This window comes from Betta splendens, chromosome 9 (genome assembly GCF_900634795.4).
Source record: "Betta splendens chromosome 9, fBetSpl5.4, whole genome shotgun sequence".
Taxonomy (NCBI): Eukaryota; Metazoa; Chordata; class Actinopteri; order Anabantiformes; family Osphronemidae; genus Betta; species Betta splendens.
The window spans coordinates 21050002-21322569 of record NC_040889.2 but is presented as its reverse complement, the minus strand read 5'-3'; the positions used below and the strand labels follow the sequence as shown (position 1 = coordinate 21322569).

Sequence of the window (272568 nt, the reverse complement as noted above, 5' to 3'; positions counted from 1 at the left end):
CGCCGTCTAAAGACAACCACTGTCGCTCTTAAGAATTCCAGGCAGATGCTCATCAAAGTTTAACGACAGCCTTAAGGTGCTATATTACCTATTCTGGATCCTCATCACCATTCGCACACATAGAGAGGTCCTATAATTTATCACTGATAGATAAATAGAACAAACGAGACATTTGTTAAGACACCTTGTAAAAAAAGTAAGAGTCTAAAAACATAGCAGTTCTCATATTCCACTTATTCCCACAGTGCACCTGTCCTGTGTGGTAAAGTGTTGCCATGTGGTTCTGTTGTGTTTCCTCCATGTCGCCTGGTGAGAAGAATGAAAGTGAAGGGTTGTATGGTCTCGAATAATTTAGCACCTCATTGATCAGAGTGAGGAATCTGACCCTGCCCCCGATCCGGGCTCAGGTGTCGGCCTCCGCAGGACGACGCTCGGCTTTGTCATCTTTGATGTTGGACCTTTGGCAACTTGAGCCACTTATAAAAAACGGTTTGTGCTTCAGACGCACAACAGAGCGATAAACAAGAAGATGAGGTGAGGTCAGAATGGTTAATGTGAAAAAGAGAATCTGTTGCAAACAGCTTAATCACTGTTTACACGACTACTGAGCAGTTACACTGTCACAATATGGAACCCAATGGTTGCTGCGTATTTATTTAAACTCCACTGGAACAAATCAGTGTCTCCAGACAATACACAGGCTCTTGTTTTGGAGCAAAGGTCTCTGTATGGATCTGGTTTACTGCTGCTGAAATATTTAAAGCTTCTTGTACAGTAGCCGGTGGAGGACAAAGGGTCCTCCCGTCACCTCCAGGCTCCAGTGCCTGCAGCCGTCCTTGGGTCTGGGTGTGACGATGCCAAGGCCGCTTCATGCAGCTAGAAGACAGATTACGTTTCCACAGAGAAGATGTCACGACTCTAACATTTGCTTACGTACCTTTAAAATAAGCACCTACAATTCTTGAGCCGATGCAGCTTGAAATGACAGATTCAGCTTAATCATAACATTCGTTTGGTTTTTAAAAACCCTGTCTCTAATTCTAGTTTCACATCAGGGCTTTTTGTGGCTTCATGGCACAGATTCTATTCTTTGCCCTGCTAAATATCCATTAATGACAGAAACATCACTACAGTATTAAGAGTTTTATTAAAGATTATCAAAACAAAATAGTAATTTAGTGAATGGCATTAGTGAATGGCACAAGAATGTATGTCTGGAAACATCTGAGCACTGCAAACTGAGATTCAGTTTAAACATGACAATATTCTCATAACTCCAACAAAATCTGTATCACTAAATATCAGTACTGGGAGGATTTCTGACACATCCCCAGTCAAATCTGAATTTAGGTAAAATAATATCAGACAAATACATGGTTTTTAAGTACATTTTTGAAGTAACTCATCACATTAAGAAAACATAATTCATCTTGTACATAATAGTTACTTATTTAAAACAAAATCGAACTATTCTATTTACCACAAAAAGCTAAATTCAGCTACTCAGTAATAAAATCTCCATAATTATTGCTTGGGTCTCAAGTTTTGGGTTTTTAATGTAAAATACACAACATATGATAAAAAACATTTTGCTATCAGAATAAAGTAAATATGAATGTAAATATAAAGAGGATGCGTCCTCAGGTTTATTGGCTCCTTGCTGCTTTATTGAGGTGATGCAGCGGCTAGCGGTTCCTGAGGAGACGCCAACGAGAAAACACGTCCAAATGCAAAACAGAAGTATTTGCTGCAATTAATTTTTTAAGAGGTTTCTCTTGTTTTTTAATCTCACAGTGGTGTAATATCTGTTGCTGCAGCCACTGGTGAAAAATGAGTTGCTACCAGAAACCTCTTGTATTTTCCAACATCCACTGACATCATTTATTCACAAACATAAAGACTTATAGACGTTTAGTCGTGGTTTACTCTGTTTTCTAATAAAAGAACATATTGGTTTAATGTTTACTTCTTCTCTTTCTTTCTTTGGCTGACTGGTATAAATACATAAAGAGACTTTGTAATTGAAGCATGTGAACATTTGTTCCGTGTGGAAGGACTGGGTGTCTGTCCCACCTCAGTGGTGGCCCTTCTTCAGGTGGCAGGTGCACACCGGCTGACTGGCGCTGATGCTGGAACTATGGGCCTCCTCTCTGTGCTTGGACTGCTCCTGCTCTTTGGGCTTGGGCACCTCCCTCTGCCTTTCCACCGCCTCCTCCGCCTCCCTGACCTTTCTGACCTCCTGCCGAGGCGACGACCTGACGTCCCTCCCCCTCTCTCCCACCAGGGCCTTGGAGGGCATGCGCAGGTTCTTGGGGGAGGCAGTGCCCTGAGTCTGGACCCCTTTGATGTGGTCGAAAGCGTACGGCCTCTCCTGGAGCTCGCTTGCATTCTTGGCTTCACCTGCTTTATCAGCCACATACTTCCTGGGTGGGTTGGGGGGCGGCTTGTAGGCCTCCAGCTTGCGCTTATGACTCATGGCAGAGGCACAGCAGATGATAAAGACCATGACGATAAGCAGAGAGGTCACCACGATGATGATGAGCAGGTTCTCCTGCAGGAAATCCACCACTCTGCTAAAGACGAAGTCCTTGAGGCGAACCATGGTGGTGGTGATGGTGTTGGTGAGACTGGGAGGTCCAGTAGCAGCGGTAATCTGAACAGGGGCGCGGGTGGAGAACGAGGTCGGGAAGAGGAGCTCGAGCTCCGCTTCGTCCCCACTGCCGTCCATGGAGGCGTTGTAGAACAGAGGCGTGGAGTGGCACACGCTGCACAGCACGGAGAGCAGGCTCACGCAGGTGACGTGGAAAACCAGGCGGGACCTCATCCTTCTTCTGAATCCTGCAACAACAAGCATCCACTGGTTTGTGCTGGGTTACTTCAACTCTCCAATAATCCAAAACTGGTGATGCTGATTAGTTTAGATCGTGGTAATGTAAGTTTAGCTAATAGTTTTATCCTCTACAGGCCGCTGAGCTAAACTGCAACCTGCCATGTATACAATATATATGATTCTGGCTCCTTGTTATTCAACCATGACGCGAATGAAGGACTCGCTGCAGTTTCCATATAAAGTGTAAGTGCAGTATCTTTAAGTCGTCCCTGTCCTGCCCCAGATCTATTTCAGCTGCCAGCTGGGTAGCCATTACTTATTTGGGGTGGAGACAGCGCGCTTGGTGCTGAAGGCCTTATAATTTGTAGAGCAGAGGGAGGCCACCCATCCACCACACCAAAGTCAGGAAGGAGCCGTATTCCAGAGGGAGCACAGAGGCGTGGGAGATCTGTGGCCACGGCCTCTATATTTACATTGGGCAGCAGCTGCTGTGCAACATCCCACAGCAGCCCAGGCCCATGGAGATATTTCTGCCCAGAGGAACCCTGCATTTACCTACAGCACAACTGACTGGATAAACGTCCCCACCCCGGCCCGCTTTCCTGCCATTATTCTGTTTCCATCTCAATGAGAACCGCTGCCATTAAACCAGTTTAACAAAATCTAATTACACAGAGCAGAACTGTAAAAGTAAACTTCATTTGAATTGTGCTATAGTGAAGCTGAAGCTGCTCTGATTTTCAGTGTCTAGACCCCCCCCCTCCCCTTGTGGTGGGACATACACCTACTGCTGGACCAGCCTGGAGGGGAGGCTGGGTCTCCACCATTGATGTACAGCTAAAGTGCCCCTTGGATCCCCATAATTACAGCTATAAATGTGTTTCCTGAATTATACTAACGGGTTGAAACTACCTTCAGCTGAAGGTCATCTGACACAGAGATGTCATTAATACAATTAAAATCTACACTCGCTTCAGAAAGTTTTCTTTCTCATGAATATTTTACCTCTCACTAATGCTAAATGTCACAATGGGAAAAATGTCTGAAGTTTGGATGTCAGGTTTTTGAGTAACTTCCCTCTGATAGAGATTAAATTGCCTCAACACACTGTCTTACATAAAATAATTTTACTTTCTACATGATAAAATCTGGATTAAATCACTGATTATTTAAGATAATCACTATATAGAATTTTAGCAGAGATGAGGTATTTAGATTAAAAAACTAATTAAGGCTTAGTGAAAATAAAAGCATCAATACAAAAACACTAAGATGTTGTATTACTAGTAAATCTTATTTCATTAATGGAGAGGTACTATGGCAAACATAGTATAGGGTGAAATAAAAAAAACTGAGTATGCAATGCAGTACGTGTAGTGTTTATAGAACAGTATAGTGAAGCAAAAAATACATAATGACCATGTTCTAAAACATTTAAACTAAAGGAAAAAAATAATGATAATCTACAATACTTAGATATTGAGATTAAATAACTATACTTACAGAACCTGCTCTCGTTTATCTGCCAAGCAGCTCAACGCAGCGCGGGAGTCAGAGGGAGAAAGACGAGGGAGCCGAAGTAACGGGGAAAGTAAGAGTGAAATATAGTTTCAGCACGTTGGCTCTCGCTGCTGCAGTAAGTTATGCAGGGAGATTGGATTTTACCATGCTGAGTATCGTCCCTGCAGAGCCAGGTCCAGCCCTCTATTTCCAGCCTCTCCTCCTTTTTTCAAGCTGCCACCCTCAGTCTTCCTCCCGCTGCATCTACTGTACTTGCTGCAGCACATTTTGGGGATTGTTGCTTATACTTTTTCAAAAACACCTATGGTGTTAGAGGGTGAAACTGTGCATGGTGACATATACAGCATAATATTATGCAGATAAATCAATAATAAATTGATTTTCATTAGTTTAATCTTCAAAAAAAAAAAACATTTTCATCCAGACAAGGTTTGCCTCACAGCACTGATAAGTGGAGTTTACCTGAAATATCGCCTTCACAATAACTTTCTACTGCTGTTGCAGTTATTACACCAGGCCCATGTTTCAGAGATGTGTGTATTTCTGTACTGGGTTGGGCGAGTCCCAAGACTTCTCTGCCTCCCACCAAGTCCTCTCTAATTTAGTCTCCATGGATTACAGCCTGTCTTTGCAGGGCACAAGACCAGTGCAGAGAAAACACAGCCCTTTCATTCTGAAACACACGTACAGAGCGAACAGACATTAACAGGTCGTGCAGGTCCTCTATTTGAGGCATGCCTCCTTTCTGATTTTAATCTTCATTATAGTGACAGATGATGTGAGACGGTGATATTACAGATGTTCAGCCTGACAGTTGAAGTGTCGTGAACGTAGCAATTTGCAAGTCTGAAGGATGTTCACGTTTGTTGGAGCTGAACTATAATACGCCGCTCATTGGGTTTGATGAGCCACAAATAGAGAGCCACAATGAAACCATTTTAAAAATTCTTTATTAAGTTGTCTTAAATCAATGTTTGATACTTGAAGCAAGAAAAATGAACAAAAAATGCTGAGCACACCTCCACATGAGGATTTCTCCTGGTTCGCTTTTCTACGCATCTCTTCCTTGATATTCATACGACCTCCACTATAAAAAGAGATTCAGCTTTTTTTCATGACGCATTATGGCAAGGTGCACGGAACAGACAAGAGGGGAACATAAAACCCACCACCCATACAGACACCCTCAGCACAACCACCCAAAGAAAAAAAAAAAAAAAAAAAAAAAAAAAAAGAACTGAAAACACAGTTGTGTTATTTACACAGCTTTCACTCGTCTAGACCATAACTTCAAACATACATCTGTCTTTCACGTCTCCAACCTACAGCGTCCCTTTGGATTTCTATCCACTACTGCTCCTCAGACGGCTCTCGTGCCTACAGTGCTACTGAGAATCCAAACAGTGGCCGCACGTCTGATCTACAACATGGCAGCACAGCATAATCCTCATCGGACCCGCGCCACTGTCACTAATATTCTACGACTCACTGCTCAAATTGCATCTTTCAACCGCGATGACTCAAACGGGCGTGTTTAGCCAACGTCGTCTCGTCCATCATCATCATTACAGATTACCCGCACCCAGATGGAGATTATCTAAGCGCCAGGGCCACGGTACGAGTCCGGCTGGGAGGCGTTGACATCTTGAGGTCATCCAGGTGACATACAGTACGTTAGGAACAGGGTCATTGAACATAGTGTTTGCATGAACTACAGCACCTCAGTGATTTTACACCTGGGCATCTATCAATTTACCATTTACTAAACAAATCTACTCGCACAACAGTCTTCTACAAACACTTCCATGGTCACCTCTATGGCACTTTCAGGTCTTTACAGTGGTAACAATTATTGAAGGCAAACAACAGACTAAGCCATTACCCGTCTCAGCGTCACCCTAGGAAACCAAACCTAATTCAAGAAAATAGAGCCTTTTATAATAGCAATACAGCTCACAATGGACAAGTGAACAGTTCTGATTTGGGTCATGTAACAAATACAAGAAAAATAAGGAGGGATGTGAGCACAGCTGGAACAAGAAACAGGCTAGAATTACCGGCAAAGTAATAACCCAATAATGGTCATCTGATACAGCCAAGTGTTGGGTGTCTGTCTCAAAACCCCCTCCAACAGGAAAAACACAAATGTCTGAGAGGCACATATTCATACACACTCGAGGCCTTTAAGGCTGATCGTAAAGCAGTTTCTGCAGCAGTCCCCTGTTTTATCACCAGACGGTCAAGACAGTGTGCGAACACTTGCATGTTGTAATAATTCCTGGTTTGTAATAATGTAGGACAGAAATAGTCCTACAAAACTTGACTACGGTTGTGTGTTGAGCAGAAAACAATGAGGTTGTTGACTGGACCTTCCAAAAAAAAACAAAACACTTAACACAAATCCACAGCCGGTCTTCGCATGGGCAGCACATGAGACGTCACAACAACCAGTGTTACTGAGTCACTACAGTAATGTGTTCAGAGAAACTAGTCACACACACCCCCACCCAAAAGTGTCAATGAGATTTGTGGAATGTCATTTTGTTCAATAGGTACATGCATGTTCGAGAAGCAAGACAGAAAGGAATGTTTACATGGACAAACGCGTCCAAAGAAAAAATGACGGGAAGCGTTGGGATTTAAGGGAAACAGCAAAAAGCAGGTTTTGTGCAAAGTCAACACAGACAGCAAGAATTTGTCATCCGAGAGTTTGTGTAGGCTGTGGCAGCAAAATGTGGGTTTCCTTCTACTTCTAGGGCATGGCATATGGATCTTCCTTTCATGAAGCTATTTTATTTTTCTGATGAAATTCTCTTTGCTGGATAACCAGTCTACAACATCCCTGCTTGCATTTTAACTGTTCCCACCAAAGGGAAAGAAACAAATACTGTTAATGAAGTGTAAACAAAATTTGGCAACATAATAGTTTGGGGGTAACATGAAACAAACCTAATAAAAAAAACATTTGGGCTTCCAACAGTAAATGGCTACTGTTGACAGTTTTCCTCCTTTATTCTTAAACTAAAATAATTATGTAAGACCTTATTACACAAGCAGACAAAATAAAAATGCCTGCCACAGATTAAAAGAAAGTCCCTTGCATTTGTGTCATTTCTGCTAAATTTACCAAATGTCCTTATTCCACCTGTGTTAAACTGAGGATTGAGAGCTAGCTAAGAAAAAAAAAAAAAAGTTAATCTGGAATGTAGCTAGGGATCATTGCTTGGCAGGACCCAGACGAACACCGTCATGGAGACAGACAGTGACCGGTCCCGCCAGCCCCAGCCAATGAGAGTCCTGAATTGTCGTGGGTTGGGTACAGGGTTCTTAAATGGCAACTTTGGACATCTGCTCTTCAAGTTTGACGATTCGCTTCTCCTGACTGCTGACCAGGTCCTTGAGAGACTTGATTTCTTTCAAGATCTCCTCCAGCTTTGCTTCGGATTTCTGTGGGACACACAAGACACAAGTGGCTTTACTGACAGGTCCGAACCCATTTCCATTACAGAACAAGGCCACAACTGAAGCCACATTAAGACCTGTGTTTGAGTTAATACTGCACAACACGTTTCCCGTGTTAAGGAAGTTTTTTTGAGTCCTGGACTGTATATACCATGTGGCAGGGCCTGGTACCACCAGGGTTAGCATTTGGCTTCTGATTACAGAGCAAAACAGGGGGATGAATGGGCTGGGTACCAGCAGGCTGGCTGTGTTGTGGGTGAGGTGAAGCAGGACGCCCAGAGAAGCAGACCCTCAGTTTATGGGTGAGAGAGTGGGTTGAACTACATCTACAAACACATGTATTTGATACATACAAGCCGCAGACATGCGTCTAGTCATTCTTGAATAAAGAGGGAGGCAAGAAGACTCCAAGTAATGCCTGAAGATAACTATTAAATAACAAATTAAAGCACAATATGCTCATTATATAAAATTATATTAGGAGTTGTGAAAACCTAGATTTACCTCTACAGTGAATTTCCTCATCATTGTATTAAACAATCACTGATCACTGACTGAAATGTAAAGAGACATGTTCCATTCAGAAGACGAGGCATATACTTACGACTGGTGGAGTTGGGGAGGCAGACCTGTTGGCAGAGCATGAGTTCTCAGTCTTCTTTGGGGTCTTGTCTAAAATATTCTTTTTGACCACCTGGATGTCACTTTTCTTTGTAGGGACGTAGCCGTTCTTGAGGGAAATCAGGATGGGGTCTCCATTCTTTCCCTCAAACCACTCATCAGACTCCAGGGTATGGTCTGGGCCAGCGGTATCTGGGTACAAGTCATCCTGGAACAGGTCCGACTAAAGGAGGCAGACAGAGTGACAAGGTGAGACATGAGTAAAGTGTTAGGAAAACCAGGTCTTCAGAAAGATGCAGGTACTTGAACATAAACTCACCTTTCTTGGCACGGTCATCACAACAGGCTCACACTTCCTTTCGTGCAGTTTGTAGAACCTGGTAACATACAAATACGAACCAATCACTGGACTGTCACGAGGCTAGTGATGGTATCATTACTATGTTCTGCATCCTTGTGGGAAATCTAGCAATAACACTTTAGAAGTAGCCGATAACAACAAGCCACAGTTTGTCTTAGCTTACCTCGCAATTTCGCATTTATTGACATCAAGTCCCCTCTTGGGCATGAAGCCCATGCCTCTCTGGGGTTCCTTGCTGGCAAAGGTGTTGAGGAAGTGAACATACGGCGCTTCGTCTGTGATTTCGAAGTAACGGATGCTACTGTCCCCCTGTGAAGAAATAAAGAAACGAGTACTTTTAGATTACAATTTGTGGTAATCAGCTTTAAGCTTTGTGCTGTTGATACTTTATTTGACCACTGAACACTAACCTTCCCACAGAGGTAAACCACACTGGTGTCTGGGTCATAAAATGGCAGGAGCACTCCATTGCTAGTATCCAATTCATTCACAGCCATGGGCTCCTCCATGTTTTCCTGGTGAAATAAAATATCTGTAATTGCTTTGCATAATTGGAATATTGTGTTAAAAGGCAAAAATCTATGATGTAGTTTAATCAGACATCATGAAGCAACTTACAACGTTCCAGAGAGCTACTTGTCTCTCACTCATGCGACTAAAGCCTGTGGTGAGGATGTTGCCATTAGACAGGAAAATGGCCCTAATGGGCCGAGCACCATCATGAGCCTTCTCCTTTTCCTGTAAAGAGCAGTTTAGAGGTCAACACCTGTGTCCACTGTTAACACCAAGGCGCTAAGCAAAATATCTGCACATTTATTTTCTTTTTCTTTATTCTGTGATCATGGAGAAGTCTGCTTTAGTTCCAGATCAAAAGGTGTTGTGTTAAAAGAACTTTGGTAGACTTATTAACTCCTCAAATTGAGGAATTAATATAGAAATATCATGTAAGAACAAAAAACGTTTGTTTATCATCTACTCACAGCAACAAGCTGGCCTTTGCGAGGATCAATGACACGGATGGACTTGTCTTTGCAGGCGGTGCAGATGAGACTACCGTCACGATTCCAACACACGTTGTAAATCATGTCAGAATGCATGTCCTCGAGGGTAATCATGGCCTCACCGGTGCCCACGTTCCAGATAATGATCTGATTATCACATCCTGAAGACACAGTAAGGCAGAGGTAAGCAGCAAGATCACACCTGCCATAATGAGTTTAGTTTTCAAAAACTGATTTATTTCCAGAGAGGTTTTGTTTCAGACAGCAGAATTTTAGTATATTCGTTTTTGGAGCTTTTAGGTTACAGAGAGATCTGACCTGCGCTAAGTAGGATGTTACGCGCAGTTGGATGCCATGTGATGATGCCGACACGTTTGGAGTGGCCTTCCAGTACCACTACTGGCTCAGACATGGACGTGACAAGACCATTCTCAGGAATCTGCCACACCTGCAGAGGACAATGTTATGACAGGAGTTAAGAACAAAGATCACAAAAGAATGCAGTTCAACAATATAATTTAATTCAGTTTTATTTACACTTACAGTGAACTGACAGATTTATCTAATAAACTAAGCTTAACTTAAAATATTGATTCTTTGAATTGAAAGGGGAATTAGGGACACCTGAGCTGCCAAGTTGATCTTGACTGGCAAACCCTGTAGGAGAAGCACGTGTATCATAAAAGGCTGCAGCCAGCTAAAACACTGAAGTCGAGTGCTCGTCCAATACAGGCACAATCCAATCCACTATAACCTTGTTAATTTCAGTGCATCCAAATAAAGTAATGGCCAACTCTAAAACATTGGGACCAGGAACAATGTAGTGACAGTATTAGGCCTCAGAGGGGCAGTAGAGACCAAGATTTCTGCAGACAAGCAGGCTCTGGAGTAGCCAGTAGTAGTTTTGCTGGTACTGTGTGGAACCTCTGCCAAAAGGCTTCTTTGAAAATCAGTTTAAAATTTTTGGTTTTGGTGATGACAGCGTGGTTTGCATAGTCATCGTCCGTGAAAATGTCACTTATATACCTGCTGCACTGTTTTGAATGCAAGCCATTCCAATTTATGCCAAAGTACAAATGGCAGGAAAAAATGGATTTGATCAAATGCTACCAAGAGGGAAACCACTGATGGTTACACGTCTGCAAATATGTGCATGAGGTTTATTCAGAGTGGGGTTAAAAGGAAAACCGGACTTTCAGGTGAGACACAGGCAGCGTGCTAACCTCTGTCCAAATAAGGGCATGTGGTGGAAAGGGCAAGAACATGAAAAAAAAAAAAAATACTTGGTGACCTCATCTTAATAAACAACTAAATCATTCCCCAGCCCTGATTCCTACAACACATATTTGCGTTTAATCTGATCCAGAGGGTGAGGTCTGAACCCATCCCTGACTTATAACATAGGCTTTCACTATAAATACATAAAGTACATGGTGTTAGTGAGAGGCCGTCTTCATGCAGTTAAGTGTAGAGGCAAACCTTACCATCACTGTGCAGTCCTCTGAGCCGCTGGCGATGACCTGATCATTGTGGGGGCACCAGTCAATGTCTAACACTGGACCTGTATGACCGCAGACTGTGGGGTAGGATTTGTCAATGCGTCCCGTCTGCAAGACAAAGATAAACAACACACAATAATGAGATTAGCCTTAGTCTAGTCCTGCATTAGGAACATTGTCCATGCTAAGGGAGAGAGAGAATGTTTGGAAACAGGACAATTACAGTTTAATCCTAAATCCCACCTGCGAAATTAAGCTCACATACACAAGCGACATCCAAGAAAAGGCGCTTAGACGGATTCAGCCTACAAGGAAAATTAAATCAGATGTGAATGACGCAGTCTCGGGAACAACTAGTCTGAATATAACAAGACATCTCAAGAGTGGCAGAATATATTCAACGTATATTTAATTTTTGGAGTCTAAACACTTGCACCACTTCCACTTCAGTTCAAATTCAATTTTTTTTGACTGTGTCCAACAGTAAGTAGTCCTTAAAAAAAGGGAAATCCCCAAATCAATAAAAAGTCAAAACACAAACAGAACAAGCTTGAAGGACCATCAGCATTGATTTGTCACACCATGGCTTAAAGGGGCTTGGATTTTAGTTGTGCTACACAGAAGCAAACTGAGATTAGATTTCTTTAGCTCCTGGTTTAGCTTCTTGACCACCCACAGTAATTAAGGAAAGTTATCAGTCGTGACCCCTCCAACAGATGCACACCAACTATGTCCTTGACATAACTTGCTACACTGTTCTGATACACACACAACCTTTATCATAGTACCTCCTCCTACATTTTTGAAGAGTAAGCCTACAAATTAGCATTTAACCTTAAGACCCCATAAACTGGGAGAACCAGGAGCTCTCTCCATGGTGAGGTGACTTGGAAAGCCATGCTATAGTGGCCTGCGCGTGTGAGCCACACCCATTGTCTGTGTACCACCTCAGGGCCAGAGAAATGACGTCACTTAGTGTGCAAAGCGAATGACTGCAACAGCAGCAGCCCGATTTAAAGAATGATGCCTTCCCCAACAAGGAAAAAAGTAAGAATCACCCGGACAGTAACAACAGTGTCTTAAGAATAGCTGCTAAAACTAAAAGATGAAAAAGCAACGTGTACATGTATATTGATTTATCTTTGAGTACAGCATACTGGGACTATTTCTGCATATGACTTGCTAAAGGAAGAAGGAACAGGATGTAAAGCAGGAAAGTCCTCAGACTAGTGAGAAGGTGTTGCAACATAAACATGTCTGGTAAAAGGACACAAAGTAAAGGTTAAATAAACAAATTAAAAAGGTTAAAACATCCTTTATGTATTATATTATGAATATGTTGCTTTTAACACAGATGACACAGAACAATGCAAATGTAAGTTGACATAAAGCACATATTGAGAAACACCCCTAATAACTATAAAAGCTAGCAGGACAGTTAATAGGAAGGGTGCATGTGTTACGGCCCTCAATTGGATGAAAATAGAAAAGCAATTCACCTCAACACTCAAGAGACCCGGGCACATCCCACATGTTAACACAAATCCAGACACGTTACAAAAAAATCCAATGTCTACATCCATTTTTCACCAATACCTTTGATTTGAAGGATAAACACATTGTGGACACATTCGAGTGGATTTGAGGCACTTAGCCATGAACCTTCGGAGTTCAAGCTCCTGATCAACCCCAGTAAGTCAGTTGGGCCAGAGAGTCAGGCGTTCCTTGAATACCACTCCTCAGGCTCAGACAGCTCTGGCATTGGTTTGACTAATGAGAGCAAGAGGGATGCAAGGGTGTCACATACAGCCACGTTGGAAGGTGTTACTGATGTTTGTGGATATGGTTAGGAATTCCAGGGTTTGAAGAGCAAACAAGCGGTTTTTGCTTCAAGCCTGCACATCCATGTGATAACAGGAAACACAAGTCAGGAATTCAGTTTGAAAGAAGATCACAGCCACGTAACAAATGGGATCTGCCTCGTCCTTCCTACCCCTCCTACTCCTACTCCCTTTAGGGGTTAAAAAATAGTTTAACATGAAAAGGATGTCTCAAGAGTAACTTTAAAACAACAATGTTTCGATAGTTAACTCCTGCATTCTCCATTACATGAATCAACTGGACTGTTTGTAAGAAACTATACAGTTTTATTTATGGGAGGAACCAAGCTAGAATGGTCTTAAAGGTGCAGCACCTAATCCTTACCAACTTGTAGTGAGCTTACACATTGGCAGACTGATAAACAGGAGTCTGAGTAACGTCACACACACGATAAGAAAAAAAGGAACAAACTAACCAAACCAGCCAAGCAAGCAGGCTTTATCCAAGGCAACCATTCTACAGGTATGTTATGTACCCAGCAAGACATGTGAGCATGATTATTTCCAAAACATGAAATATGAAAACTCTAAAATACCCAGCATGTCCAAAACTAAACTACAGAAGTGTGTGTCCTGTAAGAGGAATGTCTGATGCCTAGAAAACAACCAGTTGCATAGCAACTAAGGCTACAGAAAATGAGTGAGTCACACAGTGACAGATGTACAGCACAACAATGGAACACAAAAAATGGGTAACAACATTCCCTGAAGGCAAGACAGGACATTCTTCTCATTCACACAAGAGGCCTGCACACTTCCTCTCCTAGCAGCTCAACATGTGATTCACACGTGCACACCACTGAAGGGCCTTCCGTGCACGCTGTCCAGTGCCGCCTAGAGAATGGAAATTTCCACTTTTACAAGCCTCTGCCTGTACGGTTGAGACGCCAGGAGATCCTAAGATCTAAAGATTTACAACTTGTAAAAGATAGAGCGGAACAATAGGATGCAGCAGGCTGCAGGCCGAGCTCAGGAAACCTGAGCTACAAATAACTTGAGATTAGGGAGATATACCTATTTTGGTACAGTACAATTCTGGTAAGTGAAACTATGTTGATGAAGAGGTGTATTCTGGGTAGCATCAGACATGTTTTAACCGCATTTCAGGCCGGTTTGATGCCAGTTAGGGCGACTTCAGTGTTGGGTCATATTTGTTATCAAGTACTCCTGGTACAAAATGCCCGCTGCCCAAAGGCATGACTGGTGGTTTATGATGACTGATTAGTGTAAAAACAGCCATTCCAGTGTGTGTAGACTCAGGCCAATTAGCTACAAGCAAGAGCTTCAATACACTAATCGGAAAGGGTCATTATGTTGGGCTCTTACTTTGATGAGACTGGTCTAAATATAGTATGCTGCTTGTGACAGATGACCACTGTGTTCAACGTCTCCAGTGCGTGCTGTGATACAGTCCTGCAAAAATGAAATCGTCTGTAGACAGCATGTGAAACAGCAGATGTTCTGACACACATCAATGGCGCTGTTGTCTGGCAGCCTGCCGCATTTAAAAAGGAGCCATAGTCAGTCTGTAAATTGTTGCTTTATTACAGCAAACCTTAATTCAGTTCAATATGGTTGAAACAAAAAAGCCCTATATCAATAGACAATTGTTTCATTATTGGGAAATGCTTAATTTAAACAGAGTACTGTTTAGAGTAGATGACACAGTGAGTGACTCTGTGACAGAGACAATATCTGACTCCAACCCATTTCTCTCATCCTGGCCGCTCTTCATGTTTCAGCCTATCCCAGAATTCACATGTGTACCAACACTGCATGAAACAGCCAATGGCAGCGCAGGGAGGAAATGGTCTTGGAAGGCTGTCAGGCAGGGAGCAGCGAATGACCATATATGGTAAATTCTGCAGTCAGCAGGACGAAGCGGTAGAAGCGACAAAAGCAGGGAGAACTGAACAGCATAGAATGGGGAAGACCCTGGACACAACCCAGACTATGTTAGTATGTGGCCTAGGTAGCAGTCAGAGTGGTGTATGGGAGGAAGGAGAGAACTGATGTGTCACCGTGCACACATCCAGGGATTGCTAACAGTAGAGGTTGAGCACTGGATGAATGGTGTGTGGACGGCTTGGATCCAAATCCAGCACACGCACTCCACATCCGCCTGTTCTGTCAGCACAGAGGCAGCATTTGATGAGCCAACACTAAACGTGTCCTTTAAATGAGGAAATCCAATCCAATTCACTCAGACAAGAAAGAAGGAGACACGCAAAGCACTAAAATAGGTAGTTTGCATTAAAAAAAAAAGTTTTAGTCAAGGAACGCCACAACAACTAATCATTTACTGATACCTCCATTCTCTAATGATGAGCAGACAGAAAGGAATTGAACAACTGCGAGCTGCAGCATTCACTCCTACGGTTTCCTTCATATGGAAATCAGGGAATAAATTAGCAGGGATCGAGCCCAGAAAGAGAATGGGGGGATTAAAAGCATGAGAGAGGGGAATGACATGTGGTGGACTGGACATCTGAGAGCCTCACTATAAATCTGTACTCTGACAGAGGGCAGCAACAATACGTGGCTGTGCTGAGTCACAGCAGCCTGCTGCACCAACCTCACAGGCTGAACTGACCTCAGCTTCCGCGTTAATCATGTGATACACATTGACCTAAAAACACACACACGCATGCACACACGCGCACAACTAAGCCAACATTATACAAATCTGATTAATTTTAATTTTGTCCAAGGACATTTGTAATGTTTTCCACTGTTCAAATGTAAAGACATACACATCTTCTCCATATTTCCAAGATCTGAATTTCAATAATTAATTCCCCAACCACCCTGCATCACTCCACCCGTGGCTTAATTGTGAAGGGGGGAAGGAGCAAAATAACACTTCTGCCTCCCCCTCAGATGAAGTATAGTCATGACAAAGGGCTGGGTTGGGAGTAAGTGTAGAACAAAGGCCCCGAGCAGCTGGCTACCCACAGAGGCTGAGAGCAACACAGCATAGGCAGATGGGTTAGCTGGACGGATGCACCCCCACCTTAGGGACAGGACAATATGGGAGCAGTTAGGAAACGGGGGTCCCTGCAACAAAGCTGAAATTAAGAACCAACCACTTTTAAAGTTAAACTGTGCTTTGATCAAATACTAAAATAATTTGGACGAAGATTTAAAAGTAAAACATCCAGGTTTCCTAAAATATTTCAGGACAAAAAAAATTTTTTTATGGTTCTACCTTTGACAAAAGAGAGAGAGCAGTTACTGAATCACTGCAGTGTGGTCTGGTTACACCAAGAAGAGACTCGTCCCACTTTTGAGACCAGCACTGCTAGCTGAAGCTATACTGAGATTTCCAGATGGACCCGCTTTGTTAGAAAAGTCCTTCAAGATTACCCTGGTAATGAATACATGAGAAAAACAAATGCACTTATACAGGAATGCCCCCTAATGTCTGTTCCTGTGTTCCAAGGAATGACTTCATCCGTTCATGCCAACGTGAAAATATAAACTGATCACACTGTCCGAGAACACATATACACCATACGTATGGAATTTCCCCCCGGGCGCCGTCCTGTCAAAGCAATTGCCTGAAATATGGAAAATACTGTATGTAAAGAATTAGTCGGCGTCGGCCTGCCAAGCTTATACGTGGGCAGATCTGAAAATCAAGTGCCTTTAATCTGTCATTTGAAGATATTGCCCGGGGTTTGCTTTGCACACAACAACCCCGGCCTCTCTTAACTTTTCACTACACCAGTGAAAGTGGACTTTGTTCAGCGGACCCACCAATTGTGAGGTGGAACGCAGCATGCGGAGGGCAACTCGTTTGAGCGCAGACACGGATGAGGGCAGGAGGAGCGTGAAGGCGGCCAAGCCTGCAGCCACCTCGAGCACAAACCAGGCATTGAACGAGGTGCTGAGGGCTGGAAGTCATATGATGACAGGCCTAATGACCCCGTCCCTTATGCCACAGACTTCCCCAAAGATACGAGAGTTTGTAGTTGTGTGCACAAATTACAGGCACAGATTAGACCTGTCAACAATACTGCAGTACTTATGTCCCCTGAGTGTCACAAGCTGCCATTTGGTCACTGCATTGAGCCAAACAGAGATACCAGAAGCCTGCCATTTACCATTTCCAACAATAACGGCACCCAAGGGCTCTTTGAGAAACATGCTCTAGCAGAATCAGGAATGCGCCTCAAAAGACGTGTTCAGGCAGGATTAGATAGAGTCTCACCTGCATTGCCCCCAATTATATCAGCTATGACAGTAGGTTTTTAAAGAAGCAGAACCCAGCTCATGTGTTTACAGCCAAATGCTCTTCAAATACTGCCTTGCCAGCCCAATTCAAGTTTGAGTGGAGCGATTCCTTTTATGGAGGCAAACATCAGGAGATTGTTCACTGAGGCCTCAGAGCAGTTGCTGCTTTACACATAGGGTGTGACACAGCCCGCTGGTAAACATTAAGCTTAGGTTACACTGACATGAAGGATCATCATTTCTGCTTCAAAGACGTGTTCGGTGTACATGAATATTTACTGCAGAGTACAAAAAAATTACTCAGGCCGGAGCAAGCGTCACCAAAATCAACCAAACCAAACTTAGCAGCACCAAGCACTGAAAACTCCCATTAGGAACTGCATGATATATACACTCACTACTGACGGTTCAAACAGGTTCCACATGGGCCTTATTGCTCTGTCTGTGAATCTTACCTTGTGAAGAGGGAGGACAAGAAAGGCTCCGCCACCACTGGCCTCAATAATTATGGCAACATATTTGGGGTTGACTGCACAGAAGGCGCTGTCCCACGTGACCCTTGAAACCCGGATGTCGTCGTAGCATTGGTCAGTTTTCGCCGGCTGGCCAAAAACGTGACGGAATTTGCTCTGCCGTACAACTCGTTTCATATCTGCGGAAATGAAAGGCAGAGAATTTACTCACCAAATGTGAATGAAATGACAGACTTGACAACACAACATCCACACACACGGTAGCAAAACTAGCGACTGATGATCCATGAGTGAGACTTTTTATATAATGCATCCACACACACTTTGCGGTTATTGTGTATAAAAAAACAGTACTATTTTTTACTCCAAGAGACTTCCTGGAATTTCTTGCCATCATGGTCGTAAGACTGTAAAATCAACATCCTCTATTCGAAGAGAACATGGGACAGTGGATGCATCTTTAAGAAATATCTAGCACACAAACAGAATTGAAATGACATTAAACACGTTTGTTGTGCCAGTTTGCAATCATCTTAAATATCATCCATCTTTATCCAGAGAAAAGTAACTAGAGTCGCCTCCAATGTAAAATAGGACACACTAAATCCAAACAAACAGATTTTATAGCTAGTTCAACTAAAACCTTCACCAAGACAAGAATCTACTGGCACCCCAGAGTTTTGGAAAACAAGTAGCGTACAAGTCCCACTTCTCTGCTTACAATAATACACCGCTTCCAAACATAACAGAAAGCTGCCCAGTTTTAGATAAACCACCAAGGCCGCAGGTGAAATGAAACAGAAAAGACAAAAGCCTGAGTGCCTGTAGATCAATGATTTAGCTTTGTTTGTTTTAATAAATGCAGCACATGGTAACAGTTTACCAGCCCAAAATACCAAAATGACCAAAGCACAGCACAGGATGTGGGCCATGTTTTGGAGGTGGTTTTCCATTGTGACTGTGTGCGCGGGAGTATGTGAGGGAGAAACGGAGACAGAGCAAGATGGAAAGAATGAGCATGAGCGAGAAGTGCTTGTATGGCATGTTACGGACAGGAAAAGCAGGAAGCTCTTCCTGTAAGGATGGAGGAGTGTCCTAACAGTTCAGTTCCTCTATGAACCAAGGCACACAGTAACACGCATGATTTCCTTATGTCAAAAGAACAGCACTGCTGCTCCCTCCCCACTCCAGCCACAATTTTGCTTGAATCAGATCAAACACTTAATAGCACTTAAGTGTTAATCTTCTCTAAATTAAAAGAGGAGTTACATAAGATTCTCTAAGTCCTTCATCTAGATGAGATGTGAATTTGTCAAGGAAAAGCAGACCAAGAGCAAATGCTCATATTTAACATCATATAGTCTTCAGGGAGTACATTCCTGAAGGGGATGAGGGTTCACTCATTCCTGAAGGATGCACTATTAATGGGAAATCACAATGCCAGAGGGTTACTATGTAAAACATGCTAAATTCGTACAACAACATTACACACAAAAAAATGTTTTATCATGTCACCAGCAGCCACGAATCAGCTTTGTTAGGGCTGAGAAAAAAAAAAAAACCTTATCAGTTTTGTTTCAAGTATGACAAAACAGGGAAAAAAAATGAGTCTGGCTTACAGTAATATGATGATAGTCTGGAGCTACACTCAACAAGGACAACTTTGTCATGAGGGCGAGGCTTGTTTGCTTACCTTTAGAGCTTTGGATATGTCACATAGCTGGGCTAGAATAGAAACTAGATGTGAACACACATCTAAATCAGACACCTGTCTAGTGGGAGACCTAATAACGGCCTTAAAAACTCCAAAAAACGTTTGGTATGGTATGAAGACAGCAGCGCTTCTGATGCTTTAGGTTAGTTTTAAAACTCTGCTGAATGGCCAGAAGGACATTATAGTAATTTTGTTTTATCCCATTTAGGTATATAATGATTAAACTTTTCACCATGGGTACTGACTCTGATGTACTGCAACCCTCAGTGAGGAACTATAGCTACCACAGATATGTTCTGTATCTGCCCTCAGGTCAACATTGTCTGTGGTGATCTGAAGTAGCTAGATTATTGTGGACCAACCTGATAATACTCTGGAGTGGGTGTGTGCACTTTACGATCTAAGGCTGAATACACAGACATTTGCCCCGTGTTATAACATCGCAAGATGTTGTGGTGGTGGGGGTGGCTCTCATTTACTGCTGAGGTGTTGAAATACAACCCGGTAGGTCCAGAAGGTCAAACGTACGTGTTTGGAGCTTATCAGATGCTAAAACATAGCACGGTAAAAAAAAAAAAAGACTGTAAAACAGAATCAGAGTTGTCTTTCATTGTGACAGGTTCCAAGTAGAAACTCAATGGTCAGGGACACGCCTTTAAATATGTCCTTGCTTGTTGGTGACTGTCCGAAGCCACCTTTTTGTACGCGATGCAGCAAAATTAAAGCTGAATCAGATGCAGATGAAGAATGACACAGCTTTTGGGTGAATCAAGACTATTAATAACACATCTGTCTAAAACGCCACAGAGCTTTTCATGGTACAAGCTGTAAAACAGTTTATTCCAGGTAGAGCAGCACATTTTTTTAAGAAGTAACACTTTTTAGGACATTTTCCTCCACAATAGTGTGACTTGCTTAGACAAAACAAAGATCTCCTCTAGTTCTGTACCAATACCTGAACTTGACAGCTTCCCCAACCACACAGTGGATGTAAAACCTCTCAGGAATTTGAGGAGGGTTGGGCTAGCGCACACGCTGCAGGTTGATCAGACTGTGCAGGCTTGTAGCCGATTGTGCAACATTGGACCTTAGCGCGTAAGCTTTGTTGTGAGGAGGTGGGGTGTCCTGACAATCCTTTTAAGCAACATGTCACAATATCAGTGGCCATTTAACAGCCAGTCCTATTCGTACATGTAAACACAAAGCGCAATAGTTGTTTTTGTTGTTAGACTAAATGACTAATGTGTTTATGTCAGAAGCAGTGCACCTATACATTGAAAACAAACTGCATACTTCTAACTATATTGCTCATGTGCTGGACTAGACTCAGAGTTGTTGAAATCACATCACGCTCAAACAGCCCAACAATCCTACCATCCTGAAAGCTACACATGACCGGACTTGTTGAGCCTCCCACTCAGCAACTCCTTCCTTAAGACACGTAGGTCCCAACCGCTGCTTGAGCAAATGCCAAACCATCAACATATTTATCCAACAGTACTTCTTTAAGTACATCTTCATCCCTTACCTTCACCTGATGGGGTAAACGTGAAGCAACGAGACTGGCCGGTCCATTTAGAAATGTGTCAGCATGAGAATGTATGTTCTCAACACCTCAGTTTGTCAATTCAATATCTATTATTCTAAATATCTACGTGGTGAATCAAGTCTCTTGAATCGTTTTGGATATGATGGTGGAAGCACAAGAGCTGGGCCATTCTGTGAAGAACTGGCCAAGGACTGATCCAAATGGCCAACTCCTTAGATTCCTGTGGCTACCACTAAAAAAAATATGTGAATACCAACGTGACAAATGAATGAAACAATGTGATCACAGTCTGTGTTAAGGCAATGGAAGTCAGGCACTAGTCGAACAGTCACACACACACCTGAGAGATTTTTGGGGGAATGCCATGCTCTGTCCCACTCTACTATTTACAGTACAGCTCACTGATTCAGCACTAATTTAAGCAAAAGTACTTCAAGTAACTGCTGGGCAAATTAGATGAAAGGAGAGCTATGCACCTTATTGCCCCCGAGCCAGTAGAGCTGACCCTGATGTGCAGAGACAGAAGGAGGACCCAGTGGCCTGAGGAAAGGACCGACCCGTGCAACGCCGTTTTAAGTACTGTTCTTGTTTTTCCTCCGACTCCTTTAATAACAGTTTTGTTGACAATACATAGATGTTAACCTGGGTTAAAATCTAGAGGAAGAAAGAAAGGTTGATTGTGACAGAATATATATATTTGCTGCTGACCTCACTGTGTTGGATGAGGTCCATTAGAGGATGAATTCTGTTTTGACTACACAAAGCTAAAAAAAGAAATGAGGACTCACTCATAAAACATCACTAACACTTTCTTTGCCTCACGATCCTCAATGCATTTCAATAAACACCAATACTACACACTATTTGGGAAGGTGACCCTGTATAGATTGTGGAGCATGTGGACAATTCTGCAAGATTATGACATGTCTTCACTGACAACAGAAATTTATTGCTGCCTCAGTTGAACCATTCCAATTAAAACCTGGGGCTACTCCTTTCTGTCTACACCCCACATGGTTCAGAGACAGTGTGTTAGTGTCCCACGTAAAGACAGGCGTTAGTAGAGATGATAGAGAAAACAACAACGATTTAGAGAAACTGCTCACTGCAGCAATTGCATTACAAGACCAAGGCGCTAAAAAATAGTCTGCCTAAAGTTAATTAATTAAAACTATGCCCAATGGTTTAAAACACAAGACTAGATTGATCAATATCAGTTAATACAAACAGGACAGATTGGACTTCAGGACTTTACCACCTTGTTGTGTTGTAGTGAATAATAACACCAAGTTTCAAAATTACTAATCGATTAAGCAAGAGACTGTTGCTGCACCAGAAACACACACTTTGGAGCTGCTGAATGTGCAGTTACACCTTAAACTGCAAACACTCTTCTTATTTGGAGGCTTTCACATTTATGTAACTTCTCTTTGTATACAGTGTTAGAACAAGAACACAAAAAAGGAAGGGCATTTACAATTCCTCCATTTCACACTGCTTCATCACCACAACCAAACTTGCCTTGCCTTCAACCAGACGCTACCGCAACGTCATCTTGGCAGCTCCAGGTCACAGTCGGAGCCTACAGGGCACGTCCCTTGAACGGATAGCACGCCATCGACAGAGGGGGTGTGGCGTGATGTACACAGGACAGGACGTGGAGAACACCCCTCACTCGCACTTCAAACACCAGAGATATGGCCTCGTTGGGCTCCATACACCGGCTGACGTTTGGCTTTTGTCACCAACACTGCGTGAGACACCATCTAATTCCCTTTCCTGTAACCAAGGCCACAGACCACCATTGTAACCATTCCAGCTACATTCCTAAGCGTTTTGCAACAATTAGATAAGGTGCCATTTTTACGTCTCTCCAAGCCCAAGTAACCCTGCAGTCTGTTCTCTGCTCAACAGAAGTACTAGCGGAGGACAATACATTATGCACAACTGCTTAAACAATGCTATTGTATCTTTTAATACTCTGTAGAGTAAATGACATTTGCAGACACATGGGCACTGTGGCTCAAAGTCCAACTTAACCCAAGGTAACACACAAGCAGAAACAAGTATAAGCACAATTTAATACCAGAAGTCAACTGTTCTTTCTTCCTCATTCCGAAGCAGGATAATGATTCCTTTGATGCATACGATTCAGGAATCAAATGACTATGTTATAAAAACAATAATTAGTAGTAGTGGTTTTATCGAACATGATAGAAGAATGCAGTCTTTCAGTCAAACTGAGATGCAGATGCCAAAATACATATTTATAGGACTACCGTAGGCAACACTAACGACTAAGACATGGTCTTAATATCCACAAAACGAAATCAGGGCCTGAATTATGGTTTTAGCAGCAGCATGTACATTGTCAGCAGACAACATCTGATCTCAGACAGACGTACTGTACCAGACCTTAGCCAAGACTGGTGAAAAACGTAATGAATATGCTGGGTATTAGACAAATCTCCTACAATTCTGTGCTCTCTATGAGTTGACGACAGTCCAAACGAGTGTCTTGGTGCAGCTGAAACCAACACACTTTAACATATAACGCATAGCGTCCCTCTGCCTCGTGTCCCGCTTCCTCTCTCAGCATAGCTGTAAGAAGGGAAGCGACCTAGTGCTGCAACGCAACCAGCGGAGGTCGACGTGTCTGGAAACAGCAGCGAATCGGCACACGGCTGTAGCTGTGACGAGCGTGGCCCCTGTCAGCCTTCACCTGCTCCGAGGTGACAGAGTCACTCGGCTCCAAGCTGAGCACGCTCCTTCGAGGCAGGGCCGGATACGTAGATGGTGCTGCCCTTCTGGCCCACTAGGCACGGCCATCAGAAAAGCAAACGAGGCCGTTATGCCGAGCAAACAAACGAGCTGCTGGTGGCAGCAAAGAGGGGTCACAGAGATCATCCGGATCATCAGCAAGAGGCTGGTCTGCAGGTGATATTTAGGACCGCCGCGTAAGAAGAAGAGCACTATCGAGCTTTAAACCCATTGAGTTCCATGTATAAAACACCAACCTCCCCAGATCCTTTTAAAAAGTCAATATTTGGATTTAAATTGCGTCTCTTTTACCTGTCTTACCCAAGTTACATTTGAAAGGGTGAGGCCAATTCATAATACTTGCAATCAAGGGTGAAAGCCAATGGAATCAATTAATTGACTAACTGATTGAAATAAAATTATTTGAATCCATATTATGATCAATTTCCTTTTTGTAGCTATTCAAAGCAGGGATTTGCTGCTGAACGTTACTCGTGACATCAACCGCAAATCAAACGCATCTGGCAATAACGTAGCACCCTGGTAAACAAAAGGAGCACATTTTAACCTGCTTTGAGGTCGCTTGGATTAACAGTATATGTCAGAACAACGAGCTGGCTTCATAACGAAGGTGCAGCTACGTGACAAGCCCGCGCGTGCCCTCGCTGCCTGCTACGTGCCTTCAATTCCACTGTGCGTCCGAACGAGCAGAACTGGTTCAGTGATATTCCCCTTAGTGAGCACGGAGCCGCTTCTCTCCCGCGGCCCCCTCGCGTTCACGCGTGCGGCGGGGTCACAGTCGAAGCGGGCATCCGGATTCGAACCGACGACCAGCGCCGCGGACCGAGCGCGGAGCCCATTGTTCAGTTTAAAGGCTGGCCGTGTGCACGGGGCCAGGGCGCGGTTGCCGTTGCCGCTCCCGCCGCTCCGTGCGCGTGGCTCTGCCGTTCGGGAGATAAGTTTCCCCGTCGCGCTGTGGCGCTACCCCACCCCGCTCATTAACGTACGACACCACATTTCACGTCCTCGAGCCGGGCACGAAAGCCGACGCCAAAAGGGAAAGGAGCCCTCTCATCACCCGAACCGGTTTCCTAGCCGTGTGGGGTCGAACCCGCTCGGCTCTGTCGGTTAACGGCCGTTAAAGGTTAGCTCAAGCCAAAAAAAAAAACAATTCACATTATGTCCCGGTTCATTTTAGCTAGCGCATGCACTTTCCTGTCTGGAGTGCTGGAGATAGACAGACGGAGACCGCTACGTCCGAATCAGGGGGGAAATGGCGAAAAACATTCTTAACCAGCTACTAATTCGGTAACGCACCTTCAAGAGGAATTTTGTGGTATTCCTGAAAGTCGAATGATAAAACACAATCCAATCCTTTCCCCAATTGATTCCTCCTCCTGTCGCCGGAGCCGCCGCTGTGCAGACACCACCCGCTCTCCGAGCTCTCTCCCAATTCTAACGACGGCCCGCCCCATTCGCTTGGCCTGGCGAGCTCTGATTGGAACGACGACGTTTGATAGGCAGCAGTTGCAGCCACTCATAGTGACGAATTGGTACCAAGAGAATGTACGCCCTTTACCGTAAACTTTCCATTTACAGTTTTATAATTGCAATGATTTTTGGCGTTTCAAATCTCTAGTGCTCTGTTTTTTTTATTATCGTTATCTCTGCTTATGTATCCGCCTTTTATTATCTGCTTAGTAGTTATGTCGTATTTATATCATTTAGAAAATCACTGCACATAAGTTTAATTCGTTATTTTTTATGTAGAGATAGACCTACTCTAAGAAGCAACTTAATACGTCTTAATAAGGACAATGTAAGTATTGTATAAATAATACAGATTTAATCAGACTGACTAGTAATGTAGAGTTGTGAATAAACGAGGCACGTAAAATTATTAATGATTAAACCGCAAAAAGATATGGCTGCATAGTTCTTGTTTCCAGAACCATCTTATCTTTTATAATGACTGTTGGTAAACACAAACTACGATCCACAGTGCGTGCTTACACTTATATGGAACACAATGTACCACGAGTACATCGCTGCGCCACAAGATGGCAGTATTTTGCAAATTCGAAACGCTGCAGACTCCTGACAGCAGCACACAGCTGGATTCCATCATGTAATCTATTTTCTCCTCTCCCTGCGTCAGGGCTGTAGATTAGGGTTGATGCAAGTGTTTGCGGTGGCATCTCACGGCCCACATTCCAAGAGGGCAGAGCTCACCCGTTACTTGTTTTTGCAATTACGAATGGCTCACCGATCCATTTCCCTGCTGTGCTGCTTTCCAGCGTTTTCTGCACTGCCGTACCTGCAGTCTCTACATATTTGCCATTGCACTACTCATTTGTTTTCTTACCTCTTCTCACCGATGGCTTCCTCTCGACTGGTTTGTCAGGCGATTTCTGAGCGGAGTCGAAAGCCGCCTTCATCTGAGCCACTTTCACCGACTGGCTCTGCTCTTCGATCCTGACTTCAGCTGGCTTCGCTCGGTCCTGGTGCTGCAGCTTCTCGTGCAGTTGAATTGTCTCCTTTATGAGGTCTGAGACGGGCCTTGTTTTGGGAGCATTTTGGGACTTGTCTCTCTTTAAAACAGTGTCACCTGCCTCTTTGCCTGATTTATTATCAGAGTGGCCTGGTGTTGGAGGTTCTGTGTTCGGTGTCATTTCAGAGTGAGGTTTACTGCTTGTGACCTGCTGGCTTTGCTCTGTAACTGGTCCTTGTGGATCTGGATCAGCGGCCTCAGTCAAAGCCTCCACCTTCTGTGTGATCACAGAGGGAGTGGCCTCCTTCTCAGATCCACAAAACTCCAAATCAGCTTTGCTGCCACTCTCATTCTCTATTTGGGGAAGTGATTTCACAGCCCTGGTGTCCGTCTCCTCGTCAGTAACTGACTGGCTTAAATCTACATTTTCCTCATGACTTTTTGTGGGCGGAGCCTTTGTATCACACAGGGAGGAAGAGGCAGATTCCTCGGCGATCACACCACCCATTTCACATGACACTCCTTCTGCTGAAACAGCTGATTCTGAGGTTGGGGGCAGGATTCTGGAGGGGCACGTGGTCTGCTTTACTTCCATCTTTTCCCTGACTGAAACATCTGCCGAGACGAGAGACGTGTTTTCGCACTGGGCAATCCCAGGCCTGAAACAGAGTCCATCTGACGTTGTGTCTGTCTGTTTCAGGCTAACGGCCTCAATGCCGTGAATGTTTATTGCAAGGTTTGCTTTTGAATCCTCAGAGGAGGGTAAGATACCCTTTTTGGGCCGATCTGATGGATCCAGCCCTTCACCGGGGCCTTTGACCGGGCTAATGCTGTTTGCATACAACACCGCTGAAACATCTGGCTTCTCCTGGATGTCGACGTTAACGTCTTTCATTGTAGAAGTATCTGGGTTTGCCTCCTTCCTGTTTCTCTTCAGTAACTTCTCCAAAATAGAGCTCGCCTCCGTGGGTGAGCCTGGGTTTGATGCAGGGGCCGAGTCTGTCTCTCGGCGTGTGGTTGCTTCACCTGCATCGATCTGCAGATTTAGTGGCCCCACCGACTCCATTTGAATATCGGCTCGGGTGACCTTTGCTTTTTCTGAGGAGCTTTGATTTAAAGCCGGCCTCACGTCACACGTTTCCTCCTTTGTATTATCCTCTGCTCTCTCCTTTTCGGGGCTGCCGTGAATGGTATCACTCATGCCCAATAAAGACTCTTTCTGCGGACTGTTTTTCAAAGGATGTTGGGGCTGAGCTGGAGGTGGTTCCTTCCCCCCGCTCAAACTCCCCACTGTTCCTGCGGAGAGTTTAATATCTTCATTCTCTGCTTCAGCCGTGGTGGTTTCATCGTGCATCTGAACAGACAGAAACTCACTTTGTCCCGGAGGAGCTGCAGATTCGTTGCTCCTCGTGGCTGCAGAATCCTTTTCGTCGCCATCCAGGAAGTTTACGTCCCCGCAGGTATCACGACCGTGGGTTTTATGTGAAATTTCTTCCTGGGCACGGTCATCGTGAGACTCCATCTTGATGATAGCGGATGTTGGAAGCTCCTCCTCAGCCATCCTGTCCTCTCGCTTGACTTGACTCACAAGCTTGTACGCTCTGGCTCCTTCCTCAGTCCTTGCGCCACGCTTTCGGTCCGTGTCTGTCTCCTGTGGAACGGCTGGAGCAATCCTGCCTCCTTCTCCCCCCTCCTTTCCTGCAGCCCCTCCCTGCCTCACCTCCCTTGCAGCGTAGGAACTCATCCACAAATGTATGTGCTTTTCATTAGAAAGAGTTGTAGCCTCTTGGCAGGGACTCCCATCCAGGTCCTGTGCGTCTGGCTCCCCTGAATGTTCCCTGGTATTCGCAGGCTCCTCCTTGCAGGAACTTCCTCCCTCAGTGACATCACCTGTGAGACTACCGGCACCTCCTGGATCAGGGTACAGCCCTGTCTGCTCCGGTCCCTCACCGAGGGTCTGCTCTTCTCCTTCGGGTTTGTCCTGGTTCTGTCCCATACCGGCCTGAGGAGAAAGACACGGTGTTGAAGTCACAACGGGAAGCTCTCACGTGATGGAACGCCAGCACACGAGACACCTTGGATGAATGGACCCGGTTTGATGGGAAGAGGCCGTCCACCATGCAGCAAACAACTCAGTCACACAGAGTCCAGTTCAGTTGGAGAATCTTATGACTTCAGCTGCTATAATATACCCTCTGTTGGCTCCTTCATGCACTTGCGATGCCTGGACCAGTTCAACCTAAATTACAGTCACAAGATGCCGCTACAGTCTGACTCGCCACTTTTAAAGCTATCAGCCATGATGAAGATGGAATAAGTGTACCTTAACGACGTTTAATGTGAATTAATGTGATATCATCACTCATTAAGGATAGAAGCTTTGTAGCCACAGCCACAGGATGAACGTTACTTCACGGGCCTAAAAAAGAACTCGTTGCATAGACAAAGTTTTCCACGAGGCTGAATAATTGTGTAATAAGTGCTCAGCCAGTAAACTGCAGCCGTAAGCAGAGGAGACCGTCGGGCACAATAAACAATGATGGGGGAACATGAGTGTGTTTCCCATCAGCCGTGTGTGTGACAGCATATGACTGCTGTTGTCTCATCATCTGACAGGCCTGCACTCTGCCTGTATAGAGCCAGCGTTGTGTGGAGGAGACGCAGCCTGATGAGTGTCGGCCCCGAAAAACCCGAGGACCAACCTGAACTCAGGTTGAATTAACATTCAGAGCAGTTGACATCCATTGATTTCACTCCACTCACTGTTAGTAAGTGTGGGCAGCACCTTCCCTCAAGGCCCTTCATTCTGGTTAACAACTGCTTCGTTATCTGCTCTCATGGCCCCGGGCGCCCGGCGCTGATCACTTGATCACCATGTGCTCCGCTGCTTCAACATGCTCCGAAGACCTACAGGAATTCAAGCCGGCGGACCACAAGCCGAAGCATCTGGAAAATACGCGACTTTTTTTTTTCTTTATCTCGAAATATTACAACCCATCGCACCGGTCAGGAGTCTCATGACGGCTCTCCAGCCTCACACTGCGCCGGATGTGAATCCACCTCCTCTCACACGCTGGGTCTGACACTTACCCGTTAGACGCTGCGGAGCTGGCTGCTCTCTCTCAGGACCCGGTGTGCTCTTGGTTAGTTGTTTGGTGATGATCAGTCCTCTCTCAGACCCACAAGCAGTGGGAGCCTTATATTGCAACCATGTGACGTCACGCCGCATTTGACTAATACAATCAGGAAACGCTCAGACTTGTGGTTCTACTGTTTGCTGCCTTAATAAACACATCTTTTTGTTTGAATGTGTTTTCACTTTGTTGAGATGTAAGATAATATAAGTGAACAACAAACAAGAGTACATATAAGACATTAGTACTTATTCATCTGCTTTTGCTGCCATGGCTGCTCACTCCAGGAACAGTTAACTACGCATACTTGTGTCTGGGAGAAATAGTCAGTAATTGTAGACAACGTGTGCACATCCAGCAGTGTGGGAAATTATCTGACAAATAGCTCAGGCCGCGGTCCATTGTTTCTCCTGGTCTCTATAGTAACATCCAACACAGGATACCTCGTCAGATATTAAAACAAAGAGGAGGTATGTCGGCCAAGCATTCTCCGGTAGGAAGGGTCCACACCCAGGGACTGCGCTGATGACAGGCAGGCAGCTAGCGGTCGCCTAGCTAGCGGTTGAGGCTGATGATACATTTAAAACAGACTCCAGCAGGCGTCTCGTTTAGCCTCTCGCTGTTGTTTAAATGTGTACAAGTTTACGTTCGTCACAGGCATTCTTCTTCTATTCTACTTAAATGAACATAAACAGAATCCACCCACAAACATCTACTGTATGCAGCCACACACAGCTCTGCTAGCGTCCATCACACAGAGTCACGTTGTCCAGGTACAAGATTCAGTGATGTCATGTAAATAGTGACAGGAAGCCAAATGTTATATAACCTGGCTGTGAAAAAACGAGATGAGGCACAATGACGTCAGGTCAGGACACACAGCATCGTAGTCAATGCAGGTATTAGACAGGTATCAGGTGATATGATAGAAGGTACATTCAGTAAAAGAACATTCATCCACTGTACATTATGTAAAACAATGATTTATTTCCATAATTAGCACATACAGTACATCATTTTGACCAACATAAAAAGTGCAATATGCATTTGAACTACAGCAATGTACAGTACAAAAGTTACTGCATACTTAAATATAAAAAGAAAATGGTTACAAAACTGCAAAGTAACCTTTAGTGATCGTTGTCACGTCAGCGTGACAAAAGCTTTTCAACTCATTGACGATATGAGCATAAAAAGCTTAACAGCTATGAGCCTGATGACTCCACCGAGTCTCTTTTGTTTCCCCCAAAAGGTGCAAAAAAGATGTGACAGCATTTAAATACGGACATGATTGACATTATGATTCACAGATTTTTTTTTTTTTTTTTTTTTTACAGCTTCAATGGTGTTTCCAATTTGCTGAGACAGTCAACAACTTTGGTCTTTCACATTTCAAGATGCACGAATGAGTTTCAAAATCTTGGCAACCCTCAAAAATGAATTTAAGGTAAAGAAGACTTGGAAGTAAATTATTTACTGTTTTGTATTAATAACTAGTCACAATGGTCCAATAACTAGCTGAGGAAAAGATCCCAAACTGTACATCACACCGTGCGCCCTGACTGCCTCAGTCTGAATCCTCAGTCCCTGTCACATTAGGCGTTTGTAGGATGCGTTCACACCGTTCTGTGTGACTCCTCACTGCTCTCCCAACATTATTTCAGGGAATGATGAGGTCAATAACATTACTCTAATGTTATTTTGGAAGATAGCTTGCTAAAAACAGTGCAAAGGAACAACAAACTCAGAAATGTTTCTGTTGGGTTTGTTGGAAACAGTGAGCATGCCTCTGGCTAAACAGTTTCAGCCTCCTCTGATCCCTTTCATCCCATTCACTCACGCAGAGACTCACACGTAGTCGATGCACCAACAGACACCGTTGCATTAAAACAAGTTCAAAACTGACTCTGGCATGGTAACTCCATATCAGCAACTAAATTCAATTCTACCCTGGTGTTCATCTGACACGAGCTCCATGAATACACCATGAGGTAACCAATAATTGTACAACCCTCTAACTTCTAAAACATAAACTGTGCGGTAAACAAGTCTACTATTACTAACGCTATGCGTTCTGCCCAGCTGCACAGTCTCAAGTTCTTCAATGTAGGCTACCACTGTGTACCAGATGGGTAAACATAATGGAAGTGCCAATGGATACTATCCCATGGAGCGGTACCTCGCAGGTACTACCAGCTGTGAAGTTAAAGGTAATAAAGCATCTTGTACCTTCTCATCCTGCAGCTTAACACAGCTCCGTGCCTCTGGTCTCGTGGGTAAGGCACTTATTTCTCCACGAATCAAACCAAGTTAGAGGTGAAACGATGGCTTTACACACTTGTCAGATACAGCAATATGACTTTGATCAGTGTGAACAGCAGTTTGAGAAACAATGTGGCAAAAAAAAGAGTGTCCACTCTTTACAACAACACTTGGCATTGCTTTGTTTGTTTTCATTTGTTTTTTTTTTTTTCAAATTCAATCCTCCTGTTTCCAGAACCTGTACATCCCTCTCCAGCGCCACACAATGGCTGGAGTGTATAAAACCTTCACCTGATGCGTCAGCTTCTGGGCTCGCCGGGTAGTGCTCTCTCTGGTGTGTGCAGGTCTTTGCGGGGTCGAGGCGGAGCGGAGGAGGGGGGGGCGTCCCATTCAAGGCCTGTGTCGGGCTCCGGGGACAGTGACAGCAGCAGCAGGGTGCCTGCATCCGAGGAGCAGGTCGAGTATAGGTCCTCAGAGGAGAAGGTGAGGCTGCCCAACTTGGCCAGCGAGTTGGACCGCTTCAGCCTCGAGGGGACGGTCAGGCCTGCCAGCCGCATGCGGGTCTCGATCTCCTGCGCCCTCTGACGCACGAGGCCGGGTTTCCCTCTCACACTGCGCAGACTGTCACTGCTGGAACTGCGTGTCAGGGTCGAGCCGTGAGGTGAGGAGGTTGGTGTGAGCAGACCGGACCCCACCACCCCTAACAAGGCTTCACTGGTCAGTGGGACCACAAGTGGCTCTAAACGCACTTGGCATGGTGTAGAAGATTTAATAAAGTTCCCAGAAAAGCTGGAGAACTTGTCTTCCTCCTCAGTGTGAAAGTGACTCTTCGTCGATATCTGGCATGCATGCAAAGGCTTCAGAGACTGCAGGCTCTCCTGAGACAAACCCGACAGTCTCTCTAATCTCTCTGCACGCTGGCGAACCAGTCCAGATCTCTGCAACTGTGAAAGAGTCTCCTGCTGTTGGCCGACGCAGCAAGCCACTGCAGGCTTCTCCTCCTCCAAATCCATTCTCATCAGCTCAGGGACAGCATCTGAGGGAGCTGCCAACAAATCGCTGGTATCCTGAGGCTGCAGAGATTCTCCTGGCTGCTCTGCTCTAACGAGCAGAGCTGTAGGCAGGGATTCTGTAAGGTTGGCATGGTCACACAGAGGGTCAGATGGGCTCAGCAGTCCCACTGAAGACTTGAGGTCCTCAAATGAGGTAGTATGGGACTGGTGGAATGAAGCACTTGGGGCATCAGGAGAGGTGGGGTTAAGGCAAAGCTTAGAAGCCAGAGGTGGAGAGTCTTGTTTCTGACTGGTTAATGTAGCTGCATCAGCAGGGATAGAGAAAGATTTTTCCTAAAAATAAAAATAATTAAATAAATAAATGAAATAAAACAAATGTTTGTGGGAATGTGCTCACTGCTTCATAAAACAGTTTAAAACATAGGTTAATCACTTAAACTTACATTGTGATTGTGTGGCACACTGAAATGGTTGTTGTTGTTGGAATTTTCATTCAGGGTTGCCAAGTCCATCCCGTTTCCCTCGGCTTCACCCTCTACATCCACATCTTGCGTCTCCTCTCCTCCATTTTCTTCCCCACCCCCACCATCATCTGGCTGCATGAGAACCTCCATCTCTGCCTCCTCCTTTTGCACATCTTCCTCATCTTCCTCCTGCACCGTGCTAAACTCCAGCCTCAGACGCAGCTCCTCCATGGGCTCAGGGCCACGGCTGCCTGTCTGGGCTGCAGTTCCCTCCCCTGTAGGCCCAAAGAGAGGCAGGGGCAGACCTTCTCGCCCATCAAAGGCCTCATCATCCAGCAGAGCGTCCCGCTCCACGTCCTCGATTTCTATAAAGACCTTCTCCATGCCTAGAAGTGGAGGGCCACGCACAGGTGTTGACGGCTCACTGTCCAGTGCAGAGTCAGAAAGTCGGCGGAAGTAGTAGTTGTTGTAGGTGGGGTCAATCTCCAGGGCAACTGTCCTGCATGGAGAGGGGCATGCGGCACCTTTCACAGACACTGCCTCCCCACAACAGGGAGACATCTCCCCATCTGGGGTCACTTGAGTTCCCTCCTCCCCTCCACAACACGGAGGCACTCCGTGCTGCCCCTCTGCCATCTCGCAGTCTGCGTCCGGGTGCCACAACTTGTTGTGCCGCTGTTTACTGAAAATGCAGTGTGCAGAAGGGAGACGGACGTCAAACTCAGAAAAGCCAACCACTCAACAAAAGCTGCATATGCGTGAGAGGGAGGGGTTGTACCTGGCATCCAGGATGCCCTCGTACTCCGCCAGCTGCCTCATAAAACCCGGATTGGGGCGCGTGATGCTCCTCTTTTGCTTGACAAAGTTGTAAGCCTTCTCCAACGACCAGCCGTACTCCTTCATGGCGTAAGCAATGACGGTGGAGGCGGACCGACTGACACCCATTTTGCAGTGAACTAGACACTTTGAGTGGCTCTTTCTGAAAGCAAGAATTATATATAAACAAACATGTGGTCTTTTTCAGCAGAATGGGGCATTGAAACAACTGACCGAACTCAAGGAAGCAACAATAAAACAAACAAAGTAGACTCATTTAGCTGTTCTCAAATTTACTATTGTGCACCAAACACACAAGAAAATGTAATAAACAGATGTTTTTTTAAACTAACCTTCATTACATATAAAAGCTGAAACATATTTGTTCTTAGATGAGTGTTGCTAAAACATTAATACCATAGTCACTATTAATACCACTAAACAAACAATAATTCTTCTCATAACTTCCATCATGTGAAAGAATAATTGCATTAACTCCATAATCTGATATAAACAGTGAGTCGTGTAAAATCTAAGAGCTCTGAGAGACTGTAAGAACTGTACTATGCTTTAAGTTACTAAAATCTGATCCAATCCTTTCCAACAGTCCTACTCCTTGCTGGAAGTAAGAGTGAGAGCAGCAGTACTTTAAATGTCCAACTTTCAGTGCGATCTCCAGGAGTGATTCCTAGAGGCTTTATAAAATGGGCCCAGAGCCTACAAACACTAAATACTAATTACATGGGAAGCTGTAATATTTGACAGTTCACTATCACAAACAAGCCTGTGGCAATAAGATACCAAACAGTTCTCTGTCCCACTGAGCACTCACTTTGCTTTAACAATAAAGTTGTAGGTCTCATTCCAGTGAGCAAGCAGGTCAGTGGCCTCTTCATCGTAGACGCGTACGTTGTGATAACTGAATGTGCCCGGAAAGAAGTTGTCTATCTCCCTGGTAACGTTGAGGATATAGCCCACCCTGGGGAGGAAAGATAATATTAACTTTTAACAACATTCTTTCTTGCTCAAGTCATAATCAAAATATGTTTTGCGTGCGGTTATCTTAGCTCCTCCATAATATAAAATGAATCACCCTGTCTCTTGCAGCTCCTCCAAATTAGATGCATTCCATTCAGATCCCTAAAAACAAAACAGAGAAGATACGTTTTAAGAATATTTTGTCAATCGTTGTATGTTTAAATTCCAGACACACAAGATCAAAAACAAAATTTTCTCCACAATTCACAGGAAACAGCAGATGCCAACAGCAGTTTTCCTACCAGGTAAACATGGTCGAAGATGAGAGTGGCTTTGTCCATTTGGCCCAAGATCAGCAACATCTCATTGTCTATAAACTCTTTATACTCCTTTAGGTTGCAGTTCATGTGCTGCTCCAGCTCCGTGCGGATCTGACAAAAAATATTCAGCATTAATTGAGAATGTGACGGAAAGAGTCACACCCCACTTTGGTTGTGCAACACTTCCCAACAACTACAGAACGGGGTTGTGTCCTCATCTTTGGAGAATGAAATGTAAACGCAGCCAGTGATATAGCAAGCATTAGCTTTACTTATGTATTTATTTACCTGTTTGCAGGTGACGTTCTCAAGGTCCTGGCACGTCATGATGCTTCTGAGTTTGGCTCTTACAAGGCACTCTGTCCTCTCTCTCTCTGAAGGCCTGTCAAAGAGTCAGAAGTCAGGCCATTTCAACAGCAGGTATAAGAGTAACTAGTTTTGGTTTTGACATACAGATACTGACTTAATGTCAGTTATTTAGGATATACGTTTACTGACTTGTCCACAAACATGGTGGGAGAGTCAGGCCGCGTGGTCTCCAAGTCTTTCATGGCGTTCCACTCATTGATGCAGCTCTGTTCTGAAGCAATGCAGCTCTCATAGTATCCCATCCAGGTGAGAGCAATGCCTCCAGGGAAGTAGTTATACCTGCGTGACACCTCACAGGCTTTGTGCAGCACCTGCAGGGCTGACCTAGATTATTGTTGGGGGGAAAAATTGTTTGCGTTATAGATGACTGCTGTTTATGGATTACATAGGAAATGACTGTAGTGTTTACAATTTGGCTTTGTGTGATTGTGTGCACATGCCCTTTAAAAGCCAGCAGGTGGCAGAATGAATCAGCGCTGCCTTAACCTAGCTCACCGGTGCAGTGTGTCTATCAGGAGATTTACTGCGGTGTGTCAGCACGCTAAAGCATGGCAGACTCAATTGTGTCACTGGAGATTGTTCATTACTCACCACATAGCCTGCACTGACACAGGTTTGAATACATGAGTCCGACCCGCCGTGTTCACAGTAAAGCCCCTGAGGAACAAGCAAAACAGATGGTCAGTTCCTGAGCTGGAACAACGTGCTTCTACTATGTGTGTGGATAAAGTGTTGGGCAAAATGTAAGCGGAGAAAATTCAATGGTTTAAATAGTGCAGCTGTGTTCTCTGCACTAGCAGCACTGACAAGGAAACTCACCCATCTCCATCCAGATGGATCTTAGTATCACTCCACAGAGGTAGCGCCATGCCGATCGAACAGCTTTTACTGGAAGAGAGCGGCAAAAAGTTAAAACTAGGCACAAACAAGAAAATGGCTAACGGTAGATAAAGGCAATTTCCACATTAAAAGCAAGCTCAACACTTTACATCCATACATTAGGATCAGTTCATATATACTGACTGGTCTACAGGTAAATGAAAGGAAACCTTAAAGCTTTCTCATACCAGTCTTTGTTGGTGAAGTCGATTCCCAGTAAAATGTTCTCCTCAGTGTCCTGTCGCCCACTGGTGTACACCACCACCATGTACCGCACACGATCGGACCATGCACTCTCCAGCCGCACTGCCTGCACAAGTTAGAGAAAATTCACTTTCAAATGTTTCCTGTTTTCATATTACTACCCAATAGATGCCAGGCTGTATAAAAAGATTTAGCATTTGCTAAAGTCTGTGTTTACCATGTGACAACTCACAAAGCACACGTCTGATGTAATAGGAAAACAGATTGTTCAGGATGTACAAGTGCAAAGCTGACTAACATGAAATGAAATAACCCAAAGCAAAGTATACGCAGAGCATGGAAATATTTGGTAATGCTCTCCTGTGTGTGTTCAAACCTGCTCTTATGAGCTAACTAGCAACACAATAAACTCTAGAGGGTTTGCTATGCCAGAACATTAGTCACTGGCTTTTACAGTATATGTAAGAGTGTGTGTGTCTGTCTGTGTATGTTTTTCTTTTGACATATTCCCATATTCATGTTGTTCTCTCACCAGTTTGATTCTGTCCTCTGAGCGAAGAATATTTATCATCACCTGCAGGTGCTGAGGTAGGTCTCCTGTTGAAGAAAATACAAATACATGTTGGCTTAATACAGAAGGGGGATAAAATCTACATTATGTTGACAATAGTGGAATATTAATCAGAATAATATTACATACCAGTCCAATACACATGAACTTTAGACAATATATGAAGCTAGAGAGAGCACTAATGTTCAATCATAGAACTAGAACATTTTCTATGAAAAAGTACACATATAACCTGTCACAAGCCCTTCATTTGCCCCATGTTGTTACGTGATGACATGAAATTAAGTGGCAGTAAATTTCCTGCCTTCGTGTTAACAGATCTATCAGGCTTGAAATAACACTCCAGGAACTTTTGTGCATGTTGCACCTCTCCGTGCTCCCCGTGCCAAGACACGTCAGTGAGGTGGAACAGTAAAACAGGTTGTGGAAATGTCCCAGCAGCAATGGAAGGCAGCCGTTGATGAAGACTGAGACATTGAGCATCACTGGTTCAAGTGAGTGCAGTCCAAGTGGTCCTGATTGACAATGGTCACCAGTGTTGAATTAAGATACTACATTTAAAATTGAGGGACTAATCATCTTAGTGTATTTCAGTTAATTAAATCAGACACACTTTTATTCTGAAAGGTACAGGCGCTGGGAGTGTTTAGAACTCAGCAGGACCAGCACATACATGAGTGCCCTGACCAAGTGGCTGGCAGAGTAGACAAAGCTGCCAGCTGCAGCCACATTCGGCAGCATAGTGTTTGTTGGCTGGTGCCTTCATACCAGAGGACCGTCTGGTCACCCTCGTATTTTTAAAGCAGTTGACTATGTTTTAACACCACTAACAGTGGCTAGCGGTGGGTCAGAGTTGGCCCGTTTCGTTTTTTCAGATCCTGCTGTTTACTACTCAACATCAACCACCAGGACGACACAAATACTTCAAGTGCTAAAAATAATTTGGCTGCTGTTACTACTTCCTATCAAAGTGCATGTGGAAAAACAGGTAACCTCAGGTAGCACAAACATTAAGAGTATCTTTCCGTCATCCACAGAGGTTTTGCCCATGCGCTGGATTTAAGCACTAATCTGCCTAAGCTATATATCTGGAGCATGCTTATAGACTCGCCTCAGCTACAAACATCTGCTGCAACGTCAGCAAGTTCAGCACCTGAACTTATTATACAAATGAACTCATTAACGTGACAAAACCATTGGTGGGATCACAACTATTGTTTGGGTACATTTTAGAGTAAGAGGATGAGCATTTTTTAATGTCTTGTCTTGTACTTACCTGCATGTTTGTGGTGAGGATGTGCTTTCTGGCCCTGGTGACTGTTGCCCTGCTGCAGGAATAAAGCAGCACCTTTCACCATGAAGAAGCTCTCGCTCAGGCTGCAAAGCAGAAGAGAGAGAAGTGCTGAACTATAGATGCTACACATCAGAGACGACGCCACATTACAGTAGCACAATTGTTCCAACGTGGTCGGTGGATAACAAGAATGGGAAGAGGAATGCCCGCTTTCATTGCAGAGAAGAGCACGAGACTCGGCTGTGTGCTGCTGGTGAATTACCCCAACAGCTCAGCAGAAACCTTCAGCTGCCACGTCACAGAAGCAGACTTCAGGTCTGCAGCAGCCATAAATCAGGCCGTGATCCTGAATGCTTATGTCTCTTCTTTTCTGCTGCATGGGCTACACGTATACTTGACTTGTCAGGGCTCTTCAGGCTTGGTGCATTACAACACAAACCCAAATAACTGATGCAATGGCAGCTGCTTTCACTGCTTAGCTTTCATAGAGCCCAAAAAGCATGAATTAAAGGTCCCTACCTGCCCCTAAAGTCCTGACCTTTTCAGGTTGGGCTTCAGAGCTGTCAACAGACTGTATGTGATAAGCTACGACGAAAAGTGCAGAGTTTTCCTTCAGGCGGAATTGAATCATTTCTTTTCACAATGAGCACATTCATGCATTTACCAGACAACAGGGTGGAACACATGCAATGGGTATTGTGTGTGTGCAGTACACAGCTTATGAGTGACAGCTACAAATCATAATCCAAACAGGTGTTAAAAACACACCTGTGGCTAAATACAGACGCACTTTATGGCATAGAGTCAGTCTGTGAACTGTGAAAAAAACACCGGGCAACTATTATTTATTAGCAAAGTTGGGAGCGCCAGAAAACATTTGTTTGCTTTACTTAAATTAAATATGTTGTTGGGATTGATGTACACATTTTGAATAGGTTTATCTTATACATGCAGAAAAAGGCTTTGTTGGCCTTTCTGTATTAGTACAAGTCCCCATCTTTTATCATCCTCCCTTCCAAGCAGCGCGCCATGACAGGACTTTCAAAACCCACATACAGCACAGAAGCACAAGCCGAACGGACAATTTTGTGGAAACAATGGACTTTGTTTTGTGCGCTTTACAATAAATTCCCTTCACCCCAGCACCACACTGAAAAAGTTCCACAGTGACAAAGCAAGGGGGTGGACACTTCTCAGCAAGTGCCTCTCACTTTGGTGGGTTTTTGTTTCAGCTTGTTCTCTGTCAAATCTGTAAATTTGTCGAGAGGGTCGACTGTCAGGGAACAGTGGGTGATATGAGCAAAAAAACAGCAATACAACTTCTTATCTTCTATTTTTTTTAATCAGTAAAATCAGCGCTGGCCATTTTTCCTTTTCCCAGTATTAGCCTGCCTTCAAATCCAAAGGTATGAATGTGACACGTGATAACTTCACAGAGGGGAAAAAAAACATGTCTGAAACTTGTCCTCATGTGTAATTCAAGAGCGGCCCCACTACTTCACAGGCCGCACTCAAACATCCTAATTAAACAGCCTTAGCTCTGCTGTCTCTTGCCCCAGAGCACCCTGCTATCAGCTCCTCCACAAACACTTGGGCTAAAAATATATCTGGTTATCAAAGCAAACAAAGACAGTAAGCTCTGCCAGATAGCCTCAGTGATTCCACATGATTACAACCTGCAGTACCTATTACTGCTCCTCCCTGACAGAAAGTCCAAACAGAATGTGATAATACCCTGATTTGAGCAGCCACAATGAACCCCAAGTGCCAGGGTGTGAGTTTAGATCAGCTGGACATTAATTCTGTTTGCTCATTTAACATAGTTGTAGGTGTTGCTACACAAAACAATCAATATTCAAACACTTGAACTAAACAGAAATGTTTGTGAGATGCGTCAGTCAAAGTCAAAACCATCCATTCAGCAGTTCACATTCAATTCTTTCTCATAAACTGGACTTACATGCGATTTATCTCACTCTGGGTCAACACAGCATTCTCTACAAAATAAGGTAGGATCTTCATCACGGCCTCCTGGATGGGTTCTACTACCAGATGCATCCTGTTGACTGGAACGAAAGCCAGGCCTCTCTGACGTGAACTAGCTTCTCTTCACCCTCCAGTAACAGCAAAGCCGCATGGTGCAGGAGCAGGAAAGGCGGTTTAAGGTCTGTGCCCGCTCCGTCTGAATGACAGACTGACTGACACAGTCAGCACTCATCTGTGTCTCAGAAGTGAAGAAGTGAGGTCTGTTCAGACATGGCTCGCCTCCTCCTCCCTCATCTGAGTGTCTCCGTGTGCAAGTCCCTCTTCTGCCTGGAGGAACGCACTGCAATCTCCACCCACTGCCTCAGGCACATGCACACATGTGCTGCCTGTCTGTTCATCCTTTCGTTTGTTTTGTCGGTGCCACCAAACATGTAGTCTAAAGTGGGTTACACGGCCAAAAGTAAGAGAGAAACTTTGCGCTTTCAACCAGAATAAGTTCTCTTACAGAGACCAGAGTCACTCATAATTTCTTTTTGACTTAAAAACAACAGCGGCATATGACCAATCATCCAGAAACTGTGGAGTAATAATAAAGCCTATGGAATTCAAGAAATGGATTTCCCCTTCCTTAGGCATAAATCTTTAATTTCCTTATCCAACAGGACTGAATCGGTACAAAATGTCAATTCCATGGGAGTACAGCATTCTGCCTTTGTAATCTAGGCAAAAAAACTGACTTGCTTAACTGCAGGCAGGCAAAAAGGCAGACGAAGGATTTTTGGCCTAAAACGTCCTAATGGGATGTCTTCATGTGCATGCCACTTCAGGGGTCAACAGAATCCAAGGTAGTGCCTCCAGGGAGCTTAACGCATTGGCCAAGCATGGTTGGAAAAGGCAGTGAGAACTGGCAATCCCCCAAAACTCCCAAATCTTATTATACCCAGGCTTATAGAGGAGGAGATTATCTTGTCTCTCTCCTTCCAGTGGCCAGGACGGCTGTCACTCACTCACATGCAACACAAATAAAGCACATTATAATGTTAGTCAGGCTGGGAGTAAGATCCACAACAAGAGACGCTAAACGTTGTAGGGGGCATAGTAAAATACTGCAACAAAACTATACCAGAAATATATATATATATATATAGTGTACTGTAAAAAACAAAAGTACAAAATACAGCTAAAGTGATGTGGATAGATAAATTACTGGAGGCTAAAAGCTAAAATACACTATACATTCCTTCTCAACCCTCGTTCACAAAGCATTTAAACCCTGACAGACGTGCTGAAGTGACAAAAGATGACTAGGTAAGCTAGGAGGACGACACATAACAAGCTAGCCTTGGTATTATTCCTGACAACGAGGCTGCGTCTGGTGACTTGCAGAGTCAGTACTGCATGAGCTTACGTAGGCTGACCGGCGTTCCAGGTGGAAACTTGGACAGCTCAAAGTGACAGGTTGATGTGGAAGTGGTGGGAACCTGATTGGATGCGTCTCTGGCACACGAGGTCAAGCTTTAGAAGCAGCTGACGGGAATGATGGCATGACACAGAATCAAGGTATAGTTTGCTGGTGCAACAGTAGCCAGATGGACGCAGGTGGAGTCAAAAAGGACCAGCTGTCTTCTAAGCCACGGAGTCACCAGGTGCACTGGTCTTTGATAAAGGTGCACGGGATTACACAGAGGACTTGCTACAAAGAGGGAGCACAGAGGCAGTGGCCAGCACGGTTTACTCATGGTCTCAGAGCATTTTGCACACACTGACACGAGGAGGGAAAAAAATGCTCCTGGGGCTTCCAGTTGCATAACGCTGGCATTTTCTCACTTACACAACTGAAAGGAAAAAAAAAGGAGAGAGCGGGAAAGAGAGACAGAGAGAGAGAGAGCTCAGTGTAGAAGAGAACAAAAATCCTCAGGTGTCACTGGAGACATAGAGGGAGCACGAAACATATGACATCACAATGATATTACAAGGAAAGACTGACCTAAAACATCCTGTGTACCCAGAGCTGGGCCTTCAGCTCCTGTCCAAACTACACACACTGTAAATTCAAATTTATGGTGTGTGACATATTATAGCTTGCGCACTGTCAGTAGTCATAGCCTGTCTGCTCCTCCTAATTCCAAACATTACACCCTGAATCCATAAGCACACACGCTTGCTCAACTCTGCTGAGATGAAATCACTCCTTGGTTCACTGCCACAGACACCTGCGTGGTGTTTACTCTGGCCTCCATCAACCCCTCAGGCATTGCTATCAAGGTCAGCTGGAAACGGCACACACACTCCCACTTGGCAGACCTATAGCTGTCCATCAACACATAGATGTAGATCTGAACACTGTGTTCGCAAAAGATTATATTACAAAGTTTGTGTGTATAAGATATAAATTGACAGCCAATGGATTGCAGTCATTGCATAACCTGGTTCAGTACTGAAGACATTTTGAGGCAAGATAAAACTCGCATTATACATAGATCATCCTGGAACACATGCGTAGCTCAGGAACATCAGCGGGGGTGCTGCGTAACTTCACTCTTAGAAAGACGACAAGAATGTAAGGGCAAGACACTACTAACACATTTAGAACAGGTGCCAAGTTAAACAGCTACAACAAACTGTGGTTAATCGAAGTCCTGAAAGCAGTCGGCAGAAAGTTCAAACAGATCTATCCTCTACAACATGTTATCATTAATACAGTTAATAAGTTTATAACTTTATATTGTATATAAAACCCCATACGTGTTAGGCCTGTCACTGAAAAAGTCACACAGACGTTACTACAGTCAAACAGTGTTGTTACCCATTACCCCAAAGCGTTTACTGCTCACACTATGCTGCAATCAGCAAACGCCTTCAACAACCAGAATTACAATCAGCTTTCTGTCAGTCTCGAGTTACATGCATTCTGTGGAAACACAAGGTGAGTCAAATGATGGTGCAAAGTTCAAGAACAAGTTCATCAATTGAAAACACAGACACGCCTGCCAACACATTACGTGGGAGACTACTGATCACTACGTGGTTTGACTGCTGGCAGTTTGGAAGTGGTAACATTAAAAACAAGACAGACAGATGTTTTATTACACTGACGTTCAGTGGTTGTACTTTGATGCCAGTTTGTCTGCAGCCGCTCCAGGTTTCTTATGACTCAAAATCAGATGCAGAAGTCAGCAACACCTGTGTATAAACCCTCACCTACTCCAGCCATGTGCCACGCAACACAAAGGGCAAACTACACTGAAAATAAACTTACCTCTGATTTAATCTGCGTTCATCTTCACTTCCAAAATCCTGTGAAAGAGTAAACGGGAAAAGATCAGTCTCTTGAAAAGGGCAGATAATGTTACATTTTATGTATGTAAGATTAACGTAATAGACAATAAGCTGTCAGATGCCACATTATAGAGGTTGTATCCAGAGAAGCAATGGGCTGGACTAGAAGAGCATAACATTTGGATGTACATTCCAATCATGTCTCTTCTACTGTAAGTGCTAAGACCACCAAATACAATGCTGCAAGCAAATACCAGAGTGGTCACTGCACATGCAGGTTCGCAGCATTCATTAATTAGCAGCCACGAAAGTGAGAGATGCCTGAAAATCACATGTGCAGACATGACATCAACATTTACCACCAAAAGAAGTTACTATGAATAATAAAAAGAAAATAGCCTAGATATCGCTCTGTTCACTGACTACTGTGATTATTATTGCCTGCTGCCACATTCACCCCCCACACCACAACTTGAGTAGTACGCATCCTCCCCACCCGCCCCTCATGAGTAGATGACATCATAGCTGCAGCAGCTTCCTGCCAGCTTTTCCAGCATCGCCAGCAGGACTCTAGGGTACGGGGGACACATTTCAGTCACATCAACCATATATTTAAACATGTCTTTCAAAGAAATGTGTCCTGATTGCAATAGGTAACAGCATCATGACATTTACGTGCTGCATCGTATGCTGCTACCTAGAGTCTTTAGAGTTTGGACTAAATGCAGCTCCAGCTCAAACACTACGTACGTAAACACAGCCCTGGGTGTTTTCTCTGTCATGAACAAGGTGAGCTGTTCTCCTTAGAGCTGGTGGTTAGCGCCCCCATCTGGCACCCAAACGCGGACCTTCGAGCTGGAAAAAGGCAGCTATTTTCTGAATGACCATAGGTTTGAGGCTCAGTTCATCAGGTTTCAGCTCAGATTAACCAAAAACGGCCAAACACTTGACGGCTAAAATGAAGCGACCCTTAAATAGTGACACTGTCCCACCCATGAGTCTGGACTCACGCCTTCTTACAGTACATCTACGACCAGGACCAAAAGGACAACTCAACATAAATCAGTCCTGAATTAGGATGAGAGTTGTTTTTTGAAGAGACAGATCACAGCCACCGGAGGAAAACGCCGACACACATCAGCGCATCCTCAGTGTGCTACTAGAGAAGTTCACTGCTGTGGATCCCGTAGTGTTTAGACAGCGGCTGAGTACCGAGTGCTGCTATTGATGGGCTGATAAATACACGGTCATAACAATGTTTGAGAAAAAGACGTCAATTTCAATGTCAGCAGTTACATCACAACCGTCTAACGTTAGCTAACGCTACAGTTCTCATTCATAAAGCGCTTGTCAAACTCGGCCGCCGTAGCTCTTTAAATATAACCTCTGTGTTTTTTGTTGTCATTTTTCAAAAAAATGTAGTGCTAAAACTAGAGATGCGCTGGCATATGAACGCGTCTGTCAGCTTTTGTTAGTAGTAAGGAAGGCGGCAGCTAGCTTCCTTCAGCTAACAGCCTAGCATAACACTACCGATGCTAGCTTAGCCTCGAGCATCGGGCCTGGCTTCGGCAGCATCGCCCTCATCCCCCGTCTTCCCACTACCGCCACATCGCCCCCACGTCGCCGCTGTGGTTCGCCCGGGACCACACTGACCTCCCCCGCGGTCGTGGTTGCTGTGCTGTTGGTCGAAGCAGCGCTCGGGGTCGGGGACCGCTGCAGCGTAACCAACGCCATGGCTGGGAGCTGAGAATGATGCACCGGCCGCCGGTGGCCGCTGTGGCCTGGTGAGGAGGAGCTGCAGCTGCTGCGGCTGCTGCTGCTGCTGGCGAGGAGCGCGTCAGACTGATGGATGGAGGGACCGAGAGGAGCCCCACTCTCTGTGCACGGACCTGTGGCCACGTACCTTTTCTAACAACTTATCAAAGCTATAGTTAGTTATACTTTAATACAGTGTTGTTCCACATATGACTTAATAATCAATAATAACAATGTTTAAAATAATAATGATAAAAACCGAAACACTTTCTGTTCATTTTTGTTGTATTTATGCACCGTAGGGCATAACATTAAGTTTAAAACTAAAAAAATCTGGACTGTTACCACGAATTTAACGTCCACGATAAGGCGCCCAGACTGTGTTTTCGCACATGCGTAGAACAGTTCAGGTGTCGGCGCTCGAGTAGTGACAGGTCAGTTTCAGAAGTGGAGAGCGCCTAGGCAACTAAAGTACCGTGAAGGTAGAGCCACCAATACAAAGTGATTGTCTGTTAGAAATATTTGTTTCATTTTATGCAGCATGTGGTACAGTAATAATGGAATGTGTTCTAAATGCACTAAAATTTGTTCCTTACTTTCATTCTGTGCCAAGCAGTTGAATTGCATTAAAACTTGCACAGCCCAAAGTGTCATATGAACTGTTTATCCAGCTATCTCTTTTAACGTGTTGTTCATTATTAACATGTGTAAATGTTATTCATTCATTCATTGACACCAGGTGTAAATGTGTGTCGTGTTCTTCCAGACATGCGCGTGGCAGTGATTGGAGCTGGAGTCATTGGTCTGTCAACTGCTCAGAGCATCTATGAGCAGTACCATCCAGTCATCAGGCCGCTGAGCATCGAGGTGTATGCAGACCGCTTCACTCCGCTCACCACCAGCGATGGAGCGGCTGGCTTTTGGCAGCCACACCTGGATGACAAGGGCAAGATCCAGGAAACGTAAATCCATTGTCTTTCACTGTCCTTTGACTCTTTTTGTTTTGCTTCAAAATGTGACCACTTGTGTATTTAATGCTGCTATGGTCTTCAATTTCAGTAAGTGGAATAAAGAGACGTTTGACTACTTGCTGAGCTGCCTCAGTTCACCAGAGGGCATGAAGATGGGAATATTCCTTCAGTCTGGCTACAACCTGTGCACAGAACCAGTCCCAGTGAGTAGTCCTCACTCACGTGACCCACTTTAAGCCTTTTACGACCGAGAACAAAGGTCTGCAATGATTCACAATTTAATCTCACATAGGTCGTTCTTAAATATAAAACTTATCAGTATACACCACCTTCCCCTATACTACAGTACAATACCTACAGTACCACATGCACATACCATAAAGAACGGTGCCTGCAGTGAGGCATCAACGAAGAGGTCTCACCAGGGTTTGGGTTAGACTCACACTGATCCTGTGTCCTGAAGGCAAACTAACACTGTAAGGCATGTGGTCTCATAATAAAGGACTCCTTGATTGCAGGATCCCTCATTTAAAGACACTGTCCTGGGCTACAGACAGCTCACAGAACAAGAGCTGCAGATGTTTCCTGGATACAAGTAGGTCCCCAGAAACTCTCATAAAAACATTTGCAACCTGTAATGAGCCACAAATGTAAGGTACAGTAACTAGATATTTCCATGTCATGACACGCATTTAATATAGTATACAAGTATACAGCAAGACATTTTGTTTCCAGCAAACAATGCATTGTGATTGATTCATGAAAACAGTGATTAATTATGTTCAGGTCAGATTTAACATAATCTATCATTTTCTTCACCTATGTCCAGTTATGGGTGGTTCAACACCACTCTCATGGTGGAAGGTAAAACATATCTACCCTGGCTGACAGACTGGTGAGTGATTAACTGTCTGTCCTGTTTTACGAGTAAAGTTTTACAGGCTTATCCTGCTACTTGCAACATCTTTTAAACCCCAATAAAAAGAGGAAAGGAAGCCCATGTGCGGTTGTTACATAAATAATTTATTGAGTTCATTTGCTATTGTGAGGTTTTATCCCGTCTCACACCTTAATTTCAGTTTAGCTAGATAAACGTTTTGCCATGATAAACCATAGTGTTGACTGTTTTTTGTGTTCATTCCAGGTTGCAGAAAAGGGCTGTTAAATTTTATCACAGAAGAGTAAAGTCGTTCCAGGAGGTTAGAAGGCTTTTTAGTTAGTTCAATATTCGGCATATATTTGTGCTATGAAATGTTTTTTCTCAGTTAATTTGTAACTTCCTACCTTGTTTTTTGTGATTTCTTACCTCTTGTTCTTGCCTGCTCTCAGCTGGCAGAAACTGGGGCAGACGTGGTCATAAACTGCACTGGGGTGAGGTCAGGAGAACTCCAGCCTGACCCGGACCTCAAACCAGGCCGGGGGCAGATAGTGAAGGTGGGAGTCAAGTCTCTCTCGTTTTCACATACTATTTGTACAAGCGACCACAGTACAGTACACTTGTAAAGTCTAAGTTAAGGTTGTAATTTATTTGTTTTTAGAGTGAAACTGTCGGGAAGGAGATAGCTTTAGGAGTGTTTCTTGCAGTACATTAGATCATAAAATATGACTAAATATAGAGAATATAATACATAACGTGTGTGTATTACGTGTATTACATTATGTATAATGTCTCTGCCTTTCAGGTAGATGCTCCGTGGTTGAAGCACTGGATTAACACGCATAATTTTACTACAGGATTTTGCAACTCGCCTTACATCATTCCAGGGTATGACTAAACTGACGGCTCACTCAGTCATTATGCCTCCATGTTGGCAGTAGTGTTTCATTTTCAGCTTGTCTGTTCGTCTTATGCATCCTACAAACACCTTTGTTTGTCCACACACACCAAAGCATGAACCTATCAGATTCTCATGAACGTCACAGGGTGATGTCACTGTGATCCAGCAAAGCATGTAACTCACCACAACACAGTATCTTTAGCTTGTGTTGATTTGGAATTCAAGTGCAGTGCAGACAGGAAGTGGAATCTGTGCCTGCAGGAGTCGTCTCGTCACAGTCGGTGGGACGCTCCAGGTAGGAAACTGGAGCGAGCAGTGCAACTCCACCGACCACAGGAGAATCTGGGAGGACGCCTGCCAGCTGGAGCCTAGTCTCAAGGTGGGATGAGGTCAGAATGCTTTGTGAAACAAGCCAACAAAATACTTTCTGCCTTGAGTGTGATTCATTGTAATGGATGAGCATTTATTCAAAAGACTGGTAATACAAATGTGAGGTTATTTACTAATCATAATACATTCAAACATTGTAGACCTTAGTAACACTCTTCTTGATATTGTTCATAGGTTTTCAATGTTAAAATATGTGACATTTCCTTGTTCTCTAACTCCAGCATGCCAGAATAGTCGACTCCTGGGCTGGACTCAGACCCGTTCGCAGCAAAGTTCGACTGGAGCGGGAGACCATACAATGCGGTACAACTACACTAGAGGTAAATATATTGCAAGTCTTCTGGGAAGAGAGTTAAAATATGAAGGTTGGTGAGTCTCATCTGAAATACTGCGGCTCTCATTGAGGTGATACACAACTACGGCCATGGCAGTTTTGGGCTCACCATCCACAGAGGCTGTGCCCAGGAGGCAGCGCGGCTTTTTGGACAGATAGTGGAGCAGAAAGGAAAAGGTCCAACAGCTCGTCTGTAAGCTTGTTTTGGGCAGGAGTGATTGTGCACTTTTTTTTTCAAATGACAGCATTAGTCATCTACTGAATCAGTTATCTACTGAATATTAATATTAAGAGAAACCATTGTAATGTACCACCAATGTAATACACAATTGAATGTGTGCAAGAGCCTCTCTCTGTAATTGTTTTGTAAATAAAGTTAGCAAATAATGAAGACACAATTTTTTAGTTTTGTTGTTATAGCAACCCTAATGCTGTCCTTTTTTTAGAAATAATAAAAATATTTTTAGACTATGTATTCCTAGTTTGCACTTAGTTGTTGAAGCATTTTACTCTATTCTACTTTACTCTATACACTCTAAGGACCTATACTGCAGTACTTGGTGTACTGTACTAAAGTCCATTTACGTTTTACTTCTTTTTACTTTTTCTTATTATCTGTTCAGAGGGAATCACTGTACATTTTACAGCAAAACTGTTAACTGGGCTAACTACTAGTTACTATACTGATGCAGATTCTTAATACAAAATATGATCAGCTACAATATTACAGTTTATTATAGCAAATGAATCATTAGGAAATAAAAATCATGTCCATATTTGTCAGCTGTGGTGCAGGAAAAAAAAGCCAAAGAGATTTTAAAAAAGAGATAAACATTGTGTAATAGCCGACCGTATGTAATGTGAGACAGAGGACGCGTCCAGAATGACCACGCGGCCTTCACGTTCACGTTTAGCCGGAGCTGGAGCTCCGCCTCTGTCCCACGTGACAGCTGGTCGCTCACTCTGCAGCTCCTTCAGTGGTGGGCGACAACTTCACCTGACGGTAAAGACTGGACTTTTTAAAGTGTATTAACTGTTCAATGCGTCGGTCAAATGTGTTTAACTGAGCAACTCTTCCGTTCTCAGTTCGTAGATTTAGTGTCACGCGCTGAAATGTTCGAGTCTGCGCTGTCGTAACTACTGCCACGGTCCTTTTAACTGTGACACAATTGTCACGTATTAGCAGTTATGCAGTCTTTATGGATCGTCCAGCTTGTATTGTGACCATCACTAATAATGTTATTTATATGTTCGGCTTCGCCTCACTGTACGTGACGCCCTCGTGGATGAGAGAGTCTCAGGTGTAAATGTGTGTCGTGTTCTTCCAGACATGCGCGTGGCAGTGATTGGAGCTGGAGTCATTGGTCTGTCAACTGCTCAGAGCATCTATGAGCAGTACCATCCAGTCATCAGGCCGCTGAGCATCGAGGTGTATGCAGACCGCTTCACTCCGCTCACCACCAGCGATGGAGCGGCTGGCTTTTGGCAGCCGTACCTTCACGATAAGGGAAACGTCCAGGAAACGTAAATCCATTGTCTTTCACTGTCCTTTGACTCTTTTTGTTTTGCTTCAAAATGTGAACCCTTGTGTATTTAATGCTGCTATGGTCTTTAATTTCAGTAAGTGGAATAAAGAGACGTTTGACTACTTGCTGAGCTGCCTCAGTTCACCAGAGGGCATGAAGATGGGAATATTCCTTCAGTCTGGCTACAACCTGTGCACAGAACCAGTCCCAGTGAGTAGTTTGTCCCTGGAAACCTGCACATATGACGTGACCCACGTTACAAAGCCCTTCATAAGCAGGAGCAAAGGTCTGCAGTGATGCAGTTACAACGTAATCTCAACAGAGTTGTCCACTATTAACAGAGGCCATTAGTTCTAGCTCCCTTTAGTGGCTGTGAAGCATCAACAGAGAGGCCTCGGACTGGGGATGCTGGTTTTGATCCTGAATGCACACAAACACACAGTGAATAATTGATGCAGCTTCATAATAGGTGACTTGTTTTCAACTGCAGGACCCCTCGTTTAAAGACGCCGTGCTGGGCTTCAGGCAGCTCACACAACGAGAGCTACAGATGTTCCCCGGATACACGTAGGTCCTCAAACTCAAACTTGGTGTGAATTGGAGTATATACAAAAGTATACACTATAACATGTACCTATTTTAGCTGTATTAGCCTCTACAGTCTAATTCTTGTTTTTCTTCATGCTTGTCCAGTTATGGGTGGTTCAACACTGCTCTCATGGTGGAAGGTAAATCATACTTGCCCTGGCTGATGGACTGGTGAGTGAGGAGCCTCTAACCACCATCTCACACCTGATGTCGGTGATGTTTTGTGGCGATCATAACATGCATGTAATGTGATAACAACATGTCCAGGTTACGAAAAAGAGACGTGACATTTCGTCACCAAAAAGTTGAATCTTTCAAGGAGGTTAGCGAATGATTTTCATTGGCATTGCGTTTGCAGAATATTTACATGTTGATGTTTGTACCCGGTGAACTGTAACTTACCTCTTGTTCTTGCCTGCTCTCAGCTGGCAGAAACTGGGGCAGACGTGGTCATAAACTGCACTGGGGTGAGGTCAGGAGAACTCCAGCCTGACCCGGACCTCAAACCTGGCCGGGGGCAGATAGTGAAGGTGGGAGTGAACGGGTTCCGGTGTTTATTTATATGTTTTTTTACTCTAGGAAGGCATTAACGTATGAAGTCAGAGTGGAAATAACAGCAGAGACATGTTTGTCCTCTCTACTTCAGGTGGATGCTCCGTGGTTGAAGCATTGGATCATTACTCATAATTTTGCCACAGGAGTCTACAACTCTCCTTACATTATTCCAGGGTACTGGTGACACCACACACATGCAATACAAACCCTGAGCTGCAGTAGCATATTGCTAATAGCGCACATGAGGCAGGTGTATTTGTATCAACGTTCATTGGGCTTCAGTGCAGACAGTGCGTGTACGTTTTAATGAACAAACCAAAGTTCCTCTCTCTCTGCAGGAGTCGTCTCGTCACAGTTGGAGGGACTTTTCAGGTGGGAAACTGGAGCGAGCAGTGCAACTCCACCGACCAAAAGAAAATATGGGAGGAAGCCTGTGAGCTGGAGCCTAGTCTCAAGGTGGGGTGAGGTCAGATTGGAAGGCTCCAAAAAAGACTGATCTGTGATTCATTATTTTCATATTATTTTTCATACAAGAGTTTTTTCTAGTGCTATATATAAATATTTAACATTTTGAATTTACTTGTTTATTCTGTAATCCAGACTTTAGGAGAATACATACAGATTTTAAAGTAATTACCTAAATTATTGTCTTTTATAGATTTATATGTGAGCCATTACATTTCCTTGTTCTCTAACTCCAGCATGCCAGAATAGTCGACTCCTGGGCTGGACTCAGACCCGTTCGCAGCAAAGTTCGACTGGAGCGGGAGACCATACAATGCGGTACAACTACACTAGAGGTAAATATATTGCAAGTCTTCTGGAAGGAGAGTTAAAATATGAAGGTTGGTGAGTCTCATCTGAAATACTGCGGCTCTCATTGAGGTGATACACAACTACGGCCATGGAGGTTTTGGGCTCACCATCCACAGAGGCTGTGCCCAGGAGGCAGCGCGGCTTTTTGGACAGATAGTGGAGCAGAAAGGAAAAGGTCCAACAGCTCGTCTGTAAGCTTGTTTGGTGGAAAGTGATGGTGCACTTCTTTTTCAAATTATAGTAACTATTCAACATTTATAACCAACTTTTTTATCATCTTTTTTTTCTTGTGTAATGGGATAAAAAGAGGAGACACCATTGTTTCCATCTGTTTTCTAATAATATTCGAAATATTGCCAGTAAATGTATAAAACGTAAGGAGACTTATTGATGATATAATGATGATTACGGCCGATCAATCACTGATCACACATTGAGGAAAGCTGATTTTGAAGATCATTTACTGTATCATACACTTTTACATCCAGTGCATTGACTAGAATCTGTGCACGCAGACACTTAATGCAGGACTATATTCAAACACTTGCAGGTTCGGAGCAGCTGGACCTGTTTTAGCTACTCAGTATTATTTTTTAATGAAACCTTTGATTATTTACTTGTGAAACCAAAATGGCCAAAGTCTGTCTTCACATCACCTCTGTCACTAACAAAAGCAAAGACGCCGACTAAACCAGGTAATGATACATTATTTACAGAGACAGAACCATCGTCCTGTTAGACGGTTGTGAATGGTGAAGTAGACCAGGAGATTACTAAACATTAATATGTGTTATGAAATATGAATAAAATAAACTAATAATGGTGAGGATATAAAGTGGTTTGTTTATAATTACTAGAGTATTTTCTTTATGTCCCTCATTTAATTAATAGACATAACAACCCAGAGGACATGATGGTTACTGAAGCACGCGCTGTGCAGCTTCACTTAGACAGACGTTTGAAGTCAGACCTTGATGCACTTTTTAACATCTAACTTTGTAATGACTGTACTCGAACAGTGGCTTTGAATGAAACTGGATAAGGATAATAGTCCTTCTTGTGTATTCATAGACTGTATGTCCAGCGTTATAAGAGTAGCAGCGTTTGCACACTGGATGAGCAGGTCTCTAACCCCTAGATACTGAACAGCTCTAATTAAGGCTCTCGGAACAGAAAATAGTTGCTCTTAATACTATTTTATGTGTTTGCGTGTGGGTCATTTTATCTTTCCTTGTGTCTTTATATGGTGCCAACATAGTGACAGCAATGGTGGTTGAACACTGACAACATTAAAACACACATGTTTTTATAATGTTGTGCTGTCTGGCTCTCTAAAGCCACTCAGGTGTCTGAATTGAAGAGTCACTGGGTGGGACTGGAGATGGACCCGGAAAGCCCGGTCAGCTTTGGGGCCTGTCTCCTCGTCTTTGTCGCGGCCTCCTCTGGGTCCCGTTTCACCTGCCGTGTGCTCAGCCCTGGGAGCCAGAGCTGGAGTGGGGGATGCCCGCCTGGCCGTGGGCGGGCGCCCGGCCCACCATCTCCTGGCCCCACTCGTGGCGGCTGGACTCCTGCAGGCCTCGCCCCGTGGTCTCGATCGGCAGTGCGCAGGAGGCAATGGCAGCCAGCAGGCAGCAGCAGCAGTACACCGAGAGAGCCAGGTACACCGAGGACTCCAGCATCACCTGCAGGACGAAGCCCGGGGGCAAAGCAAGGCTTGCGGTAGTTTTTCATCGTCTGCAGTATTTAAATGTGTGAGCTGGTTTCTGGGTGTTACCTGTGCCACGAAAGGCGTGATGAGCGCGCCGACTCTGGCCATTCCACTGCTGGTTCCCAGACCTAAGGCCCTGGTTGCTGTTGGGTACACCTGCACAGTTTGAGACAACACTGAGCATGCTGCTCCCCTCCTGTTCTGAGCCAAACATCTCTGTACTCAGCTTCTAACTGGATCTGAGCTCTAGTGAGAACGGTTTTGTAATACAATATCCTTCTGTACCTCTGGAGTGTACACATAGGCAGCCTGGAAGCCTCCTGCAATAAAGGCTCTGGCGATGAAGATTAACACAGTCATGGACGCTCTGCGAGACACAAAACAGTGGATAAACAGCAGATACATCCAATTGTTGGAGTTTAACCTAAACACGGAGAAGCTTACCTTCCAACACATCCATAAAGTGGAATGATGCACAGGGAGAAGACAAAGAAACACAGCGCCATGGTCTTTCTCCTCCCCAGTCGATCAATAGCCCACAGTGTCACCAGCAGACCTGTAGCACACAATAATAATCAGTGTGCAGAAGATCTGTTTATATTAAAATTATTAAACTGTATTTCTTTTAATACAGTTTCATATCTTCATATATATAAATATACATCCACCCTAATATCAGACTTGACCTTGGTTAGCTTTAATATTAGCATTAAGAAAGAACAGCTGTGGACCTGGGAATTCAGACAGCGTTGTCCACAGGAGGTCTTTGTAGTCGTCAGAGTTCAAATATTTACACTCCAGGCTGCATCGAGGCTCCATCTTATCACCTTTGGACACTAGATGGAGATGTGAAACAACAAACGGGTGGCTCCCGTAAAGCTAGATAGAACTAATTCAAATCTGTTCGTTTGTGTCAATGAGTGTGTGGGTGCCTCTGTTGGCTTTTAGTGTTGGTGACTCACTTCCACATGCTCCTCCCTCCTGAAACAACTCTGTGGTGAGAAGCACCAGACCATAATAGGAAAAGGCATTAGCAAACCTGGGGAGACAGAAAAGTGAGAGTTTTCACTGGTTAAAGGAAAGTAAAGGAAATCAGTCAGTAGTCTGTGCAGTCACGAGTGGGTGGCGTTCACTCTACTCACCAAATAAACCACAGCAGAACTGTGGTCCAACGGAAGTGAGACGAAAATAAGTCCCGAATCTTCCCACGGTCCTCCTAGTTCAAACAAACACAAATGTGAATCCACAAGAGGTCATGCAGACATAAAGTCTGTGTCTACATGTGGAAGCTTTCATCTTTCACCTGTCTGGCGGCGACTAGTTTTCCCAGAGGCATGGGCGCTCCGTTCTCCGTGGCGATGCGCTTCAGCGTAGCAAGAGCTTTCTCCTGGTTTCCAGTTAGCACGTCATATCGAGCGCTCTCAGGCAGCCACTGCCCCCCCACAGGAAACACAGGGATGTTTTTGTCACGCTGCGGTTTCATTAGCTCGCACATTTGGAAACATACAGTACCTGCAACATACTCACAAAACACAGGATGGCAAAGATGAAGAGAGGGATGGTCGAGAGGCCGAGCAGCCAGCGCCAGCCCAGACTGGGCATCACCAGGATCGCTAAGAGCACTTCAAACACGGTGCCCAGAGCCCAGAATATCTGCACAGCAAAGGCGGTGAACAGAGGTCATCGGACCAGAGAATTTCTGTCACAATGACGTGTGTGTTTATGTCGGGTTGGATCCAACATGTTTCACAATCATTAAAGCCAGATGAGGCCTTACCTCTATAAGCAGGATGCATGTTGCTCTGGACCTCATAGGCAGGAATTCAGCATACAGGGTCACCCTTAGGTGTAGGAATGCTTCATTATTAATCACAACTTAAAAATATATAGTACATACATGACAGTTACTCACGACTGTGGAGCTCCTCCGATGCCAAAGCCCACCAGCGCCCGGAGGATGAGGATCCACCCATAAATGGGTGCAAATGCACTCATCAAACCATAGAACATGGTCCACAGCACGCTCATCTTCAGACCCTAAACCACCAACACAGATAAATAACCTATGCTGATCTGATGAAGGGTGTGTCGACGTCAAGCACACGAACTTACCGTCTTTCTGCCATATTTGTCTGAAATATTTCCCCAGAGAGAGGAGCTGATCATCATCCCAATAAACACGGCCTGAATCACGGAGTAGGAGAAAAGAATTGGACATGGACATTTTGAAGCAGCTTAAAATCCTAAATGTTGCAGCTGCACAGTTTCTAGTGCGGTTTTCACTGTTCAATGCATGCACTTGCTTTGCAGCAATGTTTAAGCGTGTGATCAATAACTATCAGGGCATCCATACAGCCCTGCGAGCAAGTGCACTTTAAGGACACCAAAGTGCTATTACCGATGTAAGAAGTGCCACCTCAAGGCTGGGCAGTCTCCACTCACAGTGGAGCTGAGGGGCGAGGATGCTGAGGATCATCATCTCCATAGCATCAGCCATCTGAGAAAACAGAAAACCCACGGACGTAAGCAATGATTGTCGTAATCAGCGTGTGGTGTTATTATTCTAGAGAAGTCCTCACCCAGGACAGGCCAGTGAGAATGGAGAGTTTCCATTGAAATGTCCCAAAGCCAATAGCTTCCACTGCATCTTCCACCATAAATGTATCTGAAATGGAGAAATGTGTGAATATTGATGATCTTGTAGACTGCACTTGTCTGACTTGTGTAGGGAAAGTGTAGGGAAATTTGTTTGAAGCCCTGCCATACTGTACCGTCAGTTGGATTGGCAAACTCTCGAGGCACTGGTGCTCCATCCGCCAGTGCCACAGACTCCAGATCAGTCTGCTCGGCAATCCTGGCAACCTGTTCTCTAGTCTCGCCATCCTCCTCGGAGCGTGTGCTCTCACCTGTCCGACGGAAGCGAACAACACTGCAAAAAATTAAATGACAAGAGAAGGAAACGGAGGAGGATTACCATGGCTGAGCAAGAGATGTCCAAATGAGAGTTGGAGACAGTTGCCTAGGTGATATGAGCTTTTTCTGGCTATTGGTTCTGTGAATAGGCTGTAATATCGTCCTCTGGGCAAACAATGGCAGGTCAGCTCACAGCTCTCCACACTGTATTTTTGTCTGTCTGTCATCCCTATAAAGGCTAAATGCCCAGGGGGCTGCATGTTTCTACAGATGGAAGGCCTAATCTTCTTTCACAGGTTGCTAATAGAAGGGTCCAACAGCAGTCAACATGACAGGAGAACTTGGAAGCTGCCAGTGCTCTCTTAATCACAGCAATTACAAAGCACAGCCTATAGTTACAGGATAAAGTATCTGTGGTGCAGATGGTTTTGTAAAAAAAGGTAAGTAATTTTTGTAAGATACTAAAGAGACAGTTTTAAGTTATCTAGTCAGAATTGATGAAAATACACTGTAAATGTAGCCTGGAACTAAAATTATCCAGCAATACTGTAACATCCCCTGTAAATGCTGAATAGCTGTTTTAATTCTTGGCTAGAATTCAGCAGACCACATTTGTGTTTTACTATTAAACCGTATGAAAATGCACGTATAGTTATTGTTCAGACTATTTAGATGTATGTCTATGAGACAGGCTGTACTTGTATAGGCCAGACTTTAGCTTTAGCATGGGTTGAAATAAATCACGTTAGGTACTGAGTCATGACAGCAAACACAATTGTGAGTTAGGACACAAAACCTACACGAGTAAAAACAAATGAAAACCTACTTTTAAACAATGGATAAAACCAAACCAGTCTTCTTACATGCAAATGCCACGGCTGTAAACAATCTGCACCGCTGGCGTCTGAACACGCTAGGGTATTTGTATTGTGTCCTAAGAACACCTTAGGTTATATATCTCGGTATGTGTCGGTGTTAATATTGCTTATTTTACAGACTCTATGAACAGGCAAACAAAAACAATGCGGAGCTGTCAGAGGACGACGCATCGGCCAAGCGTGTTGACACGGTTGAAAATCGTCCGAACAAAAACAAGAGGCGCTAAATTGCGGGCTGTAATCTACTCACGGCAGCTGTCTCAGCTGGAACAGATCATCGTCCATTTTGCTGTTTATTGGCTGACGCTCCGTTTGGCCTCATCGCTCGTGTTGCTACATTATCACGACGAGCGGCGACTTCAGCACCGAGGACAGCGACCTGCTCCGGTGTCCGCCGGCAGCCAATGAGAAGCCGAAGTCTACCGAATCACAGCACGAGACACGAACGGGGTGGGCGGATAAGATGAGGTCAGGAGGATCCGAGACTACATAACAGCTGATCAATGTGGTCAACTCGGGATCCATCACCATTCACTAATCAGAGGGGGGAGGAAATCAGGTGAAAGTTAAACAATGCGATTCGATTGTCTAGAACAGAATATTATGCTTTATAAATCATCTAATTATTTTGTCAAGTGTATGTTGAGTTTTGCATTATTAATTCAACTTATATAATGTATTTTACTAAAGAGTATTTAGTAATAGTTTTAGCATAGTTTTTTAAATGCGTAGACGCCAAATACACTAAATTTAAGATTGAATAAGTTAAAATGAAATGCATTAGTTAATCAACATTAATATACAATTCAAAATATTTTATTGTAAATATAACCCGTATGGATGGGGGATTAAACGATGCCTAAATCTGATTAAATGTTTTGTATGTTTTATTGTAAAAATAAATTAAAATCTTACCAATAATATTTTATTTCGTCTACTTGTCTTTCAGTTTACTAATATTTAGAGCATTTTATAAGCAGACATATCAGCATATTAATAATACATTTTGATAAAGCTTGCCAAATTTGTCTGGGGTTGCGTTAAGAACGAAATTATTCATATACGTTAAAAAAAGCATTCTTTTTTTTTCTCAAGTGGCGTTTTGGTGGTCGGAGTGTCTTATGGGGACACATTGGTTCGCTCGTTTATATGTCCGTCCTTAAACACGAAGCTACCATTTAGTGTTCCGCAATGAAAGCAGAATGTTGTGGTGCAAAGCACAAAGCTCCGATAAGCTTGTTGGCGAGTTCCTTGGCACTGGACCCGTGGTCAGGTAAAGCCTCTCCCGCTGGGAAATGACAGCAAAGCTTAATTTAGGCCAGTGGAACAGACGTAATGCAGGTCACTTCCCCGCCGTACGTTGGACTTAAAGTGTAACGTGCGCAGACAGTGGAGCAGACAGACACGGAATCCGGTTAATCGTTTCTGTTGCTGAACCTCCTAGCAGGGATACGTTAGCATTAGCTACTATAATTCAAAGCAATTACAAAACAATTATAAAGCAGTATTCTCAGTATACCATCTTGGATTCATTTATGGAGACGACTTAGTGTTTCGTGTCGTTTCGTTGGTAAGTTAGCCAAAACCGTTGAGCTAGCCTTTCAGCTACTGCAAGCTAATGGTAGTTTAGCTCTTCGTGCAAATGAAGGTTCCAGACAATCAGGTGGGGGAGGTTGCTAACTTGATGTCATGTTGCACACTCACGTTAACCATAAGCTTGAACCTTATGAACCAGGCAGTAGGTCACTTGATGTCATCAAGTTGTTTCAGGTTATGTCTTTACTAAGGACAATGTATTCGGATCACTGGTCAGGGGATCATATCGTGACCGACATTAACGGTTAATGTAAAGGAGCAAACAGTTGTTGTTGGGCCCCTGTTGATACCAGGTGTATGTGGTAATCTCGTTGTTTGCTTTACGAGCCAGAAACTTACTTGTGTGCGCAGTTAGCAACTAACACGCTGTTTACACAGCCGTAAGCAGTGTTGGGCCCAGTTTAATAACTAAGTAGTCTAGCTTTTGATATCATGATGTTGTATAGCTTGTTGTGTTGTTTAACTTATTTACTAATTACACTGGAAACGGTGTCGATGGTAAGGATTTGTATTAAAATACAGTACAAATGTAGCATACATATACACCCCAGTACATATACTTCAGTCTTTTTACAAAGATCAGCTCTTGATAAATTCGGTTTTGAGAAGAGGTGGTGATGGGTTTGCAGTCTGGTGACATTGATTTGTGTTGCATTATGTTAAGGTGCATGCCACAATGTCTGTCCGTCACTGGAAACCTGTGTCATTATAACTAAAGTTATTTTATCATAACTGACAAACAGTATATTTTGTTTAAGTGTGTATATTAAAAGGCTTTTGAGTTTTACTACCATAATTTCTTTCTGAAATGATTTCTACTCGTCTTGTCCCTCCCATGTTTAGAAACAAGATGATAAAAAACTGGGGTGTCATTGGTGGGATAGCTGCTGCGATTGCAGCTGGGGTATACGTTTTGTGGGGCCCAATTACAGAAAGAAAGAAGAGAAAGAGAGGTAAGAAATGGTAGGACAATGGAACACACATACTACACCACCAGCCCCATTCAGAATGGAGAAAACTAAGAAGAGCTTCTCTTTTTCTGCAGGTATGGTTCCAGGTCTGTTAAACTTAGGAAACACCTGCTTCCTGAATTCTTTGCTTCAGGGTTTGGCAGCATGTCCGTCATTCATCAGGTGGTTGGAAAGTTTTTCAGGGTCACATATGAGTCAGTCATGCAAAGAGAAACAGTTGTCCATAACACTGCTTCAGCTTCTCAAAGGTATAAAAAGCAGCATATTCTAGTTGAGTATTGTGAACGCGCAGAGTTTGTTCATGTTTATGACCCGAGTTTGTGTCTGTGCTGACAGCTCTGTCCAGCGATGAACCTGGGGAGGAAGATGTACTTGATGCAGGATGTCTGCTGGATGTTCTCAGACTTTATAGATGGCACATCAGTTCATTTGAGGAGCAGGTTGTTTGGAAAAGCTGTTTTTCACACATTTCCATATGTCATGTGTGGTGCAGTCTTTTTAGTATGTCAACGGTCGTCTATTTGTGTTGCTTCATTTCCTACTAGGATGCACATGAACTTTTTCATGTCCTTACTTCTTCTCTGGAGGAGGAGCGTGATCATCAACCCAAGGTCACTCACTTGTTTGACATGCAGTCCCTTGAGGTAAGTTATCATCTTCCCATCAACACTGCAAACAGAACTTTCTGCATCTTGCAACTTTCCTGTACTCTGTTCTTTCACCCCAGATTTGGCTTCCTGCTCTTTTCAAATTTCACCAAATTTAAAATATTAAACACAGAAACTGATGCAGAGACTAAAAACATCGTACAACAATCTCATTTATTCTCTCTGTATGTATTTGTTTAATGACAGAGTTTACCTGACCAAGATGAGAAAACTATGACCTGTAGAAGTCGAGGTATGGAGACAAAGAAATTATAAAACCTAGAATGACAAATCACAAAAACATAGTGTTATTATCTTGTATTTTATGTGGCAGCCCCTCTTCATCCCATACCAAGTCCTTGGAAGTTTCAACATCCTTTTCATGGTCGTTTAACAAGCAACATGTCATGCAAGCACTGTGAACAACAAGTGAGTCCTTGCCAGGCACATGATGATTAGAGGTTTGGTATCCACCAAATGATGTGATACCTCTGCTTTGCTTGTTTATAGAGTCCGGTGCGGTATGACTCATTTGAGAGCCTCTCTCTGTCCATCCCATTACTTCAATGGGTAAGTAAAATTGCAATAAAGACTTTGCAAAGACACGCATAGTAATTATATGTAATAGTGACAGTTAATTTGTTGTGTTCTTTCTTATTGAACGTTTTGTTTTCAGGGCAGAGCAATCTCTTTAGATCAGTGTCTACAGCATTTTATTTCCTCAGAAACCATCAAAGAAGTGGAGTGTGAAAACTGCACCAAGGTACATTCACTGCAGCACTAGTGTCTTACAACATTCTGCTGATCATTTATAGTAAATGTTTCACTCTCCAGAAACTCTTTCAAAAAATTAGCACCAATGTTTTCCCACTTATCTTCATATGGCTTTTACATAGATGTATTTTGCTGTTTTTGTTTCTTTTTTTTTATCAGCTTCAACAAGGAGCCAAAGTAAACGGACAAGTTCTAGAAAGCCAGAGAACAACGTTTGTTAAACAGTTAAAACTGGGAAAGGTAAATATTGCTAATTACAGGGTCTCTAAACAATCCACAAACAAAAACTCTTAGAGAATGGGGTAGTTAAGGAAGAAAAGGCATCAAACAGCCCTTGTTTCTAGAGGTTTTAAAATTGCTTCTGTTTCATGTTTATAGCTTCCCCAGTGCCTTTGCATCCATTTACAAAGATTAACATGGTCCAGTGAAGGAACCCCCATCAAAAGACAGGAGCATGTACAGTTCACAGAGTATTTGTCAATGGATCGCTACAAGCACAATGCTTCTGCACAGAGAAGCCAGCGCGTCAAATGTACTCCGAAGCCCATAAGCACAGAAGGCTCAAGTGTCCTGGAAAGTCCTACTGCCAATGGCACGGGTATGTCCTCATATTGTATTTGAGTTTCAGCTTTTTGTCATGCATAATACCTTTTGTTGTATTGTTTCTCTGATGCAGAGCTTCATAACAACAACAAACATTTTTCCAACGGAACCAGTTCATCTGTACTTCTTCCCTCTCCGGCTATGAACGTGCAGCTGGGCCTCACTTATGACTACAGGTAAACTTAACATTTATTAAGGTGGACAAGCAGCTGCCACTACAGATCTTCCTAAAGGTCAGCTTGTGCTTTCCATGCATGCACTACTGGTAGCCATGTTATAATTCATCAGCCCAGAACTCAAGCTGTGTGACTTTCCTTACAGTTCTACAGAGTACCTTTTCCAGCTCATGGCTGTGTTGGTTCACCACGGGGACATGCACTCAGGACACTTTGTCACATACCGCCGCAGCCCTTGCTCGTCCCGCTGCTCATCAGCCTCCAGCTCTCAGTGGCTATGGGTGTCGGACGACTCTGTACGAAAAGCCAGCCTGCACGAGGCACTGTCTTCCAACGCTTACATGCTCTTCTACGAGAGAGTCCGAAGACAGAGGCCCGCTCTTTGCTCCGAGGAATAACCAGGAGCTCCTTGCTCACGCTCGCTTGCTCATGTGCCAGTTAAAGCATTAACACAAAACAGTGATTCACAAAGTTTTGACAACTGGACAAGAGAGGAAAGCCATTCTACACTAACTGGAGAGGCGCCCTAGATCGCACCTACTGTACCTGTTGCTGTTACCTGATCCATGAGTGGACAGTGTTCCTGCAGAGATGATCCAGCGTAGGAGGCTCTTAATCCCAAAGAATATTGACCTAACGTTTTAGTCAGATATCTTTGTGTGCTACTCTAATTTATGGGACTGAACATAAAACTGGAATTTAACATTTCCAGAGTAATAATCCTGCAGTACCGTGTAAGGCTTATGTTCTTGTTTCTAGACAGTCAGATGTGTTGAATCAGTAATGTGGCATTTTTGCGATGCTGTAGTTTCTGATGAATGCAACATACTTCAGCGTATTAGTGTTTTATCCACTGCCTGAACATTTACAGAAACAAACAGAAGTAGCTCATTAGGACCCACTGCAGATGTTACTATTTAAGTGTTATGAAAATTAAAATAGGTAGAATTGTTTCTTAATCTGATCCTAATCTCTCCATTGTTATTATTAATTGTATTTCTAACTATTCCCAACAGCCTACACATAATTGTGCTCTTAAGCTGCTGAATTTGATATTTTTGTATGTTTCCAGTAATTCTCATGTCATGACTTGAGGTTTAAGTGCCATGTTTTCTTCAATGTTGAAGATTTGCAACACACATCTGATACAACAACAGGTGAACAGACCGTAGGGACTCTTTTGTAAAATATGATACATCAGAGGTGTCGGCTTGGTGTTGACATCCAACAGATTCATTGTCGTCTGGTCTGGGTTAATAAAGCCAGACACTGACTGCAGGGTTTGAGGGGAAAGTCATCCTGGATACTGCCGTTTTGCTCTTAGCAAACCAACATATTCGTACTTAGAGCGGGACCCCCTCATTAATGTTTGCACTAATGTATATTCATGTGTGATTGAGTGTTTGCTATCTTTAAAGATGATTGTATTGTTTTCAATTATTAAAAATGAAACAAATGTGCACTGAAGGTTTTATTTTTCAAAACTATATACACCTGACATCACAAAATATCTAAGAGCAAAGTACAATTTTAGCAAACTTTTCAATACTATTGCTATTTAAAGATGAGTAGTAATTTTTAAAGAAAATAAAATGTTATCTAGCAATTACTGCTTATGCTTAGAAACAAAAATGACAAAAGCAGAAATCTGACCCACAGTCTAGACTTAAAGTGACCATACATTGGCAGGTTCCTCTCCCCTACTGATCAGTAAGATGCGTCTAAAAGTGAGGTTGATGCGAGGCAAACGGACCTTCTTGCGCACAGGGAGGCTGTGGTACCAGAACGTGTTGGTCGGTGGGTTCATGAGGAGCAAGCTTCCGTGAGCAAGCTGCAGCTTCACGGGCTCCAGCCGTCGTGCGCCGCGCTTTCCTCGAGCATCTCTGTGCCGGAGGACAAAGTCTCGAGCCGCTCCCAGAGAGACCGAGGCGATGGGACACACGGGGTCCAGCTCCTTCTCGTCGTCACGATGCTCGCCTATGTGGTCCTCCCCGTCCCTGTACCTGTCCAACAGAAGCACACCTGCAGCAGGGAGCGTTAACATCAAACCCGCATTTACAACCTGCATGCGGGACTGTCTCACCTGTTGATTAGGACAAAGTTAAACGTGTGTCCTGTTGCGTTGGTGACTGCATCTCGAATGTATTCCAAAGTGGGAGTCCATGTACAGGCTAAGTGCGTCCTCCCAGAATACGTATACCTCAAACCAGCATCTCCATACGTGGCCTGCCTTCTTGGTATGTTGTGCAACTTCCCAAACACCTGCACCTTTGCTTCTTCACCTGAATCAAGAACAGCTGTCACTCAACTACACCTCAACCTACAGTGGTACTTACAGCGAGCCAAGCTATGTTGATGTTTTACCTGTTGAGTACATCACCTCCTCCTCCAGCTGTTTAAAGAGGGCGTCTGCCTCCTCTTTGGAGAAGAGTAAAGCATAATCAAGATCTAATCCTTGCGCCTCTATTTTTTGCCAGGGAACCGGATGAGAGAACTCTGCTAGAACTTCAAGCTCTGCTTCCTCATCCTCCTCGTTCTGCATCCTCCCATCAGTGTCCAGTTTAATCCTTGGAGCTCTGGTGAAGACACCGCAGACACACGAGCGTTTTTTCTGACTCTTGTTTGCAAATTTTTCCATTGCATCCGGCCGTTGTCTTGAGCCACTGAGCAGCTCGGTTTTAGCGTTACTGACTTATCACACACAAATAGATTAGATTTGGTAAAACTGATCATGAAGATGATTATTGATCCCAACTTGTAGCTAAAAATGTCATAAGCCTATGTAAACAAAAGCAACGACTTCCTTTCAGGCGAGCGAACACAAACACGCATCAGCAACAGTTTGTCCTGAACGCAACTCAGCTCATTAACATAATTCTGCTTTCGTCACTTTGTCTTGGCGCGAAAGTCTTTTCATGTCTTGCGGGTTTTGTTATTTCTCCGAGTGGTTGACCGCTGTTTGCCTGTCGTATTACCGCCTCAATAGTTTCAGTGCATTTAACTGCCAAGGTGTTTTTCAACAAAATGATCGGGCAGAAAACTATTCATTCATTTTTTTCGCCCGTGTCGAAAAAGAGGATTTCTAAGGAGTTGAATGAATCCGAGGAGGAGGCGGAAAACTCGGTGAGCGTCACTCGGCTTCAGACACGTTGTCATCTAACGCTACACGGCTTTGGCCTGTAATAATAACGCGTATCTATCATTATACTCTAACTTGACTAACCGTAGTTGCTGCAGCAGTTCGCTTCCGTGACTTGTTCAGCGTGTTCTAAGCTGCGTTCACGGCCACCGCGGTGTTCGTGTCCGTTTAAAGCGACGCTGAGAACCGCCGCGCTGAGCATGTTTACGCCACGGTGTGTGCGGTTCCTAACGGTGGTTTCGCTGCCACGCTTCTCACCAGTTCTGTCCGCTTCTCAATACACCAAAATCGTGCAGAAAAAGCTGAAGCCCTCGGCGGCGGAGTCTGAGCCGTCCAGCCCGCCGTCATGCCCCCTGTCCCCGGAGCAGCTCGAACGCATCGCGCGCAACAAGAGAGCGGCTCTGGAGAAACTCTCCTCCGCCCAGACGCCTCCGGGGTTCGGGGAGAGCTGGAGAACGGGCCTGTGTGCGGAGTTCGGAAAGCCTTACTTCAAACAAGTGAGTCCACGGGACAGGACACCGACGGTAGCGCGTGTGGGCACAGTGTTCCGGTGTTCACGACTGTTCTCTGTCCCAGCTGATGAGCTTCGTTTCTGAAGAGAGGAAGCGCCACACCGTGTATCCACCAGCTGAGCACGTGTTCACCTGGACACAGATGTGTGACATCCGAGACGTAGGTGAAACGGCAAACGATAATAAGACAGACAGGTTTTCAACAACTTCTGAAAGCTGATCAACAGTCTGTGGGTTTTTTGTGCCCAAACCCCTAATATTTGCCAGCAGCAACGTGTGTTAAGGGACAAAGCTTTTCCAACTCACTGCTCACCTCATATCTCACTCCAGGTCAAAGTGGTGATCCTGGGCCAGGATCCGTATCATGGCCCTAATCAAGCACACGGCCTGTGCTTTAGTGTCAAAAGACCAGTGTCTCCTCCACCCAGGTATGGAGCTGTTTTTTAAGTTGTTGTTTTTTTTTTCTCTATACATTGATCACATCCTCAACCTTTCTCATGTCCAGTTTGGAAAACATGTACAAGGAACTGGCCTCGGACATCGAAGGCTTTCAGCATCCTGGACATGGAGATCTGACTGGATGGGCCAAACAAGGTAACAGCAGGCTGTAGAATGCTTACACACAGTTGTCCAACCAGAGAGCAGCATGTCATCTTCTTCCTTTGCCACTTTGCTCATCAGGTGTGTTGCTGCTCAACGCCGTGTTGACCGTGCGGGCGCACCAAGCCAACTCCCACAAGGACAGAGGCTGGGAGAACTTTACCGATGCCGTGGTGCAGTGGCTCAGCGACAACCAGCAAGACCTCGTCTTCATGCTGTGGGGGGCGTACGCTCAGAAGAAAGGAGCTGCTATAAACAGGGTAGGTCTGTTGGTGTTATTACAAAAATGGTCAGCAGTCGCTTTGTGTCTGCGTGTCTGAGCATTTTCCAACTCTGTTTGTAGAAACGGCACCACGTGCTGCAGGCGGTGCATCCCTCTCCATTGTCTGCCCACCGGGGATTTTTTGGCTGCAGGCATTTCTCAAAAGCCAACGAGCTGCTGGAAAAATGTGGAAAGTCGCCCATAGACTGGAAGGCACTTTAAGCTAATGATCTACACGTCAACCTTCCTAACATGTGTGACGATCAACTACAGACCAGAACCCACACATAAGCTTTGTCTTTTCTCTTACACAAGTAGCATGTGCAGAATGTTTGTTCTGAATGTTGGCAGTTAGTTTCATAGACTGAAATTGTTACAAGCTGTTCCTCAAACTTACTGTTCTGATGTGTTTTTGTATCATCTGCACAGGTCCATTTCAACATTGTAAATATGTATGTGTACACTGCTGGCCTATTAGTTTGCACATTAAAGTCAACCTTTTTTATAAACTTTTTTTACTTAAATGTTGGTTCCATTAAAGTGTTACCATTAAGTGACTTTAAGTGGTATCTGTGCACTAAACAATTAGTTGTATTTAAATAATTCTGTTTTTCAATAATTGCAACAATAACCTTTTTAAATGGGGAAATTAATATTTCCCTATTGTGGGATTTATAAAGTCCCAACCATAATATAATAATAATAATAATAAATAAACTGTTGGCTGTGTAAAATAATAGCTAATTTAAATGGACACCTTTATGTACCTGGGTGTTCAAATCTACAATAAACTGGACAGATGCTCTCTGTAAGAAGGGCCAGAGTGGCCTCCATCTGCTGAGGAGACTGAGGTCCTTTGGTGTGGGAAGACTGCTGCTAAGGACTTTCTATGACACTGTGGTGGCCTCAGTAGTCCTGTATGGAGTTGTGTGCTGGGAGGGGGGCAGTAACGGCAGAGACAGGAAGGGACTCAACAAGCTGGTTCATAAAGTGTCCTGGGCTGCACACTGGAGTCCATGGAGGAGGTGGAGGACAGAAGGATGCTGGTAAACTAACATCCATCATGGAGAACCCTCCACCCCCTGCACCACTGTAGAGGCTCTGAGCAGCTCCTTCAGCACCACACTGTTACACCCACAGTGCAGGAGGGAGCTCATTCCTCCCCACAGCCGTCAGACGGGATAATACAGGACTCTTACTTGATTAAAGCGGTGTAAATTATATCAAGTAAAATTTTCATTGCACGACACTGGTAATATAATCAGTTTATTTTACTTGATTACGGTTTTATTTTTTCATAGTTAGTTTCATAGTTTTCATAGTTAATACTGCTGTCACCCGTTCTATTTACTGTTCTTCCATACTGCTGTACTGTTGTCCTATTTAATGTCTCCTTGCTGCTGTAGACCAAATAATTTCCCCTTTGTGGGATGAATAAAGTCTATCTTATCTTAAAAAGGTGATTTATCTTCTGGTTCTGTTCTTGGGTGTTTTGAACAATCCCTGTTTTCGTCCCATTCTCATTTTCCACTTTAACGTTGCTAGGTCAGTTGAAAGTTTAGTCTCAACGTGTGGGCGTGGCTACGTCCGTGACGCAATGACGTCGACAGGAAGCCAGGCGGAGTTCAGTTCCCTTCAACTTCGGCCCCGTCAGCGTAGTTTGCAGTGGTTATGTTTGCACAGTTCAAGAAGTGACCATGCCTGTGCAGAGCGTGCTGGTCCGGGACTCGTCCGTACATTTCCGTTTACTGCAGCAGTATCTGGTGCTTCTGAAGAGATACCCCATACTTACAAAGTCCATAACGAGGTCAGTGCTTCTGGTTTGTCAGAGCTGCTCGTCCGCCGCCCTGTTTCCTGGGTGTTACAGTCAAAGCCGACAAATTCCTAAAGGGCGAGTCAATAAATGTTCAATCAATGTTCTGCTACTGTGCAGTTGTTAAATAACGGTGCGGTCGCTTTCTACACTTTGTGCTGCGATTTGAGCCAGTCAGAGAATGACCCCTTCCCTCACCAGACGAAGAGTGACCCCCACCGCTTCGTGCGTGTTATTTACTCATCTGTTCACTGTGTGTGTGTGTGTGTGTGTGTGTGTGTGTTTAGTGGCATCCTCACAGCTTTAGGAAACCTCCTGTCCCAGATTTTGGAGGCCAGAAAAAAGAGACAGTCTGGAGCCTCGACCAGTGACATCGACACAGCTGGAGCCATACGTTATGGCATCTACGGGTGAGACCACAGTACAACTGTATCACTGTCACAGGTGGCAGTGTGTCTAAGGACTTAACCGTTAAAAACTATAGTTTTTAAATATATAAGTTTAATATTACTTTTATATAAAATTATTGAGTAATTTCTTCGTTTATCCATCATTTTTGCAGGCTGTGTATTACAGGCCCAGTGAGCCATTTCTTCTACCAGCTGATGGAGGTCTGGATGCCCACCACAGATCCATACTGCATAGTGAAGCGTTTGCTCCTGGATCGACTTTTTTTCGCCCCCGGCTTTCTGCTTCTTTTTTACTTTGTGATGAATGTGTTGGAGGTGGGTCAAATCCTAAACTCTTTTGGAATTGGTCACCCATGAAGGCAGGAAACGTGGAACAGAAAATGAAGACTGAGATATCCTAACCTTTACACCTTATTATTGGCCGTAGACATGTTGATAGGAGTTGCGGACATGAGGACGTAGGAACCTTTACCAAATGAAATTACTCCAAATATAATGTATTATATAGTCTATTAAATTTGTGTGCAGGCTAAAGGCTGGGACGACTTTGAAAAGAAGATGAAAAGAAGTTACTGGACAGCTTTGAAGATGAACTGGAAAGTTTGGACTCCCTTCCAGTTTATCAACGTGAACTTTGTGCCTGTCCAGGTACAGTACGATTTGACTGGCATCCTGTTGTTGGAACAAACGACACTGGCCTGTCCTCTACATGTTATTGTGTGCGTGGTCTCTTTTAGTTCCGAGTGCTGTTCGCCAACGTGATCGCCCTGTTTTGGTACGCGTACCTGGCGTCTGTGAGGAAATGAGGATTCCCAGGACGCCTCCTCAGGAATCCAGCCCAGAGGAATGTTAACGGCTGCCGAGCTAATTCAAGCGATGCACTACTGCTCCTCATCCGGATAATAGCTTTCACATACAGTAGTTTTAAGTAGTTGACGCTTAACAAACAGTGACTTAAAGCCATGATGATAATGCTGCTGTGACATACTGTGATTTATGACTGTGTTTGTAACAACAGTAATGTATATAATAATCCACCTTCATTACTATCGAGCACTGCCAACATCTTGTACAGTGTATTATAATTGTGAGTTTTTAAAAATTACATTTTAATTTGTTGTTGTGTTAAAATGTGGTGCAGCTCCACCCTTGAGCCAAAGCAAGGAACTGGAAGTATGAGTGAAGAGGCGTGTTGAGTCACATTAGTGATTTTATTTTTAACAATGGACCATAATCATGATTAAAAGGTGTTTATCAAAAACAATAGTTTTACAGTTTCCAGTGTGAATTACATATCACCACAGGAGAGGAGAATGGATACGACAGGCAGTTCATACAAATAAATACCGAAACGGAAGACGGCGATTAAGACTACTTGATCTTCATCAGAATTCAAGGAATGTAAATTTCATATTAATTAGCTTATACAGTAACACAGCCGGGTCTCATCCTCCTCTCAGGCGGAGGTTCAGGTAGATGGTGCCGAGCGGCTGCACGTTGTAGTCGGCCAGCGTCCCGCTCCCCATCTCGCGGCCCTCGTAGATGAGCCTCTGCTGGCTCACCGGGACCTTCTCCCGTTCTTCGACCCTGGCCTTGAACTCTTTAACAGTCTCCCCCTGTTTGATGTCGTACGCGCTCGTGCCTCCATGTTCGTTTCTGAGGAACACTTGGACGGTGGGAGGCTCGATCACCAGCAGCGACACCACGGAGCCGGACCTCAGTCCGCAGGACGCCACCGTCTGCGCGTCGTTGCTGAGGTCGACCCTGTTGCCGTTCACGAACACCAGCCTCTGCTTGTGAGGCGGCACCCCCAGTTTCTGATGGACGAGTGTCTTCACGTAGCCCACCGTGTGATGCGGCTCCACCCGCAGCGTATGGGAGCCCCCAACCATGGTGATGGTTAAATCCATCTGATAGAGTTAAAATACATTTAGGCCGCTAAAACGCAAATAAAACATCTAAACATGCAGCTGTTGTTAAAACGTCCCTTACCTTTAGCGTAAGAACAGAAAAGTCCTCCAGAAAGTTTGTTGAACTGGACCAGTGATGATCAGCTGTGCCCGCCTGAGCTGAGCTCGCCCCTGTTTATATACAAAGCCCGCCTGTCCCCTTAAGAATCGTTTTCTCTTCTCTGACGAGCTAAACTTTCGGTTTTCATTTTCCTAACGTGACTCCGCAAGAAAGAAAGAGGGCGTGTAATGTTTTGATCACCGTCATCAACACAGGGTTAAACGCACGTCAGATGGTTTCTGTAATCCAGCTACTAATCAGGTGATTCAGTTACAGGTAGAAACTACGAGGGACAACAGGTTTGCCAGGGGACTTTTGAAGAATTGTGTAACGTTGCACCATGATTAGTAACTAATACAGTTAATGTTTTCAATAAAACAAAACACGAAAAACATATTTTTTATTAAACACTGACATGAAAACAAAACATTGTAATCAGCCCAATGTAAAACTACCAATGAAGTCACTACGCTATGAAATATCCGAACCACTGCGCACTCATCACTTCAAGTGACCAGGCATTAAATGAAACTGAAAACATTACATCATCTAAATGACCGGCATGGTTTCATTTTTCCTGTTTCACAACATGTGAAACTTACTGTATAATTGACAAACACTTGTCTTATCATCAGTAGCAATAAATTCAGAACTCTGAGTGTTTCAGCATTTTGGTCCTTTCCTCCGCCTGTGGTAGAGGAATGTTTCCTGTGGTGGGAAAAAAACACATAAATAAAATAAGGACCTTCACAATAAAAACCAAGCAGCTTGAACAATACACAGCTGCCCTGAAAACAGTTTGATTTACCTGGTGGGGCAACAAAATATTCCTCAACTGTGTTTTTGGAGAGACGCAGCAGCTCTTCAGCACAGTCTCCTTCCATGACTGTGTCGTTCCTCAGGTGCAACACACTGAATGAATGAATGAATGAAACAAGAACTTAAGACTGATAGACTCTCAACTCCAGCTCCCAAACCCAATGCCGGGGAGTTGTGTCTCTGTCTGTTGAGACTTTGTGCTCCTTTCTCACAGATAGTTGGACGTCAGCAATGCGTGTGAGAATGTAAACATCTCCACACACGGCGACAGGGATGAGATGCAGTTTGCATGCAGTCTGATTGGGTTAGATAGACATTCCACCCTAGTCGAACGGAGAGGTTAAAAGGCAGAAGCAAGTTGAAGATCGTGGGTTCTTTACATCACACCTTCGTGGTGTGTGCACTGATCTCTCCAGCTGGTTTTTGGTTTGTTGATGTGCACGATCAACATCCATGCTTTTTATTTGCTTTCCACATTATTTTTATTTTCTTTATTATTTCAATAAATCGCACAAAAGGACAACTCTCTTATCCGCCTCTTTATGGGAAATTTTCACCACACCACCCACTAGTGATGTAAATATGCACAGTTCCTTTCTAAGTTTCGAGTTACATAATACATTTTTTTACTTTTCTGCAAAGTTAATACTGTTGTTATTCTATCCTGGTTTGCCTGTTGTTTTGTTAACTGTCTCATCGCTGCCATCGTGGGATGAATAAAGTCTTATCTTAAAAACAACAGCAACTAACTTCACACAATATGCTTTACAATAATTTAACAGCAGTTTTATGTCATTTTTATGCTATTTTAGGAATAACTGCACATATGTAAACAAGCTGCCGTTGTGTAACTGTGCCATTGTACTCCACCTGTCCTCCAGAACCGAATCCATTGGTTCAACTCCTGATGTGTCGACAACATGAAGCTGATCTGCGAATCGGACAGCTTTCTCTAAACAGGCCAGGCCCTGCTTGGTGCGGAAATCAACTAAGGCCAGTCGCTCCAGTTTGTCCACCAGGTCACCAGAGACTTGGGCAGGCTGTCACACATAGTCACAAGAAATGGTCACTAATTACTGAAAAAAGAAGTAACATGAACCATTTTCATTCACCAAGTATTGTTTTCACTCGCTCTATTATTTCAAGGTCATTAAAACTGTGATGTGCTCACATTCACACTGTCACAAGCATATTACCGTAGGAAGCTGATCCTCTGACACTGGTTCCCATGTTGGAACCTGTGGTACCTGTTAAAGACAACAGACTGTTAGCGCCACTTGTAGAAGAACAGAAACTCAATACCAACAACAACAACAACAACAACAATAATAATAATATAGAAAACCCAAGGCTGAATATGCAGCGGCCAGAAATATTTAACTGTTTATGATCAGTGAGGAAATAAACCAGACTGAAGCTGATTAGCAAAGCTACACGCGTACTTGCTAAGATGAAAGTACAGACGAGGTGATCGGTGCCTACCTTAGAGTGATGTGCTCTGGAGCTGCACACACGTGTGCTCTGCTGGCAGCTTAGGTTTACTCCGCGTATTACTGAGAGTCCTGTGTTTGCTAACTGGACGCACGAAGCACGAATGGTTTTGCGTACAACACACAGGCTAAACGCAGACATTTCCGCACACTAGCTAGTCACTGTGTAGGAGAAGCTGTCGCATTTCATAGGAGTGTAAAAACACCTGAAGGGTCAGTATGGAAGTCTGAACGAGGCGAGCTTCCCTTAAATGTACTGTATGCTAACGCTAGCAGACGACTCGCTGCAGCTGGCTAGCCGAAGGACAGGGATGTGCCCCCACTCACTTCCTTATTCGTTTGGGCCAAAGCCGTCATCAGACTACAAAAACAATTTAATTTAATTTGCGTTCGGTAGCACCAGAGCCTTTTAAACATGCGAAAATGTTATTGCATAACATATTTAACGTTTCTTATATAAACAATAATACAAACAACATTCTTGAGATGCTTAAACTTATGACTATATGTGTCTAAAATTACTACCAGTGTGACGACGATTGTGAGCCCGGATAGCTCAGTCGGTAGAGCATCAGACTTTTAATCTGAGGGTCCAGGGTTCAAGTCCCTGTTCGGGCGATAATTTTTTTGGATTTTTATTTAGTTAGTTTTATTTATTGATCTGTAGCTTTATACATCCAAATAGATGCACAGATATTTATTTAGGCTAGCTCTGTGCCTTGATTATGCATTTTGGTTTATATTAGTAATTACACATTATAATTTGTTTTGAGAAAAATAATGACAATTGCATGTACATTTTTTATTACAAAAACATAAACCATTTTATATATACATGTATATAAAGAATGTTGTACACATTTAGAACTGGCAACGTATTTACGCATAAAAACACGGCGTAAGCACATATCTACGCCTAAGGTCAGATGTATCAAAAATTCTATTAAATAGAAACTGTTCAAATATACGTTAGTAAGCTGGCTGGTATAAGTACTTTTCTACGGCTATTGGTCCATTAGCCACACAAAGAGGTGAAACTGGAAAACTGTTAATCACGTGAAAACAGCCACACATCTGCAATTGGATGAGATGATATAAAAATATGAGCAAAACGGGGCAAACATATATTTTACAGCTCTGGGAGATAATCTGATAGAGGATATAATAGAGGATCTATTAAAATCTGGTAGAGGTGCCTGTTCTTGGACCGCGACGCAGTGAGAAGCCGCACAGCCAGCGCACATCCAGCTGTTGACCACACTAGGGTTCCGGCCATGGGGGCATCCAGAGAGCCGATGTCAGCAAGGCATCAGTGACGTGCGTTGAGGTTAATGGTTGGCGAAGCACAAAGTCCTCGGGAGTCAGATTTTACAATCATAATACCTTAAAAGAGATTATTTTCCCACTATTTTATTGCCAGAATCCATATTACTACTAGTCACAATTCACATTTCATCATCATTCCTATCTCACCTAAAGGAATATATTTGGTCTAGAAGCAACATATATATCATTTATAGCAGTAAGAGGCCTGACCTGTAGCTTCCATGTATTTTTCACAATTCATACTCATTCTAAAGTATAGAAAGGTGTAAATGTTAAATTTTGACCTTCAGTAAGTTTTTTGTTGTTTTTAAAACTTAAAATGTTTAATCAGTTTTACAGCTCTATTATTTCAAGGTCATCAAAACTGTGATGTGCTCATATTACCGTAGGAAGCTGATCCTCTGACACTGATTTCCATGTTGGAACCTGTGGTACCTGTAAAAGACAACAGACTGTTAGCGCCACTTGTAGAAGAACAGAAACTCAACAACAACAACAATAATAATAACAATAATAATAACAATAATAATAACAATAATAATAACAATAATAATAACAATAATAATAATAATAATAATAATAATAATAATAATAATAATAATAATAATAATAATAATAATAATAGTATTATACAAAACCCAATGCTGGATATGCAGCGTCCAGAAAGATCTGTTTATTTACAGTGAGGAAATAAAACAGACTGTAGCTGATTAGCAAAGCTACACGCGTACTTGCTAAAATGAAAGTACAGACGAGGTGATCGGTGCCTACCTTAGAGTGATGTGCTCTGGAGCTGCACACACGTGTGCTCTGCTGGCAGCTTAGGTTTACTCCGCGTATTACTGAACGAATGACGAATGGTTTTGCGTACAACACACACTAGTCACTGTGTAGGAGAAGCTGTCGCATTTCATAGGAGTGTAAAAACACCTGAAGGGTCAGTATGGAAGTCTGAACGAGGCGAGCTTCCCTTAAATGTACTGTATGCTAACGCTAGCAGACGACTCGCTGCAGCTGGCTAGCCGAAGGACAGGGATGTGCCCCCACTCACTTCCTTATTCGTTTGGTCCAAAGCCGTCATACTACAAAAACAACTTAATTTAATTTGTTTTGCGTTCGGTAGCACCAGAGCCTTTTAAACGTGCGGGAAAGTTATTGCATAACAAGTTTCTTATATAAACAATATTATAAACAATATTCTCAATATATATTAGTTAAAAGGGCTATCAGTCTTCATGTGAACGGAGCCCGGATAGCTCAGTCGGTAGAGCATCAGACTTTTAATCTGAGGGTCCAGGGTTCAAGTCCCTGTTCGGGCGATGCTTTTTTTGGATTACTATTTGTTTAGTTTTATTAATTAATCTGTAGCTTTATAGGAACTACTTGCCAATATGTTTACCATTATTTAGATTTCTACAACAGGAGTCATAGAAAATATATATTTGAAAAAATAATGAAAATTCCATTTTAATTTTTTATTACAAAAACATAAACCATTTAATATATATACACACGTATATAGCTTATATACATGTATATAAAGAATCTGATACACATTTCGAACTTGCCACAAAATAAGGTAATTGGCTTTACAAACAAAGCAGCATCTGAAATTAACTGAAAATAAATAAATACATTTGCATTAAATGTTACCATAATTTAAAATAGGTTTTGAGTAAGCAGAAAGCATTCACGGGACATCAGTATTAAACGTAATTCATCTCACCACATCTGGAAAACAACACTTAAATAATAAGTGAGTAAAGTTAGGCAGGAATTAATATTAATAACTGAGATGAACACTAGTGATAAGTTAAGGGGGAGTCATAAATCTTTGTGTCCTCACAAGCCCGAGATCACCAAAATAGAGAAACCATCTTCCACATAATAAATAAAATTTGTAATTCATACTGTATCCTCCATTTTCATCTGTCACTGTATTTGGTCACTGTCATGTCATCGTCCAGTCTCCCTATTTACAATCCTACTGAAGCTAAAACAAGCACCAGACAAAAACGAAGCGATTCATAAAACATACACTAACTCACCAGAAAGTAATAAAATAAAACTCAACTTATTAAATCATGTATTCCTTCTTATGAATCTCTACCCAGAAATCCATACATCATTCAAACATTATCATTTTACTAGGTGTAACATAATTTAACTCTCCTTATTTAAATGCGTTTTTGAGTACATTACAACAGACACACAACAAATAAACACATACTATTTGGCAGGCGAGGCAGTTCAGTCACATAAAAAACACTGTCAGATGCTAAATCACTGGTGTGGTGATAAAAGCTATATGATTGTTAAAGTTGTGTCTTAAATATGTTAAAATTGGTTTCGCTTTGAGCTGCAGGCCCAAGAATGTCCTAAATCAAGTCATCACTTTAAATTTATATGATTTTAAGTTATTGTGCTTAAAGAAAATTAAACATTCTTTCTGCTACTAACAGACAGCAGTTGGGTGCAAACTGTTGATATATGTAAACTGTAATCTTGTAGAGTGACTAATAAAATATTATATAAACGATTATCACAATATATTTTTTTCATAAATATAGTCTCTGGTTGAATTCAACTCCGTATTTTGGTTTGAAATGCGCAGCTAAAACCTTCTGTATCTCAAAATATTAAGAGCACTCGGATTAAGATTACACTTATGGGATTTCAGACAAAAAATATTTAGCAATTGAATAGTTCGTAAGTTACACTTGTTTTCACTTGAACTTATACTGACAAATATTAAGCGTAATATTCTTGTACACCTGTAGACAACACAAATAACATATACATTCAATAAAGCTCATAGCAGCAACCTGTGATTGTAAAGGTTCTGTGTAGTGTGTGTGTGTGTATGTGTGTGTGTGACTGTGTGTGTGTGTGTGTGTGTGTGTGTGAATCTTGTGCTGCTACAGCTGTTCACACTTGACTTGGAAGGAAAGGAGAAGAACAAAAAAGCACAATCACTTGTTCTCTATCAGCATCTGCACTTTGCACACCAGGTCTCTGGCCAGGGTCAAAATCTGCGTTATGTTGTGATGCTCGGCCATTTCTGCGAGACACAAAACACTGAGGTTTAATCTTTCAGGTAATGCAGGAACGTCAGACAAATGTAATGTAAAAGATGTTCAACCAAAATGCATGCATATGGATATAATCAGCTGTGAAGCTTTACCATTGAAGAACTTAATGATGTCTGTGAAGTCCATGTTGTTCTCCAGGATGATGTCCCTGTAGATCTCCACCAGGGCCAGAGCGATGAAGAGGACAAAGTGACTGGAGGAGACACACTTGGCCGCCCAGATGGTTTCCCAGACAGCAAAAACATCATCATACACCAGCTCTGGAAAATGAAGCCGAGCAAAGATGAGAGAGGCAGCATTTGTCAACTGAGAAGGTGGATTCTATAAAGCCCGGTGTAGTTATAGTCAGTTTATGCCAATTATTTAACCATCGACTGCCAAGACTTAATTTCCAGAACTGTATCTGACTGAAACACTTTCCAAACCTTCATTCCTGCATGTTTTGCTAACAAGCTGCCAAATGATTTGGCATTCCATTCACATGGATGGTGAATCTCCTCCTCCTCCGACTGGCGCTAACTGTGTTGACGCTTTACCTCGTTTGAAGTCCAGGAGAAACCAGCGGTAGCAGAAGTAGAAGTGGGTGTAGTCTCCGTTCTGGTGCATGAGTTCAAACAGCTCGGAATCCAGGATCTGTGCAGAGAGCGAACCGGGAGCCGTGAAAAAGCTTCTCATTTCATGAATAATGACTACAACCCCGCTGCCTCCGCGTCACCTGTATGAGAGAGCGCATGTTGGCGAAGTGAGTGTCCATCGCTCCACCATGTGGAAAGTTTTGATTCATCCTTTTCATGAGCTCGGTGAAGCAGCTGAAAGCCATGGCCTCTGGAAGGAGAGAGAGAGAGAGAGACGACGGTGTGGGCAAACTTCATCGATACATGTAAAAATACAGCAAATGTCAAGTCAACAATTTGACTCACCATCGTCTAGAATGACTAGAAGTGGCGCCAGCAGATCACACATGCCCTGCACGTACCCGATGTCAAGATGCCTCCAGATATAGCTGTGAATACACAACCCAGAGAGAGGCACTTTATGAGTCATGTGCTACCTTCCACATCAAGCTGTTATATCTATATTTCGCCATCCGTCCAGAAAACTCAGGAATTCATGGTTACATCTGTGTAAAATAGTCATTTCAGTCAGTTCGCTGCTTTATTACGTCTCCTTTGGTACCTGCACATGATGTTGCGCAGTTTTTCCAGGTTGGCTGGTGTGAAGTACCAGTAGTTCCTGTCGCAGCGCTGGACGTCCTTCTCAATGCGGTGCAGGTTCAACGTGTACAAGTCCAAAAGTTCTTGCTGAAAAAAACAAAGACGCAAAAATGAAGCGCACACACTCGAGAATGCTTGAAACAGAATGACTTTTCCTTCCTACGCACAGAGAAGCCGCTCCCGGCGGAGCCTTGAGGGCCCACTGCCTTCGTGGCGTCAGCGTCGAAGTGCGGGTACAGACTCTCCATCTCAGGCTCCTCGGACAGGAGCGACTCAGCGCCCTCTGGACTGAGCTTGCCTCGCTCCTGCTGCTTGAGCTCCGCGTGTGGGGCTGAGTCCTCAGAGGAAGAGGCTTCACAAAGTCCCTTCCTGCTCCAAGGCACCATGGACACTTTGGCTTTGGGGATCTCCTCCATTTCTATGGCTGAAGGAGACTCATCAGACTCCGTCATCACCTGGGGCTCGTCCTTCTGAGAGGCCAAGTACGCGTCTCTTCCCCTCGACGCCCTCACGTCTGTTGGGAAATCGAGATCCTTTCCCACTCCAGTTCCTTTTCCTTCCACCAGTAGAACCTCTTGTGGGTTAATTGTCTTTAATTTATCTTCTTTATTCTTTTCCACATCGGTTTGCAGGAGCTTCGACGAGCCTTCAGTCCTCACTTCTGAGGTGTGAACACTTTGCTCAACGAGGCCTCGTTTGGATTCTGTATCAGTACCAACACGTTTTCCTTTTTCCTCAGAATCTATAGATCGACTCCCTTTAGTGCTTGAATCCTGGTCTTTATATTCAATCTTGGCGTCCTCTAGATTCTTGGCTTCTGACTGCTCATCTACTCCTTGTGTTTCAGGTTGCAGCCCCTCTTCTAACGGCTGAACAGCCTCTGCCTTGGCATGCTCTCTGACTGCGTTCTCTTTCTCCTGATCTTTGCCCTCTGTCTGACCTCCACTCTCCCTCTCTGCAGGTTTGACAGGGCTCTGCGATGCCGGGGGCACACACGCAGGTTTCTGGCCTGCATCGGGCGCGGCGCCGTCCTCTGTGCTCAGCGAGCCGTCCGACAGGCCGGAGGTAATGGAGAAGTTGCGTGAGGACGGGTGTCCGGAGTCAGGAGAGCTGGTCTCGTTCTGCAGCGCTCCGTTGGGCATCTTCGGCACCTGTTTGGCCTCTTCACTCTTGGCCTCGGTCTCGATCTGGTCCACCTCCTCCACGGACTCAAACACCTGAAAGAACAAGCCAAAGGGAAGCAGGCTACTCCAGGGGAAGGGATGGGAGGACGTGAAGAACTAGCAGGAGAGAGAACGCAGGCATGGGAAGACTGGTTCAAAACGATGAGGTCACACGCAACATTTGAGTCATATACTGAGAGACAAGGACATTAACACACAGCTGCTGATGGGATGCTTTGAAATGCCATGTTTTTACCTGCGTGCTGCTGCTGGAGTCGCTCTGCAGGTGAGCGAGGCTCTGCCTGTCTGAGCTCTGGGAGGACTGGGACGACCAAAAAAAGACATTTAGGCCAGTATGTCAGAATATATGATCATATTTAGCGACGACAGCTTGGTGCACATGTGCCTGTGTAGCCGCAGACACTCATCCAGCACAGCATGAACACCACCTGGTGGCAGTGCTGTCATCAGTGGTGTGAAGAAGAAAGCAAAATCATTACAAGGAACCTGAGCTGGAGTTTAGGAAGGGAGTTTGTGCAGCTATTTCATTTGTAGGCCATGCAGCAGTTTCATAAAGATCTAATATAGATTGACAGCAGTTTTGTGATAATATTTGTCAAGTGTACGACCACAGCTGCATTTATTGTGTTGTTTGTTCACGTAGGCCTCATAGAAAATCCTGTTTCTGTCCTGGAAATCCCAAAACATTATTCCTTCTCATCCATTTTCATCAGTGTCAGGCTACAAACATATTAAATCTTAAAGGCACCTCTGTCTATACATTGCGTCTTTACCTCATTGCTGACGGTGGAGTCATGATGCACCATCTTCTGACCAGCGCCGTCCATGCTCGCCCCAGAGGAGCACTTTGCCAGCGCCGCAGCGTGCTGCTCCTTCTCCCGCTGGCGGACGATCTCCTCGCAGCCGAGCCACTCGCGCATGGTCCGGTCGTAGAGCGCCCTGACCCGTTCGTCCACCTGCGGACGGCGGAGTCAGAGAGTGAGCGCATGCGTGAACGGCGCTCGGGTGGAAGCGGCGGCTTTGAACGCGACGGACCTCGTCCCGCTCTGCTTGTGACATCCCAAACTGGTAGTGTCCCAGGAGGAACGGCCACACCTCCTTCCGCAGCGAGGGCTCCACGCCGCCGAAGTAGACCAGGCGCAGCAGCTCCTGCTCCTTGAAGGCCTGAGGAGGTTAAGGGCGTGAGTGGCTCCATGAGAAGACAGTGAATGCGGACTGACGCTGGGAGTCCTACCTTGCAGTCCTGAAGGAACGTCTGCCACACGTCGGCGGTGAAGCCTTTGGAAGCGTCGCACGGCACCTCCGGCGCCACGATGGCGTGATTGACGAGGGCAGAGAGGTGTGTGCGCACGGTGGAGAGGTGGCGGCAGTACGCTAGCCCTGCTCGACAACACACTCAGTTACCGCACGGCCCCCAAGGCGTCTGACTAAGACCTGCAGTGCTCACGTACAGCCGTAGAAAGCCCGGGAGATGATCTGATACTTCATGTTGTCGCAGAGCAGCTTCAGTGGAGTCCTGGAGAGACAGGCACACGGCAAAGGGCATTTGAGAAATTACACAGCGATCGGGTTCTCCTCCCTAAAAGACCAAATTCGTCAAACCCCAATAAGACGTTCTCTTGATTGTCCTGAATGTGCGCGATACTACGTCTAATGCATAGCTTATTACAATCTTGGGTTTAACCTTTGAATATTTAAATGAAAATCTATTGTGTGCTGCTGTTCATTGCCAGTTCATTGCCTGATTATCACTTCAACACATGAAAATGTCGCATAATTGTCTTGGTGATAACACCTTGTCTTCCTTTTTCCTTGACACTAAGGGACGCCTCCTCACCCTCCTCACCCTCCTCACTCCCCCGAGCTGTGTGCCAGCTCCTCACCTCTCGTGGTTGCATCCCTTGGACGTCATCCCCTCAGAGAAGCTCCCCTGGGAGCAGGAGGAACACGAGGACTTCCTGAGAGTGGGATGCCACAGCGCGGCTCCCTGGTCCATCAGATCCGGCTGAGTCGCTGCGTCCAAGCAAACACAAGATCGTTGTTAATTCGCGGCTTTAAGACGTGTCAAGCAGCGGAAAGCTGGAAACAAGTGTGCGTGAGCTGAGTTATGCTGATTAGTTGCGCTTCAGGGTTCAATTTGTTAGTGCATGATTCCTGGTAGAGCAAAGATAAAGTCTAAAAACAAAGCAGAATGAATGAACACATCAGATCCAGTTGCATTCGTACAGCGGTGAATCAAGGAGGGAAGGACTTTCCGGACTACGCCGCCATATTCACTGAATGCCTGTCCTCCCATCAGCTGTTTAAAGGTTACGCAAGGTATCGCAACGCATTATAAGCGACACAAGGTGACAGCGAGTGGAAGCGGCTTTAATAACGAGGCACATCAATAAACGCGGCCGGAGGCGCAGAACGGGCCGGGAAGATATTTGACGCAGGGAATTAAAAGCGAGGCAAGCTGACAGATGGACAGACACGCAGAGGAGCGACAGGGTTACAGCTGCTTCCTGTGGGCGGGGGGGACGCTTCAGGACATCTGCAGAACCTCTTGGGAACGACCAGGCTGCCTGTTTTGGAGGGGGACTGGCCGCTCAGGTGAAGGGGGAGGGAGGAGGTCATTTGGGAAGGATGGGCTACGGTCACTGCAACGGACAACCAGCAACAGCTTCACACCAATGCAACAATGTGGAGAAGCCCGTGAGCTCACAAGATAAGGCGCTCACCAAATTCGGACTGGCTGTTTGGAAAGAGGATGCGGAAGACGTAGTCCGTGGCCTCGTCCTCCTCCTTATCGGAGAACGACTCCGTGGAACCAGACCCCTGAGGAACCCGTTTCCGCAGCTTAGGAAACACCTTTCCCTGCGAGAACAACACGATAATAAGAGATATGGAACCATTAGAGCCCAGCTAAGTCATTCATGTGAAATACAGGCTTCAGCCTATTAACAGTCACTGAATATGCATGTGTGAGTGTTGTATTATGCAGCTTAGCTGCAGATACTAAGTTATTCATACACTAACAAAAGCATCCAGTTATTACTTTTCGTGGTGCAGACACACACGTCTCGATCAGGGGATCCAGAAACAATCTTCTGAATACAAAGGCATTTTTTTATGGATTTGCTGATCAGATCAGACTAATTTAGTCCTGAATGCACTTCTCTGGAAGAGAGCGACCTCCAGCGCTGACCTTTCCCCTCTGGGACCAGAGCGGAGGGTCCAGCTGGCCGTGAGGAAGCAGGCCGTTCTCCAGGCAGGAGAGGAACTGGAGCAGGTGACCTCCTCTGGGGAAGCGGAGCGGAGGCCTCTGGATGCCGTCCTGACTGACCAGCACCACCGTCCCCCCGCTGTCCACTGCCAGGCGACACACGGGGAGGAAGAGGTGACGGATTCAAAACACAAGCGTCCACGAGACCGAGGGCTACTCACCTTGTTGATGACAGTGGACGTAAACGATGTCCTCTAGAGGGATTGTCATGGCGTAGTTCCAGTACACGCTAGATAAAAGGTCAAACGAAATGTCAGTGGGTAAAAAAGCAGGGGAAAACACTCACAGAGCAAACGTTTACGTGTTCAGACTCAAGGAGAAAGAACAGAAGCAGTGGGCACTTGAATAAACAAGCGCAGATGCGTAGGACAATAATCAATCTTTGCACATGGGTCGGTGGTTCCAGGGCTGTGACAGTGTCTCTGTCAATAAAGCAGCTGCTGCTGGGCTGAAAATAAGGCTAGTCGCAGCGGCAGCAGCGTTCGCGGAGGATTCTGAGCCTCTGAGGCACAAACAAACACAAGCACTGCATTATTCAGTCGCACCAGAGTGTTACTCAAACATCAGAGGCGACACAGTGGAAAAAATAATCCAGAGGATTTCCATGACAGTGGGGAAGCACATTACACCACACATTCAATGCTCTCCTCATCAGAGCGGGACTGACACTAAACGCAGGCTTTGTAGATTCACACAATGACCGTCGTCACAATCCATTTGCAGTCGGGTCATTTTGCACCTGCGCTCGTAGTCCAGGTCTCCAACGGAGCCATTCATGAGCTGATTGGGCGTCCACTTCAGCGTCATGATGTCGGCCGCCTGGTGCAGAGACAGGTATCCGGGGATCGCCTCCATGTCGTCCCTCTGAAAGCGAAGCCAGAGCGGATGTTAGGATTGGACAGAGCAGCGTGGGGGGTGGGGGGGTGGGGGGGCGACCAGGCGGCAGCGGGCGCTTACCGGCTGCACCAGCACGTTGTTCTTGCCGAACAGCAGCGTCGCCCGGTTGTTCTGGTGCAGCGACTCCACGTATTCGCGAGCCGAGGGCGAGGGAGAGGGCCGCTCGTCCATGCTGCTGCTGGAGTGGCGCTTCTGGATCTGCACACAGGCAAATCACACACGGCATCGGCCACAGATCGGCACGCGCAGCGGAGACGCGGCGGCGGCGATCGGGGACTCACACACAGCGCGGGCCTCTTGGTGGGGGAGTCCTGTCGGCAGTGGCCTCCGTGGATGCGGTGCCTCTGCACCAGCTCGTCAGCGGACGGGTCGGTCCAGAAGTGGTCGGCGGTCTTCATCTTGGTGTACTCCAGAGCACAGGGTCCAACTGTTACAGGGAACCAACAGCACGTTTAACCTCAGAAAACAAATGTTTGACGTAGAGAGTAAAGAGTAGAAGATTTACTACTTCACTACATTCTGCTCTCTGTTCCTTAAACCGTGATCTCACGTGACGATCAGACTGTTGTATAGAAGCACACGGATTCTTACAGGCTCACTGAGTTACCTAACAGCGATGCCAGGATCGGCCCGTCCACCGGGTCCATCAGAAACGCCTCCTTCTCGTAGTACTTACTGAAAGACACACGAAAGGCGAGTTTTGCGGGCACACGGAGTCCTTGTACCAGCTGAACACAGTGTTATTTGCCCGTATCGTCGTACCTGCTGTTTTCCACTAAGTAGAGGACGATCTTGTCCAGCACCTTCTCAAAGAGCGCCGTGCGGATCCACAGGCTCTTGACGCCCTGCGGGGCCAGGCTGGGCAGCCGAGGCATCTTGCGAATGCTGTCTTGACTCTGAAGGCTCTGGCTTCGTCTGTGGACAGACGCGTTGGCAGGTTTTCGGCCTTTTCGGGGAGCTCACGACATTAGTGATTTATATAAATTATTTAGAAGATTTTATAATTAAAATAGGCTTTCAAGTTGGCGGGCCTCCATGTTTTCAGTGCTTTTGCCGGTGCAATCAAACGAGCTTTGATGTGCGGCGGACTCACTTTGTCTCAATGAGCTGCTCGAGCTCCTGGGCCTTCCTGCACAGCTCCTCCGCCGGGGGGAAGCTCTTCCCCACCTTTGTGAAGAGCGCCGCGACCTTGTTGCTACGCAGAAAGCCCGCTGCTCGTCGCCTCAGCCCGTGCAGGATACAGGCTTCCACCGCAGCTGAGGAAACACGAGGACAGTGTTAAAAGAGAGCGAAATTAGCATAAATCTGGAGTCAGGACTAATATTCAGCCTAAAATGGTGTGTATTTGTTCAAACATTTCATATTGCACAATAAAGTTTCTAGTCATTATCTAAGTCATTAGCTCACATTTTTACATACGCATCATGAGCCTCCACTAAGCTGTGAACACACAGATCAACATCATGATGACACACTCGGGCATCGATCGTGCAGAGAAATAGACACCCTCCTTGGGCCGACGTGGCAGCGCCTGGAACCACGTTGACATTTGAGTTCCCTTCCAGGGCTAATCCTGCGGCTCTGCTCACACGGGGTCAGAGGAAAAGGGCCGGGGTTGCCGTGGCAACGCCTGTTGATGGAGCAATCGAGATCGGGGAGAGGCGGAGCGAGCGAGGGGCGGTGGTTTACTGATCGACATCACGACATCCCTCTCTATCGCAGCGTCTCTCCTGCTCCCGTCCCGTCCGTCTGTAATTGAGCGATCACGGTTAGCGGCGTTTTACTTCACCGAGGCAATAAAGTGCCATTCGCCCTTTTTCTGTGAAATACTCCCTCATCTTCTGTACTTGAACCCCTTTCTTCCTCTGTCTCGGCAACTTTGCCCCTTGTGTCGCCACTCGCTTTTGCCTCTACATCATTAAAAGGAGCACAAAGCTAAATGTCAGAATAATGTGTAGCATCAAAAGGTCTCCAAATAGAGTTTGTCCTCGCTACTCGTTCTTTATTTTCACTAACTAGTCTCGGGTGAAAACTGCCAAATCTTTAAGATCCAAGAAACAAATTCCCAGTGCCACAGCCTCTGCCGGGAAAATCTATAAATAAAATCAACCTCAGCATCAGCGATCACTGATGCAACACAAACAATGTTTAATTTATTGCAGACTTGGGAAATATGTTTATTTCAGAACACATTTGCATATGTGACTAAAACCAAAAAGCTACAAAAAGTAGCTTTGGTTTGTTTTTCCTCAGGCGATTTAGCACTTCCACTACAGCACCGTACGACACTGTGCAGCTCCTGTTACCCAGACGTATCCAACGTCTTGGCAGCGCTGCAGAGATACTCCCTCAGAGATCGTCTAAATCAGGGGCGAGCGCTCACGGCCGTCAGTCTCTCCACAAATCTGCTTCTGCACTGCAGCTCCGGACGCCACGCGGACGCAGGCGAACATGCATTGGCGGCTCGAAGCTCCGTTTCTCTCCTCGCATCTGTTAGAAGCAGCAGGTAAGATCTAATGCTCCACATGTGAGCAGCATCGATCCCGTCCAGCCCCTGGTGAACGCAGCTAACGCCGCAAATTACCTCTAATCATCCTGCGTCTGTGGCAGATCAGTGCATTAAGAGACACAAAGCGGATCAGCTCTCAGTGCTGCTGTTGATGGAAGCTTGGATTCTGTATCTGTAGATACACGCAATCTTCTATATAGATTTGCAATAGAACAGTTTCGACCTGCAAAGGCTGTAAAGAGTCGGTGCTATTTTTAACTGGGTAAATTAAAGACAGGGCTTTTATTTTATCTGTGTCGATTGAACTGCGCTAATTTTCCCTGCTTCACAACTGAAGTGAGCGGCGGCGTGTGACACACATTCCCTCCGTGGTGTCCAGCCCGGGCAGTTCATCAAAGGGGCCGCGGCGGTGGGGGCTAATTGCTCCCTGGTGAGCTGACCGAGCTTCCCTCCCATCCTCCACCCTCATCTCTAAACAGGCCGCGCTTGAAAGGACAGCGTCTAGTAACGAGATAGGGACACGTTGCCTGAAGATCACAGTCAAAAGGAGGAGGTCGCCGGGCGAGAGGCCAGAGGTTCGTCCTGAGCCGCTGCACCTCCACCGTGATGAGCGATAGCAGCACATGAAGGGTCTCAGGCCGACCAGCAGCACACACGTGGAATTGGTAATGTGAACACACAAAGCAATCCAATTCCCTCAACACCATGAGTAATCACATAGTAATGAAAAAAGGTGAATAATGCTCCAAGAGAACAAAACAGCTGATTTGCAGCAGGATGATTATTGGGAGGACAGGATGTCCAGCGTCCTGCGACTGGGCGACTTTCATAGGTTGTCGGGCTGAACTGCTAATTTATTTTACATTAAGAGGCTCAGGCTGCTCTGATGAGGCGCCCTGAGCAGAGCAGGAAACACACTGTGCCGAGCAGCGTTCTGCGGCATGGTCCTTCGTCTTGTTGATTTTTCTGAGCTCCAACGGGTGAAATGATCGTATATGAAGTTAGGGCTCAGCGTGAGCGTAAAATGCAACGCGTGTGACATCCAGACAGTGAAACTATGACTCACGATGACACAGATTTTAACCTGTTTGGTTGTATAATACTCCAATCCTGGGGTCTGACTGAGACCCTCAGTTCAATGGCGTCATTCTTCTGGGGAACTGAAATCATGCTGCATTTTTACCAACGCCTCCAAGAAAATAATGATATTAGAAGCAGCATAAACCTCCTTCCTCCCCTGAAGACACTGGATTATTTTAGCGTCTGCTTCAACTGAATCTATATGTGATACCAATGCCATATTGCACTTATTTACCAGCATTAAAATGGCGGCGGCTCATTAATTCTCACTCTGGCTGTAATAAGATCCTGCGTCTCTTCGCTTTTCTACACCATTAACACATTGTCCTACATCTTAATGGCTTTGAGAGCCTCATCTTATGAGTTAATAACAGTCTTTGTCTGCACACATGGCTGCCAACGAATAAAAATATCACATTGCAGCGAGCTGAGAATCATTTTATTCACACACCAAATATATCCTGTTACTGATTACGGCTCTGGACAGAGCCAACATCTGAGTGTGAGCGTCTGCATGTGGGCAGTGATCATGCAGCACCCTGCGAAAGAGGCAAAACCATAACATTTGGTGAAAAAGTGAACTTTAAATGGCCTTTATCTGTGTTTAACACTACCAACGCTGTACACTTCATCTTTTCTCTGATCTGAATCGCTCTGGAAGCTGAAAACGGTGACCAACACTTTCATTTAGAAGGAGACGTGTTACAGTATGAGGCTCAGAATGATCCAGAAAGTAACAGGATTAAAAATTCAACAGTTCAACTTGGTGGCGTGTGATTCATCCGTACATCGGCTTACTCACCGCAGAAGGAAACAATATGGCTGCTGTCTTCGTGAACAAATTTCCTGGTGACGGCTTCCTCCATAATCTGCTTCACCTGTCAAACACACAGCAGATGTTCCGTGACTCACTCATTAATATGATGCAATTTGCAGAGGAACCCACAGCTTGTGAAGGCGCTTGTTGGGACGCGGAGCGGTGCATATGTTTTACAGAATAGTTTGGAGCATTTAGAAAATTTCACAGAAGCAGAAGCTCATGGGTGAAAAGTTAAAAAGGCACAGAGAGTGGGAGGAGTGCGTGATAAGTTGATGGATGAGTCACCGGCTCTCATCCCGAGGACCGCTGGGAGATGTAGGTGGTGCATTTAGGGGTGGAGTGAAATCCAAGCACCCGTCACAGACCCCCCTTTACCTGTGAATAGTTTATAACTCCTCAAAGTCTGACTCCGCTCTATTCACCCAAACCCAATACAACATGAGACGTGTGCTCACAAGGTGACGCTAATTAATTAGTTTTTGTTGTCAAGGTGACCAGACAACCAACACAGACCAATGGTTGGGGCAAACGGTGGCTATGGAGACCCCCCCGGGTTGGCACCGCTGCAGCATCTGCACGACGGATGCCGACCTCCAGTCCGACGCACGACGCCTGCAATTTCCTGCTTAAAATGAGTCTGTCCACAACAAGCACATGACACCGGCACGTTACACACACTGTTCTACAGCCTGATCATAAAGTCCTGAGCAGATAAGCTCAGTTTCTGGTTAGACAGTTTTATGGACCAATATGTTTAATGTCCAAATTACTGGCTTTGCACAAGGATTAATATTCAGCTAAATTTCAGTTTTGTGGCCTCATCCTTAGATAAAAAAGGAAAAGGTCTCATTATATAGCATCAATACCTTTAATAGCACAAGTCTTAGGACCAGTGCCCCGTTAAAACCTCAGTCAGACATACGTGGCCATTAGACGGCGGTCACCGAGTGGAGACGGCCTCTTCGCATCAGCAGCATTGTTATCTCCAGCATAAACAGACATGATTCATGCTGCCAACACAACAGGGCCAGTGCCAGTCTGATGTGATGCACGCCTGCTCCACTCATAATCACAACAATGTGGAAGAAAACACGCACGCACGCACGCACGCACGCGCACACACTGACAAACTGAGAGCTAAGTGATTTGCCAACTTGACGACGCAGACTCCTCTCCGCGTTCCCTCATCTCGACCACGGATCAGGCCACTGTGGGATTTCTACGGCGGAGCGCGGACAACCTGCCGGTTTCCATGGCGACGGCACGTGTCGCGCAGTTGATCACTTCCGGCAAAGGAGATGCGTCAACAGATTTCATTCATCTCTGACATCTCACAATTACAGTCGCTAATAACGTCTAGCTGCTCGGCACATTCATCATCACGACTTCCTGCCACACACACACACACACACACACACACACACACACACACACACACACACACACACACACACACACACACACACACACCTCGTGGGCTCAACGACTTATCGGTTAAGCACAAATTTGTCTTGAATATACAAATTAAAGGAGCCATAAAATACGACGGCGAAGTACGCGCTCGCCGAAGCAAACAGGCGAGACAATGAGCACGACGGCGGTGATTAAATGTCTCCGCGGCAGCAGTGAAGCCTGATGAATCCGCTCTAATCAACCACTGTAGCCTGAAGGCATCAGTCAACGTGATAAAAGATCTTAGGAATGTTCCAATTAACTCCCGCAACTACAGAGCCAAGAAATCAAAGCCAGAGAGAAACCCTCAGCCATTAGCATCCACCCTTCCGTATTTATCATCTCTAATGATGAAGGGAGAAGGAGGAAAAATGAGTCCTGTCGTTAATGGTTGTGTGCGCAGGCCTGAAGCCCTGATACGGATCTCCTTGCATTATTATTCGATTATCTGGATTACAATTACAAAGCCATTAAAAGGCAGCGGGAATGATCCCACCACAAAATCGATGCGGCCGCAACTCAGCCTGAAGTAACACAGAAACAATCTGATCACTGATCGGGCCAGCGGAGCGGCTCTCTGGTCCTTCACGGGAATATCATGTCCGTGTCGCTTAAACCTTTGTCATGAGGTTGTTTTGCCAAGTTCCAAAGTCAAGAGACCTGAAATAATTGCGTGACTCAAGGTGCGAGTTGGGCCGTGAAGATGCTTTGGGGTCTGATTTAAACAGGCAGAGGCGGCTCCGCACTCGCAGCGCCGAGCCTCGTCCCCGCTCTCCTGCCGCAGGAACGGGCATCGGAAACGAACGAACCCTGGCGCCCGGGCCTTGGCGCGCGGGACACGCGAGCTTTCCACCGGCCCCTCTCCCCTCGCGCTCCCTTAGCAAACACAGGTGTGTGCGCTCGTGTTTGCGGAGGGAGGGAGGAGCGTGCTCAGGGCCAGACAGAGCAACAGAGACTCGAGCCAATGTCGCGCCAGTGGGTAATTCCACAGACACCCCGCGCTCCCTGGCTGACGGTGCGCGTCCAGGTACTGTATATCTGCGTGGACCGGTGGCACACAACCAGCTGGACGAGGGGAGCGCGAGCACGCGCAGCACAGAGACGCCATATGGTGTCGCCCACACGGAGCAGCGGGAAATTGTAAACTAACGGGGGAACGGCGCAAACAGCATCGCCGTCGGGACACATCTGAAATAAACACCTACCGATTAGTGAGGATTGTGAAGCAGGTCTGTGTGAGGTGTTCTCTGGGAATGAAACGAGCTCACAATCACTCTACAACTCTGGTCCATCTACAGGTGGGAAGGGAACGAATCAGAAGACAAGGGCCCGGTCTCCGCTGACAGCAAACAGAGCACAGACCAGCTGAGAGCCATTCATTAACACGAAGCGTGCAGAAATGCGACATATAATAATAAATGAATAAATCCAGTAATTGTCAACAAAAACAGATGGAACGAGGGCTCCGTCTACCCAGGAAAGGGCGCACCCTGCGTGACTGACGGGAGGCTCACAGGGTTCCGGGCGCTTCCGGTAAAGGGGGACATGTTAAGTGAAGCGTCGGCGATAATGAGGAAAACCTTCCCCGAACAAACGGAGGGAGACGAAAACCCGCCACACGGGCCACAACGTGCGCGCGCAGGAAGACATGGCAGCTGATATTTAGCCGTCATCTCTCAGACTCGACCTGTTTGAAGCCGGGCCCTGTATTAATATTTAATGTCCCCGCCGTGACTGCGTGAATGTGTTTCTATTATTACCGTGGCGTTGCGTGGAGGGCTCTAGCTGCTTCCAGTTGCACGTTAGCATGCTAGCAACGGAGCGAGGAGTTCAGTGAGTTTGAACATGCTGCCGTCCACTCATACGGTGAAGCAGTAAGGATGCTTTAAAGGTCAAAGGGCATCTGGACATTGTAACGTGTGTATAACTATACACTGACGCTGCTAAATCTAAGCTCTGGGGGGCGTCTGGAGGCGGTAGCTTGCTCTTTGTTTACCCTGTGAGATGGTTTAATGAATGGTTCGACTGACTCATTCAGAATCTTTACTCCTTTACTAGTACAGGGCTGCAGCAACGCTGCCACTTGAAGTGAAGTGAACGGGTTCCAGGTGACGGATGAGAAGCACCAGCCATGACTGTGACATGAAGCATGTTCATAATAATACACACTGTACGGATACGTGTAAGATGTTTTTTGAATGATGAAGCAGATGTTTGATGTTCTCCTCTCTCAGCATCACCATCCGTTGCCTCCATGTGAGAGGATGACTGACTTTACATTATGTTTCTAAACATTTTTTATTCAGCCTGACACATCGCGGTATAAAAAGTGACACAAAAAGATGCTTTCCCGTGCCTTGAGAATGACACATCCACAGCCCAGGAGGACTCCACCGGCAGGCGCTGAATGTCAGCCAGACTAAATGCTAGTGACATTTCATTTGATCTATACTGAACCCTGTTATTCAGCGTCGGCGCAGCGCTCCCAGATGATGATGAGTGACACCGGCTGCTGAAAAACCCCGCAGAACTGGAGCCACCTTCCATATTTGCCTCCATATGTGTTTCCTCTCAACGCCACACAACCTCTCCACACACCAACTGGCCTGGCAGAAGGCTGGTCGTGTGCTCTGCCATAAACATCACCAACACTGACTATAGTCAATCTGGATCCTGTCGTGTCGCAAATCCACCAGAATAATTACCGGTCACTTGATCATAAAGATCAATTACAAGAAACAACAATTAATTGTTCTTAACTGATTCCTGTTATACTAATAACAATTTTCATCTTTTAAAGGGGATGAGGGTAACCATGCACCGTGGAGCCTCCTCTATCCAGCTGCCAGACAGAACATTGAGTACAAACACAAAGTGTCAGCGCGGCTTCGTCGGCCGATCAGCTGCGCGCACGGGTTCAACTGTTCGGCCTCATACAAAGCAAAGTGTTTGCTTTTCCGACCGGATAAGTGCCGAGCCGAAAACACCCACCTCCTTCTTGACGGTGCGCAGCAGCTTCTGACGGGTCTCTGCCTCTGAAACACAGGAACAGTCAGGATTAGAGTGAGTCCGCGTCATAACACACTTATTCCGCGTCCTCCACGAAGAACACGGGCGGACTTGACAGATATCGTTCTTCCTATTCTGTGTCCCCCACCTGCCATGATTGTTGCCATGGATCCTGTCTCCTGTCTGAAAGCAGCAGCTGAGTGCTGCTCCCACTCTGCGATGTGGCTCACGACTCCACCCCCCCCCCCCGCACACGCCCCTTAAAGTCACACACCGGCGGGTCCCACGCGCACGTCCAAGCACTGGAATACACCTTTGGGTGAATCCTCGAAACGCCCTTCACCATGACGCAAAAAGTAAAAATGTTTATTGACTTTGAACATATATCGTCAGCAAAAATGAAATGGATTAATTGGGATTAATAAATTAATCGGAAAACAAACGAATCAGATTTTAAAAGGGAGTGACGCGTAAATGTTTTGTTCTACTGCCACCTTGTGGTCAAAGTTTGTACGCGCTGTTATTAAAGCCATTGGACTGATCCGCTCTCTGAATGAGGCAGTGGAACAAAAAGGACCTGTTACTTTGCTGTTCCTTTGCTCAAGTGCATCTAGGTTTAGGAACATTTGTGGAATTAAAGCATGAAGCAGATTATCTTAAATTTATATGAAGAAAACACATTTATTATGTTTCTGCAAATACGCATGCTTAAAAAATGGACGCTGTGCCATCAGCTATTGCTCCAGTTTTCATACTGCTATCAAACATAATACATAAAAGTGCAAAAACAATAATGCAAACACATAAAATCCTTTTTATGACAGTCATGATTTTATAATTGATCCAATAATTCACACTGCCCAGAAGATGGCGACTGTGTCCTTTTTATACCCAGGGTAAAATGTACAGACGTTTAATGTTTCTGATCCCATCTTAACGTGACAACAGCTTTTCAGCTGGAGCATCTTCAGGTAAATCACTATGAAAGGTAATACGTGAGCAGGACGTAGATGGACTTCAGCGCATCAGAGCCCTGAGGCCTCCACACCCGGAGGAATGAGCTGTCAGGGAGATCAGCTGGTGAAACAAGGGCCTGGTAATAGAACATGACAGAGGGAGAGACGCGTGGATCCACACAAGGTCAACTTATACTTCCCAACATAATTCCTGAATTTGCTGTGTGGATGGGCACATAGAGCTAATATTCCCAAACCATATAATGTAAAGTCCAAAGAGCAAATCAGTGGAGTATTTGTTTATTTGCAATTGATCGGCTTTTAGCCAGGATTCCCTTCCTGGGATGACTCACTAATTGTAGTCGTTTTACAGTAAATAATATTCAGCAAAGGTCTCGTGGCATCAGTATTCCTTTGAGTTGTGTATTCAGGGCTTCTGCCTGAGGAGACTACACCAGAACGCAGCCCAGCTACAGAGCTGCAGCGGCGAGTCTGTTTTCCTGTCAGTCTGCGCTCAGGGCCTCGTGAACACACGCATATATGATTAGAATCGACGTGAGGTAACAGACACCAGGGCATCTAACAGAGGCTCCTGTCAGTCTGATGTCCTTCTGCCTATGTGCCCATTCAGACTGACAGGGTTATAGGTTAGAGGAGACCACCGCCTCTGGCCCTCGGGGGCCACCACACCTTAACGAGTGAGCAACCAAAGGCCCTTCTAGGAATGTGCCACCGTTCGCGTCATAGTTCACGCAGCTAAAATAAGTCAATAAGTGTTATGAACTGTGTGTGTTCACCTCTTCATCTCACTGTGGTGTAAATGAACCAACGGGCTCCTTCAGTCCAGCTGAGCACTTCTCCTCCTGTGGAGGTGGAGGGTTCATGGCTGCGGACTAATAGAGCAAATGATGCCGCTCAGCGATCGAAGGCTTCACGTGGCGACATCCCAGCGGTAACACGCACGCCGCGCACGCCGCCGCTCCTGCCTGGGAGGATATGAGCAGTCAGACGCACGGCGATGTGTGAGCAGACGGATGTCAGCGACTGGGCCGCTGCTCCTGCGTTTTATACGTGTTGACCCAGTGTTCCGGTTCCACGTCGTCTGCAGTGGTACATTATTACCCAATGCATCTGGGCTGAGATTCTGCATCCATTGCAGGAAAATCCTGCAGATGTAGAGTAACAGCTTGCCAGAGTTGCTGAAGGACATGTTCCCTGATGCCATGATCTACTTTCGAGACACGAGCTAAGGGTTTGGGGTGAGCGCTGTCCTTTGCTTGTTGTAGCGACGAGGCCGCTGGGATTCTACTCGTCTGCCTTCAGCAAGATGACACGATCAGGATTTTAAACAGGCTCCAGGTTTACGCCTGCATAAAATGATTTTTTAATTACTTTACTATTGTGTTGCTAAGAGAGATGTAGGTGGAGCCTAATCACTTATATATTACAGACACAACCTGTTGCTTTAATATAAATAGACATGATTCTCTGTCAAACGCTCGCATACACACACACTGGGAAAGTCCAGCAGATGCAGATGATGCCTTTAAGACCAGACTGAGCTCCTGGCGGAAAACCCAACGCTCCGTATCTGCCTCCTCTGACAGGTGTCTGCCGCTCCAGCAGCTCCGCCCACTGCCCCCTGTCATCACTTCAGGAGCAGCATCCTCCTCTGGCTCCGACTTTACAGTCCGATGCCCCGACAGGACTCAGCAGTCATGGCCGGTCTGACCCACCACGGCTCCCCGAAACCCGGCTACAGCCCCAACAACCGAGTCCCGGTGCCGGTCATCACACAGACGGACTCCCGGGACAAGTGGAGCAAGAAGATGGACTTTCTCCTGTCTGTCATTGGCTTCGCGGTGGACCTGGGAAATGTCTGGAGGTTTCCGTACGTTTGTTACCAAAACGGCGGCGGTAAGTGGTTGAGAGAAATGTCGTCAACTTAGTTCGGGGATTTGTGTGAGTTCACTGCGTGGGGACTCGGTTTTAGGAACAAACCGAAGTTCGGTTGGACCGAAACTGGAGCAGAAACTATCCATGGTGCTGAAGCTGCCGCGACGCCTTTACGTCAACAGCTGTTGCAATAAAAAGCAGGACAATTCAGACAGAACGAATATTTAACAATTTTAATAGTACAATATCTAGGTTTTTTTATTTGATTAATCGACGTGCATTTGTCATGAAACCACTTTAGACTGAAATTAAACATACGAACAAAACGGAAAAAGGGGAGAAAACGGAACAAACGGAAATCAAGTAGTTTTTGCGTTCACTCAGTTTCTGTTTATATAAAAAAAATCTCATACATTTCGGACGGAAAATATAATTTTCTTGCTGTACGTAATTTATGTGCTGTGTTGTCAAAAGAGAATCGAACTTCGCTCCACAGAAACCGGGGGAAAACGATCAACAAAAAGCTCTAAACCCGGTCCTTAAATCCGGAGGCGTGAACCACAGGTTTGCGGTTAATGCTTGATCCACGCGTGCATCCCCGCAGGCGCCTTCCTCATCCCCTACATCTTGATGGCCATCTTCGGCGGCGTGCCGCTCTTTTACATGGAGCTGGCGCTGGGGCAGTTTCACAGAACCGGAGCCATATCCATATGGAAGCACATCTGCCCTATCTTCAAAGGTAAGGCCTCGCGCTGACGTTCAAATGCAGGGAAATGTGTGTTTTTCATTTTGAATTTTGTGTTTTTTGGGTGTTTTCTCTCTGTTGTGGCTCAGGTATAGGCTACGCCATCTGCATCATCGCTCTCTACGTGTCCTTCTACTACAACACCATCATCGCCTGGGCCCTCTTCTACTTCTACTCCTCCTTCTCCACCATCTTGCCTTGGACCAGCTGTGACAACGTGTGGAACACTCCCGACTGCACCAACTACTTCGGCGTGGACAACGTCACCTGGACCAATTCCTCCAGGTCTCCGGCGGAGGAATTTTACACGTAAGTGCATGTAAGTGTGAGTAGAGAGGCGAGATGAAAACAGACTCACCACATCACAAGCGTGTGCTCGGCGCGACCCTCTATGGGAGGTCATGTGTGTGTTTTGTCCCAACAGGAGGAATGTTCTTGAAATCCACAAGTCTTCAGGCCTGAGGAACGTCGGGGGCGTTCGCTGGCAGCTGATGCTCTGCCTCTTTCTCATTTTCACTATAGTGTATTTCAGCCTTTGGAAGGGTGTGAAGACTTCAGGGAAGGTGCACTGTATTTTCCTGACAGTAACCACTGTATGTGGATGTGGCTTCATCCCCATCAGACCCTTCACCTGTCTCATCCACGCCAGGTCGTGTGGGTCACCGCCACCCTGCCCTACATCGTGCTTTTCATCCTCCTGATCCGAGGCGCCACTCTGCCGGGAGCCTGGAGAGGAGTGGTCTTCTACCTGAAGCCCCAGTGGGAGAAGCTGCTGGAGACCAGCGTGAGTCAGCGGCCGCGTCTCAGGGTTTCCCCCCAACGCCCGAAACGTTTCCACGCGCAGGCGGGAGGAGGCACCTGCCGTGACCCGTCCTCTGAGCATCCGCCTGGAAGCTCCTCGCCTCGTCTCGCTGCTCCGCCGCGCTTTGGTCGCAGGCGAATATGGATGAGATGAAATGAGATGCATAAATAAGCCACAGAGCAGGATAATAAGATGCATAATTGGTTTAGTTTTTCTGCCCATTAACAAAGGCCTCGCCCGCCAGCATCCAACGCTGGCCTCTCCTTTCTAATGCTCCTCTTCAGATCTGAACAGCTGTGTGGCACCTACATTTTTACTGATACACCACATCACTGCTGGGGAAAAGGTGCAGACGGCTCTAAACACACATTGAAGAAAATGTATGTTCCCTGATACAATAAAAGGCAGATACTGTATTTGAAATAATCTTCCTAATGGTGCTGAGCAGGTGGGGTCTGGTTCCAGATGTGATCTGTTCCTGTGTTCCAGATGTGATCTGTTCCTTTGTGTTCCAGATGTGATCTGTTCCTCTGTGTTCCAGATGTGATTTGTTCCTCTATGTTCCAGATGTGATCTGTTCCTCTATGTTCCAGATGTGATCGATTCCTCTGTGTTCCAGATGTGATCTGTTCCTCTATGTTCCAGATGTGATCTGCTCCTCTGTGTTCCAGATGTGATCTGTTCCTCTATGTTCCAGATGTGATCTGCTCCTCTGTGTTCCAGATGTGATCTGTTCCTCTATGTTCCAGATGTGATCTGCTCCTCTGTGTTCCAGATGTGATCCGTTCCTGTGTTCCAGATGTGATCTGCTCCTCTGTGTTCCAGATGTGATCTGTTCCTCTATGTTCCAGATGTGATCTGCTCCTCTGTGTTCCAGATGTGATCTGTTCCTCTATGTTCCAGATGTGATCTGCTCCTCTGTGTTCCAGATGTGATCTGTTCCTCTATGTTCCAGATGTGATCGGTTCCTCTGTGTTCCAGATGTGATCTGTTCCTCTATGTTCCAGATGTGATCTGTTCCTCTGTGTTCCAGATGTGATCCGTTCCTGTGTTTCAGATGTGATCTGCTTCTCTGTGTTCCAGATGTGATCCGTTCCTGTGTTCCAGATGTGATCTGCTGCTCTGTGTTCCAGGTGTGATCCGTTCCTGTGTTCCAGATGTGATCTGCTGCTCTGTGTTCCAGGTGTGGGTGGACGCTGCGGCTCAGATCTTCTTCTCTCTGGGGCCAGGCTTCGGCGTCCTTCTGGCTCTGTCCAGCTACAACCCCTTCACAAATAACTGCTACCGGTAAGAGCTGAGTGGTCCACCGGCATATGGTTGGTCGGTCTAAGTAAAGACCTTCACAGTAGGTTCACAGTAAACAGCTGTTAATGTGTTAAGCGATCTATTTGTGGATGAGTCAAAGATATCAGAGGCAGAAGTGGTGAATACTACACGGAGGCTATAAATACCAAACTGTGGGCAGGAGAGATTAATGGTGGACTCCCAGCATGAATCAGCGTGTGTGTGTGTGTGTGTGTGTGTGTGTGTGTGTGTGTGTGTGTGTGTGTGTGTGTGTGTGTGTGTGTCTTCAACAGTGATGCCATTGTGACCAGTTTGGTGAACTGTCTGACCAGTTTTGTGTCCGGCTTCGTGATCTTCACGGTGCTGGGCTACATGGCAGAGATGAGGAAGGTGGAGGTTGAGGATGTAGCCAGGGACAAAGGTCAGTGGGAAATGATTGACCCCTCGCACACACACACACCGGTCTCACCGTGTGTCGTTCCCCTGCTTTCCAGGACCCAGTTTACTCTTCATCACGTACCCAGAGGCCATTGCAAACATGATGGGATCAACCTTCTTCGCGATCATCTTCTTTGTGATGATGATCACGCTGGGACTGGACAGCACGGTGCCAGGCGGCCCTTTCACCACACTACAGCCTGAAATCACACAAGTTCAATTACAACTGGCCTGGAGTCAGACCTTAAATTCTATTATTCTATAAAGCTGAATAGACTTCAGATTCTCATTTCCACCGAAGAGCTTTTATTCTGATTCATTCTTTCAGTTCTTCTGTGCAGGCGTGCAAGTACTGCTGGTGTTTTGAGCATCGCATTAAAGGTGGACGCAGACTAAACGCTGTGATGCTCCTCCGTGTGTTTCAGTTCGGCGGCTTGGAGGCCATCATCACCGCCCTGCTGGACGAGTACCCGGATCACCTCTCTCACAGGCGCGAGCTCTTCGTCCTGGGCCTGGTGCTCGTCTGCTTTTTGGGCTCCCTGAGCACGCTCACGAATGTGCGTTTGTCCATTGCAAACTCTCCCCCGAGCGTTCAGTGTACGGTGGCGTGACGTGAGATGTCGTTGGCAGGGCGGCGCTTATGTGGTGAAGCTGCTGGAGGAGTTCGGGGTCGGGTGCTCCATCATTGCTGTGGGCTTCCTTGAAGCCATTGCGGTGTCCTGGTTCTACGGTAAACCAGAGACTGATTCATTGACCGGTATTCAGTTTGTATAATAAAAACGGGATTTCCTCCGACGCCGGTTTCAGGCATCCAGAGGTTCAGCAGCGACGTCCAGGCCATGCTGGGCAAAGCCCCGGGTCTGTTCTGGAAGGTGTGCTGGGTCGCCATCAGCCCAGCGTTTCTGGCAGTAGGACATTAAACACCATGACTCACCAAAAACACCCTGTACCCACCCTGCACTTAAGAATATGAACCGACATGTGTCGATATACTCGTTTCAGTACATCATCGTGAGCTCCATGCTGAAAGCGCCGCCCCTGACGCTGTTTGACTACAAGTACCCGGACTGGAGCATCACCGTGGGCTACATCATCGGCTTCTCCTCCTTCATGTGGATCCCCATCTACATGGTCTACAAGCTGGTGTGGACCCCGGGATCCCTCAAACAGGTCTGTGGGCGGATGCATTGGCGTCTGAACAGGTTCTATTGGTTTTGTCTGTGAATAACCTCCCTCCTCCGCTGTCGTGTGACCCAGAGGCTGGCGGTGTGCCTGAGGCCGGAGAGGACCATCCCAGACATGCACCCGGACAGCCTCAACATGGCCGCCGTGCCCTGAACGCGCCCACCGCCCCACATTCGAACCCCAGTTCTTTGCTACCGAACCTGAACGTCACCTGACACCACGACTGTTACCCGCCTTCGATTTCACACACTCACAAAGCTTTCTATTTCTTTTTCAACCACTAAAATACGAAGGGCACAGTTCTTGATGTTATTTTCAATTAGAAGGCTGTCGTGTGTATTTCTATATATTTCTACTTTTGCCAGTGTTATGTTTGTAACGCAGTGCTTGTATCGGATCGATCTGCTGAACATGTTGCTTTTTCCCCACAAGTGTCACATTAACTGAAGCACTACATTAAAAATCCAATGTTCTTCTAATAATTCTGCATTATTTTACATAGAAAGTGGATGCTTTGTATTTTCATGTGAACGAGCTACTTTAACTCTGTGCACCTGTTTCTGTATAACTGTAGATTTCATATTAAAAATCAGTCCTTTGGCTCCAGATTGTGTTGTGATTGTGTTTTGTTTTAACCCGCCTAAATCTGAGAGGCTGGTCAGATGTTTGCATATTGTGACTTTTTGGATATATTTTTACTATAATAATAATTTAATGAGCCAAAATGTTCTTGGTAGGAGCCTGGTTTGTGTAAACAGATCAGAACGGATTTTGTGTTTGTTAAACATGAACATCATAAATATGTGATGTATAATATTTCAAATTCAATGCCTGGCCTGTATTAAAGTATTTCTGACTATTATGCGTCAAAGACAATTTGCGTTCCCTGTCGCCTGAGCACTCACTTCTTTTCTAATTTAAAGGCTGATCGGCAGCATTCAAAAATTCCCCGTACAGACACACTGCACTCGCTTCACATGTGAACATACACGAGGGCAGAAAGCGCTCCGCAACATATGATTCTCGGCCGAGCCGCTGTGTGATGGACATGCACATCAAAGCCCTTTTGTGTCAGTCACTGCCATTGAAGTAGAAAAGAGGCAAGCGCACGAGACACATAAAAGAGACTCTGCTAAATAGATGATTTCTCCTGTATGAGCCCTGAGCTGCTTCATGTGCAATACAACAGAATATAGTAGTAGTAGCTCAGCCTGCTGCAGTAGAACATTACCTATGATTAGGTAATCATACTATGATTAGTATGATGAAAAAAAGGGTTATGCCCAGTTAAAGCATGTTAAGGCTGACAGTGTCTCTCCCTGCTCACTATAGTTAATGTTAGCAGGCCTTCAGAGATCCTGATATAACAGTTCATATGTTTCGTCAGATGTTTTCTTGCTGGGATGAAATCATCCAGGAAGCCTCCACTTTTCACTCCAGGCCGCCGTGAGTGACATTTGCTAGCATTCATTAGGCTCCTCTAGCATATTATTGAGATCAGCCCTCGTGCTTGTAGAGGTCTGAACTCTTGTGTTCTACAGAGGATCAAACTAAAGGCCACAAATATCAGTCGTGCCACATAATTATAATAGGATATAACTGAGCGGCGCTGAGGATGTTACTTCACCAACTGCACTAAAACATAAATCAATCATAGATTAATCACATTAGATTGACTGAAATTATAAATAACAATGACAATTTATGATGCGCTACAACGTAGTTCATATGACATTCAAGAGCGATTTTAGCAGTAACTAATTACTTTACATACAAATAAAAATTCTTTTATTAAATGAATTCGTTTACACAGTTCGAGCCAGAAAAGGTTCAACCCGTTAGACACAGCTGTAAAATTTAGTTCATTCACAGCGTTCTGTAAACTAATCAGTCGGGCCTTAGGACCCAGATCCGACAGCGGAAGGAGACTCGTCTGACTCTCATCAGCATCTTCCTCATCACCATCACCATCCTCCAGCCTCCATCGCTGCTATGATGCTGCGTGTCGCCTCCCAGGCTGTGATGCTGTGTTTTGGGGTTTTAGCCCGTGGGCAGCTCGAGGACTCCAGTCTGTCAGAGAGAGCGTACGAGCTTCTGCGGAGGCAGGATCTAGGTGAGACCCGCGGCTCGGCAGACGCCGCCTCCTTCTTTCCACGTCGGCCGCTCCTACTTGTTATGAATTGCATGAATCAGCCCGCGCCGTCGCTGTCCCCGCAGTGACTTTGGCCAGCGTCCTCGCCGTCCTGCTGGTGCTGATGATCATCATGGCTGTCTGCGTCTACAAGCCGCTGAACCGTCGCTGAAACCTCACCAGCTCCTGACGGGCGAGCGGGGAGCCGGGAGCCGGAGAGCCCGGCCGCCTGCCAGCCCCAGCACCCACGCACCCACGCACCCACGCATCAGATCGGCCAATAAAGAAAAAACAACAGGTTCTCAAGGGGTTTATGTAAAAAGTTTAATTTATAGGCTCACGCATCATTACTTTTATAAACACAAGGCCCCAGTGAAAAATAATGCCTCTTTTTTGTGCCTTTTCTTATTAAACATGTTAAACACATAAAAGTCATGTTTACTCCTCAGAGAATAAAGTGCTTTTATTTTAGAAACATTTTTATACAGACAGGTTTTCTTAAAATGTTAACACATATAAAAACAGTTGCAGCTTGAATAGTCCACTACAAAGATCTGCATTCAGTTAACCAAAGCCTGTTCAGTAGTTTGGCAACTCCTTACAATTAGTAGTTGTTCTGCTGAAGCTCCGTAAGGTCAGACACAGCGACACCCTTTAAGTGGTTGGTTGTCAGTGAAATCAACTAGAGTGGTTAATGCGCGTCACACTGCATCACCCAGTTACAGCGGAAACTTCATTTGGTTTTTAAATGGCAAAATTGTAAATAACTTTTTTTTGTGAGCGGCGTCAGGCCTCGCCTCCATCAAGCATGTTCAGAGGAACGCGGCCCGTTGGCACATGCTAAGAACTAACCCTACGCGTGGCGGGCATGCTCGAGCTCGGCGTCTGCGCGCTCTTCTTTGTCGCCGAGGGTCCAGAATCATTCGTGGCGGCGAGAGGCAGACTGCACTTAGAACGTGGCGCTAAATCCACAGATAGACTGGTCTCTGCTATTGCATTTCTGAACAGAGCTCATGATGCTCTTCAGTGACCAAGGGAACCTCCAAAAATTAATGAATTTAAAAAAAAAAATAACATTATCCCTACACAGCTGCACCGACGTTTCCTTCACAGCATCGTTCTTTTTGTTTACTAGTCTGCACTGGGACGTACCTTCTATAAACCTTCTCACTTTATGGAGCCAACTTAGACTTACTATTGCTAGGGAATTGGTTGATATGCATGTTGGCTGTGAACAGAAAAAAATTAACCATGCTGTAATTTCCCAAACAATTAGAAAACTTTAAATCAAAGAAAAAAGGTGTAAAACTGGAACCCTGAGACTTCCATTGTTCAGTGGGTCTATGGTCCCTCACACAGTGACGACAAGTAAAATATGTCAGTTTCGTCCAGTCTGCTCCATTCTAACACATCAGAGGTGACAGCTACTTAGAAAATTTAAATTCTGGACTGCAAATGCCATATTTGAGTGTCACTGCTATGACGTTCCCTCAAGCAGGCAAATATGTTTGTCCATAGAAAAAAATTACACTGGTTTGACCACATTCAAGACACTGATAAGATCTACACCCACGGGTTGCTACTGTGATTCTGAAATTGAAAAATAAAAGAAGATAAAATCCCATCTGAAAATGAGTCCAAGTACCGAGCATATAGATGGAAACGTACTATACCGAGATAGAAATATATAAAAAGGAGTATGTTCTTACCAAATATTCAAAAATACCAGGTACCAAGAGTTTGACATTGCCTGTACAAGAATGAGGTGTTACAGAAAGAAATCTGCAGTTGCATAGACAGCTGTGGTCGGGAAGGACAGTTGAGGTGTGTTGGTTGCTTCTGGAACTAGAAAAGTTCTATTATTCCCGCTTTTTTCCGGTTTACTTCTCGGTGAGCGATAGCTGCAATATCCTCTCCAGCTCCTCTTCCTCCTGCTTCCTCAACGTGTCCTCTTCTTCCTGAGCTCGCGCAGAGAGCTCCATGGCCAGGCGGAGGTCAGAGTCGGGGCTTGAGACAGAGGCAGAGCTGGAAGGACTGGAAGTGTCTTCATATTCCACTAGCGCCCCCTCTGGGATGCTCCTAGAATGACACCCACAGAACAACCAGCGATACAGCATTGTTCTGTAAATATGACTGCAAGACTAGCAAGAAAAAAAAACAACCTACCGGTCACTCTGGCTGCTGTGTATCACATCGGTGAACTGTCCATCAGCACCATCCCAGTTCTGTTCCTACAATGACGAAAACATCCATATTAAACGTGATGCAACGAGCTGGAGAACAGATTTGCGACATGCGCCGGGTGAAGACGTTTATGACCTGGCCCGGGGCTCTGCGAGACTCCAGGAGGCTCTGCTGGATGGCATACTGCAACAGCGCCTCGTCGTTGGTGGCGGCGGGCGTGTGGCGGCTGCCTCCTCGGCGGTGGTAGCCGTCGGGCACCTCAAACACTGAGGGAGACACCTGAAACGGAGCCAGCCCTGCACGGACCATGAAGAGCAGCGATTCAGGAACGGGAGAAAGGTTTGGTGTGTTGGTTAGACTGGCCGCGTCGTTACCTGCAGCTTCCTCGTCGTCTCCTGAGGATGTCGGCGTTGCTGCTGGTGTCGGGTCCGCCTCCTCTTCAGTACTGCATTTATTTACACTCCCAAAGGTAATTTTGGCGTTCAGCACGTGAAACAGTGGAATCTCTGTAAGTAAATAACCCATACGATGTAAAATCAGACAGCTGAGAGAATTGACAGTGTTTTCTCGTGTACTCTGTCGCCCTGTAGTGCCACAGACCTATTTTAACAGGAAATCCGGGGGGAAACTTGAGGGTCACAAAGTTTCGTAGTCGTGCAAAATGGGAACTGGTTCTGGCCATGAGGTCAATAATGGGAGTCACCTGCTCCACCAGGGAAAGGGGATGTTCCTCACTCATCCACAAGGTACCTTTGAATCTGTACAGAAAACATTCCTTAGACATGCACTCAACCAAGTTTTGGTCAAACTTCACTATAGCTTCAAGAAGTCGTCTTCTTACTTCTGCGTTCGGATGCTTAGTTCAATGGGTCGTCCAATGTCTCTGTCCCCAAGCTCAAAGTTGGGATCAAAGTATTCCTCTGGAGTGATGGCAGTGGGGTTGGTGGCAGTTGCATATTCAAGAGTAAGATCCTAGAAGGTTAGTCAAGCACATGAAGTCAAATGTGGTGTGAAACTCAAACAGTGTTATTATGTAACTACTAAATGAATGTCTTACCCCTTGTGTACTTATGTGCTGCTCCACAGTCCCCAACAGAGACTCCAGGATGTTTCTTTCACCTTGGAAAAAATTAAATCTAAATTTGGTCCTCATTTAGTCAAATGTGGATTCGCTTTGTTAGCTTTTACACTTACGTTTAATCTTTGTTTTCTCCTCGTCTGTAAGGTGCTCTGTCCTTGTCCTGATTACTACATTTACATTGTTAACACTGAAAACCTGTAAACACGGAATCTGGTGTCAGATTTTACTACACAGTCTGTACAATGTTCAGACCCAGTGTGCTTCAGATTAAACATTGGAGATAATGTGGAAAAATTGTCAAACCTTGGCTTCAAATCCATTTACTGCTTCAGTTTTGTCAGTTCTCCAGCCCCATAACCCAGACTTGGCCCTGATCAGGAAAAAAACTAAACAAAATTAATTCAGAATAAATACCATGAGCTGTTAAATGTTGTGAAATCAACTTTCAAATTGGACTTATTTCATGGTTTATCAAAGAACTTTGGATTTATGCATGAGAGACAAAACATAAAGAGAAGAAGGTTCGACTCTTGCCTCTCAAATGCAATATCCTTGGTGTCCAGGTAAGTGTTAACAACTGGTGTAGTCAACCTTTTGGCAACTTCCTGTTCAGCTGGCTGCATTGACTCTAGTGTGACATCCTCCATTTCTTGGGATATGTTGAAGCGTTCAGTGTCCACTACTTGATCATCATGGTTCACCTCTATTAACTCCGCATGGGAACCTGTAGAAATCCAGTCAGTATAAATGTATAGAAATGGCATAATTGTTAAAAAAAAAACTAAAACTGTGTGTAAAACACACCATCGCCTTTAAAGATGTAGCTCCTTCGACCTCTGATCCAGGTCCTGTTTTCAAAGCCAAGAAGCGTGACATCCACTCGCAGGTTGGCGCCGCGTTTCCAAATGCGACAAACATCACTTGGACAAACCCGGGACACAAGAGGGACTGTGAAACGACAGCAAATAAATGTCCCACGGTGGAAAAACGTTTACACACTGACTCATGAACCAAAGCGAATGCTTCACGTGCCAACTGACAGGCATGTAGTGTTTCCAGTATGACCGGATGTTACTGCTTGCACTTCTGTCTTAGATTGTACATAAATTAGAAAGTTAGAAATCTGGCCTAAATAAAGATCTATCATACAGTCATCATCCATGTTACACATCAAGATATATTTCTGCACACAGACAAAACAACTTACTCCAACTGGTGAATTCCCACTTCATTTCCATATAAAAGTCTGGAGACTGCGAATGAAAAGACAAGAAGGGCATGACTTTCTCTGCCAACAAACGTTTTGAAGCACAAGCTGAGCTAGATGACAAGACAACGCGACAATATATGAAGTAAAACCTCTCGAATCTTGGACAGCAGCTCGGGAACCCCTTCCAGAGCCGCGGAGGCTTTGAGGTAATCTCTGCGTTGAAGCACCAACTGGACCATCTCTGGATCCCCGGTACTCACCGCCTCCTGCAGCACTGCACACAAGCAGAAAGGGATCAACACACCACTAAACCTTCCACGATAACAGCGTCTGCTTCCCAGAAGGACAAACCATCCGTTACAAGCACCACCGCAATTACATGAAGAACCAAAGCGTTTCGGTGGCGTCGTTCTACCACAAAACCCATCAACACCAGACGACGTGTGAACCCGCTGCAGAGGAGCTCCACCAACACACTCACCTGTCCAGTTGTGGGCGTTCTCCTTCGTCACCTGAGCGCCGCGTCTCAGCAGGACCCTCACAGACTCCAGGTGGCCCAGCGAAACAGCCAAGTGCAGAGGGGTCCGACCTCTGGGATCCACGGCCTCGATGTCATTCTTCAAGAAACAAAGGGACAACTTCTCTCTAGTTTGTTTTGCTAATTTGGGTCATCGCTAATAATAAATGGAGGATAGTAGCGGTCAGTGCACTGGCAACAGTAACAGTCTCGTGAATCACGCTGCTTAAGTCAGTGTGTGTAGTGACTGGCGTTGTCACGTGTTGTGGAGTTTATACTACGACGTTACACAATGACAGCTGTGACTGAGTCAACACTTCTTGTGATCATAAACCAGTCTATATCGCGGCATCCTCATCGTGGATTCATAATTCACACTTAAGGCGGCGTAGTGACCCTGAACTGAAACGTAAAGACATCAGGCTCCGAACCTGTTGATGTCGACACGTTACCTTTGTGTCGCTGAACCTTTCTAGCGCGTGACACCGCGGAGCATCTGTCGCACCGCTGGCCTACTTTACGCTTTTACACCTCAGTCCCAGCGCCGCCGCGCTAGCGAGCGCGAGCGCGTACGTCGGCAGCGCGTGCCGCCTTCTCACCCACCGTTGCTACGGCCAGCAGCTGCTTCAGTCTCCGGTAGTCGTTCTCCCACACCGCCGAGTGCAGCGGGAACTGCGCCCGGACGTCTTCGCTCACGTTAGCCGTGGACATCTTCCTCTTTGTGAAGCGCTCAGTGCAGCGTTAGCCAGCCGCTAACACTTCCAGCCATGGGCGAGCTGCGAGAATGACACGCTACTTGTGCATATTTGTGGCATAAATCGTACATGTTCCGAAGATATGAGAACAAAACAGCGTCTAAAAGCCCAAACCGGTTTCCCCGAGCTTTCCCCTAATAAAAGTTTTGAACAAGGAAGTGTCAGTACAAGTAGCCAGTAATGACAGGGGTGTCCGGCGTGAATACGCGCTCACTTTGTCATTAATTCCACCAAACTAAGACAGTTAATCCAACACATTCAAAACAGTGAAGGATTTATGTAAAAGAACAATATTTATTTGAAGAATAGCAGACGCACACACGTTTTGTGTAATAAAAAAATACCCTTTGAAACAGAATAGTCAGTTCCAGTTTGGACGCAACCATGTCGTTGGGCGCGGGGGGGGGGGGTCCCGTCAACGTTATTTATTAGCACAAAACAAAACACGGCATTCACATTGCGATATTTAAATGATTAATCGTTCGATGCAAATTATTGTGTGGGAATTAACAAGGGAAACGCTGAAACTGTCCGATTTTATGTCTTGAGGCTTAAAAAATGGTAACACCCGCATACTTTTGTGGAAAATGGCAACATTTGGAACTGTCAAAGCACTGTTGATATTAAATATATTGGTCATAGACAATAAATAACAATAAATAACCTATGCAGCTTGTTGTATGGATATATGTTTGACACATAATTATTACTATATTGTGATCCACCTGCCACAAGTCTGAACCTGTGTAAGACGATTATTTCATTTATATGTATGCTTTAAAAGGTGACTGCCAATAGCTCTGATCCCAGCATTATTTTATTATTAGTTATAAATTTACTTTTAATATCTTAAAGGTGTACAGATCAAACTCATCTCCCATTTTAGCGAAAAGTATTTTGCCCTAAATTATGCCTTTCAGGTTGTGCTGCACTTCAACATGTAGTAATATTTTCTTATATTTATATCATTACAGCTGTAAAGCCAAACTGAGTCATTACTGCACTTGCTCATGCCAAGAGGCTGCACTCTTGTATTGTTCTGTCATGGTTATTGTTATACTCGGTTTATCCTCTGACAGGCATAGCTTTGGGGGAAACTGCCCTCGTTAATAGGTCACAGCAGCAACTGCCAGTGGGTTGAACGTTCTGTCTCGCAGACGCTCAGGAGTAAAGTACCAAACGGCCACAGAGGCTAGTTAGCAGTCAGGTGCTAAGTCGGCTAAGTCACCGCAGTTCATCTCCTCCTTTAGGGCAATGATACAGTACAAGTCATACAACTTAGTCTAATGGTCGCAACGTAAACGTTGGCCAAAACGACGGGGCTAGTCACAGTCAAACGAAGGCGCGAGTCGTTGCTTTTAATTAGCTAAGTGCGGCTAACGCGGAAGGCGTCTACCCAGAGTAATCAATGGTTAGCTTAATGGACAGCAGCGCGCTGTGAGGAGGCACACAGGATGTCTAAACGCGTGCGAAACGCCGAGGTCTGCGCCGACTGCAGCGTCCCAGGTAAGCGAGCGCGCGCGGGGCAGCGCGTGGCGCTACGGTACGGCTCCGGCTCCGGCTCGCATCCCCCCGGTCGCCCTCTCAGGCTCAGCAAACCCCGCAGTCGGTTCACCCCCACGGCTCGGAGCGGATTACCGGGGCTGGTCCACGCCGCTTCCCTTTTGACAGACATGCAGCGACGCTGGGTGCGCTGCACCTTCAGTTATCGGCGTAAATGACGGCTCACTGATGCGGTTTGAGAGAAGTAGATGCGCAACAACCGTCCGACTGTTTCTGTTCAGTGCTGCTTGATTCAGCACGTCGGACACACATGTTTGATTATTATTATTATCATCATAATTATTATTATTACCATCCAGTCATGAAATGTCAATAATGGACCTGCAGGAAACTACCAAACTGCTAAGAGTCATGCTGCTCCATTCATTCATCTACTTTGTATGAATTGTACGTTTTGGGTACATTAATAAACTCTTACTCACTATTAATAGAGCTGATACCGGTATATACGATACAAAACCTGCACTTTAACCCTGTAAGAACAACTTCACCTAAAATCAAACGCCTAACAGTTGCTGTCTGTGTCTCAGGCACTTTCACACATCCCATTTATAAAGAAATGACGCGATGTTTTTCAGCAAGCACAGGAAGCAAAACAGGATGCTGAGAGAATTGACCGCACGCCTTCAATACTGAAGGTTTTTTTTTGACACCACAATGAGCTGTAAATGTGATGTACAGTACTGTACCAGAGCAAGAGAGCATGTATTGTTCTTAGAAATGTATTTTTACTGTCTCCGGTGTCCGCTTTACAATGAGAATAAATACATGCAATATCAGAAATGCTAAATGTTTATAAATAATAGTTTAGTTCTTTGTTTCTCATTGTGTCACTCAGGACTAAATCCCCCAGGTCCCCACAGCAGCTGGCCTGATTTGCCCCACCAGTTGCTGGCTGTGAATATTTTTAGAGTTTCAAGATGTGGTATTAAATTTAGCAGCACTTGTTGAGGAAAGGGTAAAACAGGCATATCGGCAGCGCTCGGGTCCGAGTGGAGAGGATCTGAGGAGGAGACTCTGGGGGACCAGGTGCTAGAATCTGACCAGCAACCTCCGCAGCTGTTCCTCCTACTCCTCAGCTGCTGCTTAAATACTTCTGGTCTGCACTGTCTGTCTTGTCACGGTGCCAGACGCTCAATCTGCTTAACAGTTTATCGACTGTCGGAGTGTCGTATGAATGCACAGTATTTTTGGTACTGAGATCTTTGCTCTCTAGTCCAGTATAGACGGTTCTCAGAGTTTACTGGATAGAAGCGGTGAATCAGTTTTGTATCAGGCTTTAACACCTGATTATGCATTGTTGCCCTTTTTTTTTAAAGAGGAAGTTGCTCTGTTGCCTAACAATAAGGTTGAGGTGCTTCAACCCGTTCTTCACTTCCTTTTTGCACAATGCATGGCTTTGCCTAAAAGGCCTCATAATTCCTGTTATGGCTACTCGGTTTTTTGGTTTCCTTTTGTGATGCTGTGTCAGTCTGTATGTGATGTTAAAGTTTTGCCATTTTAAAACCAGTTTTACTCTTTTGCACCCTTCCTGTGTTAACGCTTAGTTTTATGTGAATCTAAGACTGTCTTACTGTGAACTCTGAGGATTTTTTTAACCTAAACTATTTTGGTTAGGTTGTGTCTTTGAGCTTCACTAAACCACCCTAAGCCTAATTCATCTTAATGTGCATATAAGTCATTTAAAACCTAATCATGTTAAACTATGATTAAGGTCTGTGGAAAGTCTACAGTATTTTTAGAATTAGCTTTAGCCTCTTTGTTTTGTTTTGATATTTTTTTAACTTGGCTTGTTCTACAGATGAGCTAAAGTAAACCCAACGCTTTAAGATTTTGGGGATTCAATATTGCGCTTTTAACTTCAACCCCTTTGAACTGCAGTGATCCAGTGAGATCACTGCAATTGACATTGCTTTTCTTTTCTCTCACAGAACCTCGCTGGGCCTCGGTGAATAGGGGTGTGTTGATTTGCGACGAGTGCTGTAGTGTTCATCGAAGTCTGGGAAGACACAGCTCTCAAGTGCGCCACCTGACCCATACACCATGGCCCCCTACTCAGCTTCAGGTAACATTGCATTTACTGCATAGTCACCTGTGCTACATGGCTTGTACACAGTCTGTATAATGGCCGTTTTTATATCCAGCAGGGCTGAGTCTTGATGCTGGGTGTATTGATTCTGTCCAAATATAGAAAGTGTTTGTTCAGGACGGAAATTGTAAGCAGCCGGTCAGCATTCCACAGTCTACACATTTCACCTTGTCTTCTACCCCTTTGGTTCCACATAGATGGTTCAGACATTATACAGCAATGGCGCAAATTCTATATGGGAGCACTCCCTCCTGGACCCTGCATCTGTGATGAGCGGCAAACGCAAGGCCAATCCTCAGGACAAACTGCAGTGAGTTTGAGTTATGTGAAAGTAATTAAGGAGTATTTACCAGATATGTATGTAATAGACTTTCATTAAAGTAATAAACATTTTATTTATCGTCTAAACTCTGTTTCACATTTCCCTCAAAAGCCCAAATAAATCGGAGTTTATAAGAGCCAAGTATCAAATGTTGGCATTTGTCCATCGAATGCCTTGTCGAGAGGATGACAGTATGACAGCCAAGGATTTAAGCAAGGTAAAAAAATAATAATCTTAAACAAGTAGTGGTGATTAAGAGAAAACTTATCTCTTCTTATTTTATCTCAGTTTGTAATAATGCTGTGGTTGTCTTTTTTTTTTAGCAACTTCACTCAAGTGTTCGCACTGGGAACCTTGAGACCTGTCTGAGGTTGCTAACTCTGGGAGCACAAGCAAATTTTTTTCATCCAGTAAGAGTCATCATCAGCAATAAATCTTCATTTTCTGTTGGCATTTCTGTTGGTTTGAGGCCTCACATTGAACTCTTCTGTAGGAGAAGGGAAACACTCCCTTACATGTAGCTGCAAAGGCAGGACAAGTATCTCAGGCTGAACTATTAACTGTTTATGGGGCCGATCCCGGAGCCCCTGACAGCAATGGCAAAACTCCCATTGACTATGCAAGGTTAGTTCATTTTCCCTTTCTGAGTCTTTTCTGGTTGACACACACGATGTTGCAGGCCTTATACACTCTGTTTTTGTTTTTGCTTTTGCAGGGAAGCCGGTCATCACGACCTGGCAGACAGATTAGTGGAGATTCAGTATGAACTAACTGATCGACTGGCTTTTTACCTGTGTGGGAGAAAACCAGGTACCTGCAGCGGAATGAGTGTTGAAAATAAATGATGCTTCATTGGGTTTTTAAGTTGCTTATGTTTAATACGCATGACAAAGTGTTTGGGCAGTCATCCAGAAATGTTCTCTTTCTTTCAGATCATAAGAATGGCCAGCACTTTATTGTTCCACAAATGGCTGACAGGTAAGAAAGTTTAGGCTGGAGGTTGATATAAGGTGATTTGTTGAATCAATGTGAGTCTAAACTAATGACATCAGGGCAGCAAAGTAAGTGCCTCCAGGCTCTGTTTGCGCTGAGGCCTGTGCTGACACGCTGTTGCGCTCGCTGCAGCATCTATTATCTAAATTGGAGGAAACGGCTTCAGTCAAATAGTTTCCTCACAAAGAAGCCCTGTAATAACAAATATTTAAAGTTTTCTGCAAACAACTCCAACATCCAACAATAATTCCAAGCAAATGTCTTGTAGCATAGCAGGTATTTGCATCTTAATTTTAAATGGTACTTTTGATATTTTTCATTGCTCACTTATAATGGATAAGGAACATGTAAGTATCAGAGAAAAGCATGCACCATGTTAACTTAACATTTTGAAAGGAATTATTTACAGAATGCTTGTTTTCTCTTTGTAGCAGTACAGATTTATCAGAACTAGCCAAAGCAGCAAAGAAGAAACTGCAGTCTGTAAGTATTCAGTCCCACCATTCCAATGGTTCTTCCTCTGAGTTCTGTCTAAGTGTTATTTTCTTATTTCACTGTAGCTCAGTAACCACCTTTTTGAGGAACTGGCCATGGATGTGTATGATGAGGTGGACAGACGGGAGACTGACGCTGGTAAAGATTTAGTGCTTTTGTATCTTGTTGGTTGAATTTCCTCAAAAGTCTTTTTGCCGAATTCACAGCTGAGAACAGGACATTTGATTCTGATTGTGTCACTTACAGTGTGGTTGGCGACTCAGAACCACAGCACCCTGGTGACAGAGACAACCGTGGTGCCTTTCCTTCCTGTGAATCCAGAATATTCATCAACACGAAACCAGGCAAGTCTTCACAGAACTCCCACACTTTCTCTGTTGTCTGTTTCTGCTTTGACATTACACAGATTTGTTCGTGTTTTTTTAAATTTTTTTATTAGGGACGGCAGAAACTTGCACGATTCAATGCACACGAATTTGCAACTCTTGTGATCGACATATTAAGTGATGCTAAACGCAGACAGCGAGGGAATTCAGTTACCAGTCCCAAAGGTCAGTGTCCAAGTTTGACTTTATCTCAAAACCTCAGTGGCACTAGAACATTTCCTGTGTCCAGGTGTATTCTTTTACTACGTCTCTTCATTTCAGACAATGTGGAACTTATTTTGAAGAGTGTGGCTGTCAGACATTGTAGTGACAGCCAGGACAATGACCAGCCTGACTATGACAGTGTAGCATCCGATGAGGATACAGACCAAGAGCTTCCCTCCAGCAAAGGAGACAGGACCAAGGTATTGTGGCATCCCTTTTTCTAACGATAAAAAAATCTCTCTGCAGATGCTTTTACAGCTTTGTTTTTCACCTGTCTATCCAGCAGAGTCTGGACTCTGACCTCTCAGATGGCCCTATTACTGTGCAAGAATACATGGAGGTGAAAAACGCACTCTCTGCCTCTGAAGCCAAGATCCAGCAGCTCATGAAAGCCAACAACAGCCTGAGTGATGAGCTGCGGCTGATGCAGAAAAAGGTATCCACTGCCCTCCACCAATAAGATCACTAACACCGGGGACTGGACTGAGTGGGGGCCACAGCGGTCGGCAAAGCTCTTCTGTCACTGTTTGTGCCAAGGCCCAGCCTGTGGCTTGTAATGAGGCCCGAGCCACCTGAATAGGAATGATCTGTTGCAAGTCAAGGCTGCTGTGACACCCTGCTCTGCTCCACCCTTTTGGCCGGCATGTTCAAATTTAAAAGCTGGAGACTTTTTCTTTCCTTTTTGTTTTTGGTTGTTTTTTAATTTAATTTGATGAATGAATCTTTGCTCCAGTTAACAACAAACCCAGTTTATATTCACTTTTGTAATATATAAATTAAATCTATTCTGTCTAATGTTACTAACAAGCATGTGTATGGGAAAAATGCTTGATGTGATTAACAGTGTTGTTTAATTCCTTACTGGGTCACAGAGACTAACTGGAATTGTATGTGTGTGCCTTGCTTCATCACACATGCTGTGTTTACTGCATCAGATGTTTTTGGATGATTTCCAGATGTTGTTTTTGGTACAGCAGCATCTTTCAGTATGTGGATTTATTGTTGGCTGGGTCTGGTGCGTAGTCAAGCATCCTCCCTGGCTGGTATTGAATTTTTTATAGATTTAATACTATCATGTTTAAGATCTGGCACAATTGAATCTTTTTGGGTTGCATTTTTGTTTTCTTATGTTATATTTCAGTTTGAAGGAGGATGCTGATCACATGTCCATTGTTTACTGGGGTGACTGTCTTTCTCACACTCGCCTACAGTAGACATATCCTATAGCATTTATTGTGATGCAGACCATGCAGCTGGTGACATACTGGCCATACTAGTCTTGACAAATGGTGACATTTCAGTGGCCTGTCCACCTTTTTATTGATCAGTGCACAAAATCTCATATTTCTGTGCACTGAAGGTAGTCCTTAAATGCGTTCAGCTTCTCATAATCTGTCTGCACTGTAGCTTTGACCTGATCTGTACCTATGCAACAATCTTTTGCTTGCTTACCACTTGCTTTGCGTTCTTAGACTAAGAAAAGCAGTTATGATAGTTTCAGACGACACCTTGTTTATGTGGCTTCGTCTTTACTATAGCTAATTTAGTATTCGTGCTTTTCAAAAACAAGATATGTTTGCTACTTTTACTAGTGCTATAAATACTGTTGTTCTGAGTCAAATGTTCTTTTAACAGTGATCATGTTCTTCCTGAAAACGTAGTTCTCAGTAATTTAAACGCATGTTCTGCTACGAGATCTGCAAGAATATGTCTTGTTCCTGCCAGATGAAAGCCTTGGTAGACCAGAGTAACTTTTAATGTGTTGGCAGCAGCAGACTGTCGGGGTGTAACATAAATATTTAGAGGAACAATGGTATACTGTGATATTACATTGGGTCAGGACAGGGAACTAAGCTTGCTTTGCTGAGAGCACCTCTTAGTGTATTGCTGACTTCTCTTCCAGCTGCACTCTCTGCAAAGCGAGAACACCTCTCTCAGGCGGCAGGTCTCAACCAATATCTATCAGATCCCCAGCGGTTCAGACTATCCCGACCCCTCCAGCCCCTCGGCTCTGAAACGCCGGCAGTCTGCACGGGCCAGTCGGCCCATGTCTATGTATGAGACCGGCTCGGGCCTGAAGCCCTATCTCTCTAAAGGAGACAGTCCTTACCCAGAGGAAGGTATCCCTACCCTGCAACCCTTCCCACCTCATGTGAGTAAGACCTGTTCCCTGCTCTCCTTTGCCATTTCCTGTCAACTGCTCTGTTTCCATGACTTCCCTCATGCCTTCACCCTGTCTGCCAACCTTACCCTCTGCCTGTTTGAAATGTGTTTCCTGCTCATCCATCACTGACCCCTGATGCAGAGGCATACTCCTAAACTTAGATACATTCAGTCACATCCCAGTTTGTCCTTTTTTGTGTCACACGAGGTTATCTGCACATATGTATTAACGTCGTGCCTCTTGTGAGCAAGGAGATGCTGGTGTTGTGAACTCTGAAGGTTTGTACTTTGTTTTGTGTTGATGAAGCATTAAAACCATACAAATACTCTGTGTTTTTGTAATGCATGATAAATTCACACCTCACTCACTCCATCTTCGCACCTCTTGTACATTTGTCTGAGTCAAAAAAGATATTTATGTAAACCCATTTTGAATCAACCTAATACCTTTCTCTTAATTAAAGTAATGGAAAAGTAAAACTATTTGGAACCGGGAAAAAAAATGATGGAGGATTAGCTATAAAAACCAAAAAGCTCCTGAGTTTTACACTGACAAGCTGAACTGAATGTTCCTGCTCAATAAGACTGGGGATCACTCATCTCACTTTTTAGTTTGTATATATGTTTTTTTTTTCTTTCCGTACATTAAAAATGTCTTTAAAATGTGGTTTGAACCCTGTGTTTAGACGGAAAGGGGCACTTTTGTGACCACCTCTTCATCCCTCCCCTCATTTCCATCCACCCTGTCTTGGTCGAAGGATGAAAGTACTCAGAAGGTTAAGTACATGCTCACTAGGTCCGCAGCAAATCCGCTTGGAGCACTGTAGCATTTCTACGTCTTCCTCCTCCCTCGCGTTCCTCTGTCCTCCATATGCTGCTCCTTATGTGCCCCGCTGCATGAGCCAACCCTCCACCGGCTTCCCTCACCATCAGACAGCTGCCTCCATCAGCGTCATCCTCACCGTGCGGCTTATCGAGTCAAAGTGTGTGGTTTTGTAAAGCCTGACCTCTGAAAGCTGAGCTTAAATCTGCCGTGGAGGTTCAAGATCTGATCCTTTTAATATATTCTTGTCTGCGTGTGCAGCAGGTGATGCTAAAATGTTTTAGTTTGTTTGTCTGGAGCCTCCTCTTGACTGAATTTAGTGAGTTTATGTTTTTAGAAGGTTTTTCTTCTGCGTCTCTTTTGCACATTTTCCTACAGCATGCTCTCACCTCTGCCTGCTACATCCAAAGAATGAGGATCCAGTAGCTAAGATGATTAATGTTGTAGACTTCAGACTTAACTAAACATTTAGGAGCCAAGTACTTTCCTCCTTGTTTGGATTCTTAGCCCTGGACTGATAGTATGAGGACCTAACACTTGGTCTGTGCTTCCTGTTTAGAAATGCAGCTTTGAGTTTGATCGTGATGTTGCAAACCATAAGTGAATATCTCTGAACCGCATCTGATATTTCACTGTGCAGCACAGCTTCAACAGTTCCTCACACAATCTTATCTTCAAAGGGGAAGTCTGCGTGTCACAACGCGCTTCCAGCCATGTGCTGCTCATTGTCACTATTGGCTATTTGTTTGACCTTTTTGTTGTTTCCAAAGTTTTCTTGCAAAACTCAGCATTGGATGAAGAACGCGTCAGTGTCACGTCTGAACTCTAATCTCTTTACTAATCCTGTATCCAGCGCTGCCAACGAATCGTGCTGTTGCTTCACAGCTTTACTGGCACATTTCATGCCAAGTCATCTGCATCGCTTTTACTTGTTTTTATACAGTCATATTTCATTTTTAGTATGTTTATGTAATCAATTGTAGCGTTGAGCTGATTTCACCACAGCTGGTTCTGGTTTACACTGTTAGTGACATGGGACGTTTTACAAAGGCATCGTCAACTTTATTACCGTCTCTTCCCCATCTAGGCTTCGAAGTTGGAGAAGCAGAGCAGCATGCCGGAAAGCGACTACGACAACACGTTCAATGAATCCGAGATGGATGATTCAGGGTAGGGGGACGCTCTAAATCCTAAATGCTGTTTAAAGTGGTTTGGTTTTCAAGTTAAATTACATGCCCTGTCAGATTTTCATGGTAAGATTATAGAGAATACGATTACAGGGAAGGATGTTGGCAGTGGATGTAATCTATTGTGATTTGTCTTGTAGGTTGTGCAGAAGGGTGAGGCTGAGGAGCAGTGGCTGGCTGGGGGAGGGCAGCTCCATCCCTGAGTTAGATGATCTGGAGGTAGAGCCCGACCCGACACTTCCCAGCACAGAGGACGTCATCCGCAAGACCGAGCAGATCACCAAGAACATCCAAGATCTGCTGCGAGCTGCTCAGGAGAACAAACACGACAGGTCAGAATGAGAGCGGACAACAGTCCTTTCCACTGTTATTACCCTGCCTTTGTTTTAAATGGAAGTTCCTTCCACAATCATCATCAGTATGGCGCTTTATCCATTAGTTCTTTGTTTTTTATCTTGACTCCCACTCATTCTGCCTCCACTCTGTTTCGCTGTTGTGATGCTCTGGCGCTGCGGTGCCCGTCCTCCGCTCTGTGAGCAGACCATGCGAGCGTGAAGGCGTGCGTCGGCTCAGGCACAGTCTGGGATGTTTCAGTACTCTGGTGCCCTGGGCTGAGAAGGCCTCCACTCCCATTCAGCCGCTCAGCCTCCGGTCCCCCGATCCCTCCTCCTGGTACTCTGGCTTCTGTCCCTGCCTCCCAGGCACAGTTTTATTTTCCTCTCCCTCAGTTTCTGCCTCGCTCTTTTCCATTCGTCTCCACCTCTTAACAATCTGTCTCTATTGCTCTGATGTGCTACTAAATGTTTGTACGTGTTGAGATTCGGATTTACCATTAAATGTTTTTGGTCGTTTGATGAAAACTAAGGTTGGCTTATTATATATAGAGCTGACAATGTATTTGATTGTAACACACTGATGTAGCAACATGATGCCGTCTCTGCTCTGAAGTCCTTTCATGGTGCAGAATTGAGGTGCCTCGTACTTACAATGCTAAAAATGTAAGCATGTTTTTTTTTTTGATGTTAGAGATGATAATGCACGGTGTGTTGTGAATATGACTCGGCGCCCTACTCTCTAAATAGACCTGCATGCAAGAGATTTAGGTTGATTAATGATTTATTAATATTTATTATATTTGAAGAATTGTAGGTGTGACATCAATGTGTTGATCTCATCAGCAAATCTCTTCTCCTCACAGTTTCATACCCTGCTCAGAAAGAATACATGTGGCTGTAACCGAAATGGCTGCTCTGTTTCCCAAGGTAGGTTGCGATTCTATTAGAGCTGCACTAACTGTTGAACGGGTTGCACTAAGACAAGCTATTGTTCCTGTGCAGAAGCCACGCTCAGAAACTGTGAGAGGCTCTCTGCGCTTACTGACCTCCAGTGCGTACAGGCTTCAGAGCGAGTGCAGGAAGGCGGTGCCCTCAGAAGGCTGCCCGGGACCGGACATGCAGCTGGTCACTCAGCAGGTCATCCAATGTGCTTATGACATTGCCAAAGCCGCCAAGCAGCTCGTCACCATCACCACAAAGGAGAATACCAACTAACAGCACTTACAGGCCCGCGAAGCCACTAACATCTCAGTCGTGTTATGTTTTTTTTAATGATTTAGCTGTTTTTGTATTTGTGGTATATGCATGCATTCTTTTGTATTTATGGTTACGTACTGATAATATTTAAAGCCAGCGCATAAAGACACACGTGTCATCAAGAGAAATAGTCAACAACTTTACTTGGATACCCAGTTGGTATAATAGCACAATATAATTTAAGATGAATAAAAACCTCCAGGAATCTTATCTGGACAACATGCAGCAGCCAGCACATTGTGTAAATAATGGTTTCTAGATTACACAGTTGGAATAAAATGTCTTTACTCTGGATTATAATCTGTAATAATCCATAAATACCTTTGACTGAAAGAATTAAGCACAGTACAGTCAAACCCTATGATGTTTACGATGTCAGGCCAAAGTCAGATGTGGACAATGAAAAGCCATAAGTGAATCATTAATCCACTGTCTTTAATGCTGTTTGAACACTGTTGTAGCTAAAGGAGCTTCCTCTCATTACTGCACTGTGCAAACATCATCATACTGTAAATCTTACTCCTCAATAGCTAAATGGACATCATCCCCAAAAATGTTGGAAGTATCATTTATGCACATTTTGGAGCTCTGCAATGCTGATGTTTGTCGCATCGAAAAAAGTTCGGCCCATGTCCAAGTGTAACCCAGTCTGCAGCTATGTGTCAAGTCAGTGGATGTGAGTGAACCTCGTTCAGTGGCCAGGACATGTTAAACAGGCTCCACCCTGCACTGCATTCAGCAGTCTATCACTGCAGCCTTGGTGATGTTACAAGATATTTAGAGCTATAGCCATACTTACGTATGTCCAGGTGTTTTGTGCTCTGTTCCGTTGCTGCTAGTTTTGTAGTTAACGTGCAACAAATGGGATTGAACTATAGGTGTCTTGTGTATTATTGTGTAATCCAAAGTTCACCTTCACCAAGTGTTTCCAGAGTTTGTCATTTCGAGATCTGATCAAGACAATGTCCCTCTCTGTACCTAACAAAAGCACAGAGATGTATGTGATGCAGCAGGTGGGTTGCACTCTGGAAAAAGAATTATTTTCTAAATAAACATAATTTATAACTTTTTTCCTTTTGTTGATTTATGGAACACAATTGATTTGATTGCGATAATTTATTAAAAAATGTAAAAATTCACAGAAATAATGAAGTATTTTCTACTCCCATTAAATTATAAACAGTGGCACTTATAGTTTAACATTTAATTTCTTCAAGACACACACTTTTATGACTTTTCAACAGGGGACCATCTACAGCCCATCTAGAGCTAGTATGTGGACAGACCAGTCTGTCTGATGAAGTAAGAACATTTTTTGGCTTAAGAAGGAAAACAACATAAAGGAAAAACATTGATTAACCTAAATCTTTTAAGTGCATTTCATCTTTGAATGATGTGAATGTTAACTCTCCAGAGCCAGAATAGAAAGGAGGACGTTAGTTTTATCTGTTATGACACGGGTACAAGGCACACTTGAAAAACATGCTTCTATCTTTGAATGCTACATCCCACACTTCTGTCTTGACTTGCTCACGTCCAGGCTGATCGAGGTCTGCTGTAAATCTGTAAGAGGCCGTTTCAAGCATTTTTTAACGGGTATTTGAAAATAAATATTACCATTAGGTGGTCGTTTTAGAGCAGGTTTAACTTTCATCTCACCTTCTCCTGGTAGCCTTTCTTTGCCATCCTCTGCATCTCCAGCCTTAGGTCCTCCTCTTGGATTTGAACAGCCTCCCTCTCCTCCCTTTCCTCCTGCTCAGCCATTTGCTGCTCTTCCCACTGTTCTTGGCGCTGCAGCTCCACCTGCAGAAAATACACAATCAGCCATGGATCTGTTGTATTGTAACATATTGTGATTCTTTGCAGTCAGTGTACGCAAATTGTAGATTTCAATTCTCAGTGTGTGATGTTGGTGTCTGAACACAGACTATTGGGGTTAAGTGCTGACCTGAGCATTGATCTCATGCAGCCTCGCAGTCCTACTGGCCTCCTCACGCTCCTTCTCCCACCTTCTCATCTCTCGCTCTTGCTCCAGCTCCTTTATCAGCTCTTCTCGTCTCTGCAGAGATTCTTCCTGAGCCTCACGGTTGTGTTTCATCTTTAGCTCCAGCTGTTGTTGCCTCCCTGCCAACACCTGTCCAAGGAAAATACAGGAATGTTGTTCTCAGCGATTCACATCTTTTAAATTTCACTCCAGGTGTCCTTCAAAACAAATGTACCTCTTTCATGAGTCGCTCTCTTGCTTTCCTCTCCCTCTCCCACTCTGATTCTCTTTTCTCCCACACATGCTGAGCTTCCTCCCTAAAATGGAAGACACACATTCATTTGAACGTGAAGAGAAACAGTTGTTTGTCCCTGCAGAAGTTGGAGTTCACAAATTTGTTTTCTCACCTGTGGAGGATGTCAAATTCTGCCTCCCTCTCACGCTCCAACTGAAGCTGCTCTTCAATCACATGTTTCATCCAAGCAGCATCAGCGATAGCCCTTTCCCTTCGTACCGTCTCCATGCGTCTGTCCTCCTCATCTCCTTCCAGCAGTGCTGCTAGGATCTGACGGTCAGCCTCCTGGGCAGCACAGACGTGTTCAAGGAAGGTGACGTAAATCCAAGTGAGTTGCACTACATTTGTCAACAGGACGTGGACTCACCAGTTCCTCCTGCACTCGCTGGGCCCTCCTCTTCAGCTGAGCTCGATATTGACGGATCAAGAAATGACTGGAGGAAAACACAAATTCATCCAGTGAATTAAAAAAGCGTCTGAACTGTAATTCATCTACAGAAAGCGGTTCCCTTACCCCATCTCAGACTTCTTCCGCATCTCTTCTGCCTTCCTCCTCTCCTCCTCTATCTTCTCCAGCTCCCAGTGTTGGAGCATCAAAGCCTCTTGCTCCTTCTTTAGACGAGTAGCCTGAGAGAGAGAGAGCAAGAGAATTAAATAAATGATATATATCTAGCATAACTGCTATTAGGGTAGATTACTAGTAGAGCTCTGAATACCTCTTCTTCTCTCAGCTTCAGTTCTTCCATCTGTTTTCGAAGTTCTTCTGCTCGTTTGAGTGCCTCTGCTTTCCTTTTTTCCTCTGCTTGCTTCATCCTCTCCAGAGCCTCTTTACGGGTCCTCTCGTACTCATTTTCAAAGTGTCTCTTTTCCTCCCGTTCAGCCAGTTCTTGCTGCGTGTTTAAAGAAATGTTTCACTTATAGTCTGTGTTTAAACATTCTAAAGCTGTGCCATGATAAAGGGGTTAACCAGAGGTCATTTAAGAACTAATATTGTGCTTACAGCTGATATAAGCACCTCTTTAATTAAAAATGTATGTTACATAAATAATTAGTTGTGTAAAGGGATATACTGGAGGAAAGTGGCACAAGAGAGACATTTATTTACAGTTTCAGTAAAGTTTAGTTTCACAAACGTCGTAAAAGTGCAACAGGTTACGAGGCTTTTGCGAGATCCTTTGATATGTTTTAAAATATATAAATTAACAAACTGAGTTGCTTACTTTGACATATAAAATGAATGTCGTACCTGTTTCTTCTCAAGTATCTGCTCCTGCCATTGGCCAACAACATGATCTTTATGTAACGCTGACTCGACCTGTTGACAGAATAAAAGAGCGAGTTGTGATAAATACGAGACAGAGATACTGACGAACCTGACCCCTAGAGGAAGGGATACTAGAACATTTTATTCTCTTAAGTCAACTCAGGACTCGGGTTAACAGAAAGTCATGGAATATCTGAATCACAAGCCCTATTAGTTTCCAGATCAAATAGACATCTTAACAAAACGTGTCTATCTTTACTACCGTCTAACCTCTTCAGACATTTAGGATGGCCACTGGATTCCTAACCCCATTTATCATGCCATTAACATTCTACACCATCAGGTCTTCTCAGATGTTTACAGGCTTTTAAAAGAAGAAGGGACGATACATTTGGTACACATGGTCCTGTAGACACGGTCCATTCCCTCACTTTATACATTTTATATTCTACACAAAACTCCAACTTAAAAAAACTCTGGGTTGTATCACATAAGGAAACATATTTAAATATGTTACAAAATTTAAAGTTGGCTACCTCTCGCAGCTCTGGGCTGTTTTTCTTCCAGTGCTCTTTCAAAAGCTCTTGTGCAAGCTGTGCATAAAAAAACAGAAGTAACAGGGATTATGCATGTACTCTTTTGGGAGCACAACAGACAAAATATACAAAATACACAACAAGTTCTATGCAACTACCTTTTTTCTTCGCACATCTCTTGCCGTGCGAAGCTCTTCGGTTTTTTGCACCAGCTGACGGGACAGTGTGCTGCTGTCAGGGATCACATGGCGAAGCTCGGCCTCCAGCCGATCTTGCTCCTCTTGAAGCATGGCCCTGAGTCGATTCCTACGATGCTCCAGACTGGCTGCCTTTTCCTCTTTGATCTTTTGCCTGTGATACGCTGACATACTAACAAAACAGTGCAAAAACCGGTCAAGACCTGGCATCATTGTCATTTTCTACTAAACACGGCAAATGGCCAGAAATTGTCTTTTGGCAAAGTACTTTAATAGGACAGGTTCTTTGGACTATGATAGATCACTTATGATGTTTAGGAGGTGTTTAAGTTACGGGTCAAATCACGGGGTAATCAAGTACTGGTGAAGGAAGGACTTTAATACTATAAATAAAGAACGTGCATGTGTAAATGTTTAATTAGAGTTCCACTCGTGTCCGCCACAGTTACCTCTGCTGGTAGGAGTGACGGGAGCTCCACGCCGCCTGCCTCTGGCTGCGGACGCTCTGCTCCCTGAAGTACTGGGCGTGCTGCTCCCACTGCTGCCGCCAGCGGGCCTCCTGTTCCCGCTGCCGGGCCAGCTGTCCGGCGAGCACCCGCGACCGACCGGGCACATGGACCGAAAGGGTCGGCAGAGCCATTGACCTGAATCATAGTTAGCAAGAACCACAATAAGTGCCTACTTCAATCGAATACTAACGTTGCCAACGTTACCGAGCTTTAGTCAAACACTTTACGCGCGTCGGACGTCGCTAAACAACACTCACGTTAGGACGTTAGGAGGAATCACTTTGCTAATGCTGAACGTGAAGTGGTGTCGACCGCCTTTACAGAGCGTATGAATAACAAAGAAAACAAAGGCAAACAATAGGTGAACGAGCCGCTAACGAAACATCTGCATTTACTGTAGCAGCTTTCGCCTTTTTAGCTCTATCGTCTGTTCTTACGTACCGATATTTTGCTTGGGTTTACCGCCTGTTCTTTAAGTTGAATAAAACCGGCCCACAGTTTGCATTTCTAAGCAGAAAACTCAGATCTCCCAGCTTTCCTTAGTTACCGAAACACTTCCTAGTTACTCCCACTCTACGGCAGGAGGTAAAGGTCAAATTACTCCGCTGGTCAAAAACGCGCATGCTCGTTTGTCAAGGCATTCGCTTTGCAAAGCATTTAATTTCTCCAAATATCCGGTTGTACAACTAATTAGTCGTTAGGAATAAAAAATTACCCCCCCCCACTAAATATGAAGTATGAATATATAATATTATTTTGTGTTGTTAAAATGACAAAATATGACAGGACTAATAAAGGCTACCTGCCTCTGATCAGTTACAAACACTGTTGTTCAGGCATTGTCAGTGTGAGTATGAATTGGTGTATTCCGGCAACATTTCATTTTGACATACCCCCCCCCCCCCCTCAATAAAAAGATAGACAGGGAAGCAGCAAATGTGGTTAAACGCAGAGGAGGAAACCTAGTGTCAGCTGGACGCTGCTTTAAGTGCCGTTTACAGGTGGCAGTGACTCGGATCTAAGCAGATCACATGAGCCGGCGGCACACACACACACACACACACACACACACACACACACACACACACACACACACACACACACACACACACACACACACACACACACACACACACACACACACACACACACACACAGTTCCTCCCTTGTCGGGGTAAATCTGCAGTAGTGGGGGGTTGACAGCCCGTTGCTATCATTTTAGAGGTGAGCGTGTGTCCGGACCAAAGACATGGCTCTGCTAATGGAGCACCAGTTCAGGCAGCTGCCAGCTGACAGACAGGTGGAAACAAGACCTTTTCTGGAGGCAGTGTCATACCTTCCACCATTCTTTGGTAAGTACAATATCCAGAGTTTGACACAGCAGACACCGTGTAGTGACATTTCTGAATATGACAGTATGTGGAAATAAATGTGGAAGACTCTTCTATTCAGATGTCAGTGTGTGCATGAAGCTCCATACGCACACATGTACAGTATTTCTATTCAGCCAGGTCTAATGAGTTGTCAGAGGCTTATAGCTGCACTATGAGTCAGACTGATGGTGCTGCTAGACTGATAATTAGTTTTTAGCATGCAAATAGTGCTGAGTAACTATAGTGCTACCTGTAAAACTGGCTGAGCACACAGGAATTGCGTTTATATTTTTTAGTTCAACTTCGACTAATGAATGCAAAACTGTCTTTTCAAATGACAATCTTTTTTGGATTGCGTTTCTCTCCATCGGGGTGTCCACAATCCTTTGGCATGCATAATTTAATCAACTGGCCTGGATTTTAAGTTGTGAAAATTGATTAGTCTGGTGTTGAGTTCCCTTTGCCCATTCACCAGGGGCATGGCGCGCCTTCATTCTGTATTAATATGCCAAAGGTCCTCTATTGAATTTGCCATGTGAAACCCCTGAGCAGAATCGAGCCTGATGTCCATATTAAACTCTTTCCTCCTCGTCTCCATTGTTTTTCCTGACCTAGAAATTTCTTGGCCAAGTTTCCTACAAGCCATTAAAGACGTGCTCAGCCGTAGTACATTCAAACAGGTGTTTTCCCTAATTGGATCCTTTCCTCCGGACTGTGGGTGGAACCTGATTGACACCGTGATAAATATTTAAATAAAAATGTAAAGTAGTTTGGTGACTTCAGCATCATGACCCTGTCCAACCTCCAACCTGAGAAGAGGTCTAATTAGCCAGAATAATTAACACACGTGAGGGTGTTCCCTGCCGCTAGCACGGCCACAACTGAGCTAACGATTCGTTCCCATCAGCAAACATCAGCAAATTAGATTTAGTCTCTGTTTATTTACTGGGTTTGAGTTTGCCGTGCTGCAGGATGTACAGTATTCGAAACAAGAGCTAGTCTGTGTTATGTCCGTGCGTCGCATCAACAGGACTTTGTCATGAGCATTTTCCACTAACAGCTGTGGGGATGAAAGCCGCCTGTTGTCAGTGGGTCAGACAGGAGCCGTGTGTGGTCGAGACTCTAGATGTCTCATTGTCCACACGCCCGTCACCAAGCGCTCGAGTTCTCTGCTCCCCTAATTAAAGGACACCTGGAGGATAATGCTGAACGGCGCCGTGCTGACATATGTGGCCAAGCAACACACTTAACTCGTACTGTAGAGACAAACTTTAGCTACTTTATATAAATGTTTATAACTAATGTTGTTGTGAGAGAACAGTATTTATTTATACAGATTTTGTATCCTACGTTTAGACAGTTTCCTTTGTAGCTTCAAAGTAAATTCAGTGTAGGTCCTTCAGTGTTTGTTGCATCATATTATGCGCATTGGCCTCCTGTCAGTCCTGCTGTAACCGATGCTGAACCTTTTCCACAGACTGCCTTGGTTCTACCATTTTTGCACCAGTCAAAGCCGACATATCTGGCAACATCACAGTGAGTTTGGTTACTGTGTCACTGCGACGCTGAGCTAAACCTGCATCTTGACTCTTCAGTGTTCCACCCACTGTACGTTCAAATCTACTTTCTGATTTAGAAAATCAAGGCAGTTTATGACACCAACCCAGGACGGTTCAAGACGCTTCAACAGATCCTGGAGGCAGAGAAGGAAATGCACGGAGGAGAGTGGCCCAAAGTTGGAGCAACGCTGGCTCTGATGTGGCTCAAAAGGTCTGAGACGCTCCACGTTTACGGCCTTTTTGTGGGTTTGGTTGACAATTAATCTAGAGAAATACGACACATGTCCCTTTTTTTAAAACCAGGGGCCTGAGATTTATTCAGGTTTTTCTCCAAAGCCTGGTGGACGGGGAAAAGGACGACAGCAACCCAAACCTCATTCGAGTCAACATCACCAAAGCCTATGAAATCGCCCTGAAACGGTACCACGGCTGGTTGGTGCAACAGCTTTTCAAGGTAGGTCGAGTGTCCGTGGACCCCACGAAGGCCGGGTGATGTGGCCGAGCGCGTACCGCTGTGGACTCAGTGAGACGCTGTCTGTGGTTGCTTTCAGGCAGCACTCTTTGCGGCGCCGTACAAGTCCGACTTCCTGAAGGCCCTGTCCAAGGGCCGGGACGTGAAGGACGAGGAATGCTTGGAGAAGATCCGCAAATTCCTCATCAACTTCTCTGCCACTGTTGATGCTATTTATGAGATGTTCAGTAAGATGAACGCGGATCTTGACTACACAGTGTGACCGTTCCTGTCATTTGTTCTTGTCGACTCCCCCTCAGGTCACCTGACCGACAGCCGTCAGACCCATCAAACGTTTGTGCACCATTAATCTGCATGTTTAAACTCTTTACTTATACTCAAAAGTCACAAATAAGTGAAGGTTACACAAGGTGAAGTGCTACTTCCATTAATATTTTTTAAAACATAAAAGCTAAAGAGTGAATGTTGATTTAATGAACAGTATCACTTTACATACAAGATAGAATTTTAACATATTCCTGTTTAAATTATAAAAAACAAGTCTCAAATTGAATCTGATCCTGTAGTCTAATCATTTACCTATATTGTTTAGCACATCTGTTTATGCCTTAAGCTGTAGGTATGACTCACTGGAGCAGCTCTTCTGCCTTTTATCAAATATATTTTTTCTACATGTCATGTTGTGTAAACTTTGCAGGCCAGATCAAATGCTAATTATTATTACTAAAGGTCTGATTTGTTTCTTTTTGTTTATGCAAATTTTTGGATATGTTTCTATGTAAATGTGTTTCCACACAGTGTAATTGTTGTGTTCTTCAGTCCACTTTGCTCTCAGGTGCTTTTAAACCTTAATGTTCAGAAAACAAAGTGTTGCATTACAGTGTTTTGCCTTAAAGGCTGTAACTTTTTAGATGATTTTAGATTGAAGGGTAACTACATGGCTGATGTTTACTGTAAAGGCTAAAATATTATAGCAATATATGGTGATTACTATACTGTTTCAGTGCACAGATCGAATTGTCTGATTTCTGGCTTAACCTGTGTTATAGTGTTTGTAAAATATAAAATCTGTTTCCATAAAAAAATGCAACACCGTTCAGGAATATTAACTAATTTTCAACAATGTTTTCCATTTCATTTAGTTTTTTATACACACAAATATAGTATTCTAGTATATGAGCCAAGTACCCTGGTATTGAACAAAATATTTTTATTCCCTATTTTGTTGTAATATACTCAGGCTACAGTTAATGAAAATTAAACTTAAGAGAAGCAATAATCACTTCCTATAATTATTCTCTCATTTGCTGATCAGCAGCCAACTGTAAGAAGCTCAATGACATAAAAACAACTCACAGCTGAACTTTAAGCATGACTGAGCAGGTTGCTGCTGATCCCATGACAAGTGGGCAAACTTCATGTGGGAATAAAACGCTCCAGAACAACCTGCTAATGGGACTTTACCTTTGACTGTGGACTGCTGGCATTTCTGTTCATAGGAACAGATAGTGAGAATAGATCTAAACTGCTTGTTATAAAGTTTATTATTACTGGAGATAACGTTTTCAAAACCCTGCACCACCACAGTCGAGACAAAACAACAAAAAACGTGTTGAAACCTATTCCAGTCTGTTGACAGGTTCCAACCTGCCTTCGTATTTCTAACAACAGGATTGTTGCATTCACAGAACCGGTTCGTGCGGCTGAACGGGTTTTTCCGTGCAACCCGAGGCGCTGTGGTGGCGGCACCTAGCGGCCACCGCCGGTACTGCACGCCAAACTTCCGCTTTTTGCTCGGCTTCTGCTTTCGCGCAAAGGTGAGCGACTGTGTCCCACCCAAAAAAATCTGTGAAGGCATCATTTGTTCGGTCGGAGGTCGCACCCGAACGCGAGAGCAGGAGGAGGGCTGCAGTCGGGAAGAAACAGCGCTTTGTCCGCAGAGCAGGAGAAAGTGGGACGATGGAAACGGTAGAAAACGCAGCAGAATAGAAGACGGTCGCCTCCTCAGAACAAGGTAAGAGACATGTGGCTGCTTGCTCCTCACATGTTTGTGAGGAAGGAAGGTATTTTGTTACCGACTTTGCTCTTAGATGGTGATAATATATGAAAAATAAGACTAAACCGTTGAATAACCCACAAAATGATTATGTTTAATGTTACTGTTCATTCATTTAACCAGTTTTTGCTTTTTAAATTGTGCTTTTTAGTTCTGTTTTATTGTTGTTTTTCCTAAGATTATTCGACCATTAACCACCAATTCCAAAAGTTTGAGACATTTTAATTAGCTCTGCAGTATTTTTATTCAGTATGTAGTCCTTAGAATTTAACATTTTAGGTATGTCGTGGGTTCTGTTTTTGTTATTGTTGTTTGTTTTTTTGCTTACTTTATTTCCTAACAGCCGTCTGGTTCCTCCCCAGTTCTGGATAATGTCACTGTCAGCATTGACAGGAAGTCCCACATCACTGAGAGGCCGTGAGACTGACTGCATTCACTAACTTTCATGAGGATAAGCAGTGATAATAAGTGAGCGCTAGGGCTACTTGATGCAGGTTAAATACACAGCGGGTTCCCGTCCGTCCATAAAGCAACCTAATCCATTAGTCTCGGTCTGTTGTAATAGTTTGGTGAGTTTCCCTGCCTGTCCATGTGTAAAGGCATGATAATCCCATGTGTCAGCCGGAGTTAGCGGTCGTTCCTCTCCCACATCTCCTGTTTGTGTTGCACTTCTGCAGCACAGTGTGACTCACATGTGTTGACAGTGTGCGATTCCACAGGAAGCTGCATAGGGACGCGTTGTGTTGTGTAGCTTTCCTGAAGAGAGGTATCGCACTAAATGCCTCCTCTGTGGGACAGGGCTGAAGTCCTTCTGTCCATGAAAGGCCACGCTCATGGTGTCAAGTCGTGGTGTTGACTTTGGCAGCGGTCCTTTTCCACGTATTCCGCCTTATAACTACAGAGGTTGTTGTATTTACAGCCTCAGTGATTCCGATCGTCTCACTTCTTCAGGGCATCACATGCTTCATCTTCATCCCGTTTCCACAGAAGAGGAATTTGGCTCATCATTGTCGCATAAGGGATGAATGAGGTCAGAGGAGTTCAAAGTTAGACGCATTCTGTTTTACTCATGAACGAGTTGAATCCGTACTGAGGCATTTTGCTGCGTTTTTCGCTCCAGGGCCGTTCCGCCCTCTTCAGACGGGGCCACCTGGCCAAGGCCCACGCCCACGGGTCGGACGCCTCCTCCGGAGCGGCGCTGTCCGTGGACGCGGGCGATGGCGCGGCCCCTCAACCCGAGGGCAACGGCGCCTTCCCGCTGTCGGAGCTCTCGAACCTGTTCGAGAGCGCGGACGGCGCCCAGGACGCGGGCGCGGACGCGGCCCCGGAGGCGGTGCAGCCCGAGCCCGCTGACGGCAGGCCCAACCTGCGCATGAAGTTCCACGGCGCCTTCAAGAAGGGCATCTCCACCCCCATGGACCTGCTGGAGTCCACCATATACGAGTCAAGCGTGGTTCAGGGGCCCAAGAAGGCGCCAATGGACTCGCTGTTCGTCTACGGCACCTACAGCAGCGCCAGCAACCAGAAGAGACGCAGGAAGAAGGTTCCCAAAGGGTGAGAAGCCTTCATCGTCTCCAGTCTTTGTAGCGCTATACAGGTTTGCGTTGCTCAGCTGAAAGCCTTTTACAGGTTCGGAAAAAGTTTGTCATAAAAACAAAAACCTCCTGCAACTGGCGCTCTGTCGCCAGAGTAGAGTCAGGACCCACACAGAGGGCACGTTGTTGAGCTCATATTTATTTTCTGCTTCTACGTATACAGGACTATTTACCGAAGCGCTCAGAGGTGGTGGTGATCATGGTTAAAGCACCAGCCTACCAAAATAAAAGTCTAGATTTTAATATAATTTGTTTGTTAGCGCAGTAAAACTCTATTTTCATGTTTTTATAGTAAAACCGAGGAACCTGGTGTTGATGGCTCAGATTCACCGGCGTCGGAGCCTCCAAAGGTGAAGAGAACGTTCAACCGCAGCATCCTCTTCGACCACGCGTCACGCGCCGACCCCGAGGCGCTCGATGGCCTGTTGGACTACCTGCAGAGCAACGAGAAGAGGTTAACGGATGAGGAATTCAGAGGTGAGTGGAACCAGCCTCCAAGGAAACACTCTACCAGTAGAAGATTTAAACACAAGACTAGTGTCTCGCTCTGTGACATTTTAACCTTACACATTATTAGACTTTTATTTTCCACGATTTGACCTCAAGGCTGCGCTAAATGTGACCTTTAGCGCTCTCCTGCTTGCTTTTCTGCCGTTTGGTGTCTCAGGATCCCTGAGGGCACAGATGCAGCAGAGACCTTGTCGTGCTTGAGGCAAAGGGAAACTCCCTGTTTGTCTAAACAAACTTAGGTGGAGCCCAAGCTTGTGACAAGAAGCAGAGAGAAATAACAGCAAACTGTCGTCTATTGTCAGAGTTAAAGAGTCTCACGTAAAACCCAGACTCTGACCTCGGCCTTTACTTACACTAAACACATGGTCCACGGAGAGACTTATCTAATTATCAAAGAGAGTATGAATTTATTATTGGTGGAGATAGATGATTTAAAATCATTATGGCCACGTTAAACATACAGTAATGCACTCATATTCTACTTCAGACTTTAAAGGAACCTTTGTTCTTGTCTCAGAGCCTTCCACAGGTAAGACCTGTCTCCCTAAAGCGCTGCTCAACCTTTACGGCGGGAGGAACGACACCATCCCGCTGCTGGTGGACGTCGCGGAGAAGACGGGGAACCTGAGGGAGTTCATCAACTCGCCCTTCAGGGACGTCTACTACAGGGGTGAGGGAGCGGCGGCGGGGTGGATGCGGGGCGGCGCGCGGTGGGACGCGGCTAACGGCGGCGCTGCGGTGCGTTCACAGGCCAGACGGCGCTGCACATCGCTATAGAGCGGCGCTGCAAGCAGTACGTGGAGCTGCTGGTGGAGAAGGGAGCTGATGTTCACGCCCAGGCGAGGGGACGCTTCTTCCAGCACAAAGACGAGGGAGGCTACTTCTACTTTGGTAATGCTCATACACCTGATTATGTGAGAGGGTTAATTGTATTAACACGTTTAGCGACCTTTTATACTGTGGCCTTAGGAGATCAAGCCGCGCTGGACACCCAGCTCTGTGACCTGCGTCACAGATTTGTCGTAGTAATGATTTTCTGTTTGACTTAACAGTTGATAGTCCTTCAGCAGACATCACGTTTAATCATGCGTTATAAGGCAGCGGCACACATTAAACCGCTGGGGCACGGGGACATTTTCCCCGTAAACAAACCCCTGTTGCCTTGGAGAAATGAAGTGACATACGGCCCCTCCCTTTACCGTTGGCACGTGGCAGCTTTTAACCGGACCAGCGCCGTCAGCGCAGCGCTGTGGTCCAGTGGTGAACTCCACCTAATGCCCAGATGTTTTTATAATATGAAGAGCTTTGAAGCCGAGACAGACGTGCGTCATCCGCTCGAGACCAGTGAAAGGTGTCTGTGTTCACCTCCACAAAGTAAACACGTGTACAGCTTCACTGGCCTTCATCAGAGGGAGATGGTAAAAGTACTGAGGAGGATCAAGTAAAGTGCATTTATTGATCAGGCACTAAAGGAAAGTAGTAATTAATGTTCACTAATTTATCTGCAAAAACATGAGTAAATATAGCTCAAATACAGGTAAACTGCATTTTCCTTTGAATGTTAGTGCCACGAAACTAACAGGAAATACAGCAGTTCAGTTCAGGTACCTGAAGTTATTTACTAGTGTAAATGTATTTAGTTATTTTGCGTCATAGAGGAAGAATGAAGGTCTGTAAACTCAGCACTGCCCTCTACTGACGGCCGTTGAGACCTGGCCTCATTCATCCACTGTGTGTTATCCACTACACCCAGAGAAAACAGGAGTCTGTTTCTGTTTATAAAAGTGCATAATTTTATCCAATTGACGATAATTATAGAAAATATAATTAATTTCTATATTACTCATTGAAAATATTTTCAGAAAGGTAGACATGGCCTACTGTGGACTCTAAAATCCGGTGGCATGTTCCATTTTTTCATATGATTACATTAAAGCGTCGTAGTCCTCACTCATCACAGAGGAGGTGATTTCTATTTGCTCTTAGCACGGTTGTCACTCCCAAATCCCAGCGTGTCCGGGCTCAGTGTGAGTAATTTGCCGCGGAGCTTTGCGGCGAGGTGAACAGGAACCTGGCAGGGCTGACGGCTAATGGGATTTAGACTCACGCTAACGCTCTGCGTGCACCCGTGCAAATCCATGAAGAGGAGCGTTTCTATGCGAGGTGACAAAGTAATCTGTCACCCATGGCAACGGCTCATTTTCAGCAGCTGCTTTTGGCACTCTGGCCCCGAAGAGCCCCTCCCTCAAACAACTGCTAATTGTGTTGTTTTCATAGCAGGGATTTAAGTCGGATCTCTGATCCGCGTTTAGCCCGCTTTGCAAAAACACACACACAGCTCTTAATTAACCCTCCTGTCGATTATCTTATTTTTAATCTGAAACGCACTTCCCGTAACTCCAGTCGGACGCCGGCGCCCTCCCTCCCCTCCCTCCCCCAGGTGAGCTGCCTCTCTCGCTGGCCGCGTGCACCAACCAGCCCGACATCGTGCACTACCTGACGGAGAACCCGCACAAGAAGGCCGACCTGCGGCGGCAGGACTCGCGCGGGAACACGGTGCTGCACGCGCTCGTGCACATCGCCGACAACACCAAGGACAACACGCGCTTCCTCACCAAGATGTACGACCTGCTGCTGATCAAGAGCGCCAAGCTGTACCCGGACTGCAACCTGGAGGCGGTGCTCAACAACGAGTCCATGTCGCCCCTCATGATGGCCGCCAACCTGGGCAAGACCGGGGTAGGTGCGCGCGCGCGGACGGACGGCGGCGGCGCCTCGTTAAACGGGCGCCGGCTCACTGAGGTGCGCGTGTCCGCGTCCCTGCAGGTGTTCCAGCACATCATCCGGCGCGAGGTCAAAGACGAGGAGGTCCGTCACCTGTCGCGCAAGTTCAAGGACTGGGCCTACGGGCCGGTGTACTCGTCCCTCTACGACCTGTCGTCGCTGGACACGTGCGGACAGGAGCCGTCCGTGCTGGAGATCCTGGTCTACAGCAGCCGCAACGAGGTGAACGAGGGCGCGTGGCGCCACCGGGCCCCGAGGCGAGTCGGGCCGCGGACCCGGAGTCACTGTGTCGTTTGTCGCCAGAACCGCCACGAGATGCTGACGGTGGAGCCCATCAACGAGCTGCTGAGGGCCAAGTGGCAGAAGTTCGCCGCCGTCACCTTCTACACCAGCGTGGTCTCCTACCTCGTCGCCATGGTTACCTTCACCCTGGTGGCCTACTTCCAGCCGTCGGAGGGAATGGTGGGTGGGGGGCCGCTGGGGCCGCGCTGCAGCGTGGGCCCCACGGGACCCGCGGGAGGGCCTCCGTGCTGCTCGCTAACCCGCGTGCTCTGTTTGCCCCTCAGCCCCCGCACACCTACACCACGTCCGCCGACTACCTGCTGATGGCCGGGGAGATCATCACCCTGGCCTCGGGGGTCTTCTTCTTCATCTCCAACGTGAGTCTGCGTCTTGACTGTGTGCTGTCGTGTGTTGCGTGGCGTTGATAAGAGGCTCCTTCCAGATTAAGGACCTGTTCATGAAGAAGTGTCCTGGGGTGAAGTCCTTGCTCATCGATGGATCCTTTCAGCTGCTGTTGTGAGTTCTTGTCCTCCGTCCTCTGCCGTGGCTCTCGCTGACGTTGACCCGAAGCAGACGTTGCATCGAGATAATTTCTTGGCCTAGTGGCTCATGCTGTCAGTCAAACCCGCTGCCCGTCGCCGTGGTTACCTTGACGCTGTCTTCCTCTGCCCTCTCTAGCTTCATCTATTCTGTCCTGGTTCTGGTCACAGCTGCTCTCTACCTGTGTGGCATCGAGGCCTATTTGTCTGTGATGGTGTTTGCGCTCGTCCTGGGCTGGATGAACACACTCTACTTCACCAGAGGCGTGAAGCTCACCGGCACCTACAGCATCATGATACAGAAGGTCAGAGTATATTGATAGGTGGACTTGTCCAATAACACTTTATATTTTGTACTTATGTTATTTTTTTGTTTTTTTAGATTCTTTTCAAAGACATTTTTAGATTTCTGCTGGTGTACGTGCTCTTCATGATCGGGTACGCGTCAGGTGGGTTCATGCTGGTCTTCATCCTCCGCTGATCATCCATGTGAGCGGCTCTAACCAGCTCTCCGCCCTCACAGCCCTGGTGTCTCTGCTGACTGCGTGTCCCACCTCGGGCCCCGAGTGTGACAACGGCTGCCCCACGTACCCGAAGTGCAGGGACACCGACACCTTCAGCGTCTTCCTGCTGGACCTTTTCAAGCTCACCATCGGGATTGGAGACATGGACCTGATGCAGAGCGCGAAGTACCCGGGCGTCTTCCTCATCCTGCTGGTGACTTACATCATCCTCACGTTCGTGCTGCTGCTCAACATGTTGATCGCGTTGATGGGGGAGACGGTGGGAGCCGTGTCCAAAGAGAGCAAGAAGATCTGGAAGCTTCAGGTCAGCGCATCGATTGTTGTCCCCGGCGACGTCATTCCATGTTAAACTTTAACATGTGCCGCGTTCTCACAGTGGGCGACAACCATCTTGGACATTGAGCGCTCGTTCCCAGTCTGCCTCCGTAAGTATTTCCGCGTCGGGGAGATGGTGACCGTGGGCATGAAGGTGGACGGGACACCGGACCGGCGCTGGTGCTTCAGGTATTTCGCTCGATTCGCTGTCACCGTGACGCGGCAGAGCCGGCGCCGCCGCACATGTCAGCGCCTGTGGTGTCTTGTTCTGTCAGGGTGGACGAGGTGAACTGGTGCCACTGGAACCAGAACCTGGCCATAATCAGCGAGGACCCAGGCAAGAGCGAGACGAGCCAGGCCCCCGGGCAGAGCGTCAGAGCGCTGAGGAGAGGTGGGACTCGTACGTGACCACGCACGCACACAGTCACAATCACGCAGATGACGGAGTCCTCTTGTCTCCGTCCTCCTCCAGATCGCTGGACTACCGTGGTCCCACGCGTGGTGGAGTTAAATAAGGGGCAACGGGCTCGGGAATCTGTGATCGAGATGGAACGACTGGCACCCGGGTACTGACGCTGGTCCGGTCCGGTCCTCCTCAGAACCAGTGGCCAGTCTGCACCTGGACAAAAAGTGCACTCATTTCCACGAACCTCACGTGCCTGTTGTTCAGAGAACGTCCTGCAAACGTTCAACTGGAACGGGACTGTACATGGACACTGGAGCGACTGCAACTTTAAACCCTGGAGGTTTTAAAATACAAGTTTCTGCAAGTTGTACATTTGAAACATAAGAAGCTAGACTCTCAGGGATCCAACTATTTCAGACACAAACAACAAACCGAATGAAGGATTCATAACTATGGCATCTACCAGTATAATCACAAAGGGAGATATATTTTAAGAAAATATTCTGTGTCTAGCTTTATGTGCAGTTTTAGCTTTTAGTAAGATGTCATCATGATAGTGTAGTGTATTGAATGTCATTGTACAGACTGTGGGGACTCTGTACAGAAACAGGAAATATCTATTTTATATAATGTCTTTTTTTCTATTTTCTATACGTATTAATTAGTTTCAAAACTCAGAGTCTGAGTCGTGGACTGTCAGCGCAGGCAGCACAGCTTTCATTTGAACTGAAACAATGCACTATGCCAATTTGTGATGTGTGCATTATTATTTGGATAAAAAGACATTGTTCTTAACAAGATGGGCATGATGAGCAGGTTAGAGTTGTCAAGCAAATATGCAAATACCAGACAATGGCTCCGTGCTACGGTTCGTCTTTGAATTTCCAGAGGTATTGTTCTTTTGCAGCTGGGGTATTTGCATAATCAACTCTCAGACCTTGCCAGCGCGCACGTCCCCTGTTTTCGGCAGTGTTTTTATTTCAGTTGGTGCGCTGCCCTGTTCAGCATCCTGCTCGTTTATGCACATCTAGATTATGTATCAATGCATTTGTGCTGTTTTACACATAAGAGCAGCGAGACCACCCGGTCATTACTGTTGAGAATCACAGTTTGCTTTTATGTTTTTTTTAACCTTTATACTTTTGAATACTGAACTTATTCTTATTACATGCAGCAGTTGGTCATTCCTGCCGTTATAAGGCTGGTTGAAATAGTTTATGCAGGAGTATTTTCTTTCTGATATTAATTTGCCAGACATTTGTTTTACTTATGCAAAGGTAACAATGAGAATATAATAAACAGTGTTGTACTGTACTCTGTGCTGAAATCAATACAAATTCTTTAAAAATATGTTTGATATGGAACAGGTGCATTTATCTATGTCTGGTTTTAAATTATTGTTTCATTAGGATTTGACAAGAAATATGTCAGAACATTGGACAAATATATATACAATATGTACATACTGTATGCATATAAAACTAAAGGATTATTACAGTATTAATAAAGGCACATTTCAGCTCTTTGCTTTGCCTTAATTAGATTTTTAGTTAAGTTAATAATTACATTTTTGGTGCAAACACACGAGATTGAGTTCCGCTGTCTGTTCATTCATCAGCCACCACATTAAACCCCCTTCTGACACACTCATCACTCGTTGACTTGTGTTGATTGGGGCTGTGGAGGACCTGCAGTTCCCCCTCCGACCTGCTGGTGGCCCCAGAGCTCTAGAATCCCGTCCTGTCACACGCGAGGCTTCCAGATGAGGAAGGTGACTGGGTGTCTGCTCCCGTCGGTGCTGCAGGGCACAACTGTATTTTTAATCATGCCTGTAAATAGTGCCTTGTCACTGTTAACTGTTATTACTATAATAGGTTATAATTTGCACAATGCAGTCCACTTATGGGAGACTTTCCCTCTGAGGTCTCGTTGACCTCGCTGTAACACCTGGCCGCTAATTATGCACTTTTTTGCCTTCCTAATGAAACCAAACGCTGGCATCAGTGTGTGGACTCCTGATTGCCTTTATACCTCACCTCAAACTGTTACCGTGGTGATTCTCGCTGATAACTAGGGCCCCGGCCCTCCCTCCCTCTCGAGGCCGGTGCTGAAGGACACAGGGAATCTCCTGCCACCTCAGAGAAGAGGCTAATCCTCTTTGCCCCAACTTTAACTGGGCCACTAATCCTCCAGGTTTATCTAAGCAGCGAGCACCTAGCGCCGCTGACAACTTGGCCTGCCCTCCTCCACGCAGCCCGTTAAGTAGGGCAGGGCTCGGTCCTGCAAGTGTCACCGTCAGCAACTCTGGAAGCGCGCGCTCGCACAGGAAGCGCCAAGGCGCCGTTAACAACATGGCCACGAATGCGTCTGACGGTGACGGACGGACGGACGGACGGACGGATCGAGTCGTGGCAGCCTTCACTTAGTGACCGCAGAGTCCACAGTCTCAGGTCTTAAGCAAACTCACTAGCTTCCATATTGGCAGCACAAATTGTTCAGCTATTGTCCAGCCAGTTGGGCTTTAAGGTGTTTAGGCTGATGAGGCTCGAGCGGATACAGGGCTGGACGTGCGCCAGCTCATTCTTTAGTCACTAAACACAGCCATGGCTCCAACCTTCACCGTCGGCGTGACACGGGGAGGGAGGCGTCCCACACGGTGCACAGGCCATCACTCAGGCTCAAAGATTCCAGTTCAGGCCTAAAAGTGAAAATGTGAAGCAGGCTCATCCCTTCACGTCGGCGCTAATTCTATTCCGTGGCGCGATCCCTTGGAATTCCTCCCATGATCCTCAATGACACATTTCGCCGAGGTGCGGTGTCCCTAAATGGAATGAACAATCACTCGCAGCACTGGGGGTGAGAAGCGCGAGACATATTGGTTATGTGGCTCGTGAAATGACCTTTCAGCTCATCTAAGTCGAAGCGAGCGCGATCCAGAGCGTCCAGACTGACAGACGGGAGCGCGGCCCCGGCAGAGCGTGCGCCCGCCGCCGCCCGGCCTCCGTGGGCATCGCTCATGATTTATTGTGAAATTGCCAGGGACTCAATGTGGCGTGCAGATGAATGAGTTTTGCTAATAAGAGGAGCATTTCTGCTCCACAGAGCTCTTTTTCTGTCTGAGCGAGCGTGTATGAAATCAGTGTGCAGCCTCACAGTCCCACACGCTCCGGTGGAGGCGGCTGGCTCATCAGTCTGCAGCTTATCTGATGTTTTAGGTGGGTGGAGAGCTCGGGAGCGAGGAGAGGAATTCTTGAAGGTACCTGTGTTGTTAAACATTCCGACTATAGGTGCAGGTGCTCCTTTTCACCAGGAAGAGGATTGTGTTGTGCTGGGAAAATCCAGGAGAGGTGTACAGTAAAAATATATGGACTTGGTTTAAAATTGCAAGTCTATTGTTATTATTTTTAGTCAAAACGGACACTCCTCACATCCAGGCCTCGAGGAGGACACTCTGCCATGACCACTTTGGTGAATTATGTGTAAGGAGGTTTAGCTTGTCTTGGCCCCAGGCTTAAAAATAGTTTCTTTAAAGCCTCATCCTGGAAAAATGTCAATCATTGCCACACTATTAAAAGCGTCTCCCCCACCTGTTTCTTCTCCCCTGATTGTTTGATTACACAAGCAAGGTGAGGTTTGATCCGCCGAGGACACGTCTTTAATACATCCGCAATTTACCACGAAGGCGGAAAAGGTCAAGTCAACAACAGGATTGCGGAGGCCGGCATATGGAGGAGATGTGTGCAGTGAATCCTTGAACTAATATGTTTACCTTCATCTGAGTAGATGTTTACAGAAGGAAGGAAGGAAGGAAGGAAGGAAGGAAGGAAGGAAGGAAGGAAGGAAGGAAGGAAAGAAAAAACGAAAGAGAAAGAAAAGGACAAGCATAGAAGTCATCAGCTTTATTTACTTATGTCAAACAATAATACATAAGAGAGGAGAGGTCAAATGAAAACTAACCATCGACATTAAAATAAAGAAATTTCAGTCCTGAGATTGACAAACAGCAGGAAACAGACAAAAATATCTAGTGTGGTGGTGGGGATGGAGAGGGGACAGTGGCAGTTTCAGCAAATTGAAGATGATGGTTGTGGGAAGATTAGGGGAAGATTGCAGAACTGGAGAAGGGGGTTGAAGGTAAGCAATCACTGGGATGCTTGGCTGTAGGCACATTCAAAAGTTGAAAACCCCACGGCTAAAGGATTTTACAGCTTTTTTTTAATATTCAGACTTCTTATTTCGAAATCTAAGACTCATATATTATCAATTTCAAAAAGCAAGGTATTCTTTACATTTTTTCATCCTGAGGAGACAAAATCATTTTTAAACATAAATACAACACTGCAGGGAGAACAATAAGAGAGATGCTTTATAGATTTCCCATTTCCATATATATTATTTTCTCAAGGTTGTGGCACCCTTAGACTTTGGCAGCATTGGTGCATTTGAGATCATTCGGGAAAAAAAACAGCCCTGTTTGTCCACAGGAACATTCTGAGAGCCACGCAAACAGTAAAAGAAAACAGGATTTAAGAAAAGCAAAATCCCCAGACTTTTGTGTTTAGATTGGATACAGCAACTTGATGAATATTTGGAGGCCATAAGCTTTTTCAGCTGAACATACATGTCTTGTGATGCAGAAGAAATAAAATGCAGTAAGCTGCTGGAATCACAACCAGCTGCATTGCCTTTCGGGGGAACGGTTCAGGGTCTGTGCCTTTGGAAAAGAGTTTTTCTCGCGATGTGAGTCGACTTTTACTTCAGTTGCATTTAATTCTGAGAGCGTTTCTGCCCAGCGGTGCTCACACGTGACCCGTCTGGCCTTGTCCATTAGCACTAAAGAGATGCGGCAAAGCGTCCATCAGGCAGACCCTTCAGTGATATTGTGCGACGCAGGTATAAGGCTGGTGGGACAAGTATAAAAGCCTCGGGATCACCTGAATTATTGATTAAAGTCTCTCCTTGCTCGCTGGGAGGCGAATGGAGACGAGCGGCCGTGACTTCATCCTCCCTGCGACGTCGAGAGGAGACGCCGGGAAGGTCTCGGGGACGAGAGCCCCGGGGGCCCAAGGGCAGCCAGGGGACACGAGCGAGGTTGACCAAAGCGCTGTGGAGGGGCCATTAACCCCCCCACACCCCCCCTGTCATCTGTAGGTTAGAGAAGCACAGCCAGGACTCTACAGAGAGAGCAGCTGCCTTCATTTTTTCTAAGCATCGCTCCCCTCCCGTCCCCGCTCGCAGAGAGGAAGAGCTGCTTTGAACAGCTTCATCCGCTCTCCTTCCGTCTCAGCAGTATTTAAGGTGCATAATAACGCCGCTGGACCTTTGCACTGGGTAAAGGTCTTCCTGGACTTACTGGGATTTACTAAGGGATTTTTACCACCAGCATTAGTCAATTCCCCTCCACTTTGCCCTCTGGCCCTCCTTGTGAGTGTCTCATTGCCCTTGAAAACGTGTTAACAGTCAATAGTCTCCAGCCAGAGATAAGTTATAGATCTAAGCGTCCTTTTCAGATGGGATGTGGACGGTCTAATTTATCATGTCCTGGGCTTTTGCTGGGAACGCTATTTATTCTCAATATTGTTCCAAAGGAACTGGTTTGTAAATGAAGGTATTAGCCACCATAGATTTAGTAAACGCAGACACCACAAGTTTTTTCACAGAGAAAGGTAATTTCTTTTGAGACTGAATTTAAATACGAGGCCACGGAGCCAAAGAGGGGAGGCTCAAACCAGCACTAGGAACACGGCAATTATCCTGATTACTGATGCTTCGAGGCTTCTCTGACCCCGAAATCCCTCTCTTGTATCTTTCCCATTTTTTTTTTTTCCGCCGAGATCTGTCACATTGCGCGAGGCCCCTCAGCCGGGCAGGGAGCAACCATGTATAATCCAACAGAAAACAAATCCCCTCGATCAAACACAGCCCAGCTTTTAAAGCAGGCCTCTGAGCCCAGGCGCCATGGTGCGGCGCTGAGGCCCTCGGAGACGCTGTGATTTAGCAGGCCCCGCCCCCCCGCTACAAACCCCGCTGTCCTCCCCTTCAACGCCAGCCAGCCCGTCCTAACCTTCAGTTTGTTTAAGCACTGCTGAACCCTGCTGGCCCCGGACGGGGAGGGGGGGGGGGGGGGTTTAGATAATGACATGCCATATGCCACTCTGCCTCTGCAGCTGAGTGAGCTGTGCGTGGATCAGCTCAGGCACAAATCTATTTGAAATTTAATTCTATTATACTAATATAGGCTAAGCGTCCATTGTCCAAATCGGTGGAATGGTGGAGGGGACCTGAGGTGCAGGGCTGAGATGCATCCCATCAATAGGAGCTCATTAATGTGTGCACAGGAGCAGGGGGCAGACAGTTTGGAGCCTGTACAGTAGAAATGCAGCCACACAGGCAGGATGGTGAAAGTATTAAATACCACCTTATATTTAATAAAACAGTTTTCAAATAGCTCATTGTTGATCAAAAATATCCAGGTCCTTTTCCTGCTCTACTCCGTTGAACTTGGCTCAAAGGGACAAATTCCTCTCAGTACCTAATATGAAATCCCTTGCTATTTGAAAACGGGTTTGATTTCAAGACTTTGACTGAATAAATACCCTGCGCTGGCAGTGTCCAGCGGCCAAGCGTCACCCAATATTCCCATTAGCGGGGAGGCCTGGTGCCTCCGACCTCCACTGGTGGGAAAGGCCAGACACCAGAAACTCCACCGCCTCAAGTATCTCCTCTTCACTTCAACCTCATGTGACAGGGTTTAATGCTCGGATGCGAAAGCCAAACGGAGGGGATTTAGAGATGGGATGTATCTGTAAATCTGTCAAAATATTTCTACAAGACAGAAAATATGCTGGATTCAGACTGTGGCCGGGGTATTAAGCTGTTGAAACAACATGAAAATTTTTCACTGGAATGTTAAGGAGGCTTACTGTGCAAATTTAAGCCAAGAGGCTTGGTATTCTTTAGACTGGAATATTTGTCAGCCTTCAAAGACAGTGGCGCGTCTAGAAACACAGCGAGAGCAAACTTTAAGGCTCGGAGTTGAAAGGTCTATTCACGCTTGTCATTTAACAGCAACATTTTCTTTTTCCAACAAAGCTGTTCGCTCTTTTCCCTCAGATGGACAAAATATAAAGGATGACCAATTGGATAAAGGTTTGTCAGTGGCAGCGATCCAACCTAACTCTGGACTATCTGGGTCCGATTTCCCTCCAACCTCAAGTGACGTATGACAGAAAATAATGACAGACCTCAAAGCCATGTTCTGGCTTCTGAATATATTCTTAAAGAAATTTATTTTACACCTCAAAACAAAACGAAAGGATAGGGATTAAGGATGTGGTACATTGGGAATGTATTGACAACTGTAGTTTACATTTTTTTGGTGTAAGCTCAGAGAAAAAATGTTAATACAGTCATAATAATTGCACTTCATAAATCTAGACTGATGCCAGTTCCCCCCCACAACAAAGCTCCAGCTCTCTCTCCACTTAATAAATTCAATTTACCATTGAAATTTGACTGACAAAAGAAATGCTAATTTAAGACCAGAGGACTGCTGCACTGATCCAATTTTTCTCTTTCACTCGAGTCCCACAAGGCAATAAAACATTGCAGTAATTTAGGTGCAGTACATTCAAGGGAATCTCACAGTCATAATAAATATTTCACTGCTCTGAATCGTCAAGTTAGGACTGGTCGGGCCTGAATGCAACCCAACCAGGGGCTAAAACGGACAAGGAGAAGCTGAGAGTTGACACCAGGACATGATTGTTTTCATTTTGTGTTGGTTTTTGTTTTTTTTCGGAGGATCGGAGGCGATCCGCCCCTGAAAAGCAGGCTTCATACGTTTGTTTCCACTGCTGTCTGTCACTGTGATCGCACCTGATAGAGGAAGGGGCTACGGCATCACAACCAGTCGTAAGAGAACCGCGTGAGAACTTGTTCTCCAGCTCAGGAGAACGTCCGAAGCCTCCAATGAAACAAGGTTCACAACAGACCTGCATGTTATTCAGATATGCTTTCGTTGGTAGTGGTGAATCGATTTTTTTTCCTGTCGTCATCGTAGAAATTGTATGATTACAATAAAAAAGTCTGAGGATTTTGAAAAACACAAACTAAAATGCACGCGCGCATGCACTCAGCCACATACACGCGTTGACATACACGTAAGGTTATGCAGGTAACCTCCCAATCACATTCTTCATTGTAACATTTCTTTTTGTTGTATTTTTTTTGCAAGATTTTTTTTAAATAAGTATTTCAAGATTTATTGTAGATTCCAGTGTTGGTTAGGTAAAAAGAGCTCTCCAACTAGGTTCTTACAGAACCAAAGCAGCGACTATGCCTCACACCAGGACATAAGAAACTGCACATCAGCTTTAGGAGAAATTATTAAATCAATGAAACTGAAGTTACAAATAAAATAAAATTAAATGAAAAAAAAGCATTTGAGACACTTTTTCCCCATAGCAGCCAATGCATATATTATACCTACAAATATATAAAACAACAAAAAATAGGTTCAAGTTTTTCCAAGTTTCTTAAATATATCATATCCAAACTACCCAATTCCAAACTTCAAAATTAACAAGAAAGATTCAAGCAGTGCAATTTACGTACGTATCAATTATAACAGCAATAATACCTAATATTTTTCTACCCTTTTAATTCAACCATATGATCCTCGTACTAACCCGAGTACTGCCTATAATCTTCTTTTTCTCTTGTATCAGCACATTGTTGTGTATGTAGGTGTATGTTTACGCGTGTGCTGTTACAGAGCATTGAATTTCGCGACAGCCCTAAATTTTGGCCCTTTAAGGCCATTTCAGTGACAACCTACACAGTAGCTTCGTCCTTGTAGTATTTGGAAGGGGGACACAAGTGGCGTATGCACTTCATGTCAAGCTATGATTTCTCATCAAAAAAGTTCAGGCAAGTAAAACAACAAATGAAAGAAAAAAAAAAATCAATCCAAAATTCCTATTGGCAAAACCACACAATGGAACATCTGGAGAATCTTGAAATCCCTTTTCTCTCCCACCGGCAATGACGCTGCTCGTATTGGGGACTCAGCCTTGAAACAACCAAACCTCAGGTCACACAGCACAACAACTGCTCTTTTCTAGTTAAAACGGTGCCACTAGCCACAGCTCGGTGAGCCCCCCCCCCCCTCAAAAAAACCCAAATCTGGTTTTTAACAAATTCACAATTCTCCATTTGTTTCCCCCGTCTTCTTCCCCCTCTATCTGTAAACAGGGAGGCGGATGTGTGCATGCTGGTGGTCTAGCAGACGTGGCACAGACACAGTCTCGTAGCCTTTGCCAAGCATCTGCTCCTTGATGCAGGGTGGGTGGATGTCGTTGATCAGGTACTCCAAAGACTGCAAGCTGCTGCTCAGCACAGATGTATTGCACAAGCTCTTGCTGGGCAGGCTGCAGCACAAACCTCCCCCGCTGTCTATGGCAGGGTGGTGGTGGTGGTGGTGGTAATGGTGATGGTGGTGAGGGTAGCCCATCTCCCTGTGCCCCGTGGCGGGCCCTCCTGCGGAGGTTCCTAAAAGCTCCTGGGGGTTGTAGCAGTCACTGTCGGGTGTCACCAGCACACTGTTCCACGGCGGGGCGAAGTACTGACCCACTGAGAAATTCCCGTGCATCCCAACGCAGTTCAATGGGGAGGAGCTGACCTTGTCCAGCCCGGCGCCCCCGCTGGCGCTGGCCGTCAGGTGGTACGGTCGCGAGGACGAGGAGGACACTTGGGCGGCCATCATCCCTCCCCCTGGAACACAAGTTTCAGGGGACTTGCTGATGGCGCCGCCCCCTCCGCTGCCTCCGCTGTACATGCGGAGCACAGCCTGCTGCTGCTGCTGCTGATGCTGCTGCTGCTGCTGCTGCTGCTTCTGCCAAAGGATATAGTCCATACCGTCTGCATACGCGCCACTCTTCATCGCCTCTGCACTTTGAGCCGGCAACCCGGGTCCCGTGTAGACCATGTTGGCCTGTGGGCCCATTCCCACCACGTACCCTCCACCTGAGGAGCTGGAGGAGACCCCCATGACAGTCGTGCCCTGCTTGGTGGGGCTGGAGTTTGACGGTGCGGTGGCGGCCCCCTGACACACCTGCAGAGCCTGGGCCTGGCAATGCTGGTTGATCTGGTAGATGATGCTCTGGATGGAGGGCAGGTTCGACTGCGTGGGCAAGGCGAGGCCTCGGCCCCCTGTTACAGGGATCACTGAGCCAGCTACAGTGACGTTTGGGGGGACCGACAAGCCGGGGCCTTCTGGAGGCTTCGAGGGCCCGTTGTGGTAAACCATTTGGCCATGGCCACTGGCTAAAGTGCTACTACTAGGGGGTGGATATGGGGCAACCGCAATGTGGGCTGGAGAGAGCTTAGTCCGTCTGCCTTCGGAGTTCTTGAGGACACCTTTTGAAGGGACAAAGGTGGAGGCGGACGATGAGGATGAGGAGGCCTTGACGATGGCGAGCAGGCCCTGGTAGCCGCCGGTGTGGAGGTGTGGGTAGGGACTGTAGCGCTGCCCCGTGGTGTCGTATCCATTAACAGTCCGGTTAAGGTGCTTATGCTGAGGAACCCTGATGTTAGTGGGGAAGATCTTGATGGACAGAGGGCTGTTGGCCGTCTTCTGAGCGTAGGCATCAAGTTCCGCCGCGGTGGGGTAACGTGGGGAATGCGAGGGCACCACAAGCTCACCTGCAACAGAGACAGAGGGAGAGGCATGAGTCAAAGGAATGGGCGATATTTTTTAAAAAGCGGAAAGCGACGTGGGGAGAAGAATAAAATAGCAGCCTGGTAGTTTTAGTGATGGAAGACATAATGTCAGATCTATCAATCACTTGCAATAAGCACAACACTGCAGCAACAGTAAATCTGGCAGCATTAGAGTGGCCACATCTGAAGCTCGGGGAAATGTCAGCGTTTCCACAAGAGCAGGTGAGTAAAACCAGATGCAAACACCGCCGAACAAGCCAAACACAGCTGGCAAATTGTAAATGGCGACTTCATTCGCTATACGTTCCCTCAGTCGTCCTCCTGTGTTTGAGGTTCCTCTCCGTCTCATTTTCACACTCTCCCGTGGAGGTTGATCCCCAGACGAATGGATCTTTTTAAAAACTCATTCTGCCGAAGCCCTTTACCTTAGGCGCTGTTAAATCAGTGCATTGTGAAATTAATTCGGACTCTCTTTAGCCTTGAATTGGGTGAGCGTTGGGTACCAGGCGGGGAGGATGAAGGCGTGTTTAATTGCAGTGGCACATTTGAGATTTATAAGTGGTGTCACTTACTAGTTCTTTCCCGTGGCCACAGACTTTCCACATTTATTCTATCCAGCAAAAACACCCTAAAAACGAATTAAACACTTATGAGGGATTAGGATGAACTATAACCAAGTGAGCAATGTAAAGAATGCCACAGGGGCGCCAGTCAAAAACCTGGTGGAAGGTCCACCTCAGGGTTGGGCTGGAAGACGTGTAAATGCTCCACTGTATGGGTGTGACACATTTCAGCAAACGCGTACGTAATGTAGAATAGCATTTAATATGTAGTACAAACCAGAGCACAATAGAAGAGACAACAGGAAGACATGCACTGCTATAAGCGTACATGCAAATGCACCATACTGTTCCTGCCATATGAGCCCACTCCAATTCCAAAATTCAATTCAGCAGTGAATGCAGTGAGCGGGCGCCGCAATGGTCCTCGCTCAATGAGCCAAGGCTTGGCCATTGTGAACTGAGGTGGCAAACAGGAAAATGGCAATTTCTAAAAACCCCACCATGTGTCATTGTTTTGCAGGCCGGGCATGGAGGTGAGGGGCCGCGGTGAGATTGGATTTAAACGACATTATTCAGGCAATTTCATGGCTACTTAGCTCAGTGCAACAAAAAGGGTTGGGGGTCGGGAAAAGAACTCAATTTACAAGCAATATATCAGCTGCCAGAAATGACTTGCAACCCCTTCAGAAATGACATTTTTATGCAAAAGCTAACAAAACGTACAAAAATTAACTGCCATAACAGTGTCGTCAGCAAATGTCCCGTCGACCTAAGGAGTCTGCGGGGTGCGGCCTGTGACTAGGACTCACTCCATTTCCTTTCCGATTGCAAAATCACTTTAAAAGAGACTCCACAGCCAAGTAGTCACAATTCTCATTTCTTTGCTTCCATTACAGGTAGCGTGGGGAGTTCATTTCAACAGCCCTATGGGTCTCCAACTGTGAAAATGATTAAATCTACAAGATCCATATCATGAAAAAAAAAATTGGGGAATTTAGCAGCAGAGGCAAGACGCTGAACATATATATATTCAGCGTATATTCAGTATATATATATATATATATATCCAAATTTGGTGCAGGACCTACTCCAGTCAGTTTGCTTCATCCTGCGGACAACATACTAACTGGATGGGGAACACTGTTCTTAGAATTAGAAATGAAATGGCCAACAACAGCCTGGTTATTACGGCTTCTTTTAACCGAGAGGGGGAGGCCCGGTGCCATCCTAATGGGCCCGGCTGAGTGTGCCCGGCCAGTCTATCTACGATCTAACCAGCCTTGCTGAAGCAAAGCCCTGCTTCCCCGGTGACAGCCGTGCCATTTGCTTTGATGTTGTGACTTGTAGTGGAAAACCGACAGAAGACTTATTTCATTTGCTCAGAAGAGGAAAAAAAAAACCACAAAAAAACAAGCTCATTTGAAAGCACATTGCTGGTCCACATGCAAATGGAATGGTAGCATATTTTTTTTCTGATCTTCTTTACATGAGGGCAGGAGAGAAAAAAAACAACATCTTTGATCATCACATGGTCTAAATGAGGAAAGATACTTGGCTTTCAGGCGCATCAAGGGCCCGTGCCCTGCCGCCCCTACAAGCTCCCAGCTGCAATATGCCCATCATTCCACCTAATTACTGCCACATGAGGGAAAAAAACTATAAAAACAGCCAGGAAATTCATTAAAGGGTGGCTAATTCTATTCCTTCTCACTGACTGAGTCCATATTTTCCATGCCTGAGCCTGCATTTCTTCTGAGCGGGAGGAGAAAGCCCTCTCCCTCCGTCTTTTCCCAGCTTGGCCCTTGTTTGTCAATAGGCAGAGCCTTTGGCACATCAACCTGGCATCAAAGGGTTTCACACTTCACAGGCCACAGGGATTAGAAGCCTTTCAGGCCTACAAAACCCATCTCGGCTCCACAAAGGCTTCCGGTTATTAGAACCCACAGGCATAAAGGAGGAAGAGAAGGAGGAGGAGGCAAATGAGCATCTGGATTCTTCTGATTCCAGCTTCCTCTTTAAAAAAGTTCCATGGTATAAATTTTTAGAGCAAAGTTGATTACAGTAAGTGTGGCCACAACCCTCGGAGAATTTTCAATCTCATACGCGCGCTGTTATGCGCACTGTGTTTGATGTGCGGGGTCTCAGCGAGTCTATAAGCGGGAGCATGGACGTTTGAGGGAGGGTCCTTTTGCCCCGTGACTCATTGGCTTAGGCTGCAGGAGATCACGGCCACGAGCAGCGGCGCGCAGATGCCTGATAAACACCCAGCGCCATCACTGCCTCCTTTGTGTGAGCCTTCACCTACTCCTAGGTACAGTGTGTGTGTGTGTGTGTGGGGGGGGTCCTGCACCTGTGCACGCTCTGCAAACACAATGCACGAAAACAAGAAGGAAAATAAACACACGCGCGGAAAACTGCATCTGCAGTTGTGTGTCTCATTTGCCATCAGTGGAGCATGTTGTTATCCTCGGCTCAGAGCTCTCTCATGAAATGTAGGGCAGGGACAACAACAGGTGCCTGTGCGGGCGACAGCCTGCAATGCCTCCTGGGCTAAATGCTTCACACTTGCTTCATTTCGACATGCGACAGCCTTGTAAGGATTAATTATTTCCCCTGGGGATGGAAGAATATGCTTTTTCCCTTCCTGAGAGCAGGAGGCTACGTACAGACGCGAGGCGCGCGGAGCAGCTCATAGCAAACGAACGGGGAAACCCGCGCTAGCAGGGATTTACAATGGGCAAGAAAACAACACTTTCACATAAAAGGAATGTAAACAAAAGCGAGCGAACGACTGAGCTGCACTGGAGATGAGATAAAAGCCGAGGCAAACACATGCATTAGTTCTGAGAGATCACGCGCCAGGGAGCAGAGATGGCAGGGAGGCAATTAATGGGCTGACCTTCGTCCTTAATCACCCAGTGCCTGGCACACAATGCCCATGTGTCAGAGCAGCACATCTCTAAATGCCACCCCTCATTAGCGCGACGCACGCGGCGAGAGAGGCTATCTGTGCAGCGCTGCACTCTCCAGCGGGCGCGCAGAGATAGCGGCGCTCGGGTCGGATAACATGGCAGCGCGGAGCCGGACCGAGCCGCAGCCGCCCGTGATATGATCTAGAAATCCCATTTCACTCGGAGGATGGGCACTCTCCTGTCTCTCCATTTTTGATTGGCATGAAACTCCCCAAGCGCGACGTCCTTGGTGAACGTGGCGCTGTCACCGCGATCGCGTGGATGCGTGTGTGTGTGTGTGTGTGTGTGTGTGTGTGTGTGTGTGTGTGTGTGTGTGTGTGTGTGTGTGTGCATCTTGTGAAGGGGGTACCCAATTCTGAACACTCAATTAACACTCCTTTAATTAGCCAGCAGTACATTTGAATTCTGATGAACTAATTTCCTTGGTGTGAGGGTGGAGGAGGCGGCGGAGGGGGGGGGGGGGGCTGGTAAAGACGAGGTCCACTGGGTACAAAACAGCAATAAGGAGCGAACTGGTTAGATTAGACTGTAAAAAATTCATTAAATTCTGTGCAGTTCTTCCAAGTGAGAGGTCAAATTGTGTTGATCACAAGAAGCAGCGGCAGACAGGAAGTATGAGAGCAGGGAGTTAGGTGAGGTGGAAAGGGGGTGGTGGGGGGGGCGGAGGGGGGAGAGGAGATATAGAGTCAGAGGCTGCGCGAGAGTGCAGCAGCAAATCCAGAGGACCATGAGAATGCTTTGCATTTTAATTAGAGGTTTAAATGAATAAGCAGAGGAAAAAGTCTGAGAGAACTGCCTGAAATGCACTTTCCCCCATTTATTAGCGTTCCAAGTGTTCTATAATTATGAGCAGGTTGGAGAAGTTGGAGTCTTCTTATTAGCGAGAGAACGCTGGCGCACATCAAACGCTCACTCACTCCTGCACGCCCGCCCGCGCGCCCGCTCGCCGCCCGCTTTGATCCCTTTCGGCCACGTACGCCGGTGCTTGTTTGGATGAAGAGAGAGGACCGTCGAGTTGAACCGCAATTAGGTTTTCACAGAGCAACCGGTGCATAATGCGCATTAACTCTGGGCAAACAGACGGCGCCGTGTGCGATGGGCTGAGGCCGAGGAAGATGAAGATGAAGATGGAGCGAGATGAAAGGAGACGCGGGGGTCGGGTTCAGTCCAGCGTCTGACCCGTGCACTTGGAGCCATTTCCCCCCGAAAGCAACAGTCCCTGTTAAACGAGACATAAGCTGCTGCATGTTTGTACCATATGTAGCCATGAAAGCTAATGAAGGACCTCAGCACTCAAATTTAGCATTCTACAATTATGCGAATGCCTTTGAATTCATATCTTGGTACTTTGTGCCAACGCTAATGGACTTTTCCTTTGACTTAGATGTAAAGAAGTTCTTCAAAATAATTAATTACTGGCTCAAACATGGCTCAAGCCCTTCGTGTCAGAATTACTCGGCGCGGAAAAAGTTTGACCTGACACTTGTGTCGGGATGATTCAACCCCATTGTTCCATGGAGGAACCCTTGACCTGAAGCTATTGTTGAGATCCTAGAAGATAGGATCAGGGTCTATGACATCCTCTCCCCACCTCCATCAACCTTCTGTGAAAGGACGGGCAGGCAGTGGGGGGGGGCCTGAGGCGGCTTTGGGTCCGGAACAATACCTGCCTTGTGCTAATGGAGGTGTCATCTGGCACAGGGCTGATTAGTCAGCGATTACAGCCAGGCCTCAATTGCAGTGACAACTGCTGCAAACACAATAGGCCCTGATAGAGCCAGCTGTTTGGTCCTCTGCAATTAACCCTGCATCCCACTCGTCTCCGGCAGTGCGCTGCCTCTAATTGACTATTGGGCACACAAAGCAGGGGCTGTCGGCCAGACCCCCTGGACTTAGCCCCCCGCCCCTCTGCCGAGGTAGAGATGATAATAATAGAGGCGTCCTGTGGACTTGGCCGCCAGTCAATCAAAGCCTCAGTGCCCCACAGGAGCTTCCTGAGGAGAGGGAGAGCAGAGGAAGCACATGTATGAGCCAGTGATCAACAGGGTAGAGCAGCCTTGCAGGGGGCAGACATGTTGAATATGCCCTCAGCCAGAGTACTAATCAATTCAAGTGTACGTGAGGGGAAAGGGAACCCTGCTGCTTGCTTGATATCAGAAAAGCCATTTTTAGGAACACTCATCTCCTTCTGTTCATCTCAAGGTTGATTTTCTGCGCAACAACACAGGGAGGGGGAAAAAAATCAAGGCAATTATTTGTCAGGCCTTTGCTATCTATAATTGCAAAGATAAAAATCAAACTGCAATGATTTCTCAGAGGATAGAACTAAATTTGTGGCTGCTTGTGTCATCATAATTATCAAACACGTGCATATGATGAATCAGTGGAAACGAGTGTGCTCCTCATTTACTCCTCTCTCCTTTCCTTAACTCCTCGTCTTCTTTTGTACTATTGTTCAATGCACTGTCCCAAGGTTCAATGAAACCATGCCCACATACACTAACTACACATTTAACACAATATTTTCCATTAAACAACAAGAGAATAATCAAACCAATAGCTCAGTAAATGAAAGCAGCACTTGGACCCCGTTTATCATGTGGTGCCATACTGCAATCCCATATTGGGCTTTTAACCTGCCAACATGTTTCACAAATAGCAAAGAGGATAATGAGAATGTTAAAGCAATCTGCACACTGATCCTTCACAGGCACACGGACATGGCACAATGTCAAAAATGGATTTAATCATTAAAAGAGATTTAAATAAAAAAAAAACTTGGACAAAACTCCCAAATCTAATCTTTCATTTCATTAAAACTGATCTCATCTAAGATTTAATCTATTTCCTGCTCAAGCAGATGGAAGAAATACCAAACTGAGAGCCTAATTTGGGCTTTCTCCTCACACTGCAGCATGAGGTCACTGGTTATCCTGCAGTGATGGGACACGTGTGTGCTTAATACACACAGACACAGATGAGGGTGCAGATAATAAAGGAGCAGACCTCATTTCTCAGCCTGTGTTTGTATTCGACTCTTTTACATGTGTGTATAATGTGTTGGCGAACAATGTGTCCAACTGCGTCCTAATTAGCCCCCTATTATAAATACAGGCTCCCTCAGAAGAAATGTGAAATATTATACCACCAGGACACTGTCATGTTTACATTTCCTCATTAGAATTTATCTCTAAAGCCAGATGTTAGTGAATCAGCCATGAAAATTCATTAGCTGGTTTGATGTGGCAACCTCGTGCTCCTTGCAGACAGACCTGGCTTTTATGTGCTGTAGAGGAAATTACTGAGAATTGATTGATCCTGGAGGACTCCTCTGTACACATGGCCTGGCGAGTGCGCAGACACACACACACACACACACACACACACACACACACACACACACACACACACACACACACACACACACACACACACACACACACACACACACACACACACACGCACGCTAACAAGAGCATTATACAATACACATCTTAATAAAATCGCTTAAGCCATAAGTCCATAACTGTAAATAATTCAATATTTCAAACTCCGACCCTCAAAGCTGATGTGTACATATAAAACAAACGCACCCTCTGACCTCAAAACACTGAATTTGCAAACGTTTTCCCAACGCGCCTCCTTTACTTGTTCCCTGCTCACCCTTTTTGCTTGCTCTCCGGTTTCCTTTGTCTTCCTCTCCGTCTCTTCATCCCCCCCTATCTGTCTCCTCCGTCTCCCTCTCTCGGTAAGTGAGTTTCATCTGGGGTGCTCGCCGGGCGAAATCACCTCAGGGCGAACACTTTATTATCTGTAGTCAAAGCGTCACCACAAATACCATTCTACACACACAAGTGTCACTTTCCATTTGTCTGCACTCTGGCTGCATTAGCGGAGCAGAGCCTCGTCTCCAGCACGAGCGGCGGGAGAGAACGAACAGCGTGGGAAAGGCCTCGTCCTGCATTCCTGCCCCATTAACACCACTGGCACCACGGCGGACCTACCGCCTCTCAGGGGGAATTAAAAACATTATTACCACCGCGGACGCCGGAGACGAGCTCATGAGACGGCAAACAGACAGATATGGAGAGAGCAGACCACCAAGTCCTCCACGTTACAATTAACCGAATAAGACCTGCTGGAGCTGGAAGGAGATCGCTGCGCGTGTTAATTAGTGATGATGGAGCTGAGCGTCCGGCACAAACAGCACCGCCGCGTAGGCTCGTTGTGTTGGAGCCACAGAGGAATGCAGGCCAGCGGCATCGGGCCGTCTGTGAGACCCCCGCGTAGACAAACACACAAAGAGGGCCAACGTGTTTACCTCACATTACACACGCCACTCCATAAACAGAACGGCCAAACAAAAAGAAGTATGAATTTAAGTAATGTATGCATTTAAGTATGAATCCTAGAAATGTAGGACAGTGAACAGAGGCTCCTTTCAGGTTGAAGCAGACTCTCTCTCCAATTTTGTTTGTTTTCATTGATCAAAAATTTATTTAAACGGAAAAAGCCCATGGAGTTTAAGCAACCTTATTTCCAAGAGGCGTCATTACAAGGTTACACAACAACACAAATCTGGCCAACGCGCACAGTTGTCCACAGATAACAGGATGTAGGCGCTTGTTTTGAGCCTGCGTGGGACGTGGGACGGGCCGGGCCCCAGGCCGGGCCCCAGAACCCGACCCCCCGCCCACCCGGCCGCCCCCGCTGCACATGCAGCACGGTCTAGAAAGCAGGGCTTTATCAGCAATTACCCCGAGTCAGCACGAGCAGCGCGGTGGCTCCGCGCTGCGACTGGCACACCAGCCGATACTGTCACGTGCCATTAGGCCTGTGCCCACGAGCCTGTGCACTCATTCCTATGGCATCAAAGTCAACCCAGCCCCCCCGCTCTCCCCTCCCATCACTGCCCCTCCGCCGCGCTCTCCTCCTTCCCGAGGATTTCCCGTTTTACACCAGGCCCCGCCACGTCGCAGCGTCGCCCTCGCCGAAGCCGATGAAACGGCATAATCCCATTAAAAAAACAAAACAACCCAATCTCTGCCGCTTAATTAACCGAAGCAGGACGGGTCAAGCGGGAGCGGGAGCTGGAGCTAGCCGCTGCACCAGGAGGCGGCCGGTGCCGGTGGCTTCCACTCGACCCATGTCTTCTGATGGAGACTAGCGCGGGGACGCTCACACAGTAAAGCCTGTGCAGTTCTGGGAGGAAACACACATGAAACGCAGCCAGGAACGAACCAAGTTCACATCCTGACCTAAAGGGCTGATGCGAGACCCTCGCTGTACTGTCTTTAAGAGAATATGCCGCGCCGTGACACTGTTTCCTCAACGGGTCACATGTAGAGCCAAGAGTCAGCAGCACTCACGGCTGTGCACAAACTCGAACGGACACAGTAACAACACAAACACACACAGTCTTAAGTAAAGGACCCCAGAGGTAGAGCTTGTACGCGCACACAGAGATAAGAAAAGAAACCAGAGACGGGGGGAGAGGGAGGAAAAAGGGAGCGAGTGGGAGAGATGAGACGAGGCTGGAGGCGTCTGGGCAGGCCTGTCAGACCAGAGGAAGTGCTGGTGCGCGGGCCTGCAGGTAAATGGAAGAAGAAAGGCGCCCGCAGGCTGCCCGAGGCAAGCCTGGGCCCTTCTGTTCTATCATTTAGGAGACAAGTCCTCCACTGATTCCCAATTAATATTTAACACTGCACAGACAACAAGGCACTCCACTGCAGTGCACATGCCAGTGAGAGGAGAGGAGAGAGGAGAGGAACTGTACTTACAGCGCACTGTATAGGAAAGTCATATATTACAGTATCTACCTGTGAATCGCATTTCCACTGCTTAGCAACAAGGAGGATGTCAGAATGCCTTTGCAAGTCGGACGCAGACGCTGGTGATTAAACCTAAGGAAAAGGAGTAAAGGAGAACCGGTGGTTAACAAACCGGCCCACCGGCGTCGAGGCCCGTCATTCGCCGCAACCCAACACCGACGACGGACCCACTACAGCGGAGCGCAGACCGCATAGCTAGCGTGCCGCGGGAGCGGTGATTTCAGCGCGCACGCGGCCAAGCTACCCGCGCTGACAAAACGCAGCCAGCGACGGAACCCGACCGGGTTCGAGCTGCGGCCGAAGCCAGAACTCGGCCGTCGGCCTCCGAGTGCTGTCGCGCTACGTTTCTCATTTTACCCCCGAACAAACACATTGATCGGAATGGAGTTTTTGCTCATTTTAGTCGTTAACAAATTTAAATGGAAGGTCCAGTTTGGTAGGTACAGTAAGCCAAGGCTGCACAACCCGCTCTGATCCAATTAATTTCATACTTCCTCAGCCTTTAAACAGTCACAGAGAACTTCACATTCCCACTTTCCAATGAGCTGCCGTCTCTTTATCACTTGGACGGAGTGACTGGACAGAAATAGAGTAATTAAAAGCTAGGAATCTTGTTAAAAGAGATAATGGAGCCTTTCTTCTTCTAAGTCCAAAAGTTGGACCGCGCCGACACTTTTAGTTCGAGTTTTGCCTGAGAAGAATACACAAAAACAGTGGCTTGGCTGCCAGGAGTGTGTGACACCTCCCGAACGCCTCTCACGGCCAGTCTGCGGTGGGCTCGGCGCCGCCACGGCACCGGCTGCTTGTCATTTCCTGTGGGACAGCGAGGGACCGCGGACACGCTCTGTTCCCCCCCCCCCCCCATCCCCCAACCCACCCCCGCTCTCTGGCAGGCGAAGATAGAGGGTGTCGATGCCTTGCACCTGGGACGCCCCAAATGCCAGCTTGCGGGGCTTTGGAACCAGGAACCTGTTTCTCCACCCAAGTCCCGCTGTGACCGAAGCTAAGGCAGAGCCGCGCTCGCCGGAGCGCACCTCCCGAGGCAGCGGGACGGCCTCGCCCCCCTGCGTCCGCAGCAGAAGGCCGAGGGCAGAGGGGAGGAGCGCGGCTCCGCTGGACGCCACCAGCCGGAAATGATCCGCCGCCTGCCCGCGCCGCGGCGCCGGCACGGCGGAAGCGGCTGCGGCGCGCGCGAGGCAAGACTCTATTAATACTCCGTAATGTCCATAATACTCGCGTTTGCAATATAGCGACGCCGTGAAAGTGTGAACGGCGCGTTTCATGTAGCCGTGCAGAGCCCGGTGGTCCCCAGAATGAGATTGCATAAGTAGCCATCCAGGAGGCGGCGCGGGGGCCGCGGATAACTGTCAATCACCTTTCACCGTGGAAAAATACCTCCTGACCCCTGCTGCCTCGCTGCAGACTGCGGAATAATGACAGTCTCTGTGGGCACTCTGCGGAATTCCTAATGGGAGCTGAAGGCGAGGTGGTTCAATCAGCGGGAAAAGGTCAAGCGCATGCAGATTCTCTCACTCCAGCTCCGTCTGCACTCCGTTCCCTGCGTTCCGCTCTACGCCCCCCCACCCCCACCCCCACCTCCAGGATCCTGATGCAATCAGGGTAAAGGTTGCTTTTCCCAGCCGCCGCTCGTAACATTCAAATATTAAACTGAAAACGCTCCCGCTGTTGTTATACATTAACGCCGATGAGTGCTGTGTACCGCGCTTCAGTTTCCAGCCCCACTGTACGTCCTGCGCTGGCTAACGGCGGACAAGATGTGGCTGGAGGTCATTACCTGAACATATTCCCTCGCCGGTGGTGCAGCTTAGGAAGGAGCTAAAAGCAAAGCAGACTAATGGCTCTGGCAGCTGTGCCTGCAGAGGCACAGGGCTATTAGGAAAACTACAATCCCCAGGTGAACCTCCGTGTCATGTCCTGAGGCTGTGTGTGACAGGGCCGGGTTGTCTCTGTCGATCAAGCCGGAGGAGGGCTGAACCCGCCCCGACGTCGCATGAACCGGGGATATGGGCCCGCGGGAGCTCCTCATCTGCACCTGGCTGATTGGCACCTCGGGGCGTCCGGGGCGGCGGCGCACGGCGTCGCGGCTGCGTGTGCGCGCGCACGTGAGCGTTCTGAGCACGGCTTAGAAGAGGCATTTAGACCGAGACAAGAGCGATCTCACCCCCTCACGAGTCCTCGCAGTGCAAATACAACACGCGCTAAATCGCTGTTGCATTTGTGTAGCCGGTTGAGGTTGCACACGTGAGGGAACACCACGGTCGGAGCAGTGTGTGGTTACTGGGACAGAACCCACAGTGGGTCTGGACAGAGAACAGGAACACGCGCAGCCAGTGTAAGAATGTCACACAGGCCGAAGGAAACAGCCAAGTGATGAATAAACAAATGAAAACCTGCTGAAACATATTATTTGGAAAACAGCCAGGCACAAACAACCTCATATCAAGCAGCCAGTTGAGAGATTGTGGACCTGTTATTCTTCCGCTGACATGTGGCAGATTAATTGCTGTCTGGGCCGGGGACGAGGCAGGTCGCTGGCGGGGCGTTGGTCGTCACCGGACCTGCACCTCCCTCTCCCCTCGGGGAAAAGGACTCAGACCTGCTCCCCGGACCCGTCGGACCCACAGCGGAGGACGGTGATCAAGAAGAGGGATGGGCAGCGACGGGGGGGTGGGGGGCGCCGCTGGCCGAGGGTGACAGGGGTCAGCGGCGCCCATTCACCCCGCTCCCCCTCCGGGGCATTTCTCTCTCATCTCTCTGGATGGGTGCCCTCTCTCTCGGGCACAACATGATGAGAGGCCCTGGCTCGCCGGCCGTCTCTGCCTTTCATGTCTCCATCTAGGGCAGTGGTGGAGAGACGTGGGGGGGGGGGGGGGGGGGGGGGCGGCTACAAATGTCACCCATAAGGGGGGATTTAATTAAAAATGACAGGGGCTGGCGCTGGAGAGTGCAGCCACATATGCACAGAATTTGGGTGCAGAGAAAGCAAGTGCCTATGATTTATAATTCAAGTAATGCTCTGCGCTCCTTTTAATTCTGCGGCCAAAGAAAAAAATATCAAAAGGCCGCCCCTGTGAGGCTAATCCAATATGATATTTTTAAGGGCAGGCGGTCAATGGCTTTTTGAAAAGCCAGCTTCTCTCCCTCGCTCTCCGCTGCTCTCTCTCCTCACCCACTTGTCTGTCTTTGCCCGTCTCCCACTCCCGTTCCCTGCTTTCTCCCCGCTCTACAGTAGCTCGCCCCCCACCCCCGCCCCCCGCCCACCTCCACCCTCGCCCCCCGAGCCCAGACAGAGAGCGGGCTGTGATAATGGAAACATCCCGCTCTCCGCCTCCCGTTTCTCCCGCTAAGCTCCGTGCGCTTGGGGGAAATTGATTGTCTGGCGAGCCGATCTGAACGCTTCCAGCTGATGGTAGAGCCAGTTAAGTCCTTTTTTATTGAGGGTATGAGGGATTTTTAATGGGAGTCGCATCAATGAACTGTGCAGCCACTCGGCATCTGCATGCAGGGGCTTTTTCTAAACCCCCTCTCGCCCTCTCGTCCCAAATGCTCCAAATGCACACACACACACACACACACACACACACACACACACACACACACACACACACACACACACACGGGAAAGATGATAAAAATTGCACAGCTCACCTCCACCTCCCTGCCAGATAGTCCCCCTCCTGTGCTTCAACTCCCTCTGTCTCTGTGATGGGGGTGTATTCAAGCCTTCAGCCTCCTGTTGGGCGCTCAGGTCATCTTACCCCCCACCCTCGCTTATGTTGGCATGAGCTATAGGCCACAAACAACTAATCATGGGGACCTGCTTAGCATGTTGACCTGAGTGTGTCCACTCCTGCAGCCAGACCCATCGTCTGCCTTTCTGCACTCGTTCTAGGCCTGGAAGAACAATTGGCTTATTGAGGCCAAGAACTGCACGGCGGTGGAAATCCAACACTTGCACCCCCCCCCCCCCCTCCAAGGACAGAAAGGAGGCTATTATGTTCAAACATCCTCATTATGAACCTCAAGTCAGTCCTGCGGTAGTCCTTCAATCAAAAGATTTAACAGGTGGAGGAGGAGAGGGAGTCAGACGAAGGGGGTCAGTAAAAGGGAGAGCGGAGGAAGACTGGACACTGTTCTTTTTCTCTATTGATTTGAGTCCTGACTCCCACTGGCTGCTCCTCAATAAAAGACCTCGAGAGGAAGCGGACTAATCCTGCAAAATTGGAAGGAGGGAATTGATTACGATGACTCCCTCCATTCCTCTCCCTCTCCCCTCATCTTTACCTTCTATAATTCTATTTTGCACAGTTTGTCTTTGTCCTTTCTTTCACTTCTCTCTGAAACCTCATTAGTGGGCTCGGTTGAACCCCACTCAGCATTCCTCAGAGGTTCTCCTTCCAAATGTACCCGAAGCTGTTTATTCATAGCAACCCCCCCCCACCACCACCACCACCAAAAGCGGCTCCATAGGAAACGTCCTTAAAGACGAGCCAAAACAACTCGGAGGTCGCGCCGGGCAACACCTTTGTTGTCCGTGGCTTTCCTCTTACAGGAGGCGATCGGGGTTAAACTGGGAAGCAGCTAATTGGTCAGTGAGGCGGTGAGAAAGAACACGAGCGGCTCTTCGCCCACAGCCAATCAGAGCGCCTTTAAGGCCTTTCCCTGAGCTGGTTACAGGTTGATGCTGAAGCGCACCGCCTGCTTTTGCCTCTAAGCCTCTTTAAGCTGAGGTAAAAACTGCTAGGTTCCTGCTCCCCTGCTTTCCATCCAGCCAGTCCTTTTAATCGGCTTGCGTTAGCTCGTAGCCTGCCAAGGCCTCCAAAGACTAGTGGCATTCGAAAAGCAAAGGACCTTTCTTTCTCTGGGGAAAAAAGGCAAAACTGGGGAGAAACATTTGTTGGGAATACCTTATTGCTGCAGCTTTTCCTAATCCTGAACTAGCCGGGACCCGTTTTGCCAGGTCTGCAAAAGCGTTTTCAACCCTGGCTCATCCGCGTCCCTTTACACCATTTTGTGAGTGGACAGAGGGTGGTGCTTGGGGAACAAACAGAGCAGCTGTCATGCTTTACAGGCGGCCGGCAGAGCCGGGGCCAGACACTGTAAATGTTTACAGACCCTCAGGGTCACCCAGGGCCAGCGAGGCACGTTACACACTGTCTGTTCGGCCCTGTTGCCACGACTGCACAATCAGCACAGCAAAACAGTCCCCTCGCAAAGAATAGCCAAACAACGCGCTAATCCAAGGCCCGAGAGCAGCAGGACCCAAACTGTTTAGAATTCCTCAGACAAGTAAGGAAACACAAAGACAAACAACTGAAAGCCGAAAGTCTGTTTTCCACCACTTGCTCACAGTCAGTGTTGATCAGTAGTTTCTATCAATTACCAGGATAATTAGATAAAACACAGACGGCAAACACAAGCTTTAGCTTTGGAGGCGCTGGGCATTCCCAGGCCACTTTATTAACTTACATTTTCGCCCGAGGGCTTGCGGCGGCTCCAGGGTCTTGCTGACACACACCGGGTGCTGGGATGGAGGGTTTTGCCTCCTCTGCAAACAGGCCAGCATGGCGAGGCGGGCACAGTACTACAGCCGGGGGAGTTCTGCGGCCAACCTGCAGCAGAAGAAGACGGGGGGGGGGGACAAAGAGAGGAACGCTGAGTGAGTTAAGCGGAGCCATTTGAGGTCGAAGCTCGGCGGCGGCGGCGGGCGAGCCGGCGGGAGCCGCCTCCGGGCCCGGCGGCCTTGGTTTCTCACCCAGAATTTAATTGAGAGCGCGTGCCCACAGCTGCCCGCCTCTCAGAGCGCCGTGTGCCGAATGATAAACGCACACCTGCACCGGGGCTGCACAGCTGACACGGGCCCAGAGCACAGTCCGGCCCAGTCACGCTGCAGCTTCACACAGCACATCCACGCGGCCATTCGAGCGCGTCTCCTGTCTGTGAAACCCTCCTCCAAACACGCGGGCGCACGCGCGCACACACACGCACACACACACCGAAGGCAGCGGCACCCGGGCGCGTTGCTCTGCCGAGGCAGCGTGCGTTTGGTGATTGATGGCGTTATCTATGGACAGCAAAAAATGGTAATGCTGAGAAAACAGCAGTCTGTCTGCTACAACTTAACATGCAACAGCTCTGGGGGACTGTCAGGAAAGGCCCGGGGGAGCGGGCGGCATGTGTGTGTCTGGATGCATGTGTGTGTGTGCGCACGTGTGAGCAAATGCAATGGTTCGGGGGGGGGGGGGGCTGCCAAGCGTACATCAGGGCTAGTGACGGCGCTAATCAATCTCCCTCTAGGCCATAAATCTCCAGCTCCACACTCCCACTTTCCCCACAGCCACCTTCGCTCAGGAACCGGGAGCCAGTTGCTGCTAGTTTCCTCTCAAAAAGCCCATCAGAGCCCCGGTGGAAATACAGGACACACTTTATATATATATTTATATATAGAAGGAAAGAAAACCCACAACCGCCCGACTAAGAATCCTCAACAATCGAGTAGCATGGAGGCTATCATTCATCAGCAACATACCAATGTCACATAGCACAATGATGACTGATTACAAAGTCTCCTACTTGGATTGTGCGCCAGATGGGAACAGCTAAAGCAAACCGTTTAGGTCCAGAAAGTGTTTTTATATGATAAGGATCGAGATTCACTCCTCTATTGTTCACTTAGCGGATATTGTTTGGTTTCCAGGAAACGTGCTCTTACTGCGGCGCGTACAACACTTCAGAGGCCCGCTCTCACCTAAAAAGCACCGCTGTCTCCGCATCAAGCGCCGCAGCTTTAATTCCAGCCCCGCGCGCGTTTGAGCCTCTCGTCCAAAAAGCACCGATATGAAACAGTGTCGTTTCCATCTGCGCCGGTCTCGGCCCATATTAAAACAAAGAACAGAGGCAAATATTTCATCTGCGCTGTCAGCGCCAGCATCTCCTGCCACGATGCGTGGCAGATTATTGAAAAATGATTTCTCATGCGTCTGTCACAGGCCTGTCCCATGTTATTTATTTTCCCAGTGAATCACTAAATGAACATTTAGCCACCTGCCACCAGTCCATTACTTAGTTTCATAGATTATCATTTCAATATGAAAGAAAGCAATTAGAATGATTACGAGATAAATGAACGGCCGCTCATAAAGCGTCCGTTGCTGCTGCTGCTGCTCATTTACTGTAAGTAACAAGGCAGAATATACATCAAACATGTTAGCAGCAAAAGCAACAGACCTCCATCAGAACTTTTAAAAATGAGAAAATGCCAATGCAACAATAAAAAAAAACTTAGTGTTGAAAATCCTCCCCTTACTCTCCACAGAGAGAGTAAAACGCTAATAGAAAACATTATTAGTTAACATAGGAGGATATAAACAGTGTAACTGTCAATGTAGACAGTGTTTCTGCCTATAATTAGCCTTGAATGACTTCCTGACTCTGAATAGTTCAGCAGCAGGTGATAACAGGAAAAATGCATCATCCCTCCACACAATTCAGATCTTCACCCTTCAAAAAAAACATGATTTAACAAGACATTTTACACCTGACATTAAATCTGACCTCAGGCCTGTCTAACGCACTTAACGCTCCGAGTCCAATGTGTATTTTTAAACAGCATCAGCGGGAGCAGCACACAACACTTTTAGCATGAGCCCGTCGGCCCGGTCACCAGAAACGATCCCCTCACATAAAAGAACGCAGATTACATTTCTGGACTCTGAATGTTTTGTTAATTCTGCAGTTCACTCTCTGAGTCTCTCGCACACACACACACACACACACACACACACACACACACACACGCACACACACGCGCGCACACGCGCGCACACGCGCGCACACACACACACACACACACACACACACACACACACACACACACACACACACACACACACGCTGCAGATGGAGGAGAGGGGCCACTCTATTTCTCGCCAGGTGCTTGAGCAAAAAAGGTCGCTTGCGGTGCCATTTCCTCTCGCACACAGGCAGGCCTGGCCCAAACACACTGGCACTTTGAGCTCATTACTGGCTATTCACATAATCCTTTCTCTGTGTCCTCTCTGTGAGGATACTAATTTCACAACGAGCCCATCCTCACGGTCCATTTGTTAAAAGATAGTGGTTGAGGGAGAGAAAAGGGACACATGGTGCAGATTGAGACTAAAAGCTGGTCTTAACAGGGGGATACCTCCACAGTTTTCCCCTCTCTGAAATGAAAGACAATCGTGTAACTACCCTCCATTTTTCTCCATTTGCTGCTCACCAAATGTATTCGGAGGCATTATACTTTACTGAAAGAGATGCACTTTTTTCCCCCAATTCAATTTCAAGAACCAATTTTCTTCTATTATTGCCTTTAAGAGCACCGCAGAAGAAGCAAGTCGTTGGCTTGTTTGTCGTGGCCCTCCGTTCCCTCTCATCTCCTCCCATTAGGTCATTGTGCTACTTAGCAGATGTCTATCAGTGGCAGGAAATTATCTCCAAACCAGAAACCTGTGACCCGTCACGCAGCTGCCATAAAACAGCCTGTCATGCCCGGGTCAAGCCCCGTGAAGGTGCCGGAGAATGTGTGTGAGCACAAACGCACACACACACACACACACACACACACACACACACGCTCGCAGAACTTCTCCTCACTCACTCATCAAATCCACTCACAGGTCTCCTATTACACCGGTGTGGTGATATCTCAAAAGCCAGGATGTCTATCTGCTCCCTCCCCTCCTGCTACCGCGAGGCCCGCGACGGGGGCGGAAGATCCCCAAGAGATGAGGGAATCAGCCGGACTCAAGAGGCGGTGGGCTCGGCACGGGCCTGTTCCTTAGTTAAAAGCTTCCTAAACTGCGCAGGGAATCGGAGACGACGTCTCCCCGAGTCCAAAGCTGTGTGCGCAGATAAGCCGCCTGAGGCAGGGTGGTCACGGGTGAGCCGTGCAGGCTCCAGGTGAAGCTAAGAAGGCGGTGGCTGATACTGGGGCTTGGAACTGTCTGACTTTTCTTAATTGGCAAATGAGAAACTAAAAAAAAAGCTATTTCTGTTTGTCCAGGAGCCACACTGGTAAATAAAAGAAAGGGAACTTTGACTTTGCTGATTCTTCTGAGGTTCAATTATTTGCTTTAAAAATGATTTTCTTAGCTAATAGTCTCCCACACTGATTTCCATTAACCTTTATAGCATGATAGCTGAAATGCCCCCAGCGCAGGAGCAGCCGTGGTCCGGGAGACTGGCAGACAGCCGCCACAATGAGCGGAGGCGGCGCTTGGGCCTAATTGAATGGTGACCCTGCTGTCTCACTGTGGGATGCCCCATGCCGTGCTTTTAACAAGCTGCTGTGTCTCCCCTCTTAATAAGCCCAAACAAGTTAATCCAATCGACACACTCAAACCCTTTCTTTTTCTTTAACAAGGCACTGCTTCTACCCCCTTAATCCCCCCCCCTCTCCGCCACCATACCGTCACATGAATGGAGGGAGAGTGAAAGGCTCCATTAGGAAAGGGCCGGCGGTAAAACCCCAGCTCTGCACTTCCCACACATGCGTACGAGTATAATTGACACTCACACCGTATATTCAAAGCACATGCGGGCGCCTGGTACCGGAGACCGCCGGGCTCCGGACGCGGCGGTTCATGTTCGCCTGCCCCGGTCCACGCACCCGCCACATAACGACGCACCAACAAAAATGGTGAAGGGGACGTTGGGCGACAGGCGCGCACGCGGGGACATAAAAAAGGCATTGTTAACAAACCCTCCCAGCTCCGCAAACAAGAGCCACTGATTCCCTAACAATACAAGCCCCTGGATGCACTCACCCACCAGCTCTGCACAAGCTCACACCAGCACAATAAATAACCTGTACAACAAAAGGCCATTGTGTGTAAAAGCCTACAGTTTAGGCTTCACCGCTGTGATATACAGTGCCGGAATAACATATTGGCAGCTGTGTCTTATATATACGATGCCCCGCGTCGCTGTTATTGGGCTTTAAACAGCCTTGTTTGTTGTGCGCTTGTATTTATAATAGGTTTCTGTGCAGATGAAGGGCATCTTGGCAAAAACACTCAGCCGTTAGCTTTCCATATTCCAGTCAGCTTCAATAGCTTCACCCATGGGATGAAGGGTGAGGAATGTCTGGCAGTCCAACAGCAGCGCGCTGTCTGTCGTTTCTAATCACAACATGCCTGCCCAGGCTAATGTCAGCCCCGGAACGGCAATGAGGACTAATTGACTTCACAGCCAACTGCTGCATCTTTGTGCCGGGCTAGGTTTGATGAATGGTAAATAACGGGCTCCCAACGCACAGGGCTGTTACGGCTACAGTATGTGACAGCTACGCTCAGAATGCAGAGACCTGAGCACTAGCAAATATTACATTTGGATTTGAAGTCGCACAGAAGCTGAATCTGTGTGCGAGTGTGTTACTGTAGTAGTGGAGCTGCAAATGTCAAATATCCTATAATTAACCAATATTATTATTGTTATTTTAGTGAATTAAACCATACTTTCACCATATTTCTGCCTGATCTGCAAATGATAAAGTCTAGAATTGGTCTGTACTTATTCTGTACTTACCTAGAAAAGTTTTTGTTGCTGGAGCCCAGCTCGCCTGATTTTACTCCCTGCGATTCACAACATACGCCTTTTCTTGCGAGGCTTGGCAATAAAATATGAGGCTTTTAAGTGTTTATTAGCCACCCAAGCTAGTGAGGAAAAAAACTGCACATCTACTGCGATGCTGGGAAAACCTCCAGAGTCCCCCGTCCTCTGAAAGGTCACGTGTGCGTCTTTGTAAGTGTCTGACGCTCAGTTGTGCATCTACTAGTGCATGGAAACTCCCTGATCACGCACGGATTATGTGTAAATGCAAATTCACCATGCAACTAAATGCTCATCGTTGCTCGTCTTGGAGCTAATTAGGAAATAACATGACATTGTCTTGTGAAGTGAACCACAGGCTATGTCTAAAAGTCATTGTTTGAAAGCTTCGAATAAGACATGTGATATAAAACCTTGTGTCTCTTGCACTGTAAACACCAACACGCCTGTGCTTCCACGCTCATTACACACTAAACCTACTTTCAGGTAGTCTAACGCCTTAGATCAGTCTGCGCTTGTGCTGTTGGCCGCCAGGGACTTTGGGCTCCAGATTGTCAGGCAGAGCGGGGAGACGCACCACCTTTGTTGCATTGTTTTGCAGGGCAGCGGCATCAGTTGTCACCCAACACCAGTTTCACAAAGAAGCGCTCGGAACGCTTTGACATGCTGAACAGATGGTGAAGGCTAGCTGCGGAGTTCACCGCAGATGTTGATCACAGATACGCAGCCACATTAAAAGCTGAAGTTCCCCCTTCTACAAAACAGATTCTACACACAGAGATTTTCTGCTGCAGACGCAACCTTAGCAAACAAGACTTCCGCACATAAATCAAACAAACCCCTCCACGCGAACTTCAGCCAAACGTGAAAAACGAGCTGTGCTTTCTTGGTTTTCACGCTAAGATTTATACTTTCCCAGTAAACCTTATTACACACCATTTGTATAGCATTGTTGATATTGCAAAATTTCTTATCCCGTCGTGACACAATCCTTTATTGTCCCAGACAGGTCCATTCACAGCTTAACACAACAACAATAAAACAAGGCTTCTTTTTTTCCGCTAGCCGTCCTACGGTGGCTCGCTTGAATATTCAAACAGTGTTCATTGTCTTTTTGCGTTTTGTTCATTGTTTGTTGTGCTGTCATTCCTCGGCTTGGCTCCTGAACTTCAAAGAAAGGCTTATGTCAATTTACGATAAAATGGATTGAGCATGCGAGAGAGAGCGATGGAGGAAAAGGGGGGGTAGAAAGCCTTCATGCAAAATGGCCCTGCCTCCAAATGTATGCGTATTAATGAGTGTTCAATAAATCAATGGAATATAATTAAATCCAAAGAATGTGATTTCTTCTGCTGCTTGCTGAAGCCTGACTACAAGCATCGCTCTCTGCGGGGCCTAAGGTGACCCCAATTCACATGGACCAAAGGACGACGGCGCCATCTTTCACCGGAGGGTGTCACGGATCCAGTAGCCAGTCATGCATAGCATTACTGTGTTGCGAAGCCCACGAGGCAATCAAATAGTACGCCGTCGAAATGTTGACACTGATCTCATTTGATATATTTGAAGTGTGACAAAGCCTTTTTGCTCTCCTGGATATTAGGGACTATAAAAGAGAGGATGACATGACAGCTCACAGCTAAGCTACAGTAGGTGAAGAGACGGGAGGCATTTTCCTCTGCACATCCTGCACATCCCTGGGACTCGGCAGCCTCTCCAGCTGTTGTCGTCCTGCTTCCTCTTCAACGTGGGCCCGACCATGCCAGCAAGAGGGAATCCAACTGGACGGAGTGGGAGGTGAGTCTGCGGTTGGTAATCACCTGCTGGCTAAAAGGGACAGATGGCGCCAACAGCAGCAAGATGTTCGTGCAGCAGTCGTCTGAGATGTCGTCTGACGAACTGACAGGCGGCCACAAAAAGCCGGAGAAGTTTGCGGCGAACTGCACCGGCTGCGAGTGGAGTCGATGCAGAAACCCGACGACCCGGCGAGGACGGGTTTGAACGGCGTGGACGGGTTCAATGACGCCGACCCGCTGTCTTCTCTGGAGTCAGTGGAGAAGTGGACGTGTGATGATTTAAATGATACGGACTCCTGTTATCAACGCGTGTGACCGGCCGTAGAGAGGGCCGAGCAGCGAGGTCACCGCGGAGATAAGAGCACACGTGGACTGATTATCTCCTCCCTCTCAAGGATTTTTGATACATTTCGTTGCTCCTGTGATTTATTGGTCGGACCAAAGACTTTCTGCTTCAGGCTTCACAACTATACTATACATCAAAGGGGAAGGCTGCTGGCATGCGCCTCCTAAAACACCTAAAACGACTTTGGGTTCGCCGACACACTGGAGACAGTCCATTCCAGCCTCCACCGGGAGATATATGCTGATACCCTCAACTTTAAGAGCGCCGGTGAATGTGCAACTGTCACCGAAATCACCGCAAAGCCTGTTAGCTTTGGAGGAGACAAGTTGGATGAAGTCATTTAGCTTATTGATGTTGCTAGCGTGGACTTTTTTTTTTATCATAGTCAAGGTTCCAAACACATCAAACACATCTGAGAGAAAATTCCCCAGAGACATCCCTCTTCCTGAAGACTCCCCGGCAGATGAGCTCCTTCTGCTCTGCGTTGCTGCTGCTCGGTGCCTTGGTTTGTCCTTCACAAGAGACAGGTAACACTGCCAAGACCCTGTAATTAGTGCAGATGGAGACTGTAATACTCTCATCCCCTCCCTGCAGAAATGCCAAGGGAGGTAATCTATAAATTCCTGCATATTAATGCAATTTAAAACCACTCCAGACACCTTGCTGGAGGCAGGTGATAAAAAGGTGAGAGGCAGAGCACCTGGCACACAGCTGCTGATATGTCGGTGACATCAATCCGCAACTTTCTGACCCGACACCCCGAACATGCACTCGCCAGAAGAACTCGGTAATCCATCCCCATTCTGGGAAAATGCTCTCCAAATCCTGACCTTAGGCCTTACAACTGGGTCTCTATCAATAATTAAATGGTAATCTAAAAACCTATTTTAGTTGGGTCATCTTTCTGCGCCATTGTCGCTGCCTCCCTTCTTCTTCTATCTATTTTTTCCTCTTGCTGTAAGATCTAGTTAGAGATTCCATTAGCATGAGAAAGCAGGATGGTAATTGTCTTCACCCTACTGAGTGATCCCTGGATAGAGGATTAGGCGGAGAGAAAGCCCTATTTTAACTCGGAGCACAGATGCTGCCCACAGTCACCCACTCCAGATTAGATTAGACTGCAGAGGGACGAAACCGGCTGGTAACTCCAAGCAACGTCGACCGCGAAGCGCGGACAGGAGGTGATAACCGGTCAACTTTTGCCCACCGCTCGACACCAACTGGGACCATTTGGTTCCCGTTTGCCTTTTTAAAATTCTTGAAATCTATCTAATATGTTTCTCAGTCAAAAATAGAGCAGAAAGTAAAGGCTGCAGCTTACAATTTCATCTTCCTCCCTCTCCGATATTGTATTTTGGAGCTGAATCTCCCTAAATCGTCCCCTTGGGCCACCCTGTCCGTCACTAATCTGCTTGCCACCGCCCACTCATGAGAAGGTGTCACATTTCTGGCAGCCTTCCACGGGATAAGCTCTTCAAACACCAGAGCTTCTCCTCTTGACCTTTCCACGAAGATGATCGATTAAGCTCATTGGATTTATTCCATAAACAGGCAGCCATTACATCAAAAAGGCAAGGAATTTACCTCTGAGGCAGAACTTTAAATCCATATAAGCTTCATGAGGCTTCCATTTATATTGGCTTTTTCAATCCTCTTGATGCAGCACATTAAAAACCGCCGAGTCTGTTCAGAAGCTGCCTCCGAATGTGAATCGCAGCCGTTCCCCGTGTGTAATTATTGAAGCAAGTGACAACAGAGTGAAACTCGCTGCTATCTGGTGCCGCGTGTAACCTGCCATGCAGAAAAACTGTTTAGCTCGCCTGCCTGCGACGAAGCGGAGCAGGGAAAGGACAGAAGAGTTGGAACGTCTAAACGGCGCGGCGGCGTTTGCCTTGTTAAAGCTGCTCTTCACCTGTCCAGGGAGCGGGCGCTGCATGAGCCATTAAGTTGCAACTCTGCCGGCTTCCTGCTTTCACGCTTGAACACCCTCTGTGCGCCTTCAACAACGACCAGACTAAACAATCTCAAGCGAAACAACAGGGAGCAGGAGCGGGACGCCTGAAATCGCAGCCAACCTGGCGCCATTTTGAAGTCCGGTTTGTGAAAGTTAGCGGAAGAAAACCTGAAACTAGTTTAAATCCACCAAATATCCATCAGACATCCCCCCTCCTCTTTGTGACCACGGTGTCCAGCGAGGTCCGCCTCGGCTCTCAGGGACTCCTGCTCTATGGTAATCATATCCTCTTTGAATAATGAGGCAATACGGCCGTTCCTGCTGCCTATTCCCCTGCATCCTTGACTGGAGTCTTTGATAGACACTAATTCTAGCTCCATCTATAAAGCTCCTCTCATGCATTTTTAATAGAATCTATTACTTTAGGATTAAATTATAAAAGACTGTCCTCCTTAAATTTTTAATAGTTTGCATAATTGGTATCAGGGCCTCAATGCGAGCCATAAAAACCCAGTTTGTACAGGACTGAGCTGCGGAACGAGACGGGGGAAGAGGGAAAAAAAAAAAAGAAACGCACAACACTGTTGCACAGAAACGACACACGTGGACACGGCTGCAGGCGAGAACGCATCTGCACACATTTGCACACGGTCATGCGAGTGAACGCTCTTCTGGCCGCGGAGAATAAGGTGGTGGGAGCTCAGCGCCATGAATGCAGGGGGACAATAAGGTCGGGGAGCGAACGAGCTGCTTTGGCTGCTCGAACCCCTGATGGAGCCTAAAGCAGTCGCCTGGCGGAAAGCGGAGACGCAGGCCGAGCATCCGCAGACACCTGCGACCGCGAACGCGAACAGGGGCCCAACAGCGAAATCTACTTAGCAGGTTCACAGTCTCCCTTTGTCCCAACAGTCGCTGATGACTGTGTTCAGTCAGCTTGAATGTCTTCCTCCTCTCGGTTCCCACATCCCGGCAGATCACCCGTGAGTTAAATGTCATCTGCGCTCTCTCTCGCTCGCCCGCTCGCCCGCTCGGCGTCTCCGGCAGCTCGGCTCCTTCCAGTAACAGACAGAGCAAATGTGTCTGATGCATCTCCCATAAACTACGGCCCCCTTAGAAATCCGTGCACGTCACCGTCCCCCAAATTAGCACCGCAGGGACACCCCCCTCGCCGCCCCTGCCTGCTGGCGGCAGCTCTTTGGCATATCTGTACCAGGGAAAATATTTCACACTGTATGAATTATTAAGTGCGGGGCCAGTGCTAAGCAGTGTGGAGATAGACCAGTTATTCACAGCTCTATTGGGACGGATGCGTCGGAAACCCGGGCCCGCTCGCCTATCAGATCGTTTGTCACCAGCGATAGTCAATTTACAATGAGAGAATTTTTCAATTTATTCATTCTGCTGTCACTGCAGTTTTCCACCTCCGCTCATTTCACTCAACAACCCCCTCCGCCTCAAAGTCTGTCTCATCTGGCGGGGGGGGGGGGGCTCCAAGCCGGCACCGACCGCCTGCTTTCCTATCTGATACCGTTGTTCGGCGTCTTTTCTCAGCCCGAGGGGGGAAAAAAAGTGGAGGTGAAACACGTGCGGGAGACATGAGGAGACGCGATCGCTGCTTTAATCATCTTAACGGAGGCAAAGGTGTGTTGAGGACATCCTGTGACAGCTGAGGGGTTTGGGCCTCGGTGGTAAAGCTGAGGCAACTGTGGCTCTGTGATAAAGCCATGGAACAGGAAACATGGCAGGAGCTGAACCCCCCCCATTAAATACAAACTAAACAAAGAGGACTCAATCACACAGAAGCTGAAATTCTTTGCACTGTCAAAATCAACTTAAGGCAGCGAACAAGAAAAAAGTATATAAAAGCATAGCCGTGATAAATATGCATAAATATTTGAACCTGCATCGCAATAAAAGAATGCTTTTCCGAAAAAACATCCCAGAGGGCAGGATGCTGCTTATTTTCACTTAAGAGGAAATGCCAAATAACAACTCCCACACAGATAGACAGAAGACCTCAGCACAAATGTCTGGCAGACTGTAATTTCAACATTAATTACTGAAGGTGAACCAGCTGTCAAAACAGCCACAGATTCTGGTTTTTGTTCACAAATATCCCCCGTTACAGAAGGCGAGCAGCACAGGTCGGCCCCCGGAGTCCACAGCCGCCTTCTTCCCCAGTTTCCAGAGATGGCGACTGGAAAAATCGCCAGAGACAAAACATGGGTAATGTTTTCCAAAATGTTCGCTTTTCCCTCTCCTCTCTCTAAGAAAAACGACAGAAAGCGACAACGGCGGAGCCTCCGTGCTCGATGAGAGCCGTCTGACCTGCGCGGCCTCTGTCTGCCATGTTCTTTGAAGGCCCACGCCGGTTGGTTTTCACCCAATCGGCAGAGATGTTAGATAAACGTCCCCGCAGTCGAGGCCTCTGCCCTCGTCCCCATGATGCATTGGTCTGCGCGCGTGCGCACGCACACACACACACGTGCGCGCACACGCACACACACACACACACACACACACACACACACATGCGCACACACACACGTGCGCACACACACACGTGCGCACACACACACACACACACACACACACACACACACACACACACACACCATGCAAACAATGCCACCGAGGCCAGCGATGTGTGGAGACAAGGTGACCCTGATGCCTAAGGTCCTGTGAACAGGCACAATGGGGCCCTCTGATCCCGCACACACCCAGCCGGCTGGGTCGGGACGCTCACGGGGAGAAGGGGCGGGTGTGAGAGGCATCGCACCACCCTGCGACTGCCGTTTTTAAAAAAAACCCTATTCAGAAAGGCCCCTGAGATGGCTCCTTTCACACCCTGCACAGACGGAGCGAAATCCCCGCTCGTAACCCGGAGTCACGCAGTCAACAGATGGAGCGGCTATTGAGTGAAGGATCGCGGCGGCGGAGGCAGCTCCCCATCCGTCCCCGCTGGAAAACAATGGGGCAGCGGGTCAAGAGTGTTGTCTCCGGGAGGAGGGGAAGGGTCACGCGGGAGGGTCAGGCTCCGACGCAGGCCAAAAAGCGGAGCGACTGAGGGAATCTGGCGCTTTTCTTTTCTGCTCCTCTAGACGACGGACGGACGGACGCGAGCTGCTGCTGACTGTGTGTAAATGTGGGACAGCAGCGTTCGTGTTCCACCCGCTCCTCTTTGTGTCCAGATGACTCCACCGCTGCTAATAAAACGCTCTTCAGTGATGCTAACCTCTAAAACCAGCAGCGAAAAAGCTGCTGCAAGGACACATTTCAGGAAGTACTGCGCTAAGTGCACACCTGTAAAACTGGAATCACACATTAACCCCCCGTTATTAAAGAACACACTTAAAGCACTGCTTTGCCTCAAGGATTCCCTGTTGTTCAAACTCTCTCTATTTCCTCCCGGCGGCACCGAGCCAAAGAGCGCCTGCATAAATAGTGGTGTTACATCGTTCGGAGGTCGTCGTTAACAGGCTGATGTGCGCGACTGTCGAAGCGAAGCGGCAGCCGTGAGCCGCGCGGGGCGATCGCGGCGCTGGAGAGGCACGCCGCCGCACACCCCGTCACACGGGCAGCTCCCTGCGGCGGAAACCGTATCCCTTTACGTTTCCCAGCAGCCCTGCTATCATGTGGCCCTGACCCGGGAGTCAATTAGTCGCCGGGGCGGCGCTGCCTCGCTGCGTTTCTATGGCTCAGGAGACAAAGACGTACGCGACGCTCCTATACCTGCTGCTCTCAGGGCTCCTCGCCCTCGCTTCATGCGGCCGCGGCGCACAGGAAGGCGCTCATTACGAAGCAGAAGGTGTCGGCAGCCGAGCAGCCATTCTCCATTAACAACCACTTGACGAGAAAGCGGAGAGAGAGAGAGGGAGCGACTCCAAAAAGACTTCCTTCCACTTGTGAAATGTTCAAAAAATATCCCGCCTAATTAAACACAAAGCCGAGGCCGCGGGCGACGAGTCTTTTCGCGACGGAGGTTTCGCGGCGTCGTGTGATGCGTACGTTCGCTTGCGCGAGGACGCTGTTGTTTTACGCGCACACACACGCACACAGACACACACGCAGCTGTTATTATTGCCTCCCTGCGTCTCCCTCAATACACGGCGTTGCCATTTCAAAATGCGCCTCTGTAATGCTGTTTGAGCTGAAATTTGAAAAAAAAAAAAAAAAACATGCTGAAAAGGGATCAATAAGTGCATAGAAAAGGAAAATGGCCATAAACACAGAGGCTTTTATCCAGAGTGCCGCGATGCAGATGAAAGCAGTGAATGCACGTGGCGAGCCAGGCTGACGGCGGCGTCAGGTGAGGCCAGAGAGCGCCGGCCGCGGTCAGACCTCGGCTCCGTCTGCCTCCACAGCAGCTATTAGATTTCTAATACTGTTGGTTTTAGGCTCGGCTTTCCTGCCACAATGCGACGCCTCCAGCCCCCGGTCGCCCCCTTCCCCTTTTCAGTGTGGTCTTCGCTGGGTCCCCTCGGTTTTGGGCAAACAATGCTGCCGGGCTGCGGCTCTTATTTAAAAGATTAATAGGACACTGTTTTGGCAGAGAAGCAATCAGTGAGGTTTCTGTGACAGCAGGAAAAAAGTGTGAAAACAAGGCAAAGAGGAGAGACCATTGTCACGGTTACCAACTGGCTGCCGCAGCTCAATTGAGATAGCTCTGGCTTTCAAGCCCGGGCTGTCAATCACAGCCGCAGGCATCAATGGGGCAAATTTGAATGATAAAACGATAAGTCATGAGCAGGCGATTTCCCTGTCATCAGGACAGGGGCTGTTTGCCTGTAACACGCGAGGGGTGGGGATGTTTCGCCGCAGCCATATGGAATTTGGGTTTTTCCTCAAGTTGCCGGCTTCACCCCTCAATCATGACAGAATGTGTAATCACCAAATGTCTTCCTCTCAATCCTTGTTACAACTGGCAGCACAGTGCTGTCACCAGAGATGGGGGAACAAAATGGAAAGCTGACTAAAAGACAAGCTTTAAGTGACACTTAATTTGAGATACCGAGGCATTCTCTCGGCTCCAGTAAACAGGATCCATCAAACTTTGCCCACAGCCTGTGTGAGTCTGCAGCTGTCTGCTGGGGGAGAGGCGCCGCATGCATGAGGGGTCCTCAGTTATCAAGAGGACTGATGATGAAGAAGGAGAAAAAGTCCTTTAATAGTCGCTAAAAACATCCAAGAGGAGGCGTCGGATTGATTGTGACGCGTTTAAAGAGCACGTTTCCCTCGAACACGTGTCGACGGCTGCAGTCAAAGCATTCTGCCTTTTTAAAGACGAACCCAGCTAAACTAAGCAGAACAGAAGTTAATGACAGCCTCAGAGAAGACGACGCACAAAGGCTGAAAAAGGGAAAAAACAGGCGCGTCGGGCGAAGGAGCGAGAGAAAAACACCGAACAGCTGCTTTTTCCCGTTGCTCATCCCAGGAGAGGGTCCCATGCGATGCGCCTGATCCTGGTTTGTGGCTGACAGAGGGGACCGCAGCTCTGTTCGTCTCCGCGCTCACATCGCTCTGTGCACGAACACACCAAGCCCCCCCCCCACTGCTGCCGCTCCGCTGCCAGGAGGAAAAGATGGCAGGGAGGGGAGCGGGGAGCGTGGGGTGGGGGGCTGCATCAAGGAGAGGCTCTCCCAGTGGGTTCTCGTCAGTTCCAGGCCATTGCACCTTGCTCGCTGGGATTTTGTTTACACACACACACGCGCACACACACGTGCAGTGGCAGATGACTATTAATGGGTACAATAATGCGATTCGCCTTGTTTTATCTGTGGATGCAGTCACATTTTCTTTTTCTAAACTGCTGTGATTATGCGAGCGGCCTCTGTGACAGATGAAACGCAGCGCCCCGATGCCTCGCCGAGCTTATTTAAGTGGCACAAGAGAGAGATAACGTTCAATCGCGACCCAGTGATACGGGTGATGTGGTCAGTGGTCTGGGTCTGACACACTTCCGCGGTCTTTGGGGACGAGCGGCGAGCGCCAGGCCGCCCTCGTGCGCTCAGCCTCTGCAGATGTTGCCTTGGAGAGCCGCTGACTGGCTGGCTGCGATGACAGCTGGACAGCTGTTCCTATAGACGCAACCACAGAAGCATGCCACGGAGACGGGGGGGGGTTAGCGCTGTATGTTTAGTTTATCTGTATGAAGTTCCCAGGACATGCAGAGCTGTCACTTTTAGCAGCGGTGCATGAGCCTGGATAAGGAAAGATGGCACGGAACAGGATACGGAGCGGGAGCACAGATGGGTAAATATCAGCAACGGCTGACATTATTTAAACGAGATCCAATAACAAAACAGGATTTTTTTTTGTACAATGTAACTGCACGTCCAAAAATGACACAACACCAACTGGCTACACCGGCCCGAGTCAAAACACTTCCTTTGATCTACGAGGTCTGTTTGAGCAGCTGTACCTTCATATTGACCCAAACAAGTAAAAAGTTTCACAATAAATAATTGTTACTTCTTCGTAAAAGAGACTTGAAGAAAAAAAAAGATATTTTCAGAAGTTGAGGGAGGATAATTGGCTGCGCATAAAAACGAGTCTGGACTTTGTGCCAACATCAGTGGCTGCTGGTGATGAAAGGTGCTTTAAATTGGGGTCATGTTCCAATATTACACCTTCATCCTGCCACTTAAAACCACAGTTACCTAAAATTATAGAGACCTGCAGGAGAACAGAGGTGACCAAAGGCGGCCTGTACATAAACGGCCTGACTGAAACTGAAAGAAAAAGAAACTGAAACGGTAAAAAACACTCTGCGTTGTCACCTGCTGAATAAACACACTGCAAATCATGAGTTAAACAGCTTGGGCTGGTGCCAATCACTTCTGCCAAAACTCTGGGGGTTTTTCCTGAGAGGTCCAGGGCTATTCATTATGCCGCAAAAGGTCAGCAATTTGTTCAACTCAATAAAAATGTTAATAAAACTAAGAGCTCACGAGAAGGAGCTCTGAAGCATCTGGTGGCCCATCAAAATGCGAATAATTCAGTGTGTGTGTGTGGGTGTATGTGTGTGTGTACTGCAGCATTACACAGGTCAAAGGTCACATAGCAGCAGCTATATAGTCCTAATCCCGGTCAAACCCCACCTCTCAACACAAAGTGCATACAAACACATGCAGATGCATAATTCCATAACCTACCATAACCCGGAGATGATAAGCAACCCCCCCCCACACACACACACACACACACAACCCCAACCAAAATCTCCAAATGCAGCTTGCACCCTCTCAATAAATGAAAAGACCCATTAGGCAGATTTCAAAGGTTGGCAGCAGCTTGTAATTATATATAAAATATTTTACAGGAAAAAAGTGATTACTCTGAATGCAAGTCTGGAAGTGGGTGGGGGTGGGTTATTGCTAAGCAACCAGTCATTATCCTCCAGAGTGGAGCGAGGTGACCGGCCATCCGTCTAACTCCGGTGGTTCGCCTGGCTTCGACGCGAGCCCCCTCCCCTCCTGTCCTCGGCTACTCGCTCGCTCGCTCTCTCTCCCCCCGTCTCTTCGCTCCCTCGCTCTCTCTCTGTCGTCTCCCCGTCCGAATACAAACAGAGATAAAGAACGCTGCAATCGCTCTTGACACACAAATAGGTTAACACAATAAAGCCGGCTTTGCCTGGCTCACTCGAGGGAGGAAAGCAATTCCAGCAGCAGGCAGGAGGTAATAAAACAGGGCTCGGAGTGTGTGTGTGTGTGTGTGTGTGTGTGTGTGTGTGTGTGTGTGTGTGTGTGTGTGTGTGTGTGTGTCCATGTCCTCATGTCAGTGTTCCTATGTTTTTGTATGTGAGTGGAGGCCGGCACACAGAAGCTCTTTGGCCTCAGGGTCTAATATCCCACGGATTTTCAACCCTTTCCTGACACAAATAATACCACGGAGGAAAATGACAGAAATTCCAAACCACTCCTCCATTTAGATTAAGGAAATGGTGGCATTATATTACCAGCAGCGCTGGCCTCCACCAGCCATGAACAAACACATAACCGTATATAAACCTTTTTCCTGTGGGTCACATGCAGGCGCTCTTGTAAATGGTCTGTGGCTTGGTTAAAATTCAACAAGTAAATTGAATGAGTTTTATCTGTGCAAGCCTCAGCTCTCTCTCTCCCCGGTGCGTCTGCCAGGGCTGGCAATAAATGATAAAAATCTCCAGAGTTTTATTAAATCGCGTTGCATTCACGCTGAACTCGGGAAAATTGTGAGGTGGCTTCTGCAATTACAATCCGGACCAGACAACATTGTTTTCTCCAGTCAGTGGAAATTTCATTACCTTACAGCAAAACGCCTTAGAATTGGGTAATAGCCTCTTTTTGTCACCGACACAAACCGTCTGACACCCCATAATCATTTGCTACATTATGCATCCAGCCCGTCGCAGTCTGGAGGCCGGCCGGCATAATGCGCCGCGTTATTCAGTGATATGGAGGAAGTGAATGGGGAAAGCAGCGGTCAATAGCTAATTCGTGGATTGACTGTGGTGTAATCAAATGCACTGAACCTGAATACACTCATGCAGCTAACGTATTGCTCCTCGGGCTGTTATGGACAAATGACGTAGGTGGAATATTGCCTCGTCTCTCGCAGGTCAATAAATGAGCAGTATGAGTCTGAGGGAGCTGAACTGTCAAGACGCCCCAATTAAGGCTCTTGGAGTTTCACAGGACGACAATCAAGCAGCAGCAGCACTGCGCTCCCCTGCTCTCACCCACTGGTCCCTCACAGGTAATCCAGCAGATGTAGAGTGGTGGACGTTGTCAACAGGGAATAAATTACAAAAACATCTTATCTGTCTGATGTACTTCCTGCTTCTGCAGGAAGCTACAAAGCCCGGGGGGAGAGCAGCCAAGCCAAAACGCAGGGAGATGGAGATTAGGATGATGTGCGGTTCCTTGTTCCATTAAAGTTTGATCTTCCTCAATAGCCGAGGAGAATCAGATATCTCCCGTTCGAGATTAAAGTACACCAGCATAGAGGGAGAGATTAATCAGAGGCCCGCGCGAGATAAAAACAGCCTTGCTTCTGGCATGGAAAACAGTGGCAATAAAGAGTTCAGCTGATAATGTGAAACATGGCGAGGCACAATGGCAAATCAAACAGCGCGCGCGGGCCTCCAAAACAAATCAAAGCGCCGGCTAGACGGCAACGCGGCGGCTGGAGATGTACAGCGGGGGCCGATCTGATACGAGCGAGGCCGCGCTTTTATTACTGGTTAAGGTTGAGCGGGGCACGCCGAGGATTTTCCCATGTTGCTCAGTGTCGCCAGGCTCTCATTCGTTCTCCTGCTCCTCTCCTTGAGATCAATGGCGCTGGGGTGATTTCACAGCAGCCTGCACTGTCACCCAGAACAAATCAATGTGACCATGAGGAAGGCAAGAGCGGCATTGTTTTTAAGGAGAGCAAATTCGCTGTTGGAGAGCTTGTCAGATTTGCTTTATTCTCTTTGTTCCCCCAAGAACTCTTTGCAAGGAGCACGCCTGCCCTCACTTTTCTGGCTATGCCACAGCACAGAGGATAAACTACACAGGACTCGGCCCCCGTGTGCTTATTGAGAACACATGAACTGCAAGGTCCTTGTTGACTGTATTTCACATGCACCAAGGGCAGTTTCAAATTAAAAGCAAACAAACTCTTAACATTTGTAAATGAACAGCTAAGCGTTAACCTCAAGGCGTAGTGAGATGGGACTTCCGTTCAACCCAAGAGGAGAGGGTGAGAGGGGGCGTGAGGTCAGAGGACCGGCGCCGTCCGTCATGCGCTAAATGGCAAAAAGCCTCGATGAGGAGCCGCACGCGTCTGCGGCGGCGGATGGGATCACATGAGCACGAAACGAGCGGAGCAGCATCTCATCAGAAGCACTGCAGGGGTGCACGCATCCAATCACATGTCCGCTCCACAGGAAACAAAAGCGTGCTTATCTCGGCGCTTGGATAATCAGGAACTCATTTGTGTAATATGAATTTAACGTAACGCGGAGGTTAAGCCGGAAGCCAGCGTCACGTGGGTGCTAGCAGTTCATACGTGGGGCAGGAGTGTGACCCTGAACCACGTTCAAGACTCCGTTGAGTGTTTGAGTCGTTTACTGAGAAAACGCAGAAAATGAGCCTGAAACACACACACACACACACACACACACACACACACACACACACACACACAAATCCTGTCCACATATCTAACAGCATCATCACCAGCAGGAAGCGAGCATCGCTTTCTCCCCTATTTATTCTCTGGAACTCGCTGAAGCGCGCGCGCGTGTGTGTGTGTGTGTGTGTGTACTGTTGTGTTCTCTCGTCACACCCCTATGTCTCCTGTGCACCAATGACAAATCTTATTTCAGGAACATCGACATCCTAATAAATCATGTAATATACAAGAAAGGGCACGTCTGGTTTGTTTGCCCACACATGAAAAGTGTTAAAATGAGCATGTTATGGATCCTCCCTCATATCACACACTTTGATCTGGTACCTAATGAGCTGCTGATGACATGGCTTTGAGAGAAAGCGTCCCCGTTCCTTTTAGTGTCCAGTGATATTTCAAATGAAGAACCTTTCTAGCATATCAGCAAATCTACAGTAGGAGTAGCGTACTTCCTCTGACAAGAGACACGTCTAATGATTATTTATATCTACACTATGTTATTCTATAAATGGAGTCTGGGAACAGTAAATGTGTTTAAAATGTTCTTTCATTTCAATGAATATAAAAGGCAGCACTTCTTGTGATAACGTCCACTCAAGAGTGGATGTACATAGTTCAACGGTGAGTGTGTGTGTGGTAAAACTCTGACTGACACACACACACACACACACACACACACACACACACACACACACACACACACACACACACACACACACACACACACACACACACACACACACACACACACACACACACACACACACACACACACACACCTCTCTCTGAATCCACTTCCACTATTTTACTCATCTTGAGTGCCAAAATGAGTTTTGCTGCCTCTGGGTAGGTGTTGAGACAATCATACCATGCAGGGATTAAAAAAGATTAATACACAGTGCAGGAAATTAAACTTCAGCGACTTTAACGATATTCATGAGTGGAGCTCACTTATTCACTTCAGGCAGGCACTTTAATAAGCAAAGAATACAGTAAGGAACCCAAACGCTATCAATCAATCAAACCAATATGCAATTTGAGTTGCGATTTGATAAAATGCCAGGCTTCTCTTAGCATATTTCTTTTGCTAATATGATGCTAAAATATGTTCGCAGCCTCAAATCGACGGCAGCATAAATGAGTACAGCGCATGGGATTTATCATCAAGTAAAGACCAGTTTAAGAAATCAGGAGCGGTCGACATTTACGTCGGTTTCCAGTCTGGATGAAGTGCAAACCGTCTTGAGCTTATTTTGCTGACAGTTGTTAGCGAAGCGCAACAGGAGGCCTGATGAATGAAAAGCGAGTAAAGTCGTCCGCCTGCAGCAGGACACTTGAAAGTCCATTGTTACCAGGACAGATCTAACAAAAAGACCGAAAATAAAGAGCCAAAACAAAAGCTACGAACTCCAAAAGGTAATTCAGTGACCTAGATATTAAAGCTTTGCTGCCATTCCATTCGCCCCTGCCTTGTCCAACCATCATGTTGAGTTAAGGCAAGCATTATGCTGGGAAGACTATTTGTTTAGGTGAGGAGCAGCCGCAGAGCTAATATGAGCACAATTTGCTCAGCAGGTCATGGGCGCAGAGTGGAGGAAGTAAATGAGGCAGTTCTGCCCCCTCGGGTGCAGCCCCTGCCTCATACATCACCGGATGTTTTATTCAATACAGGCAGGAAGGCTCTATGGCAGGTGCCCTGACTGTGGGGGCGCCTGCCCTGCTTTAGGGGCCCATAATACATTCAGCGGGCTGCCTGTCTGCGGGGCTGCTGGAGAGAGAATGACTGGAGCCGGGGAGGAAGATAAATTTTTAGGATGCTTGTAGTCTAATGATAAAACATACCGTGTGCAGCCCCCCCCCCCTGATGCACAGTCAGCATAAGGTGCACGCTCGCATTTGTGTGCACCGTGCGCCATGACGCTAAATGCCGCAAAGCAACCTCAGCACCAGGAGCCCGAGCGGCCAAAAGTTGATCAGACAAAAACGGCCATTCATCTCCATCCGCGACGATCAGACGAATTCACCGTAGGATTTACAGGACAATGACAAATTACCTCCAGAGCTCGGCGCAGCGCGGACCATCGTCCATGTCGCCGAGCACGAAGTGAAAAGTTTTACAGTGTTACGCACACATCCGCGGGGATTTCACGAGCTCCTTGATAAATGCCCGTCATGATGTGCAGTCACGGTATAAAAGGAGGCTGTATATCATTAACAATCCAGGGTGAAGAATCACTAATTGCAGCAGACGCCACCGTCGCCCTCCCCGCACGCGGTGACGCACGGGGGCGCGCGCATGAGAAATTCGCACCTTTTGCTCGGAGCCGCAACTCCTCTCGTGCACATATTCCTGCCTGCGGTGCCTGCGGTGGAAGCCTCTCGACAATACGCTTAATTGCTACCCGTACTTGAAAAGACCGATATTACACATCAAAGCAGTTCCTAAAGTCATTCGGGAGCGGCTCTCTAACAAGTCGATTTTTACAACACTTCCTTTATTGTGGGTCACGCACGGAAACAAAGGGGTTTCAATGTGAGACGGCGTTATGTGAGCAGCGTCCTGGGAAAGATGAGAATTTACAAACACCCATTATTTTCTGCCGTGCCTCTGTTTAACATCCCAAAAGGATTCCGCGAGGCTCAGGCAGCACCCGCGTTAATGGTTACAAAGGATGACCTAGAACATTCAAACATCCACCAGCAAACTGAATCCAGCCATAAACATATTTACCATAAATTGCTCCGTGGTGCAGACTAAAACTCCATGCAGATTGTAGCGTTCACTGAGCAATCTGCCTCGTACCTCTGTGGTCCAAATTAAAAGGGATTCATTCTGTTGTCCAAGATCCAGCAGCCGCTTTGTCGATGCCAAACGTTAAGTTTATCCTCCTCTTCCGATTGTATGCAAATATGCCGGTAACCCGTCCACGCTCTGGCTTTTAACATGCAAAGTTAATAAGCTGCGCGTTTTTCCCGACTCGGCTGCCAATATTTGTCGAGTGGAAAAGCGCAGGTCGGCGAATTTCAGGAGCGTCCTCGGAAAGATTGCGCACCAAGTGCGCGTCGGGGCTTTAATGTTTGGCCTCCGGGGGAAAGTATTAGGTCCTGGTTGCTCTTCCGTTCGCTTGAAACGACGCCAAACGGCGAGAAGTGTTCATCGAGAGACCGGGTGGTTGAGCTGCTACGCTGTATTCCAAAATCCTCCGCTGTTACGCATGGGTTTAAGTGGCCACTACGGACGACCGAGCGAGAAATAAATCATGCAAATGTTTGTAATATTATCTTCGGGCAATGTTTTGCGATGGTACCCTGAAAGCAGATGCCGAAAATATCCTACGCCGAAGCGACGCGATGTAAAAAAAAATAATAATAAAAAAATCCCGGTGATCAGAATCCGCTCCGGCCGTCACTTTCTCCGCGGTGTCGGCAGCCTCGCGGAGATGTCTCGCCTCCCGTTTCACACTCAGATTTCCGGCTGAGGCTGCGGGGGAGCCGCTACAGCAAAGCTCCGAGGTCCCCTCTTTGGTGCACGGACCAAATTAGAAATGGTTGAACGCGTATGAAGAGCTAGCCGCCGCGCGCAGCTCCGGGATGCGGTCCTGCCCTTGTGCCGAGCTGCCAAGACTGACAATAACCCGGAACGCTGCAGACTGTCAGGCTGCGCCGACCGCCCACCGACCAATCACTGCACTCGGGGAATAGAAACATTCCCACGGGTTGGCCAATCATCGGTAATTGAGGGCTGTTACCATAGAGATGATCGGCGTCTAAACCTCTGAAACCACGCTGTTTATTCGCGGAAAAGGAAAAAAAAAAAGAAGCGTCTGATATAAATTGCGGTGGCAGAACCCGATTGGGATCTTTAATAAGTTGCTATTTTATCTTGGCAAGCGGTTCAGCCCCGTGAAGTGAGAGGTTCCACACTCCACCGAGCTGGATTCGAACCTGCAGGCGGCGAGGTGCCCTCGAGCCTGAGGGGCTGCTCCAAAAGTTAGCATGCGGGGAGAGGTTACGTTATGACGCAGCCTAAATGAAATGAAAGATGATTAGCAAGCTGAATCCACGTGTTATGAATGGGGGGCTGGAAACAATTTAATTGGCTTGAAAATCCTATAGGACAAATATCCCATGCAGCTAATAAGGCTACAGCAGCAATAATGTGTTTATAATATCAAACGTGTGGCTGGAGTGTGGTCATAAACCCCAGAGACAGACTTTATTACGAACTCCGATTTAATAACTCCGTTCATCCCAAAGTGTAATAAGAACTATGATATTTGGTACCAGCTGTTACCAGACACTGTCACTCACACACCTGCTGCCATATTGACCCAGCGGTTGGTGGTTTCAGCCCACAGATGTGCAGCGCGTCTGCTCATTGTTAGAACATACGTCCGTGCGAGGCTGATATGAAATCCCATATTTCTCCGGCGGTACATACCCGCACGGAACCCCACCGCCGACGCATCCGGCCCGCGCGCGAGTCACGGGAAACGTCTATTTCGGCGAAATGTCGTTACAGCGGCGGAAAAAAACCGCGGCGTTTACTCTGCGCGAGGCCCCGGGCGCTCCTCCCGCTGCACACCGTGTCCAGCGCACAGACCCCGGCACACACAAAGGCGGCGCGGGCAATCACACATCACGGACTCTCATAATAAGCTGACGCTGGGAAGTGGGTGATGCAGCACTCAGCTTATGCCAGTGCTGATAAGAGCCTGAAAGTATTACCTCGGTCTGGCAGCCCGCTCCAAGAAATCCATCCTGAGCCAGGTCATCAATTCTGCCCTATCTGATTGCTCACCAATCCCTGGCAGCTCCATGTCGCTCTCCTGGCTTCTGCCTTTGAAATTCTCCCTATGACTTGCACTTTCAGGCTAGTTCCTTTCCCAGAAGAAGATATAAACTGTACGTACACGAAGGGCGTGGGGCCGCGGTCCCGTAGCCGCTAGCACGTAGCAGAGCTGATGCGCACAGGCCTCGACCTCTGACCCGCGGAGCAGACGTCACAGCCCGCGGAGCTCAGTCGTATCACCTCGAGTCAATCACACAGATGAACAATTAATTGAAAAATACTCAACCAGAGCTGCGTTGGGCTCCAGTGAGGCAGGCGGGCAGGCGTATAAGCCATTTGATTAGCGGATAAGCAGATGACTCAACAAACATTCAAGGCATGTTTACTGTGGTTTGATTAGAGTACGCCCATTACGCCAAAGATTGGACACAAATACGTTGTGAAAACACTCAGCTGTTCCAATCCCCAAGGCAACATAAGGGCACATAAAACCAATGAATTATTTATGGGGGAGACTAGTGAAATATCACAGTGGATAATTTTCTGTGGGCTATATTAAATGTGGTTTTCAAAATAATATATCTGTGTCTTTGCATTCCCGGTGACAGCGTCTAGAGCCTGGAGATTGGATATGAAATCATATTAGATATTTCCCCGCCATGAAATCCATCAAGGTTTGACTGAAACGCCAAAGCAAGGGTTATTCACATGCTAATTGGGCCTCCTTCCTTCTTAGTAAATATGATCAGTGGATGTTTGCTTTGTCTCCTCTAGGTATTAGCCGTGGCTCCGAATGAAAGACTTCACTATGCCTCATCTAAAGAGGCTTCACAATACCAGTAATTCCCGGGTCAGCTTCAGTAAAAACCGCCGCTGCTGCCGCTTAGATGGGGGCGTCTCATAAATAAAGCTCTAGTACACCAGAGCTAGCATTAGCGTCTGTCTCCGAGCTGAAAGCCTTACGCTATTACGCTTTGTTCCTGAAAGTGAACTCGGTTTAATTGAGCAAAGTTCAAGTCTCCGCAAACAGCAAAGTAACAGGGGAAAAAAAAAGCAGAAAAATCGATGGCGGCGCAGGCATGGAAAAAAGAGATAGCATTGATTTATCTGCCATTGATTTGTGAGGATCGCTGCATTGTGCCCTCCGGGTGAAATGCACGCTGGCTGCCAACTGATGGGGATGAATCTGAAAAGGTGTCGAGTGGTTAGAGGACACGGAGGCGGCAGGAGGGTGAGTGGGCTCGGCGAGGAAGCGAGGGCAAGAAGCCTCAGACGGAAGAAAGCCACGGCCGAAAGGCCCGATCACACGATGACAGCGCGGCTCGCGGCTCTATAGCGAGGCCCCAAATGCGTCTGAAGGAAGTGAGAGCGGGTCGACGTGAAAGCGAAGAGATGAGCGAGCGGAGGAGGCCTGAGGCCAAAAACCGTCCGGTGAACTGCGCCCGTGGTTCGAACCCAGAACCCTCCGCCCCCGCCGACAATATCAATATCCCGAATCAATAGAACATTAGTCACTGTTTTAACTGCTATCCACGCTACAGCGTCTTTAGTTTATTACGTCTCCGCTCAGAGGCTGTTGGCTGCGACCGATGTGAGTAAGCACATATCAAATCCCGCTGCAAGTGCACAAGTGCGGGAGGAACTTTCGCAATATTTCAGGTCTCAGCAGTTGGCGAGTAGATGCGGCGTCCCCCGACGCCGGGCGCTGACAGCAAAATGTTTGAGACGGGGGAGGGGGGGTTGGAGGGGGGGCAGAGGTCAGAGGCCACAGCCGCCGCTCAAACCACACCGAGACGTGTCGCGCCTTCACTGCTGTTTTATTTCACTTCTTCCACTTCTCTCATTAGTGTTTTGTGTCGGACACTTTTATTTTGAAAGGACGAGGGGCTTCTGATCAGCGTTGGGTCTTAGCAAAGTGGTCCGCGACCTTGCTTTGGTTTCAAGGTGCAGCTTAAGCGAAGCGATTCGAAGTCGACACCAACACTGTCGCTTGTTTATGTCTCAGACGGCTGTTTTTTAGGGCGTTTGGGCTGAACCCTCGAAAGCGTCTGGTTTCCTGTGTGCGACCAGCCAGAGGTGCCTTCGTGAGACGCTACCCTGAATCTGAGCGAACGCACAGGAAGACGGGCTGAGCTGAGGTTACGCTCTGCACGAGACCAGGGTTCATCAAAAAACAAAGAGCGAAATCAAGGCCCGTGAGCGACGACCAGAACCCAGCGCTGAAAGGAAAAGTAGTAACGCATCTGTGGCGCACAATACACAATGCGACCTCCACGGCAACGAGGCAGCTTGAGTTTGACTCATCTAAAAAGTTGCCTTTCAATAATTGGACACTTTGAAGGCGTATTTACTGCATCCACAGTAGCTGTGACAAGCGTGGAGGGAAACGGAACAGTTCTAACACCTCTCGTGGCGTTCGTCAGCACCTCTGTGATCGCTGCGGCTCACAGCTGCCTATTCAAAGGACGCACGCGCCCGTCAGCTTTTATTTAGTAACTGTCGGAAACGTGCTAACTGCCAAACCACGTCCTGGCGCTCGCGTCCGCATAGGAAGCATCGGCTCCCGCCCCGTCCTGCAGCGGCGCCGCTGACGGGCGAGGGCCCGCGCCGCCCGCGACGGCGGCTACGGACGGTGCGTCTGCGCAGAACAACGGTGACACGAGCTTTTGTCACCGCGCACTGATCTCGCCTCTAATTAGCCGCTTTAATCTTCCCAAAATGTGACTGCGATCTGAGCAGAGGTTGATTAAAGTGCCTGCGCTGTGCCCTACTTCCGCGCGACGGGCCGATTCTGGCTACGGTGGAAGCAGTTGGTGCGTTCACACAGCTCAACGCTAACGGATGGAAGCTATTCCTCCACAAACCGGAGGAGCTCCACGAACAGAGTTCCCCGGAATAAGGTTGAGCAGGTGGGGATGAGACGATCAGAATGAGCCCCGGCCCTCATGCGTGGAGGGCAGCACCAGCCCGACCCGGCCCCGCAGCACGCTCGTTTGCATTGATGGAGAAAACCCAAATTCTGGACTCTGCATTTGGAACGGCCGGGCCCCTGTTCGCTTCGGGTCGTGAGGCGGCTGCTCGAACACCGCCCGTGTCTCTCCATCTCAGTCAGTCAGGCTCCAGCGGACGCAGGGACCATCATCCTCTGCTTTGCGCAGTGTTCGGCTCTGCCCAATTCTGCACCTCCGCTTGCAAGTGATAGAGCACTATCAGTTCTGACAGCTCCCCAGAGCCACTGGGATTTGAGTGCTCCCTCCGTTCACCCCCCCCCCCCCCCCCCAAAACATACACATACACATAATCCCCCATTCACCACTTTTCCTACTGTCTGTCTCCCCGAAACGACAAGAGCTGGAAACGAAAGGCGGAACAAAAGCTGTCAAAGCCGAGAAAGAACAAGAGGAATGAGAATATCTGTAGGGATGCTAAGGACAATGGGATACTTTGTCCCTAGTTTCATTACTGGCTTGTGTTTAATTTAACAGGCAGCTAATCACATTAGAGACAACCTCTCCACAACACTCAAGCACTGCTGTCTCCTGGAAACAATCACCATGCTCAAACTGTCTCATTGGATTCTTGGTCCAATTACTTAACTCTGTACAAATTGTCCTCAATGCAACTGAGTGGTGAGGCTGAATTGAATATGCAGATATTTAAGCGACAAACTGATGAGTTTTAACTAGTAGGAATAAACACAGTGACAGTGATTACGATTCCCGTAATGATGTTTTCCTAGTGCGTTATTTTTAGTCTGCGTTTGTGTTTTTTAACAGGATGCTCCTAATGGGAAAATGGCGGATGAGCAAACCTGGGCTGGATGTTGCCGCAGTGTGTAACCAACAGGACTTTGGCACATCTGAGCACGGCTGACATGTAAAACGCGTAAACAATAACCAGAGGTGAAACATCTGGCGCTTCATCTGTTACACGATCCGTCACGTGCCTTCGTCCAAGAGCTGTTTTCCACAAACAATGCCGATGAGAGCGGCGAGGGCGAAGTCAAACGGCAGCGCTGCCGCCAGCGAGGGCCTGAAAACGAGCTGAGAGGCTCCAACGGGGCCCAATCAGTGGGTTTTAATGATGATGTCACGTGTAAGTGGTCGTCTCACGGGTTCAAGATGTGAAAATACACATTATAGATGCTTCGATGCAAAGTCAGCGCTTTGCACCTGAAAGAAAAGGCTGTGGCGGAATGACGGCTCATAACGGTGAACGAGGGCGGGTTAAACGCGCGTGTTGGAAGCTGGTTAACGGCCCCAGCAGGAAATCACAGCTCAAAGCGCAGAGTACGAGGCAGATCAGAGGAGAATGCGAGACCGCGGGGCCAGGGAGCGGAGGGCGAAGCGAGCAGGGGAAGGGAAATAAGCAGCGCGCAATTAGCCGGAGTTAGAGGCCGCTTTGTAAAAATTAAATAGTCCATTTCCCATTCCGCCGCCACATAATTGACTTCCAGAGTGATTGTATTTGTGCTGCTAAAAATGGCTGGGTGAGAAACAGTCCAAAGGACTCCAAAGGAGGAGTCCAAAGGAGCGCGGCAGGTGTTGGTTCCCGCGGCCGCTGGTTAAAAGGGGAGCGCTGGCGCTGCTGGTGGGTCCCGATCACTCCTTGACCTCCGTCCAGTTCCTCCACAGACCTCTCCTCCACCCACCTGACTCGCGTCCGTCTTCCTCCCAAAGCGCCCGTAACCTCTGACTCTTAATCCTTTCCTTTTGTTTCAGGGAAGGATCTCGGCTGCCTCATTCAGTATTCATATTTCCGTCTCCATCAGTCCTACTTACTCCTCTCTGACCTCAAAGAAGCTGCTTTTCTTTTGCTCGGTGAATTATTATCCCATCTTCTGTGAGACCTTGCCAATCTATTAATCTAACTTGCCATTTACTGTCTTTTCTCTCCAGCTCTGTTAAAGGTTGGCTGCCTCTCCTCTCACTCTATCTGTCAGTCAGTCTTTGTGTGCAAATCCCACGTCTTTCTAACCCAGCCTGAATTATTCAATTTAGATGCCATTTGTTTCACAGTTGGCAACGGGGACTGTGTGCACTCTCCTCTATATAAACTGTGGTTCTAATCGCCAACTGCACGCACGCCCTCACCCATTCGATTGTTAATATTCTCTCTCAGTGCGGCTCGATTTTGATTTCACATCTATTTTCCGTCCTTTCCTCTGAATTAGCGGCATATATGTGTGAAGAGGGTTTTAGGAGCTGTTGTCTCGGGGGGGGAAACTGTCTGTTTCACACATGGAAATCAATTTGTCGAGATGAGCGTTTTCGCTGAAAGGTGCCATTAGGATTTGTTAATATCAGCGGGGAAGGAGTTGAGTGTCTGCTTTTAAACTGGCTCCTGAAGAGGAGCCACACCTCAAAATGCTCCGTTTATTAAGTGAAGACAAATGATAATTGGCATCCTCAGTGTGGAGACACACACACACACACACACACACACACACACACACACACACACACACACACACACACACACACACACACACACACACACGCACAGCTTTGCTATGCAGCTAACAAAGACAAGGCACACGTGTTTAAAGGAAGTCATTGATTAATCGGCTTATTTCATCTTACCTGACTTTTGATGCATCCAGCTCTGAGCCCGGCCCGGTCATGCTGTAGCTGCTGAAATGCCTTAATGATGACTAACATGGTCAAATGACTCAACTGAAATAGAGAAAAATATGGCAACTCTACAGGCTATTAAGGCCACTCCAAGTCCATTACAGCTCTCCATTATGTACAATCATTTATTAAACATAGCACTATGTCATTTGTTTGTAAGGCTAATAGTTCTACACCATTTGCAATAATTGCAATTCATTAATATTAAAAAAAAATGACCCCATAAAGGTATGATGTCAACCTGTTAAAATGTAAAAAACCTTTGCTGATTCCTACAAGCTATAATTTCAGCCAGTGCTTCACAACTCCAGCTCCAAAGCTTCATCGCAGAGGTTCCAGTAGCTGTTCCGGGTGCCAGTAATGCACTCCACTACCTTAGCTCTGACAAACACGTATCCTTTGGGCCCATCTAATCTCTGATGCCATGGTTTCCAACTCCTCTAGTAACACCTCTGCTCCAGCTGCAAAAGGAGGCAATCCGTTACCCGGGCAACAAACTTCTCCCCTGGCTCCTGTCATGCAAATCCCTCTGAAGAAAGGGCGAAAAGTTAAGGGAGCCGATGCGGCCTCTTCTCGGAGTGCGACGGAGCCCGGGTTTGGGCGAAGGTGGCGGGACTCGTCTCGCTCTCGTTTTCATCCTCGCGTCTCTCCCAGGAAGACGGCCGATGCAGCGCGGAAATATCGCAGTCCAAATCACTTGTGGGGCGACTTTTGTCGGGAGCACAACAAATTTTCCAGAAGCAAAGAGCATTGTTCTTTCATTTGAAAAGTACAAAGAGCAGCATAGTAATAGCATTGAAGTCGTGGTAATACAAAGAGGAGCGGGGAATGACTAGTCGGGCAAATTAAATCTACGAGCGCCTGTGTGTGCCCAGAGACCCTCACAGGGGCATTTTCTCCTCGGTGGCCTTAGAGCACCCTTCCTCCTAATGGAAGGGAAGCAGAACAGATGGGACACAAATTGCACTTTCATACACCTCAAGGTTCAAGGCAATTTCCCCTCTGCGCCTGTGAAGTTCTCGGATTGCCTCTCCATCCTTTGAGCCTTTCACTCTTCAAAGGGGTTTGGGTTTGTTCAGTGCCCTGACTCACTCACTCCCTCACTCACACTCACACACACACACACACACACACACACACACACACACACACTGAAACGTGCTCCATCACGGACATGTGAGCATGCGCACGCGTCCACTAACCTAAAAGCACTTTTCAGACCGGTCGCCGCGTACATTTTATCATCACATAGTCATTTAGGTGAGTCATTTTAATGACGACACTGATACCATCAAAAGCAGGGCCTAAACAAATAAGTGAGAGCTCAGATGTAGTAAAAGCCTGCTTTGTTTGACCGGGCAGATGTGTGCACCGGCTGCACTCTGATGTCCTTTATACGGTGGCTGCTTTTATTCAAGTCACTACATGCGGCGGGTTTTTTTTTTTTTTTTATCTGCGTGTAATGTCTTCGGTGTTGTGAGATATATTACAATATTGTTATGTCACGTCGCCGTCAGCCTCCGTTCTTCCAATCTCACCATACACGAGCGCTGGAGAAGTGCATCCAGCGTATCAGAGGGAGCAGACTTCCATTTGATGTGGGCTGTGCGGCGCGCGGCTGAATGGCCCAGGTGTTAGCAGCGCTGCTGAGGAGGTAATAAAAGACTTCCAGCAGTATTGTTTACTGCCCCATTAACAAACAAACATTCGGGCCCATTTGACTAAATAGTGCTGACAGAGAATATGGTGATCAATCACCATGGCAACCGTCTCCATTAATTAATATTGCATTTGGAGATTTGGAGACTGCTTGGACGACGAGGGGAGAATGTGCACAGATTTTTTTTTTTTTGTCTTTAGGAGGCGGTGAGGGGTTTGGATCGGGTGGGTGGGTTGCGTCGCACCATCTTTCATTTCTGGCCTTTGTCCGACACTGGCAGAAGTAGCCTTGCTCTGCATACTAACCAAGGGGTTAACTGTGTTCCCAAAGCAATTACAGCCAATTGTGGTGCTAGTTAGCAATTAGTGGATTAAATGTAATGAGTCCGCGGTTGCCATGGAGACCGGATTTTTCAATGATACTTGTCAAAATGAAGAGTCCTTTATGGCTTTAACAGATGGAGGCAGATAGGTCCGGTCCATTTGGTGCGATCATTACTTTAGTTTGTTATTGAACGCAATTGGTTGTTTACATATGAACCCTAAACGATAAAAAGGTAAAAAAAAATAAAAAAAACAACACATTCTAATTAACCTGCAGCTTCAGTGTAACCAGTGTAGAAGGCGATGCATGAAGTGAACCCTCTAGTGTGAATACGAGAACCTTGTGGGCGGTTTAAAAGCAACTCGTTTGAAAGGTTCCCAACTGTGTTATTGTGTTTTTAAGCTTCCTCTATGATATTAAAAATTAGACGCAACCAATTATAATCATGCGTTTACACACAGCACACAACCTATATATAAAACGGAGCTTGTACAGTATGTTCTTACTCAGCTGTCAACCATAGTTATTAGACTGTTCAGTCATATGCATATTGCACATATACAGTACCATCTGTGCTTTTGTCCCTTCAGGGCCAGCACTGACATATTACAGTGCGAAGACTCTTATTGAGTAGTATAATGGATTTCAAACTACAGCTTTTCATATCCCCTGTAATTTGATCACTATTTAGTCTGGATATCAGATGCCCATTCCTCTCCCTTTATGAAACCGTCTGCGCAAACGGGGCCAGAATCCAAAAATGATTTATGACAGATTCATGAAGAGAGGCCAAGGGGAGAGAAACAGATTAGGTAGAAATCTGGAGAGATAAAGATGAGACGTCTGTCTGCCGCTGAGGGCAGCGAGACAAGCCCTGTCTGTATCAAGCTCAGGGAAATGTGCTCAGAGCCCTGACAGACAGCATCGAACCATCTCAGAGCTGACACAGACATCATCTTTGCTTTCTTTTCCTCGGGCAAGGGGAGTTGTGGCACTGCCAATTATAGAGTCCTTAGGCGGCCATCTTGTACTTTATTTAGCCGTTTGTGCGACCGCATACGAGCCCGATGAGGGCTGCTGTGGGGGTCTTCTTCTGTATAAACACAGTCTTTCCAAGCAGGTAGTGACATGTGAGGATGGTACACGGTGCCTGGAAGTGTGTTCAGCTGAGGCGTTTGATAGCAGCCGCCAGGAGGAGGTCTGATCCCGTCAGCCGGGCGGGTCGGCAGCGGACGGCGAGACTTAACCGGAGCGCTCCCCTGCCACGCTGAGCCGCAGGCTCCGTGGCAGCTACGGGAGGCTGAGGCGGCGCTGACACGTCCCCGCTGCACCGGCCTCCTCACTCAGGCGCCGTCTGTTCCAGTCGTACCGCTAGTACATCACCCGGGGCGCCGGCGTCGGCCCGGCTCTGACGCGCGATCGCGCTGAAAGCGTTGACGATCCCTCTCCGCGTAAACTGGCATTTGTGCTGACAAATCAACAGCCGCACTGGGCTGAATCAGCCGGTTTTCAGCTTCCATCTCCTTTTCATTTCTACCCCCCCCCCCTCTAAGGTATGATGACTGTCAGCCATAACGCTGGTCAGCGTGAGCCCGGCTGCAGTCGAGCAGAGTGCTGGAGGGCCTGTGCGATTACCCCGACCCCCTGCTGTGAGCATTGCAGCAGTGAAGGACTGAGAGGGAGAGTGGTGAGCTTTTAATACCACGCACAATAGGGCACCTCAACCCCAGACAGGCACCATATTTACACTAGGTAGGGCTCTCCCTGAGTCTTATGACAGAGCAGGCGGACTGATCCCCCCCCCTCGTCTTGCAGCCAAGGATCCATAATGCATGAGTAGAGGTGGATGGGGTGCAAACAGGGCCTGCTTACAGAGGGGGGGGGGGGCACCGCCTGAGGAGTGTGTCCTGAGCCCTGTGTGTCTAAGTAATTAAATGGGATTAGGTATGCGCTGAACCCATTTTCAGAGAGATTGGCTGGCAATGCCATTATTATTGGAAAGGATCAGAGGGGCTTATAGGCATTGGGGAGAAAGGTAACTGAAGAGAGAGGTTTGAGGAGATTTATTAAAAGAAAAAAGTACTCTCTCAAATGTGGGTGGCAGGTTGGAGACAATCACTCTCTCGTCCTTTGTCCCTCTCCGAGGGAGAGAGAGGGAGAGAGAGAGAGGTGAGGCAGATTTGGTCCCGTGGCTGAGCTCCTTGTTGAAGTCGGGAGACAGACACAAATTTGACAAAGAAACCAGGACTAACTACGTCCGCAGACTCTGCCGCTCGGCTCTGCCCAAAACATCCGTTTCTAATTTGTGTGACAATGCCAGAGCGGATGGCACCTGATTTGCAAGAGGGTGCCCAGAGCAGAACTCATTTGAATAAGCACACATCCGAGTTATCAGGGATCAGGAGGAAGGGCTCAGACAGACAGGGCGCTGCCTCCTCCCTCAGTCGCTCAACACCTAGACACCCTCAGCTAACAATGCGTCTCCCGTGCACCTGCGCTGTAATCCTCAGCAATGCCGCGAACAGAAAGGCCCAAACACAATCATGCATTGTAACCCAAACATCTTATTTCTAATCTGAACGCATGGTAAATCCCAGCCCGCGTGCCCTACTGAGGGATGATTTCCTCCTGCCAGAAGAGCTGAAGCAACTTCTTGTTTGCGCCTCCTTTTCCCTCACAGAGAGAACCTTTTGGCGACAGCAACCCTGGGAGAGATGCAGAAAGCACGTCCCCTGGGGAGAAAAGCTGCCTCCGGCTTCAGAAAGCCTATTTACAACAAGCTGTGCTTGTTACTTTCATCAAAATAGAGCACTGAGCTTTTCTCCTGCCTTGTTTTTTGTGCTTTTGGCAGGAGGTTGTTATTGTAAAGCACTGACTCCATTGTGCTCAGCGGTGCGGTGAAAGTCTAGTTGTCCGCGCGGTGGAGGAGACAGGAGAGCAGAGGCGGCCGAACGGAGGGAGACACCTCTTCGCCCGAGACCCCCGTGCGCTTTATAGACTGCGAAGAAGTGTCTGTGGGCGCGGTGGAGAAACCTGCGATGTCACCAAATTTCCCCAACCTTTGATCCTCAGCCGTCCTCCATCAAGTTCAATTAGATGATGGGAGGTCTCCGGCGGCCACGTTTGTCATAATCTATCGGCTACGGCGCGTTCCACATATTGAAGGAGAGGACAGGAAATCAATAGGCCGGATTGGACCGCCCGGCGCAGAGGGAGGTCTCCTTACTCAGACTCGCTTCGAGCTCAAGCTTCTCTTCTTACTGCTGTTTGGGTCATCAAATTAAATTTCATCAAAAGGTCTCAACGAGCGGGGGAGGATATATTGCATGTAGAAAAAGGCCGTTTTATTACAGGCTTCTCTTTTCCCTCCAGACGAATATGCCGTTGCACAGTGTCCATGTTGAGGAAGAGCTCACGTTTTGATTTCATTTCATAATAAAAGGCTAAAAGCACTTAAACTACTAGTAGAAACCACAGTGGATTTTAACTTTGTTAGCAGTCAAATGCAGACGCTTTGTAAATATTTCACAAAATGTGAACTACTTGTTCATTGTTTTTTGAATGTTTGCTATGAGACATAAGAGCTGATCTTTTAATCATGTACATTTGTCGTTTGGCCTTATTAGCAGAGGGAACAGAAAGCAACTCCGGGAGGAATCAAGGTCAATGACTCCTTGACAACCGTTCCATCTGTGAGGTATTATCATTTCATTACCTGCCCACGTCAACAGCCATAGCTGTTTTCTTTTTGACTCCATTTCCATAGTAACTATTGATTTGTTGCTTGTAAGGGGCCAATCGCTCTTGGACAATTGCCTCTTAATGGTGCTACATCAGTGGCAGCTCTCTGAAAAAGCTGTGTGTGTGTGTGTGTGTGTGTGTGTGTGTGTGTGTGTGTGTGTGTGTGTGTGTGTGTGTGTGTGTGTGTGTGTGTGTGTGTGTGTGTATACAGAGCATCACAGAGACTGCATGTTTGTTTTTTTGAGCCATATGATGAACTGCACAGCTGATGCAGCCGCCGCCATCACTCCTGCATCGCACCACTCTTTCCTCCTCTTACTGCAACTATGTAGAACAAAACAGAAAAGAAATATCACCCAAAGGAGGTGGTCCTCCTACAAAATCTATAAAGTCCTCCATCAAAATCAGCTCCCTCGCTTTATGAGGACATTAATCTGCTGCTGCACTGCTCTGTTCTTCAAAGCACCTTGACAGTGTGATTGTCCTTTTTATTTTTTTCCTCGTGGCTTCTTCCGAGCTTTGTTATACAAAATCTCCAAAGTTTATCAAATGTAGGGGAGGCTGTAAGGAACAGACAGCGCCTCAGAGAGAAATAAAGGATGGAGATGAAGAGGGGACAGAGACGGATCGAGAGGAAGCGGAGAGGGAGGAAAGAGCAGCGCTTCTGAGTAACAACCCTGCCAAAATAAATCCTCCACGGGGAAAACAAAACATCCTGTGAAATAAAACTCGAGCATCCAACTCCAAAAATGCTGCAGCCTTCATCTATAACTCTCGTGTGTCAGATAAGAGATGGAAGAGATGGAGACGTTGTCCTTGTAGTTGCCTAAGCTCATGCATGTGCCCTCTGCTATCACTATAACTATCACACACACACACACACACGCACACACACACACCTGCACAGCCAGGCCGGTGGAGCGAGAGCATCTGGGGTGGACAGTGCACCCATCTAATTGGCTGTCTTTAGGTGCAGAATGACTGATGTCTGTCAGACTCGTGAGCTCAAGGCTGAGGATCCGTCCTCCTCTCTGGATGCTGCTGCCTCCATCATAGATGCGGCTCACGGCGGGTCACGTTCATCCACAGCTGTGCTTAGTGGGGCCCAGTAAAGTCTGGCCCAGACGGTATTTACAACACATTTACAAACCGGCGCCGGTCAGCGCGGAGGGAGTGGACGGCCGAGAACGGAGCCAGTGGCTGCTTGGTAAATGAATTAGGCGAATAAACGGGGGTGGCGTGCGGCAGGAAGGAGGCCCCGATTCGTTAAATATGCCCCGGGCTGCACCTCTGGGGCTCCTGGGCAAACAGCGTGCGGGATAATGAAGGCTGGAGGTGGGATCTGCCTGTGCACCTGCTGCAGGGCGCGTTGGGGGTCTTCAGGAGGCGCCGCAGACATAACTTATGTGCTGTCAGCGGCGAGAAGGCAAATAAAATGCACACTGAATAATCTGCACTAAGAAGGCTCCACTCCAGTCGTTTCATTTAACAGCCTGTCCTTTTTTTTTTTTTTTTAAGATTCACTCCGTAATCACAGATGAGAGATGTGAACATCAAACAAGACGAGCGACTTTGGTCTACACAGCTGCCTTATAAAAAGCAAACAAGCTATAAATAAAAGAGAATTTTATAGAGCGGCGTCTGTCAGGCGTGCGGGGTTGAAATAGGGAGAGAGGAAAGTAGAAAGGAAAGGGGGGATCTGTAAGACATCAGAGACCACAGTGCATGACATTACCTACCATGAATACAATGTGATGCTATTTAAATGTGATGCTCGGAACAGGTTGGCTCGGGGCGGGGCTGGTGTCACAGTCCGTAATGAGATCCTTTGATGTGGCAGATAAGGGGGAACTAAATCAGGGAGCGGGGCCTCTGGGGGGGGGGGTGAGAGGACGCCCGGCCACCGGCGGCTCGGCTGCAGCAAAGGCAGGAGGACAGGACGAAAGGCGCGCGGCCTCCGCGGGTACAGGTGGCAGCATCCGAGCCAGTCCAGTCTGAGGAAGCCGACGCACGCGCAGAACAGCTCAGCGAGCGCTTGTTTTCACAGAGGACGCGCTCAAATACGGGCGGACGAGCAATTTAGTCAGCTATTAAGTCTACAGCTGTTTGGTCCCAAGGTACGAAATAGGACAAAGACAAACTTCACATCAGTGGTGGAAGAAACGAGAAGCTCATTAAAGTAAAAGCACAAGTCTATTATCAGCAGACAGTAAAACCTCAAAAGTACTCGTTTAGCAGAATAATGTAGACCTTTCATTTATTATGAATGTGTGCACGTTGTGCTACTTCTACTGCTGTTCACCCCAACAGCAGTGGAAGAGGTAAAAGTACATTACTGTCAAAGCACTGGTACTGGTACTGGACTGCATGTGAAGATGGTGTTTTGGTGCCGCTTAAAGCTTAAAGTCCTGCTTATCTAACGCGTACATTTGCCGGATGGTCTGTGAGCTGCATCAGTGGCTGTGCTGCCATGAATGACATACTGTAAACACACAACGCTGTATCTGACATTATGCTGTGCTCACTCTCTGTTTGTGCTCAGCACGCAGCACACACACACACACACGCACACACGCACACACACACACACACACACGCGCACACACACGCGCACACACACACACACACACGCACACACACGCACACACACACACTTTGACCTTAAGCTCCTCTCTCTCCAGGTGTCCCACAGCAGCACGGCTGGGCTGCTCTGCCATTAGTGCGACTCTCCACCTGCTGTCTTGAAACCCCACTTTGCTCGGCTTTTTTTTTTTTTTCTCTATTTGTTTTCCTCTGACAGAAATCAATCAGGCCGTCATAAGCCACGAGCAGCTGCACTGCGTGCGCGCACGTGCACGTCTCACGCACGCACGCACGCACGCACGCGCTCACACAACGACAAAAAGGACGCCTGAAGACAACACATAAGCCGCTGATTGATGTTTGTTTGAAGGCAAACAACGTGCAAAGACAGAGAGGAATAATTTGACAGGAAGAGGGGATGTGACAGTGTGTTTTCTAAGACCTTGTACTTTTGACACCTGTGACTCAAGCTGCGCTACTGAAGCTCACTTTGAAGGCAACGGCACAAACAATAATCAAGGCCTGCTTGTGAAAACACAGAGGAATCTCAGCACAAGATGTTCTTTCTGATTGAAAACAAATTGGTTTTATTACCAGTGTCACCTCGCTTGATCTTACATTCAGAGGCACGGGTGCGTGCACGTACACACACTGCCTTCCTTAACTGCTCCACTATTGTGCTCTGGCTCATTTTAAACAGGAGAGCCTCAGTTGACCGGGGCACTTTTGTGTCAGGCTCAGGTTTGGGGACATCGTGATCAACCAGGATGCTGCGGTCGAAGCTTAAATATCACAATCAATCATCAGCGGCCTCTCAATAATCCCAGGATCTCCTGCCGTGGTTCCAGGCGGACGCTGGAATTCAAAGACCTGAATCTGCTCAGCCTCGCTTTGTGATGCAACAAATACTGAAAGTTCTCAGAGGCTGTGAATAACACATAAGGTGGAAGAACATGAAAGGGTGCGAAGGGAAAGTCAAGGCGCGTCTTGTGTGGCGCATATTTACAGTCAACGTCTGGGACGGGTGGTGGCGCTTCACCCGGAGAGCCGTGCGCTCGCAGGAGCATCAAAGCAGCCACTGCCACAAGCTGGCGGGTGTGGGCCCGCGTGTCACACCTCATTTCCCCCAAGTCTTCTGTCTGTCGGCAGGAAAATGACTGGAGGCAGAGGCCCCCGTTCACGCGCCGGGGGTTACGAGCGTTCGCCTTATTCCACGCGGGCTGCGAATCTGACTGCTACATGCGGGCGCTTGGAGAGGTTTGTGAACTGCATTCATGGCGCAGAGCTAAAGTGACTTGGAGTTAATAGTCAGGGTGAGTCCTGGCACCAGGCTAAGGCTGGCAAAGCACGGATCAGGGAAGGATGAGCGGCGTTAGATGGAACTTAGAAACCTGTTAGATCGTCATTAGGACTGGACAAATACAAACCGGTTCTTCAGCTGCAGTCTGCAGTTTAAGGAATCTGCCTACAAGCACAACAAGCTCCATTAATCCCAAATAAAACATAGACAAGCTAAAAATATCTTTTAAAGGGTAAGTAACAACAAAAACTGTCCTGTTAAAGTCACAACCAGGTATGCTCATGCTAACTTGTTTTTTTTTCCATTTCAGGCTGATTTGTTATCATAATTTCACATCATCCAACACGTACACAGTTAGTTAACGATCTGTGTGAATAAGCACCTTGTGTGCTGATAAGCGATTCATTTATAATAATTCATAGTTCACTGATTTCCTCTGAAAGCTACAGTAGCTAACCGCTGACTGAACTGTCGAATGCAGGCAACGTGCATGTTGAAGTTACAAGCCTTGACCTGCAGTGGAGTCAAATCGAACGATCCCACGGTTCAGTCGGTTTGTTTAGTTATCACAGCCCGATCCACAGATAACCTGTATTACCTATGCAGACGCGGCAGTGGCATTAATCCTCTCATCTACCTTTTGGCAAGCAATCAAACTAGCACACTGCCTAAAACATCGACGCAGCTCGTTTGTTTGACTCGTAGTTTGCATAAAGACAGGGAGCAGGGGGAAACAGGTCCGCTTCAAAGTCAAAATATGCCCATCAGCACTTTAATAAATTACACATGAACTACTACATCTTTTTAAATATGACACACATGTGATGTTAGGATGGAATTGCTGGTGAGCGGCTCTCCCGCGCTTCCAGCTTTTACGTTAGGCTGTGGGCTGAACACCTGACGCCGCTTTCATACCTCGTGAACATCTGGCTCCGTGACCTCTTTACCGAGCAGTTAAACGCGCGCTCTGCGTCGGTCGCCTTCCAGTTTTACGCTTCGCTCACGCATGCTTCATCGCTGAGGTGCAAACACCACATAAACCTGCAGCAGGAGTCACTGGGTCGCGCCGGGGGGGGTGTGTGGGGGGGGGTCTCGGGGACTCCAGCTGTGAACTTCCATTTACCCACTAGCTGCTGCTTCGCCGACCTCCATCGCGGCGGCGGCAGAAAGTCCTCCCCTGGACGAGCGCTCTCCTCCGGGCCGTGGGTTCCACCAGGTCGGCCCTGACATCCCCCGCGCTCTGCGGCTGTGACCTCGGAGCTGCCTGCGCCGCGTGGCGGGAGGAGGTTACACAAAGGGGGGAGCGCGGCACGCTGGGTTGGCCTATTTTAGTCCGCTCACTCCGGATCCTGGCAGCCGTTGCATCACAACTGTCACAGCCACGATTTCCTGACATTACTGAGGCCTATTAAAGTTCAAACAACCCCATAGATATGATATAAGATACTGTAACATTGTTAGTAGGTTTGTCCTTTGTTGTGTTTCATCTGAAGAACATTCACAGTGCTATTAATGAAGTAGAAGCATTAGAAACGTTTCTATTCAGTTGGTCAGTGGGCTTTTTTTGACACAGCCTGCTGCTAGACTCAATGTGGAGCGGTGAAAAGCAGCCCTGCTGATCCCCTGCCATCACCCGAGGGCACAGCGCGCTCCTCGTCGGCACATCAGGTCGCGACCCGCGAATTTCTAAAGTTCACACGTGAAAGGGTTCAGAAATGAGTCTGATAATTCGTCAAAAGGATGGTTTTAAGGCTTTGCACGGGGAACAAAGGGCCTCTGTAAATCATTACTAATCAGACACCAGAAAGCAAATTAAATCGGCGGCGCAATCAATGGCCTTGGATCGATGGGTGTAAAGGACAGCTGATTTGGCCCCAGAGAGCTGTGGAATTCCAGAGGCCATACAGAGAGCCACGGGTCTGTTTCCACTTTATAGCCACAGCTGTCAGGGCTCATTCCCGTCAAGATGGACCAGAGATCCTGGAGGTTGCTCAGCTGGGCTTTACTAAAACAAAACCTTATAGGGCGGCGCAATATAGGGCAGAAAGTAATCTGACGAAATCTGACTGGATAGAGCGGAGATTAAGGTGAGATTCCCCTCCGTCGGCCGCAGCCTCGCCGCCTCGTCTCCTCTCTCCTCTGCTCCTCCTGCGGACGTCCACCGTCTGCAGATGTGCAACAGCCGTTCACCTACGGCTCATTTCTCTGATGTCCCAGGTTACGGCTTGACCTACAGTGCAAATACTCATGACACCATGACGGCGGTAAAACATCGTCATGAAAGACAGGTGCAATGTATTAGTGAGGTTATGAATACAGTTATAATTAAACTACTCACTACTACTAATTCCCTCTTCAAGACATCCCCTCTTCCAGCCATGTACCCCCATGTTCACCGACCACAATAATAATATATATAATATCATTTAAACTGTAGTAAAAATACTCACCTGTTACTAATAAAAAAAATAAAGGCTGGCTATTAAAAGTAATAATACAAAAATCATAATAAACATAATTACAGGACACACTGCCTGCTGGGCGTCAGTATTAACCACAGGACGTCTGCCCCCACGCGGGCGCGTCTCCGCCTCCTCCCTTCCTCTTTGCAGGTTTCATGGAAAAATATAGTTGGGAATTCCACAAATGTTTCACCTTGTTAGAACCGTACAATTATAGCACGGAGCCCGAGGCAAAGCTAATCTCAGAGTGGGGGGAAATCTTCTATCATATCAAGTGAAATTACTGTGAGCTTTCCTCAGCCTATGCCGATAAGATACCGATCAGCCAAATAGATTGGCTTTTCCATTATCTGCTGGGAGATCTTGGAAGGCATTGGGTAGATAATTTGCTAATGTTTCCTGTGACCTCCCCGGATTTAAATTATGTCTTTGGCTACATGTCAGCTCAATCCTTCTGTTTACCAGGGAGCAGGCACTCAAAGAGCCATTAATATTCACTGCAACATAACTGCCTTTTCACATATTTCTCTGCAGCATTTACAGACTTAAAGGCGAGCGGTCGCCATGCTACTTGAAAGGTATGGATTGAGCCGGCTGAGTGCTTCACAGACCTTGTGGGTGTTCAGAAAAGAAATGACAGAGCGTAAGAAAAGAGGGGAATGGGAGAAGCATAGAAGATGGAGGTACAGTAGGGGAATCGTTTAGGAAGGGGAACATCACCTTTAGCTGTCTCAGAAGTTGTGAGAAACTGGGCCATTAAAGTCCAGTCCACGTTTCAATGAGCGACAGGAATCTCTTTGAAGCATGTGTCAATTATTCTAGGTCTAATTAACGAAACGAGTCATTTTGTTTTGGGAATTTACAGAAATGAACCTGGTAAAATAATTAATAATAACAGATACATTGTCCTCCTTTATTAAAGCAGTTGCTTAACTCTAACATTTTACTGTAAATACAGACTTTTAGTTGCAGTAAAATACTGTTTGCAAACCCGCCATTGCTGGTTTTCCAGGACTCCACCAGCTCAGTATCAGTTTGCAAGCGCTTCGCATGCAGCCGGTAGAAGCTGCACAATGCCAACGTTTTGTGTCAGATTAGCAGCCGCTGTAACAAGGCCACTGCTACGGGTTGCAAATAGTCCTGCAGCCGCTCAGCGCTGCTGGGAGTAAATGGCCCAGGCTGCGCCGCCGCGAAGGCACCTGGTTTACCTCTAAACAAATCAACCTTGATTATAACAAGGACTCTGCTGGGAACTTGTCGAAAACATCAGGAATTGGGCCCGGCGCTTTAGAGAGGCCTTGAATGCGCCAGCGGAGGAAAAAAATGGAAAGCAGGTATTGTGTCGTATGCTGAGCACATATAGTGCTGCATTGTTACAAACCTTATCAGCACCGGGCTGACAATGACTGAATGACAGCTCAAATTCAGCTGACTTGTATTAAACAGCGAGGCAAAGGGAACATTAACGCGGGAGGAATGACAGCAACTGCCATTTCATCCGGCAATCATGTATTTTAAAACCTTGCTCAAATTTTCATTTACCCCGGCGCCACCCCCTCCTTCTGGAGTTATTAAATCAGCTGGAAGCGGTGCGGCTCTGTCACACACGGTATTAGAACGCCACCCCCCCCTCCTATTACCAGGTGCAGCCCTGTGATTTAAAGCTTTGATTCTGTTCAAATGACAACAAAGGTGAGCCCAGAGCCGACGCTCCTAATTCATCATTCCCCGCTTGATAAGGGCGGGATTAATGCTTTTAATGCGACGGTCGCAGGCAATCATCCATTTTAAAGCTGGCTCCCAGGAGGACGCGGCTAAAAAGGGAAAACACCTGAAACACAGGGTAGAGACAGGGCACATCACAGGGCTCTGCTGAGCTCTGCGGAGCCCCTGCCCTGGGTCGGAGGCTGCGCCGGCCGGCCGGCCGGCCCTCCTCATCCTCCTCCTCCTCGCTACCGGATCCCTGCCCCGCGGCCTTGGCCTGCGTCCCAGGAGCAGATGGCTGCGAGACCCGAGGTAAAGTTTGACCTAAATGCTAAAATCCAAAATTTAAAAAATGGCCTCCTCAAAAGCCATCCTTCACATTTTCCCTCCCTCTGCCAGACACACTAAAGGCACGATGAGAGAGAGTCCTTTGACCGTTCGGGATCTGTGTGCAAAATACCAATGCATTTAGGACATGCTTTCCTGCCTAAATAGCTCATTATGTATTCACTCCATGCTTAATTTAACATCTGCTGAATGCTCTACCCTTGCTCTTTACCCCCTGACTTGCACAAACGCATGGGAGTTGGAATGAAAATGATCCATTATCCACATGTGTCTGGGCAGAGGGAGGCTCTATTGCAGCTGTTGCTTTCCGTGGCTGCAATCTTTGCTTTAATAAGCTCTGAACTGCTTCCAAGCCAAACCATTCACTTAGAAGACACCTGTTGATCTTCATAGAATTATCAATAAAGTCACGTGTTGTTGTTTTGTCCTTTTTGTTTATTTACATATTAGAGGGGGAAAAAAAGGAATCCGGAGTTTATTCATGTTCAGTGTTTGTCTCCTGTTAAATACCAATAAAAGGATCCAAAAAAATAATACAACTAACTCTGAATACATCTGAATAAATGTCATTTTAAAAAGGGCCTCAAACTAGAAATTTCAATATTAAATGAGATTCTGAGTTCATTTAGGTGCAGACAACAGGTGTGGTTCCAATCTCCCTGGGCACAGTTTTACCGTAATTTATTTACACCCACTTCTTTGCTGCTGCAACGACAACTTGGCCATAGAAATGATGAAAATATTATCCAGGTAAATCTTTCTCTTTCTTGAACGACGTACATCTGTCTCATCATATTTCATTACAGTATGTCTTGTTGTCCTAAACTCCAACTCAGTATTAAAACAAAGAGCTAAGAGGAGTATGTAACACCGGTCAATACATGAAGAATCGGCGCTCTGGTGCTTCGGGGTGGGATGCCAGGCGGGTCACACGGCTGTAATGACCCTCAGCAGCCTGCAGAACAGAGCAAAGGAGACAGCAGGTGTTTGGTTGACGCCACAGCTCAACATCTGGACATGAAGTCAGTCAAGCGCGTCCCTCTCTGCTCGATTACACCCGCTGACACGCAGCGGCACATTTAAATTTAAATAAAGATAAGATGGATGAATTAGGGACTTTACACGGATATGTTTGATGAAATAGTGACCTCACATGACTGAAAGTCATTTTCGCTAATGTCCTCTCAGCCCAGTTGTACCTGGAGGGGCCAGACAGTCTGCACATTAGCCTGATGGATCACCTGATCAAACCCCTATAGTTCATGGGAATAAAACAAACAGCACGAGCCGGCGCTTCTACATGTGTTTAAAAGTGATTTACTGAGAACCGCTACAGCTCCCTAACTCTACGCTCGCACCTACACGACCTCATAAAACACAGCACTTGAAAGCAGCAGTACATTTGTGGGTGTCTAGGAACAGCCTACGTAGTGACTGTACTCCTAATCAGTGCTCGAGGCCAACATAAGGTGCTGCAGGCCCGGGCTCTATGAGCTGTGATGTTTCATTATTATCCCCCTTTAGCTACATCGGCTACACAGTAGGCTGCTTTAATTACTCTCCATCAGCTGGGGAGTCACAGCCACTTCAGAGACATACTCTAATCCCCCTCCCTTCCTTTTCTCTGCAGGGCACTCATTGTCTCCTAAATATCATTTCCCTGAGCTCTATGCGCACTATTGGATTAAAATGTGGAAGTTTTGCTGAGGGGGTGAGGGGGTGTGGATGGGAGGCTGGCATTTGGGTATTTGAGCTTAGCCCGAGGACCAGGCTGTCTCTGGAAGCGGCATTTTAAGTGCATCTGCTGTGCAGCCCACGGAAGAGGCACTGACTCTTGTCACTGTTCAGAGCCCAACAGACACAGATTATTGCCTGTGCGTACGGACGATCACTGATACAAAACTTCATGTTCAAACTTATTTGGTTTCTCATTATCCAAGCAGATTCACCTCTAGGTCTGAAATGTGGCTTTGAAACTCATTGACACGATTTTTAAAGCACATAGGAGACAATGGCTAACGCATTTTGTGCAGAATGTTAAATCAGCATTGCATCAAATGGCCCATAATTAGTGAGTGAAGTGTTCCTCCACTTCATATACTGCATGGGGCTCTAATGAAGCCGCGCTAATGCCTGATCCGCTCCACTTCCTGAACCGTGGCCACCCCCCACCTAGACGCACACAGAGCCGCTGGCAACGCACAGCGTGGCACGTGTCGGCTAAGTGTCCCGCACACGTTTTACATCGCTCACTTCTCCCCAGCACCAGCTGAGGTAAATAAAAACACGGCTCGCATAATTACGGCGGACGCCGGTTCGAGGTCACTGCTTCGACGACATGACGGCGACGCGAAGCCGTTTGGCTGTTTGTGAGGCCGAACGCAGGGTCTAACACCAATACTGCAGCCGTGGGTTCTCGGGCACCGGGCTGCTGCTGTAATGGCGGCCTGTAGTCAGCGTTAGGAACCTGTCCCTTCCTCCCCGCTGCTCAGGTGACCTCTGCACGGCCCCGCTCCTATTCCAACACCGAGTCTTTCAGAAGACCCGACAACAACAGCCAGGCTGTTTAACACCAAACCCAGGTTGACCTCTCGGCCTCACTTGGCCTTTGTCTTCTATGCTGAATACAGGCTTCTCGGAGCTGCCTTTTTAAAGTTAATGATGCAGAATAACGTTGCTGTAGCTACTTGGGCGACGCGTCAGCATGTTCATTTTGGCCTTTTGCCGTGTCGATCGCCGTTTTTGAATAGCAAAATTACAGATGCCCCAGTTCCTGCTCGCGCACGCTGCGCTGCTGCGCATTGTGCTCTGCCGTGTTTGCTTGCATGCATATGATCGTGTGGCTGCACGGCAGCAGATGTTACAGGCATCAAACAATACAGAATGGGTCAGGAGCTGTCATTACATGGGAACTAGGTCACCATTCAAGCCCACTCGCTTGCATTGACTGTTTCGAGTGACTATTGATTTTCTGACTAAAGCAATGACTTCATTAATATCACCATTAGTCTGCCATCTGACACAAATGGGTAGCTTGGCTGCCGGGCCAGACAATAATTCAAGTGGATATGAATCAGACGCTGGATGAAAAAAAACATACAGTACATTTCGCAGCAAATGTGCATTAGACACTGTAGAAATGGAAAAAGGCTGTATGGATCCGTCACTCGACCATGTCCAGATGCAATCACAACAAAAACAACAGCCTCGGCCTTAGCGCGCACATTAGCGGAAAATTTCTTTGGGCCGTCCAATTTGAAGCTAGTGTGTGAAAGGCGAGAGAAAAATCAACAGATCGCTTTTCAGCAGGTTTGCAAAACAAAAACACAAGAATGAACGAGGGATTATTTTCCCGTTAATCCGGGGGCACGGGCTTAGCTAAAACAAAGGCGAGACCATGGGAACGGACGGGGGAATGGAAAGCCCTGCGCTACCCAGCAAAAACCCGGCTCTCCAGCCTCGCCTCGTTCTCCAAAAGGAGAACAATGAGCGCGCGTGCGTGCGCACGCGGGGAAGAAAGAAAAGGAAACGGGATTTGAGATCTATATTAAAACTGCAAATAGCTTTTAAAGCTTAGCGACGGGCAGAAGGAGGTGACAGCAACGGGATACGTGGAAAGTGGATTGCCCCTCCCCGCTGTGACTATTTTGATAGCAGTAGGGTTTGACAAGCATCGACTTGATTGTGAGAAGGCAATGTGTGCTGAAAAGCCTTGACAAGTTTCTTTGAGGCATGTACGGATCTTTCGCTGACTGAAAGGAACACAAATCAGGATTATGTATTACATAGCCATATTCAAACAGCTGGCATTAGGAGCTCTGAAGTGTCTGGCAAGACACTGTTGTTCCAGGATGTGCCTCCCTCCCTCTGCGCGTGCACTGTAATTATCCAGATCTGGGCTTTTAGCGAGCCATTTCTCATGGAGGCACGCGGCCCCGGCCTGGGTAATCACGGTCGGCACAAATTCGATGTTTCGCCGGCCGTTTAATGAGAAAAGAAGAATCTGTAGTTTCGTTGTGATTTTCCTTTTTTGACATTTGTGTTTTTGTGTGTGCGGATGTCGCGTTCCCAGCGCCGCCTCCCGTCCAGCCAGCGGCCGCCCGGCACCTTGGGCTTATTTAAAGCAGTCGCCATGGTCATCGCACACCATGTCGTGGCTCTGTTGTTGAGATGTGTCTCACTCTGCAGCATTTGTCAGGATTAGACAGGAGTAATCCCTAACCAAACTCCAGAGGATGTCATTTGGAGATACTGTATGTGCTGGAACTGAAACTGTGTCGGCTTACTCCCACAAACCCCATCTTCCACCCCATCGAACTCCTTTCTGCCAGCCCTCAGACATGTCCAATATTTTGAAATGGAAGAAATGTAAAATACGATTAAAATATAAAAAAAAAAGCTGGAGGAAGTGAAGCTGCCAAGTGTCCTTCAGCTCACTTTCTCATCCCACTCCCTCTTCCAAGCAGGTGGGGTGCTCATAACGTCAGGCCCCATCACCGATACCCGCTCTAATATCCTCGGCACCGAGCCGTGGCATCGCCGCCCACCATTAAGTCATCGCCTGCGTCTGACACGGGGGCCGATCCGTGGGCTCTGGCCCACTCCCGGCCCTGTGCCTTTATCACACCCCGACCTCTCTGTGACAGACAGAACTGATCTCCCCTGCAGCAACCCTCCACCCTGCCAGTAAAAGGACAGCGGTGGAAAGAGCCCCCCAGGGCCCGCTGAGGATGGACTCATGAATCAAACATGCGCCCGGAGCTTCCTTCTTATCACCGAGGTCAGCCCAGGCATTAATACGCCACGGCTCGAGGGAGCTACCTACTGTGACCTCCCCCAGTTTCCCTCAACAGAAGGGCACAGTCCTCCGGAGCTGGTCCAGTGACAGAGGCCCTCCCTCCAACACAGTCACTTCACATTACATCCACATACTGAGAGGGGGGGGGGGGCGACAGCAAAAGACAGAGATGAGGAAGAACAAAAAGAGGTGCAGAAGTGAAGCACGGAAGATCAAATTCACAGGGAAGGAGAGGGAAAAAACAATATTCCTTGGTGCAGTAACACGTGGGTAAAATCGACTGTGTATACAGACCCTTTCAAAGCCCACCAATCTTCATTGGCCAGACGGGCAGTGATATATGTGACTGTCTGCCAGCGTAAATTAGCCAGTCCAGCCCGCTGTGTGGTAAAGCATGACGAGGCCGGACAGTGCACTAACTCAGGCGGCCCGGTGCCACGCACACCAGCCTCTCTTTGCTCTGCTGTGCCATAAATCACCAGCTGGGGGAAATGAATCGCTGTCCGTCCGAGCTGGATGCACCAGCTGGCACCGCCATCACCTGACCAGCAGGAGCCCCGCGCCGACGCCGCAGCGGCTGAAATCAAGAAAAATGAGGCACGGAGGCAGACGGAGCCATACCCCCGCGCGCTCTCATTAGTCTCCTCTGGGCTTCCTCCACACTGAGCTGCTTTGAAGTGAAAGGGCACACAAAATATATTTCAGAGTGTCACCTGAGGGGAGAAAGAAGAGGAGGGGGGGGGGGGGGGGTGATCACTCCTGGTCGTCTCACAAATCTATGTAGAACTGAACTGGCAGACAGCATTAGTGTTGGTGAAGCCAGAGCCGCGGGAGGCAGCAGGAGGCCCGTGGCTCGGGGAGAAGCGAGGGCCGCGTGTGTGGGACAGCTTTGTGCTCGCTCTTATTTAATGGAGCCATTTCACTGAAAGTAATGACTCAACCCAATTGGGGATTCCACTCTGCATTCAGATGTAGTTAACGGAAAAACATGTTGATGAATAGATTTTCACTTTTCAATATTGCTGAGTTGCCGGTGGAGAGTCCACTTATATGCTGACCGCTGCGATTATGAGAAGCTGTGTGGGCGTCAGAACTGAGGCACTCATCAGGAAAATGGGTTGAAATTACATCAATACAGCCCAATACAGAGAGCTGGAGAGATCTGTGTACACTTGATCCTCTACTATGGACATAGGGCCGCTGTTTACCTCCGATGTCCTAAAATATGGATTCTGCATATCAGAGAAAGCAGCAACTTTGCAGTGAGAGCGCGCCTACATCTGCATCATGAAAATGAAAACAGACCGGACTGACGTCGCATGCCAGGCTCGCGTGTGATTGGCACGGCCAATTTCCTGCGAACCCTCGCGGCGGTTTTGGCCTCATTCCGCCGGGCCCCGCGAGCGGCCGCGCAGAGCGGTCCGTCGCCGCCTCCGATGCGGATGAGGATTAGCTCCTCTTCCCTTGCGCAGATGAATTTGCCTGTCACGGAGCGGTGATGAATGGCAGGAAGGATGAGCAAACGCAGGGGAGGGGGCTCATCGGAGGCAGCGGGGTGAAGTGAGGCCTGGCAGCCCGCCCCGGCCCCGGGGCCCGGCCTCGCCGCGCTCTGACCCCCCGCGGACGTCCAGGTGCACGGTCGCGCGTCCGCGGCCAGCCCATCGCCCGGCGCTGCGCCGCAGCATCCGTCCGACATCTGCTTTGACAAGGAGTCCAATTTCACAAGCGTGTCTCAAGGTCTCCGGGCCCGAGCGCACGGCGCTTAGACGAAGACGCGTTTAAAGGTCAGGCGCGGTTGAAGCGTCTGCACCTGCCTCCGGCTGAAAAGCGCTACGTTTAATACCTTTGTTGATGGCAATCTATTAAATGAAGTTCATTTGAACTCGGTCTCTATTAAAGCGAAGCCTCGATAAAGAGAAGGGAAAAAACTGCATGTTACGGGGACGTTATCACGCAGCGCTCCGTTTTTATTAAACGCCGACACCGAGGCGTCAGAGGCGTCAAACCGTTCCCGCCGCAACAAAACCAGCCTCTCTGCACGTCCTGCGTTTCACTGCAGCTGTTACTGTCACCACCTTCCACCCAGGCCCGGCCCGGCCCGGCCCGGCCCATTTCTGCTGTGATCATGCAGCCATGCAAATGCTGCGCAGTGAGAGGTTCATGTTGCTCCCTCCGGGACGCGGTGAGCCCCGGCGTTGACCACCCGGGGGAGGGAGGAGAGGATGTCATTACCGCTATCACAGGCCGCCGCGTCCCCGCAACCCGGAAAGTCCTTGACGACTCCACTAAAACATCCAATTTCAGAGCGTCGGAGCGCATTTATAACGACGAACAGAAATCAATCATTCCAACCGCTGCGCACTCCTCCCAGAATTCGTCTGCTTATTTGGCTGCCCCCGAAATAATATAGAAAAAGGCAATATGGGCCCCCTCACTCGGGTATCCTATCCACTTCTCCGGGATATTCATAATTCATCATCTTCGATTCCTGACATCTGCCACTGATTGTGCCGACGGGTTGGCTGGAATTAGCCACTCTTGGGAGCGGCGCTAATGCGCTGGTGGGCCGGCGCATGCATCCTGGCCGGGGAGGGGCTGAGGCCGGAGCGGCGGGAGCCTTTCACACTCCTAATGTGTAATTAGGAGCCATTTTGGTGCGCTGCCTTCCTGCGCTGAAATTAGCCGCCTTTTTATTAATCAGACGGACCGGTTCAATGGCGCGACGTGTGTCTCTCCGTAATCTAACACAAAATGTTGTTCTTAATTACAGCGGGGGGGGCGTGATCCCCTGGGGTTCGACGCCTGTATTGCAAAATGCGGGAGAACTGAGCATCTAAAAATAAAAGCCAGTTCTCACATTTAGACTTCTGAGCACTGGAGTCAGCACCTTTTCATGCTTTATATACAACGCGTACAGAAAACTACCGGCCGCTGCACGGCCCATGAAAGCTATTTGCATTTATTAATGTCGCCTCCACTTGAATGAGAGATCATACATATTATGTGATTACAAGCACTGGTCGTCCTTCGGAGAGTTAAGCGGTGTGACCCTGACCATCCTCATCAGCGCTGGCGTCCTCGTGACTGCAAATAAGGACTAAATACTGTTGAGGGGTGGTTTCTTCCTCTCTTGTCCAATCTAATGGAAAATATCAGAAGTACATGAAAAGCAGCGCAGACGAGGAAAGGTAATCATTTGATTTCGGATATGGATGTAATGCAGGATTCATTTTGATGGGATACTTGAATCATTTTTGGCCTAAAATAGAAATAAAACAATACTAAGCTGTCAGGATTTAAACTCGCAATAACATTTTGTACATTATCCTCCAGTTAAGTGAATGTACAGTAATCAAGCAAAATGGCCACTTTTGTTGTGTCCAGTGTTAAAAAAAGCCCAATGCATATTTAGGAATATCGTTGTAGTCCTGGATATTCCTGTAATCTGTGCAAATGGAGTCTGAGAGCTGATCACCAAACAATCAATCACACGCAGTAAGTGCAGACGTGCAGACGTGCAGCGGATGACGCGGACCCCTGCTCGCGTGCCGGCAGCTCTGCTGAAGGACGGCCGCGGCGCCGAGGTCACGTCTCGCCACCGGCCCGAGTCGGCTCCGGCGCTCGGACAGAGCGGCCGTACGCGGGGACAGCGCTGCCACTCAAAGCCTCGCGGACGCGATCCGGCACAGAAAGATGTGACGCCGGGTCAGCGAGTTAAGGTCCTGGCCCGTCTCTGCTCAGCCTGAAAGAGCGTCCAGTGGAACCGCAGCTGTCACCGAGCGCTCACACGGGCCTGGAGTCCAGGGAGAAGTCAAAACAGAGCGCGGAAATCTTGAAAAATATACCATTATGTGATCTATTTGATTAGAAACGCCTTCATTAATGCAGTTTAAAATCCCCTCAAGGACGTAAACAACACATTTTATTCGCCACCCAATCTGACTTTAGGCGCGCGCACACACACACACACACACACACACACACACACAAACACACACATGCGCGCTTCTTTGTTTCTTACAAACAGGAGCTTTTGAAACAGCCATAAAAGAGGCTAAAGTAGCAGCGTAACAGTTGGCGTGTTATAATTAGCATTCAGAGTGAAAGCAGGATCATCTGACCATTGGCAGAGCCTCCAAGTTCTGGCCCAACGGACAGAGAGTCCACGAGGCGGTCCCCCGGGGAGCGAGATAGGCAGGGCTTGAGAGTGGTCATTGGACTGTGCTGTCTCTCCAACTGTGAGCCACTGGGGATGAGGCAGAGGTGCCTGATGGTGCACTGAAGCCTGAGTGCGACACCTGGGCTGTCTGTCACGGCCACAAACACAGACAATGTGACACTTGACAGGATAGGAGTTGAGGCTGCAGCACCAGAAGTCAGGACCCGGCTGACAGTAAGGATGAGAGGCGTGCAGTTAAACTCAATTATTTCCCTGACACACTTAAACCCCGGCCTGTTTGTCTCCTTCCTCTTTTCCCTTTCCTCTGTGTTCATGGCCCTTTAAATAAATCAGGGTCCTGAGGAGGCTGAACCCATCAATTAGAGTCGTCTGATGAGACAGTGTGTGTATTAATCAACAGTGTGAGGCGCGTGACAGCCTGGGAAGAGACAGGATGAAGGGCTGCGCTGCCAGAGAGCTGTAAGAGGAGCTCTGACGAGCAGCCTCTTAAGATGAATTTCCCAGCCTGCATCGCTAAACTAAACTGATATCCAATTATGTTCCCCGCATCGACAAGCTAACGGAGCAGCTGTGAGCAGCACAGGCTCGTCATGTCAGGATCGGCCCGGCGCGAGGCGAGGCGAGGCGAGGCGAGGCGGCGAAGCCCGGGACCTTGAAGGAGATGTCACAAGGAGGCCGGAGTCAGCCGCCGGAGTGAGCGATGGTCCACGCGCTTGCCTGAAAGCATGACATTGCCGAAGGGGGAAAAACACCATTTTATCATTCAGTGCGATTCGCACCCTCTCTCCCTGTCAAACATGCCATATGTCCCCGTCACAGGTCGTCTTGCTGGCTTATCGAGTGTGACAGGGCTATTCACACACTGCTCCCAATCAGACACCATCTCCTGCAGAAAAAAAATCACCCGCATAGCGCAGTGACAGGCTGTCAGGTACAGGCTAGCGACCTCACAGGGCCCTGGCTGGGAGGAGAGGGCAAAGGCCAAAGGTCACGATGGGCAGCCCAGCGCCGGCCTCCGCGCGCACACACACACATATACACACACACACACTGGTGACATTTCCTTTGTTATGTGACGCACGACACACCAAAGCAACTTGACAGAGCAAGCAGAGTGTATATAAAACGCTGATACAGATTTACATCACGATCATTATTACGATCATCTTTAATGACGCGTTTACACGCAGCTCTCTGCAGTGATAGATGCTGCTTCTCTGAAATAAATTTGACTTGACATTTTCCTGGCTTATGTAGATCACTGCGAATGTGAAACTGGTTATTTGCCTAACAGGAAACACAAGTGCTATGAAAACCTCACCTGGGTACACGGTGACCCGGTCTCTAGTCTATTTTCCTAACCACTAGACCATATGAGCCACTTATGTGCGTGCCATGTGCCAATCGGAGGGTGCGAGTCAGGACGGCCAGAGGTCACACAGATCCACGTCCGGGTCCAGTCTTGGAGCTTCTCTCCACGGACCTCTGCAGCCTGCGAATGTTTACTTACATGCCAAAAACTCTCAGTGGTACTTAGCCACTTGGCTCCAAACACAATAACACTGCAGATGCTGAATATATTCACTAAGTGAGCAATCAGTTGCAAAGTGGGCTGAAAATTACACTTATCCCTCCCCCCATGATGGTATGCATAAAGAAATAAATCACAGAGCAAGAGAAGGAGCAGAGGGGCACGGGGGGAAAGTGCTATCACCTGATCTGTCTTATCTTAAAAAGCGGCAGGATGTGTCACCTCAACTCTTCAGAGGAGGAGATAGAACACTCTTGGCACATTTTATATGAAAGATTTCTGTGAAATGATTGCTAATCTATGCAAAAAAGCAATCAGTGACTCATTCATAATGCATGAGAAACGAGATACCAATTTTGCAACGCTTTCGGATTATTAGATGTTATCGTGAATGCAGCAGATGAAATATGAACACTCCTACCTGTCCCGTTGTAATTACATGACTGCAGTGGTCGAGAGGTGCAGCACCGGGAGCGGGAGCGGTGCGAAGGAGGAAACAGACAGTACAAAGCAGCGCACGCACCACCATCCATTACTATGTGGATGCGGCGAGTCGTGGACGGGGGAATATTTGTTTCTAACTGCTTTATGAATCCATTTGTGCCAAAATTGATCAACCTAAAAGCTGCGGTTTAAAGTACATCTGCCTGACATTTTAATGGTCCATCAATCACACGGTGTCATTTGATAACATTTTGAGATCATCTTCCTCCCCGAGCCGCTGAGAAATAAAAAAAACAACAAACTAAATCCAATAAATTGGCTGCAATCCCAGGGAAATGATGAGAACCTATTTCTAATTCAAAGCAAGTGCAAAGTATGAATGTTAGATAAGCCGCTTCTTAAATTAATGCAAATCAAATTTCATTTAGGATATTTTTGTTCTACGTAGACGCCGATGTACTGAATACGTTTTTGTACCGTTTCTAAACTGCAGTTCAAAACCTGACAGAACTGCAGTTTGTGTTCAGATTACTGACGTCAGATTATTTAATGCTGTGATATTAAAGTTTGATGTGCTTCATACACAAACTCTAAAAGCACATATGTCATAAGTAAATTCATTTAGCATCTTTGAAGAAGATTCCTCTTATGGAAACTATCCAAATAGGCACAAGTTCATATTCAAATGGTCCCATCAGAGACGGGCAGAATGCAACACATCCTCTTTTATTCCTTCTTCAGCAGAAACATAAAAAAAAAAAAAACACCAACTTTTTCAAATTTAGTGTTAACGTGTCTGGATTGCACCTGGAAGCCTTGTGAAAAGCGCTGACAGATCTCATACGTTTACATTCTGGGCAACTTCGACACGGGGGATTTGCTCCTAAAACGGAGCGCGGCGAGGATGAAGGGTGGTACAAAAATCAATGAGGCTTCTCAAAGGCAACACGCAGAAACAGCCCCTTAGCCCGCAATTAAACAAGAGCACTCGCTGCACAGGGAGATGACAGAGTATGTTGCAGATGCCCTCGACTTCACAGGATCAATTACAGGATCGATGCAATGACATGATACAATTCCATGATGGAAAATGGAGGACGGGGAGCCGCGCTGCAGACGCTTCAATAATAGGGCTCACGCACACGCACGCACGCTCAATAGAGACGACAAAAACCAGGTGTCGGCTCCACGTCAAAAAAAGCAACCGGAGTCGCTGCTTAAGGTGAAAGGGGACGACGAGGTTTACTGTGAGATGACGGTGAGGCTGAGGTCCAGACAGACCAAAAACAAAGCATCCATCCATGACTGATGGGCTTCCACAAAAAGAAACATCAACTCATAAGGTTTAAGCTCTTCCTTGAATAAGCGTGCGTCCTTTATGTGAGCTGCGACTAAAAGAACAACCCAGCACTTTGGTGACAGAGCCCTTGTCTGCTGCTGTCTTAATCATAGCCCTGCTACTGACACCAGCCGCCACCCCCCACTTAGCGAAAGGGCAAACACCCCCGGGAGGATCGTGCAGCTGATAATGGCACACAGGGGCTCATGATGCTGATGCTGCCGCCGCGTCTGTGCTTATGAACTCCTGCACTAAGCTTTCTTAAAGGCCTCTCTGCGCATGTAGATGTAAACGCTCGCTGCAGGAGGTCACACGGGCGAAGAATCCCCCCGTCAGCGACACCCGTGGCAATCAGCAACACGATGCCCTGTCACTCAGGTCCAATTCTGCATTCAAACTCCGGGCTCCTGACGTGCAGTTCCCCCGTCGACTCGAACGAGCGGAGGAAATGTGCCACTCAGCAAATTCGCACTTTACATTTTATTGCTCCTATTAGGACAGAATGAATAATACATGGTGCCACATACTGTGGATCCGCCTGAACAAAACTCCCCAAACTTTGAATGTTAAATGATCGATTGTCTGCCCCTCCGCAGCTCTCGCATTCTGACGCTCGCTCCACATCCTTGACCCCATTTCCACACTCCCTCTGTTATCTGAAATAATCTCGGGGCCTCCTTACATTCTATTCATCAGAGCAGAAAGGAGCGGGCACTGACATTGATAAAAAAAAAAAAAAAAAATACCATCTGTGCCTTGCAGAGGTAAAAGAAGTAAGAAAGAGCGAGACAGAGAAGAAAGAAAGGGGCTTCACATGAAACAGGCTCCGTTGTCCCTCTTGTCCCCTCTCGTCAATGCCATTTCAATTGAAAAGCGCATTGGTAATTAAATTCCAGCAGGGGTTAGGGGCAACTGTGCGGCGCGCTGACGGGGGGCTGCCCTGACATAAAGATGACACAATTCAAGGGGACAGAGGTGGCGCCAGGCGGAAGAGGAGGGAGGGTGACAAATGTCGTTTATTCGCGTACACTGCCAGACTCCAACTACTCAATCACCGTGGCATTTAAAAAGCAGGGAACGAAACAGATAGCCAAACTCAACCCAATCCCACAATGACCTTTTCCCCAAATCAGGGATATTCTAAACAGATGCGTCTTCCGTATCTGCGGCATTTGCAGAATATTTTTGTAATGCTCTGGAGGGTGAGTGATTAGGTGGGGAGGAATTTGGGAACGCCAGTGTGAGTTTGCGTGCGTGTCTGTGCATATGCATATATGTCGGAGCGAATATGTGACTCACAGACGGATGCTGCGTGGTGTTGATTCATATTATAGTGGCAATAATCCAGAGGCTCCAGAGAGGCCACACACTCCTGCTGTCTCTCCACCCTCTATTACCAAAATATTACAGCCTGGGAGGCTTTAACCGCAGGAAGACCAGCGCATAATGGTACAAGAGTAAAATAATATCCCAGAATATACAGTGGAAAGAAAGAAGAAAGGTTTTTAGAATAATTTTAAATTTGAACTGTTAAACATGGGCAAAACACCATATCAATGCAGCTACACCTGACAGTCAGTGTCAGGAGTAAGTAATTAATGACTCAAGGCCATCTAATCTGTTATTATTCATTTACTGCTTTAAACATTTGGCATCAAAAGATAAATGAATCCTGTCAGCTCTTCATCTAAATCAGTTTTATCACAGTGTCTATAGTGTCTGTAAATCATGTGCCACAGGAACCATTTGTGTAACTCTGGTGCCATCTAGTGAGCATCAAGCTCAGTACACACACAACTGGACCGTGGAGGAAATTTAACCAGCAACCTGCTGGATGTGCCTCACCCGAAACACAACCCAGGCAATGTGTTAGCTTCAAAACGACACCGTGTTTCAGTCTCTGTCCAATTTATTTGTTATTTATACCTCAAGTCTTGAGGTAAGAGTCTCCTCTTGTTCGTCTACAGCAACATTTGGTTTTCAAAACTGGTTCAAAATCTCCAAAACCTCCTCCTTGACAGAGAGCGAAGCGTGCTGCTGCACACCTGGCCCACCAATACTGGTTTCCCAGCAGTCAAAGCCACAGTCTTGCAAGTCCTGCATTGTTCTCCAGACAATAGAGGAGTCGGTCTCTATAAAATGAAAAAAATTGAAACAGGTCATAAATAAAAAGGGGAAATGTGTTTTAACAGGACAGATGGTGCGACTGAATGAAACTGAAGTTATTTGTTAGGTCTCCAGCAGTAAAATGGCACCGCTGGGACCACAACCCCTCTCTTTGTATTTAGCAACTCCATCAACATAGGAAAAAATGTCTAAAAGAGCCTAAAAGAGTGGTACCACAAATCCCCTCAGAACTTTACAGAAGGCAGGTAATTCTGCAGATGAGCTTATAATGATACTAGATCTATATAAAAACAGCTGCGATTCTCACACACAGCCGCTTCTACGCAAAGCAAATAAAGAACATTTGGAAATCTATTTGGTGGATTTTAAAACTTATTAAAATTCAGCATGTCACAGGCTGCAGGCATAAACAGACTCTCCGCTTGTTCCGCTCCTTGCTTGTTTGCTTATAACCAGTGGCGCGGTGATACCTGCACACCAAAGGACCCTTCCTGCGCAGCCTTTTCATCATTTCCTGCCAGTCAAATGGTTTCAGAGGGGAAGAATGAGGGAGCGCTTGATGAGAACAGCGCTTGTTGTCAGGAGGAGCCTGACAGTTGGGCTCAAGCAACTGAAAATCATTATAAGCTTCATCACGTAGGATGTAGCATAGCCTCAACACGATAATGGATTCATATTATTCAATATGAATTAATTCACAACAGTAGCACAGACGCTCACGGAATTCTGATTTTATCTTTTATTTATGATATATGGACACAGTTGTAACTGACACTACCTGGTCTTAGAAGCGTGATGCCGCAGCCTCCTCCACCTGCTCCTGTCAGCTTGCTGTGGAGTCCTTGGGCCATTGTGACCCGACACAGTGTATCCAGAGCAGGATGTCCCACACCCATCACGTTCAGATGATGCTGGTTGATGTCAATCAGCTCCTTATGTATAGACGAAGGTAAACACAGGCTTTCAAGTTTAACATCAACATGTTCTGTATATTTTAATCACATAATATTAATAAACATCTTCATAATGCAGTGTGCTTTACGTAATCATGGTTCACCTCTAAAATGTTGTAGTGCTCTCCTGTGATGGGCTCGCAGGTCATTTCCAAGAGGACTCTCTCACAAGAGCAGGAAATAGCATCAACTGAGTCAAGCACAGGGGTCATGATCGAGGGGAACTGAGGGAGGGGAAATTAAAACAAACTAAATGAAAATGTCCAGCATCACAGCAGGTGTCCACCTACTGAACTAGGGCATTAATGCGCATAATGAAAAGCACAGCTTGGTGATAGATGAGCTGGGTATAAGAGACAGATTGTAAAATGGCAGTTTAGACTTTTGTTGTTCTACGGTCTGATCACAACACTGTCACAACACCATCCGGGCCCGTCTACGTCTGAGGCAGCAATCTGCACACCTGCTGGTGTCACCAAGGCAACAGCACACAGGGGTGCTGGCTAAGAGTTTAATTTCAATATTTTATGAAGGTACTCAACGCAGGGCTCTGGAGTCTCTGCTATGCAGAAGCACCACCTATTATATTAATTACATTGTCAGTAAGTAACACACGGGGGAGGAAGAAACCATTTAGTACCTTGTTAATTTTGTCCTTCACCCTGGCAACAAGTACCTTGGTGCTACGTGGTATTTTGGTATTAGTGAGGAGGATTCTTAATAGCGGCACCCTGGAAGTAAAGCAGACAGAGTTCACACAGACGCATTATTCAGATGTTATGCTGCTTTAATAATCCTACCCAGACAACATTTGCTTTCTGTGTGCAACAGATATTTTATTATTAATAATATACTCTCTACTAATTTTAGATGAAATCAAATCCAAATAGTTAATACCTGCTCAGTGGTATTATCTTTCCAGCCAAGAATCTCAGCATGCCGCCTAGATAAAGGGAAATGAAAACCATTAAACAGATAATCATCAGATTATAATGAACAGCGGTGGTACAATGCTCTGATGAGTTCATTAAGGATAGCTGTGTGTCCACGGAGACCAGGGGAGGTACAATACCATATGTACTGTGCCGTGTGCCAGCTAATTCCAGGCCTCACCCCATGTTCCCACAGCGTTGTCGACTCCTGAAGGATTACCGTGGATGATCATCTCCCCTTGGAAGGCCCAGCTGTTGATCAGCTCCAGGTCCTCCTGACACCACCTACGATCAGAACAAGAGGAGCCCTCTGACCTGCTGTGTGCTCTACCTTTATGTCGTCATCTCCCAACCACGTTATAGCAACATTCTAGGTGAAAATTTGTAATTTCTGTTACAGTACATGTTTATTCTGCACTTGTGTTTTGAACACAGTAAATAAAATTGTTACCTCAGTTATCACATTAAAACTGTAACATAACCACCTCACACACTATTAGTTGATCTGCAGGCTAATGTCTTTCACACTTGCAACCATTTATTTTGTGTCTTTTTTTTACCTGCCAGTTTGATCCCACTCTTTGAGAGGACTGGGAATGGCTCCGCTTGCGCACAGCAGAGCTGCAGCTAAACACACGGAGTAAGCAGCACTTGACCCCAGTCCTGCTCCAGTTGGCAGCTCCGACCACACAGACACCGTCAAACTGGGCATCTCACTGGGAAAAACCAACACACACAGAGTCCCTGATTATATCTACATAATTAAATGCTATTCAAGAAAACGGTCTTAGTATGGAATTGAACTGGAGAACTGTAATTTATATATGACGGTATTTTCTGAGCTGAACACAGGGCAGTAACTACATAAGACACACACACAATGCATTTCAATCGCAAGTAAAAGACTTGCCAAACCATTTAGAATCAGATGCATTATTCAAAACTAAATCCCAGTAAATCAAGTTTGAAATAAACTAGCGCAGTTACAGTATCCACATAACTGTACCAAGTAGGTGATGTATCGCAAACCACAGTCTATAATATGCAAGAGAAACTTGCTTGGCATTGCTGTCAATGTCTGTCAGGCAAACTGCTTTTGGGCAGACAGGAGAATACTCTAAACTAATTGTCCAGTTCTGCTCTCGAGGGAAAAACACATTCAGACTTGTTAAAGGCTGCAGTGTGGCTGAGTGCCAGAGTCTCATTAGTGGCCATTCTGTCAGAACCCATCACCTCTCTCAGACACGCCAGCACTGTGTCAGCGCCGATTAAACCTCCTGACAACCTGCAGCTCTAATGTTCTTGAGCATCTCCCCTGTTCGCAGCTGCTGGAGCAGTGAAAAGTAACATCCGGCCTTTGTGTCTGTCTCTTGGCCATCTTTACTTCAAAGGGGAATTTTCTTTACATTTGTTTAGAGAGAAATCAGAATTTTAAATAAAGATTTGTAAAGAGTAAAGACATAAAAGCTGAATTTGTATTTTGTTGTGTAACAACATTAAATCATTTAAATTTAAATAAGTTAATAATACTTAAATAATAAGTATTATTTAAAAAACATACTAGAATAGAATACAAAATACATGACTATATAACACCTGATAGGTCTAGACTGGGCTAAAAGTGGAGCACAGCTACACAGTATCTCTGCAAACATATAAGGTAGTCTTTGGTTTCCTTTTGTATTAAGACCACCTTGTGGCCATACAGCTAAACAAATGCTGATGAGAAAAGTTTTATCTCACCCCGATCCAAACAGTGAAAGGTAGAGGTAGAGAAAGGCTAAGGTGGCCATGTTGCAAGTATCCAGGTTTCCATTTGTTACACCAACAAATTCACGCAGTCTTTTCACAAGTTCAGCATCCAGACGTTTCACCTCCTCCCTCTTACCTGTTAATGTGAGTTTGCAGACAACAAATATGAAACAAATCAATACTTGATATTGAAATTATGTCAAGGTTTTTTAAATAAAATATAAATAATATAAATATATAAATAATATAAATAATATTAATAAATAAATAAATAAATAAATAAATAAATAAATAAATAAATAAATAAATAAATAAATAAATAAATAAATAAATAAATAAATAAATAATACAAATAATACAAATAATACAAATAATACAAATAATAATTATAAATAACCAAGACAATAAATGTTATTTATGCATTTTCATATTAAAAAAATATATATAAAAACCTAAGGTTACATCTTCCATGACAAATAGGTTTTATAAATAATACGAATGAATGAATGAAGTTTAAGAATGTCAATTTAGGCAAGCTCAATCTCATTCAACTCAAAGTAATTTTATGCAATATTAGTACACAAGCTTTTACTGTACAAGCAATTACTGTATAATGTCTTACCACAGGAAGCGGGGATAAGCTGCTTGAGTTCTGACAGGTCCCAGGAGAGGAATGTGTCAATATTTGGGAGGTTCACGCAAACTTTGCCAGTAGTAGTGACTTTCAACCGCAAATATGTCCTCAGGTTCAAACTGACAGCAAGGGCAACCTGAAACGGCAAGAGGTTAAACCGTAAGCCTATAAAACGCATCTTACAAACGTTTGTTACACGTGTTTACCAAAACAACTTAACAACTGGATAAAGCAGTGGCTCGTGCACTCATCGTCACTGTTAGCTGTAGCCTTGTACTCGCAGGTTACCTTTCCATGCACAACCGCATGCTCTCCATGGAGGATCGCTTTTCCCGGAGCAGAAACGATGCAGTCCATATCTGTTTCCACTGATAAATAGTGGGTCCAATAACTGCAGCTTCAACGTCTCCCTGACAGCGTGTGTTAGCTACCTTAGCCAACTTTAGCTAATGATTATCCTAAGACGCAGTACCAGTCAGTGGACAACTCTTTCACGGAGTTTAATATCTTTTCAAAGGGTAAATATCAAACGTTGAACAAAAGCCTCCACTGTCACGGAATATGGTGATCTGTAAATAGAGGGATTCAGCGCGGCGTGATTCACCGCGATAAAAACACAACTTGCCAGCAGGAGGAGACGTAGGCTGGATCCTAGTAACCAATCAGCGCCGCCGCACATTGAACAGATATCACTCCGGCCAATCAGCGTCCAGTGTTGTCCTACCATCCGGTGAGTTGTCCAATCATGCGATAAAAATGAAACGCCCATAAGTACGGACACCGCGGAGAGACATTCGGCACACTCGTAAACACTTAGCTGTTAGCCATTAGCATAACATGGCTTCATTTATTATCAAACCTGCTCATCTTCGCTGTATCATTAGTATAGAAAGACTCATATGCGAGCGTCTGACAAAGACAAAACTATGTTCAGCCAGAAGGTAGTTATACATTCCTATTTTTTTCATGTAGCGTTACACCTGCTTGACGTCAAGCTCCTGTTTGTCGTTTATGCCAGCAATGAAGCAGTGCTATGTCGATGCCACACATTAGTAGCAATACTTTCTCAATGATAGAAAAAAACATGTTAACTTACACTATGCACAGTATGATTATTTACATTGGAGTATTTGTTACTGAAGCTTAAAGGAGCAAATGAACCAAACAGATGTTCTGTTGTCAATGCTACAGTAGCTCTCTGTGTTTTGACAGTTACTCCACTGAAGGAGACAAGAGGATACCTAAGATATACACCAAAACTGGAGACAAAGGTTGACTTTTATTGCAAATAAATCTGATGTTAAAGGTTCTGTAATACAAAAGAACTGATGTGATGTTTGCTGTAACGCCGTTAGGTTTTTCAAGCACATTTACAGGAGAAAGGAGGCCAAAGGAAGATCAGATATTTGAAGCTCTGGGAAATACAGATGAACTGTCATCAGCTATAGGGTAAACATTCTACCATTTAAACATCATATTAATTTTTCCGCAATATTACATATATATTTTGTATGTTATATATTTTGTATGTTAGTATGTTAGTTGATCTAAGTTGGACACTCTAAATTATATTTCAGCTTGGCTAGAGAGTTTTGCCTCAACACAGGCCACACATTCACACATCAACTGGACAAGGTTTGAGTTTAATATATTTGTTAAATTTCCTCAGTGCTAAGTTCAGTTTCAAACCGTTTGCACATTTTTATTGCAGATACAGTGCATTTTACAAGATGTGGGCTCCAATATTGCCACCCCAATGTCCTCTGCAAGAGAAAGTCACATAAGTACGCACAGGCAGGCTAGTCTGCAGATGTTTTAAATGAGTTTTTTCATTTTTTCTAAATGTGTACTTTTTCCTGTTTTTGCAAGAGAGAACAACATTTACTGCTCAGCCAGTTGCAGACCTGGAAACCTGGATTGACACCTTTACAGAGGAACTTCCTCCACTGACTAGTTTTATTTTGCCTGTAAGCCCTATTTTGATCTGTGCACAATGGAAATCCCAGAGTCCAGAGTTTCTGTTGTACTAACTCTCATACTGTGTGTTCAACAGTCCGGAGGAAAAAGCAGCGCAGCTTTGCACTTTGCTCGGGCAGTCTGCCGGAGAGCAGAACGCAGGTCAGACTTAGCTTATGTATGTTCTTGAGATATTGTTACAACCACTCAGGCCTTGAACCTTTAAGTGGTTGAAGCATGATACTGAATGAGTTTAATCTGTTTGGTTACATTTAATCAATTTGTTCTGATAGCAATTTATTCTTGGTCTAGTGTTGCTCCAATTGTGCGCTCAGGGGAGGCAGATCCGAACGTTGCCAAGTTTTTGAACAGGTAAGTCCGGTGCCTTAAACTTACATACATGCAAATATGCTTTCTCAACCGCACATCTGATTAACGTCTCCTTGTTTTCACCCAGACTCAGTGACTACCTGTTCACTGTGGCCAGATACGCTGCCATGAAAGAAGGCAACAAGGAGAAAATCTACAAAAGACCTGACTAACCTATTTGTTTCAGGGTGGCAGATGCACATCAGTAATGTTTGTTGTATTAGAACTAAAATATGAATATTGTCTATACTTTTGTATTTGTTGGATATGAGCAAATAATCAATAAACACACTACTAGCTAAATCACTAAACATTTAGACAGTCCATGTACAAAATACTCTTTAATTTTTCATACAGTAGGTAACATTTCAAACATGTAAATTAAGTTATTTTGTATAGTTCATAGATCTTCAAAAGAAAATTCGGAAACAGTTCAGAATTATCAGCATACACCATCTTATACAGTCACATGATGTGACACCAGCCCTGGCTCTTCTGGGACAAGGTGCTGGCCCACATCATTAGAGACAGGTTGCGGTCGTCGTAAGGCGGGTAACGCAGATAGGTGACACATTCAAACCGCGTGCCTCTGAGCAGGCATGATTTCATGTGAGAGAAGGTGTCAAAGCTGTAACGACCGTGGCAGGAACCCATTCCACTGGCACCTGGTAAAGAAGGTTGGACCACTCAGTAGATTATATTATACCAGTACTGTATTTGGCACAGCTGATACTGGCGATGCAGACATACCCACTCCACCAAATGGAAGAGCCACCATCACACTCTGCAGGACACTGTCATTGGAGCAAAAGCTCCCACTAGAGGTCTCACTCATGAGCCTGGAGACGACCTGCTCTGGCCAAACACACACACAAAGAACATATCAACTCCACCACACTTGCATATGGATCACTGTGCTCTGATGTGTACCTTGCTGTCGCTGGAATAAGCATATACACAGAGGGCTTTCGCTTGCTTATTGATGAAGGCAATGGCCTCATTGATATTGTTTACAGTCATGATGGGAAGAACTGGACCAAAAACCTCTTGTTGCATGATTGGGTCCGATTCCACCACCTCTGTCAAGATTGTTGGGGCTTCAGAAAGAACAAGTGTAAAACAGCTGAATATGTTGTACAATGAGTTCAGTTTGTGGTAAAATGGCTAATTTCAGAGGGGGTCACAATATTCTCACCAATGTATTTCTCTGCTTCTACCACCTGTCCACCCACGGCCACCTTGCCACATCTCCACAGTATGTCTCTCATACGGTTCAAGACCTCCTGGTTGACCATGCGGCCGAAACTGCGCGACTCTTGGGGATCGGAACCGTAGAATTGGGTCAAACAGGACTTCAGGGCCTGCACAAGCTCAGCTTTGACGTCCGTGTGGCACAGGACGTAGTCGGGCGCCACCAAGCTCTGGCCGGCGTTGTGGAAACGAGCCCAAGCGATGCGCTGCGCAGCGGTGGCAACGTCGCAGTGTTGGTCTACGTAGCACGGGTTCTTGCTCCCCAGAATCAGGGTGACGGGCGTGAGCGTGCTCGCTGCAGCCTGCGCTATTCTGCCTCCCTCCTCTTTGCTCCCTAAGGATTCAAGGTTTGAAAAAAAAAAAAAGAAAAAAGGCACCAAGAATAAAACCATATTCACGCCAAACAGTTTGATGTTGACTTCAAATTTACCTGTAAAGAAGACGTGGTCAAACTTGAGTTCCACAATATCGGGCAAGTCATGTGTGCCGGCAATAATCACATGGAAGCACTCCTAGAAGACGAGTTTGAAATCAGGTCATGGACGCCTGACTGTGGTTCAGCTGCAAAAAGACCTCACCTCAAAAGAACAATCCAAGGCTACCTAACTTAAAAACAGTACATGGTTTGACCTTTGAGTCTGGCAACTGTTACTTCAGAAATACTTGCATTGTCCAAGTAGAACGGAACGAGGCGATGAAGGAGCTCTGCCGTGTGCACCGTGTTCTCAGAGGGGCTGATGACTGCACAGTTTCCTACAAGCGATACGTGTTCACAGTCAGCATCTTTGTGAAGAACACTCCATTTGAACTACTGGAGGTCTTGCGTGTATCCACCTGCTGCAATGGCCCCCACCAAAGGCACCAGGCACATTTGGACAGGACTACACCAGGTCCCTATTATGAACACCACCCCCAGCGGCTCACGGACCACCAGACATTCATCCATCGTGGTGGACTGAAGCAATGAGACAAGTGAAGGCGAGGTCAAACAAGCAAAACGCTGCTCGGTGAGCGGTGGCGGCGTTTCAGTGCACAGGTTGGCTGCTTTTAATCCGCTTTGACCTGCTCAGCACAATGCATTTCTTTGTAGCAGCTCGAGAACGCCGTTGGCGAAAAGGTGAGTCTCACCAGGTTTCGCTCCACGAACTGCGGCTGCATCCACTTCTTAAGGTTGTTGATGGCATGAAGAGCCTCGTTCTTCACGAGGACCAGTTCTGACACGAGCGTTTCAAATCGTGGCTGGTTTTAAAAAACAAACAAAGGGGAAATATTAACTTACAGTAGCTGGGCCTTCACGAGCGACGGGCGTCACCATCACGGAGGAGGACGACGCGCACCTTATGAAGGTCCCTTCCAAGAGCATCCACAAAGTCCCCCTCGTGTTCATCCAGCAACTGCACCAGGGCCTGCAGCTGAGCCAGCCTGAAGCCCTCCTTGAGGCTGCGTCCGGCTTCAAAGGCGACCCTGGCCCTCCTCAGCAGATCCCCACACTCCACGGGGTGCGTCTTCACACAGTGATCCCCCGGTCTGGTCCTGAAACACTGTTCTCAGTCCGTTTCTGAACCACCAAACCCTCTGAATGTCAGGACGCTGCTGTGACACGCTGTTCAGTTTCCACTCGTGTTTATTAGAGTACACACACACACACACACACACACACACACACACACACCGTCACGGCTCCATTCCCCACCTTACCTGCGCAGCGCTTTGAACCAGCGGGCTGGAGAAGGGCTCGGCGGGCGGCTCATGACGGGCGGGTTCGGCCGTCAGACAGCGGACCTGTGGCAAAGATTCACTCGGAGAAAGCGACGGAGACGCGCGCATCGACGCCTCAACTCACACAAGAGACACGGAAACAATGGGATTAGGAGACGTTTGGTGTTTTTTTAGTTTCCTTCACGCGGGGCCAGTGTGGGCGTCTCTCCGCGCGCGGCAGGTGTTCGTAATAAGCTCATTCCAATAAAGTTGGAGCCTGGTCTGGAAAAAGGAAATCACACATTTATGTGCAAACGATTTAAAGTCAATGCTTTATATAATAACGATTTACATGATCTAACATTACACGAAAAAAAACCTTATCTTACACAGGGACACATCTTACAGGGGGAACGTCAGCACACGTCACACACTGCAGCCACTTTCACAGGAAGGTGGTTTTATTATCATCATCATCATCATCGTCATATTGTACTAAAGGAACGGACATCCAAAGTCAGCGTCAGCAGTCCAAACTCCACTCTTGACATCATTTGAAACAGATGAGTGACCTCATCGGGAGACAGACGAGCTTGTGAGGTATCGTTCATCGCACGAACACGCGCTCAGCGTAGTGCGCTTCTTGCTTCAGCAGATTTAAAGGAGGACGTGCGTTACATGGTCCTTCCGACTGATTCGCCCGTTTCGAAGTAAGTTCACCTCGTGAGTAAACTTTCTTTGTTGTTCTTACACAAGTTAGTGTCCAATACTAGTTTAAAACAAAGATGAGCAGGTATAGTTTGGATTACTTGTTAACAAAAGTATCTCTACTCATTCATGAGAGAAACGTTTTTGCATAATAAAGAACCTGGTAAAAATTGTATGTCTTTTTTTAAGTCTTTTGAAAGTTGCAGTTGCTCCATTAGATGATTAAGTTCGTAAAAGTTATGACACAACTGAACCCTGTTAACTATTAATTATGCTTATTAGGTAACATTCATCCTCATCTCCCTTTCCCCAACAGACACAAACACATGCACAAGGTATCAATCCCGATGAACATCAGATCAACCAGTCACATCAGGTTGACAAACCGGCCCATGACATCATGTTGAGAGGCTTTAAAACATCTTTTATGCATGGCTTGAAAAGTCCACAGAGATCAGAGGGCGCTATAGTCAAACCTTCTTCGGTTGTAGTCATAGTAGTAGTAGTAGTAGTAGTACTTGTAGTAGTAATAGTAGTAGTAGTAACAACAATACAGTGGTTGGGTTTCTTTGTTTTGTTAGCAGGAGCAGAGTAAAGCTCCTGGTACGTAGCCCCTGTTTCTATGGCTTGTTTCCAATATAAGTGATCACCAGTTACAGCTGAAAGCAGTGGGATGTGATGGGGACAATGGCAACACATGAGGCACTCTGCATTATTCAAAGGTTTGATGAGTTTATCAGTTTTAGGTAAAAGACTATAGCATCACTTATTGGACATTACTGGGTGATTCTATATTTTTGGAATGAAGAAAAGTTGTGATCTGACAAGAGCAAAGGTCAGATTAGTCCTGGCAGATCTGAACAGGCAAAGAGCATTTCCAGTTTTTTTTTTTTTTAAATGTCTAGTTGGTAAAAGAGGCTACAGCAAAGACATTAGTCAATAACAATATTAGGTCAACCTATAGATTTGTTTCCATGTTAAGTGAGGCAGACGCACATTTAAAATGAATTAAAATATGCAAATTTTGCGTGGTCATGATGATTTCTTCTTGAATGGGACAATGGAACTGCTCTCTCCTCCCTCATAGAGGTTGAACACGTGACACTGATTGGTCTTCCGTTTAGGAAAAATGCATTTCATTCAGAACTCATCCATGGTCACCTAGATGCCGCTTGTGTACTGGAGTCCGAGCTTAAGTATGTTAGCAAAGGATCACTTGGTTTCAGGTGAGAGAGTCGGCCACGTGTCTAGTGGCTTGCATTGCATCTGTATTGCTTTCCAGTTCTCTTAAAACACGGAGTGTTAGATCCAAGAATGTATCTGTTCACAACATACAGAAATGTGTGGTTTTCAGCAAGTTAAATATATCTCGTCCAATTTCTGGAGTGGCCGTGGGAGATGATTAAAACTGGACTGTGCTGCACAGACAGCATGCCCGTGTGAGGAGGTGAGTTAATCACAGCTCGTCCAGTTTGTAATTCCTTCATGTTTCCCATTTTATTTGGGTGATGCCCCTTTGATGTGCCAGGCTCCATTACAGGTGAGCCGAGCCTCTTGCTTGGTTCAGGCTGCTTAACAATCATCCTGTGCAGGATGACCCAACGTAACGGAGTTAGGAAAGCTCGAAGCCTGTGTTCATACTGATCGCGTAGCGTAGTTTGTCCCTCAGGATGCTCTTCTTACTGTAGTTGGGCAGCTTCAGCAGGTTGAAGCATGTTGAGGAGGTGGGAAGGCGACCGCCTGGTTCCTTCTTGCGAATCGTAAAAAAGCCCCTGAGGACACTGCCGAGGGTGTCTCCAGTGTCCTGGACATAGAGAAAAGGCTTTTAGTGTAAACACAACACGTGGGTGGCAGCTACAACACAACCAGCATCCTTCTCCTCACCTGGTCATCCGATACTTCCACACAACGAATGGAGAAAGGTGGTTTGAGGTAGGCAAAACCTAGAAGAGGAGGCCTGGAGCAGCTTGTAACAAACTGGAATAAGAATACAGGACATGGCTTGACCTGTGTTAGAAACAAATGGGCTCCGGCTGTGGCAAACTGAGGCAGCTTACCTTAAGGAACATGGCTCTCTCCTCCGCATTGAAGTCACTGGACAGGATGTCCCAGAGCCAGATGATGACTCGGTGGCTGCTGTGAAAACCTCCATAGTACACAGTATGTTTCCTGTGGAAAAAAAAACAGCATTAGGCAACGTCAATCAAAATACATCATCTATATTATAAACACGATGAAACATTAATGAAGTAAACCATGTTACACACTTGAGGTCGTCTAAATCGATCTCAGCATTGTCTCCTGAGACAAGACGCTGAACCTCAGGTGTGGAAAACATGTGTAGCCACTCTGGGTTAATGATGCTGCGGAAGCCCCGGATAAAAGCTGCAGTTTGCTCTTTAATCTGTGTGTGCATCCGGAAGTGAGCCATTAAGTGGATGTAGCTGATCCTGTAGGGACGACAGAGGGGAGCGTTTGACAAAACCACGTCCAACACAAGGCAAAGAATCTTTTATGAAATCATAAAACCTGAATTCACATACTTGTTTTCATTGGTGACTGGCATAGTTTTGCCCCCTGGTATCAACTCATGGCAGACAAGCTGCGAGGAAACATAAAAATTAGGCATTAGATCATTTTAGAATTTTAGCAGCTTCACTAAATTTTATTGTGTATTGTTTAATGTCTTCCATATTTTACCTGCCCCATTACATCCTCATCATAGGATAACGTGAGTCCTAGATCACCTACATCTCCATCATAGCGCTGAAATATAAAATGTTAGAGATGAAAAAGAAGAAAACAATAAAGTAAGAAGACGAAAACGTCTAAGATTATTTGTTCTACCTTGATGGAAGTAAGGTTCTTGTAAAACTCGGAATCCAGTGAGGGAAGCTCATCAATAGAGCTGTAGAAAGTGCTGTGGTGATGACCCAAGACTTGACTGAGGAAGAAGGAGGCGAAAGGAACGTCCACAACAATGCCCTGAATACATGGAAGCAATTTAGAGAGAATGTTATCTGAAACTGTTCATAGTGAGAAGAGAATGAGCATTAAAAAATCCCACGCACCTCATAAACAGCTTTCCCAAGCATCTTCCCCACAAACTCAAACAGCTGCAAGTGGTTCTCGTGAATGTAGGATGTGGGTGAAGGATAAAGCCTCTCATTTCCACTTGTAGTCTATGGAAATAAATATAAATTCACAAAAAAATACCATATCAATGTCAGCAACAGGAGTGCGGTGCCTTAAAAGTGGCACATTTGAGAGAATTACCTTGAAGAGGTTTAGGGCAGGATTGAAAACTTTCTTTATGATCTCCTCTAGAAACTCTTTGAAGACGCCATCCTGGTCGATACCGGCCTCATCCACTCCCAGGTCGTTAACAAACTTCACGCGTATGACACCTTTAATGGAATTCACCGGTAGCCGACGGAGCTGATCGTATCCATCCTAGGAAGCGAGGCACGCTTTTTGTTGGGATGACTGATAAAACTGTATGCGCTGTAACTCTCAAAATCAGCTTGGTCTGTTTTCACCATACCTCCAACATCCGTGAGCGACGGATGGTGATGTGGGTGACGTGAGGTGAAGCAGAGCTCGTTTCCACCAGCCCTAAAGTTTCCTTTTCCTTTGTAACGATGTTTCTGAACAGCAGCACTCTCTGAAATTTAAAATGAAAATAATTACATGACTTAAAATGACACTTCCCCTTTAATGTAAGGATCTTTTTTACTCACGTTTTTATGTGGTATGACATGTGGGATGTACTGCAATAAGAACTGGGCCCTCTTCTTGCCCTTCTCCAGCTCTTGGAAAAGCAGGCTGGGCTTCAGGTCCCTGAATTTAATACCACAAAGACTGAGCTATGAGTATTGAATTGAAATGAAATCCACTAAGCAGCCAATTTAACCAAAGCTGATGCCTCAATACGTCAACAGTTGTTATTTTACTTACTTGCGCAGCCAGTGGTCATCAGGGGTGAACCTTCTTCTGCAGTCCCGTTCATAAAGCACCATCAACCAGCCATGAACGCTGTGAAACAACTCCAGCTTCTCACCCTTCGCATTTTCTATTTAATACAAAACATCCTTTTAGTAAAAATACACACAGATAGATAGAAAGTTGTGATGTTACTGACTCACCTAAGATGCCGTCCCATATCATCTTATACACAAATGTGTTCAAAAATGAAGAGATAGTGAGGAGCTCCTCGATCTTAAAAGATGTTTGTTCCTCATATACTTCAATGTCATCAAGAATTCTGCAACACAGGAACAGTGGGACTTAAACGCTGCTGCTTCATCAGGCATCTTATTCACCAGACAGTAGAAGTCAGTATAATTACGTGATGAGGTGTCGTGAGCAGTCACAGAAGAGCATGAGCATGGCCAGGAGCTGCTTGGACTCATCGGTGTCATTGTTCAGACACTCCATAAAGAGTTTGAGCCCTCCCTGAGGACCAAGTTCACAGATGAAGGCCCAGAGTTTGGGTAAAAGGTCATCAAGATGAGTCAGACCTGCAGGATAAAAAATGAAATCAATGCCATTCTCCACAATGAACTTCTCATGATGTTTCTAATGTGCTGTAAGCTCATATAGTATGAATGAGAGGCTATGGTACTGACCAGTGAGTATCTGCAGGCGTATCTGCGTCAGTGTGGACAGAGCAGTCTGATAGAGCACGCAGATGCTGCACACCTTCTGAACTTCTGCTGAGTCAACTCTCTTGCCTCCAACAGGTTTCAGGATGTTTCTCACAGAAGCTGACTTTTGAAATGCTCGCTTGAAGAGGTCTGTCGAAAAACATTACACCAGCCACAAAAAGAACTTTGAAGTGACTCCACTGCTTCAATCTGAAATACAATATTTAATTTTTATTTCCAACTCACTTTTTACTGGTAGATTGTTCTGTGAGGTGCTAGGTTGTGGTGGGGGAGGAGTCGGCTCCTGACTCTCCAGCTTTTTGGAGAGGACATCACTGAAGAGTGTTCGAATGAAAGAAACACTCCACAGGTACTGGAGTTGTTTAGTGACCAGCGGCATTGACTCATTCAGACTAGAACAAAAGACAGAAGAAGAACAGTAGAGACTGAGCTAAAACTGATATCTTTTGATAAAACAGAACACAACCCGTCCTCAGGAACCAAGCAACCTGATAAAGTTTATTAAACCATATTTGTAGACGATCTGCGTGTATTGCACTGACCCGTAGTCTACAGTTTGTGAGAACCAGCCCAAGACAGGGTGCCAGTGGGTCAGGTTGGACTTCTTCTGGGAGACATATCTCTGACAGTAAGACAGCATGTCAGTCAGGTCCTTCACAAAATGGCTTGCCTCCTCTTCAAGGACTTTCTCATTAAGGTAACCCAGGTGAATCAGGTTGCCTGTCAAACACAAAAAGGAAGCACTCTGGAGGTTAAACATTTTAGGACACAATGACCCTGACTTCCACACACACAACTGGATCAAATTATACCAAGTAAGCAGAGTGTGTGGCTCCCTTCGAGACACACACAGATGTCGGAACACTGTTCTTCCCTGCTGAGAAACAAAATAAACTTTCTCAGGAGGTCGTGGGTCTGGATAGTTGCCATACACTGTTGGGACAAAGAAGATATTGAAAAAATACTCACGCAAATTCAAATAATTCTACACTGTATTTATGAGAGTGCATACCTCTGGAGTAAGCACACTGAGGTGAGATACAACAGCTGGAACCGACATGATGTGAATAAGGAATGATCTCAGCAGGTTATCGGAAAAGTGAGCAGCAACAACTGGCCTAAAAATAGGACGTTTAGTTACATGTCAGCTCTCCCATGTATTAATATTGTTCTATACAAGTTTTTGGAATAGCAGATCCAACATAACCACTAAATTAGTCCTTCAGCTCACCTTAATGACAAAGAGAAGATAGCTGTGAGGGTGCCTTTGGAGAGAGATGGTTTAGAACGAGCCAAGCCATTAGTCAGCAAGATCTAAAAAAAAAATTACAATAGCTTCCTCACATATTTACTGAAAGTGAAGAAAGTATGTACAGTACTGTAGGACTTTTAATACTGAACCTGCAGTACTGAATAGAATCCCTTTTGATTTAAATGGCCCATGATGTTCTCACAAATCCTTGTCAGAGCCGGTCTGAGAGCTTCTCCTGAAGTAAAAAGTAGAAATGTGTTTATTTTGCAGGAAGTAAACCCTTCGACAGTGTGCGTTTATAATAACAATCTGAGCTGGACTTGAAGCCTACCCTTCCCTCTGACTATCCGCCAAGTGGAAGTGTCCGTGAAGGTCACCAGCATGGTGAGGTATAGAGTCACCAGTTTGTTATCTTGAAGTATGTCAGGCTGCAAATCACACACTATTTAGTTATAATATGAAACATTTATGTAATATTTAACAAATAAATATTGTAATATTTAAAATCAGGATTAACCTTTAAACCTTTCAGTAACTGACAGCAGGTCCACAGCACATCTTTTATTTGCTTTAGCCAAGGAATGGTGAGGTCTTTGGAGAGTGCCAAGGACACATACCAGACCTGAGAGCCAAGAGTGAAAACAGTCATTAAGTCTCATTAAGTCTTTAATTTACATGCAAGACTGTAAAATGTGGAAGTTAAAATGTAACAACACTCACTTTAGGTTCATTTTCAACCTCCATGCTGGCAAGAATAGCACGACAAAGCTTCTCAAACCTCTGTGGGATGTGCAAAACCTGTTATGTTCAAGTCAAACAGCACCAGACTAAACTCTAAATTACACCTGTTGTGCTTGTTTAGACAAGGTAGCATTTTCCAACTAGGTAAGAATTAGCAGGAAAAATACAAACAAAAACATATTCTCAAACATTATTATATAATAGTACAATAATAGTTGTGTTCAACTGCCATCAATGTGTTGACCGAAACAGGATATCTAAACACTCACCATCTTATCTTCCTGGCGATATATGTATAGTAATTTCCGAGCAATTTTAAATATAGAAAGTGCATTTCTTTTTGATGTTCCAGTTTCAGATGCTTGAAAATACTCATCAACTTCTTTCCTGGTAAAACACATAAGCAAGCATTGAGCCAACAATAGGATGAAATATCAAACTCTGGAGGTCTTTAAAAGCTTCCAATCACAACTGATCTCCAAAAAATGAACAGCACCTTATTTGCTTCTGGAGTCTGCAGCGACAGAGAAACCTCCTGATCAGAGATTGAATCTGGGTGGCTGCTCTTTCCTTCTCCTTCTGTCCTTTCCTTTCCTCCCTGGCCTGCCTGGCTTTGTCCAGGAACTCGGACTTGGAGCTTTGGGGCACACTGAACATTGTGCACCTTATAAAGGAAGAATACAAGCTATTTGGTGTCGCACTACAAAACTAATTGACATCGCGGTTGATTTTGACAGTGGGCTCAATCAGATATAAGCTTGGAGCACTGTGCCGCTGTGGCAAACTTACCTTCAACGTTCCTCAGATGAAGATTTCGTCTGGCCTTTAGGCTGACCTGGCACTATACCCCCTCAGTCATCTGGTTGTCCTTGACAAAGCAGGAGAGCGGCCAAGACTAACCAAAACTAACTTGCCATCCTTGAATTTGGCCAAACAGTAAAGATGGAGCTGGGATAGTTAGCACACGGAGCTAGTTCACCGCTTCTCGACTTTATACGGTCTCAGAAAAAATATTCCCGCATTACTTTGATGACATTTATCCTCCTTTTTGCGTTAGGTGTGATCCTGTGTTAATGACAGTCTCAAAATCACACGGAACATACCATTTCAAAATGTAAACAATGAGAAGGGTACTCAGATCCGTACATTGACTGCAGCCATTAATCCCTTGTGTCGCATGAAATAGTTCCGTGTAGAGTTTGTCTTCGTGTGAGTATTGTTACCTTTTTAGTAATTATCTGTAGGAGACGTGAAAAATCACACGGTGCTTTGCTTTATGCTATACATTCAGCAATCCTGTATTTCTGTTAGTGGATAAAGCTTTCTTTGACCGTGTCTAGTGGAAAGTGGGGAGTGTTTTCCACGTTACTCCCCAGCAACGGAAATGTGCAACCGAAGCCTAACGATAATCAAATTGAGCCTTTCTTTTTGTTAACAGTCAACAGTTAATTGAGTTTAAGTGTGTTAAAGTAAGCTTCTTTACTTATAGATATTTTGTTTACCAAATGTCCACCTCTTTTTAATACTGGATAACCTTAAAAGAAATAATATGAACTGTACCTTTAAACAGAGCACAGGAAAGGGACGTAATTTCTGGAACTGCGCAGAGCTTGGCCGGAAGGAAGTGGTGTTAGCTGACTGACGTTAGCGAGCTCCGATTACAAAGTCTGTTGCGGGTTCTATGGTAGATACTTTTATATTGTAATATAAACGAAATTTCTCGCGCTGTTACACTATCTAGGGATTTGCTTTTTAACATTCATTCTTATGTTGTATGAGTTGTTTACCGGATTCATAATTATATACGTAGCTTTAATTGATGCTAACCTGCTAGCTCATTAGCCACGATTGCTGTAATCAAATAATTAATTACTTAAGAACTAACACATGCAGTTCAGAGAATAAGCTGCCAATCAACTGCTTCGCAAATATTGCTTTGCAAATACGTGTTTTAGTGAGCTTCTCTGCCTTAGCCTGGTGGTGTTCAATGTTTACTTTTCCTTAACGTATTAAAGACACGGGTACATACAGTAGGCATTTAGTTTGTAGTGTTTTAAATACTGTCTAACTGTATATATATTTTCCACAAAAGACCTGCTCTGTTATTAGGACAGTGGGTTTCGTTTTATGCGTATTGCCGTGTCACTGAAATATCAAAGTAAATTTCACCTTGCATAAGGATTTAAATGGTGAACTGGTGTACTTTACTATTTACTTACTTTACTTTAGTCAGTTGAGTAGTGTTCCATAGCGTTATTCTCTGATTTTATAGAGATGTGTGCGTTTAAAAACTTAAATATGCAGTATATTTAGTAAATACTTCTGGGTTTGGGCTGGATTCCCACTGTGACAGAAATGTTTGAAGTATGGACTAATGTATTGTTGAATTAATTAGTGTTTAAAAAGAATCTGGACATGTGTTAATATTCTAACTCGTGTTGAGTTCAAATATTGTCACATATCTATAATTATAATACTTATAATTGGATTTATTAATCCCACTTTAGGGAAATTAATCTCTGCATTTTAACCCTTCCCCTGGGGGAACAGTGGAGCTAGTGTAAAGTGTCTTGCTCAAGGACACACAGCCTGGGACCTTCTGCTTCCCAGGGCATTGCTCTATCTACTTGGCTACCAGGCCACTAGGCACACCGCCCTTGTGTCACATCATCCTTTATTTTGTTCCGTTTCAGGAAGAGATGTCAGGAGATAGTGTGGCGAGCTCTGCAGTGCCAGCAGCTACAACCAGGACTACTTCTTTTAAGGGTTCCAGCCCCAGCTCAAAATATGTGAAGTTAAATGTTGGTGGGGGACTTTACTACACTACAATGCAGACACTAACCAAACAGGATACAATGCTAAAAGCCATGTTCAGTGGCAGGATGGAGGTCCTTACAGACAGCGAAGGTAAGCTCTTTTAATGAAGTAATGTAAAAAAAATATGCAAGGGTGTCCCAAACTTTACTGTTGACGCATTTTTAACAATATTCTCACTGTTTTATATTTGTAGGTTGGATTTTGATCGATCGCTGTGGCAAACATTTTGGAACAATCCTTAACTACCTTAGAGACGGGGCAGTGCCACTCCCTGACAGCCGACGGGAAACAGAGGAACTTCTGGCTGAGGCCAAGTATTATCTTGTACAAGGCCTAGCCGATGAATGTACGGCTGCTTTGCAGGTACTATAACTTTCGAGGATTGTGAATAGTCATGGAATTGAACTTGCTCCTTAGCTTATAACTATATTATGAGAATTGTGAATGTATTTAGTTGTTAGAGTTGGTGATTCTAACCATTGTTTGCTGCCCTGTTCCACCAGGTGGCATACTTCCTCTTATTACGTGCTGTGTGTTGCAGAGGAAACTTGTAATGGATGCTTTTCCTTTCTGCAGAACAAAGAAACTTATGAGCCCCTTTGTAAAGTGCCTCTGATGACCTCCTCTAAGGAAGAACAGAAGCTTATTGCGACTTCTAATAAGGTAGAATACACAAGTGAGATGTGAATAATCTCATGTTTTTTTAGAAATCTAAAATATAAACTTCTGTCCCTGCAGCCCACTGTCAAACTGCTGTATAATAGAAGCAACAACAAGTATTCATATACCAGGTGAGTCCTATTCAACTGAAACCCAGTGTGTGCATTTAACAAATGAACAAATATCATATGATTAAATAGTACAAATTGTCTTAATCTGTATCTGTTCTGTAAATACTTTTATTTTCCAGCAATTCTGATGACAACATGCTGAAAAATATTGAACTGTTTGACAAGTTGTCTTTGCGGTTCAACGGGCGAGTACTTTTCATCAAGGACGTGATTGGAGATGAGATCTGTTGTTGGTCATTTTATGGACAGGGGCGTAAGATTGCTGAAGTCTGCTGCACCTCAATTGTTTATGCTACAGAAAAGAAGCAGACAAAGGTAAACATTTCTCTTCTCATATAATGTTCAGGCTATTCTGCAATATAAAAAGTTAAGATTTGTCTGACCTCCTGTGGAACACTCTACTTGTCCTTGTAGGTTGAGTTTCCTGAGGCACGGATATATGAGGAAACCCTCAACATCCTACTCTACGAGTCTCATGATGGTAGGGGTCCAGACAATGCTCTACTGGAGGCCACAGGGGGCGCTGCGGGACGATCGAGTCATCTGGACGAGGACGATGAGCGAGAACGAATCGAGCGAGTTCGTAGGATTCACATCAAAAGACCAGATGACCGCACACACCACCACCAGTGACCTTCATTCCCCGGCCTGTCAGCCTGTGTCTCTGCCCCTGGAAAGTCTTTGCACTATGCTTGTGCCTTACAACACCCTATGCCTCTCTGTCTCACTCTTATTTTACAAGCTTCCTTTGTCGTGTGGTCTCACAGGTTTGTTAGTCGTGAAAACTTGTACCACGGTTTTCTGCTAGCCAGCAGAAGCTCTTAAACGTTAATGTTTGCATTCCGCACATCTGCATGTGATCAGAGAAAAAAGTGAAAAATTAATGAGTCACTGTTAATATTTCTATTGGAGGTAATACCCATGCCTGTATTACATGCAGGAGAGCAAGAATTATAAGCAGCTAAGATGATAATTATGTAATTTTGCTACTCATTGACATGGTTTAGACGGGTCCACTGTAAAGGCATCAGTGGAATAGATAAACACAGTGAGACCACATGATTACTAAGGTGTTTTGTAGCCTACAGATAATAAAATGTTTTTTAATTTTACTAATTTTGATACAGATATCACAGGACGCAATGTTACATTGTAGTGCTTCTACCATATTTACTTTTGACATTTCAGCGTTTTCCCGTAACTCCATCGTTATTTTCTGTGGGGAGAACTTGAGCTGAGACCTGAGGTGTTAAATGTGCTTGGGTGATTGAATGATGGATGCCGAGGCTGGAGTGAAGGACTGCAACCAGAGTGCTCCCTGGGATGAAGGAACTTAAAGTCTACAAGCTTTTAACGGGGATTAGACCTGTCCTGCATCACCTCATTCAAGCAAATGTACTGTTTGCACAAGTAGATTTGAGTTCAAATATATTTAACAATCAGTACGTAGGTTGTACAGAAGTGAACATTTATGTATGTTTTATATTTATACACGCATTATCATTGAAATAAATTTCTACAAACATTATGTTCTGTTTTTATTTCTCATTCCCAGTGAACAAAAAAGTATGATACATATGGCTCTGATGTTTGGAAGTCACATGTTTAGTTTGAGCAGATGTTCAAGTTTATTTTGTTGAGTAGAGACAAAAAAACAGAAACTACTAAATTCAAACTTGCAAGTTCTTTGGTAGAGTAGTACTAACAATTATTCCCTAATATAGTGTGTACAGCGCTTATTCACCTTTTTTCATTTAAAGCATTCATCAGGTGAGGGATCAGGACAAATCCAGGTCAGTGTTTATTATTCCTGAACCTGAAGGATGACGGTTAAAAGGAATCAGCAAATTGCAGAGAAATCCTGAAACAAAACCTGATGCACTCAGAAACTGGGAGAAGATTGTCTCAATGTGAATAATGTGAAGCATCCAGCCAAAGTTACACCAACATTTTACAAGCGTGTTGAGACTGTCTATTAATGTAACTGTCTTATATTTAATGTTATAAAATATATATATTTCTAATGGGATCCTTAGGCTCTGTATAAATGGATTGTGTGCTGATTGTCTAATGTTCCTTAAGTGCAGTCATTTGTGTTCAGGCGTGTCTCCTGCAGACACGGTGATTGGCTCCTTAGGGGTCTCCTGATAAAAAATACACAGGCTTCTTGTGTGTCTCCACTGCAGCCCCACACATTACCGGGTCCTGGCTCGAGTGGCAACCTGCAGCGACAAACACCCTGGTTCACGTCCTGTCTCTTTGTCTGTCCACTGATTCTAGATCAGAACGCTCAGCTCACCACCATGAGATGCCCATTCTTGGCTTTGTAAACCAATGGCTCCTGCCCAGTGCTGAAGTCCACCGCGTTCTCTTTCCCCGGCTGGATTTCAAACTTGATGCTTGCAATGAATGGAAACACATGCAGGTGTTTCAGACCAGTGCACGTTATCCACCGCTTCCACACATGCTCCAACGTGTGCAGACTCACCTCCCCTGAACCACGTTGATTGCGCTTTGTTTCTTTGCAATGACACTGAGTTTGGTCAAAAGCTCAAACAGGTGGTCACACTGTAAAACCAGATCCCCCTGAAACAAGAGCAAAACTAAAGCAGACAAAGGACGACGCATTAAAAACAGCTCTATGTAAACTGCGTTATTGATCCTCCACCTTCTGTTTAGGGTCCTCACACGTTATATGGAATACCATCATTCCATCATTCAAGTTACTGACCGAAATACCTGCAATGGGAAATATGCAGAGTGATTATTGGATAAAAATCCATTGAAATACTGTGTTCTCCCACTGGGCCGACCTTTGAGCGAGGTGTACAGCACCCGCTGTTTGATCTTGGCCTCCTCTATCACATACGCAGCCGTCTGCGTGAGGACGAGCTGCCGTGGCCTCGGCTTGAAACCGTTCCGGTCGTACTTAATCACCGGCACGCTGTACTGCTCAAAGAACACAACACAGATTACCTCACTTTGTACTTGGCCTGGTGCTCCTCTGGGCGTACGATGGCATTTACTTTAATGTGCTCATTGCGAATGCTCTGGATCACCCTGATGTTTATTTCTTGCTCACCTGGAAGTATAAAATCAAGTCAAAGGGGTTTTTTCTTATTCTCGTTGCATTTGCCACTGTACTTACTGATTCTGGTGTCCACAAAAGGCTGAGACACGCTCTGTGGGTAACTGTCCTTCTTGCCCTTGAAGAGGGAGCTGGTAACGACCTTCAGCTGAATCTGAAGAGGCAAAGATGAGAAACGCATGTGATCCCCGCAGAACGTGCGCGTGAGGATTGGGTTCTACATTGTTTGCTTCCGTTGCTTTGCCATTTGTCCTGTCCCGTTCTGGTACCTGCGCTTTCCTCTGGGCCGTGACTCCTCGCACATACTTGCGCACCATGAGGCGGTAGTGAAGCTTCCGCAGCATCTCCGACGTCTGGTAAAACATGCGTGGGCTCAACGACGACGTGGGGCGGTATTGAATGTGCTCTGCGCTCGGCGGGTTCGTCTCGTACCTCTGTCAGCACAGCTGGAGGCGCCAGCCACGTGCTTTTATCCAGGACCGTCTTCGGCAGGTTGTTTTTCAGCCTGTTCAGGTAGCTTTGTCTCACGAAGGCCAGGTATTCGGAGTTGTCTGTGCTTTTTGCTTGTCCTCTGGTCATATAACCTTTGATGAATCTGAAATAGCGCGACACTGATATAAATGCAGCGGGTGCAGTCTATTAGGAACATTCTTCTTCTTCTTCCTTACTTCTTGATGACTTTGACGGCCCAGGCTCTCCTCTCTCTCTCTTTCCTGGCCTGAACTCCTCTCCAACACGTCTCGATCTTCGTGGCTGCGGGAGCAAACACACAGTTACCCACGAAACAGCGCAGTGCTTCAGCGGGCGTGGTGACATTTACCCGCTTCCTTCTGTTTTCTGAATTCCCCCTTCGCTCGGTATCCTTTATATTTGGCCTGGAGCCTGGTTGCTGCAATTCCAGAGAAGGGACGAAATCACTGTGCGTCTAGATGCGAGTGGAAGGTAATCAGCGTTGGTTTGCACTCACCCAGCTCATGTTTACATCTCTCATAAGCGTCCTCTGTGGCATAAAGTGTCCTTGGGTGACGGATAAATATTTTGGTCCTGCGAACGCAAACAATAGGTTTGTACATGGCCGTGTTGTCTGTGCCGCATGGCGGACGTGCCGTCCTCACCGGCCCATTTTGTACTCGTTTGGCAGGTAGCCCAGATGTTGAACCAGCACCTCCACTCCTTCAGCGGGAGCCCCTCTCCAGTGGGGCCAGGTTGCCGGGCACAGAGGTTTGTATCTGCGGCACGCGGCAAACAACCCCCTCAGCATGATCCCAACGCCCTGGAAAGCAGCTACTTCAACTCTAATTTGAAATGAAGGCACAAGTGTCCAGGCTGCATCTCGCACCTCTTTAGGAAGATTTCGTATTTGCGTCTGTAGGCGAAGCCGGCTCGTCTGACTCGGAGGTGCTCCATCAGGCCGAGGTACTTCACCTGGTGTCTGATCAGCGCCTCGTCAAAGTGGCCTGCGAGTTTGTGGCAGAGACAATGAGGCGAATCCACACGTCTCCAAACTCGCGTGCCTTCTATTAATGACAGTACCCGGCTGCTTGGACTCATTGGACTTCAGACAGCGGATGTACCAGGCCTCTTTAGCCATGAGGATCTCCGTCAGCTTCAGCAGGCTGCTCTTAAACTGGGTCACCACCTACAGACAAGGGTCACAAGCCCCTGAGGTTCATCTGGCAGATACAGATGGATGACGATGGCAAAGCTCACAGAGGATCAAATGTGTTTATCACTCACTGTTTCAGGTCTTCGTCTGCTGTCTGGCTCCATTTTGGAAAAACATTCTCTGACTATGGCATTTTTAGACTTACACATCAGCTAAACAGGGGTGATAGACATAGTTATCCCTATGGTCCACTGGCTTAGTGCCACTCGCCTGTGTCTAATATTATACAATACTTACATCTTTAATGTTTCTATATAAAAGGTCATTATTTTTGTCCAGAAAACCTAGAAGGTCACAGAACAGAAAGTCTGTTTGTCAGTTGAATACAGTGAATTGTTTGAACGAGAGGGTCTGAGATTGTTTCTTTTTACCCACAACACAGTAGGTGACCTCCCCGGCATAATGCAGGAGCCGGAAGTCCCCCCTCTCCAGGGTCCTGCGAGTCATTTTGTCAGCCAGTTTGTGCCTGCAGACAGAAATACGTATGTTCAGTGTCATTTACATTGAAACAACTGGTTGACGTGGCAGCTCAAATTAACCGACGTGACAAAGTGCGGGTGCGTTCCCATCTTGTCCTCCAGTCTTTCCAGGAAGGTGAGGTCCGTGGCCTCTCCTGGCCGGAGGCACTCCTCGTCCTAACGAGAGCCACACAATGTCACAGAAACGCTGTTGGTCTGAGGCGCGTCTGCGTCTGCGTCTGCGTCTGCGTCTGCGCCTGCGTCTGCTCCTGCAGGCACTCACCAGTATGGAAATGATCCCTCTGTGCTTTTCCTCAATCAGATCGCAGATGATCTTGTTATTGAAGAACTGCACGGGCTCCCACTGGAACAAAACAACGGAGTGAGAGAGCGCGTCCCGGGCGCGGAGCGATCGGTGCGCTTCCGGGTTGATACCTCGATGTCCTCCGCTTCGTACTCGTCCTGCTCGGCCTTCAGCGTGAGCTGGATGAAAAGCTGCTGCAGCTTCTCGTTGCAGTAGTTGATGCAGAACTGCTCGAAACTGAGGAGCAGGGTTGAATAAGGTTATGTTGAGTTCATCGACCCGTTCATGTTGTTTTCAGACAAGAGCCTATAAACCAGGATTCCTACCTGTTTACATAGAAAACCTCAAATCCATAAATGTCTAAAAGTCCTATAACCGTCTTCTTTGAAGGATCCTGACAAATAAAAGACTCGACAGTAACTGTGATTCTCACTCTCGCCTTCGTTTTTCTCACGCATTCCTCTCCTCACCTGGTTTTCTATGGACTCATTGATCCTGTTGACCAGCCAGGTGAAGGTCTGTCCGTACATGGCTTTGGCCAGGGCATCTCTGGCATAGATGGCATGGTCCACTGTGAATGGGCTGAGCACCTTTGCAGTGACACAGAACCAGAGCTGCACTTCAAGCACCGCATGGCAACTTCAACAGCAAATACAAAGGGCATTCCAACCTCCCAGCACCTCGTCTTTACTGGCTTCAATCTTCCTGTACGTCAGGCCCTCTTGCAGAATGCTGCCGTCAACCCCCAGAAGCTGTGGGAAGTGATATCGTTCAACTAGTTTCTCCTTTTTGTTGCACAATCTGCACAAATCTTCACAATTCTTACATTTGAGACCCAGTGCAGCGGGGCCTTGTTGTTCAGGAGGGCGTGACCTTTAGCATCGGAGTCAAAGTGAACGTTGCCCAAATGGAGAACGCTGGCAATGATCCCAAACAAGTGCTGCACAAACGAGACAAACGACTAGAACAGAGAGAATGTTTCACATCTGAGCATTCGCAACGGCAACTTACATTAATGTTAACTTCATCGATGTTAATGATTTGCAGAGCGTTCCTGACCGTTTTCCAGTCATGTGTATCATTTATGGAGGACACAATGGCACATCGACCCTGTTCCAAAATGAACATAGCAACAGATTATCAAAATGTGCAATGCTGACGTGAATCCGTGAATTTAAGTCTGGTCTAGAAGCCAAACACACTTGAGTTAGGTAGTAGTAATGCTGGCTGCCTCGGTCCAGGCCCAGCTGCTGGAGCAGACTCTCCTCTCCTCCCTCCACCAGCTGGTAGAAGATGTGGAAGTTCCTCTCGCCGTGGTTCTGATGCACGACCCTCGACTTCTCCAGCAGGTAGTTCAGGATGTGACCTCCAACCGTGTCCCCCTGAAGGCATCGTGATCCCAAACACAGCAGCTATACACGATCTCATACAGAAACACACTCTATGGTTCGGTAGTCAGAGATTTTAATCACATGAAAGGGGAGTAGATGTTTATAAAAATGTCTTTGTTTAATAATTCACTTTCATAAACTGCTCCTTTACTATAGGTAACAGGACAAATGATTGTTTCTGTCCCAGCTTAAAAGCCTCATCCTTACCTGGCTGTCAAACTGAATGTCCATATACTTCCCAAACCGACTGGAATTATCATTTTTCAGTGTTTTGGCGTTCCCAAAAGCCTGGGGAACACACAACCTTGGGGTGAGCGACGATTTTTTACATACGTCATTCTACAGCAAACACCCATCGGACCTCCAGGACGGGGTTGGACATGAGCATCTTGTCCCGCACGGTGTTCAGCAGAGTGGTGCTGGGGCAGCTCACAGCGTAGTACTGCAGAATCTTCTTGGAGGCCTCCGTCTTCCCCGCTCCACTCTCGCCAGAGATGAGGATGAAGTGGTTGTTGAACTCTGTCAGCATGGTGTGGTAGGCGTTGTCTGCCAGCGCGTAGCTGTGGGGAGGGCAGGCGAGCGCGTCAGGCACCGGCGTCACCCGCTTGATGCAGACTGGGAACTTACATGTGTGGCGGCAGCTCGAAGAAATTGACGCCCATGTAGAGGTCCATCTGTTTCTGGTTGTAGATATCCAGCGCCTTGTAGGGGTTGACGGACACTAACAATGTGCCGACGTAGGTCTAGAGGAATGGGAAACGCCTGTTACACGCTTACGACGTGCTTAGTGACCTGCAGGTACATGCGTGAGGGTCCTTTCAGACGCACGTAGATGAGGTCGTTGCAGAAGCGCTTCCTGAGGTTGCTGAGGAAGGCCGCCTCTGTGGTCTCATCTAGAAGGACGAAATCCTGGATGCCGACCCGGTCCCTGGCCGTCAGGGCACCTTCCATGTCCAGCTGAACCTGAGCAACAAGTGGCATCCATCAAACACCGCTATCTGCACAGTGTGAGAGCTGCGGGGATGAGGTTAAAAAGGTCTTTAGTGCTGAAACACATACATAACATAACACTGTAGCACATTTCACATAACACATTCAGAAGTGTCCCGCTTGTGTTTTGACCAGTGCGGCTGCATGAGTGACTGTTGGGGTAAATGTCTCCATGGGGGGGGGGCGGCGGCGAAAGAAGCACCAGAAAAAAGCACAAACTATTATTGAAACCAGAGGTCTGGAGGTCCCGCGCGGGCGAACAGACAGGAGCCAACGATCACCGCACAGCTCACCTCGGCCGGCGGCCCCACGGCTCGCCGGCACCAGTGTGCGAACGGACCCGCGGGCCCTGAAAAACAGCAGCGCATTTAAGAAGCGTAGTGGGAAAAATTCCACCAATCTGTTTTGCATTCTCAGCACCAACACTCAGACCAAAGGTTTTCACAGCTTTTGTTGGTTTTGTATTTTCTCCCACTCCTTTGGAAGCAGAAACCCTTTGATTCTCAACTCTCTATGTAAAAACATTAAAAAAGATAATCCATTGGATCTAATTGACACAAAGCCCCCCGTCCCCACTCCCCCCACAGCCTCTATCCTCCGCCTATGGCCCTCCATTCTTCTGAGAAAGGCCAAGTGTTTTTGTCCTGTAAATACCAGGGAGCAGAGACAAAAAAGACATCTTTAAAATGCAGTCTACAATCCATTACACATATTCCCCCTGCATATCCATTCAGTAATTATTCATTAGAAAACATTTAACGTCACACTGAATTTCACACTAGGCAGTCGAAACACAATGGAGGAGATTTGGCCTATTTTGGGGTGAGGAGTTGGGGAGGGGTTGGCTGTACAGAGGAAGGGTGAAGGTGAAGGAGGGGGGGGGGGGGGCAAGGGAGCCGTATTTGTCTGATCTGAGAACCTCTGAAACGGGCTGCCTTGAGACAACGGGGCAGACTAAATAGTGCAGTAACGGTCCGTGCCCCGCTGCTCGCGCTGACACTCATTTAGCGGCCCGGCGGCGAACAATAGCGTCTTGTTCTTAGCGGTGCTGTGCTGTAATTTGGACTTCATTACTCCGCTCGCATGGGGCCCCATCGGAGGACGGAGGAGGCGGTTCAGATGAGTGTTTTTCTCCCACCTGTCAGCCCCGCACCCCCCGTGCTCTCGGCCCTTCCCTCAACAATGCCCGCTCGCCCCCTCCCCGGCCCCACCGACAACCCCCCACACCCACCCACCCACTTTAAGCCAATGAGACAGGTGAACAATATCATTGAAGAAACCCCTTTTTGGACGTCAGAATCAATCTGGAGACGTGATGGTCGTGGTGCTGCTGTGGGGTATCTGTGACACCCCCTTTTCTTCATGGGAACAAACTTCTCCCGGGGCAGCGCGGGCAGACAATATGCTGGGACAGCGTGACTTGGGGATCTGCCATACAGCGTTACATGTAATAACATGTGCGGATAAGCTGCTGTCAGGAGGACGATTAAGGAATTCAGCCGGCGTTGGAGTGCACTGGCACCAACGCAGGTGTGTTGCAGGTACATGGTCCTGAATAACTACAGTACCTGGCTGGTTTGTGGCTTCTCATATGAACCCGCCTAGATTGTGTGTATAGTCACAACTGAACACGTGACGGCCCGATCTCATGCGCAGCGGAAAGACCGATTATGTAATGAATCCGCGGAGCCGTTGTCAGATCAGGTGAGTCAGGGCTGCGACCAATTGTATTTTAATTAAGAGATGGTTGCTCATTGTGATCTAGGGTGTCACTGTTGCCTGAGACAGAGTGACCTCAGTCGTGTGAGAGCTGGAGGTATAGCCTTGTGGGGAGGGGGGAGGGGGGAGGCGGGGGAGGCAAGCCGAGCTGCCATTAAGACACAGCAATTTACCAACTCAGGTTATCTCCTAAAGGGGGTTTGACCCGATCATCAGGAGCACTGGTAATTTCTCCAGTTACCCAAAAAGGTCTTTACTGTAGATGTCAGTGCTGCTGAAAGTCACTTCCTGAACATTTGGTTCTGTTTCCTGAAACCGCCTTGAAACATCAGTTCATCCTGTTGATTCCCATCTGACTTTCTCACCCAACGTGATGGCGATGGCGTCAGTTAGAAACGTCAGCATATTGTCAGTCAGGACGACTTTGAGAGGAGCCCGCGGGATGCGAGGCTCCAGGCTCTTAACAGAACAATAACGAACGTACAGCAAGTTGGAGCAAAGTCAAAAAGCCTCAGAACGAGGCGTTGGGCGACAAAGACAAGGTGAAGCTCAAACCTGCATTTCTGAAATTGTGCCGTCAGACGCTGGTCCTCACTGAGGAGCCACACTGGGGAACGCGGTCGTCTCTGCTCAGGAGCTGAACGCGAGCGGCATGTCCTCCCGCGTCCGACCTGCATGGAGACTCAACCTGTAAACACCGGACGCTGGACCACAGGGTAAAATGCTGACAAAAAGCCCGTTTACTGTTGTCTCCGGCCTCCGCGCTGGTTTAGGCATCCGGCGTGCGGAGGGACAACGGCGCTGGCGGCTCTGCGCGGAGGCCCGCGTGCACACGGGGCTCGGGACGCCGTGGGCCGGGTGCTTAATCATTCATGGCGTGGGAGGTGGAAGGACGGAGATCTTATTCGGTGCTCACCTGGGTATCTACTGCTCCGCTGAGTGTAACGTAACAATGCAGAAACAAGATCCAGAGGGCACCACACCGACAATGGCCGTTTTCATTTCTCTGGCTCCTTTGTTCCACTTCTAAGCTGCAGCTGATGATTTACCGCAAATCTTGCTACAGAGACCTTCAGACTTGAACCAGAGCCAGTGGGATCATTGCCTAAAAGTGGTGGAAGTCTAAAAAGAGCCTTAAAGTAATAGTACACTATAAACATGGTTTCTATGCGTTTACTGGTGCAACAGTCAACACAGGTGGCCATTTTCTCTCCAGTGCTCTAAATGCATTACCCGATTTATGGACGGATCACTCTTTAGAAAGCTTCGGCGTGTTTCAAATAGTCCCTGTCCTCTCCAGAAGAGTTGTCAAGGTTACCCCCGCGCCCGCCCCACCTCTCTCACCCGGCCCAGCGGCCCGGCAATGCTTGTCCAATCTTAACAAGCTTTGTGCTACCCACTGGGCTCTGATTCAGCACGAGACCCGGCAAATCCAATTACACAGGAGTCAGAGAGGTTGATTTTCCCATTATAGATTCCATGCTGAGAATGAGCGCCGATGATAACACTCACGTCACACCACCGCTGCCCCCGCTCCCTCTTCTCCCTTTCTTATTTGGTCTCAGTTTCACTGTTTCCCTCCCTTTCTCTCCCTCTCTTCCTATCTAATTCTTCTTTTCTTCCCCGCGCTCTTTCTTTGGAGATCTCCGTCTTTAATAGTCCATTATTCTAATTTTTCCAAGCGGCGTAACGAAGGCCGGACCGCATTATCATCTCGGCCCCAAATTGCTGGGTCACTGAGGTTACTTCACAGCGTTTATTTCTGCGTAGCATCACTGCAGACATAAGTGTAGTTTTTTTGTTTTTTGTCCTCTGCACCTTTAACTGTGATGTTTCACGGGTCTTCACGTTTGACAGTTCCCCTAAAAATATTCACTTGCCTATATAACTTGTGAAAAGTTGTAAAATGAAATGCACAGAGCTTCAGACAACTTGACTTGGAGATGTCTGAGTGGCACCCTTAGGAGACACCACGCGCCTGCTGTGCCGCATCAAAAGTAAACGAGAGCGCTTTACACTCAATCAGCTGTAAAAAGGAGCAGAGGAGGAGGACTTTTGCTCCATTTCTACCCTTTGGGGCTCTAAAAAGGAGTGACCTCGCCCCAGGTTACGAGGCTTTAGTGCTGACCCAGGCCACACAAAGGTCAACGCGACTGACCTCTCTGCAGCTTTAGCCCCGGGCTGTCTGTGATCCTTCAGGACAATAGCGCCGCAGACCAACCGTCCGTCCAGAGGAGTCATACGCCGTGTCACAAACCTGCACAGGCATCTGTGATTGATCATTATTGACCGGCACCAAGTCGAGGCGTTGGACATCCAGTCGGCACAGCTTCTCTCGTTATGGTGGTAAAAGAAGCTGCTGCCTTTTGATTAACTGAAAATAGAATTGTTTCACAATGAAATTCTATTTTAAGAAATAGAATATTTGAGGTGATGGGCTCCTCACTTTGCCAATACCAGTAGAAAATTAATATAATCATAATATTAAATACATCTTTTTTTACTGTAGGAAATATATTCTTCAGCTGTAATTGAAATCCAGTTGCATTAAACCAGTGCGGGGCACATTCTTGTAAATCATCAGGCCAATCACCAAATCCAAATAAACGATGTTTTCAAACGTCATCAATGCTATAAACTAAAAAATCAATGATACAGTAGCTGAAGCCTTAAACCTTACCACTTATTACCATGTTGTGTGTGACTTTTGAGCAGGCGACCCAGGGCCCGGCCGACACCGGCGCCGCTCCTCGCTGCAGCCTCCTCTGTGTGGACAGGGGGTCACTCTGGGTGGCACGCTGTTCTGGAGGACACCGTGTCTCCGCCGGCCCCGGAGATTAGAGGGGAGCGGTGACCTCATTCTCAGAGGCGCTGCTGTGTTTTGGGTAAACACTCGGTGCAAGACAACAACACGAGTGACAAACTCAGGCCCGGCCTCAGACGGTGATCCCATTCTTTGCCCATTAGTCCTGAGCAGGCCTGAGAAAGGAGCGCAGTCTTTCCTGAATGCATCACAGAGCCATTCTATCAGAGCCGCCTGCAGTTCACTGTTATAAGCCTGACGGTCCTTAACAGCACACTGTCAACTTTACACTATCAGCAATGTGGTGTAGAACAAAATTACATGTTTTATTGTAATTATTACTATGCACGTTGTCCATAAAGTTTAATCCAGAGCCAATGACCTGGAGTTAAAATCAGTTCAATAAAGTAGCATGCAGCCCAAGGAGAGATTTTAACATGGAGTAAATGCAAACCTGATATTCAAGCCTTAACATAATAATGTGTTTCTTTATAGGACAGAAACTCACATTAACCCTTTGACCAAGTGTGTGTTTAATGAATCACTTGTTGATGATAAGCATGATCATACACCATCCAGCTGTTTTACCAGCATGTAACACAGACCCCCTAGGGACCCCCCCTCCCTCCACACACACACACACACACACACACACACACACACACACACACACACACACACACCAGACCACAACCCTGCGGGCTTTAGGACCTTCAGGCTCCGCTGTCTTGTTTTTGTCCGTTACGTTCATGCATGTAATCATTGATTGTGCCTATTGTGACAGGCCGATTTACCATCTGTAGGCTCCCATGGGACTGTGGCTGCAGTCTCCCTACAGACTTTAAGGAATTCCCCTTTAATTTCCGGCCACACGTTTAATTAAAAAACTGGTTTGACGTGTAAGCCTGGTGTTAACAATCACACCTGCATCATTTTTTTTACACGTGTCGTTTCTGTATTTCATTTTGATGTTATATTGAACTTCTATGAGCATTTAAACAGACACAATGAGACTCGCCAGAGGCTGTAGACCATCCATTTGATTTTTCACACAGTTAAACTAAAATTATTATTATTTTTTGTTATTGTTGTTCAGGACCCATCGACTTCACCTCAAAGCCACCAGGGGTCCCTGAATTAACTGGCACTAATTAATTATCAACACTCTAAATGGATCTTTGTTTTGTTTACCACCTTTAATTTCCTAATGTGAAGTATTATTGTGTAAACAAACTAATTATATTTAACAACTGTTTGCAGTTCAGTCTGAATGGGAGGGTGACAGCATGCTAATTTCATGTGCTGTAACGCGGAGTTTGCGCCGTGCCAGCGTGTGTGTGTGCGCGTGCGCGTGCTCTAAAGCGGAGCTGCTCTCCAGACGAGTGGGAGACTTTTCCTCCTCCTGCCGCGGCTCACCCAGCCCCCTGCCCTCCCTACGCGCCTCCCCGGCTCCTTTTCCCACTACTGAGAGGAGCGGGACGCGGCCACAGCGGCGGGAAGCAAATTATCTACAAGCACTTCCCTTAAAAAAAAAAAGTTCACACTCACATACACAGATGCCTCTACTGATGCCTCACACCGTCTTAGACCCGAAGGAGGAAGCTCACCGGGAATAACCTGACTGCGGGATTTAGTGGAGCAGGACGGATATTTTAATAACTATTCCGGCGTTTTGTTTGTTTAATCCTGCCGATGATCTCAATTCATTCCTCTGCACAGTCTCGCGACAGCGTTTTAACATACAATTCCCACTCTAGTTTGAGCACACTGGGCAGAATTTAGGCCTGAACTCGCGCGTTTGGTGATTTATTGAGCCACGTGCCGGCGCAACAGGTTGACGACGCGGTGCGGGACAGACAGGAGCCTTCCCGCACGTGTCCGATGCTTAATATTGATCATAAAGGAGGACTACAATGGCCGCACGGAGTCTGAGCCCATTTCTATCGCTACGAGCGCGCGTGCTGCTGATGCCGGGCGCGGAGGAGGAGCGCGCCGCCACCCACTAACCAAATCACCAGAAAGTGAGAAATAAGATCCCGCGTCGCCGCTCGCGCACCTGATGTTGGAAGTGTTGATGCTGTCGGGACTGTTAACAGGCACTGCGTTGGCGGCAGCTGTCAAACTCATGGGATCCTCCTGCCCCCCGTGTCACCGGCAGCTCCCCTAAGGCTCTACTGCGCATGTCAGCGCGCTGGACAGTTCCAGAGAGGGAAATTTAAAAACGGTTTTTGGAGCATCAAGTGCAGCACAGTGAAATACAGTAGAGGGGCTGAGGAGCGGCTCACGCAAACTTCAATATCATCCTAAACAGGTGGGTTTGCGTGATGTTTCTAATTTCACTGTCTTTGCTCGGTTTTCATGGCGCGTTGTACGTTTTGACGTATTTTACAGTTTAACGGATTTCTCTGCAGACGAGTTAATGTTAAGCCATTTAAACCGACGCTCATTCAGTGTAACCACACTCTTTTGTAAACAAAGTCAATGACTTGAATGTTTTAAAAACACTAACGTCTTTGTGTATTTAATTATTATATTGGACATTAAAGCGGTTTTATAGCTACAAATAAGCGTCCTGAACTGTCCAGCTTTCGTTGCATTTTTGAATAAGTTTTTTCTTGTATTTAATTGAAACTTAAAATGTAGCTGACTTTTATGATGTATTGGAGAAATACTCTTTGATGACATTTGCTTCAGTACACATCTAAATTTTTATAAAATACGTACTTGTGTATTCCTTCTACATAGCTTGTTCATTCAAATTTAAGGAGGTATAATATGAGGTGCTTTATTTTATTATTTTTCATTGCAGTCCCACATATCCCAGGAAATGATAGAAGGTGGAATAACGTCCAGGATGTCAGGAATAATTGACAATGCTGGACACCATCCATCTCCACAAGACTACAGGTAAGACTGCTTTAAAACATGCTAAGCTGCATAAGAACAAGCTGTCCCCGTCTTCTAGCAATAAACTATGTGTGTAATTGTTGTTGCATAATGTCAAAACCACTCAGGATCCTCTCTGAGACATGTGAATAGATGAAAGGCACAGGCCTATTTGGTTTCATTAAATGCTCAACATGTTTTGCACATAGTCATGGAACAAACTGTCTAACCCCTCTGTTTATTCTAAGGGTAGATGGGCAGCTCTTTTTGTGCATGGAGGGGTCGTATGAAAAAAGGAGAGAGGAAAAAAATCCTGAAGAATAAATGATTTTCAGTCTGAATAGATCTGTCAGAAACCATCAGCTCTGTTTACACTCCCGCTGTCGGCACACCGAGAGCCTGAACCACTTGGCCTGTCGACTCAGGGGGAGACGGGGCGCTCTGGGTCACCAGTGTGCACAAGTGGCTCCCAATTAGAAAAGGAGGGAGGGAGGGAGGGAGGGAGGAAGGGCAGTATTCCATGTTGTTAGACCTCTGGCAAGGCTTGGATGATACACACTGAGTAATTACTTTAGTGCTTAAAGAGTGAGAAGAACAGAGGTGTCTATTCCAGAGTCCTGTCAGTATGTTTAAGGTGCAATTGATCATAGAAACATTGGAAATCTAGACAAGCTATATAGCTATAGCAAATACTGCAAACCTACTTAAATCAAAGTGGGTGTTTTTGTCAGAAGTGACAAATTATTTAATGCAGCCAGACAGAAAAAAGGAGGAATAGTCCAATAGTCAAGTCCAAAACTATGGCTGAGATGTTGTGATAGTTCACTTCATGGCGCCACCTGCTTCAGGAGCATCACTGCCATGACTTGCTGGCGTGTGGAAGGTGTTTGAGGATGTGTGCTTGAATTCTGGTTGCCGTGATGTCACTTTATACAGACGGCAGACATACCACCCTGACCTCAATCTGTACCCCCCCCCCCCCCACACACACACACACTCACACACACACACAGCCCGGGGCTACGTTGATTTCTCCGTTCAGGGTGGATGATGGAGGGGGGATGATGGAGGGGGTGGGGGGCTGGTTGCTGCAGCGAGGATAGAGGCTGGAAAGGGACAGGCAAGCAGATGGCATCCTATTTTGTGCCTCTTATGTGAGGGCTGTCATTCCAACAGATTAATGCAAGGCCCGAGGAAAGAAAAGAAACGACAGAGACAATCAAGGAAGGGTCTGGGGGAAGACAATGGAGCCACGTGCCACTGGGCAGATTTGTCGTTTGGGACACAATAGGCGATCATTTTTCAATAGACGGGGCCAACTGTTGCAGGCAACATGTGCTGCTGTCCCATGTTTCAAACGATCTCATGTGCTGTTTACTTATGATTCAGCCAATGGTTAAGGAGAAACCACGGTCACCTGACATGGGGTTGATTTTTTATTAGGAGATTTGGTGTGTGTATGGGGGCGGCGGGGGGGGGGGGGGGGGGGGGGGGGGGGGGGGGGGGTACTCCTACACTATCCACAGAGCCACTAAATAACTGAATAGTATGTGTTGTCATAGCGACCCCAATTACTAAACCCTTGCCCAGTACGCGTGTGTGTGTGTGTGTCTGTGTGTGCAAACTGAAGAGGATTCAAGAGGATTCCTCCTTTCTTTCTCTGCTCACATAAAAGACATAATGACCGAGAGTTCACTGGAACCAGCAGAACGCTGGTTAGACAGAAAGTGGGTTTACCAACATTTATAACTTCATGGGTCAAAAAAGAAACCTAATAATTAATTTGCTATTTCATTTTTCAGAACTGCCAAAACAAACAAACAAACAAACAAACAAAAACAAATAAACAAGAAATCGAGGGAGCGTTGACGAGTCATGGAACACGATGATTTACTCCCAACAGCTTGTTTAACTTCCCCATTGTCGACTGTCAACTGTCACTGCTAAATAACACTGGTCGTTAATCTGCTTATTGTAAATCCTGGAAAGTGCGGATATCACACAACTTCTTTGAGCTGCTGCCACCTGTGTTTCCAACACTCACACTTACCACAGTGGCCTTAAGAACGACTAGAGCACATTTCCTGATGTTTGGATTTAAATGCAAGTCGTGGTTCTGTGCGAGTGAGCCGTCAGCACCATTAACGCCCACGACCTCCTCCCCGTTCTCTTCTCTTGAAGGCTTCTGACCACGGACCCCTCCCAGCTTAGGGAGGAGGACCTCCCTGGGGACCTGCAGTCTCTGTCATGGCTCACCTCTGTGGATGTGCCCCGGCTACAGCAGATGGCTGACAGGGGCCACAGCAACGGGCCCTCCCAGGGCAGCCTGCTGGAGCAACAGACAGGTGAGACGTCAGGGAGGGGACGGTGCAAAGTTTAAAAGCTGCACCGGCTCTGATTGGACGAATCAGGAATAATCTGTTTCAATAAAAAGGTGTATTCACCTAAAAACACAGGGAAGGTTCTGCTCTGTCAACATTTATTGTGCTTAAACACCACAATGTGCAGTAATTATCTCCAGGCTCTAAGATCACATCTATCCTGATAAGTGCAAAGTCTTTTTTTAAATTAATTTCTTTTATTTCTTTGTCTTTTATGCAGCTCAGCTGAGCAACATGTCAATGGCAGCAGGACAGGGCACCATGATCCACCTGCAGAGCAACATGCAGCACAGCCCTCTGGGAATCAGCATCATAAACACCCACAGTGGAAACGTAAGCCTGAACAGCGAGCAGTGAGAAAGTGTTTAATTAAATGCTGCAATGTTTTCACATCATCTTATTAAAAATATCGGCGCTTTGGTTTTCCAGATGTCTCCGTTCTCCATGAACGGGCTGCCCTCCCCAGGATACCAGTGCCCTACCTCAGTCTACCAGCCTGCGCCCCAGCAGGTGTACTCTCTAAGCCAAACCGGACAGCAGGTAACACACGCCAGCAGCCAGTGAGGCTGCACCTTATCAACGGCCAATGCTAACGCACCGTACGCTGACTGTCCTCTCCGTCCTCCTAGTGTTCAACTAGTGGGCTTTATAGCAATGTCTCTTTCAACAACCAAAGTCTCTTTACACAACCTCGTCTGGCTCCACAAGAGCAGGAGCTGCAGCCCAAGTCTTTCCCCAAGCCAATCTACTCCTACAGGTCAGTAGCCGGAGGGAACAGAATGAATTGCTCGTCGGATTTAGTGAATTTCATTTGTATGTTGAAGCTCATTTGTTTTGGACTGCGTTAAAATGCTGATTTTTGCTCCCAGCTGTTTGATTGCCATGGCGCTAAAGAACAGCAAAACCGGCAGCCTGCCCGTCAGCGAGATCTATAGCTTTATGAAGGAACACTTCCCTTATTTCAAGGTACGATAATTTGTGTGATTATTACAGAACGTGGCTGAGAGAAATGCGACTGATGATTCTGCTGTTGTGCGTCCTTCCTTCCCGCAGACTGCACCTGACGGATGGAAGAACTCAGTCAGACACAATCTGTCCTTAAACAAATGCTTCGAGAAAGTGGAGAACAAGACGAGCAGCTCGTCCCGCAAGGGCTGCCTCTGGGCGCTCAACCCTGCCAAGATCGACAAGATGGAGGAGGAGATGCAGAAGTGGAAACGCAAGGACCTGCCGGCCATCCGCCGCAGCATGGCCAACCCCGGTCAGAAACCCTTGGTTAAGTGCAGAACGCCCAGCGGCCGACGGGGAGGTGAGCGATAGGAACTGACAGCGCGCTTTGTCTCCCGCAGATGAGCTGGACAAGCTGATCACAGATCGCCCGGAGAACTGCAGGCGGAAGGTGGTGGAGCCCGACATGACCCGGCTGCCCGGCTGCCCGGCCGGGCTCCCGCTGCCGCTCCCGGCCCAGATGCAGCCGCAGCCCATAGTCACGCTGTCCCTGCCGTGCCTGCCCATGCACCAGCACCACCAGCTCCAGGCCCAGCTCCAGGCCCAGGCCCGCCTGGCCCCCATGTCCCCCGCCCCGGCCCAGACCCCGCCCCTCCACGCTGTCCCGGACCTCTCCCACAGTCCGCTCACCCAGCAGCCCGGGAAGCCCCCGGACCTCTTCTACAGCGTGCACGGCGACACGCACACAGAGGTGGACGCACTCGACCCGAGCATCATGGACTTCGCCCTTCAAGGTAAATGCAGTTTGAAGTGTCAGACCGGGTTGCGTTTGCCACACCGCTCGAGTTTTGCATCGGTTCACGCGCTTCTCCGTCCGCTCAGGTAACCTGTGGGAGGAAATGAAGGACGACAGCTTTAACCTGGACGCTCTGGGCACCTTCAGCAACTCCCCCCTCCGGCTGTCGGACTGCGACTTAGGAACGGTCAGCCTCCCCCCGTCCTCCGCTGGAGCAAACCTGCAGCTGTCGGACGTGCAGGTGACGGGCCTCTACGCCTCCTACGCCCCCCAGGACGCCCTGTCTTCCCAGTACATGGGCACGCCGGCCACCAGCAAGCCCATCGCGCTGCTCTAGAGCAGCTGAACGGTCTGGATGGGAAGCGATGTGATTCAGTGAGCTGTCCGTGGACATCTCTGGACGAACCAGAACCAGAACCAGTCAGAGCACTGGCCTCAGTCTCCTAGAGTCGCACAGGAACTAGCCGGAATAGGACCCGTGAAAGTAGTTTCACATACGGTCCGCAAGGAAGAGGTTCATTACGGACAGAAAGTGCTGGGAAAGACCTGGTTGTGAGAAAATACCTGTAAAACGTAACAAATCTAGCTTTGCCAAGCAAAGACTAAAAGCCTGTATGAGTAAGAAAAACTCTGGAGAAGTACGTGTACATTAGCATCCACCGGTTTTCTACTGCTGACTCTGCGTTTCAAGGCCCCTCCTTACTGTAGCTCCCTGTCTCTTGTCTGTTGTCTTGTGCTAGACATTATTGCTGTGATGTTTTATTTATATTTATAAAAGGCAGCTGGAGAAGGCGCTGACTCTCAGTCTGATGCTGTACATATTTGAATGTCCACAGAAAAGCTTTGCCCCCCCCCCGGCACTGTATTTACCCACTTCACTCACTGTAAACGTGTGCCAACGCTGCGAGTCAGATATGACACATCCTTTTACACACTGCTTAACGTGACAGAAAGTCAGATGCGTTTTATGTTAATAACATGACCAGAATAAAAATCAAATGGGTGAATTAAAAAGGCTTTCGTTGCCAGATCTATATATCAATGTCATTTATTAGCAGCAGCCCTTGTTAGACACAGGAAGGATTACTCGTACATTCAAATGACACGTGCTGACTGACGTTGATCAGAAAGTGACCACTAATGTCCATGTTTCAAAAGAACCTGAGTTACTGTTTCAAAATGGAACTATAAAGACAAAAACTAGAAATATCCTTTACAGTGTCACTGTAACCAGTCAAGTCATTCATTCTGTTGTCTTTAGCACAGAAAAACAGTGATGAATACACGAGCCACATTTCAGTGAAATAAAAGACAACCACACTCATGATGCTCATTATTAAAATAAAACACTTAATTCATAGCTTGTGCAACCTTCGACTGCACAGAGCCCAGTAAGGCAAACTGAACGCTGACAGACCACCCTGAACAAATCCAGTGAAAATGTGCACTACAGTAGTAGTTTGTGACTGCTTAGCTTAAATACGGTAAGTGTGAACTGGAACACACAGTGCCTCCATCAGTAATGCAGTGGTTTCTTAAGTCACTTTGTGTATGTGCGTTACTGCAAAAAACGGCTTCATATGTATAAAAAAAATGCAAGTGATCCACCAAAATGGACAATTCATCAACACTGAGCTTGTGATTCTTATTAATGAAGTCCCCAGACGAGACCCTTCAGCTTATTAACTGGTGCTGTCCATAGTTGCAAGCAAATGCGAGAGCTTTGCCCTCTGGGACGGAGTGATGTTCTGGCTCATGTGGATGATGCAGTCCATGGCTATGTCGGGGTTGGCCTGCACGAGGCTAGCAGATGAAAACAAAGCACAAATTAGTGGTGGCAAATAGAGAAGCACATTCTCTCAATTCTGAATCTGAACAGGACTTTCAGTTGCCTGAATTTCATGCTGATAAGTCTGCAGTGTGACCACATACCTGCGTATAAGTTTCAAAGTGTTTTCTCTTTTTATGTACTTGATATTCTCTCGGATCGCTGATCGAAAGCCATCTTCCTTGGACAAGTGCTTCTCAAGCCATTCAACTACTGCCTGGTTATTATCCCAGAGGTAGGCCTGTGGAGGCAGACACATGCATTTGAATCTCAGTTTAACAATGCTCAAAGTCAGACCCATGCTCTTGACGTGTGGCCATTGCTAACCTTCACTGTTCCCTCGGTTTCCACAAACCAGCGCCGCAGCATGGACTGCATGTGGCCGTCGCTGAGGTCCTTGTTGGCCTGCAGGATCTCACACTTCACCACCTGCTCCAACAGAAGGCGCCGCAGACGCCAGTAGAAGAAGCTTCGCACATTTTTCCAATCCAAAATATCCTGTCGAGGGAAAACAAGCAGAGGAAAGTCAGTTTAAAAAAACACAATTTAATGCAACTTTTCTGCTTGGAAAGTGTCACACATCTTCACTGATGCATGTGTTGCCTGAGCACCGACTTACAGTGATGACACCCTTCTCCTGCATCCTGCCTGGAGTATCATGGAGGTCTACAAACTGCACTGCCACCTGGTGGTAGATGGGCAGCAGAAATTCCTCCCTTGCTTTGAGTTTTGCCTCAAGCTCTCTGCACCTCGCGTCCGACAGCTCTGGCGAAGCTGATTAAAACGGAGACGCTCGGGTTTAAAGGTCACAGCTAAATTCAGGTGACACACAGAACAAAAAAAAGAGTGATTCAAAGGGGAAAGTGTGAAGCTGAGCTAGAAAGACTCACCAAGCTGCTCAACCAGACTAGCGTAGACTGAGTCTATTCTCCTCATGGTCTTCAGCAGGTCTTTCCTCTTGAATTTGATCTCCACGGTCCCTTCAGCCTCCAGAACACCACCTCTACAAAGAGAACGCACCAACACCTTATAAAAACACCTGCACTTCTTTTGCTTCTCATGTAAATTTGAGCCCGCTACAAAACATCACTGCTACTTGTACCTGCTCTCCCTGTCAGCATAGAGCTCCATACACAGTGGGTTAATGGTAGGATCAATCACCACCCAGGACCCTCCCCTCAGCTCAGCATGAGGTGGGATGTAGACCAGTACCGGTTGGCGGAAAGTACGCAGGGCATCCACGATATAAGCCCCAAACTTCAAAATCTGGTCATACATGTCTGTGTGACAAAATGGTGGGGGGTGGAGGATATGTTATACTGAGAGTGTTACAAAGTCTCTTTACAGCATATCGTATTCATTCTATACCCTTCATTCCACCAGAGAAACCCCTCCAGTTTGCAAACACCATAAGAGGCAGGCGTTCACGGTTGAAGTCACAAATGGCCTGAGCCGTTTTAAAGGCAGAGTCCGGAAACCACACCTGTCCAGCCTGCTGCAGAACCTGCCCAGAACACAAAGGCAGAGGTGAAATGCTGCTCCAAATAAAGTCACATTCTTAATATGTGACACAGATACACACAGACACAGAGATACTTCTCACTTTAGATTCTGAGTCCAGGTTGGCTGGATCAGCTGGAACGGTGAACTCAACGGTGCGTGTTTCAACAGCAATGACACCAAGAGGGATTCCACCCAACCTATAAACACTCACCGGCATTAGTGATCAATACGTTATGAAGTATTTAAGTCTACACCTATAAAGAGACCTACCGTGCTCTTCCCACCACTACTGTCTGAGCCCAGGATCCCATGATCTCCATGAACGAGCCGTGGTCAAAGAATCCGCTCTGCCAGGCACCTTTCACCGCTAGTAACACAAATAAAGAGCATTCAAAACATGGGAATAAATCTGGTTTACTACTGAATCTGGTGTGTTACTGACTGGGGTGTGGCTTCCCAGCCAGCATCCAGCGGGGGTCATATGGGGCTTTTGTAGGAGTGAACTCTATTTCTCTGTCTACTGGATCTGAAGTGGCTATAACCGGCACAGGAGAGTGGTTGTTCTGTAGGACACAAGTCACACTCAAAGTCAATGATCTCACTGAATTGCTGCGAGGTTGCCACAAAATATGAACTACAAACGATCCTATGAACCTTGGGCATGTAAGAGAGCCACTGGAGAATGGTGAAGACCCCCTCAAAGTCGTCCGGCACGGTTGTGTGTGTGACTCCGTTATTGTGCATGATCTGGACTCCTCCCAGCTGGTTGTTGGAAGTGTAGACCTCCTTCCCGAGAACCTGCACAGAAACAAGACCTTTAAACAGTCCTAAGTCTTAATTTTCATGCGGTATATGATTAAAAGAAGCTACTAATGTGAAAGTTTAGTTATTTTACATTACAAAACCTTCACCATTGTAAAAATCCAAAACAAGAAAAAGAACAATGACAACAAACCTTATTTAGGGCACCAGCTCCTGTCAGGATAATGTGAGAGTTCTCCACCTGGATCACTCTCTGTCCCAAACGCACCAGATAGGCTCCAATTCCAATAGCACGACATGTCACCTGTGAGGAGAAGTTGAATTATTAGTATATAATCAAGACATCTGATTGTCAGTTTGTGTCTACTGAGAAAAAGTAGATCCACATTCTCACCATACTGATAGTAATGATCTCTTCATAAGCCTGAGAAGATTCACCAGCTATGGTGCCAGAGCCTCGAAGGTTCTCAACACCAAGACCCTCATCCTTCCCAATGACGTCGGTAATTATGTACCTGTGATCAAAGAAAACATAGTCAATATGAACAAAAACTAACTTTCTGGTATCCAACAAATAATTTATCTTACCTGGACTCTCCACCTTCTTCTACATGGTGACAGTGAACTGCATTGGTGGAGCTTATGCATGTGTAATCCTTAGGTGTCAGGTAAAGGTACTTGAAACCCTACAAAAAACATAAAAATGCCAAATTTTTCAATAGCAATTTCTCTACTGGTATAAAATGTTAATACGAATGGAAATCCAACCTACCTTGTAGGGGTCAGAGGGGTCAACCCAGGCAACCTGGAACATGTGTTTAAGCTCTTCAGCGAGCCCGATGCGTGCGCCACTGTTGGCTGCTAGGTAAACGCGGGGGATCCCTTCAACCCGAGCCAACTCAGAAACCCGGAGGAACAGCTCATCCTCCTCAGGACCGAAGGAGCCGATCTTGTGTGTGATGTCATTACCGACAACAATGATGTCTCTGCCATCTGGATACTCTGGAGTCTTCATCTTCATTCTGAAGGCAACCATTCCCACCTGGCAAACAATGTTTACAGTGGTTATCATCACCACACAACCTGTGAGCAAACCTGGAGTAGTGGTCCTACATCATTGTCTCCAGGCAGACGGTTCATCTGCACCAATCGACCTTCTGGGTCCAGCACAAGTTCAGTGCATATGAGCACATCTTTGGGGCATTCATCTCCCTGACCCCACAGCTTGAACAGTGCCTACGGAAGATGTTTAGTAGAGTCAGGCAATATATAAAAACCACAAGAAAGGAAATCTGTCTAATTCTGAGTCAGTACGGACCTGTCTAAACATCTCAGGGAAGTCATAGATGTATGTGGTCCCCAGAGTTTGAGCCTGAAAACGCTTGGCCTGCAGCAGGTCTTTGGTCACATATGGCGTGTTGATCAGCATGCCGTGCAAAGGCCCCTGCTTGTCTCCATACGACTGGAACATGATCTGTAAAAATTATAAAATTAACTTATAAATTCATGACCACAAAAGCACACAGAACAAATCCCCTGCAACTACCTCAGTCCACTGTACCCACCTGTCCACAACTTGGATCCGTGACCTCCTTGTACAGGCTGATGTCTAAATAGTAGCCAGACTCATTAGTGAGAAAGAGCCGGATAGGAATGGCATGTCCCGTAGGCGTCAGGCGGATGTTAATCTTTAACTCTGCCTGTAGAACTCGAAGTTTCCATAGACGGCTGCCGTAGCGCATCACCATGGAGCGAACAGACTCCTCTATCTGATGCACCAGAGACAGGGGGAAAATTAAGGAGAGTGTTTTGTAGTTTTAGTAAGAATTTGTATATTACATACATAAAAATATGGTGCAAAATAATACAACATGGAATGGACACTGACTTTTGAGGGGTCCATAATCACAGTTGGGACAAAGTTGAGAAAGATGTGGTTGCAGTCTGTCCGAACACTGGTGTTACTAAAGGCTACCTCCAACTCATCCATGGCTTCCAGCAAAAGACGTTCCCCCTCATTTTGAAGGTATTCAAAGGAAGCTTCCTGGTTGTGTGTACAAAAAGATGACTCAAGCTTCTAATCTTAGAAAAACCTTAAATCTTTTCAATAATTAATAGGCTGTAATTTCCAATTCTTCCTGCTACCTTTGTAATCAGATCAGAGTGACGGATAATTGCTCGAATGAAGAAGCGATAGTCTGTGACTTCAGTGCCCTCCTGAACGCGGGCAGCGCCCAGGTAGAGGTGCATCTTGTGGTTGGCACAGGGAACGGCTGTCAAGTCAAAGTTCCTCATGCGATTGAGCTCCAGCTGAAATGCTAAAGCTGGCTCCAAATTCCGGTAAATCCGATCCTCCTGGAACTGAGAAAAAGAGAGAGAGACATTACCTCATAATACTCATTAACTGCATGCTGGATTATTAATTATATCCATAAACTTACTTCATCTCTGGCTCTGAAAGTGAAGAACTTTGGGAATTCTCTCTGTTGAAATTCAATACCATACGAACAGTCAGTCACACTACTCAAGGCAATACTCATTAAAGAAAATGTCTGTACATATACACTGCTGATGCAAACTTGCCTTCTGCGCAATCAAAAATGTGATTCTCCTGATTCCATATTCAAAGAGGATTGCTTTCTGTAACAAAAGTACATATTTATTACTCTCACATTTACAAGAAACCATCGTTACGTTGTGTGCTAACGCGGAAACTGACCTTTGACTGTGAGAAGGAAGTGAAGGCAGTGACCAAGGCATCGTCATCTTCCGTGTCTGCTGTCTTTATGGACACATTAATGATGTGGATTGGGTTGTCTCTTGTGTTCTGCAAGAAACATGAAAGACACCGATAGTTGCAGACACAATAAATCAGACTTGATGAGCCCAGGGAGACACCCACAGCCTCACCTTGAAGTTCTCCTCCTCGTAGAGACTAGAGCGGGAGTCTGAAAATGAGGAACTCTCCAAGAATGGCTCTGCAAAGCTGGAGAGAACTTCATCAAAGTTCCTGCAACAGGAGGACATGGATCAACACCAATAACCTATTTAGTATTTACAGAGATTTACACAGATTTACAGAGAAGCAGAGAAAGTTGCTGACTTTTTGAAGTCATCAAAACACTGGAAAGCCACCATAGCGCCCATGCGCTGACACGGTGGAGACAAGGCTCCATCCAGGAAGAGCTCACTGCCCTGTCTCCTCATATTAAACTGGCTTGATCCATTTAGTGCCAATGGAATCCTAAGGAAAAACAAACAAGAAAGACGCAGACAATGACACCGAGGCAGCATCACAAACAAACTTAAATGGTTTGCTTTAGCCAAGAGTACAAAGATTCACACACACACAGAACAATTAAAGCAAGCCTGGACATTCTTTTTTCAGTACATAATAATTCCATAGAGTTTGTCATCACATACAAGAAATCCAAAACTGAACGACCTAGAAAGACACTGTAAATCTTTAACAGTAGGTAAAATCAAAGACGATTTCTTTGAGAGAGCTGAGTATTGCTTCTTAAGATAAACATTTAGAAGATCAGCATCAAAGTGAATTAGAAAGGACTTGTCAGAGGAGTCCTCAAGCAAATGTTTCTGGTTTGACAAGGCGAAAGGAAAAAGCATCCAGCATGCATTGCTGTGAGACATACACGACCAGGTGGTCTGGCTGGTTTGGAGCAGCTTTACTCTACCTGTTGAGAGTAGGGTTGCTTCCTCTGAAATAAGATGATTGACAGGTGAGTATTAGCACCGGTGGATCAGACTGTGTTTCTGTCTCTATGCAGAATTAGATCAAAGCTCTATTATGAGATGCTAAGCACATTCGTGTTATTCTCCAGCCGGGGAGAAAAACTGTGATTAAATTTCGTTGTCAGCAGTAACAGCAGCAGTTTATACGTGGATGTGATATGTGGAGGTTGGCGATAAACTAAACTGGGACATTAGCAAAGGTTTTGGTGCTCGTGTCTTCTTGTGAGTCACAGAGTGAAGTTTCCACTTCATGGTCATTTGATTGAACCAAAAGCTGCTCAAGAAAACAAGTGAAAGAAGAATCAAAAGTAACATGTGTTCAAAATAAACATTTCCTGTGGGTTCCAGTTCAACAGCTTTACCTGTTGGGATGTGATGATGGCAGCATGAACTGGAAGTCCACAGCACACGTTCCGTCCTGCAGCTGGTGATGCTGGATGCTATTAAGCTCATACGCAATATAAGCTCTGCGCACATACACCTAAAAACCGTCAGAAATTAAATATGTATACTGAAATAAGACATAAATCACAAGGTAGGGTTGCATCCACTACATACCTCCAGCGCAGCCATGCAAACAACTTGATTAACGTGATAGAAGAAATTAGGCAGAACATCAAAAATGGAAGTTTCAGAAAGAATGAGTTTCTGTGGGAGATAGGAGCAGCTGGTGTTCATTTAATGTTGAACCGGTTAACAGCTGATCATGATGAAGCTTTACTGTACACGGTGCAAACCTTCAAGTTCTCTGGGCAGAACTGGTGTCCGTACATGTCAATGGCCGACAAGAAGATGGACTCAACCTGGTTGTGTCTAAGTTCATACGATGGCAAATGGGACGCGATTAAAACCTACAGAAACCAAACAAAGAATATCAACCTGTGGCAGAGAAATCTGTATATGGAGTCTATGCACAACACAGTGACAGTAACACTGATGTAAAACCAATGTAATAAAGCCGTTGTACCTGTCTGGCTCTCAAGGCAACCTTTGAGTTCTCCATCTTACTGAGCTGTGTGAGTTCATTGAGAATGGCCATAAGCTCATCTGCTAAAGTAGGATCCCTTCCACACAGCTGGTCCTACACAAGAACAAAGACACATCTTACATCTGTGTTTTTATTTGATTGTAGGAAAGTGGCTAACGATCAATTGAAGTCTTACTATGAGCATTGTGACCAGGACGTTCTTCTTGGAGACTTGGGCATGAGAGAAGATGTATTCCAACACGGGACTCATGTCTGGCTTGTGCCTCTCTCGCAGGTTGATGACACATTTGTCGTAGTGAGCTGTTTGGACGAGAGAATAAATAGGTGTGTTTAAACCAAGGCTTCACTGCAGTAAACGACCAAAGTGTCTCCATTTAAAAGGTTTCATTTGAAAGAGACGTCACCATGCTGAAACTGCATTTCAACTTGCAGGTAACGTTTCAGCAGATCGAGAACCACAGACTTCATATAACCACGGATTCCGCTGCGGTACCTGGACGGGGTTCAGTCAAATGTCAGACGATGCGCTACTAGTGGAGGTCATACGTTTCATCACAGTCTGACAGAATGAAAAAAAAAAGACGCACCTCTGCACCAGCTGCACGATACTCTGAGTGTTCATGAAGAAAACCTCTCTGTCAGCCTTCCTCTGTAGAGTTGCTGCATGGCTGTCTAGAATATTTGCAATCTGTATAAAATAAATTAATTTTGATTTGTTTTATGCCAGATATTTTGCACACAGACAGAGACTATTTCATCCTATTTTACCCTTTGACTGGGGAACTGGCAGAGGACAGAGGTAATGTTGCTCGCATACTGGGCCATGACTTTACGAATGTCCTTCTCGACACTGGGTGGAATGCGGCCCGCCACACTCGTCATAATCTCCTGGAGCTCCAGCAGTGGCAGGGACGGGTCTCTGAGCGTCTTCATCAGAGTGGCCACCCACTGTTTCAGCTGCAGAGATCAACATGCAGCCATGTAACCACAGAAACACAGGACACACTGTGTAGTTCAGGAACCTGTCTACTGGTTTGGTACCTTGCTGCTAAAGTAGGGCTCTTCAAGACAGTAGCCATCCATGACTTTGAACAGGTTTTCAAGCACACTGTGGAACACCTGGTGAAGCTTTTCTCCCACCATGGGTAGTGGTTGCTGAGGCGGCAGTGTGGCTGTGTTGAGCTCCACCTGTGACAGGAGGGAAATTGGAAAGACTAAGTTCTGATTTTTAATGGTCCACATTGTAACTCAAAGAACCAAATGTAGGACATATAACTGAGGCAAGTCTTAACAATATTCTGTTGTGGATGATGACCTACCCAGTGTATACTGCTGGGGTCATCCAGGTCCATATGCGCCACCACACAGCCAGACTCCAGCACTGCTCCGGGTCTTTTGACGAAATGTATGCAACCAGAATGCTGGACAGTCAAAGTCATCACCATTTTCATCACCTGAAACCACAGCACAAACACTGAGTGGACAAAACTCGACAACATCAGCCGTGTGCATTTTACTGTGAGGAACTGTGACACTTTACCTCAATCTCGGCGTAGGTTTCTCCTGCACAGACATGGCTTCCGTCCTCAACCATATACTGCAGCAGTTTGCCGGCAGAGGGGGACCTTAGCACTGTTGGATCCTTCTCCTTCTCAAATACACAGGTCTTGTTGCCAACAGTGATGCGATAGCTGTGTGATGGAAAAGCAGTTAGCAAAGCAAAAACACAAATACACAGACATGATGATTCAAGGGCTCTTGCCTGTCCACCTCCTCCTTCATGTAGGTCGTATGGCTGCTGCCGTCGTAGG

General features: G+C 46.5%; 28 protein-coding genes and 2 non-coding genes across 66 annotated transcripts in view; 14 read left to right on the top strand and 16 right to left on the bottom strand.

Annotated features, from left to right (window-relative positions):
- Nucleotides 1-1128: 1128 nt before the first annotated feature.
- tmem119a (transmembrane protein 119a) lies at nt 1129-5130 on the bottom strand. Its single transcript, XM_029162344.3, has 2 exons — nt 4334-5130; nt 1129-2838 (listed from the first exon to the last, which is right to left on the bottom strand). The coding sequence occupies exon 2, from the start codon at nt 2822-2824 to the stop codon at nt 2075-2077; it is 750 nt and encodes a 249-aa protein (XP_029018177.1). The 5' UTR covers nt 2825-2838; nt 4334-5130; the 3' UTR covers nt 1129-2074.
- Nucleotides 5131-5284: 154 nt separating this feature from the next.
- LOC114862157 (coronin-1C-A) lies at nt 5285-28400 on the bottom strand. 2 transcript variants are annotated; one of them, XM_055511667.1, is made up of 11 exons: nt 26273-28400; nt 17867-18063; nt 11281-11403; nt 10115-10244; nt 9776-9957; nt 9414-9533; nt 9206-9310; nt 8959-9104; nt 8754-8811; nt 8418-8657; nt 5285-7798 (listed from the first exon to the last, which is right to left on the bottom strand). In XM_055511667.1, the coding sequence occupies exons 1-11, from the start codon at nt 28392-28394 to the stop codon at nt 7679-7681; spliced, it is 3543 nt and encodes a 1180-aa protein (XP_055367642.1). In that variant the 5' UTR covers nt 28395-28400; the 3' UTR covers nt 5285-7678. The 2 variants fall into 2 exon arrangements, with proteins under 2 accessions (XP_055367642.1, XP_029018045.1); XM_029162212.3 differs by lacking the exon at nt 26273-28400 and adding an exon at nt 25225-25384.
- Nucleotides 28401-30495: 2095 nt separating this feature from the next.
- ssh1a (slingshot protein phosphatase 1a) lies at nt 30496-45753 on the bottom strand. Of its 2 annotated transcripts, none has more exons than XM_029162226.3 (15): nt 45621-45753; nt 43948-43985; nt 38685-38785; nt 37370-37434; nt 36822-36943; nt 36574-36642; nt 36346-36411; nt 35884-36078; nt 35674-35767; nt 35368-35496; nt 35181-35227; nt 34920-35066; nt 34050-34250; nt 33251-33953; nt 30496-33140 (listed from the first exon to the last, which is right to left on the bottom strand). In XM_029162226.3, the coding sequence occupies exons 1-15, from the start codon at nt 45699-45701 to the stop codon at nt 32094-32096; spliced, it is 3105 nt and encodes a 1034-aa protein (XP_029018059.1). In that variant the 5' UTR covers nt 45702-45753; the 3' UTR covers nt 30496-32093. The 2 variants fall into 2 exon arrangements, with proteins under 2 accessions (XP_029018059.1, XP_029018060.1); XM_029162227.3 differs by lacking the exon at nt 45621-45753 and adding an exon at nt 40663-41694 and having other exon boundaries at nt 43948-43964.
- A 6-nt stretch (nt 45754-45759) lies between these two features.
- LOC114862208 (D-amino-acid oxidase-like) lies at nt 45760-49409 on the top strand. 3 transcript variants are annotated; one of them, XR_003786936.3, is made up of 11 exons: nt 45760-45897; nt 46489-46684; nt 46782-46896; nt 47212-47288; nt 47523-47588; nt 47838-47892; nt 48023-48127; nt 48376-48458; nt 48733-48860; nt 49083-49181; nt 49267-49301. XR_003786936.3 is itself a non-coding variant. In XM_029162320.3 (11 exons), the coding sequence occupies exons 1-11, from the start codon at nt 45813-45815 to the stop codon at nt 49390-49392; spliced, it is 1125 nt and encodes a 374-aa protein (XP_029018153.1). In that variant the 5' UTR covers nt 45760-45812; the 3' UTR covers nt 49393-49409. The 3 variants fall into 3 exon arrangements, 2 of the variants coding, with proteins under 2 accessions (XP_029018153.1, XP_029018154.1); XM_029162320.3 differs by having other exon boundaries at nt 48733-48850; nt 49267-49409; XM_029162321.3 differs by lacking the exon at nt 45760-45897 and adding an exon at nt 45909-46204 and having other exon boundaries at nt 48733-48850; nt 49267-49409.
- A 662-nt stretch (nt 49410-50071) lies between these two features.
- LOC114862212 (D-amino-acid oxidase-like) lies at nt 50072-53515 on the top strand. The gene is made up of 11 exons (XM_029162327.3): nt 50072-50198; nt 50524-50719; nt 50817-50931; nt 51212-51288; nt 51415-51480; nt 51577-51631; nt 51735-51839; nt 51956-52038; nt 52203-52320; nt 52566-52664; nt 52750-53515. The coding sequence occupies exons 2-11, from the start codon at nt 50526-50528 to the stop codon at nt 52873-52875; spliced, it is 1038 nt and encodes a 345-aa protein (XP_029018160.1). The 5' UTR covers nt 50072-50198; nt 50524-50525; the 3' UTR covers nt 52876-53515.
- On the bottom strand, nt 53125-58651 carry svopa (SV2 related protein a). The gene is made up of 16 exons (XM_029162288.3): nt 58430-58651; nt 57160-57317; nt 56968-57053; nt 56787-56885; nt 56501-56572; nt 56301-56425; nt 56166-56229; nt 55916-56041; nt 55692-55820; nt 55531-55604; nt 55351-55427; nt 55120-55224; nt 54833-54944; nt 54674-54755; nt 54455-54544; nt 53125-54362 (listed from the first exon to the last, which is right to left on the bottom strand). Exons 1-16 carry the CDS (start codon nt 58462-58464, stop codon nt 54150-54152), a joined length of 1647 nt encoding a protein of 548 aa, XP_029018121.1. The 5' UTR covers nt 58465-58651; the 3' UTR covers nt 53125-54149.
- A 651-nt stretch (nt 58652-59302) lies between these two features.
- usp30 (ubiquitin specific peptidase 30) lies at nt 59303-64406 on the top strand. 4 transcript variants are annotated; one of them, XM_029162295.3, is made up of 13 exons: nt 59303-59452; nt 60619-60728; nt 60821-60994; nt 61083-61186; nt 61292-61390; nt 61601-61646; nt 61728-61822; nt 61904-61963; nt 62070-62156; nt 62327-62407; nt 62546-62765; nt 62844-62946; nt 63092-64406. In XM_029162295.3, the coding sequence occupies exons 1-13, from the start codon at nt 59382-59384 to the stop codon at nt 63342-63344; spliced, it is 1503 nt and encodes a 500-aa protein (XP_029018128.1). In that variant the 5' UTR covers nt 59303-59381; the 3' UTR covers nt 63345-64406. The 4 variants fall into 4 exon arrangements, with proteins under 4 accessions (XP_029018128.1, XP_029018129.1, XP_055367660.1 ...); XM_029162296.3 differs by lacking the exon at nt 59303-59452 and adding an exon at nt 59506-59749; XM_055511685.1 differs by lacking the exon at nt 59303-59452 and adding an exon at nt 59802-59842.
- On the bottom strand, nt 64405-66484 carry alkbh2 (alkB homolog 2, alpha-ketoglutarate dependent dioxygenase). Of its 3 annotated transcripts, none has more exons than XM_029162341.2 (4): nt 66344-66484; nt 65311-65522; nt 65030-65228; nt 64405-64949 (listed from the first exon to the last, which is right to left on the bottom strand). In XM_029162341.2, exons 2-4 carry the CDS (start codon nt 65486-65488, stop codon nt 64613-64615), a joined length of 714 nt encoding a protein of 237 aa, XP_029018174.1. In that variant the 5' UTR covers nt 65489-65522; nt 66344-66484; the 3' UTR covers nt 64405-64612. The 3 variants fall into 3 exon arrangements, with proteins under 3 accessions (XP_029018174.1, XP_029018175.1, XP_029018173.1); XM_029162342.2 differs by having other exon boundaries at nt 66170-66382; XM_029162340.3 differs by lacking the exon at nt 66344-66484 and having other exon boundaries at nt 65311-65758.
- unga (uracil DNA glycosylase a) lies at nt 65821-68017 on the top strand. Its single transcript, XM_029162337.3, has 7 exons — nt 65821-66069; nt 66382-66582; nt 66662-66757; nt 66928-67025; nt 67103-67191; nt 67279-67457; nt 67541-68017. Exons 1-7 carry the CDS (start codon nt 65971-65973, stop codon nt 67679-67681), a joined length of 903 nt encoding a protein of 300 aa, XP_029018170.1. The 5' UTR covers nt 65821-65970; the 3' UTR covers nt 67682-68017.
- A 1059-nt stretch (nt 68018-69076) lies between these two features.
- Nucleotides 69077-70948, top strand: pxmp2 (peroxisomal membrane protein 2). Its single transcript, XM_029162354.3, has 5 exons — nt 69077-69266; nt 69560-69682; nt 69835-69997; nt 70211-70330; nt 70420-70948. The coding sequence occupies exons 1-5, from the start codon at nt 69157-69159 to the stop codon at nt 70486-70488; spliced, it is 585 nt and encodes a 194-aa protein (XP_029018187.1). The 5' UTR covers nt 69077-69156; the 3' UTR covers nt 70489-70948.
- On the bottom strand, nt 70875-71834 carry isg15 (ISG15 ubiquitin like modifier). The gene is made up of 2 exons (XM_029162361.3): nt 71675-71834; nt 70875-71592 (listed from the first exon to the last, which is right to left on the bottom strand). Exon 2 carries the CDS (start codon nt 71590-71592, stop codon nt 71128-71130), a length of 465 nt encoding a protein of 154 aa, XP_029018194.1. The 5' UTR covers nt 71675-71834; the 3' UTR covers nt 70875-71127.
- A 245-nt stretch (nt 71835-72079) lies between these two features.
- Nucleotides 72080-74337, bottom strand: gatc (glutamyl-tRNA amidotransferase subunit C). Its single transcript, XM_029162355.3, has 5 exons — nt 73994-74337; nt 73708-73758; nt 73382-73551; nt 72501-72604; nt 72080-72400 (listed from the first exon to the last, which is right to left on the bottom strand). The coding sequence occupies exons 1-5, from the start codon at nt 74141-74143 to the stop codon at nt 72339-72341; spliced, it is 537 nt and encodes a 178-aa protein (XP_029018188.1). The 5' UTR covers nt 74144-74337; the 3' UTR covers nt 72080-72338.
- A 209-nt stretch (nt 74338-74546) lies between these two features.
- trnak-uuu (transfer RNA lysine (anticodon UUU)) lies at nt 74547-74619 on the top strand. The gene has a single exon. It is a non-coding gene; the product is annotated as a tRNA-Lys (tRNA).
- Nucleotides 74620-76573: 1954 nt separating this feature from the next.
- trnak-uuu (transfer RNA lysine (anticodon UUU)) lies at nt 76574-76646 on the top strand. Its single transcript has one exon. It is a non-coding gene; the product is annotated as a tRNA-Lys (tRNA).
- Nucleotides 76647-76787: 141 nt separating this feature from the next.
- On the bottom strand, nt 76788-94124 carry sgsm1a (small G protein signaling modulator 1a). Of its 4 annotated transcripts, none has more exons than XM_055511664.1 (25): nt 94001-94124; nt 93835-93878; nt 89374-89449; nt 86076-86238; nt 85745-85897; nt 85590-85657; nt 85264-85409; nt 85043-85180; nt 84825-84949; nt 84247-84314; nt 84008-84171; nt 83541-83676; nt 82701-82830; nt 82269-82333; nt 82052-82197; nt 81853-81981; nt 81591-81773; nt 81053-81118; nt 79801-80913; nt 79596-79720; nt 79340-79422; nt 79135-79244; nt 78956-79052; nt 78512-78679; nt 76788-78388 (listed from the first exon to the last, which is right to left on the bottom strand). In XM_055511664.1, exons 1-25 carry the CDS (start codon nt 94017-94019, stop codon nt 78300-78302), a joined length of 3804 nt encoding a protein of 1267 aa, XP_055367639.1. In that variant the 5' UTR covers nt 94020-94124; the 3' UTR covers nt 76788-78299. The 4 variants fall into 4 exon arrangements, with proteins under 4 accessions (XP_055367639.1, XP_029018041.1, XP_055367640.1 ...); XM_029162208.3 differs by having other exon boundaries at nt 79801-80850; nt 94001-94122; XM_055511665.1 differs by lacking the exons at nt 93835-93878; nt 94001-94124 and adding exons at nt 92049-92182; nt 92317-92382.
- slc6a4b (solute carrier family 6 member 4b) lies at nt 91567-102005 on the top strand. 5 transcript variants are annotated; one of them, XM_055511680.1, is made up of 16 exons: nt 92405-92676; nt 92902-93013; nt 93644-93906; nt 96416-96725; nt 97309-97443; nt 97539-97758; nt 97874-98012; nt 98099-98233; nt 99435-99538; nt 99829-99956; nt 100030-100142; nt 100399-100530; nt 100604-100703; nt 100781-100881; nt 100976-101143; nt 101231-102005. In XM_055511680.1, exons 4-16 carry the CDS (start codon nt 96503-96505, stop codon nt 101309-101311), a joined length of 1779 nt encoding a protein of 592 aa, XP_055367655.1. In that variant the 5' UTR covers nt 92405-92676; nt 92902-93013; nt 93644-93906; nt 96416-96502; the 3' UTR covers nt 101312-102005. The 5 variants fall into 5 exon arrangements, with proteins under 5 accessions (XP_029018111.1, XP_055367655.1, XP_029018110.1 ...); XM_029162278.3 differs by lacking the exons at nt 92405-92676; nt 92902-93013 and adding an exon at nt 91567-91870; XM_029162277.3 differs by lacking the exon at nt 92902-93013.
- Nucleotides 102006-103734: 1729 nt separating this feature from the next.
- On the bottom strand, nt 103735-109308 carry ankrd13a (ankyrin repeat domain 13A). The gene is made up of 15 exons (XM_029162273.3): nt 108885-109308; nt 108246-108381; nt 107914-108038; nt 107762-107807; nt 107359-107502; nt 107089-107278; nt 106858-106924; nt 106668-106749; nt 106531-106592; nt 106315-106445; nt 106074-106231; nt 105848-105979; nt 105609-105769; nt 105456-105520; nt 103735-105368 (listed from the first exon to the last, which is right to left on the bottom strand). Exons 1-15 carry the CDS (start codon nt 108990-108992, stop codon nt 105170-105172), a joined length of 1806 nt encoding a protein of 601 aa, XP_029018106.1. The 5' UTR covers nt 108993-109308; the 3' UTR covers nt 103735-105169.
- Nucleotides 109309-110101: 793 nt separating this feature from the next.
- git2a (G protein-coupled receptor kinase interacting ArfGAP 2a) lies at nt 110102-121922 on the top strand. Of its 8 annotated transcripts, XM_055511677.1 has the most exons (21): nt 110103-110542; nt 112531-112664; nt 112886-112998; nt 113122-113227; nt 113334-113420; nt 113504-113634; nt 113726-113820; nt 113943-113988; nt 114435-114486; nt 114564-114636; nt 114745-114842; nt 114938-115049; nt 115146-115288; nt 115375-115524; nt 116992-117240; nt 117938-118027; nt 119162-119244; nt 119402-119593; nt 119802-119933; nt 120460-120523; nt 120599-121922. In XM_055511677.1, exons 1-21 carry the CDS (start codon nt 110491-110493, stop codon nt 120809-120811), a joined length of 2415 nt encoding a protein of 804 aa, XP_055367652.1. In that variant the 5' UTR covers nt 110103-110490; the 3' UTR covers nt 120812-121922. The 8 variants fall into 8 exon arrangements, with proteins under 8 accessions (XP_055367649.1, XP_055367652.1, XP_055367650.1 ...); XM_029162255.3 differs by lacking the exon at nt 119802-119933 and having other exon boundaries at nt 110108-110542; XM_029162254.3 differs by lacking the exon at nt 119802-119933 and having other exon boundaries at nt 110109-110542; nt 115372-115524.
- A 28-nt stretch (nt 121923-121950) lies between these two features.
- On the bottom strand, nt 121951-126232 carry tchp (trichoplein, keratin filament binding). Of its 2 annotated transcripts, XM_029162298.3 has the most exons (14): nt 126080-126225; nt 125896-125953; nt 125579-125773; nt 125091-125301; nt 124933-124989; nt 124379-124447; nt 123849-124022; nt 123647-123759; nt 123500-123566; nt 123245-123417; nt 123073-123154; nt 122802-122987; nt 122513-122656; nt 121951-122416 (listed from the first exon to the last, which is right to left on the bottom strand). In XM_029162298.3, exons 3-14 carry the CDS (start codon nt 125767-125769, stop codon nt 122384-122386), a joined length of 1500 nt encoding a protein of 499 aa, XP_029018131.1. In that variant the 5' UTR covers nt 125770-125773; nt 125896-125953; nt 126080-126225; the 3' UTR covers nt 121951-122383. The 2 variants fall into 2 exon arrangements, with proteins under 2 accessions (XP_029018131.1, XP_029018132.1); XM_029162299.3 differs by lacking the exon at nt 125896-125953 and having other exon boundaries at nt 126080-126232.
- Nucleotides 126233-126711: 479 nt separating this feature from the next.
- Nucleotides 126712-130137, top strand: gltpa (glycolipid transfer protein a). The gene is made up of 5 exons (XM_029162350.3): nt 126712-126990; nt 128489-128547; nt 128648-128781; nt 128874-129024; nt 129122-130137. The coding sequence occupies exons 1-5, from the start codon at nt 126888-126890 to the stop codon at nt 129302-129304; spliced, it is 630 nt and encodes a 209-aa protein (XP_029018183.1). The 5' UTR covers nt 126712-126887; the 3' UTR covers nt 129305-130137.
- Nucleotides 130138-130818: 681 nt separating this feature from the next.
- On the top strand, nt 130819-139703 carry trpv4 (transient receptor potential cation channel, subfamily V, member 4). Of its 3 annotated transcripts, XM_055511671.1 has the most exons (18): nt 130819-131056; nt 131461-131566; nt 132050-132128; nt 132219-132652; nt 132986-133170; nt 133721-133873; nt 133954-134094; nt 135644-135942; nt 136030-136209; nt 136291-136449; nt 136554-136646; nt 136712-136785; nt 136948-137113; nt 137191-137257; nt 137332-137636; nt 137709-137836; nt 137923-138038; nt 138120-139703. In XM_055511671.1, exons 3-18 carry the CDS (start codon nt 132120-132122, stop codon nt 138218-138220), a joined length of 2610 nt encoding a protein of 869 aa, XP_055367646.1. In that variant the 5' UTR covers nt 130819-131056; nt 131461-131566; nt 132050-132119; the 3' UTR covers nt 138221-139703. The 3 variants fall into 3 exon arrangements, with proteins under 3 accessions (XP_055367646.1, XP_029018075.1, XP_029018076.1); XM_029162242.3 differs by lacking the exon at nt 131461-131566; XM_029162243.3 differs by having other exon boundaries at nt 131461-132128.
- A 2234-nt stretch (nt 139704-141937) lies between these two features.
- Nucleotides 141938-186960, bottom strand: fam222aa (family with sequence similarity 222 member Aa). Of its 2 annotated transcripts, none has more exons than XM_029162293.3 (3): nt 185810-186960; nt 163632-163774; nt 141938-148757 (listed from the first exon to the last, which is right to left on the bottom strand). In XM_029162293.3, the coding sequence occupies exons 2-3, from the start codon at nt 163726-163728 to the stop codon at nt 147295-147297; spliced, it is 1560 nt and encodes a 519-aa protein (XP_029018126.1). In that variant the 5' UTR covers nt 163729-163774; nt 185810-186960; the 3' UTR covers nt 141938-147294. The 2 variants fall into 2 exon arrangements, with proteins under 2 accessions (XP_029018126.1, XP_029018125.1); XM_029162292.3 differs by having other exon boundaries at nt 185738-186958.
- A 34502-nt stretch (nt 186961-221462) lies between these two features.
- mvk (mevalonate kinase) lies at nt 221463-226985 on the bottom strand. 2 transcript variants are annotated; one of them, XM_055511687.1, is made up of 10 exons: nt 226869-226985; nt 226232-226379; nt 225601-225745; nt 224418-224573; nt 224039-224142; nt 223823-223868; nt 223566-223656; nt 223030-223149; nt 222751-222904; nt 221463-221977 (listed from the first exon to the last, which is right to left on the bottom strand). In XM_055511687.1, exons 1-10 carry the CDS (start codon nt 226968-226970, stop codon nt 221826-221828), a joined length of 1218 nt encoding a protein of 405 aa, XP_055367662.1. In that variant the 5' UTR covers nt 226971-226985; the 3' UTR covers nt 221463-221825. The 2 variants fall into 2 exon arrangements, with proteins under 2 accessions (XP_055367662.1, XP_029018152.1); XM_029162319.3 differs by lacking the exon at nt 226869-226985 and adding an exon at nt 226532-226862.
- A 30-nt stretch (nt 226986-227015) lies between these two features.
- On the top strand, nt 227016-228879 carry mmab (metabolism of cobalamin associated B). The gene is made up of 9 exons (XM_029162347.3): nt 227016-227184; nt 227456-227514; nt 227599-227692; nt 227821-227878; nt 227955-228027; nt 228113-228210; nt 228297-228361; nt 228512-228571; nt 228657-228879. Exons 1-9 carry the CDS (start codon nt 227081-227083, stop codon nt 228739-228741), a joined length of 696 nt encoding a protein of 231 aa, XP_029018180.1. The 5' UTR covers nt 227016-227080; the 3' UTR covers nt 228742-228879.
- A 13-nt stretch (nt 228880-228892) lies between these two features.
- aldh3b2 (aldehyde dehydrogenase 3 family, member B2) lies at nt 228893-231823 on the bottom strand. 3 transcript variants are annotated; one of them, XM_029162289.3, is made up of 10 exons: nt 231518-231792; nt 231157-231360; nt 230948-231058; nt 230654-230774; nt 230487-230572; nt 230250-230331; nt 229764-230153; nt 229499-229665; nt 229319-229418; nt 228893-229233 (listed from the first exon to the last, which is right to left on the bottom strand). In XM_029162289.3, exons 1-10 carry the CDS (start codon nt 231644-231646, stop codon nt 229034-229036), a joined length of 1590 nt encoding a protein of 529 aa, XP_029018122.1. In that variant the 5' UTR covers nt 231647-231792; the 3' UTR covers nt 228893-229033. The 3 variants fall into 3 exon arrangements, 2 of the variants coding, with proteins under 2 accessions (XP_029018122.1, XP_029018123.1); XM_029162290.3 differs by having other exon boundaries at nt 231157-231352; nt 231518-231726; XR_003786935.3 differs by having other exon boundaries at nt 229094-229233; nt 229319-229423; nt 231518-231823.
- A 134-nt stretch (nt 231824-231957) lies between these two features.
- On the bottom strand, nt 231958-240542 carry ube3b (ubiquitin protein ligase E3B). Of its 3 annotated transcripts, none has more exons than XM_029162223.2 (28): nt 240446-240542; nt 239675-239803; nt 239382-239549; nt 239155-239272; nt 238865-238924; nt 238662-238766; nt 238476-238572; nt 238294-238379; nt 238124-238206; nt 237905-238010; nt 237705-237825; nt 237435-237612; nt 237118-237284; nt 236854-237021; nt 236574-236745; nt 236371-236489; nt 236183-236297; nt 235966-236065; nt 235770-235889; nt 235502-235678; nt 235297-235407; nt 235073-235210; nt 234926-234991; nt 234769-234827; nt 234493-234675; nt 234283-234394; nt 234110-234202; nt 231958-234029 (listed from the first exon to the last, which is right to left on the bottom strand). In XM_029162223.2, exons 3-28 carry the CDS (start codon nt 239540-239542, stop codon nt 233838-233840), a joined length of 3207 nt encoding a protein of 1068 aa, XP_029018056.1. In that variant the 5' UTR covers nt 239543-239549; nt 239675-239803; nt 240446-240542; the 3' UTR covers nt 231958-233837. The 3 variants fall into 3 exon arrangements, with proteins under 3 accessions (XP_029018056.1, XP_040928240.1, XP_029018055.1); XM_041072306.1 differs by having other exon boundaries at nt 239675-239753; nt 240446-240504; XM_029162222.3 differs by lacking the exon at nt 240446-240542 and having other exon boundaries at nt 239675-240301.
- kctd10 (potassium channel tetramerization domain containing 10) lies at nt 240456-244021 on the top strand. Its single transcript, XM_029162334.3, has 7 exons — nt 240456-240569; nt 241579-241792; nt 241896-242065; nt 242279-242365; nt 242441-242493; nt 242613-242808; nt 242908-244021. The coding sequence occupies exons 1-7, from the start codon at nt 240567-240569 to the stop codon at nt 243124-243126; spliced, it is 942 nt and encodes a 313-aa protein (XP_029018167.1). The 5' UTR covers nt 240456-240566; the 3' UTR covers nt 243127-244021.
- On the bottom strand, nt 244019-250898 carry myo1ha (myosin IHa). 2 transcript variants are annotated; one of them, XM_029162228.3, is made up of 31 exons: nt 250229-250891; nt 250028-250143; nt 249762-249960; nt 249608-249688; nt 249212-249391; nt 249021-249119; nt 248836-248949; nt 248690-248761; nt 248480-248599; nt 248336-248403; nt 248141-248246; nt 247989-248069; nt 247791-247882; nt 247619-247713; nt 247485-247531; nt 247319-247399; nt 247115-247220; nt 246921-247038; nt 246697-246810; nt 246549-246625; nt 246402-246470; nt 246250-246334; nt 246014-246176; nt 245851-245934; nt 245642-245735; nt 245520-245575; nt 245307-245442; nt 245162-245232; nt 244982-245079; nt 244793-244892; nt 244019-244715 (listed from the first exon to the last, which is right to left on the bottom strand). In XM_029162228.3, exons 1-31 carry the CDS (start codon nt 250379-250381, stop codon nt 244689-244691), a joined length of 3102 nt encoding a protein of 1033 aa, XP_029018061.1. In that variant the 5' UTR covers nt 250382-250891; the 3' UTR covers nt 244019-244688. The 2 variants fall into 2 exon arrangements, 1 of the variants encoding a protein (XP_029018061.1); XR_003786933.3 differs by lacking the exons at nt 244019-244715; nt 244793-244892; nt 244982-245079; nt 245520-245575 and having other exon boundaries at nt 250229-250898.
- A 4736-nt stretch (nt 250899-255634) lies between these two features.
- foxn4 (forkhead box N4) lies at nt 255635-263345 on the top strand. Its single transcript, XM_029161973.3, has 10 exons — nt 255635-257223; nt 257722-257819; nt 259980-260143; nt 260400-260512; nt 260609-260719; nt 260809-260936; nt 261049-261145; nt 261233-261440; nt 261529-261921; nt 262010-263345. Exons 2-10 carry the CDS (start codon nt 257740-257742, stop codon nt 262258-262260), a joined length of 1545 nt encoding a protein of 514 aa, XP_029017806.1. The 5' UTR covers nt 255635-257223; nt 257722-257739; the 3' UTR covers nt 262261-263345.
- Nucleotides 262956-272568, bottom strand: part of acacb (acetyl-CoA carboxylase beta) — a 17286-nt gene continuing 7673 nt past the window's right edge. Inside the window, exons 17-54 of one of the 4 annotated variants that reach the window (XM_029161969.3) lie at nt 272520-272568; nt 272298-272448; nt 272077-272211; nt 271799-271945; nt 271526-271714; nt 271345-271445; nt 271162-271250; nt 270933-271057; nt 270737-270850; nt 270507-270620; nt 270328-270417; nt 270132-270250; nt 269712-269735; nt 269120-269260; nt 268927-269026; nt 268736-268843; nt 268600-268656; nt 268458-268499; nt 268162-268377; nt 267905-268060; nt 267582-267785; nt 267335-267490; nt 267130-267252; nt 266789-267058; nt 266605-266702; nt 266411-266531; nt 266210-266320; nt 265909-266052; nt 265697-265817; nt 265525-265621; nt 265355-265451; nt 265120-265255; nt 264854-265031; nt 264642-264754; nt 264371-264525; nt 264079-264249; nt 263856-263992; nt 262956-263726 (exon numbers count right to left, since the gene is read on the bottom strand). The exon at nt 272520-272568 is cut by the window's right edge and continues 97 nt beyond it. In XM_029161969.3, coding sequence (XP_029017802.1) covers nt 263606-263726; nt 263856-263992; nt 264079-264249; nt 264371-264525; nt 264642-264754; nt 264854-265031; nt 265120-265255; nt 265355-265451; nt 265525-265621; nt 265697-265817; nt 265909-266052; nt 266210-266320; nt 266411-266531; nt 266605-266702; nt 266789-267058; nt 267130-267252; nt 267335-267490; nt 267582-267785; nt 267905-268060; nt 268162-268377; nt 268458-268499; nt 268600-268656; nt 268736-268843; nt 268927-269026; nt 269120-269260; nt 269712-269735; nt 270132-270250; nt 270328-270417; nt 270507-270620; nt 270737-270850; nt 270933-271057; nt 271162-271250; nt 271345-271445; nt 271526-271714; nt 271799-271945; nt 272077-272211; nt 272298-272448; nt 272520-272568 — 4820 coding nt within the window. In that variant the 3' untranslated portion in view covers nt 262956-263605. The other 3 variants (XM_055511252.1, XM_055511253.1, XM_055511254.1) reach the window with 3 other exon arrangements.

Bases quoted from the DNA above. Each gene is read 5' to 3' on its own strand.
- ssh1a (XM_029162226.3), bottom strand. From the start codon at position 45,701: ATGGCGTTGGTTACGCTGCAGCGGTCCCCGACCCCGAGCGCTGCTTCG. The intron at 35,228-35,367 runs GTAGGAAAACTG...TTTTGTTTTTAG, and splicing joins TCTTCGACCATGTTTACCTG to GGATCTGAATGGAATGCATC. The intron at 33,954-34,049 runs GTACAACCCCTC...CTGCATTTTCAG, and splicing joins GAGGGCATCCTGGATGCCAG to TAAACAGCGGCACAACAAGT.
- mmab (XM_029162347.3), top strand. From the start codon at position 227,081: ATGGCTTCATTTATTATCAAACCTGCTCATCTTCGCTGTATCATTAGT. The intron at 227,185-227,455 runs GTAGTTATACAT...GTGTTTTGACAG, and splicing joins AAACTATGTTCAGCCAGAAG to TTACTCCACTGAAGGAGACA. The intron at 228,572-228,656 runs GTAAGTCCGGTG...GTTTTCACCCAG, and splicing joins GTTGCCAAGTTTTTGAACAG to ACTCAGTGACTACCTGTTCA.
- aldh3b2 (XM_029162289.3), bottom strand. From the start codon at position 231,646: ATGCGCGCGTCTCCGTCGCTTTCTCCGAGTGAATCTTTGCCACAGGTC. The intron at 230,154-230,249 runs GTAAATTTGAAG...TTGAATCCTTAG, and splicing joins TGACCACGTCTTCTTTACAG to GGAGCAAAGAGGAGGGAGGC. The intron at 229,666-229,763 runs GTGAGAATATTG...TTCTTTCTGAAG, and splicing joins AGAAGCAGAGAAATACATTG to CCCCAACAATCTTGACAGAG.
- ube3b (XM_029162223.2), bottom strand. From the start codon at position 239,542: ATGTTCAGTGTGCCCCAAAGCTCCAAGTCCGAGTTCCTGGACAAAGCC. The intron at 235,890-235,965 runs GTGAGTAAAAAA...TTTAAATTTCAG, and splicing joins ATGTCATACCACATAAAAAC to AGAGTGCTGCTGTTCAGAAA. The intron at 235,211-235,296 runs GTGCGTGGGATT...CCATGTATTCAG, and splicing joins TTGGGAAAGCTGTTTATGAG to GGCATTGTTGTGGACGTTCC.
- gltpa (XM_029162350.3), top strand. From the start codon at position 126,888: ATGGCTCTGCTAATGGAGCACCAGTTCAGGCAGCTGCCAGCTGACAGA. The intron at 128,548-128,647 runs GTGAGTTTGGTT...TTTCTGATTTAG, and splicing joins ACATATCTGGCAACATCACA to AAAATCAAGGCAGTTTATGA. The intron at 128,782-128,873 runs GTCTGAGACGCT...TTTTAAAACCAG, and splicing joins GCTCTGATGTGGCTCAAAAG to GGGCCTGAGATTTATTCAGG.
- sgsm1a (XM_055511664.1), bottom strand. The intron at 84,172-84,246 runs GTGAGTAGCCCT...GTCGCCTGGCAG, and splicing joins CGTCCACTGTCATCAACAAG to TGGACAGCGGGGGGACGGTG. The intron at 79,245-79,339 runs GTGAGTCAAATT...CTCTCCTTCCAG, and splicing joins TCTAGTCATTCTAGACGATG to AGGCCATGGCTTTCAGCTGC.
- fam222aa (XM_029162293.3), bottom strand. From the start codon at position 163,728: ATGCTGGCCTGTTTGCAGAGGAGGCAAAACCCTCCATCCCAGCACCCG. The intron at 148,758-163,631 runs GTAAGTTAATAA...TCTCTGTTGCAG, and splicing joins GCAAGCCCTCGGGCGAAAAT to GTGAGCTTGTGGTGCCCTCG.
- mvk (XM_055511687.1), bottom strand. From the start codon at position 226,970: ATGGTAGGACAACACTGGACGCTGATTGGCCGGAGTGATATCTGTTCA. The intron at 224,143-224,417 runs GTAAAAAAAAGA...TTCTGATCGTAG, and splicing joins GAGTGGGATCAAACTGGCAG to GTGGTGTCAGGAGGACCTGG. The intron at 223,657-223,822 runs GTATTAACTATT...CTTTACTTCCAG, and splicing joins AAGATAATACCACTGAGCAG to GGTGCCGCTATTAAGAATCC.
- foxn4 (XM_029161973.3), top strand. From the start codon at position 257,740: ATGATAGAAGGTGGAATAACGTCCAGGATGTCAGGAATAATTGACAAT. The intron at 257,820-259,979 runs GTAAGACTGCTT...CTTCTCTTGAAG, and splicing joins CCATCTCCACAAGACTACAG to GCTTCTGACCACGGACCCCT. The intron at 261,441-261,528 runs GTCAGAAACCCT...TGTCTCCCGCAG, and splicing joins CCGCAGCATGGCCAACCCCG to ATGAGCTGGACAAGCTGATC.
- usp30 (XM_029162295.3), top strand. From the start codon at position 59,382: ATGTTGTGGTGCAAAGCACAAAGCTCCGATAAGCTTGTTGGCGAGTTC. The intron at 61,823-61,903 runs GTGAGTCCTTGC...GCTTGTTTATAG, and splicing joins GCAAGCACTGTGAACAACAA to AGTCCGGTGCGGTATGACTC. The intron at 62,947-63,091 runs GTAAACTTAACA...CTTTCCTTACAG, and splicing joins GGCCTCACTTATGACTACAG to TTCTACAGAGTACCTTTTCC.
- slc6a4b (XM_029162278.3), top strand. From the start codon at position 96,503: ATGCCCCGACAGGACTCAGCAGTCATGGCCGGTCTGACCCACCACGGC. The intron at 98,234-99,434 runs GTGAGTCAGCGG...TCTGTGTTCCAG, and splicing joins AGAAGCTGCTGGAGACCAGC to GTGTGGGTGGACGCTGCGGC. The intron at 99,539-99,828 runs GTAAGAGCTGAG...TGTCTTCAACAG, and splicing joins TTCACAAATAACTGCTACCG to TGATGCCATTGTGACCAGTT.
- myo1ha (XM_029162228.3), bottom strand. From the start codon at position 250,381: ATGCCACTTGTTGCTCAGGTTCAGCTGGACATGGAAGGTGCCCTGACG. The intron at 247,400-247,484 runs GTAAGTATTGTA...ACCCCTGTTTAG, and splicing joins TATATAGAAACATTAAAGAT to CTGATGTGTAAGTCTAAAAA. The intron at 246,335-246,401 runs GTAAATGTCACC...TTGCTCCCGCAG, and splicing joins CAGAAAACAGAAGGAAGCGG to CCACGAAGATCGAGACGTGT.
- LOC114862212 (XM_029162327.3), top strand. From the start codon at position 50,526: ATGCGCGTGGCAGTGATTGGAGCTGGAGTCATTGGTCTGTCAACTGCT. The intron at 50,720-50,816 runs GTAAATCCATTG...CTTTAATTTCAG, and splicing joins AAGGGAAACGTCCAGGAAAC to TAAGTGGAATAAAGAGACGT. The intron at 52,039-52,202 runs GTACTGGTGACA...CTCTCTCTGCAG, and splicing joins TCTCCTTACATTATTCCAGG to GAGTCGTCTCGTCACAGTTG.
- gatc (XM_029162355.3), bottom strand. From the start codon at position 74,143: ATGTCTGCGTTTAGCCTGTGTGTTGTACGCAAAACCATTCGTGCTTCG. The intron at 72,605-73,381 runs GTGGAGTACAAT...TCATTCATTCAG, and splicing joins GATTCGGTTCTGGAGGACAG to TGTGTTGCACCTGAGGAACG. The intron at 72,401-72,500 runs GTAAATCAAACT...TTCCCACCACAG, and splicing joins ATATTTTGTTGCCCCACCAG to GAAACATTCCTCTACCACAG.
- svopa (XM_029162288.3), bottom strand. From the start codon at position 58,464: ATGGACGATGATCTGTTCCAGCTGAGACAGCTGCC. The intron at 57,318-58,429 runs GTGAGTAGATTA...AATTTTTTGCAG, and splicing joins TTCCAGCTGAGACAGCTGCC to TGTTGTTCGCTTCCGTCGGA. The intron at 57,054-57,159 runs GTACAGTATGGC...TCTCCATTTCAG, and splicing joins GTTTGCCAATCCAACTGACG to ATACATTTATGGTGGAAGAT.
- LOC114862208 (XM_029162320.3), top strand. From the start codon at position 45,813: ATGGATGGAGGGACCGAGAGGAGCCCCACTCTCTGTGCACGGACCTGT. The intron at 46,897-47,211 runs GTGAGTAGTCCT...CCTTGATTGCAG, and splicing joins TGTGCACAGAACCAGTCCCA to GATCCCTCATTTAAAGACAC. The intron at 48,128-48,375 runs GTGGGAGTCAAG...TCTGCCTTTCAG, and splicing joins GCCGGGGGCAGATAGTGAAG to GTAGATGCTCCGTGGTTGAA.
- tchp (XM_029162299.3), bottom strand. From the start codon at position 125,769: ATGGCTCTGCCGACCCTTTCGGTCCATGTGCCCGGTCGGTCGCGGGTG. The intron at 123,760-123,848 runs GTATTCAGAGCT...TCTCTCTCTCAG, and splicing joins TGAAGCTGAGAGAAGAAGAG to GCTACTCGTCTAAAGAAGGA. The intron at 122,417-122,512 runs GTGAGATGAAAG...GGCCTCTTACAG, and splicing joins AGAAAGGCTACCAGGAGAAG to ATTTACAGCAGACCTCGATC.
- trpv4 (XM_029162242.3), top strand. The intron at 136,450-136,553 runs GTGGGTGGGGGG...TTTGCCCCTCAG, and splicing joins TCCAGCCGTCGGAGGGAATG to CCCCCGCACACCTACACCAC. The intron at 137,637-137,708 runs GTCAGCGCATCG...GCGTTCTCACAG, and splicing joins AGAAGATCTGGAAGCTTCAG to TGGGCGACAACCATCTTGGA.
- unga (XM_029162337.3), top strand. From the start codon at position 65,971: ATGATCGGGCAGAAAACTATTCATTCATTTTTTTCGCCCGTGTCGAAA. The intron at 66,070-66,381 runs GTGAGCGTCACT...AAAATCGTGCAG, and splicing joins AGGAGGAGGCGGAAAACTCG to AAAAAGCTGAAGCCCTCGGC. The intron at 67,192-67,278 runs GTAACAGCAGGC...TTTGCTCATCAG, and splicing joins GACTGGATGGGCCAAACAAG to GTGTGTTGCTGCTCAACGCC.
- pxmp2 (XM_029162354.3), top strand. From the start codon at position 69,157: ATGCCTGTGCAGAGCGTGCTGGTCCGGGACTCGTCCGTACATTTCCGT. The intron at 69,683-69,834 runs GTGAGACCACAG...TCATTTTTGCAG, and splicing joins ATACGTTATGGCATCTACGG to GCTGTGTATTACAGGCCCAG. The intron at 70,331-70,419 runs GTACAGTACGAT...GGTCTCTTTTAG, and splicing joins TGAACTTTGTGCCTGTCCAG to TTCCGAGTGCTGTTCGCCAA.
- tmem119a (XM_029162344.3), bottom strand. From the start codon at position 2,824: ATGAGGTCCCGCCTGGTTTTCCACGTCACCTGCGTGAGCCTGCTCTCC.
- kctd10 (XM_029162334.3), top strand. The intron at 241,793-241,895 runs GTAAGCTCTTTT...TTATATTTGTAG, and splicing joins GGTCCTTACAGACAGCGAAG to GTTGGATTTTGATCGATCGC. The intron at 242,066-242,278 runs GTACTATAACTT...TCCTTTCTGCAG, and splicing joins AATGTACGGCTGCTTTGCAG to AACAAAGAAACTTATGAGCC.
- LOC114862157 (XM_055511667.1), bottom strand. From the start codon at position 28,394: ATGGGACAGAACCAGGACAAACCCGAAGGAGAAGAGCAGACCCTCGGT. The intron at 9,311-9,413 runs GTAAGTTGCTTC...TTATTTCACCAG, and splicing joins AAGTAGCTCTCTGGAACGTT to GAAAACATGGAGGAGCCCAT. The intron at 7,799-8,417 runs GTAAGTATATGC...TGTGTCCCACAG, and splicing joins CCTCCCCAACTCCACCAGTC to AAATCCGAAGCAAAGCTGGA.
- isg15 (XM_029162361.3), bottom strand. From the start codon at position 71,592: ATGGATTTAACCATCACCATGGTTGGGGGCTCCCATACGCTGCGGGTG.
- git2a (XM_055511677.1), top strand. From the start codon at position 110,491: ATGTCTAAACGCGTGCGAAACGCCGAGGTCTGCGCCGACTGCAGCGTC. The intron at 113,228-113,333 runs GTAAAAAAATAA...TTTTTTTTTTAG, and splicing joins CAGCCAAGGATTTAAGCAAG to CAACTTCACTCAAGTGTTCG. The intron at 120,524-120,598 runs GTAGGTTGCGAT...GTTCCTGTGCAG, and splicing joins TGGCTGCTCTGTTTCCCAAG to AAGCCACGCTCAGAAACTGT.
- ankrd13a (XM_029162273.3), bottom strand. From the start codon at position 108,992: ATGTCCACGGCTAACGTGAGCGAAGACGTCCGGGCGCAGTTCCCGCTG. The intron at 106,232-106,314 runs GTAAGAAGACGA...TTTTCTGTACAG, and splicing joins CTAAGCATCCGAACGCAGAA to ATTCAAAGGTACCTTGTGGA. The intron at 105,521-105,608 runs GTCATAAACGTC...TCGTCATTGTAG, and splicing joins CTCGCAGAGCCCCGGGCCAG to GAACAGAACTGGGATGGTGC.
- alkbh2 (XM_029162340.3), bottom strand. From the start codon at position 65,584: ATGGAAAAATTTGCAAACAAGAGTCAGAAAAAACGCTCGTGTGTCTGC. The intron at 65,229-65,310 runs GTAAAACATCAA...TTCTTGATTCAG, and splicing joins GGAGGTGATGTACTCAACAG to GTGAAGAAGCAAAGGTGCAG. The intron at 64,950-65,029 runs GTGAGACAGTCC...TCTGTTGGACAG, and splicing joins AACTTTGTCCTAATCAACAG to GTACAGGGACGGGGAGGACC.